Raw genomic sequence first — 288,358 nt, forward strand, 5'->3', positions numbered from 1 at the left:
CTATTGTAATTTTTCGGATCAACAGATTGATTTTCCCAGATCCAATTAAATTTAATCAAAATTTCAAGCCGCTAACTTTAAAAGCAATGCATTTTTCTTCACACCTAAATTCAGGTGAGCGTTATTCATTATTAGTATAGAAAAAATGTAATGAATGGTTTAGTCTTTGAAAAAAAAATGCGCGGGAATTGAACGCTCCTTTGAATAGAATATCCATTGATTCGATTTCCCGCCATTAATACTTATGCAGACGTAGAATGCGAATTTTAACGCGTTAAGACGTACAGTAGTAAAATATTGTGATGTATTATTCGCAAATTAAACGATTCAGGGCCAAATGGTCGCGCCAATGGCATACAAATTGGTACGGGTTTAGCGCGCACCAAGCACGCCGCGCGCCGACTGTTAATGAATTCAAAATTTACGAACTGCCGGCCGGTTACATAATGTGACCTAAACAGTACAGAGTAAGTCCCCAACAGAGGTAACAAAACAATAAAGCCTTTACAAAAATTACATACCTTACAGTAGACGTTTGCTAATTTTTTACGTTAATTAGTTTCGACTTATTTCAGTACAAAATAACACTACAAAATCGATTTGTAATCTATGATTATTTTTATTAATTGTTTACAATATTCTCTGTTTATTCATAATCTATGATTACAATAATATTTTACAGCGAAAAAAAAAATAGCTCGTCGCTGGTCGCGGCGTACGTGTGAGCGTGTAGGCATGTTTTATTTGCGATTCCATCTAGCCGCGACTATTTCATGACACAAACACAAATACACGAGACGAAACACATATAATTCGGCGTTCTTACACGCGCCGATCATATCTGTCTGACCATAGACTTATTAAAGCTTTTATGGCCGTTACACAAATTATTATTCCTACGTACATTCAAAGTATTAAATTATCTTCCAACTATGACAAGTTTGCGACCTCATTGAGAGTGTCAAATTACATTTCACTGCAATGGGTATGAAATTGACGTCTTTTAGTATATCTTACTTATAAATGCGAAAGTTTAAATGGATGGATGTTTTTTAGGAGGTATGTCCAGAACTGTTTAACGTATCTTGATGAAATTTGGCATAGATTTAGAAGATGTCTGGATTACCACAGGCTACTTATTAAGATTTTTTTTTAAATTCAGCGCGGACAGAATCGTGGCCGACATCTGATATATATTATATATGTATTGTTCATAGACAACAAACAAATGGTCATTTTTATCTTTCTAGTAAAAAAATTACAAAGTTATCCACATATAAACGCTTCCTCATAGTGTCATAATGATCTTCTAACCTCTCTTAGCTTGGAACTTCGGACGGAGTAGACATTTTTTTATTAACCACCGTTATTTTATACCTTGTTTAAATTATGCCAGTTCAGTGGGACAGTAACGCTGTCCTGGCATGGAGAGTCTCGGGACACTGTTGCCATTGCCATTGAGCTTTTACATTTTGCCAGTTGTATGCCAGAGCTGATTTTGAGCGCTACTATCCGATAAAATTGGCATAAAGTAAACCAGGCATTAAATAAATGTATATGAAAACAATAAAAAAAAAAGATAATTTGGTTTCGAATCCAAAATAATAAGTTAGTCAAAATTAAAACTTTTACATATGAGCATAAAAGAAAATAAAACAAGATTAGATTGATAAGAAGAGCTTGATTTGTTTTTTTCGAAATAGCCTAATCGAGTGAATTTATTACAAAGATATTTGCCACGCACTTTAAGATTAACGGTAGTTTACCGTAAAAGTTTTTCTGCGAATTGTAAAGTAAATATTTTTTCTATGATTCTTAAAAAGAAAAGATTTTCTTACATAAATTAAATATTTGCCGTTTCGGATGTAAACTCTATTAAAATGCGGTTTTTGCTATTATGGGCTTTGACCATTTGACCAAAGCCTGATATGACAAAACACTTCATTTTAAGTTTTCTTTCAATTATTTGTTAAAGCGACCTCTACTTTCAATAATGCACAAAAAATATACATTGACGTGACATCTGAAGGCTGTTTTATATTATGTGTCAACAGAGTGCGCTGCCTATACAAGATTTTATTTATTTTTTTATTTCTTGCAAATTTTATAATTAAAATATAAGAGTACCTATTTGGAGGTTTTTTTTCCAATTAATATTTTTGATGAAATTTAACACAAATTCAATTTTTGTTTCACTGGCTGTATCAAATGTTACCAGTGACTTACATCGCGATGTAATGTAACAACACTTTCACAAAAAACTCAACTCAACAAAAAAGTATTAGGCAGCCAAGTAAATGGCGTCTCAAGTTGTTTTTTATGCGAATTCTATGTGTTTCTCTTTTACTGTGTCGTTTTAAATGTACACGGCGACCGTAACAGTTATTTAGATATACGTGTTATAATTTAATTGAAAAACATTGTTTACTTCGTCGACGTTTCATTCTTTCTATGAAACAATGGCGTCGAATGAACATTTGGAATCCCACGTAAAACTCAGTGAAAATCGTAGTTTATCTGAAGATAATTGTAACTCAAGTAGTGCTGGAGACGCCGGTGAAGGTGTTAAGCGGCGTAGAGTCACTCATGATTATAAGAAACTGTGTAAACTGGGATACGATCCAAGTATGTCAACTGAATCCACACACGCATCTATTGATTCTAAAGGTAAGAATACTTAGACAGTATTATTACTAAGCACAATAATACCCTTCCATCATACTATATACTTGATTTCGAGTCATCTGGCCTTTGAAACATTTTGGTGGGAAAATAGTTAACCTATCAAATTCTATGTTACATCACAGCACTGGAGGTCATAATTGTTTATAAACACATGCAGAATTGAAATGGAATTATAATTATTTAATTTACATTCAAATTTGTTGTTAATAAATAATAAATAACTACACGAATACTATTGTCCTATTTTCGATTGCAACAGTACATGACCTTGTCTTATGCACTCACTTTCTATTTGTCATACTAGTTTAAATAAAAATCTTAAAATTGTATTATTTAAACAACTTAAAATGTTCTAGAATCTTTCATCACTAAGAAACTAGAAATTTATAAACCTCTTTGAAACTTATTTTGTTCTACACTTTTACTAAAGTTTCTTGGAGTTATAGATAGTAAGTAATCATTAATGTATTAACATTTCACACAATCCAGTGTTGTATTTAAGGTCCCTTCAGATTTATCATAGTAGAAAACATGGATATTCTATCCCAGAGTTTTGAAAATTATAATTTAATTTTCCTGATTTGTTAAGAAAAAAATTGTGTACCTATATGAGTGTTCATTTTTTAAACACTTATAAAAAGGCATATTTTTCTTCACCACATTGTCTATGTAAAAACAAAAAACTGTATGTGGCATCATGTTGCCATCTGAATAGACATCTGAAATTGCAGGAAACGCACAGAAAGAGAATAATTTCCCTTCCTCTATCAAATCCTTCCCCTTTCCATCCTAAACTCACAAGAAAAGGGTAAGAAGGGAAAGAGGTATAAAATTCCACTTCATGCATTTCTTTAGTGTGGTTGTGGTATTGCACCGGATGAGTCGACCCATTCACGTAACAGATATTGTTGCAGTCTACAACTGTGACAGAAAATTTTCTCTGTAAAAACTGTCTAATTTTAAAATAATTTAAAATAAGTGATAGAGCATATTCTCTCTCCTATTTTACGACATTAGAGTAAAAACTGTTAAATACACAACTCCGTCATCCTTAATCTTCACAATTCAGCAACAACTTTGTCCCTCAAATTAATCTCACGTAAATATGCAATATAAAATAGTACATAACAGTTTTTCTTGTTTATTCCAGGTAAAAAACGTAAGCGCAGCAAAGATTCCCAAGAAGTATGTGTCTGGGGAGAGAACTCTAAACCTCCGAAAATGAGCAAAATATGGCCAGTATTTGATTCTGGAGGATATGGAGATGCTGCTATGTTAACACTACATGTTGTGCAGAAATCACCAAATATTGTCAATCCGCTGTTATTTCATCAAGATAAAGACCACAGCTTACTAGATATAAATCAAACACCATTTAAAGAAGACTGGTTTGGTGGCATCAACGCATCATTGATGCAAACAAGATTGGAACATACTATTCCACGTGACGATGTCACCAAACGAATCTTTTCCTCAGTCTCCCGTCAGTTGAAGATAATCAATGCACACTTCCAGACGTCCATGCCAAGATACAAGTACCCCAGAGTGACCAGGTCAAACATACTCCTAGAACATACTAACCCAAGAAGACCAGCCACACACTTCAGTTTAGCACTTAGAGCAATCAAGTTCCAGCCGACGCCGAGAAGGGAACTACCATGTTACGGGAACTTGGAATTACCATTGAAGATCAAACCAGAGAAAGGCTCGTCCTCACAAGTGTTCCCTGCTATTTGTACTGGTATTAAAATGGATCCAGATAAAGTTAAAAGTGAAGTGATAGTGAAAGTTGAACATGATAAAGTGAAAAAAGATAGAGAAAGAGAGAAAGTGAAGGAAAAAGATAGAGATAAAGACAGGTGAGTTTGGAAATATTAAGTTATTAAGACTTTTCCACTGCTTGCCTCACTTTTAGTTCATTATCACTCAACTGACTCATGAGGTGGAGTAAGTTTTTTGTTATATCAAAAGGCGGCAAACGACCACCTGAATTTGCCGAAATAGCGAGAAATGCGTTGCTTCTACGTTGATTTAAGGTAAGCAACGCATTTGTAGATCTCTCCTCGATATTTCGACGAATCTAGGTTGCCGTTTGGTTGTTTACCACCTTTTGATATAAATAATATGCAATATTTCCACTTCATATTCGTCCCCTTCCCATCTTTTCCTCATAAAAAGAGAACTAAAATTGGGAAGAGAAAGAGGACTAAAATGAGGCCTCTGGCACATGTAGAAGGTATGTGAGTTTCTAAGTTTGTAGGAGCCTATAGCATAAACAATTCCTACGGCTTTTTGATTATCATATTTGGTCACTTTTTTTAACCACATTCAGATTTATTCAGTAGTATGAGTTAACTAAATTCAGGAACTTCCTTAGTGACCAATTAATAACAATGTATCGTATTTAGAAGAAGTGGGACACTATTGTTTTTGGACAAAAATGTGTTTGGATTTCATATTTTATCCGAATAAAGGTTTTTCCCTACCTAGTTGATTTTAAAAAGTACCTTGTAAATAATGTTTCCAAAGACTTGTGATCTTTAACTTTAAAACTGGTTATGACAAGTACAACATTATTGTAAATGTCAACAATGTAACTGTTTTAGTATAATAATAGCTTATAACTCTGTCTGCGAGGAAAAAAACATAATTATTTTGTTCAGACTATGTTCCATGTCTTTGCCGAATTTCAGCGAGATCTCTTTACCTGAGATATGCAATAACAAACATGTATCCAATCATGTAACTTAATTTTTGTATTTATAATATTAGTAAGATGTACCAAATTAATCATCAGGGTAGGCACAGTATGTCTGAATTTACCCCCTTCTTACGCATATCCTCTTTCACACAATCCATCCATACTTTCTTTGGTCTTACTCTACCTTTATAGCCATCCACATTCAATCTCATTAATTTTGCACCAAGTTAATATTACTAGTATAATTGAAATACGAATAAAAGAATCTATGCTTTGGCACAGCTTTAAAATTGACAATTAATACATAGGAAGTTGTTTATTCTTTATTTTATTTATGTATTTTTGATACATTTAAAAAAAACTTTGATCATACGTTCTTGATGGATTATTTTAATTAATTTATCTACTGAGATATTAATTTATGCATCCAATTTGATAGGTTAAATCTAGAATTTGAGACATAAAAAAAGTAACCATGAATTTCCACACACAAAATACTTAACAAATACAGTCATTCCTATATTTCTTGAAAAAACTGTCACAACAATATTCTAACAATACAAAATATAGTATTTTTTAAAACTATGTCTAAATAAAGTACAAATATAGATAATGGTACCATTATTTCTGATAACAATTTTAATTTTACCCGTTTTAAGTTTTATACAAACGACGCTAATACTAAACAAGTCTATTAAACACTTCACTGACCTATCACAAAACATTGTGTTTTCCTCCTTTATTTAGAAGTACATATGAGTCACTTCCTTTCTGAATTTCCCAATAGGATAATCCATTTAAATAAATACTAGCTGTCGCCCGCGACTCCGTCCGCGCGCAGTTAAAAGAAAATGGGGGGGGGGGGTTATGAAAAATAGATGTTGGCCGATTCTCAGACCTACTGAATATGCTCACAAAATTTCATGAGAATCGATCGGTCAAGCCGTTTCGGAGGAGTACGGTGACGAAAAATGTGACATGAGAATTTTATATATTAGATATACATACATCTTACATGCAACTATGAACATTTCAAGCAAGATACTATTTTTCTGTTTGAGATATAAAAATACTCCAGCATAGTACTTATCTGATCAAGGTAGTTATTATCTTTTCAATTAATAATTTTGTTAATTTTTAAGTACTAGGCTTAGCCTATCTTAATATTATGAATCATTGTTCATCGTTAATCTAAATCTTTTTCTTGGTAAACTTTGCCTGCTGAAAATTGGTACAAAGATAGTTTAGTCTGTGCCAGCTTAGTTGAGCTGGCTCAACAAATTGCCAACAAAAAATGTATTTTTCTTTCTTTCTTTCAATGACAATTATTGTTGACATAACAATTTTTATTTCATCATCAGCCTGAGTTAGTTCACTCCTGCATGTAGGCCTTCTTCATCGATTGCCGGTCCTGTGCCGCCCACATCCAGTGCACTTCCGAATTTTTATTTAAACAAGAACAATTTTTATTTAAATAACATCAAAACATTTCTAATGTATCTATAACCAGCTTTTACCCGCGACTCCGTCCGCGCGGAATAAAAAATAGAAAACGGGGTAAAAATTATCCTATGTCCATTTCCTGGTTCTAAGCTACCTGTCCACCAATTTTCAGTCAAATTGATTCAGCCGTTCTTGAGTTATAAATAGTGTAACTAACATGACTTTCTTTTATATATATATATAGATTTGCAAGTTTGGCTACTTTTTACCAGGGTAAATATTCAAATGTTTGTCAAATTATTTGATACAATGCAGCGTTGGCTTTCCAATAATTTGATCATACAAAAATATTTATCAATAATGTATTAAAGTGTACTTTACTTAAATAAAATTTGCTTATAAATGACTCAGTTAATAAAAAAACATAGTTAACCATGGTACATATAAAAGCAATTTGTCCGTATGATGTCATACAGCTTATGGGGCGCGGCGACTGATAAACTCTATTGAATGGATTTGTATTACATCTATATGTTTTACGAAACAATATGAATATGATACAAGGATCAACTAAGCTGGGAATGTTATAAAGCTAGCAATAGCTTATTGATTGATTTAAATCTTAAGAATGTAAGTTGGGAACTTTTTTCGTCTTAGTCTTTGTATTTGAACCCTTTTGATAATTGAGTTGTATACATATAGTACTAATCTACGCACAAAAGGTCCAAGCAGTCTCATAATATTTACCAAACAAAACTCTTTGATACTATCTTATATATATATAAAAAAAAAGTCGTGTTAGTTACACTATGATAACATCCCCTGTATGTAATATTTGTATTTTCAGATCCCATTCTTCGCGTCACTCGTCGTGCCAACAGTGTCGGAGACGCGCTCGAGTCAAGCGGTGCTCCATCGGTGTACAATGTCGCCGGGAGAGGTCAGCACCAGTCTGGGGACCTAGGGCTCCATGTGTGGATATCAAGGGACTTAAATATCAAAGGTGAACCATCATTACAGTTACCATTACAAATTATCTAAAAAATAAACCTAAAAATCTCAATTCTAGTCCTTTCCTTCCCACTCTTTTCGGACTGTTGGTAAGAATAGGCAGTATAGAAAGAGTAAAGGATAAATATGGAAATATATTTTTACAATCTATCTACTCTCTGTGCCAAAAAAAGTAACTATCCCAACTAATTCATTCACATGATGCAGATGATGGATAGAGGTTACCTAGAATTGCTCATTGTCAACCATTTTAATATAAAAATTAGAGTGTTAAATTAATTCCTTGTTATTTTTTTTGTGTGTTGCAGGTTAATGCGTGTGGAAACTCATCCGAATGGCGGCGCTAGTGTCGTCTACTTGTACCAACATGATATTGACATGTTGAGCGAACATCAGCAGGAATCATTAGCAAAGGAGTTTCTTAAGGTAAAATATAACTAAAAACTATGACTTCATAATATTTTTAGTTAATTTCATTTATTTGTAAGTAATTGTTCCATTTCTTATCATGAGTATGGTATTGGAGACCTAATTCTAGTATCCTTTCCCTTCTCACCCTTATTTAACAAAGAATGGGTAAGAAGAGAAAGTGAATGTGACAGGGGATCCACTATTCATACAGGAAAGGTTAAAGGGGTAGATAATCCCTGACTTCTTTTAGCGATACTAAGTAGCTAAATCTCTCCTACCCTTACAGTTAGTATTCTCGGAGGATAGCGGGGGTTGGGCTCAGTTTGTGTGCGGTGTGGTGCGGGGTGCAGCTGGCCGCTTGCCCTGTCTGCTGCAGTACCTCGCTGAGAGACATCCCTCACTCACTGTTAAAGCGGGCGTTCTAGCTCGAGCATCAGATATAGAGACCACCACAATTAGCAGATATTATCAGCAGGTTAGTCGTTAGTTTCTAATTTACCTAGGAATATTGTAGATTCGACAAATTCAATTCTGAATCAAAAAGGTGATAGTAGTGCCCGCCAGTCCTAGATTCTTTTTGGTTGCCCAGAAATTGTTTTCAAAATATGTATTTTGTGAATAAAAAAAAGGTCTCTTTTGTTATTCAAGATTATGTTCTAAATATATCTGTGCCAAATTTCATTAAAATGTGTTAAACCGCTGCGGAGTCGTCAAGTAAATATTTGAATCAAATGTATCCTACGGGAATCACACATTTCTTGAATCAAAGCCTAAGTGTTCTTCAATATCCATTGAGACGTTGTAGAGATATCTTCCAACAAGCATCCTTCCAACTATCCATCTAAACAATCGCATTTATAATATTAGTAAGATTGTAAGTGATGCAGTGAAAATAGCAGATAGTCAGGTATTGAGGAGATAGTTTGCAGCAGGGATCCCCTAACTATTTTCAAAAGTGTCCCCCTTTTCCAAAATGAACTGTTACCTCAGACCCTCATGGCAAATTACTTACTTTTAAGATCTATTATTATTATTTTTTATTCTGACTTAGGTCAATAGAAGACAGAGTGAGAATTAGCAATGCTTTAAGTTCGATATCGACCCCTTTGGGAATCCTTGGTCTATATGTTGTTTTTGTTGTAGGTGCAGCAGACGTACGCGGCGGGCACATTCCGGTGTGGGCCACTGCACCAGATATCTCTGGTGGGCACAGTGCATGAGGAGGTCGGAGGTTACTTCCCCGATATGCTGGCTATGCTCGCGGAGTGCCCTTATCTTAAACTGGTCAGTAACACAACAAACAGTATATAGATAGTAAAGATGAAAATAGATAGAAAATTTTGATTTAATTTATTTTTCTTCCTAATATCTAGACAATGCCTTGGGGTCCGATGGCTGCAGTGGAGATGGAGCCCCAGGAGTCCAATGATGGTCCTATTTTGTGGATCAGGCCCGGAGAGCAACTTGTGCCCACAGCGGAGCTCGGCAAGAGCCCTATCAAGAAGAGAAGGTACCAACAATCTAATCTCTTAGAAATTAAATTCCTAACCTTTATAGAGGTGTTAAATTGGCATCTAGACCTAGCAAATACGCCGTACTTTAAGACTTTAAATATTCTAGCAAAATTTTATCAAATTCTGTTGAAAAATTATGTGGCCGATAACATTCAAAGTAATAACGAAAAAAAAAACATGCATGAACATATATTTGCGTTGATTATAAAGATTTTTTTTAATCCTTGTCTGTCTGTGTGTTCGCAAGTCTGTATTTGTTCCTTGAAATCTTGAGACATTGTCTGAAAAAGCTGATGTATGCCAAATCAAGGGCCAACAGCTATCACATTAACTTACTTCTTACCATCTTTCTAAATCCTTATAAATTTGAATGTCTAAATGGATGGATGGATGTTTGGAGGTATCTCCAGAACGCCTCAACAGATTTGAATGAAATTTAGTATGGATATAGAACATAGTCTGGAAGAACACATAGCCTATTAATTAGAACTAAGTTTTTTTTTAATGCCACGCGGACGGAGTCGCGTGCAACAGCTAGCTATAATTATATATTTGTATTCAACAGGACTGGTATAAACGAGCTCCGCAATTTACAATATTTGCCGCGTTGGAGCGAAGCGCGCGAGTTTTTATTTGAAGACAGGACGCGTGCGCACGCAGATCATGTCGGACATGGATTGGATAGAATCACTACTGCTGCTGTCGGTATGTATACTTCTCTTAAAGTCTCTTTGTGGTTATTGTTCTTCAGTTCACTATCTATCCATCTGAGTTTTCTATCTAAATGAGCTTTTTTAGGGTTGCATGAGTTGGTTTTCTATCTAAATGAGCTTTTTAGGGTTGCATGAGTTGGTTTTCTATCTAAATGAGCTTTTTTAAGGGTTACATGAGTTGGTTTTCTATCTAAATGAGCTTTTTTTAGGGTTGCATGAGTTGGTTTTCTATCTAAATGAGCTTTTTTTAAGGGTGGTATGAGTTGGGTTTCTATCTAAATGAGCTTTTTTAGGGTTGAATGAGTTGGTTTTCTATCCAAATGAGCTTTTTAAAGGTTGCTTGATTTGGTTTTCTATCTAAATGAGCTTTTTTAGGGTTGAATGAGTTGGTTTTCTATCCAAATGAGCTTTTTAAAGGTTGCTTGATTTGGTTTTCTATCTAAATGAGCTTTTTAGGGTTGCATGAGTTGGTTTTCTATCTAAATGAGCTTTTTTAAGGGTTACATGAGTTGGTTTTCTATCTAAATGAGCTTTTTTTAGGGTTGCATGAGTTGGTTTTCTATCTAAATGAGCTTTTTTAAGGGTTACATGAGTTGGTTTTCTATCTAAATGAGCTTTTTTTAGGGTTGCATGAGTTGGTTTTCTATCTAAATGAGCTTTTTTTAAGGGTGGTATGAGTTGGGTTTCTATCTAAATGAGCTTTTTTAGGGTTGAATGAGTTGGTTTTCTATCCAAATGAGCTTTTTAAAGGTTGCTTGATTTGGTTTTCTATCTAAATGAGCTTTAGGGTTGCTTAAAGTATTTGGGCATCTTACTTTCTTTCATCTATTAAAAATGGCCATTTGAATCTCGTTATATGAAAAGATATATACGATTCTATCCGTCGTATCTTTTTTTTTGCAGGAGTTTTGAAAGCGATCCATTGCGGTGATGAAGGTGACCGAGGTCGCATCACCAAGGATGTGGTGGCTTTCCATGCTGCAGACTTCAACAAGCTGGTGCAGCTGCTTCAGCTGGATCTTTACGAGCCTCCGATATCACAATGTGTTACATGGTGAGAAGAAAACTAACATTCTAAAAGTAGATTTACATTGCGCTATAAAAGCATTATTATAACAATTATAACACTAAGGGGTAGGCAGAGACTCTGAACATCCATTTTGTGCGGTTCTGTCTTACTTTTTTCGTCTCTTCTATATATTTATACAGTATACAAATATTGTATACTGTATTTAGTGGACATGACACTGTTTAATTTGTCTAAATAAGCGAGAGTCCAAGGTATGACACCGTACACATTATAGAAACTAGCCTAGCCTAGACTAGCCTAAACTAGCAATTAAAGCCTATTTGATAAAAAATATTTACACTCCGTTGAAACCATAGAGTTATCATTTTTAATGTTTTAGACATGAATAATCGAATTGTAATAATTAATTAATAAACAAAATACATACATACATTTTTGAAATTTGACACATTTGTTCAGATGGTGATATCTTACATTGATGATGACACACTGTGGTGTTATATACTAACAAATACGAAAACTTGGTAGTTTTGGAATACATACGTATTTCTATCTAATAACCTTCTTTTATTGAAGTCGGTTAAAAATCATTTCATTTCAGCAAAAGACGATATTTTAACATACGAGAAATATACAGCCTTTTTGGACATTTTTATAAAATATATTTCTTTTTTGTTGACATTTATTTTATATCTTGTACATCTAATATATAAAATTCTCGTGTCACAGTTTTCGTCACTGTACTCCTCCGAAACGGCTTGACCGATTCTCATGAAATTTTGTGAGCATATTCAGTAGGTCTGAGAATCGGCCAACATCTATTTTTCATTTTTTTTTTAACTGCGCGCGGACGGAGTCGCGGGCGACAGCTAGTTTTTATATAACTTTATCTTGTTCCTGTTTTTTTATATTAAATTTCATAGTGAAAAATATATATCAGTTTCCGCCACATTCAATTAACACACGACACGCATTACTTAGGGTCCTGTTAGGTTCACTTAGGTGGCTCGTCTGTGAGTGTGTTTACTTGTACGTGTGTGTGACTCACTTGTAGAGATTTCTCACTTATCCAGGTTCGACTGTACTATGAAATAAACATCATATTTCCATCTATAATGTTACTAGCTGTCGCCCGCGACTCCGTCCGCGCGCAGTTAAAAAAAAATGGGGGGGGGTTATGAAAAATAGATGTTGTCCGATTCTCAGACCTACTGAATATGCTCACAAAATTTCATGAGAATCGGTCAAGCCGTTTCGGAGGAGTACAGGACGAAAACTGTGACACGAGAATTTTATATATTAGATATAACCTTTTTACAGCTGTTTGTATTTAAAAAAATCTATCAATAATTTGTCTGTCTGTATGATAAGGTTGGAGGAGGCGAAGTTGAACCAGTTGCGTCGCGAAGGTGTGCGATACTCTCGTCTCCCACTCTGCTCTGACGACGTCTACTTCCTGCCTCGTAATATCATACACCAGTTCCGTACAGTCTCCGCTGTCACATCAGTCGGTGAGATAAACATTATATAGATAGAAAATATCTAGTCCCCTTCCCGTATTATAATAATAAGGAAAGAGAAATATTCTTTTCCTGAAAATCTATTTTTCTTTTCTCATCACTCATTTAATTTATACTTTACTTAAATTTTGTTTTAATTTAAATTAACTTAACTTTACTTTTATTTTATATTTAAATTTTTTTTTTAATCCTACAGGTAAATTATTTTAAATAGTTTTATGGGACTTAGTTGTATTTCCAATAAATAAATAAATAAATTATAAATAAATATCGCTTGCAAAACGATAATTTATTATGTAGGTAACAGTCACTTAGCTGAAAATATCTAAAATAGCTAAAAAGACATAGACAAGACATAGTCCTTCTATGTAATGGTTGAACTAGTGTACTAAAAACATAATCATTGAGTGGTTGCATTACAATAAATAGACTGATGGAATATCTACACTAAGGGTTCCCTTAGTGATCAAAAACTAAAACTATAATTATTTTCAGCATGGCATTTACGATTGAAACAGTACTATCCGTCTTCTGAGGCGTCTTCTCCAGCTGAGGAACGTCCTGCAGCAGATCCTGTACCTCAAATCAATACTGGTAAATAACTAATTTAATTATAAACGTAATTATATGAGTATATTTTGTTTTCTTGTGTAGTTTACTTAACTCCTAACTATTCTAATATTGTTTAATGCCCATGTGTTGCCATCTAACGATGTTTCTAGTTAAATCACTGAGCTGGGTCCTCGCGATACAGGCTGAGCCTAGTGCGAGGGTCCTGGATAATTCACTGTATTTTTGGATGTCAATAAATAATTTTTCATTTTTTTTTTTCATTTTTCAAACTTACATTTTGTCGATAAAAAATATCATACGTAAAACGTAAATTTCATATCCCTTTTTTAAGAAAATAACGTGAAATTTGACATAGTTAAAGTTGATAAGTAAATAAAATAACTTGTTTTACACTATGGGTAGGAACTCATCATTAACTTGCCCTTATACCTATGTAGGGTCGGCACAGTATGTACTCCTCCATACATCTCTATCAGCCGTCATTGAATTTACCCCCTTCTTACGTATATCCTCTTTCACACAGTCCATCCATACTTTCTTTGGTCTTCATTCTATCTCATTACTTTTTTGTTTATATGATTATCATCCCTCCGCATAACATGTCCAAACCACGCTAACCTTCTGCTCTTCAATTTCTTGATAGCTATGGGCAGGAACTGGTGTCCAAATTATCTATATATATAAAAGAAAGTCGTGTTAGTTACTCTATTTATAACTCAAGATCTGTCGAACTGATTTAGCTGAAAATTGATGGGGAGGTAGCTTAGAACTAGGAGACGGACATAGGAACTTTTTTATCTTGTGTGCATTTTTTATTCCGCGCGGACGGAGTCGCGGGTAAAAGCTAGTTAAATATAATTGTTGATTATAAATTATGGTCGAATTTCAACTATTCGATCGCTATTTGTAATTTCATTGTGTGAAATTAACATTAAATTAGTTTATATTTATGTTTACAGAACCTAAAAAATCATCAGCAACGAAGCACAAAAGTGGAGTTATAGAAATGAGAGCATTAAGTGCTAAATATAAAGAGAAACCAACATTAAAACTGACAGACAGAAAGAGTACAGAAGTACAAACTAACAAACATGTAGAAGATAAGAAGGAAAAGAAGAGTGAGTCAAGACATGAGAGATCTGACAGATCAGAACAGAAGACATCGCATAGACATAGAGATAGTGATAAACATAGGTCAGATAAATCGGAGAAAACAGAAAAAGTTGAAGTTAAAACTGACAAAGATGTTAAGGCAGCTGAAAAATCTGAAACTAAAACAACCAAATCTGAAATTAAGACAGAGAAAGTTGAAGTTTCAGATAAAACTTCGAAACAGATCGATAAATTAGATGTAACATTACCTGATAAGGTAGTAGTTAAACTAGAAAATCGATTAAGTGATAAAGTGGACAGTAAATGTTCAGACAGTTTAGTTAATAAATCAGAGAAATCAATCGAAAAGATTGATACAGTAATTGATAAGTCTGAAAGTAAGGATAAATCAAATGTCAAATTAGATAAAACCGAGAATAGGTTATCAGATAAATGTGACAAAATAAAATCTCAACCAGATACAGAAAAGACAGAAAAAATAGATAAAAGTGATAAAACAACAGAAAAGTCAGAAAGTAGGCTGTCAGATAAAACAGACAGCAAATTGTCTGAAAAGACAGATAGAACATCAGACAAACCTGAGAAGTCGGATAGTAGAACATCTGAGAAATCTGACAAATCGGATAGAACATCTGAAAAATCAGATAAGGTAGAAAGTAGATTGTCAGATAAATCTGACAAGTCAGATAGTAGATTTTTGGATAAATCTGACAAATTAGAAAGTAAATCATCTGATAAATCAGAAAGCAGATCATTAGACAAAGAAGAAAGTAAAACAGACAAAATAGACAGAAGTGAAAAACTTGATACAAAGAATAAATCTGATAGAGAAAGCAGGTCGAGCAAATCGGAACACAAAAGACATTCATCATCAAGATCTCACCGATCACATCGAGACCACAAGGACCGTTCACACAAAGACCACAAGAGAGACCACAGGAGTGATGACAGAAAGTGTTCGGACAGACATCGAGAGAGAGACAGTAAAGTTGAAGCTAAGCTTCTAAGTGCAAAGCTGCAAGAGATTGTGCATCGACCTCCCGATTAGTGCTAAGTGTAGATTAAGTGCAGGATAACTTAGTGTTTCGTGCGAGTGAGCGGCAAAGAATTATGGACATTGGTAAGTCAATTTGTAATATCAAAGCCTTATCGGCTTCTGTAGATTGACTATTAAAGAGTATAAAGGTATAAAAAATTTTGTACAGTCAGCTGCATAAATATGTATACATTTACGAGGGCCCAGAAATTTGTATACATTCAAAAGGTCACATAATACCTGACTGCATGTGACTGTACCTTTACTCGTGAGAGGTGAAACATTTTATATGTTTTCTAATATGCATTGCAATGCAAAATGTAATTGAAATCAATTTTGTAAAAGATATGTATAAACTTGACATCAACTTGTATATGTATACAGTGGTCCAGAAATAATGTATACAATGCTAAATAATTTATAAATCTTTGCTGAAATATGATTATTTAACTAAATAGAAAAACTTCTTGTATAAAAATGTTCACAAGCTCCCAAAATAAGTAATCTTTGATTATAAGTTGGGTTAAATTGTCATATTTTCAGCGTAACTGATTATTTTCTTTGTACACAATATTTTGGACATCCTGTATTGTTCTTGGTTTGTATATTTGTTGGTAAAATTCGACCTTATACCGTCTAACATAAAGTCTATTCTTTATGTCCATACAACTCGTGCGTTGCCCTTGAAATTCGTACCATAGAGTAAATTCCTTGTAAATAGTTAGGGTAAGGTGTCTCGTAGAGGCTATGCGAGATTGATGGTTGTAAGCGCAGTTTTAGATTACGTCTAGAGTTAATTTTAATAAATTAATTTTATTTTGCCTCCTCTATCTATAATTCCAATACACATGTATTGGAATTAGGTAAGTTTGGTAGATTCCATTGGGATAAGGACAGCAAACACTTGTCACCACAATTAGATGTTTTTATACGTAAATGGTTGTCGATTACTTTAAAAAAAGTAGCCAGTGAAGAAAAAACAATGTTATTAGTTTATTTAATTTGGAATCAGGTTGATTAAGTTTAGACATACAAATTAGTGATGCAACGGAAGTGTCTTAGCGGAACCAGAAACGGAAACAGATTTCAAAAGTAAATTTTAGCAGAAACGGAAACGGATGCAGATACAGAAGTTTAAATAATATGGAAAAAACATATTTACAAATGTATATTAGAAATAGATATAATTATTAGGCGTCGGTGGCTCAGGGGTTAGACACTTGACTTGCAATCTGCAGGTCCTGGGTTCGAATCCCGCCATGTACCAATGTGTGTTTCGATTCTCTATTTTCATATGTACATTCATCCGATGTTCTTAAGTTGAAGGAAAACATCGTGATGCTGCGCGTTTCGCGCCGCTCATGTGGAAATCTCAGCCGTCGTAAGTTCCGTTTGTATCTCCGTTATAAAAATAGCGGAAACAGAAGCAGAAACGGATGTTTAAAAGCGCGCGCGCGGAACTTCCGCATTTGCGGAAACAGAAACAGAGATACGTTGCATCACTAATACAAATGAAGATTGGAACTGAATCATTCTTGCCAAGTATCAGAAATGAGAATTTTAAAATAGACACTTATTTAGTATAAATATATGTCCGTTGTAAAAACGACTAGTGATTTAATATTTGATCTCGTTACGTTTCTAAAACTGCGCTGTGAATGTGATGATATAAAAAGAGTTTTAACGAAACACGAAAGAATTATAATAAATAAATTTTAAGAGGGAAACGTTAAGTAAAAAAACATATTCACGCATATTTCTAAAGAATTGCACTAAGATTATTAAAAAAAATTCTGATAGGTTAGTCTGGAGTAGACAATGTTATTTTTATGATTTGTTTTTTTTTTCTCTTAATTTATTACATCCTTTAAGGTAACAGTGAAGTGGAATCAAATGAGAAATGTCTTACGAAGTATAATTATTAGTATTAATTTTTTTTTTACTACAATACCAAATTGTAAAATGTTTTTTTTTGTAGTAAAGAAAATGTTGTTAATATCTGAATTTTGCTTTTTATTTTTATTAAAATTGATGTTTCCTTTCAATGAATAAATCACATAAAATTATCATTTTCAATATAGAACTATATTATATATTTTTTTATATAAAATTTGGCATAAACTGAAATAAAATCCTGAGAACATTCAAAATTTTATTTACTGAATTAAATTTAATGTAAATTAATCTTAAAACAGACAAAATAAGACAGAAAAGATTTTTTTTCAAACTTTCAATGGAGAAAGATAAAAAAATGAGAGAAAATTGTGATATATTTATCACATTTATGTTCTGATTAATTTATTATTTAAAATTTCTTATAATTTTTCTTTTAAAAATAATAAAATAGATTTTAAATAGATTGACATTGTTTTATTAAAAACCTATTTAAAATACATAAAATAATAACAAATGGGTGTTCTATTGACATTCAAAAATAATTGCCTTGTGAAATACTTTGTGTTAAAATAAAATTCATTAAAAATTTCGTATCATTTATTTAATATAGCGCTAATTTAAACAAAGATATTACAAAAATTAAAAAAAAAAAAAACATTAAATCAGTTTCAATTAAGTACAAACATAAAATAAAAATCAAATGTTCAGTCAATCATTAAAATATGATTTTTTTTATTATGCAGATTTATTGTCAAATAATAAAAAATAAAATGGGCCAAATCTTGCAAATATCTTTGTCATATATTTAATGTGAGTAAATAATTTTATAAGTAAATAAGCCCTATTTTAATGGCACTTATATATGAAAAATAAATATGTTAACATTTCTAAAAACTAATAGATAAATATTAGGTCCTTACATATGAAATTGGCGTTTTTCGTACTGGCCACTTTAATCACGAATTTCTCCTCTTTGGTAAGGAATTCCAAATTCAAATTTGTACAGCTATAGACTCATGTATTTGTGGTTCGATGACCGTCATTCATTTGTTTTTTTTCTTCTGTTTTTTTCTGTTTGCGTCACTCATTTTACAAAATGGAAAACTTAAAATATCGCATTATTTACGAGTACGAGTTCCGCCGTGGCACTAGTGCTGCGGAAACGACTCGAAGGGTGAATGATGTGTATGGCGGTCGTGTTGCAAAAGAAAACACAGTTCGTTTTTGGTTCCAACGTTTTCGTTCTGGAAATTTCGATCTGCAGAACAAGCCCCGTGGACGGCCTGAGACTCAAGTTGATAATGAAGAGTTGAAGGCTATTGTGGAAGCGGATCCATCGCAAACCACGTCCGAGTTACCTGCAGGCTGCGATGTTAGTGATAAAACTGTTTTAATTCACTTGAAGCAAATTGGGAAGATTAAAAAGCTTGAAAGGTGGGTACCTCACGAATTGACTGAAGCAAACCGGCAAACGCGCGTCGACTGTTGCGTTACATTACTAAACCGGCACAATAATGAAGGTATTTTAAACCGAATCATTACCTGTGATGAAAAATGGGTTCTTTACGATAATCGGAAGCGCTCAGCGCAATGGTTGGATCCTGGCCAGCCAGCCAAATCCTGCCCCAAGCGAAAATTAACCCCAAAAAAGTTACTTGTAAGCGTTTGGTGGACTAGTGCCGGTATTGTTCATTACAGTTTTCTCAAATCTGGCCAGACTATTACGGCTGATGTCTATTGTCAGCAATTGCAAACCATGATGGAAAAGCTAGCGGCTAAACAACCTAGGCTGGTCAATCGCTCCACGCCACTGCTGCTTCACGACAACGCTAGACCACACACTGCGCAACAGACGGCTACTAAATTAGAAGAGCTTCAATTGGAAAGTCTAAGATATCCTCCGTACTCCCCGGACCTTGCTCCAACAGATTACCATTTTTTTCGAAATTTGGATAACTTCTTGCAAGGGAAAAAATTCAACTCCGATGGGGCAGTCCAAATCGCCTTCAAAGATTTTATTGATTCCCGTCCGACTGGTTTTTTTAGTAAAGGGATCAATGAACTACCCATGAGATGGCAAAAATGCATAGAAAATAATGGTTCATACTTTGATTAATTAAATATATTATATTAAAAAATATTCGACTTTTTGTTCCTCCCATACAAAACACCAATTTCATATGTAAGGACCTAATATTTAAAATATTTAGAATCATCAAAACAGAAATTATACAGAAAATGTATAATTAAGATTGAGATTTCTTTAAGAGATTCGACAGAAGAGAATGACATTTCTTTAGTCCAATAAAAAAAAACCTTATTTTTAGTTAAAAAAACCTATAAACTAGTTTTAGGTTATAAATTGGGCGCGAAATTCTGTCCGCCATGTTTGATTAAATATATCGAAAAGGTTGAATTGCACATTTTAAGGCACTTGTTTACAAAATGCAAGTCAACATCAGTCCTATTTAAATTATAATAAATATCTTTTAGAAAAAAATCAGATTGATATAAGTTACTTATAAATATAGAGGGTAGTCACAATTTTTTTTTATTTATTGTATTTTTTGTATAATTCAGCTTACTATAACACTCTTAAATGTATCATTAATTAAACTTAAGTTCGATAAATCAGTAAAATAGTTATTTTTTGACAATTTTGCGACTACCCACATATTGTGAGGGCAAGCGTCGTTGACAAGAATTATAAAACACTTTGGCAAATGAAGGCAGTCGGAGCAGCGCAGGGACATCTCACTGCAATACAAAATGTGAAAAAAAAATTAAAAAAAAACTTGAGAGTTGTGTTGGGACACCCGGATGGAACGAAGTTCCTTTCTATTAATTAGTGAAGGAACCAATGTTTATTCTATGAATAAAAAACTTAAGTCTTCACAAGAAGTACATTTTATTTCTATGAATTTTCCTTATATATTGTCACGTCGTTGCCATGGTTACTATAGCAAAAAGTGTCGTGACAACTTTTCGTAAGAATATTTTCCGTCTAGCCCCCTTTCACAACGCACGATAAGGAACTTCGTTCCAAAACTACAAATATTCAAACAAAGATATCTGCACCCGTGAGAGGCGCTACTGTCGCAGTTGTCAGAAAATATGAAAAACATACAGACAGAAGGAAAATAATCTTATTTTTAATGTTAATAGGATGGCGACTAGCTCACTAGGAGCTATTATAGTTTAGTTTGACAAACACATCGATTAAGATATCTCTGTCGGTCCTTCATTTTCTTTAACACTGACTAAAAAATGTATTCAAATGTCACGTCAGTGGAATACTAATCTAAATAACTTCTCACCACAAAGCGGTTGACTTTGGGGGTCGTTGTTTTGGTGACGACACTTTGCTGCACTTTCATCTTCTCAAACTTCTCACGCAAACTGAAATACAGAGAAATGCTTTAATATATCGTCTTTGAATAATTTCTTCTTTAAGTAGACTCAAGTTTATCTGCGCACTGCGCAGTACCCCCCCCCCTCTCCCCCTGCAACCCTTTGTGCTTCGCTGTACATAAAAATTTTGTTCTAAGCAGCGATTCCTGCTGAGCTAAGATATATGGAAATCTAAAAACCAAATTTTCGTATGATGCGAATGAATATATTGTATGAGAGATTTTGGAACCTAACAGACCCCCAATAAGTATTGGGGGTCCGTGTAACAAATGCTTTTTGGTGTTTCAGAGTAAAATTTATAAAAATTGGGGATACTTGTGTATGTTACAGATATTGGGGGTCCATGTTGAGTTTGTGGGGTCCGTGTTTATATAGAACTGACCTCCGTGCGGTCTCGAGCTGTGATTCACCGTCCTCGTCGTTATGTTCGCGCTCTATGAGTACCGCTGAGGGCGAACGCGCCGGCTCAGACTCCGACCATTTCTCGAAGCGTTCACGGAAACTCTTAGTACGCGCTAATTGTTGAGCCTGAGTATGATATAGTAATGATTTAATGTTACTTTAAAGTACTGAAATAATTGTAATTACTGTAAAAAACATTTTTTTCCTATAGTAATGCATTTACAACATAATTTTGCTTTCTTTTATTTTTGTTAATTTATCAATATATAACAAACTGAAATATCTTAATACTTCTAAAACATAAGTTTAAATTTCACACATTCTTGATACTTGGTACACAATGATACCTGTTTCAATGCCTCGTCCCTTTCCCTGGCCTGCAGGTACTCCCGCATGCGCTCCTCCTCGCTGTCCTCTTCCTCTTCCTCGCTGCTGCACTCTGAGGACTCCCCCTGGTGTCCCTCCTCCCCTGGGGGAGGGGGAGTGAAACGTTTCAATGGCTTTGGACCTGAAAGGTGTACATACGAAAATATCTTACTATATATCATTGTATAAAGAATTTGTATGAACATTGAGTGGAGTAATTTTTCGAATATCTGACTCGAAGGACCAAAACGTAAATTCAGGAATTTAAATTTATAGTCGACAAATGCGAATGTATGGATGGATTTATATTTATTTGAAGGTATCTCCGGTACAACTGAACGGATTTTGATAAAATTTGACACATTTGAAAATCTGGAAGTACACATAGACTACATAAGTTTTTTTTTTTTTAGTTTCACATGAACATAGTTGAAAGCGACATCTAGTTTATAAAATTATCAAGATATTTCACGAGTGAATTTCGAGCTGAAGTTTCCACATTAAGGTTACCTTGATGGTCCTCATGCCTGTGCTGCTGCTCCTCCATCTGTCGGAAGACGTTGATCATGCGGGAGGCTGTGTGGCGGTCTGCTGCCAGCGCCGCGTCACCTCCTCCTCCACCACCTCCCCCCCCTCGCACCACACTCGGCTCCTGGTACACCTCGGGGGAGGGAGACTTGCAGCGCTGGAACACAAAATGATCTTGGTATTAAAAAAACACAAACAAACATAGACCATAAAATTAAAACATGTTAATTTCTAGATCATTTTACTAATACTATAAATACGAATGTATGGATGGATGGATGTTTGAAGATATCTCCAAAACAGCTCAACAGATCTTGATTAAATTTACATAGACTAATAATAAAGTTTTTGGACGAAGTCGTGGGCGACAGCTAGTAATAAATTTAATAAGCAAATACATTTTTTAAAAAACAAATATTACCTAGATTTAGTATAAAAATCTATGTAAAGAACTGCCTAAGTTATTACCTGTGTATGTCTGGGCGGCGTCATTCTGAACTCCTTGCGCTCGGTCTCCGGTCTGTAAGTCTCGAAGAAACGGAACCGGTCCGAGATGTCTGCGGTCTCGATCTTTACATCTTCAACTCGGTCCGCTGCGCGTACCACATCTTTTGGTACGAATGGCTGGAATATTGGTATTTAATAACTAGCTATGATGAAATTTTAAAGATTGTATTCAGACAAAATTACATCTGTTTTTTTTTTCTATCAAAGAATGCCTTGACGGGTTTAAGTTAGGATGAAATTTCATTATGGTCCTTCGAGACGGATACGAATGAATCTTAATCGAATAGAATGTATGGATGAATATTATGATCCAAACACGAAATTAACCGAAATCAATCAATCTAATATTTAATAAAGTAACGTTATATCTAAAATATTGTGTTTTTTTTTAATCTTTTTTTTTGTAAAAACTGAGAGATAAAGTGATATAAAATAAAAAGTTAGCTTCTTCTTTTTAGGATTTATCAAGATTTTTAGAGTAGTGCAGTTTGTCTAGTTAAGGGTTAGGAACAGAACAAAGTATATCTTACTAATATTATAAATACGTATGCTTGAATGTATAGATAAATGGATGGATATTTGTTTGAAGTTATCTCCAGAATAGCTAAACGTATCTTGATGAAATTTAACATAGATATAGAAAGTCTGGAAGAACACATAGACTACTTATTAAGTTTTTTTTTATTATACAAACCAAGTCACGGGCGAAATCTAGTGTTTTTTTTAATAATACGTAATAAACTCACAATCTCCTTCCTCTTGGGTACATCCTGTGGTGGGGGGGAGACAGGCAGACTCTTGGCGTTGGCATCCAGCTCCAGGAAGATGGACCTAGATTTCTTTGCTATTCCTGAGATATAATGAAAATATAGCAGCCTTTTTCAACCTACTGATAAATAGCGTAATATTTTTTTTTTATGTAATGTTTTTGTGACTGCATAGAGACGAAATTACTGAATCTATTTTGACAAATGACGTGTCATTGGATACGTCTTCTTCCAAAGAGTGTCATAAAATATATTAGATTGACACAAAACACATATGAGCGTCGGTGGCTCAGGAGTTAAGCACTTGACTTGCAATCTGCAGATCCTGGGTTCGAATCCCGCTATGTACCAATGTGTTTTTCGATTTTCGATTTACATATGTACATTTATACGACGTTCTTACGGTGAAGGAAAACATTGTGATGCTGCACATATCTGAGAAGAAATTCAATGATATGTGTGAAGTCAACCCGCAAATGACTGTGGTTGACTATGACCTAGTCACACCTGACTTGGGGTAGGCTCCGAGCCCCTCGGTGGGGACGTATAGTGAGCTGATGATAATGATATGACATATAGTTAACGTGAGAGATGAAATTATAATTTTTTTTGAAAGAATGAGTTCAAATCTCACTCGCCATCTTTTTTTTATTAATACTTAATTTTTTTTCGATGTTTTCGAATATATAACATTATACTTTAGTTAAATTAAATAAAAAAATCTTTGTTTCAAAAAAAACAGACAGATGACATTTTTTTTTATACATTAAATCCTCAATCAATGTTTTTTTTAGTTTTATGAAAATTAAAGTTATGTTTGTTTACTTTAGGACCTCTTTTAGTACTTACCTTCATTAAATAGTGCTTTATCATCAATATCTCTGTTCTTTGGAGGTTGATTTTCATCATTAAAAGCGCCATTCTCAAATCGCTGTTTGATCTGACGCGCTTTCTCAGCATCCAGCTCCAGCTCGCGACAGATCTTCTCTGCTGATGTCTGACCTGGAAATACACACAATTTTATACAAAAAAAAACATAAAAAATAGAAAAAAAAAACAAATAATAGAAAAAAAAACATATAAGAACATATATAGAAATTATAAAAATACCCTCATAAAAAGAAAGATTTTTTTATAAATACCTGCACTATTTTAATGAACAAATATTAACAGAAAAAAACATAAAAAAAGAGAAAAAATTCCAAAGTAAACTCTATCTTTCACCTTTCATGCCAAAACTATTAGATTTAAATAAAAAATTGTAATAAAGGGTTGAAATAGGGGATGAAAAGTACAGAAATATTTAATGTTACAGCTAGAAGTTTAAAAACTTATTTATTTAAGATTTTTTTAATTATTTAAAAATGCTCGGCAAAGTCGCGGGCACAGCTATTATTTATATATAAACTAGTCTAGTCTATAGTCGTGTCCTTCCAGATTATTCTATTACTACTATTTTTTATTCACCTCTAAAACTAAAAAACTACAATTTCATTACTTTAATTAAATTCAACGTCCCTATTTTTTGGACCCCTTAACGCCCCTTTCTAGGTTTCAAACGCTCCCAAGGGGGCGTTATCGCCCACTTTGGGAAACACTGTTCTACATCAATGTCAATCATCAAATTCCAGTTAAGGCATTCCGGAGATACTTTCTAAGAAACATCCATCGATCCATACATTAGTAAGAAGATAAGACTCACTCTGTTCACTTTGCATCACTGATTGTTCGTACATCTCTTTGATCTTTGCCTGTTTACCCTGAAACAAGATTTAAAACATTAAATTCTTTTTAACTTACATAAGAAATAATACATTAAGGCTCGACTGACGTCAGATGTCGGCACCGACTAGTTCCCCGACTGTTCTTAAACTAGTCGGTACCGTCACCTGAATACGTCAGTTAAATCGTTCCTTATTAATTTAATTTATATACAAATAAGATTTTTATTACTTTTTCAATATATTATATATTTAGACAATGTCAATATCTCTGACATAATGTCAAAAATTTGACATTTAAATAAATCGGTCAGTATTTTAAAAGAAAATTTATAATAATATCTATATTTTATGGTGAGAAGAAAATTAACAAATTGACAACAATCAATTTGACTGTTTTCCCTCTTCTTTCAATTCATCCCTTCAGTTTTCTTTCTCTATGTTTCAATATCTACGTTTTATTTGTCTCCCTAGAGGGGTAGACCCCTATCTAACCCCTATTTAATGTGTACCAATCTCTACTTATCTCTCTCTTTATACACGCTTCTCATTCTCTAACCGTTTCATTCTCTCTCTCTCTCAGTCTACCTGTCTGTCTCTCTCTCTCTCTCTCATTCTACCTGCCCCTCTCTCTCTCTCCACTGACCATGAACAGCCTGCTGCGTATGTTCTGTATCTCCTGCTTGCGCTCGCGATGTCTGTCTGCAGCCGCATGCTGCCCGGCCTCGAACTTGCCAACTATCTCGCTCATGTTGCAGAAAGACACCGGCTGTTCGCGACAACTTGTCTGCTTGTACGACTTCTTTAGTACTGAGTCTTCATCTGGAAACGATGTTAATAACACCTGGGTAATTTTACAGCGACCGTTGAGCGTGGCTAAGAGGTTAAGCAATTGACTTGCAATCTGCATGTCCTGGGTTCGAATCCCGTCATGTACTAATGTTAATTTCGATTTACAAATGTACATTTATCTGACATTCTTACGATGAAGGAAAACAACGTGATGCTGCACATATCTGAGAAGAAATTCAATGATATGTGTGAAGTCAACCCGCACTGGACCAGCGTTGACTATGTCCTAGTCACCCCTAACTTGGGGAAGCTCCGAACCCCTCAGTGGGGACATATAGTAAGCTGATGATGATATTTGCAGCTTTAAATATGTACTTATGTCATACCTGAGATATGACATAGTTCAGAAGTAACACTAAACATCAGTGGACCTAGCACGAATATATGTGTCTTTATATCGTAATTGAGGAGTGTCGGAACAAAAACCGATAATTCACATTGTTTCTTCCTTTGAAAAGTGTAAAAATATGGCCAAGTTCATAGTTCAGAACCAATGAATTACGTTAAAATTATGACATTTTTGGTGCACTTAACACCCTATAAAGGGGGGGGGGGCAATTCTGATAATACGATAACGATTCTCGCAAATATTACTAGACTTACTGATAGGATCATAGTCAAACCCTAGTTATTTTAATCCAACCTTGAAATTAATTAGAGAAATGTCAAGTTCCATAAATGGCGGATGTAATAATATTTAAAGTTATTTCGTAAAAATTATAAAGTAAAATAAAACAGTATGTAATTTACGTGTTTTATAGCTTGAGTTCAGTGTAAGTTTTTTTTATATCAAAAGATGGCAAAAAAGAAGACATTTCCCCTTCCTTTGCGTTCTCTTTTCCGCCAAATCCACTTACACTTCTCATACTTTTCTAATAAAATGGAAGGGAAAAAGGACTAAAATTAGACCTCCTCCTTCTAAATTGAAGTTAGGATTGTATTATAAAGTACTAACTTTTACCCGCGACTCCGTCCGCGCGGAATAAAAAATATAAAACGGGGTAAAAATGATCCTATGTCCGTTTCCTGGTTCTAAGCTACCTGCCCACCAATTTTCAGTCAAATCGATTCAGCCGTTCTTGAGTTATAAATAGTGTAACTAACACGACTTTCTTTTATATATATAGATAAATAATACATACCATCGTCGTCTTCTTGTTCACTAGAACTGTGTTCAACTTCAACACCATTCAAATATTCATCAGAAACGCCGATATCCATTCCTTTAGCTTTGAATCTGAATTAAAAAGTTAAAACATTAATAGTAGATTTCTGTAACCAAAATCAACGTATCAACCAAAAGTAAATACAGTGAAACTTGGTTAAGTGGGACCTGGATAAGTGAGAAACCTCCATAACTGGAACTCATGCTGAGGTCCCAACACTTTGGCACTGAATTACCTCTGTTAGTGGGACGAGGTAAACCTCTATATCTGGGATTTGTTCTTTCGATTTATCATCATAGTTACCTCTATAACTGAGACAGCGAGTAAATTTTATATGCATAAACCTCTGTAACTGAGATAACATTGTTTGTTTACTCATTTTTATTCTACCCACAAATTCCACACGTAATTCCAAGTACTTACGTAAGTACAAATTTTGAGCTTCAATTACCTTCAGTTTTAGTTTCGCTTTACTATCTCTCATACAGATGTTTATTTGAAAAATGTCAAAACGAAAGCTACAATCGTTATCATTACGTTGATTACATTTGTATGATTACCTTTAAGTACATACTATATTTTTTTTATTAAAACTCATTTACATACATAACACGTTATTTTATTTAATGATCGCACCTGTATAACTGAAATAACCTGTATTCTCACCTCTATTAATGGAACCCTCTGTAAATGAGACAGATATTTATTTATACCTGTATATCTGAGACACTGGGTAAGTGGAATACCTCTATAAGTGAAACGACATTGCAGGTCCCTTGATGTCTCACTTAACCAGGTTTCACTGTATATTAGGGATGACTAGCTGTTGCTGCCAATCTGTTTGCGCGCAGTTAAAAAAAAACATAATAGTGGTATGAAAAATAGATAGTAACCGATTTTTAGACCTATTGAATTTACATATAAAATTTCATAAAAATAGATCAAGTCGTTTCAGAGGAATATGGTAACAAATATTATGACACGAGAATTTTTAATATAAGGTTTTTAGTCTCAGAAACCAACCGTAACATTAAGACATTAATAAAAAACTTACGTAGTGTTTCAATTACATTTTAGCTTAAACATATGTTCTTTTTTCGCACAATGAGATTAGAAATTACCAGAAAACATGATTATTGAAATAGTACGTAATAATAACGTAATCTTTCGAAATTCGATCGTAACGAATAGCGAATACATAAGAACTTATTCTGGAAGCAGTTTTGGTGACATAAATTATTTTATAGCCACGTTAACGTCAATATGAATCAGCGGCAGTGAAAAGGTTGAAACAAGTATTTCACAAGACAGTGTCTAACTGTATATGTATTTTGAATACAGTCAGTTTTCATTGTGGTGAGGTGAGGTGAGTGAATATCATTCCTAAAAATAAATTATCTCTGTTTTCAGGAAGAGAACGAGAGTGAGAACCAGTTAGTTTTGTCAAAATTGTTTATTTTATAAGACTTTCTGCTCAGTCGTAATTTGTGTTTTTAAATTAAATTTTCACAGCACAATATGACTTAAAAACAGACTAACCTTTTAAAAATATACCTCAAATATTGTTTGGAACACTTTAAATTATAACACAATTTTTATATTTTAATTTCATAAATAACAAAATTTAATATTCACTTAAATATAAACACAAACTAAAACAAAATATATTTCCAAAAAATAATTTAAAACCAAACACAATTACACTTTTAAAAATTGCAAATTTATATTTTCTTTTTTATTAATATAAAATAACGGATTATGTTCATTTAAAATCACTTAATAACGGTTTTTTTTTAGCTCTACAAAACTGTGTTCTGTTCCACGGTTTGTACATCGAATGTGTTTTTTGTGTTGAATGTGGTTTGTGGTACAGATGTTATTGAAATTACAAAAATAGAATCGAATCCAACCGACTCCGATGACGCAAAGCTAATCCATAATAGTGTAACACGATTTGTATATTTTGATACTTGAAATTTATCGAAGTTTTCGATTTGTTTATAATTAAAATAAATTGCATGATAGATATTGATAGATTCTACGTGGCGTTGCCAGGCGTCCGGATAAAGCCGGACATAGGTAGGCTTTTTGATTGCGTGTCCGGCCAAAATAAACGGTTTTCCGGCTTTTGTTAGGCTTTTTACATTTCCCAAATGAGAGTGTACCTATTAATACGGAGCCAAAATCCGAAATAATATAGGGTGTCCGACCTTTCTACCCAAATGTCCGGCCAAACTGGCTGGTCTGTCCGGCTAGTAGGTTTGGCGACCTGGCGACCCTACTCCTACGAATCCTTATTCGCTAATGTGCAAATTGACAAGTTTACAGGAGAGTCTTTCAAAGTTTCAACCATATATGAAAATGTATTAGGACCTCTTTACTTAAAAAAAAAAAACATTTACACCTGTAAATGTGTATTTTGTTTAGTGCATGTTGTGAACTGAACTAAGAGGAAGCTTTTAACATAAAAAAGTAAAAATAATCTATTTGGTACTTTGTTAAATAGGACCCATCGATATTTCAGTATGTATGTGTCATATAAAAAAAAGTTATAGTATGTCATACATAATTGCATAACGGGAGATATATTAATTAGTAATTTTTATTCCCACTTTTGTTTTGAAAACGGATAGAAAAAATCCAATAAAATATTATCAATGATCAAGATTGATAACTTCGACTATATCTTGGAAGATTGTGGAGTCAAAGTGCAGTGAAATTTGAACCATATACTACAAAGGTTTTGAGTTTAAATTCTATTAAAACTCTGTTGTTTAAATAAAATTAATGTCCTTAAAAAGAAACGGGAAGTATGCACTCAAAATATTTTTACTCTCTTTGAGTGACGTCCATCTTACAAATATTATAAACTAGCTTTCACCCGCGACTCTGTCTGCGCAGAATAAAAAAAAATGCACACAAGATAAAAAAGTTCCTATGTCTGTCTCCTAGTTCTAAGCTACCTCCCCATCAATTTTCAGCTAAATCAGTTCGACCGATCTTGAGTTATAAATAGTGTAACTAACACCACTTTCTTTTATATATATATAGATAGATATAGATGCGAATGTTTAGATGGATGGATTTTTGTTTGAAGTTATCATCAAAACGACTCAACAGATCTCTATGAAAGGCATAGATGTAGAACAGTATGTAAGAACATAAAGGTTCATAATTAAGTTTTATTTTTAATTCCACGCAGACAGAGTCGCGAGCGACAACTAGTTTGTTATATGTTTGTCTGAAGGTATCTCCAAAACGGTTCAACGGATCTTTATGAAATTTACCACAGATATAGAACATGTATATAAACATGTATATAAACAAATTAGAATTTGGTCTTTTAATATATATTTTTTAATTTTGCGCAGACGAAGTCGCTGAAAAAAGGTATATGACAAAAAATGTTTTAAGAAAATATTTTGGATTATTTTTATTTCTAATGTAAAATGTTGTTTGTCTTTGGTTTAGGGTTTGTATTGATACTTGGGTAAGACTTACTTGGCTATCTTAGACAGCAGCGCTGAGGACTTCTCTCTGGGTGCGCGGGGCTCCAACAAAGGAGGCTCGGGGGTCTTTTGTGCCGCTCGTTCGAACACCTCGAATCTAGACTTCACGTCCAACTGAGCCAATTCTTCTAGACCTAAGTCTGGTTTGTCTGAAGCTAGAATAAAGATATTATAATTTATTATTACGTAGTTTATTTAATATTAGTTTTAAAGTAAGACAAGATAGAATAAAGTTCAAGAATACGTTGTAGAAGATGATTATGAAGCACAAGTAAACGATAAAATTTTATGTATTTGTTAGATTATTTGACAGAGGAACGACAGATAAAGGATATTTCACCTTCCTATTCGTTAAATACACTTCTCCTTCCCATCCTTTCCTTATAAGATTCATCATTCATCAAGCAAGATCAGACAGACAGACAGCAACATGTTGCTGACGTTTACCACTGTTAAATTGCTTTGTCAATTTTGTCTTTCTTTTAAAATGTGACGATTAATTCTAGACTCCCTAAGATCTTTAACACAATTTTAATTTCACTTTTAAAGTATCGAATAACTTATAGCATATTGGAGGCCTAATTTGCCTAATGTTCCCTTCCCACTATTTTCTTATAAAGAAAGGATGGGAAGGGAAAGTGGATATGATAGTTGATCCTCTTTTTGTACGTCCCTCTTCTGTCGATTAAAGGTAGGCAAAGTATCTGCAATTTCGGATGTTTATGGGCAGTGATCGCTTCGCTTTTTAGGGCATTTTGCTCGTTTATTACCTTATGATGTAAAAAAAAACTTTTAAAGTGTTAATATAAGAATAAGTTATAGATGTAGTTAAGTTAATTATAACTTTACCTCTGACAACATCAGGTGGTAGTTCCACTGGGTTACTTTCGCAAATTATCATCTGATGTTTCTTGGGTGCGGCTGTAATAGAACATTACATATTATTGTTTTTTTTAAGTTAAATAAGCTAACTGTAGCTTAGTCTCAATAGTAACTTAAATAGTACCTTTAAGTTTTATGTCTCTGAGTGGATATTAATGCTACAAACTATCAAGAGAGCGCTGTTATATCAGTTCCTTCAAAAACATTTGAAACCTACTTAGGTATTAGGTCTGTACAAGGGTCTGTGACAGTTCCTATATTGACAGTGACGCTAGTAAACTATAGACTAACAATGATATCTGACCCGGTGGGCACAAGTTAAAATGATGACAGCTCACAAGCGCCATTCTGTTAATGTCAAAAAAGTGTCATAAGATTTTTTCTTTTATTCCTGAATTAAAAAAAATCTTAATAAGTAGCAAGTGTGTTCTTCAAGACTATGTTCTAAATCTATGCCAAATTTCATTAAGATTAGTTAAATCGTTCCGGAGATACCTTCAAACAAACATCCATCCATTTAAACTTTCGCATTTATAATATTAGTAAGATATATATAGTAGATTTTGCATATTTTCTGACTGAAGTAACCGCGACAGCAGTGCCTCTCAACGGACCATTTATCCTTGATTGAAAATAGAGTTTCAATTGTACACCGGGTCAGATAAGTTTATCGAACTATACATCATTACGACATTGTGTGTAAGAAGTATAGAAATGTTCACCTACCGTCAGTTTCATCTTCATCATCAACTGGTTTCGGCTCAAAGAGTTGTTTGAAGTGAGGCTTGCAGTACAGCGTTGTGTGGTCACTTTGATATGTCTCCACTCTACAATAATATTGTATATATACAATAACATGTATTGTGTTTTATATTGACATCCCTTTAATTATGAACCTCCTTTTTTGAAGTCGGTTAAAATTAGAGACAACAATTTAGATTAATAGAAATTTTTAGATGGCGGAGATGCGGACCGAATAGAGAACTCGCATCAAAGATTCAACGTTCTTTGTACAAAACGCGCAACAAAATATTCGCGACTCAAAGATATTAGTATCCAAGATTTGCATTGCCTTGTGTATTATGGATTTATTCTAAAGTGACTAGTCGCGCGAGACTTGTACTGCTAAAAAAAGGCTCCGTAACTATAGTCTCTACAACTTACGTGAGTTGCTTGTTGCATTGTACGCATCTAAAGCACTCCTTGTGCCAGGCGCGTCTCTCCGCCTTCACCCGCTCCATGGCGTACACGGGTCGCGCACACTTCTCGCATTGCGGGTTCGATTCCCCGTTGCACGCCTTCAGCTTTTTGTGCAGCTTCTCTGAGCTCTTCGACTGGAGAAGAAGGTTATTTAATTATCAATAGATCAGGTCTTAGATACTTAATCAATGGGTTTTCAATTATTTCAGACCAATTTGTGAAATTGTATTAGCTAGGCCTCCAGCACCACACTCATCAGATGAAACGCTGAATAGAATTCACTTTACGCATCTCTTCTGTGTGGTCGTGGTATTTCACTGGTCGATCCAGCCCATTCGTGCACCTAACCAATATTGTTGTTGAGGGATCTACCACTGTTAAAACAACTCACAAATACTGTACTTTGAGTTAGTTAATTGTTGCTGAGGGAGACCCTAAGCGTCGTAAGCGTTAGTGATTATGAACTTGCAGAAGTAACCTACTCACCACTGATATAGACGCCTCGTCTTTATGTCGCTTGGACTTTGTCTTCTTCTTGACCTGTCTTGTCTCAGTCACGTGCATTTCTTGGTAGGTGTGCCGTGACTCCTGCACCAGGCTCTGAGTCTCCAGGCTGGCCGTCACTGTCGCCATTGTAATGTCTAACTGCAACAATGGAAACTAACATTGAACCTGGGTACTTACGAATACATAATCAATTAAAATGGATAAATTCTGATTTATTTGTTTAAGTTATTACATGTTAGTCTATTGTAATTTGTTCCTAGTAATCATTTTCTTACCGTGGGTTTTCGAGAACAAAATCCTCGTTTAAATCATATCGTGTCGAAGACAATGACAGAGATGACGGTATGTTTTATACAGAGATTTTGCTCATAGAAACCAACGGTAAATATCAGACCATCGGTCTTCAGTTGTATGTTTTGAAACTTTTTTTGAAGCCACAAAACAACAAATTACTAATATTCGTGAAAGCATTAATAGCCGTGATGTCAAAACACAAACATAAACGCAATCTCATCATCATCGTCAAGCGAATGGTGATAAAACTATTTGCAGCGTTGTTTTCGCTCACCGTTGCCAAATTGTAAGTTGGCATGCACTTTGATTACCAGCGTTCTCTTAAATTGCAAGGATATAAAGAGTATTCACAGTTAAAAAAGAAAAGAAAATCGTAAAATAAGATATAAAAGGAAAGAAATGAAAGTCGTAGAAAGTAATAAAAGGTATGACATTTACGATTACGATGAGTTTAACGAGAGAGTGGCGATTAAACAAATACCGAACGTATTATCTGGTAACTAGGGTGACAATGACATAGGAAGAAAACAGAACAGTCTTTAAAATGAAATAAAAAGTATGGTGTGTCCTGACTAAAGTGATATGAATTTTACTAACAACTAGCTTTTGCTTTTCACTATTCCAAGCGGAATCAAAAGACATATAGTAATAAATATAGCCTATGTGTTCTTGCAGACTATGTTAGAACATATACGGATCTCCCCGTAGTTTGGCTTAAGCTGTTCAGTTGTTCTAGAGCAACCTTTTAACAAACATCTATCCATTCATCTAAACATTCGCATTTATAATAATAATATCTCCAGAACAACAGGCTACAACTAATACAGACAAAAATATTTTAAACGAAATAACAATATGTAACAATTACTTAAAGTACATTTCCTCATCTGAGCCCTTTATAATGCAATGACATTTATTTAACATGTGTGACGAATTTTTAGGAATATCCTAACACAACATAGAATCCATGGTACCCCTACCTGGGATATATTTACATAGACAGCGGGCGCCGCGCTAGAGTCGACTCCGAAAAGTCAATCTTCTAAATATATCCGTGGCCCAATTAACTAACTGCAACACGACACCATTCTTTCATCGGATTGTATAGGTACATAGAAATATCCGTACATTGTATATAGTATAACACTATTATAGGGGTAGGCAGAGATATCCATTTTGATGTACGCATGCATATGTTCTTAACCTATCTTTAATCATTAATCTGATTCATCTAACCGTTGATTTTCATTGCCGAAATACTTATACAGAAATAAGAGAAATTGTTTTTTTAAAGGTGTTTGGGCAGTGAAAACCTACCGTATTCCTACATTTTTTTATGTCTACCCAATTAACGAACGGATGTGAAACAAAGGCACTAATTATAAAGTATCTTAGCGTATACAATTTCTGCTTTAGTAAAACTAGTACACTTAAATAAACGTCTTAATTAATTTTAATCAGACCCATTGTGTTTTATATTTTTTAAATGACTTGAAGCAGCGAAAGTTGATTAACATGACTCAGGTAAAATGTTTCCCGTAACGATTTAAGTTAAAAGTAAAATTTTACGTTGACTATATTTTATGCACACTCATGTAATTATCTTTTATTCTTAAAAGTAGAGACAGCAAAAATTGTTTCGGCAGTGTCTGGTTATAACGTCCACACTGAGGTGCTCGGAACCTACTCTAAGTTAGGAGTAAGGGGTGTGACTTCACAACATATCTTTGAATTACTTCGAAGGTATGTGCAGGTTGAATCACGATGTTTTCTTTAACCGTAAAAACGTCGTATAAATGTACATATGTAAATCGAAAAACACATTGATATATGGGATATTTGAACCTAGGATCTGTAGATTGCAAGTCAAGTGCCTAACCCCTGAGCCACCGACGCTCAGTGTGTCTAACTGGCCTATTTAATAGTTAGGGTTAGAAAATTATAATGCAAACCAAATAGGATTCTTAATAGTTTTTAAATTAAACGATCCTGTGGTTAATTGATAAAATAAATCGCCAAATAATCCGAAATAACTATCCAATCTCTGTAGATTTTCTATCAAAATACTGGTAGATTTAGATTAGATTAATATATTCGAGTATGTAAACAAATGATGAATGTACACTGAAATATTGAGGCAAAAATAGGGTTGCTACATTTTATAAATGATTTACATTGTATGGGTTTGACATTTTCGTGTCAGAGTGTTTTGAAATTACAGTAGAACTCCACTGCAGTGACCCTTGTTGTATCAACCCTTTCATTATCTTTGACAGCGCACAGACTACAGATTGTATACACAAGTTAACGGGTTTCATTTTTGTGATCTAGGGTTGACAGTCAATGGTTGGAGTTAATTTTTTCTTTAGTATTCGGGTATAGGTTATTTTAAATTGGCAACCCTAAGCACATAATACAGTGGGACGTTGGTTATTCACACTCTGTGTGTATTTATAGCGAAGTTTCATATCAGAGCGATCTCCCACCTGAATTCCAAGCGCGTCATTAAATGTTTCTCCGCTCGTATCGCGAATGTTGATTTTTAACATTATATCTTATGGCTGTAATAAAGCAGTTGTATAACACAGTTTATGCTAAGGGTTAGAAGATCCTTAATTAAAGAAGTCTTTAGAATTATTCTGCCTGTGAACATAATTTCAGAACGACCCAAGTTGTGTTATTTTGGAAAATTTCCGAAACAGAACGTATACATTTTCCACTTGGATTGATTAGTAGTGAAAACAATTGAAGTTCTGAGCTTTTACAGAAGAAAAGCAACAACATTACTGACATCCGTAACACAGAGTTGTAAACTCTAGTTATCAAAAAGGCAGTTCATGATCCATAAATCTGAGGTTGTGGCGTTATTACTATAATACTCGTAGACATTGTTGTCTCTCTAAATAGATGAAATATACAGAGAATAGGAAAGAGTTCTTGAATTAGATACTCGTAATAAAGTGGCATTTGAGTTTTAAGGAAAGTTTATCCCGCAACAGCAATGAATCGTAGCTCATCAGAATAAAAACTAAATACAAACCGAACATTAACTAAAGAGATGACGTTGAGGAGTTATCTTTCCCCTGTCTTTTCTTAGCTAGTCATTAAAGTAATTGTGTTCTCAGCCAGTTGCTAAAGGGACATTTTTGTTTCATAGTAATTGTTCAAGTTAGTACGTCGTAACAGTAAGGAATCGGTGCGCGAAATACGAGGCGTACTATCTTTAAACTGTAGCGCTGGTTATTTTGGCACCGCGGCGTGCGATGTGCCAACATGTTGGATCAAATTTTCGACCAACAAATGCCCTTCACCTGAACTTTGGGCAAGATTGTGCAATTTGTGTGAATTTATTGATAATTTACGTATTTCAATATGTTCAGTGTTTTATTTTTTTATAAGTAAAATGGGCAAACGAGCTCCGGGTACAAAGAGGTGATCAAATCCGAAAAATTAACAAACAAAATATGTCTAACAACATTTTGATTCAATTAAAGCATAAAGTAGATATGTAACAAACATTATTATGCTATAAACCGTGAGGTTTCTGAGACCAATATCTCCGTATAAAAACATATTGTTGTCTCTTTTCTGTCACAGATAACAGACAGGGATAACAATATATGTTACACAGAGATTTTGTTCTTAGAAACCCACCATCAGACTTCCATATTGGTAGGTAATTAAAACAGTCGAATATTAATTATTAGCCAGAATTTTATTAGAATACTAGCTTTTACCCGCGACTCCGTCCGCGCGGAAAAAAAAATAGAAAACGGGGTAAAAATTATCCTATGTCCGTTTCCTGGTTCTAAGCTACCTGCCCACCAATTTTTAGTCAAATCGATTCAGCCGTTCTTGAGTTATAAATAGTGTAACTAACACGACATTAACACATTCTTTTATATATATAGATAAGATAGATATAGAGACAGGACAAAACAAGATGACCAGGCGTTGATTGTGTTATAAAATAAAACAAAGTTATAACATTTTCCACGAATGTACCTCGTCAACTTGTTTTAAAATGTTTACGTTTGTGAGCGAAGAAATTGGCGCGCGCAGTATAATGCGACCTATTTTCATACACCATAAAATCGTACACAAAAAAATATACAACACGATTTTATCGTTTGTTCTTTATAATGTTAAAAATTAACTTATTTTAATTTTTTTTACTAATAGCAAGCTATATTATTGAGGAGTAACTTGAGCTTAAGTATTTTTGTCTATCTAATTTTTTTAATAGTAATAAGATAAAGGATCATGCGGGTGAACAGATGTGCAAGTATCAAGAATAATTGACACATAGTATAATTTTTCCAACTAAAATTTCATGTCGTTAAACAAATATATTGAGATTTATATAAAATACTAGCTGTCGCCAGCGACTCCGTCCGCGCGGAATAAAAAATAGAAAACGGGGTAAAAATTATCCTATGTCCTTTTCCTGGTTCTAAGCTACCTGCCCACCAATTTTCAGCTAAATCAATTCGACCGTTCTTGAGTTATAAATAGTGTAACTAACACGAATTTCTTTTATATATATACTAGCTTTTTCCCGCGACTCCGTCCGCGCGGAATAAAAAAATAGAAAACGGGGTAAAAATTATCCTATGTCCGTTTCCTGGTTCTAAGCTACCTGCCCACCAATTTTCAGTCGAATCGATTCAGCCGTTCTTGAGTTATAAATGGTGTAACTAACACGACTTTCTTTTATATATATAGATATAAACAGAGCTGGGCATTAACTCGTTAATCCGTTAATCGTTAATTAACGAAGTTAACATTTTGCTTAACGGATTAACTTTTAAGTTAACTTCAAAAAGTGTTAACGCTTTTGTTAACTTCCGTTAAACTCAACTTCCGTTAATAAATGTCCGTTAATCGTTAAATTAGAAACTTGGAGACGTGCTGTCATTTTGCAGCGACTTTCGGCGACTCGAATGGTGAACGAACGAGTTGATAATTGATAAATGTGAAGTTCGCGTGCAAGTGTGATGCATCAGAGCGTCCGGGAAAGACGTGACCAACAGGACAAAATCAAAAGAAGGTTCGAAATAGTATATTTCATAACGAGTCTATGAAAGCACGAGTATGTAATAGCCCACATTCCGAACGCTCTTCGTCCCTGCAATACGCCACTTTTTGAGCAATTGTATTAAGAACACTTTTTTACTCGTGCTTTTCCTTTAGCTTTTCCAAACTCGTGCGTTCTCTTTCCCAACTGTCAAAATAATGTCTGTTATAAAGAAAAAAACAACCACGAAGTTTTTATGATTCATGCATATATTTCTAAAAAGAAGCTCCTAATTTATTACAATATCAGATTTAATGATTTGATTCAATGAATTAGGTTGGTTTCATTTTATTTCATCTCATTAAATTTCATTTTCATTTCATATCAATAAAAATAATCTACCGAAGACTTCGCTGTTTGGGCATAGTTCCCCTTGCCTACCCAGAATGGGTGAAGAAAACAAAAAAAACTCTGTTTGTATTCTTTTACGGTTGGCGCCATTTTACAAACATTTTAGTTAGGTGCGTTTATTGTGTTTTAATTATTATATTAAATGGCTTCATTTTTTCGCAACTGTATTAAAAATAGTTGTTTAGTACTGGGCGGAACTGTCATTACAACTTGTGCTAACTGTCAACCCTCACCTTCGGCTGCGACTCGGGTCGGGTAGACATTTGTCGGAACACTTTGCAATGACAGGCTTTTCGCACTCGTAATGAGATATACTATAATGAATTCATACTTGTCTCCAATACTAATGTCTTATAGAATTAAGATTAATTTTTATTAATTTTTATATTAATAAAAAATAATTTTCATAATTAAAATAATCAAATTAATATTTTAAACAAGTGTCGCCACCATAAGTGTTAAAGTAGTATGTATAATTTTGGTATGGTTAACTGTTAACGATTAACTTTAACTTGCGTTAAATTTTTGAGAATTTAACGCTTTAACGATTAACGAAGTTAAATTTTTAATTAACGAATTAACGATTAACGAAGTTAACTTTTCGATTAACTGTGCCCACCTGTGGATATAAAATATTTACGATTAGTACAAATAAAAGTTGTTACAAAAATATTTTTGTTGGCAGATTTTACGCTTTTGTTTTCTTGACAGTTGTTGCTTACAAATAAATTTACCTACGCACAGAATCGTAAGGTTATCGAACTCGTAACGTACTTCGATAGACTGAAACTTTTGATAACTGTCCCGATTGAAAGAGTTTTTGATATTAACCACCTTTCTGTGATATTAATAATATGCGAAAGTTTAGATGGATGGATGAATATTGTTTGGCAATTAGATAAATTACATTCTGGAATACGGTACTAAGATTTTTTTTTATTCCGCGTGGACAAACGCGCGGGAAAAGTTAGTGTCAAAACGACTTGACGTAAGCTGTGAACGACTAATCACGTTCCGTTTCACGGACACAATTTTAAAGTTAGCAATGTTGAAGAAAGCTCTAAATTTTTATCGTTATCATTTGCTGAATTCCTTTCTTTTACCATAAATAAATCGGTTGCAATTCCCACGAGTACTGGTTTAATAATTTATCTATGAATCTTTGGTAAAAATAACTTTACGTTCTACGTAATAAACAGTAAGGAACCGTCATCTGAATAATGTGGGTAGATTGCGTAGATTGGATTTATTTAGACATGTACAAAGACGATTTCCACTGTCGACTGACTGGTATATAAAATATAGCTTTTACCCGCGAATCCGTCAGCGCGGATTTAAAAAAAATACTAAATTAGTATCCTATGTGTTCTTCCAGACTATGCTCTACCTCTTAGTTTCAGTGAGATCCATGCAGCTGTTCTGGAGATACCTTCAAACAAACATCCATCTATCCATCCATCCATTCACATTTATAATATTAGTAAGATAATCGTATTATTCTTTGACAAAACAGGAACAGTATAACAACTGTGGAATTTCACAGGTAGACTGACTTGTCTTCTTAAATTAGTCTGTGATGAATATTTCAAGATAATTTTTCCATAAGATATAGGAGTAAATAAGCAGTTAGAAAAACGAAGACAACATCGAAGTCTATAGCCATCCACAATACTAGAACTGTCGAAGTGTTGCCAGCTTTTTATAAGAGGTATTAAAATGTAGTCTTTCTATTTTCTGCCCCAAAAGTATAAAAAGACTTTCTTGTTAAAAATGTAATTTTAACATGAGATTGTACTTTTTTCTTGTATTTAAATTAAAATGAAAACATAACTTTAACGCTCTTTGATTATTTTACCGTTCAATGGAATTGAATAGTCATTGTATGATTCATTATAAAAAAGTAAAATTGAATGCAAAAATTCACCAATTCTGCGAAACATATTCTTTAATTTAATTAGATTTCATCGAAGAGATTACATTCGAAATTAAATAGCGTATTTATTGATGGGAGGAGCGGATGATAACGTGGTTTTTTTTTATAATTACAACAATTTAAATTGGAACCAGAATAATGACTATAAAATTTAAAATAGGATTCATCATCACTATAAGTCCCTACTGAGGGGCTCGGAAAATACCCTAAGTTAAGGGCGACTAGGCCATAGTCAACCACGCTGGCCAAGTGCGGGTTGGTTGACTTCAAACATATCTTTGATTTTCTTCTCAGATATGAGCAGGTTGCATCACGTTGTTTTCCTTCATCGTAAGATCGTCGGATAAATGTACATATGTAAATCGAAAATCGAAAAACATTGGTACATGGCAGGATTTGAACCCAGGACCTGCAGATTGCAAATCAAGTGCTTAACCCCTGAGCCACCGACGCTCTCAAAATAGAATTAATACATGTCATCTTGTGTTTTCACTGCAGACTAAAGTACAAAAAGATATCGTTATCTTTGTTTCTTAAAAAAAAAGATTAAAAGGGACTACAATATGCTTTTGTATTTGGCAGTGGAAACCATTTATAATGTGAAAAAACACTTAGAAGCTTGCTTGCAGTTTATTAAAGACTTAAGTTAGCAAAAAATGCTCACTTAACATAATCTTAATAAACAACTAGCTCTAGCGACTCCGTCCGCGCGCAGTTAATAAGCTTATTTGACACGTTCGTAGATTTACCATAGCAGCGCCATCTATTGATTACTTACTCAACCCAGTCGAAAGATATCGACATCTGTTAGAATCATTTGGAGTTAACAGATAATTGTGACTGTCAAATAATAACAGACAAACAATTAGCAATAAATTAAAATTGCGACTATAATTTGAGATTTAAACTATCCTATCTCTCAAGTTGGATCGAACTGCACATGGTGTGCGAATTTTATTATAATCGGTTAAGTGGTTTAGGAGTCCATTGAGGACAAACATTGTGACACGAGATTTATATATATTAAGATTAGAAAGAATTGTTAGTAGAATTAAATTATTAACCAATTATAGTGCCTTAAATTAACTCGCTACGATGTACCACTATAACCGCTTCCTGTAACATTTTAATTTGATCGTGCGCACGCGCATTGTTTCGGACATAGCGTGCTGTCGCAGTGATTGCCACAAAAACTTACGATCACTCAATGAAGACTTTTGTCACGATATACTTTCATCAAATCTGCATATCAATGTACAGTATGATTCGATTTTATTATTGTTTTTTCAGTTCTTTGACTATGAAACTGAAGTTTTAAAATCTGTTGAGATGTTTATTCTCAACTGACATAGTACGTACTGTGTGGATGTTTTAATTAATTTGAAGACTTTGGTTATCTAATATATAAAATTCTCGTGTCACAGTTTTCGTCACCGTACTCCTCCGAAACGGCTTGACCGATTCTCATGAAATTTTGTGAGCATATTCAGTAGGTCTTAGAATCGGCTAACATCTATTTTTCATAACCCCCCCCCCTTTTTTTTTTAACTGCGTGCGGACGGAGACGCGGGCGACAGCTATACTTATATAAAACAGATCTATATAAAAAAAGTTTTTTTTTTCAACCTTGTATATCATCGCAAATTTTACGTTTTCAAGTGCCCAGATTACGAATATATTCATGAAAGTTCTCAATGTGCTCGTATTTTCATGATTTTTGCATATCTTATATTTTATTTAATTACTAGCTTTTAACCGCGACTTCGTTTGAGTCTGTTGAGAAATAAATTAGTTATAGTATCTGAAAATTAATTAATTAATAGTCACACTTTTAAATCAAAACAATTTGTAAATATGTAAGTGGAACTCAGTATTACGTTGTTTTCGGGTATATTTAAATCGCGTGGGAAGTAAATACATGGAAAATGTCCAAATCTCAGAAACCAAATGATTTCTATTTACTAATTATATTTTGGACTTTATATAAACATTATAAATAAAATCTCTGAAATAATTTCATACAAAAAAGACTGAAAATTACGCCATTAAAATTACTATGCTGTTAGTTCACTGCTAAAACATCCTGTATAAAAAATATTATTATGGCGAATCAGAAATCCTTCTCATTCTATTACAATAGAGGTAACAGAATGTTGTTGTACAAGTTTTTCGCCAGTGAAAACTCATCTTTATGACGTAAATACTTAAGTAAAATAACTATTTCAATATATATCGCGAGTATTGCAAGGTTAATACGCGGTCGTATTTGAATGACTTCACAGGTTTCCGATGAAACCCTAAAGGTTAATCTGTAATATCCAGGTGTTATAATGTTTTAACTGTTAATTATCAACTTACGAGATATAACATTTTTTAATATTTGATATAATAAATTTAAAACAAACTAAAGGAATAAAGAAAAACATTGATTGCCACACAAAGAACATAAAACAAAAAAATAAAAAAACACACATACAAGGGACAAACTTGGTACAATAGTGTGGCAAAAGGGAGCCAGCACAACGAAGCAGGGACAGACTAAACTGCCCCTGCGTTGATTTTCAGCTGGCACCTTTACAAAAAAATAATAATAAAAAGAAAATAAAAAAATAGAAAAAAACTAATCAACTTTACCGACTTGATGCTGTACTCAAGATTCGTATTGTTATTTTAGCAGTTAGAAATTATGTTTTACTTGTTTTGTTTGTTTGATTGACTCCGTCCGTGCGGCTTTACAAAAAAAAATTTATAAGTAGTCTTTGTGATCTTCCAGACTATGTTCTACAACTGTGCCAAATTTCATCAATATCCGTTGAGTCGTTCTGGAGATACCTTCAAACAAACATCCATCCAAACATTCGCATTTATAATATTAGTAAGATTGTTTGTACTAAATAAAAATATGTGAAAAGCCTGAACTCTTATATATGACAATATTCAGATCTACTCTGTTGTATTTAAGTTATAATAATCTATAGTTGAAAATTTAAAAGCTTAATCATCCATCATTGTACTAAAATAACAAGTAGAGTATAAAATAAAATAAGGTCGAAACATAAATCTCGCTAAAAATAAAATAAAACGTATTTCAGTTTGTTTAAGAATGTTAACCGAAACACTTTGAACTAAATTCTCAAAACTACACAAAAATAAACATAGTCACGGGAAAAACATAACGGATGGCAACATCGAATGACATAACTCTGATCTATAATTAGACGATCGGATTGCGGCAGCGCAGGCGCATCGCTGCAGGTGCGCAGTGTTGCCACTTGCGAAAATGTACCCCAAATTTCGGGTATTGAACCCGACTCCCTGGTTATACCTCCGGCGTTCTGCCAAATGTTGCCAGGTGTGAAATCAATTAACGGATTCCATTCCGGCAGTGTTTGAATCATCCTTTGAACTGTTTATTATGATATATTTTAATGTCACGACATTAAACTTTATAACTCGGTTATTGGCAATACATCAGAGGTTATGTAATTATAACTAGCTGTCGCCCGCAACTCCGTCCACGCGGAATTAAAAAAAACGTAATAAGTGGCCTATGTGTTCTTACAGACAGGTTCCGGATATACCTTCAAACAATCATCCATCCATCTAAACATTCGAATTTATAATATTACTAAGATATCGTAGTTAATGAAAACAATCTCGTATTACTGTATACGTGTAAAAATATTGTCGTCTCTATTTTTCTCAAATGGAATGAAAAGGATGGAGGCATATTTGTCACTGCATTCGGAATTAACACAGTAAACGAATTGTAAAAATAATGACAAGAGAATGTATTGCAAATGCGTTTAAAAGTAACTAATCATGGCTACTTTTTGAACATTTATACTTCACGAATATCGTGACACTATAACAAGAATAGGGATGAATCTTTGTACGTTTCCCGTTGGGCCGATCAGACTACCAGTCAATGGTATTTTTTCCTCATTAGACCGATTGAGTCCATACAATTAAATGTGGATTCAATCGGCCTACTAAAAAAAAGACCCAATCCCTCAAGCTGTCGATATCTTTATATCGAATAGTTTCAATTTGTCACACAAGTTTTAAACCAATAGAGAAAGTTATATTTAGATAATCATATTTTTTTTATATCATAAGGTGGCAAACTAGCAAGCGGTCACTTGAATACGCCTAAATAGCGAAGCGAACAGTGCCCATAGACTTTCGAGTTGTCTAACGTTAATCGACAGAAGAGGGGACGCACAGGAAGAGGATATACATATCAAAGTCAAATCTCCTTCCCCTTCCCATCCTTTCCTTATAAAAAAATGGTAAGAAAGGAACGTGGACTAAAATTAGGCCACAAACACTCATCAGACAAAACGCAGAATTGCTTCCACTTCCACCAATTGCACCTAACAAATATTGTTGCTGCGGGATCTACCCACTGTAAGATTAATCTTAAAAATTACACTTACGAGTTACTTTCGCATTTATAATATTAGTAAGGATTGATTGATTTAACTAGGTAGGTAAATATATAGTACAAACTTTCGTGGTTTTTACTAATATACTGTTCGTAAGACTGACATTGATTGTCAACCCGCGATCATGGCGCATGCAACTGTGCCGAAATATCGGGAGCTCATACAGCCTAATCGTGGTAAGAATCCCGTTTCTTACAAACAGTATATAGGTAGGTAGAGATGACATTTTGTTACACAAATACACATAAAGACTGAGTATTGAGTTATCAGGTCATATCGACGCTGGAAAGCGTAAACGCTGTAACCCCGAAAGTATGAACTTTACAGGAGAGCCAAAAAATGATAACTCGTGAGCTGATACGCCTACAAGCATGCGGTATTTAGCAATGTTGTGTAGTTTGTGCTAACCTATAATAAAATCATTATCGTTTGATAATGGTTGAAATTATTAACGTGTGAAAAACATATTTGCGATTTCAAGGGTTACAGCGTTTATGCTTTACAGCGTCGATATGTATACTTATTTAAATACGTGGATTCAATTCTATTAGGTGTTGTAACCTGATCCTTACGTCTTCATTGTCCTATGTTCATATCAATGTTAACTAAAATGACTAATGTTTACATTATATATATATTAAGCATTCAATATGTTTTGTCAGTTGGCACGCGTTAGCCCCGACTCAGTGACTCATATATTATATTCAAAGAATTAAATTCCCTTCCCACTTAGTATAGAATTCTAAAACTGTCATTATCTTTATATAACTTCAAACTTTCGTGGTTTTTACTAATATAATATCGGGAGCTCAAACAGCCTAATCGTGGTAAGAATCCCGTTTCTTACGAACATTATGTCATTATCTTACTTATAATATTATAAATGCGAATTTTTAGATGGATGGATGGATGTTTGTTTGAAGATATCTCCCCAACGGCTCAACAGATCTTGATGAAATTTGGCACAGATGTAGAACATAATCTGGAAGAACACATCGGTTATATATTATGGTTTTTATTGGACGGAGTCGCGGGCGACAGCTAGTAATATTAAAAATGCAAATGTTTAGATGGATGAATGGATAGATGTTTGTTAGAAGGTATCTGTAAAACGGCTTAACATATCTCACTCAAACTTGGTATATAGAGGATGGTCTGAAAGAACACATAGGTTACATGTTAAGTTTTTTTTAATCCCGAGCGGACGGAGTCGCTTGTGATAGATACCCCATTACATTAATACGGTGTGTATCTAATTGCACTGAACACAGAAACAGGCAGGAAAATATATAATATAATAAAATAGTGAAAAACACAACGCCAATTGATTGACATAAATGCCGGGTTTTCCACAGCATATTGCAACACAAAAATAACAATAATTGAGACGTCTATTTCGGGATTTAATGAAAACAGGAAATTACTAATTTAATTGTTAGTCTTGTTTTATTAAACAATAATTCATTCTTATTATTAACCATATATTGTAAACTAGCTTTTACCCGCGACTCCGTCCGCGCGGAATAAAAAAAAAAAAAAAAAAAAACGGGGTAAAAATTATCCTATGTCCTATTCCTGGTTCTAAGCTACCTCCCCACCAATTTTCAGTCAAATCGATTCAGCCGTTCTTGAGTTATAAATGGTGTAACTAACACAACTTTCTTTTATATATTTGTAAATAACAGGCGCAAGTAGAAATAATCATTTGAAATTGTACTTATGTATCAGCTACTAATTTCGTTTTATTTAAATTCGATGGCAAAGTCACGGGTGACAACTAGTTTCTTAAATAAAAAAAACAGATTATAGTCCAAAAAACATATATGATCCGATGAGAGAGGCGCTGCTATCAATACAAAATACATATAAAAAAAACATTACAATGATTTTTCCGAAATATTTTTGGCAAGTAGGCTCTAATGAACTTATGCTCACCGGGTCAGATATCTTTGTCGGTATATATCTTTATAAATCCAACGCGGACAGAGTCGCAAAGACGACTAGTTAATAAAAGAGTCGGATTATTAGTCTGTCTTTGTCGTAAAATATTAATTATCACTGTGTTGTACACAGAGCTCCGTAGACTAACTGTACTAAGTCATCGAGTCTTCAATTCGTTTCGCAAAAAAATATCCGTTATTAGTGTCCAGTAAACCATCGCTCCAGATTAAAATTTGGAACGTTTGAATGTATAAACGCTTTTATTCTAAGCGTAAGATTCCCCTGCAAACAGACATGTTGAGAAACATATTTAAATTCCTCTTATTTACTGAAAAAAAAAACAGATAATAAATTCTTTTAAAGGTATGTCGGCAGTAAAAACTTACCTTAACTAAGTACAATATCAAGGGTTTAAATCTAGGAAATAAGTCGGAATAAACTAGCATTTAACATTGACAATTGTACATATCAGATTCTAATGATTTTCAATTCGTTTTAATTTAATAATTTTTATATTTAAAACATTAACAAGGATTTAAAAATTACACTATATAAAGGAATCGTAAACTAGTCAAATATTATATTAAAAAGTGAAGAAAGCAAAATATTCCTTCATTTTTGTTTAGTTTTAAAAAGAACTCAAAATCTACTAATATAATGAGTTTAAAAATTAATAAAAAAGTAGAACCCAAAAAAGAAATCAAAATCGGAACACCATTAGGTAAAATACGTGAAGAAGAAGAAAGAAGGTTATCAATTCGTTTGTTTTTTTTGAACACACAAAAATTGATAACCTTCTTTTTGAAATAGGTTAAATAAAACAATTCCTAGCGCCGAGTTCCGTCATCGGACGACCCAACAGACCGCCAAGTTCCATCCAAACCATCTCAATGGCTGGCAATCCACAACCGTGCGGTTTTCGCGTAGCTTTCTACCGCGTACCGCCGCGTTGTGGAATGGTCTATCCTCGGTGGTATTTCCAAACCGTTACGACTTAGGGTCCTTCAAGAAGCGAACGTATCACCATCTCAAAGGCCGGCAACGCATCTGCCATTCCTCTGGCATTGCAAATGTCCATGGGCGTCGATGAACACCTTGGTGTTCCCGCTGCTCGTTTGCCCCCTTCTCTTTTAAACTAACCTAACTTAATAGTTAACTGAGTTAAGTTAAATAAGAATAATTAATTACAACGTAATTAAGTGTAACCAGACAAAACCGCAATCAAGAAGGTCATAATATATTATTCAATGCCTAGCACATAACACACATTGTGTCTAAAGCAGGGGTAGCTAACTTCATTACATCAGAGATTTACTGTTTTCTGAGGAAACCTTGAAACAGCATATATTCAGTACACTATTATTTACTAGCTGTAGCCCGTAACTCCGTCCGCGCGGATTAAAAAATAAGCATAAAAGACGGAGTCGCTGGCAACAGCTAGCCAGTTATGAAGGAATTTTTTGATTAGTTTATAAGTTATACCGTAACAATGAAAATTTATAAATAAATCTGACCACAATATTAACGATGAAGTTGTTTTTTTTTTGTGAAAAACGCCGCGTCATTGCAACGGTTGTCGACCGAAAGTTGCGTACTCAATTGGATGCATTGAACATTGAATTAGGTCTGTAAACATTCATTATGACCAGTACTGTTTGCTTTACGAACTTATAAACGTTATTGATTGTGCTACTAAGGGCTACTGTACACGGACTGTTAAACAATATGTTTTTTTCAAATGACTCTGCAAGTAGAATAGAAAAGTATATTTTTAATCAACTGCACGTATAAGCCGCCTCAATAATTTTTTATATCTCCTACCGCATTCTTTTACTCTCTGCTACACTTCAAATCTTGTTCTGCGCATCTCGTGCGATGTTCTGACCCATAAAGATGTTAATTATTATCAAAGTAACACTTCTATATCATAGACGATCAAATCGGTATAAAAAAATAAACATTGATGTAAGAATAATTTGTAAACAACAATTGTATTTACATTGTATAATACTGGATTAGTTAGCGCCATCAAACATAATTTAAAGTAAAGTGAAGTCCAAACTTTATAGAGGTTCGAACGACGACGACGCTGCACAAAACATAATTTAAATCGGCGAGATGTAAGTGCTTTTCTCCACCCGTAATGATGCCTATGAAAACCCGCTTCCGTGACAGCTCATAAATCTCTCCAGCGAGTTGTTATGCTCGGAGTCCAACCTGAGTTAGAGATGACTAGGCCATAGACAACCATGCTGGCTTAGTTAGTTTCGGCTTTCCTTCACCGTAAAACCTACTATGATACTTAATTAGTCTAATACTAGATCGAACTAATATACTGTTGTTGTAAAATAGAATGAAAGAGACAATATGTATTAGTACATGTGTCACAGCAGCGGTGTTCCGTAATAAAGACTTGCGCAGCTAAGCACGAGCCGTCATAAAGTTTGAATCTTGCAATACCATAAAACAATTACGTGAGTAAGAATAACGGTTGAGATGGCGACTGGGTCAGGAAGATGTGAGTCAGCATTTTAACTGTCGTATCGCCATGTTCCGTTTATGTAGTATTAAGGCTTATTAGACTTTGCAAAGCTACGTCCCAGAGGTCATAAGGTGCAGAATTAATAGTAAATAAAGAAATAGTTGACAAAGTGCAGGTAATCTTAGGCAAGTAAACTTAATAAACCAAATGACAACTCTCTCTTCTCAATAAGAATGACTAAGCACTTCTACTTGTACATTTAAAATATATTTTGAAATGTAATGTACAAATGTAAGTTGAAACAATAATCCCAATTAAATACAGTTGAACATGAATAATCGAGAATCCAAGGAACTCAAACATTTTTCTTACCTATAGAGGTTTGTCTCTAACCTGAGATTCTCGGTTATGGAGTCAAGCGACTCCAGACAATTGACTGACAGATTTGACTATATTTGATTATCTCAAGACATTTCGGATAACAAATATGGTATTTAATATCCCTATTATAAAGTACATAAGCTATTTTTTGCCATTGTAAAATATTTACAAGATGGTATGAAATTGATGAAAACAAGATGTACAAGTACATAATCATTAATACTGTAAAGTGAAAAATTTGTGCCCCTTTTTAAGGAAATTACACAACTGAATAATAGTGAAATTTGACACACTTAAAGAAATGCAGAAATTTATTTGTAACCAAAAAAATCTTTGAATATAATTTATGATCAAATTAATATAAAAATAACTAGCTGTCGCCTGCAACTCCATCCGCACGCAGTTAAAAAACTTGGTAGGGGTATGAAAAATAGATGTTGGCCGATTCTCAGACCTACTGAATATGCACACAAAATTTCATGAGAATCGGTCAAGCCATTTCGGAGGAGTTTAACCACAAACACCGCGACACAAGATTTTATATATAAGATGATCTATCTTACTAAAATTATAAATGTGTAAGTTTAGATGGATAGATGTATGGATCTTTGTTTGAAGATATCTCTGGAACGGCTCAACAAATCTTAATGAAATTTGCTATGGATGTAGAACACAGTCTTAAAAAACACATAAGCTATTTATAAAGTATTTTTTTAATTCCGCTCAGACGGAAATGAGAGCAAGAACTAGTCTTTTATAAATGAAATAAATGATTTATAAATTTTCATAACAAGTTACTTATTTAGTTAGCTACTTGCCTTATCATTAAACTTTAAAACTATCCTGAGAATTTTAACAATTAACTCTCCTAATGGGCTACTATATTATCTCACAGGGCTACTTAACCCAGACATGGTGATAAGCTATATTACCCACTTCAAATATATACAGGATGACCTAATAAGTGAACAACTATAGGTGTTCCATTTAGTTTAAATAAAAAAAATATGTAAAATGAAAGTTTAGAAAAACAAGACTAAAGGTGCCTTTTAATCTGAAATTATAATACTTTTTATAAAAAAAGTAAAAAAATATAACACATTCAGTTGAATATGGATACAGATAAACCTATATAAGCAAATGATCGGTCCCGACATACAATTTCAATAAGAGAAAAACTTTTATTAGAGACAAACATTTTCCAGGTTTGACTGTATGTTTTTGAATGGTTTAAATGATTTGTAAATATTTTTAATTTCATTATCTTTTAGTGTTAGACGTAAGATAAAGGTTATTGTTATATAAATTAACTACTTCACATTCTTACTCAAGTTAAAAAAATAACTAATTGAATAAGATATTTAGATAAATGAACAATAAAATCAAACACATTTGTTTCAAAGTTAAATTGTTAAAAAAAAAGTAATAAATTCTAGGTTTATTCTAATATTATCATGAATTAATTGAGTGTTTAAATTCAAAAAGTTTTCTCTTAGGTATTATTAAAACTTTTTCTAGTTACATAATTTACTGAAAGCATTCAGAAAAAGAATATAGGCTAAGGTAAAACAATTTCTATATTCAATTAGCCTAACCCTCACCTACTGACACATTTCTATTGAGTCATTTTTAGCTAGATCCATCTTTGCTATTTTAAGATGCCGAAAACGCGAAAGTTTTTTTTTTCTTTCAAATAAATTCGCGCGCGCAAAAAGAAAGAAAGTACAAAGACCATACTTACAATACGGTCGACGTAACAACTTCGGAATGCATCAGATGATACAAAACTTTTTTATTTTATTTTTTCAAACGTTCACAAGCATTTCCGGATAAGTAACGAGTTAATGTGCGCAAAACTTATAAAAGTAATCGTCTGTGTTAGTAATGTATAACTATGCGTTAAAAAATAAAGATTTCAGTCAAAAAACTTACAGTTTTGCCTTAAATTCACTACATAAAAATACTTTATTCAAATTAAACTACACTCACGTTCACTGTCTACACTACTTTACAGCGAATGTCAAACTTATTCACGCGCGAGTGTTGCCACCTGTGTTAACGAGATTACTACCAATAATTTTTTTTTAAGTTTAAAAATCGAAAAACTATTTTATTTAATTTGTGCTTGAAATATAATTACTATTTAATACATTAGTTATGATAGAAGTAGACATTTTAAAAGATTATTTCGAACCTCGTTTTGGAAAAGTGATGCCATTAATAAATCTAATACTTTACTATTGCCTGATTAATATTGGTAGACTTTGGTATATTTGACAAGGAAAAATGATAAAATGACCCATCTTAAAATCCAATTTAACAATTCACTTCAGTACAGTTCAGAAGAGGTACGATTTTTTTGGCGTGCAACAAACTTATGTTTTCTTGTGTGTGTAATTATGTCAAGAGTCAGGTTCATAACAAAATAAGGTAAATAAAATAACAAATGAACAGTAAACGTTTTATTGTAAATATTCCTTTATTATTTCTCCTTACATTCGCGATGCACTCATAACCAAAGCACTAGATATTTGCGGTGGTTTTTACATTATGGTTCTAATAAAACCAGTTTACAAATTCACCGCCACTTTACAACCATCGCTAATTTTCCGAAATCTCGGCAAAATCTTAAGCAGTATGCACAATGGCACTTCAGTCGGCTATTTGCACTTACATTCTAGTTGACTATCATTTTCCAGCAATTTACTCCTCACCAATGTAAATGAGATGTGCAATAAACTCAATATTATAACAATTTAACATAAAAAATGAACATCTAAGAGATAACATGTGAATAAACTATTAAAGAATGGAAATACACAATAAATAGTTCAAATAAGTTTTACTAATGTTATAACAGTGATAATATTTGAATTAAAATTACAAATAAAAATACAGAAATAACATTGCAAGTTTTTACAGTGGCCATTGAGTTGTGAGAAACTTTTTATCTAATCTAAGCTCATGGTGTGTGAAGAATTAAATTAAAATTGAAAAGTGCGAAAGTAATTTTTTTTAAATATGTCAACACCAACACTAAATTTTTATATTGAAAAAAAAATGTAATAAAGCACGAGAAATGATAGGATGAAATTGATATATGTGGAGAATTTTAACAAGATCGTAATAAGGCGAATTAGCGCTTAGTAGTTACTACTAATTTAAACGTTTATCTAATAACTTTAAACTTTAAATTTCTTCTAGTTGTTCAAAAATTTGTAAGGATTAGCGTAGAAGAATATTTTTTTAATAAATTCAATTATAAGAGTAAGTACTTTATAGTATTATATTTGTATTATTTTGACTAATTCAAGTTTAAGTGTCAATCTAAAGAGTTATAAACTATAAATAGTATTTTATTACAGCAAAACAGTGTCTAATTTTTAATTTTCTATGCATGTTTATAAAATATTTTAATTGCGGTGTAAATTTTGTATTTGCGTATGGTAATACTGTTCTATGTCCGACATTGGCGTGGCGCCAAAATTTAATTTAATTTAATATTTTATAAACATGTTTTTACAAAATTTTACTGGAAAGTTAAATAGCTAGTTGTATTGATATTAAAACTTGATACGATATTAGAAAAATATTGCTTTTTAAAATAGATAAATTTTGCATATTTAATACACTGTCAAAACTATGTGCTATTTTTATTTCATAGGCGGGGCAAGACGCTAAAATGTAAACTAAACAAATCCAGCAATAGTTTAAAGTTAAAATACTGTTGACAATTAGAAAAACATTTCTAAAATTATTAACTTTAAGCCAAGAAAGTGAGCTTCAAAGGTAATTAATAATAGAGACAAAAACATTTCAGTTAAGAATTCTAACCTCAAAATATGCGTTCCTTACATTCCAATTTTCAATTACTTTATCGACATATTTAAATATAACATTTTACACACGACCGACTAACATATAACGTTTTAATTTTGCCAAAGCGATATGTTCTCTTATTGTAGCATAATATTGTATGCAATTTGTATGTATATTTTATTTTATATAACCGTTCATGTTATCAAGTACTATATTATATTCACACCTAACAATCATTATTTGCTCCGATAAACCAATAGTGATCCTAACTGTACATAAAGCTTTATTATAAAATAAAATCTAGACTTCATTTAACACTAGTTTTAACCAAGCTATGCAAATGCCACTTACATTAAATCGAATTTAGTCGAGCGCCATTTTGTCGCGATTAAACAAAATGGCTACTTTGTTGTTAAAATTAATTTTTGTATATTTCCTTTCGCTATTATTATTAAAACGATTAGTTTTATATGAATCGTATTGTCTTGGAGTTTTTTATGATGAATTTGTTGATAATTTAGAATCATGGTAAGAGGCACATTTTTAAATAGTAAGATTATCAACAATACTGTATTAAGCATTCCTAAATGTTTAAATGACGTTGATTAAATTAAAATGATGACGTTAAAATTAAATTATGAGATCTTATCTCATTGAAATCGGGATAATGAGATGATATCATATGTGTTTATAATTTTTCAAGCGCTAAAACCAAGACGAAGCTCCGCCAAGTTTGGTAGAAAGTTCCCCAATGCCGCGACCGAACATGTTGCCAACCTAAAAATATAAACAATCAATTTGGGAAAAATTAAATTTCAAAGTAGTAAGTAGTAGTCAATTAAAACACTATACAGGATGTTTTATGTTCTAACTGATGTACTCAGAGTCATTAAGGAAGTCTGGTAAAGTGACTATTTTAACTCAGAGCTGTAGTTATAGAAAAATACCTTTCCAACGACAGCTCCGACGTTACCCAACTTAGCGTCTTCTGTTAGAGATTCCAGTTTAGACTTTCCGCTTCTGGAGCCCTCTTCGGAGCCACCATCCTCACCACTGCTGCAACAGATGATGACTTTAATATTATGAAAACGTAGTGGAGTGAGATGGAGTCTTTATCTCTCACTGTCAAGTGAGAGAGTGCAAGAGATTTAAGTCATTAAATCTATTGATGCTGAGCTATTATAATGAGTTTAGGATTTTAGGTACAATTAGAGTTATGCCTGGTTTACACTATAATATTTGTACGCTAGCACTGATTTTGAATGCTACTGTCCTGCTGTACTGGTAATGTATACCAGGTATGACCTGGTAATGATGAATGAGAAGGAAAGTGAGCACAGACCCAGCATCCTGCTGCGCCAGAAGCAGACTGCAGGTGGTCTCCTCGGCGTGCATTCTCGCGGCCACGCTCTGGTATACTTTGGAATTCAACTTGTCGTCTATTACGCCTTGCAGCTCGAAGTCGCTGTACATTTTCTGCAAGAAAACTTCTTATAGTAATCCCGTATTTGGTTAATTATACAATTGTTATCCAATTTTATTGTGTTTAAGACTTTAGTGTTGAAAACCTTAGCTTGAATAACCACTAAAATGACTCTAAATGTCTTTCATAGTCTTTTTTAGAGTCTAGAGACTTTCTTTTCGATTATAAAATACTTAACGATCCTTAAAAATGGATCCTTATATCCTATGGACCTTTAGAATCTCTTTACCTTAAGAATGATGGAGAGGCAGGCGACCTGCTGCGGATGGAGAGCTGGTCGCTCACCCAGCCAAGTGCTCACCATGTTCACCTGGATACCGTACCAGTGCTCGAACAGCTGCAGGATCCACAGCTCATCTGTCACCTGGTACACACGGAAGATTCCAATTCATTCATCATCATCAGCTCACTATTCGTCCCCACTGAGGGGTTCGGAGCCTATCCTAAGTTAGTGCGGGTTGACTTCACACATATCTTTCAATTTCCTCTCAGATATGTGCAGCATCACGATGTTATCCTTCACCGTAAGAATGTCGGATAAATGTACATATGTAAATAAAAAAAACACATTAGTACATGGCAGCATGGATTCAAACCCAGGACCTGCAAATTGCAAGTCAAGTGTTTAACCCCTGAGCCACCGACGCTCCAGATTCCAGTTTATTGGACTCGGTCTGGTGACTAATGGCATTTATGGTGTTTAAACGATTTTACGGAATGAGGTGTTCTACAATTCGTTGTCTTCCTTGGAGTAGTAAGTAATACAGTCAGTTAATTTTATTGTCAACAACCATAACTATTTTTGACTACTATTATAAACCATAGTCACAATTTCGAAGGTATGTTCAGCGACCCTTAATACAAAGTTACCTTACCTTCGACCTGATTTGATCCATAGAATTCCTCATGAAGTTGACGTACCCCTGACCGATATCTTTGCCAGATCCAGACACATTCGCTATCGTCAGGATAGATCCGATCAAACTGAAATCAATATTAATTTGTTAATATCTTAATAAATGTTGAGAAAAGAAATAAAATAATAACATGTTTTAACTGTACAAAGTCTTGAAAAGTAAAATTTGAAATCCTAAGAAATCATTTATGGGTTTATCACAAGACAGAGATGCATCTTTGACACTGGCTAGGATAGTATTGACTAACTCAGCTCATGCGCATACAAGACAGTGTGGCCAACATTACCACATTAATAATAAAAGTTGCCATAATATCATACAGTCCCTAAATATAGTGAGCTAAGTAAGAAGATTATAAATCTGATAATAAAATATTGGCAAGAATTTACAGCAGGTATTCCCAAAGGGAACTTAAAGCATTGCTAATTCTCACTCTCTTCTTCTATTGACTTAAGTAACAATGAATAATAATTGATCTTAAAAGTAGGTAATTTAGCCATGGGGGAGTCTGTGGGAACAGGGGGTCACTTGTCCTAAATATTTTGGGGATCCCTAATTTCCAGCTTACCTTCCCTCATCGAATCTAGCTATTTTAGCTAACGTTGCCTCGAGCACCGCTGACAGGCGAGTTGTCATCCCCGTTGACATGGCCAAAAGACAGGCTTCAATCTGGGCATCCATTTTTGCGTGATACTGGTACTAGAAGGAATCGTTATTATGTACTAAACATGAACGTTATGTTGGTAATTAGTGAATTATTAACCGCCGCTCTATAAAACCATTTGATAGGTTTAAAAAAAGTAAAAAAGAAAGAAGGTAGTTTAATGCTGGCTAACTTTAGTTAATTTTTTAAAACCCTAATATTTTAGATTAATTTTCATTTCACCTTTTAAAGTTAGACTTTTTTTAATTGAAGAGGAGTAAGTTTAAGACAGATTTTAGTATGTAAGGGCTAAATGTTCGTTGGTTTCTATAAAAATTGATAGTTAACTAAAATGAATTATAACCCTTATACTTACAGCGAGTGAAGGATCCATTGCCTTGTAAAATAAATATAAAAGAACGAAAGACATGCAGAAAATTAAAATAAACATAAAATTAAAAAAAATAATAACAAAACAATGGAAACGAATCAAACGAAATCTAAAATTCAAATCTAATTACCAAAAGAATAAAACTGAAACAAATTAACAAAATAATATATATAGAAGGCTGATCAATATTCTTCTCGTTAAAATACTGGATCAGAAAAGTTATTAATTATTTCTTCCACAACAAAATGTTCTGGTATTTTTTGAGATATGTATGAATCGATATTAATCCTAAGACTCTGTCCACGCGGAGTACAAAAAAAAGTAACCTACATATTCTTCTAGACTATGTTCTACATCTGTGCCAAATTTCATCAAAATCTGTTGAACAGTTTTGGAGATACCTTCTAACCATCCATCCATCCAAACTTTCACATTTATAATATTAGTAAGAAGTAATAGAGTCATTGTATTCCAATATATCATATATTTGATTACTCACAATATCGACCCCCTCAACGGCGCACAGTTTGAGCGCTTGGTTCTTTGCATCCAGCGCCACATTCACCATCGCACAAGTCTCCGCCGGCAGGATGTAGTCAGTCGACATGAACGTCACGCTCTTCTTCAGCCACGACTGGAAATGTACCAATTTGTATTGTTCCATCATCTTCTGTCTATGGTCAAGAATCACAAACACAGTCTGTTCCAAGCAGTTGCCAGCAGCAAGTAAATTATCCTAAATTAAACCTGGGTGAAAGCTTATAATCACCATATTCTGAATTTTAAATGCAGCTGTCGCAGCGTACTTTACTATGCAAAATCTTGTACTCATTAACAACTAGCTGTCTCCCGCGACTCTGTCCGCGCGTAATAGAAAAACATAATAAGGAGCGTTCTTGTGTTCGTGTGTTCTTCCAGACTATGATCTACAATCTATCATCATCATCAGCTCACTATACGTCCTCAAAGAGGAGCTCGGATTCTACCATAAGTTAGAGGTGACTAAGCCATAGTCAACTTCACACATATCTTTGAATTTCTTCTTATATATGTGTAGGTTACAATCTATATCTATACCAAATTTCATCAAGATCCGTTGAGCCGTTCTGGAGATACCTTCAAACAATCATCCATCCATCCATCCAAACATTTGCATTTATAATATTAGTAAGATAAAAGACTGCTTGTGTGACCAATTAACGATTTTAATAATTAATCTAACTTGTAATTCAGAAATAATCAGAGATATTTAAATACTTGGAAGGATGCTTCGGTCTTCTGTATGCAAGTCTCCATCATGTCTGATGCCATGAGCTTGAGCCGCTGCTCCAGGTGTGAGCGGAAGTCGGGCTCCGGCCAATGCAGATCGCGGATGAAGGATTGCAGCGCGTCCAACTTCCAGAACAACTCCTCGCTCGTTGAACAACCATTACTGGAACCAAAGGCCATAGAGAAAATCTTTCAGAAAGTAGGAAAAGCCACCCCCCCCCAGGGAAGATACGATGGTAGCGCTTCACCGTGATCTCACGTGATTTTAAGGTGAAAGCTGGTATACGCTAGTTTATTAAGTCGCTATTGACTCTATTTTAGAAGGCCTTTTGAATATGAAAAGACTGATAAAAATCTCTTGTCTACTGTTGAAAAGACTTGACAGATAATATGAATGTTCTTTCTTCATACCCTTTAATTTCCCATCGCTCCTTCTCGAATCCCTTGTGTAGAGATTGTGCAATTGACGATTCCATCAGATCTACGTATCGCACAACCAATGGGGCAAAAGTGTCGCGTAGGTGCTCGTGGAATCTACCTCCTTTAAGATTATCTGTAAGAGTATTTTATACAACATAACTAGAAGCTGGTTTTATGGTAAGATAAACTAAAAAACTGTTCATCTAATAGTAACATAAATTACTAATATCTGAAACATTCATACACTCTTAAACACTCTTTTTTTCTTTCCCACCTTATGTATGCTCTTTCTTTTATAAATTTGACAACGCAGCTCCTAGATGTTTGTAAGGTACAAGTATATAGACTATGGGTATGTTCCGATATGCACCGCGAGCACTGCACAGTGCTATCACTGTAGACATATTCGTTCCGTTATGGACTGCCAGTATACTGCCGCAGTACCCTAGGGAAATATATGACGTCATAAATCGCCGCCATATTCTACTGTGAGCACTGGCGTTTTCGAGGTAAGGTACTCGCAGTACTTTGATCACGCGATCAGTCAAAACCACCCGAGTGCCTGACATCTTATAAACAAAGCTACAGTTTAATCAGAAAATGTTAAAGTTCTGTAATTCGTTTGGATTAATAAATAAAACAATGGAAGAATTGCAAAAATTAACCTTATTAGACTGTGCTGATAATGAAAAACATATTCTTTTTTATGAAAAAGTACTTATTTTTATTACATTATAAAATCAATTTATAATTAATATTAATTAAAATATTTTTAATTTGACAGTAGTCCAAAACATTTTTTTTTAATGTACTAGAAAACTTGAATACACTCATTTGAATGTCGCGTCAAAAAATGCGGCTGACAGTATACGAGATTGTGTTCCGTTTTAAATCGTAACCAGTATAACTGGCTATAAAGGAACGGCTTCACAGTATACTGAATTGACGTCACACTGTACAGTGGTCGCAGTGCATATCGGAACACACCCTATATAAATACATAGCTGCATACTTTTTAATTTTGTACTCACCATCATTTCTCAAATAATCATTCAATATTTGGAAAAGAGGGAAGGAGTCCCAGGTATCAGGAGGTTGTTCCGACAGCACGCGGTCCATATCGACTCCGAAAAGCGCCCAGAAGATCTCCGCGTGTTCCACCAGCAGCTCAGAGAACCATGCGAATGCCTGGTAGAAGACAGCAGTAAAGAAGAATTAATTTGTGAAAGACAATGAACTAGTACTGTGAGACTAATTGAAAAGGTTCTTTGGTATTTTTACAAGGTTTTGGGAGAGATTACCAAAGTTTTTTAAGTAAACTCCTTTCATATTTTTTTTTGATTTCGATGAACCTCCCTACATTTTTCAGATTATACATCCATAACTTTCTACCTGAACCACTTTGGGAATAACTGGTTTAATTAAATTTTGGACTTTAATAGATGGCGCTGTCAATGTTTATTTTACTTACAATGTATATTTCATTATGTTACATTACCTGTTTCGAAGAACTAAATGTTTATGAGCTTGGCTTAAAATATCCATTAGGAAATTTTCTCATAAACATTTCCATGGAACGTATAAATGCATGCTTTCCACATAAAACATCAAAAACATAGACTATCTTTTCTAAATAGCTTGTATAATTCTCTATGCGAACTAAAAATGGAGACTAACTACAATTACTCGTGATATGAAATGAAAATTGTGGGAAATGGATGGAAGGAGAACTAATATTCATAAAGAAAACGAATGCGCAAAATGAGCTAAATAATAAATATAACTAGGGTTGCCAGGTCGCCAAACCTACTAGCTGGACAGACCAGCCAGTTTAGCCGGAAATTTGGGTAGAAAGGTCGGACACCTTATATTATTTAGGATTTTATCTCAGTATTAATAGGTACAATCTCGTTTGGGAAATGTAAAAAGCCTAACAAAATCCGGAAAACCGTTTATCTTGGCCGGACACGCAATCAAAAAGCCTATGTCTATATATGTCCGGTTTTATCCGGACGCCTGGCAACGCTAAATATAACTATAGTTTTCACAGTAAAATTACATCATTTTGACGGCTGACGGTGGTAACACAATCATAACAAATCGATTAAAAATCGACATATTACCGAATAATTTTTTATATATTGAATTGTTTTTGACAGCTGTCAAAATGACATTTTGTGATATATCTAGTGTACCGATTCAAAGCATATTTGTATGTTTTATAATAGCAGCTTAAATAAGCGTTTAAGTAAGTAAATATTTGTGTTTTGTGAAATGTATAGTTTAGTTTAAATGAAATATGTGTGAGTGTTGTAGCTATATGTTTTAAGGGTATTTAGAAATATTGCAACACTTTTCATTGCAGACGAAAAAGACCAATGTTCCCTGCCAATTCTGCCAACTTATTAAAATTAATCGATCAATAAATTTTGAGCCCTGAATGAAAAGTTTATTGTTTTACCCGACACTCGCCATTAATAATCACGATCAAAATTTTAACTATGCATTGGTTTAAAAAATTTCACCCAAAAATTGAACCACGACCAGTCATTTTTATAATTAATATTATTTTTAAGACATCACAAAACAATCACACTCGCTTATGCCAATTTAAGTCTTATTTCGCTCTTTTCATAATTTAATTGTTTACTACCTTCTTAAGCATAAAACTTAAAAAAAATATATTAGCATTTAATTGGGTTTTTAAATCCAAAAATATTCATAATAACGTAGATATAAATAAGATAAAAGTCCTAAAGTCTTAGTTTGAAAACTAATAGGACGAAAAAGTACCATATTTTTTATTATAAACTACCAACGATCTCATTATTTATATACAGGGGTCTAGAAATAGCATGTATAAAATTGCAAACTTTTAATAACTGTTTTAGCTTTACTAGGTAAGAGCAAGATCCTGGACAAGATTTCTACGGCACTCTATTTTTACAATGATTTATAGATTTATATGAGCCTGTGCAATTTGCAGATTTGTAACGTCCCTTTATGTACAGCGCCCTGGGCGGTCTCCCAACCGCGCCCTACTCTAACGCCGGCCCTGTTTGTTTTACGAGTATATACACGCTCTTTCCGTACACCCTGTATAATCGAGTGTCGAGTAAGTGTAAAGGGAGTGTGAATGTATACAGTAATGTTATAAAACATAAATCGACATCGTGATCTAATATCTAAATGATATCTGGTCATGCATAGCTTTCAATTTTGAATTCTAACCCGAGATTACTGCAGTGACAATTGTACATATTGGTATCCCGTTTATTTTGATTGGAACAAGTATCACTGCAATCTTAACCCATATTATCTAAGCGTTGTCAAAGCGAGTGTCGTATTGTCTACGCCCCAACATACAAAGGGTGATCCAAAAAACTGAGTGATAATGGAGACCGAGTGAATAAAAAATTTGACAAGTGATCTGTAAATCAGCCGAGCAATGAACGAAAACTTTGAGTAGTTACATTTTGTTGACCGCTAGAGTCCGGTTTTGTGTTATAAACCTGTGGAGAAATAAAATATAAGATAGGACGTAAAATCATAAATTAATTGGCGTATTTTCGAAATCGAAAAGTGAATATGTTTCAATTATTTTTTTTTAGGAAAATGAACTTTGTAAAATACGAGTTAATTATAGAGGAACCTGGATACGCGAGAGTTTAAGGGAACGCGATGTTTTTCTCGCTTATAAAGGTTTTTATTTTATCCAGTTCTCGCTTATTCAGGTTCGACTGTATTTCAAATAAAAATGTTGAGGATTTTTTTTAAATAGATTCACTTGACGATTAAGCGACACAAAGTTTTAACTAAAATTTTAATTAAAAAATCACTTTCTAAAAAATCTATTGATTAAGAGCCTTATTTTTAAAAACTAATTGGGATAATTTTTTAAAATAATTTGGGCTCTATTCAATGATTTTGATAGACGAGTAGGAAATTAGATTTTTTTGCATTTAATAACCAAAATATAGCCAATTTTTTAACAAGTTAATGAGCTATAAATATGGTTGTTATATATTTTTTGATGCAGTTATTTTTATTATAAATAAATTTCTAATAATTAATTAGAAATTGCATGGTAAATATTTTTGGATTTTTTTATTCTGTAATTATAAAATCTTTAAAAAAAATTGCAATAATTCAAATTTTATAAAATGTTATAATTGATTTTTGTAATAAGCCATTTTTTTGGCATATTTTTGTTAATCGGATGAAACTGGCATAATGTCTTGTTATATATTTTTTGCAAAAAAAAAAAAATTTTTTTCCAAAAAAATAATATTTACAGCTCATTTTTTTAACAAAAATAAAACTGCCTGATCATTCCTCACACTAATAGCGAGATAGGAGAGTAGGGTGCTATTCCAATGAACACAGACAAATTGCGTGGCAAAACATTTTACAATTTTCTACTATAACCAAAAACACGGCACATATTCCAAAAAAAAAAAAATCTATAAAATGATTTTTTTACACTTTATCACATTGTAAAAAGTTTTGCTTTTTTTTAAAAAATCACAACATACATGTACAAAGATAATTTGATATTTCGAATTGTAAGTAAACTTATTCTTCCTATCCAATTTTATAATTACATTTCTTTGTCTATGACTTACAGATCGAAAATCAATTATTATCTATGGTTCGTGTAACAATACCTCGGCATAATGTTCCTCGTTTTGCTGCAGAAGGTCAACACATAATTCTGCTAGATGGATCAAATCTTCTAATTTCTTTGCTGGTGTCACCATTGTTTCTCCTCTTAGGTCCTCTATACATAGACAAAAAAAAGATAACGGTTCAACTTGTTCTTTTTTGGTTGTATTTATTTTTAAACTTACAAAGGAAAACTTATGTCTAATGTTTGAAATTTCACTCTGATGGTTTTCGTTATTCTAAGTCATTCTAGACGTAATTTTTTCTTTACTTAACCTAAAAAAAATAAGGCCTGAAATGATATTATTTTAAGTATTTTCCAGTATAAAATACCTTCAATATTAGCTTTCTGGCTGAGTTGAGTGTAATTAAGTAGAGCTGCATTCTCTAGACTTGTCTGGATCATTGTCCGCACTTCCTCTGGAGCGACAGGAGTCACAACATCCTTCATCAGAACCCGCTCCAGTAATGATAGAGTCGCCTGGAATTATTTTATTCTAGTATGTAATCATATGTGTACTTTCAACCTTGTTACCATTTGGAGAAGTAATAATCATAGTAATACATCATCATCAATCTGCCCTTATACCTATAGTGGGTCGGCACAGTATCTACTACTCCTCCATACATCTCTATCAGCCGTCATATCTGAATTTACCCCCTTCTTACGCATATCCTCTTTCATACAATCCATCCATACTTTCTTTGATTCCATCTTAGCATACGCATCTCAGTTACATGCAATCTTCTTTCATCCGAAACCTTGGTGGCCCAACATGCAGATCCGTACAATATGACAGGTTTTACGATCGACTTGTAGATCTGTCCCTTAAGTCCCTACTTATTTAACTATATTAGTATACGTACCTTGAGCGCGCCTTCCGGTCTTCCGAATGGGAACGCGTATCTAAAGTTGGTGATCTGATGCTGGAGGAGTGTCTTCAATCTGTCCTTGATCTCAGCAAACTTCTCTTTCTCCTGCACGGTGATGCTGCCCACGCCATCGGGCCTGCCAGGCAACGTGGCCGTACTGTGAACCACTTGTTATGTGGGGCTTACTCTAGTAGGGCACAAGCGGGATAGGGTCGGACATGATGTTGGCGGTACAATATATTGCAGAAAATATCAATCCAATCACATTTGTATTGGATACTAACACCTTTGATTTTTTTGTTGTTTATAATTAAATATATCAATAATGTGTTCATAAACTTGGTCCTTTGAGCAGGGACATAAAAGTTGTCTAATTAATGAAAGAGTAGATAATTGTACAGCCAATCCCTAAGATCCGTAAACAGAAATAGTTAGTATGAAGAACAGGTCACAAGTAAGTTTGCTAAGCACACGTATACACATAAGGAGTTAGTTAAATCAATGATTGAAAATCTTGCATTAGAAAGTGGGAGAATATAGGTCATAATTTACTAATAGTTTCAAGTTACACAATTAGTGCTGCATTCAAGGGATGTGGTTATTTTATTTGATGCTGTGTTACATTATCATTGTTGTAATAATCATAATCCAAGTCAAAATAAAAAAAAATTCTATATTGATATTTATTTCAGAATAACTTATGTTTTGCAGTTCTTAAGTGGCGCATTTAGTAGACCAAACGGCATGTTACAATACATTCAACTAATTTATTTTGAAATTGACATTAATTTTAATCTAAAAATCATCAAATCAAATTAAAATATTCCTTTTTTATATATTTTATATTTTTTATATATTTTATAAGTTTTGTAACATAGCATCAAATGTAAAGAGTTCAAATTTTAATAGTGAAACACATATACTAATTTTTCACATAAAAAATAGGATTTTCGTTCGACATATGGATACACAAGTAATAATATATAAATATACATATAGATAAGTCCAAAATAGAAAGTGATAATACAAAAACCCACAAACAAGTGTTAGTTCAAATCGCTATAAATGTCACTTAGATATGTATAAACCCAATCTAATACGAGTATATAAAATTCTCGTGTCACAGTTTTCGTCACCGTACTCCTCCGAAACGGCTTGACCGATTCTCATGAAATTTTGTGAGCATATTCAGTAGGTCTGAGAATCGGACAACATCTATTTTTCATAACCCCCCCATTTAGTTTTTTTTTAACTGCGCGCGGACGGAGTCGCGGGCGACAGCTAGTTAAAAATACATTTTTTATTCACTACTTAACTTGATTTTTCCCAATTATTGTCGTTAATTTTTTTAATATAATTAAATTATGGTTAATATCAAAATAATTACGATAAAATTTGACAGAAAATGATTGCATTTAGTATTATAGAAACAATGAAAGAAAAACACTCACCTATTTCCATGGACATGACTGGCGCAGAACGCGAACGAGTAATGCATGAGGGTTGGATCAACAGTTTGTTGGCCACTCTCTGCTACATCGAGGAGATCAGATAGATAACAGAGATGACGATAGCAACCTCGGACACCGTATCTTGCGCAGTACTCGTCTAATACGAATACTTGACCCGGAGAAAACCAACCCTAGAAAAATACAGAGAATTCTAGTTAAAAGACAAAGGATCAATTGAAAGTTTTGGACCTTCGAGCTTTGAATTAAAACGCTAAGCTATAATAATTCAGTGTTCAGCATTTTTTTCTTTCTCATTCTTAAAAGAATGAAGGTTGAAATTCCGCTGGTGACCTAACTACCTTTTTTGGATTCTAATTTTTAAAGAACAATCTTACTAATTTTATAAAGTATAAAGTTTGGATGGATGGATGTTTGCTTGAAGGTATCTCCAAAACGGCTTAACGGATCTTGATGAAATTTGGCACAGATGTAGAACATAGTCTGGAAAAATACATAGACTTTTTAAGTCTGGTTGTAGTCGCGGGCGACAGCTAGTTTTACATATTTGTGCCAAAATAATCAAGTAATTCCTTGTCTGTGGTAAACAGTAAATCCTACCAAAGAGCAGTACGGATCTTGAAGACGATACTTGAGTGTCAGCGACTGCAGGACACAGAAAAGCTGATGATGATCAAATTGACATGGATCAGCTTGGATGTAGTCTTCCATGCCGTGTTTGCGAGCTTTGTCAGCGTCTGGAAAGGAAAGAATGAAATTTGAGGACATTTACAACCGTTTTTTTGCTGTAAAGCTTTTTCTTTTCTCCAAGCAATCTTGACTTCATAAGATATTTTGGGAAGAATTTGTTCTTTCTGAATCAATTAAAATTGCTAGAACTATTTTTACTTATAATATTTGATCTACTTGTCTTGGTATGCATACCTCCCATGATCTTGATATGCGTATCAGATGTAGTTGGCGGCGTAGGTTTGTGGCTCTGTCCAGTCGCACGGTACAATGCCATCACCCACAAGTGACATTCGTTCTCATCACTCACTCCCATAAGAACAGACTCTCCATCACGAACCGCGTTCATGAAGTATTTCGCTCCTTCCAATTCTAAATGATTATTTTTAAGATTATTAAAGAAGTAATAAGACATCATTTTAACAAAAAAAACTAGTAAAATGTAGTTTGTATACGGATTAAAAGTGCTCAATGTATGTATGGATAGAACAAAGTTTGTAACAAGTACATACGAGTAAGAGGAAAATATGAATGTAATGATAAATGTCTTACCTTGACCAACCATCAGCTGAGCTAAAATAATAATAGAAAGTAAGTTATCACATAAAATAAAATAAGGATCTTAAATATTGCCTGCCTGAAATTCATAATAAACAATATCTTACCACTGGCCAGCTCAATGTAATCTACAGTGAACCCATCAAGTTGCATCATTTCAGCTGGCTCAGACTTCTTATCTTTGTACGAGCACAACGCAAAGGTGTACTGGCTCACTTGTACCAACACCATGTAGCGACGCTTCCATTTACGCCACACGTTCTTACCAATCACGTGGAGATATCTAGAAGAAAAAAAACTTGAGAGGTGTGTTGGGACACCCGGATGGAATGAAGTTCCTTTCAATTAATTAGTGAAGGAACCAATGTTTATTCTATGAATAAAAAACTTATGTCTTCACAAGAAGTACATTTTATTTCTATGAATTTTCGATATATATTGACACGTCGTTGCCATGGTGAAGTAGCGCTCATTCGTCGTTAACATACTTAATATAGCAAAAAGGGTCGTGACAACTTTTCGGAAGAATTTTTTCTGTCTAGCCCCCTTTCACAACGCGCGATAAGGAACTTCGTTCCAAAAATCACAAAAGAGACCACAACTAGTGAAAAGAAGTACAAGGTAAGTAAGTAAGATTAGTAACAGATATACAAGAGGAAGGGAGAGACAATTACTGTCTAATCTAACTCATACTCTTATGTCACTGAGACAGAAAGCACAGACAAGAGTCCATCGATAACTTAATTAGGTAAGTACTACGACCTTATTACGTTACACCTACTGAAAAGAGGTACGTACCCGCAATGCTTCATATTCAGAGGCTTATCCATTCTACATGCAATTTTGATCCTCAAATCTTGATCGGGTAAGTTCTTTGGCACTGTCATACGATGCCATTCTGGGGCCTAAATAATTTTGTAACATGGTTTAGCTAAAGCTTAAATGTAATTGTAAATGTTAGAGATATTAGATATTTGCTAATGACGTAGTCAGAACTGAGACATAAAATTTTAGATTACCTTACTCGAAAGAGGTGTTGGTCTCAAAACAACCTTGCCTAGTTCCTTGTCTTCTAGAGCTAGAACTCCTGGGTTTTCGGTGTATAGTTTTACCTTCACAGCTGGCAGAGGCTGTGTTGTGCTGAAGTCGCCTTGAGTATCCCACCTATATATATCTTGGGGTTAACTCTGAGTTGTATATTGTCTTAAATGTAAAACTTAGTAAGATATTTACTTTTCATCTTATTTTTTGTATTTAAATATTATAAAAAGATATTCTTACATAGGTTTTGAGGCTTCAGCTTGATCAGTCTGTAACTTGTCACCTCCCTCTACTTCCATAGTGCAGTAGACGATCCTGTTCGGCGCCAGAGACTTCAGACCTTTTACTTCCATAACTACCACCTAGAATGGATCCATTTACAACTATTTGTCACACCGAAAGGCATCCGAATTTTCACACGAGCTAAATTTCGTATATATTGATAACCTCAATTCTTTAAAACCAGTAGAATTATTCCTAGGAAGATCTAAATTGATTTGGAAAACAATCCTAACATCGTATTTATAATGACTATCGTGAAATTTCACTGCTATGATCCTTGTATTGACACATATTGTTGTCTTTATTTCTCCAAAATGAAAGAAAGGGACGGCAATATGATTCAATATAAGTGCTTCGACAAAAACCCAAAGTTACTTTAAACACAGCAACACAACATCGATCCTGTTCGTTACCTCAATTTGGAAAGTTAGAACCACATCCATTTTAGTGAGTTGTGTGTCGACGTCCCCCCCATCGCCTTCGCCGGTCAGCTTGTTCGCTAGAGAGCCTTGCGATCTGAAACACAGCTGCTTACTCAACCTTGGACTCGGATCTGGTCCAGCATTCGATCTGCCTCAATTGAACAACCACCAGAATTCAACAAAAAAAAAAGTTACAGATAGTAAAAGAATTTACATCGAGCAATTTAACAAAATTAAATTATTTAATAATATTAATTGAATTTACATTTATTACATAACAGATAAAATCCATCACATGATCAAGCAAGTGTTGGAATAAAAATTCAAATGATTCGACAAAAAAGGGATTTTAGGACAAACATTAAAACAAGCCCATGGAACAAGATGCATGGTGGCATACGAAATGGATCCATCACCGATACCAAGAATGATTAAGCATCGCAAAGGGAAACGTTACGTAGTTTTTTAATCCATATATAAGCATACACTAATTGTAAATGTAGGAAGTATGATGGTCGCTATTTGTACTAATATATTATTAAGCAAAGCCCTAAACAAGCGCGAAGCAATCTTCATTTTATCTAGTATGTTATCGTTCCTCGTTTATGTACATAACGTAATGAGAACAGAGAGAATAAACTAAAATATGAAATAGAAGGAAAAAAGTGAGTTCAAGCTGTGTATTTAGTAAGCTTCTGGGATTCTTATGAGTATTCCTATTTTTCTTTCATTGATTTTATCTACAATCTAGGGGTAATGCTAAAGCTTACTTTAATTTGGATATCTTAGCAAAGATAGCCTTTTATGGTTTCTCTACTTTTTATTGTTATTTCTATTTAAAGCTAGTTTTCTGGCTGTGTTGTGAAAGCATTAATATCCTTAGTTGTCATACTTTATAATACCAATTTAGACCACAGTATCGTATTCAAAATGTACATTGCTTTATTTTATAATGTCTTTCTTCTATGTAAGAACATATATAGCTTAGTTTTTGGATGGTTACTATTCATCCTAATCCAATGAGATACAATTGTTTTACAGCTGTTTTTCATTTGAAAAAATCAGTTGTGATTTAACTAGTTAAATAATAAGTTTGTTTTATATTTCTATTAATTCACCTGATTCATTTATTCAAAATGAAATTAACAAAAGCAATGTCTTATATTTAATTTTATATTTCAAAATAAGGCTTTTATAGTTATTTTCTTGTGTCCAAGAATGATTTAGATATAGTACATGTTTATAACTTGATTAAATTTAAAATGGTCTTTTGGTACAGTGATGACAACTAAAGGATTTCAAGAATAAATAAAAGGTTTACGGGTTGGTGTAAAAGGTTCCCGCTACACAAGACACGTGCGCAAATTAATCATTTATGTATTTATTACTTGTACTTCCTTTTTATTATCGTCCAGATATGTGCCAGGGACAGAAAACCAAAACAGAAATGAACAAGTAGAAAAGGAAAGATTTAAAGAGATTCCTAAATTCGTTCCTGAATAGAGTCCTACAAAGTTGTATAGTAACTTTATCCTAACTGAGCGTTAGTTTAATTTCAAATAGTTAAAAGTAAAATTGATGTAGGTAGATCAATATTCTTATGATATAGTCATATTTGTGTGAAAGTTGAATGATCCTATTTGATTATTTTTTCTTTTACTTCCTTTGCGTCATTTATATGCAAGGAAGATGAACCTTTCAGATCTTTTTTATACCTCTAGTATTAAGTTTAATTTAATGAGACTTAGTTAGGTTATGTTTTGATGCTTATTTTTTATTCAAATTATGTTTCTGTTTTATATTTATCTAATTAGTATTTCTTAATATTAATTAAAATAAATTCAGTTTAAAATGTCTTTCATATCTTTATGTTAAAAATATTATTAGTCACGAACTTAATTTAGATGAATATTTAGACATTGACAAAGCACAATCTGCCATCAATTAAGATATCTGCAACATTGACCATAGATGATAGAGATGGCTTTGTTTAATATGATAAGGGAAAGAGACAATTAAATTTATAAGGTAACACACAATTAAGGAGATGAGTAAATCTAAACCACACCGATATTATTTATTGATATAATTCGAATATAATAATAGAAGAAATGTTAAAGTTAAAGCAGAAAGAAGTTGAATCTGAAATAACTTTAATACAAGAAAATGTAGAATTAACTTTCTGGAATAAATAACTGTCTTATCGAATTATATCAATGTAACAGAAAACACTGAGATATTTCTAAACATATTGTGAGATACAAACCTGTGATTATACCGCTTGATTCTATGTAGACCGTATTTAGAGTCAGCTCCTCCTTTTGAGACTGGCAGAGACTCCAAATTGGCCATCAAAAGATTGATGGAGGATTTCAATTCTTCTATATAGAGGGATTCCATTTCTTTCAGCACGAATTTTGGCATCAATTTGCGATTCTGTTTCAAAAAAAAGTATTTCTCAAGTTTTTGATGTGAAACATCTATAGGATCACTTGTAAACCGAATTGTTGCGTTGGCGACGCTTGCCGTGGCGAGGTCGCCACGCTATACTGAGGTATACATTATTATTATTATTATCATTATTTTATCATTTTTCATCATTATTTTATCGTTATCTTCATTATAATCATTATCATTATTATCATTATCGTTATTATTATTATTTATTTATTTAATTATAATATTTAATATTTTATGCATATAACTTGTACACACACGATGTTTCACATCTGCCAGGCGTCCCATGACGGCTCACGAGTTTTTTTTTTATTATTTGTTGTAACTTTGAGAACAATATCATCCTCCAGTCTTTATATTCCTCTATGTAATGACATCTGTCATTCGTCATTTCTGTTTCCACTCTCTTTTCAATTATGTCATCTTTCATACAATCCATTCATCTCTTCTTATTATTGCAAGACATTAGTTATTTCTAATCGACTCACCTTCTCCATTTCGTTAACTTTTTGCATTCTTCCATCAAGTTCTCTTCTAATAGCTGCAGCTTGCTCATCAGCTGAATCCAACTGTTGATTAGGTATTAAAATTTAACTTTATAAAACCAATTTAATATTTAAAATTAGTTATTTAAAGATTGTAGTTTCCACTTATCCATGAAGTACTTTAGTATATTATACTAGCGGTCGCCCTCGAATTCTCCACAGAATTTCAAAAAGTAAACTACAATATGACCGCGTCCATCAGCTACCTTATCGTCAAAATCCTAACAAATCGGTCCAGACATTCTGGAGATTACCCAGAACAAACGGGTCCTTGCGCACAGACATACCGACCGACAGTATACATTAAAAGTGATTGAAAACTTAACTGATTCAGAAAGTGTCTTGATTTCAATTGAGTATATCTTACCAGTAAAGCATTGAAGAGAAGTTGATGCTCAAATTTCTTAACTCCTAATATTTGCTGGAACATATCGTATAGCTGTTCTTTGCTGAGTATGCACTCCGCATTGAGGCTCTGTTGTTGAGCTCGCGATGGTCTTTTGGTCTCGTCATCGCCAGGGATACCTTTTTAAAATATATCCCATATTTAATAGGTTTGCTTTAATATATTATTATTGAAGGTTTGTTTTGAATTTTTAGTGTTATTGAGACAATATTAGTAAGTGCAAAAATTTATAATAGACAGTTTAATTTTTTTTAATAAAGAAGTATGGAAATGTGAATTTAAATGCAATGGAAAAAAATTGGAAATTAAAAATTTTATTGAAGAAAATTTAAAACTTCTTCATATTTGTTGAAGCTGAAAAGTTTAATATTTTATAAAAATTTAAAATGTTTTTTTAAGGCTATTAATAAATAACATATCGTATTCCAACATACTTACAAAATCTTTTCATGAAATAGTACTATTTAAGATAGATACTTAGTACAAATATTCGAAGCATGTAATCAAGAACTTTTTTTTAATTGTGGGTCAAATTACATATTTAGAATAAATTTAATTTAAATACAAATTAAGCAAATATTGTCAAAGCCTCAAAAAGCTTGAACATCTTTAAATTACTTACCAAGTACCTTTATAAATAAGAAATTACATATCGTTTAACAAAAACCGTATCTTTCGACATACTCGTACATATATTCAGCCACATCAACCTGGATAAGCGACAACCTTTATAAGCGAGAGTCATTATCTGGTATCGACGTACGACCTCTATAGGCGAGAAACTCGGGTTAGTGAGAAACCTTTAAGCGAGAAAAATATCGCAGTAATTTGACTCTCGCTTATCGAGGTATAGCAGTAATTAAAACAGAATCTAAAACAAAATATACCTTAATTTTCAGCATCAATAAGCAACCTAAATAATAAAATGAGTGAGTTTAAATTGTCGTAACACATGATAATAATACTTTTATCTCTGTCTTTTTCAAAGAGCATGAAAGAGAGGGGAATGGATCAGGAAAACTTAAGTGAAGTGTAGTGGTACATTACGGGAAAAATCGAGGGAAAGAGACCCAGAGGGCGCCGCCCTATGCGCTGGACTGACCAAGTACGCACCGCACTCGACTCCAGCATACATAATGCCATCCACAGCGCCGAAAACCGCACAGAATGGAGAACCACCCTTCGCGAGATGGTCAAGAGGAGAGGTCGCGACCCTCAGGAGTGAGGAAACGATGCGCAGAGAGAGAGAGAGTGGTACATTGGTAGGGGTAGGCCTTGAGTTTTTTGTGACTGAGTAGTCACTGTTTGCTTTGAAGAGGCATTTACAGTTTCACCGGGCTTGAGGTGGCCGGGCGCAGATGGAGCTTAGCCTAAACCTCGTTTAAGAGTAACTAGTCTCGAGGGCTCCCTCAGGAGGATGGGATGGATTGCGTGAAAGGTTACCAGATTAAGTAGAGTGACGACTGAAATGATCTATCTGGAGAGGATAAAGACAGGTAGATGATGAAAGAGATAGCAATGTTATATTGTTGTTGCGACAATATAGACTCACCAAGAGACAGATAAGCGAACATACAAGCGAACAATATAAGACAAAAGCTGGATACATTAGGAAAATGAACTGACATCAGATGATACCTGTTATTCCTGTTCGAGTTGTGTGAGAGAGACATGTCGTGAGAGAGAGGGACAGAAACACAGAGTGAGACAGATGCAGGCCACACACATTCGGTACAATGATGATGATGTTATAGTGTTTTGTATTGAGATTTTTTGCGACAAAATTTTTAGGACAGAAATAGTAGTTGTATGTTTTTTCTTTGAGCATATTTAGAAACGGCATAATAGAGTATGTAATTGCTTTTTTATTTCGTAAAGCATGAAAATGTAGAGATTAATTTCAAACCTTCTAACAAACTTTTTTACGCATTGTTGCAAAAAAATCTCTTTTTGTAAATACTAAATTATTTAATATATATTATACTAATTAGGTTAATTTAAATTAATTAACTTTGTAACAATTGTGTTCTTGTATCAGGTTATGTCTTTCCGAGATATTTCAACGGATTATTTGAGGAAGGTAAAATTTTGGTTAACAAATATACGACATATCAGTTATTAAATAATGATAATTGAGGTTTACTAAGAACTATATGGACACATTGATTATTTTAATCATAAACATTCAGATGCAGGTAAGCTATTTAAAACAGGTGATGCGTTAACACAAATAGCACATGCCCATTCATTGGCACATATAGAAGATAAAAGTCATAAAGACAAATAAAAGAAACCAGAATATATTAAAAGAAGTTAAATCGTAGTAAAAGACATGGTTATTTAATTTATATAAGAATTGAAAGCATTAGAAAATAAATAACATATTCTAGAAAATGTTTATCTTTGTGACTTTCATCTTTTGATTATAAATTTAAATGGATTTAAATATTCTTACCAGTTCCTTTCATGATGCAATCCAATTTAGCAAGCCAAGTTGTTAGTACTGTCTCTTTGCTTAATCCATCTATCTCAGGCAAAGACCTACAAAGAGAGTTAAAAATTGGGGTGGAATTATTAAGTGGAATCTTAAATTTTAAATTTAAACACAATTTAGTAAAGGAATATGAACATTTTTGATGTCTAGTCATTTAAAAACAACAACATGACGCCCGTAAACCAGAGGTGTATGCAGACACCACGAACTTTTTTTTTTATATCAAAAGGTGGAAAACGAGCAAACGGCTACCTGAATTCGCCGCAATAGCGAGGCGACCGTTGCCCAAAGACATCCGCATATGCAGACGCCTTTAATCAACGGAGAAGGGGACGCACAGAAAGAGAATATTTCCCCTTCCTTTGCGTCCCCTCTTCCGCCAAATCCACTTCCCCTTCCCATCATTTCCTAATAGAAAAAGGGTGGGATGGTAAAGAGGACTAAAATTAGGCCTCCGGGACCACACTCATCAGAGGAAACGCGGAATAGCTGCTACTTGACGCCTGTCTTCTGTGTGGTCGTGGTATTGCACCGGTCGACCCGACCAATTCGTGAACCCAACAAATATTGTTGTTGCGGGATCTACCACTGTAAAAACACTAACACACCTCTTCCGCTTTTTCTGTATTCATACATCTACGCATGCTTCTCTATTTCGGGTGCTCTTAATAGAAATAGTTATTAAAAAAAACATATTTATAAATAAAAATTAATCATACCAAGTATCATCTAAATTTGATGTGAACAAAAAAATAGTCAAAGATGCATTAAGAAAAATCTAACCTGACTCTTTTTTCTATGTTGTTTCTAAAAACTTCACGGAAATCATGATGAGAACAGGCGCCGGATTTCACCATCTGTTCAACTCGTTCCGATTTCAGGAACACGTCGTAGTATGACTGAACTGCATTTTGGAATGCTTCATCTGCCAAGATTTGGGTTTCACCTTTCAGGAATGCCTGCAAAATAAATACTTAGAAAATGAAAAGTATAATAATACAGGTTTAGATCAGGTTGCCCGAGATCGACCGCGCGGAATTAAAAAAAACTAGTAATAAAAAATAGTCTATATCACCCAGGCATTGTGTAGCTTTCTAAGAGTGAGAGAATTTTTCTCGGAGTCTACTCAATGCAAATAAACAATCAGATCTCTTATTAATATAGATAACTTAAGTCTAAAATCAAGATAATGTGAGAAATCATGAAAATTCAAGTACTGAAGTTAGCATAATAGAAGGTAGTACCGATTAAATTGCTTGTAATGGTCTAGATAAAAGATGGATTGTTGCAGAAAGTGATAGGATTTTTGAGGACAAACCTGGAATCGAGCCTGGATAGTTTCAAGTTGATGTGGTGTGAGTTTTGTATGTCTTCTTGTCATATCTGTAGGTTGTTTCGCGTTGAAGGGATGTGCTATACATCTTGATACAAACACATACAGTTGCAGGCGACGCTTTTTGTCCTCTTCTAACTTCTCTATTTTCTCCTTTAAGAACAGAACTTCATTAATTTTTGTACAAGACTTCTTGAATTGAGATCACTACACTTTGAAAGTTTTACCTGCTTTATACGTAATGATTTTTTCCTCCTTAATATTATATTTGTAGCGTTAACCTTTAAGAGTTACCATTAAATCCTTAAGCGCGCTAAAAATATCAATATAGGACCACAATTCAATTTTATGTTACTTAGTAAACAGTAGAGACAATTTAAGAATGAAGACTGCTACGACAAAAGCAACAAAATTGTTAATGATAGTTACGTTAAAGTAGTTACCTGTGGGTCTTGATCTTTATCGGAATGACTGGTACCAGATGGGCTTGGTGAAGGTGCTGGTGCTTCCCCGGAGCTCGCACTGCCCGTCGAAGTCCTGCGCAAGAACGATCTAAACGATCGATAGCGTTTTATTGATGTTATATGAAATTTCGTTCACACAAACAGATTGTACTTACGTTATGCTTTTAAATTGTTTCTTTGCTGTATACTTGATTTGCATCTGTGTGTGTAAACTTATGGATATGTTGTGATGCTAAAGACTAAGGTAGTTGCTTTAAGTTCTAATAGTTAACTTTCAATTTTTTCAACTTTCATACCGTCTCCTGTATCTATTTATAGTTTTCTTCTTTCTCTATCGCGTTATTTATTTCTTTTTCTAGTAATAAAATCTAAGTAATGTCAACTTCTACGATGTTTCGTGAGACGAAATGGTCGTGGATCATATTTTATCTGGACTTGTAACTGTTACTTACGCATGTGGTGGTGGGGCGAGCGCTGCTTGCTCTCTTTGTCTGGTTGCTGGATGAAGGGGAGCAGCTAATGGTGCTGTCGTTAGTGGACTTGCACCTGACGTAAGAAATACTGGATAATACTTATAAATTGGAAAGTTTGAATGAATTAGTTGCTTCTATTTAGTGTTTTCAAAATAAACTAAAAACATATGTAATCAAGTAACATTTAAACTGAATGAAACTTATCTTTTAAAGTTAATCTAACTTCAAATGAGTTATTCTCATCAGCAACTAGTTCAAAGCTCAACTTCATGAATGAAAATTGCAAATCTATTTCCATTAAGCTCCCAACGGCCTCAGTAGGTCAACGAGACGTTTCTTAAATTTCATGAGCGTAAATACTTTTTAATGCAATATTTTTGTTAATATAATATTTTTACATCATTGAAAAGTTAATTTTTATATACTTGATACGTGCATAATATATTATTTTACTTAGTTTTTGGTATTCTTGTATCCTTTAAAACAGGGATTCCCAAAGTTGCATTGCTAATTCTCACTCTGTCTTCTTCTATTGACCTAAGTCAGAATTAAATAATAATAATAATAATTGATCTTAAAAGTAGGTAATTTTAAGATCAATTATTAGTTACTCTTCAATTTTTTTCGGAAAGGATGATAATACATCTGTAGCATTTATCATCGTCATATCATTATATTCTTAATGCATATTCATCGTCATAGCTGGAACTTCCACAGTTTATGATTTGTAATCTTAACTATATTAAATTTACCTGGTAATCCAGCTGTGGAACCTCGTGGTAACTCGGGCTTGCCACGCACTGAGGGACGCCCGCCGACTAGAGAACCAGGCGGCACTAATAAAATATTATAAGACAACGTTACTTTTCATGTGTAACAGCAGGGTAATATTGTTTATTTAGTACGGTTTAAGACCGTCGGCGGCTCAGGGGTTAAAAATTTGACTTGCAATCTGCACGTCCTGAGTTCCAATCCCGCAATGTACCAATGTGTTTTTCGATTTTCGATTTACATATGTACATCTATCCGACTTTCTTACGGTCAAGGAAAACACCGTGATGCAACCTGAACATATCTGAGAAGAAATTCAAAGATGTGTGAATTCAAAGATGTTATAAACTATACCGTGAAGATCTTATTGTATTTATTTTTAAATAGAAATATCGTGTTCTAAAATTCTTCTTGAAAAGTGTAGATCTTTAATAATAAATTTTATACACCTACACATCGTCTGCTACCAACCTTTACATATTTAATACCCCAGCCCTCCTACACTTTAACCTTTACATTATAAATGTTACATTAAATATTATATTTATTTATCATATTTCATGAAATTTTAATATGATTGCTATTAACTATTAAGTATTAAGTACCTCTATCTACAGGGTGTATAACCGATATAGTTAACGGCTGTGAAACTTCTAATAAAAATATCGTTGTCTCATCTTTATCAAAGAGGTTGTGAGAGATAACAATATGTTGTTTGTGTGTCGTTATTGGAAAATAAAAAAAATACATTTGTATTTCAAAAACAAAAGAGTGATATTTATAGAATCGTAATATGAAGATCAAAGAAAGGTGTCATGTCACGACCTTGTCTTGTCATCGTCTATGAAAAATTGGTATCGGTGCATGGCTTTTTAGAAAATTGAATAGAATGAAAATACACTTTTAGATTGAATTTATTTTAACGACAGTCTTTGTTATACATCAGCACTATCTATAGCCGTCATATGTGAATTTACTCTCTTTTACGCATATCCTCTTTCACACAATCCATCCCTACTTTCTGTGGCTTTCTACGTTTGTAGCCATTTTATTACTTGCTTGTTTATAGATCCTATATCATTGAATTACCACCGTCACTTTTTCATCACCAATAATATTTATTATGGACAGACTGTCGCCCGTGAATATGTGTTCTTATGTTCAAATTTCAGCGTGATTTATATAGCTGTTCTATAGGTATCTTTTAATAAACATCCATCCATACACCCAAACAGTCGTATTTATAATATTAGTAAGATGAATCAAGAGAGCGGATGAAAGACTACAGAGTACAAAATATAATGTAACATACGCATTATTTGATCCATACGAACAGAAGTCCCTTTGTTATTGTTTGATCAAGGGTTTTCTAACGTTCCCGCTAACGGGTTTGTATTTGATGGGAACGCATTGTACCGGCGTAAACGGATAAACAACGACCTATTGTGCTTTTATTTAACCACAGAAATGTACAAATATGCTTGACGTGACGATTAATTGCTGTTAAAACGTTCACTTTTTGGTGGATATTAAAAATGATGTTAGAAACACCCAAATTGAAATATATAAAAAAAACTGTGCTCTTATGTAGACGTGTAAATAAGGTATAGACCGATTCAAAACTTTAGTTAACATCGACTTGTACTGTTGAGCTGTGGCTCAACAGCTATATTGGGAGTCTACGGCTGATGAGATGTACTATAACAGTGTGAGCCGATAAGCTGACTCGCAAATCGCAGTTCTTAACGCAAAGCACAACTCTATGTAGATACATAAAATATTTAGCTGACCTGCGAGCCAGTTCTGATTTGCTTCACATATATGAACTTTGAGCTGATCTGCAGGTTTTCATTTATTTTAGTTAGCCACGACTACATGAATTAAAAGCAGTAAAAGTGACAAATTTGATCTTATAGTATAATTTTAATATCGTAAAATAAGTTTTATACAGCGACATCTATCGCCACCCTAAATTTTGTACAGTTAAAGATAAATTAGCACGACCTTATATAAACTACTTGTAAGGTTTTCTCAGTATCACACTTTCCTATCCTCACAAGCTCTTGACACCTTTGTTAGATAAAGGATGTTTTCACAAGGATCTAAGACAAAGTCAAGTGTTATACGCAGTCTAAGAGACTGTGGGACACAAACTTTATAAGTTAGGAGTGGGTTGTTATAACTTTGTTTTTTTATAATTGTGGTCATAGTGTTGGTCTATCTAGGTTCTTTAGAAATGAGCTAGCAAATTTTTGTAGAGCATTGATAGAAAAAAATATAAATTAAATGTATTTTTATAATCCTTCTATTTAAGATTGCAATAAAGAAACTTCTGTAGTCTTCTTAGTTAAACATTACTAACATGCTTTATGTTTCTGATGGACTGATGGAAGTTAACAGCTCTAGACAACGATTAATATTTGTACTCTAGTCTCTAGAAATGATTCTACTATTTCAGTTTATTTAGAATTCATAAGTGAATATCGAAATGGAATTCTGAAGGTTATTCCAGACCTTAATTTTGCATATCTATAAACCTTGGTACGATATCTGGAATGTTGGAAGGAAGCCAAAAGTCGTTTAATACACGACAAGACATAAGACCGCTTAAGTTATTCGACCTTTGCGTTATTTGAACTGAACCAAATGGTATGGAAATTTTTGGCTGCCTGTGCGAAATTGTGACCTTATTTTTGTAGCGATCGTAAAAGCTGTGAATGATAGTACTAGAAGAAAAACTGAAATAAGTACTAACAACTTCTTAAATTATACTTTTAAGAGATAATATTTTTGCGTGAATCAAAATCGCCCCAACTGTTCCGGAGATAACCCAAAAATAACGCAGCTTTTCGTGACAGACAGAGACAGGCAAAAGTTTCAGAAATTAGTTTTTCATTATAAGCAACATAAGTACAACATGCGTACAAAATATGTTTTTTATTTCATTACAGACACTCCAATGTTATTAATATTTATGATGAACAACATTCTTAGTGGCCAGTCCAACCTTTGCGTATACGAACTCTTTGACTACTAAAGAGGTCGAATATGTTAAACTTCACTTTAAATTTAGAATCAAAAAAGCACCACTAACTGCTTATAAAATTTAACTTAAAATAAGAAAAGGAAAGAAGGCTTTTATTAATGACGTTAAAAGTAATTTCTAACCATTGCATCAACCTCTAGATCATCCTACGTTTGTTTCTTAAAAGATAAATAAATCTTCATTTATATTCCCTCATCTTTACTTAATATCAGGATGATGATCAATTTGAGACGCTTTATCGAAGTTTATGTTATTACTTTAGTTTAAAGTTTCTTAGATTTATGGTTAAATTAACAAAACAGGTTAGACTATTGTAATTAAAGAAGTTTGGCATCATCTGTTATAGCTTGGAACATCCTGTATAAATACTAGTTAAGGGTAACGGTTATTTTACGAAATAAATTAGATAAGTTACAATATTTTACGTTTTATTTTATTTGCACAATTAAGAAAGAACTATTGGGTGATAGTTATTTTTAATTAATGTAAGGTTATCATTTGAAGTCGTTAATTAATCTTGTTCAAAAACTTTGACGTTATGTAACACAATTTGTTATTATATACACAATCACAAAATTGGCAACAGCACTCATGACATAGGATACTAAGTTATAGTACTAAGTACGCAGTCCATTAACTTAAATAAGTTACGATGCCTCGTATATATTTATGAGTTGAAGTCTAGACAAAGTTGTATCGCACTAAGTAAATTTTCATAATATATTACGTCTAATATGTTTTATAACTATGTGTTACTATTATAAGTTAAGTAGTTTACTTAATTAAAACTTAAATTGTAAGCAACAGAAGATATCCAATTCTCAGTCTAGATAATATTTTTGACTACATTTAAACTTTTCTTCACGTCCTATATCTGGCTACATATTGCTTGTAACATCGAATAACTTGGCACATATCCAAGTAGAAATTCCATTCAAAACAATTTTTATAGACTTTGGCAAATTAATGTCTGGACCAAGTTGCTACGTTTTATTACTTAAGAAGTTTTTAGATTATTGTGACCAGAAAAACAAATTCAATCGTTAATATTTCTCTGAATTGACTCATTATTTTTGTGATAAATTATCAATTTATAGCAATGAAGTCATTGTTAGTCGTTAGAATAAGACAGTCCCAGTGAATTTCTTTGGAGATCCCGGGACTCTTACCAGTTGCACTTAAGGATGGCCACCGAAGGCGTTTTGGTGAGTAAATCTCACATAACCCTGCCTTTTCCCCAGAAGACAGGGTATCTTTTGAAGATTTCCACCCCGAAAAAGAAAGGTAACATAAGCCACGTCGTAATGTCGAAAAAATCCCTACAAAGTCGACTTATATTAAAAGCATTTGATGAAACTATGACATGGTTGTTATTATCAAACTTTATTGGATTAGAAGTAAGATTTTTTTTTAGCTTTCTTTGAAAGTTTAATAGTTATAAAGTCATGTCTTAGGTAAATAAGTAAATAACTTTTTAGAAGTCAAAAGTTAAGTTAAGCTAAATTTGTTTTAAGACATTTCAAAGTAAAAAAAGATAAATTATTAAAAAGGTTCTACTAGAAAAGTTAGCAAGATAATTTATTATTCGAAGCAAAAATATTCTATGTTTATGTTCACGTTTAATACGATTTCTCGCGTAATACGTCATTTTAGGTTGGTCACTGCAACTTGAGACATGTTTTTATACATTTCTTCTCTCTATAATGTTATAATGAACTAAATGACTGCATTGTTCATTATTAAAGTCAAGTATGTCTCATCTTTCTGAATTACCATCTTGACGCGTAAACTGTAATTGGTATGGTCTTATCCTATTTTATCTTGAGAAAGGACATTCAAGTAAATGAATTCTCTTTTCCATCAGAAATATTATTTACTTTAGTATCATTTATTATAAATAATTGATACATTAATGTAATTATGTAAAATTCCCTTAGATAAAAGGTAAAAGGTTTTTTTTTTTTATTTAAGTGCGGAACACATTTTTTAGATTAATTTCATTGTAATCATTGCATTGAATAATATTTTATTCTGTCACAAAACACTTTAATTTATTATCATCAGCTCACTATATGTCCCCACTGAGGGGCTCGGAGCCTACCTCAAGTAAGGGGTGACTAGGCCATAGTGAACCACAGCCAAGTGTGGGTTGGTTGACTTCACACATATCATTGAATTTCTTCTCAGATATGTGCACCATCACGATGTTCTCCTTCACCGTAAGAACGTCGGATAAATGTACATATGTGAATCGGAATAACACATTGGTACATGGCGGGATTCGAACCCAGGACCTGCAGATTGCAAGTCAAGTGCTTAACCCCTGAGCCACCGACGCAACAAACACATTAATTGCTACATAGTTATCTCTTTAGGAAATTACCAGTCCCTTTATTTTTGTAAAGACTATTAAAATTTCCTTTGTCTATAGAAAAATTAGTTATTTGCCATTATTCGAAGATCCTTCCTAGAAATCATATATTGTTATAAGCCGACTAGTCACCTGGTAGTTTCGTTGGTTGCTTCTTGTGTTCATCCTCACTGTCTTCTTCCGATGAGCTTGGATCGATCATTTTGTTGCCTCTATAACAAACAAAAAAGTGTTTTTTAATATCAAAAGATGGCAAACGAGCAAACGGCCACCTGAATACGCCGAAATAGCGAGGTGACCGTTGCCCCAAAGACATCCGCAAATGCAGACGCGTTGTCTACATAATTAACGGAGAAGGGACGCACAGAAAGAGGGTATTTTCTCTACATATACGTCCCCTCTTCCGCCAAATCCATCCTTTTCTTGTAAGAAAAGGGTGGGAAGGGAAAAAGGACTAAAATTAGACCGCCGGTACCACACTCATCAGATGAAACGCGGAATTGCTTCCACTTCACGCCTGTTTTCTGTGTGGTCGTGGTATTTCACTGGGCGACCCGGCCCATTCGTGCACCCAACAAATATTGTTGCGGTTGTTCTACTAGTTATAAACTAATTACGCACACAAAGTTAATCCGATGTCGGTACTAACTCCTTTTAGTTAACAAGCTCAATAGAATTAGGAGCTATGATATGAAACTTTAAAAAAATCTTCTATAACCACTATAGGAGCACCATCTCTCGGTACAAATGTGAAAAAATTTATCACAGTTTAACTTAGAGTTATTTCCAACAGAATTTTGTAATAGTTTCCTCAATTACAAATTAAGGAAAAAAGATTTTGGTATCTAAAAGAATTGGTATAAAACAAAAATTATTTCATCCCAATCGTGTATATTCGAGTAGTCATTTTCATAAATATTATATGAATTATGCTATATTTATGAAACAATGTATGTCTGAACAAAAATGGCCAACCGTATGTCGTGTTGAAAGGTCAAATGCCGTTCGCGTGCCTCGCTGAATGTATTCTAACAATGCTTTTTATAGTAAACTAGCTTTTACCCGCGACTCCGTCCGAGCGGAATAAAAAATAGAAAACGGGGTAAAAATTATCCTATGTCCGTTTCTTGGTTCTAAGCTACCTGCCCACCAATTTTCAGTCAAATTGATTCAGCCGTTCTTGAGTTATAAATAGTGTAACTAACACGACTTTCTTTTATATATATAGATTCCGACCTTGACGTGAAAATAGTGTAACACAAAACATTAAAAAAACAATTAAAACAAGATATATTTTTAAATTAAAATAGCATTAATTCTAATGATTTTATTTCTGTATCATTTGAAGGAAGGATACAAAACAAATAACGCCTTTTACTTTCAAAACACATAATTAAATGTGTTTTAATTAATTTTAAATTTGAAATAGAGTATGGCAGAAAATTTTTACTTAATTTTAGGTTTTGTAATTCCTACACCGCAAAAAACCACTCCACATAAAAAGACTGCGGTACAAATTAAGTTATCCGTTGAATTTTCGCTGTGTGGTATTATTTTGAATGTTTATACGTACATTTTTTTTTTCAATCATTAAGAAATATTAGGCAAAAGTTTTGATGTCGTTCAGCCACTTATATAATAAGGGGGAAAGAGTCATAAAATTATCGCAAAATTAGAGGAACTGCAAACGCGTTAGATGTTTGAAGGACTTTATGAAGTTTTTTTAATGCCTCACAACAGTTTAATCCACAACTCATCGTTGATTTCAGAGATAAAAGTTTTAAACGGGGATTTTGATCTTAGAAACCCACGATAAGTCATGTAAGGCAGAATGTATAGTAAACTACTAAATAGGAATCCGACGTACATTTGTATATACTATACTAGCTTTTACCCGCGACTCCGTCCGCGCGGAATAAAAAAATAGAAAACGGGGTAAAAACTATCCTATGTCCGTTTCCTGGTTCTAAGCTACCTGCCCACCAATTTTCAGTCAAATCGATTCAGCCGTTCTTGAGTTATAAATGGTGTAACTAACACAACTTTCTTTTAAATATATAGATTTGTACCTATCTACAGAAGGAATAGTTAGTTAAACAATGATTTATGCGTGTCAACCCTTATCGATTTATGTGGGGATTTCCCAAAATTTCGTAGTTCGTATTTATATAGCCCGGCTTCCCGCAGAGCGACCCGAATACCTGGCACATATTAAAATGTTCAAGCAACATGACGTACTACAGAAAGCAATTACCACTGCGTGTTTACTAAATTGCTTCCAACATTGACATGCATCAACATAACGTCAACGCAATTACATTTCCTGTATATAGTTCCTCAACATTGTAGATGTAATTGAAGACCTTTAAAATGAATTACGTATTAGATAAACCTATAGAAAAACTTTAATCAAGCAAATAAACAATAAAGGCTTCACCATAAACACTTAGACATTGTTTCAAATACATTTTAGCTTAAACATACGTCAACTCTTTTTTGTACAATGACTGTAGCCCGGCGTAGATTTTTGACAAATCACTGTTATTGGTATACTAGCTGTCGCCCGCGACTCCGTCCGCGCGGACGTAAAAAACTTTAATAAGTAGCCTTTGTGTTCTTCCAGACTATGTTCTACATCTGTGCCAAATTTCATCAAGATAAGTCGTTGAGCTGTTTCGGAGATACCTTCTAACAAACATCTATCCATCTAAACATTCTCATTTATAATATCGTATTATTTAGATTATAATGCGTAGGCGAAATGCGATTTTTACCAACAAATAATAAAGTATACCGAAAACTTTAAGGTGCTACATATTTATGGTGAAACATATAACTACGTTGACGTCAATAATATCAATCAGCGGAAGTCAAAGGGCTAAAATACGTGTTTAATTAAACAGTGTCTAAAGGTGAATATACACTAGAGCATTTTCTCTCAAGCATTTCTATGTAATGTAACTTTTTAACGAATTATTTGATACAGGTAAATGCATAGTTTCCAAAGGCACGTCTGGTTCGTGAAAGGGTGATCCACAGCATGTCATAGAGCGGCTCGTTGTTTTTTTACAAGTAAATGCTCTAGTCTATACCCACCTTAACAGTATTTGTCGGAGTAATACACTTAAGACTTAACTTAGATAGGGAAAATAAAATCAGTATTGAATAACCTAACATTTTTAAAAACCCGACTGACTGAGGCTCTAACAGATGACATAGCGCTGTCTTCTTTGTCTTTTTGGAACGAAGTTCCTTATCGCGCGTTGTGAAAGGGGGCTAGACGGAAAAAATTCTTACGAAAAGTTGTCACGACACTTTTTGATATAGTAAGTATGTTAACGACGAATGAGCGCTACTTCACCATGGCAACGACGTGACAATATATAACGAAAATTCATAGAAATAAAATGTACTTCTTGTGAAGACTTAAGTTTTTTTTACATAGAATAAACATTGGTTCCTTCACTAATTAATCGAAAGGAACTTCGTTCCATCCGGGTGTCCCTTGACACCTCTCAAGTTTTTTTTTTTATAGGAGAAGGTGGCAAACGAGCAACGGACCGAAAGTTATTTGATCCGACGCCCATTGACATCCGCAACGTCAGAGGAATCGCAGATGCGTTGTCGGCCTTGAAGGAAGGTATACGCTCCTTTTCTTGAAGGTCCCTAAGTCGTAACTGTCTGCTTAAAAGTTTTTTTTTTTATTTGTACTAAGTAAGCTGCCACAAAGTAGTTTACATATATAAAAATAAACTTACATACACGAGAAAAACATTACCATCTTTGTCAGTCGGGTAATATATGCAATAATACCTTTTAGGCATACGAAGTTAATCTAAAACAATTTAGTACGAGTTATTTAAATGAATATTTTAACGAATTTAAGCAAAGGGCAATAAGCGCTTAGGATTCATAATTAATATTTCTATAAATTTCAGGACGGGTTAAGGGTAAGGTTATAAGCTTTTCCATTAATAAACAAAACGAAATAACAGTTATTTCAATTAAGGAACGGCTAACGGCTTCATTAAATTAAAGAAATTGTTATTAGAATAATATATTTCTACATAGATTAAAATTATTAACTTAATTGAAATGTTAATGGTTAATTTCTAAAATCGAAAGGCAAAAAGTATTATTTTAAACCAGGGATTCCCAATGTGGTCGATATCTTAAAGCATTGCTAATTCTCACTCTGTCTTCTTCTATTGACCTAAGTCAGAATGAAAAATAATAATAATTGATCTTAAAAGTAGGTAATTTAGCCATGGGGGGTCTGAGGTAACAGTTCATTTCAGAAAAGGGGTCACTTATCCAAAATAGTTTGGGAATCCCTGCATTAAACTATGTTGTATGACTATAACTTAAGCATTGTATGAGATAATTTATTTGAAGGGAAGGAGAAATGGATTTGGCGGAAGAGGGGACGCATAGGAAGGAGAAATATCCTCTTTCTGTGCGTCCCCTTCTCCGTTGATTAAAGGTAGACAACGCATCTGCATTTGCGGATGTCTATGGGCAACGGTCGCCTCGCTATTGCGGCGAATCCAGTTGTTCGTTTGCTAGTTTGCCACCTTATAATATAAAAAAAAATATTAAGATATATCTAGAATATTATGTCGTAGTAATATTATAAATGTAAAAACTTGGATAGACAAATTTGAACGAAGGAACAGAATAGCATAGTAACTTTTCCAGATTGAAGAATACACGAAAAGCTTCGTAGTTACTTAGTTTTTTTATTTCATATAGTACGAAGTCATGGGCGACAGCTAGTATAAGAATAAAATAAGGGTAGAGCATTGGCAAGTGGCTCATACTTAACACCTAAGTAGATTTACTTATAAGAATTCTTAGAACTGTTACACACTTGTATGTCTTCATTTTAACGTTATAATTTACCGACGCATCTAATATATTTACTATACACGCTTTTATTTATCTGAGTATATATCGACGCTGGAAAGCATAAACGCTGTAACCCCGAAAGTATGAACTTTACAGGAGAGCCAAAAAATGATAACTCGTGAGCTGATACGCCTACAAGCATGCGGTATTTAGCAATGTTGTGTAGTTTGTGCTAACCTATAATAAAATCATTATCGTTTGATAATGGTTGAAATTATTAACGTGTGAAAAACATATTCGCGATTTCAAGGGTTACAGCGTTTATGCTTTCCAGCGTCGATATTATCTTTTTCTTATGTACGCATCTTGAGGATAATCAGAAAGTCTTGTCGACTTATTAGCCTCTCTAATAGCGTTTTCGTCTAATGAGTGTAGTGCCGGAGGCCTAATTTTAGTCCTCTTACCTTATTTTTTTTGATTTGGCGGAATAGGAAAGGATGGGAATGGTAAGTGGATTTGGCGGAAGAGGGGACACATAAGAAAGAGAAATATCCTCTTCCTATGCGTCCCCTTCTACGTTGATTAGGTAGGCAACGCATATGCATTTGCGGATGTCTATGGACAACGGTCGTTGTGCTATTTTGGCGAATCCAGGTGGCCGTTTGCTCGTTTGCCACCTTATGATATAAAAAATCTGATAAACTAGCAAGTTATACAGCCACGTGTAATAAATGATAAGAATCTTAATCTAATATTCTATTTTCAGAACAACGATAATAGCAATTTTCAGGTACCCGTAACTGAAGTCACTGAATCGGGAGAGAGTCTGTATTTAGAACTTAAAAGCCTATTCAGGTTAATTAGACTATAAAAAATTGTATTTGACGCTCTGTTGTTTTAGATTAGATTTTAATCTTATTTATATATCTATATATATAAAAGAAAGTCGTGTTAGTTACACCATTTATAACTCAAGAACGGCTGAATCGATTTGACTGAAAATTGGTGGGCAGGTAGCTTAGAACCAGGAAAAGGACATAGGATAATTTCTACCCCGTTTTCTTTTTCTATTTTTTTTTTATTCCGCGCGGACGGAGTCGCGGGTAAAAGCTAGTAACCTATAAATATGCTTCGTTTTTATGTAAATTTGAATTATCGGTTTTAATTTTAAATGTATTGTTTGACCGTTTTCGGTTGCGGTAATTTTTTTTTTCATCGGTTATATCGCAGTACTGGTTCTATGTCAATTGTCAACTTTGACTTCTTAACAAGTGCGTTTGACTATTTATCACGTGATTGCTATACTTGACATGTGCTTTTGACTATTAACAGACAGGAGTACAGTTCATCAGGCGAAAAACTGCCTTATGTCCTGTCTATATCTACAAATTTTATTTGAAATTCTTTGATGAAGCGGAGACTTGAAACTTCTTTTAAAAAAATCTCTTTTTAAAATAATAATTAGGTTCCTTTTTAATTTTAATTTCTGCTACTGCTCGTAGTTTATGGAACGACCTTAAAAATCTAAATTAAGAAAGGAATCTTAATATTATTACAAATTCGTTTAAACAAAGAAATAGTATAGGAAAAAAGATACAAACATTACAAGAAAATACAACAAAGGTTTATATAAAAGTCTTTAGCCTAAAGGTTTTCTTGTAGGACATATAAAGTCCAATTATGACAAACAAAAGATATATATTATTTGAAAAAATAAGACAATATTTTCATATAGACAACAGTGGGCCTAGCACAAATATTTGTATCAATCGCCAACGTATCGCATTCGACACAATTTGTATTGAAATTCGTGCAGCGCCTCTATCGGGAGTGAAGTACACTAAAAATCTCATACTTATTTTGACATAATTGGCCCACAGAAATGCTGAAGAACGAATGAATAAATTTTTTGCAAAATAACAAGTAATTGCGAAAGAAACTGGCGATCAACTAAAGCAAAATGGTATTTAAACTGAGGCCTCTGCTAATAGAAAAAAAAATTCTTAAAATGTTGAACTACATCCAATATAGATCCATTTTTGGTTACCAATACAGTAAAACCTGGATAAACTAGGACTTGATAAGCAAGAAACATCTAAAAGCGAGAGTTAATATCCCGAAGGACGACCTCCGTAAGCGAGGTACTGGAGTTAAACAGACATCTCTATATGCGAGAAAAATATCGCTTTTCCTTAGGCTCTCGCTCCAAGTTCGACTGCATTTCTCACTTAAAAAAGCCAATAAATGTATAAATATAACAGTATTGTTATATTAAAAATTGTCGTTGCATAGCTTTTCCGAGAGATTACCATTGTCTATTAAAATAGTCAAAAAATGAACAAAGCTTGTGTGTTTTGTTACAGTAAAAAACTTGTTTGACTCTTGTTTTTGGTATTTTTAAATACAAGAGTTGGGCTCAAACGAGTGACGGGAACAGCGAAGTGATTATCAACGCTCATGAACATCCGCAAAACCGAGTAACTGCAGATAAGTTACCTGCCTTTTAGATTGATGAGATACGCTCGCTTCTTAAAGGGCCTTAAAAAGCATCATTTTGGTAATACCGCCGATGACAGACCGTTCCAAAACGCGGCTAAGCGTGGCAGGAAATTTCGCGGATCGCGCTTTGATACAATAAGGAAGCTTGTTTTCAAAGCTCAAAAAATATGATCAACGTACCTAAAATGTTTGATGCAGAAGATTGATCAGTTCTTAATATTGTATAATTATTAATATATATAAAAATAGATTATTTTAATAATACAAAATACACCTTAGTTATATTTATTTAACCTCACAACGAAGTAGGCCTAAGCGCTTATTCACATGGCGCTTTTTTACGCCTCAAATCTCTCTTTTTTCATTCAGCCGTGGTCAAAATTTAACACCGTGCTTTAAAAGCGCTGCCGTATGAACAGAAATGCCTTTATTATTTGGACGCTTTTTGCACGCGCGTTAGAAAATCGACCATGCAAATAAGGGACAAACTTTCAAAAAAGCACATGTTTAAAGTTAATTTTTAAAACAAAAAGAAATTGTATTTATTACATTTCAATGTTTAGTAAATTGCAGAACCATTTCACTATACATTTCCAATTTAAGTTATAAACTGAGACCCTTTCATTTAAAAGGAAAACTTTAGTAAAGTAATATCGCTAGCGGCTTCACCGCAATTAGTTGAATTTATTATTGGGCGATTGGAATGGGGTGAGGCTTGTAAAATTTAATAGAAAATTCTCAATTCGTCTGTATGTTTTGTATGTTTGTTGTCACAGAACTTCGCTTCTGGTGGACCAATTTTGAGGGTATTTTTTTAAAATCTAGTTATAGCTAGTGCTTGTCACATTTTTGAGTACTAACTAAATGGTTTTTGACTAATAATAAAGTTGAATGAAAACTATTAATCACTAAATCATATTCGTAATGTCTTTGTAATTAAATATGAACCTTATTACATTGTAATAACGTAATGTTTTGATATTATGCGCTAAGAAATTTGCTTCTAGGCAATATTGTCGTGGTAATATAAGATAATTGATAATTTTACTCAATCTAACAATTCATTAGGTCAATTTTGTCGCTAATAAAGTGTCGTATGAAGTTATTTTAGTGTCGTTAGCCAAGCAACTACGAGTATTAGTAATGAAGAAATTCTACTGGGAAATGTGTGGTACAAGTTAGAAGCGAAAAATAAATCTAATATATAAAATTCTCGTGTCACAGTTTTCGTTCCCGTACTCCTCCGAAATGGCTTGACCGATTCTCATGAAATTTTGTGAGCATATTCAGTAGGTCTGAGAATCGGCCAACATCTATTTTTCATTTTTTTTTAACTGCGCGCGGACGGAGTCGCGGGCGACAGCTAGTATAAAATAAAATAAAATGACGTATAAAGTACACGCTAGTCGTGGTATTACGGAAACCATAGACAAGAGCATAAAGTTTCAAATAAAATAATATAAATAATAAATATGTTCTCAATACTTTGGATTCATTAAAGAATATAGTAGCGAGTGAATTTCTTTGAAATTTATGATACATTCATCATTCAAAGGTTTCAACGACGGTCCGTTTTCGAGTTGTATTTATCACACATAAGGCTATTGCTTTCAATAATTCAGATAATGTTTTAATCTTGTTACATAAATAAGGTTACATTGAAGAACTAGGTAATTATTTGGAAATTCTAACCGCTAGTAACCTTTTACTTGAACCTAAAAATTTCTACGTAATATGTTAAACACGCAAAGCCATGGAGTATTTTAATAAAGCACTTGTAAACGAGGGTTACGCTATCGATCCAAATAACAATGTGGAAATTCCATGCAAGTTAGAAGTTTTATAACCAACTCCAAGACCGCCTTCGATTTCACAATTTATTTTATTATAAAACGTTCCGTTTTACGTGTTTAAATTATTCTTGAGCAATTTATGTAATCGTTTTTGTTCAGTTTACAGTTTCACAGTCTTTCTCTACCTTTATAGCCATTAAATTTTTAGATAGAATGGATTAAAAATGTGAAACGTTTCCTTGAAATTTCACGTCCCGTCGTGTCTACAACATCTTTCATAGTATCAGTCGGTAAGCTTTCGACAAGGAATTGCACTTTCAGAACAACATCGGGTTTATTATTAAATCATCTAAGAATAACATTTTACACTTACAATAACTCTATAAGAGGTAATATTTGATTGTTTGTTTGTTTGCATTGAGTGTGTTTCGAAACTAATTAACCGATTTTAAAAATTCTTTCACTCTTGGGTAACTACGCTACCCCTGAGTAACATAGGCTATATTTATTACAATTTTTTTATTTTTTTTTATTTTAACTCTAATTTCTAACAAGCACGCTAATAAATCAAACAAGGGAGGGGAAAGAGGGTTAAAAATTCCAACAAAAATAACATTGGAACATTTCTTAATTTGAAAACACTTAAGTCAAAAATAACCAAACGGATTCAGATTATCATTTACTAGCTGTCGCCCGCAATTCCATCCGCGTGTTGTTAAAGAAAAACATAAAAAAGTAGCCTATGTGTTCTTCCAGACTATGTTCTACAACTGATGCTAAATTACATCAAGATCCGTTGATCCGTTCCGGAGATAACTTCTAACAAACGTCCATCTAAATATTTGTATTTATAATATTAGTATGATTTCATGAGACAATAATTTTTTACTGAATAAAATAAATAATCTTATTTCGCTTAAATTCGCTAGTAAAATTGCGATTCACGCCACTCTTGTCATACTTTTTATTATTTTCATCACTAACCTGTCCTTAAACTAATAAAAAATCGGAAACATCTACCAAAAATAAATCAAATAAATCAAATTTACTGTTTTAATATCGTCAGAAACAAGATAATGTACAAACAGGAATATTAAATATGATAATGCCTCTGCAGACAGCGCCTGTATTGAAAAGACATGCAATTTAGAACAAAATGTGACTCCGAGAAAGCTATAAAATGAAATTCAATGCGCAAGAAATTCTGTATTACGAATGAATATATTTCGAATAGAAGAATTTCTTCAACGTGATTGAGGATTATTTTTTTCTTATGAGAAAGTATAAATTTATGTTCCATTTAAAGCCTAAAGATTTTACTAATAACAGACGATGTACCAACTATTATACTTACCTCTACGATCACGTGCGTTCTTTTTCCGCGCGATTAAATAACGTAAGTACTTATATTTAGTAGAATCGGGTAGAGGGCGCTTTTTCTTACACAAGAAATATAATGATATGAAATGGTATTTCGCTGAAAGACTTGAATGAAGAATGAATACACAGAAAGAACATAAATAAACCATTGTAGTATTTCAAATATTACTTTGAGCTTCGGCTGTAGAGGCATTTTTTGTCTGTGTTTTTTTTTAAATTATATAAGGGATATCTATAAAAATAAGTGACTGCATTCAAAACCCACTTTTATGTGAAAAATACACATCAATGTCGTTTTCAATGTAGATAAGCTAATCGTTTAGTCCAAGGTTCGATTGGCAATAAATTTGAAGGTTTTTTTAATCGAATGATAATAAAACATTACTGTCAACCTAGAAATGTGATAACCTTCGTTAGAGGCTTCTTTAACTGGATTACATAAATAATGCTTGTAACTTTTTTATATTATAAGGCACCAAAGAGCAAGTAGCCATTTGAATTCACCAAAATAGACCGCCGTTTATATACATTCACCAACCTTTAATCGATGGAGGAGGTGACCCACAGATAGAAAATATTTCCACTGTCTATATGTCCTCTTCTCTGTCAAATCTACTTCCCATTCCATCCTTTTCTTATAACAACAGGGTGCACGCAAGCACGCAATCAACGTTAAAATAATCTTCAGTTGATATTAATGTAGAATTCCACTGCTGTGACATTGTTATAAATATTATTTTCTCTGTTATATAACATATTTTAATACACGTTAACTGCAGTGGAGTTCTACGTTTATGAAGTTAAAATTGTCTCACTTTCAATTGAACTTGATTCAACTTTATGCACCTAATTTCCCCTTTTCTCAAGCCCTCAATATCGTAAATATAGATCCACCTCCGTAAAAAAAGATATGCCGATATATTAGGTTTCATTTTAATTTAAGTAAAAGTATGTTTAATACTATTAATTATGTAAAAAGATACAACAAATTTGTATTTTCTTTAATCCACTGAGAACTTCTAAGGCTGCCTTAATTTCTATATTTAAACGATATCTAAATTTAAAAGATACATTTCAGTGAGTATCTTTAAAAAGTAATCATATGAGGAAATAGAAAAAAGAATGGTCCATACTAAACTATTTAAAAATATTATTTCATCAAATTAAAGGGATATTACAGTTTTTTGTCTTTCAAACAGTTTATGATCTGGCTGTCGCTTGCGACTCTGTCCGCGCGGAAAAAAAAACGAACAGCCTAGCCTGTGTATTCTCACGGACTATCAAATATCAACTTCATCCGTTCTGGAGTTATCTTCTAACATCGATATATCTAAACTTTAGCATTTATAATATTACTAAGATATATTTAGTCACTTTCTTTATTTTATCTTTTACACAATCCATCTATCACTTCCTTGGCCAATCCATAGCTTTTCCTAAAATGTGGTGAGAAGGTAAGGGAAACTAGGACCCTTTTGATCTTGTCATATCCTATGTCATTAAGAAATTATGTTATAAAAAATCCCAGTAAAATACTAGCAAAATAGCTTCGTATTATGTAACTTTATCGTAAGTACAATCACAACCAAAACTGCTTTAGTTAATAGCGTGTTCAACATGAAGACTGACGAACAAAAGATATGAACTCTTATATTGAGAACATAGTGCTCTTAAATGACCTTGAAACTACTTTATGCTGAATCAACGTATACCTATAGACAGACGAAGGTTGGCCTAGCACGAATATTTGTGACAATCGCCTTCGTATCGCCATCGTCAATTATGTGAAAAGATAATAGCCTATGTGTTATAAGATCTGTTGAGCTGTTACATCTAACAAACATCCATCTATCCGTCTAATTTCGTATTTGTAATATTAATAAGAAGTAAGATTAGTATGACATTTTTGGTGTACTTTAAGCCCGAAAGCTGCACAAATTTCAACAAATGTGCTAGGCCCACAGAAGAAAAGTACGAACGTATCGACAAATTTAAATTGAGTCCTTCTACGACTAATTTAGATTTTTACTTTTAAAAATAAATTTTATGTAACGCGTTGTTATCAAAATTAAAAACGAAGCCTTTTTTATATTAACCGTACCATTAAAGTTTCAAATTCTTTAATTAACCACCTTTTTCAATTTGTTTTATCATTATTTGAGAACTGAAAGCAGTTTACGTTGTTTTCATTTCATTTAAGTTCCACGAATTTGACTATTAAACTCTATTCATGCTTTATTTAATAATAAATGACTTTAAACTCATATAGTGTTGTAACAATTTTTAAATTAAACTGAAAAAAAAGTTTTTCCTTTCTCTTCTTTTGCATCAACGCAACGAAACTTACATAACAAATGTTTTTGATTACGTCAGGCGTCCTTGACTCGGAACTCTATTCTTGTTATAATACTGCAAAGAATGCAATGTCGTATTGCATTTCTAATTAAATAGGATTTTATTGTTAGGTGAATTTAGTCGTGTTATATATTTAAACGTCCAAGTATAATTTGGATTTGTAGAAAATTATTTTGGTATATCGAAAATTTTACTTTAATATAGTAGACTAATTTTTAATTAGTTTGAAGTTCATAAAAACATAGCAAATAGTCAAGTTATTTTAGTATGAAGAGATATGGAATTTAGAATTAATTCTTATAGTTTAAATATGCGCATTGTTGTAAATACAAGTCTCAGTTAAAAAAGAAACAGAAAGTGTATTTAAGTTAACAATAAAAATGTATTTTTTGAAAGTACAATTCTATTTATGTAAAAAGTTTATTTCTTAGTACATGAAAGATGAAAAATATTTTATATGAAACTAAATTTTAAATCAGATTTTTTTTTTGTTTAAAATTAATTAAAACTGTTCAATAAATTAAAGCGAAAAATAAATGTATCAAACCATCTTACAATATGTCTTGAATATTTTTATAAAAAGAGCACTTTATGATTTTTTTTTCTCGACGTAAATAACTAAAAATAACAAGAATTTTCTGTTTTATTCCAAACCATTTCGTTGGGTTTGCATACAAAACCATGAATATTTTATAAACGCTTCGCTTAAACGTAGAGTAAAAACCCGGCAATTGCATAATTTAATTTTAGATTTGTAAATAAATTAAAAGAACTTTTCTTCACGATTGTACCCAACAGACACTTTATTAAATAGTAAATCTTATCTTATCTTAATCTTTAGTAACCTAATACAAATTAGCCATAAAATTGAACACATAAACCACAAAAATAACTAGAAAGTAATTTTATTAGATCAGTTATTAAAAACAATAATAAATAGTAAATCAAAAATTACTTACCTCTATTCGCCCGCCTTCAACAAGCAAACATTTTCAGATGTTGTAGATAATAAAAAAAATCTTAATTCCGTTCGAGAGCAGAATATTTACAGTTATATACAGGGCCGGAATTCGTGGTACTGTGGCTTGCAAACGTCATTTGGTCCGCATATTTTTTCGCGCCTGCGCGTTAACAAAATGGCGACCGACGCGTTGGGTCGATAGTTCCGCGATAAGGTATCTAAAAGGCCCGCCCCCATGCCGGGTGACATTGTGGAAACGGGGTAACGTGAATTAATAAGGTCACCATTTTGTATTATCGCGCGCTTTTCTAAAGTTACTAGTAGTAGTGAAGAAGTGTTGCCACTTAAAAAATTAAAACCACATTTTCTGCCCAAAAATTTTCATATGGGTTTTCTATCCGCAGACAGGATTTTTGGCCTTGATGAAATTTTTAACATGAACATTTACTTGAGTTTTAAATGCAGTATTAGCGGTGCATTTATTGACTGATTTTAGAAATAGCTGAACTAAGTATCTTTTGCTTTTAATTAAAGAGTTTGTTGTGTCAATTCAAATTCTTCTTTGACCTTTTCTTCTCCTCCTCTAGGATGTCTATGATTATTAATTTTCATAGTATGAATCATTTTTTTTTTTTTTTTATAAGAGAAGGGGGCAAACGAGCGGCGCGAACACCGAAGTGATCATCGACGCCCATGGACATCCGCAACACTACGAGAATTGCAGATGCGTTGCCGGCCTTTAAGAAAGAGATATGCTCGCTTCTTGAAGGACCCTAAGTCGTAGTGGTTTGGAAATACCGCCGAGGACAGACTATTCCACAACGCGGCCGTGCGCGGCAAGAAATTTCGCGAGAACCGCACTGTTGTGGAATGCCAGCCATCCAGATGGTATGGATGGTACCTGGCGGTCATTTCTTCACTTTTATTTATTATTCCCTTATTAAAGTTAGTAGCATTTGATACGAATGTTCCGTTACACTGTATTCTTGAATTATCTTGTTTGTTGTTGGGGTTATAAAAACACTTATACCAGAATAAAAAGCATAGTAATTTTTATAAAATAATTTAATCATCGTCTACATCAGTTGATAAATATCGAACCTCTGGATCGCTGGTGATATGACCTCGAATACGCGCCAATGTACGTCGACCACGGGAACTTCTAACCTCCAAAACTAACCAAACTAAACCAATGCAACATAATATTGCTAATAATGATATAAGACTCGTCTTCAGACTACCAGATTCTGGAAACAAGAAAATTATCCGTCATTTATGAAATCAATTAGGCTCTTCGTACACAGAGCAACGTAAATCGTTGAGACCAATATTGAATGGTTGCGTAGCGAGAATTGCATTGCGTTGAATCGTCGACTTGAATCGGCTATTTGGTCAATAGAGGCATAGATACTACATGTCAATTGTATAGATTTGCTGCGCCATCTTGAAAATTGCAGCGATTTTGCTCACAAAGATCTTAACAAACAACTTGCAAGCGACTGTCTTTGGAGATGACATAAATGTAGAAGACGCGCGCTTTGTACGGATTGTATTGTCTATGACATCCTATTACGTGAGTCGCTTAGAGACTACAATCACCGATTTTCGAAGATTTGCATTGCTTTGTGTACGAAGAGGCTTTGTCTACAAAAATTATGTTTAAATCTTGAAATCGGATTTAGGAATGGTCTGTGTGAAATTAGAAATATTTACGCATGTCACTGACTGACAATGAATTGTCTATGGATTTATTTTGAACAGTTTTAGTCTTTGAATTAGTGATACAAATACGTCTGTTTGAATAGCTCTGTGAACACAGACATATAAAGATAAAATTATTTAGATAGGTCAAAAGTTTCTTTACTTACTTTTAGGTTCTTTCGCGTATACTATAGTATGTTGCTCTTTTTCTCCAATTTTTTCATCGTTTGTTTCTTTTTTAACCTCATCTTGAAATACGTCTTGTATTGTCGTGTAAGAGTAATCTATCTGAACTTTGGCGCTAGTTGTTTTAACAGTTGTTGTGGGTAATATTGTTGTTGTTGTAGATTGTTGTGTTGTTGAGGATTTGTTTATTGGATTTGTTTTATTAACAACACCTGTATCAACAACCTTAGTGACTTTAGGTTTAGTTGTTGTGGTTGTTGAAGTTGTTGAAGTAGTTGTTGGTTTAGTTGTTGTTGATTTAGCAGTTGTTGGTTTAGCGGTTGTTGGTTTAGCTGTTGTTGTAGTAGTAGAAGTAGTAGTTGTTGTTCTTTTTGTTGAGGTAGTTCTTGGGGTAGTGGTTGTAGTTGTTGTGATTGTAGTTGAGGTAGTTTCTGATGAACTGGCTATTAATTTTTGCGTTTGTGGCGCTATTTCTGTAGTATTGCTTGCATTGTCATCGTTGTTAGTATCGCCATCTGTGTGTAAAAGTTAATTGATGAGATACAAAGGAAATGTTCATCCTCAATCCTCAAATAAAGAAACATTGAATTTAGAAGAGGCATTGTTCTGCATTTGCATGGTGAAGTCACCAGATGATATGCTACCTCTTTTGTAAAACGTATATATGTAAAAAATATTATAAGAAATTAATTTTCTCTAGTTAGATATATATGAATGGAGATAATAGTGCTTACCATTAGAAAATATACAAGTGTCGAAGAAATCAACACAGCACGTTTCTTCTGCGAAACAAGAAGCTGTGCAGCTGCAGCCATTGCCGGTCTTTTGGGTACCCAGCAGGTCGCAACGACCAACACAGGAATCCGCTTTAAGTACATTATGAAAATTAATGAAATGGTGAGAACCAGTGCTACAAATGCTCACTGACTCGCCTGGCGAGTACAGGAATATGTTTAACCATATCGTTTCAATCATTCTTTTCTCGCTATTTCTTTTGTCATTCACTCGCTCACAGACTCGTTTATTCATTCATTCGTTGGTAGTAATTCGTTCATACATTCAAGAGCTGGAGCATCGGTGGCTCAGGGGTTAAGCACTTGACTTGCAATCTACATGTCCTGGGTTCGAATCCCGCCATGTACCAATGTTTATTTCGATTTACATATGTACATTTATCCGAAGTCCTTACGGTGAAAGAAAACATTGTGATGCTGCACATATCTGAGAAGTAATATGTGTAAAGTCAACCCGAACTTGGCCAGCGTTGACTATGTCCTAGTCACCCCTAACTTGGGGTAGGTTCCGAGCCCCTCAGTGGGGACATATAGTGAGCTGATGAGAGAAAATTCAAGAGCTGATCAAAGTAAGCATTAGCAAACATACATAGTAATACGGAGGGAGTTGTGGCATCAAGCTGGGCGGCGGTGCAGTTCTTGCCTTGCAGGATAGCCACGTCGTCTACTGCGATGTCGCTGGTGAAACTAGACCCTCGGATACCTTCGATCACAATCTGACAACAATATTTAGATATATTACAAATCTTAATATATGAATAAATACAAACAGAATTACGCGGAATTACTACTAGGATTAGTATTCAAGTTCATTAAAACCTTTTACCACTAGCGCGAATCTGGTTCTCCTATTAGTTCTAACCTCATCAAGTATGGGCTCGTTTGATTCGTCCGTCTTGTCTAGTTCATTTTTAGTTTTATTTTTAAATATAATAAAAGCTTGTTTTTTTATTCACTTTTTCTTTTAATTATTTTTCCATACCTGAAAATTATCTGAGAAGTCCACAAGCGGTAGGACTGCGTCGTACCAAGTGTTACCCTGGTTTCCCCATTTCTCGAACAGTATGTACTTCTGTTTCTCGCTACTGTTCAGACTGAGGAGGGAACTGAGAGCGTAGTTTTCCGGTTTCTGGTACACACGGAGACCACCAGTCGTTCTAGAAGGGGATAGTAATTTTAAACTTATTAAAACACCCAAACTCAACTAAAACTAGTGGGACAATGGACTAACTAAACTTTAGTTTAGTAGATTGAAAACAATGAAAGTATGAGGAAATACATATATAGTCCCAAAAGGTTTTTATAAGTTTACAGAAGATCGCCTTCAAATTTTAAGGGTTACCAATGAGCAAAAATCTCCAAAGTTCTTGGGTAAATCGTCCATGTTACCAAGTAAATGATATTCAATGAGTTTCCGTTCTTACTATTCAAATTGATGTATACAATCAAATTAGCAGATTAATCTGCACTTAATAAAATAGTGCGTGATATTTGTATGGAATTTCAAAATTATGAAAATGGCAACATTAAACCGTGCAGCTGCCGCGCCCTTATTGGTCGAAATATGACTCTGTCAAGATAACATTATTAGTTCACATATTTTCCGACTGCCACAAAATCCTTGCCGATCTATAAACGCAAATGCATAAAAAATGTTCTAATGTACTTTAAAAATAGAAAGGAGCCATAGTTCACGCTAACTTACTTTCCATACATATGGTAGAAGAATACAAAGCAGCCATCTTTAGCCAATCCGCCATCGTATATTGGCGATATGAGGCGAGCTGTATCATTTTGTAATCTTGAAGTACTCTCAATATACATGTAGTAACCTAGAACCAAATTTTAGTAATATACATAATTTTTCATATATTTAATGCTATAAGTGATCTAAAAAATAGTTTTTAACATTTGCTTTGACTATATCCAAATTTAATCTTGCCTTACACAAAGGAATATTTCCGTCTATCATGTAAAGCCTTTTAAAATAAAATCGAAGTCTAATGAGTGTGCGTGTCAGAGCCTAATTGCAGTTCTTCTTTTCCCATCCTTTCCTAATAAGGATCTTCCTTTCTGTATGTTCCCCCTATGTAATCCATCTTATAAAATCTATAAAAAAATACCTGAACCCCCTTTCCCGTAGGTATGATCATACGAAGGTCCAGTGAAGAGGAAGTAAGAAGGCGATTTATGGTTCAGCCTTGTCCAGTCGAAGTCGTGCAGATCATCCTGCATCCAACCGCAGATATTGGGATCTTCGAAGTCACATTTTGGTAGACCAGATGATGTTGCATCTGTTGAAATATTTACTTCTTAAGTTATAATCTTATTAGCATACAAATTTGTATGTCGATATGGTTAGCTAGGATCACCTGGCGTCAGTTCTCATATTAATGATGGTGGTCATCTAACATGGTTACCACCAAAACCACATATTTTATCTTACTTAAATGAGTGGGGTACTCCAGTTTCTTTTGGGTCTTTACTTGCCTTTCTCTTAGGACTGAAAAAGCAAAGATTTAAGAGATAAAAAAATAACTTACCAACACATGATGGTGCAGTTCCATTCCATTTCCTTCCATCACAGTATATAGTCGAAGAGCCTATCATCTTGTGTCCGGGCAGACAGAAGAAGACCACCCAAGCGTTTTGTCTTGAAGGAATTTCAACTCCATTCTCTATAGAAGGTACGGTGCATCCAGAACCTGAAAGAGGATTTGTTAAAAATGGTAAGACTTACCATGGTCCATTAAAGATTAACCTAATGTGTCGTTTCGGACGTGTTTCTTTTATCAAGGAGGCGGAAATCGGGTAACAGATCTCCTGGTGTAAAGTGACCGCTATCGATGGACATCTACAATATTCGACCGAGGAAACAATGGACAGAAGAAGATTATTGTACGCGTCAAAAACTATTTTATAGTGTTAGAAGTATTGTTAAAGTTACAATTTTATTTGTATGAAAGAGGCAATAATTAATAACATATCAACTTACGGACACAAACAGGCAATGGCACGTCCCACTGCGAACCTCTGCATGTGGCATATTTATTGCCAACCAACTCGTACCGCGGCGAACAAATGAACTTCACTAATCTAGATTTCTGTCTCACTCGCACTCTTCCATTCGCTAAACGTGGAAATCCACAAGATGCTGATGAAGGATACATATAATCTGAAATAAGAAATGAATTACGAAGGTTTCCTTTTACATGTGCTTAAAACGCTCAGGCTAGAAAATGTTACATTAACCCTCTATAGAGGGTTTTATACCCCGTTACTAAGCATTGTTTTTTATTCTTACAAGTTGTAAAATCTCATCGTAAATCGTTACTCCTTTTTCTGAATTGAAGATTTCAATTCTGTTGTTCGTATTTTTTATTATTTTAATACGATTCCTTTTATGTCAGTAAACAAGGAAGGAAAAAGATGAGAATATTAGCTCGGATTGCAATTAACATAGGATAGGTGGCCTCTATATTGCTATAATTTTTTTAACTTCAATTACATTATCTACGTATATATTCCAACATCGCGTGAAAATTAATTCATTTTTTTAAAGTAATTTACTAATATTTTGTATAACTGTTCCACTACGCTCTAGGCTTATGTTAGGATGGTCACGACAATAGTTGGAATTTGAACTCTCGCCCACATAATAGCCTGTACCTTTAACCATTAGGCTATTGGCGCTTCATTAATTACGTTTTTAAATTCTTTTGAGATATTATATAAGCAAGTGATCCTGTCGAGATCGTGAGAAACGCCTCCTACGCACCCTGCTGCCGGAAATGCGGAGAACAAACCGCCAAGAGCGGGCATCCGGTTGATAAATATTTATTTATTGCATTACAATGACACTATATTAATTGATACGATATTTTTAAATAATTTAAATCATACATACTAATGTATTGTAATCCTTCATGAATCAAGATATTTTCTTTTCCATTTTCAAGTTCCAAGTAAGCTAGGTTTGTGTTAGGACCTTGTCCACGATAAGTGGGGAATCAAATGGAAATCGAATCCTCTACCACGTGACTACAACTATACTTAAATTGGCAACATTCGAGAAAATAATGCACAAATAAATCGTTATTATAGGGTCACGACTTATAGGGTACATAAGTAAACCGGAACATAAGCACACGTAAGTACCGGAAATCTGAGAAGTTCCACTCACAGAAAAATTGCCTTGTTTGTTGCAACGGGACAAAGTTCGCCTTTTACAAAATAACTAATTAGATTAGGTAGCAGTAAATTTCGCAAACTTCTTCCATCTATGCCTTTTTCTTAATTATTTGAGATCGGTTTTCCACGTCCACAACATGACGAAGATGACGACAGAAGAATAATCATCGTCTAAATTCGTATAAAACGTTCAAACGACTTATATTTTGAAGTTAGAACTCCGCCAGATACCAGGATTGTACATGCTCGTGAAAAAACTATGCTTCTAAAAGTTAATACATTATACTTATATCCTGCTTATTATGCTCTCTGGTAGGGAAAATTTTACTAAAATTCAATAATCTAAATTCAACTAAAATAACTAATAATTAAATTTTAGGATTAGACTTTCAGAAAATAATTATTAGTACGTAATATTTGTAAGGTATTAAAACACAGACTTACCAGCTTTAATATATCCGATAATAAATAAAACTAAAAAACACTTTAAATACATTTTAGGAAATAAAAAAAACACTTTCCAACTAATTTTCAAAAATAACGAAAACCCGCGTCCGGTAAACCCTGTCCGGTTTTTGTTTAATAATAATGTAAAATAGTCACAGAGTATAAAAATCCAGTGTTTTCAACATTTGGGACCAGAAGTGGTTTCTGGTCACTTACATGAGCACATTAAAATGACATATTAACGCGCATTTATTTTTTGTTGTTCAACAAAGATTAAGTGACCAAGCAGAAGGCATGTTTAGGTATTAAATGATTCAAAAATATATTTTCATAGCTTAAGCAGAGATTACATTTCTTCTTCTACTTTTGAACCCTTAATTTTATTTAGAAATTTAACAATTAAGCATTAACTGAGCTAGTTTCTTAATCATTGGGTTATTTATTTGAAATTACATTAAAATCATAGTTTTTTCCCTTTTAGATAGCTCTATCAGTTTCAACTCGAATAAACCTACAAAAAAATTATTGAGGCGTACTTTGATTCACGAATCAGTTGCTTAAATTAATTTTACAAATGAAAAATATTTAAAATTATAAGCCAAATTAGGAGTAGTTAGGCATTAAAGTATAAAAATATCTTCTATTCCTCGTCTAATCTATATGCGAAACGGGATGTGCTTGTGTAGTTATCAAAGGAAGCGGACTTTCCACTGATATTCTAAATAATATTATCATTGCTTATTGTATTTTTGTTTAGATTATAAAACAATAAAGGATAGATTATCGAAAATCCCATGACTTTGGTTATGAATCACAGATTCTCAAAAAAAACAACAAACTTTCCTTATCTAATTTAAAAGTTAGTAGTTTTCTATACTTTTTTTACTATCTTTTTAAATAGGAAGTATGTTTGTTTGTACTTATTTTGTGTAATGTCATATTCGATTGTGATAAAACTTCCAATTTACTAAACATATATAATGAGAGTTATTGGCTTCATAGAAATGCATAAAAATAATAATAAAAATTCACTATTCCAAACAAAAAGGCAGAATTGACTCGTGCAATGCCGGGCATGATGTATATGCGGGGTACCGGGTCTAGTATCAGTATTGTATATTTCGAGGAATGTCATGACAATGCACCAGTGTTCTTCGAAATTATCGCAACTATCGAGCTAAGTTTTTCATAATTTATCATGTAAATAATATCAGACATAACGATTTTATTAAGTTTAATTAATATTATTAATATAATAACAACAAATTCAAACAACTTAAACACTTAGATTTTGTAAACTTAATAGTACTTTGTTTCAGTTTTAACAAAGTAATAGTTTAGTAGGTGAATATACCACGAAAAATAACTAACAGCCTTTTGAAATTTTCTTTTGTATTATAAAAATTGTACCAATTTGTTTTTCTATTCTCTATTTACATATGTACATTTATCCGACGTTCTTACGGTGAAGGAAAACATCGTGATGCAACCTGCACATATCTTAGAAGAAATTCAAAGATATGTGTGAAGTCAACCAACCCGCACTTAGCCAGCGTGGTTGACTATGGCCTAGTCACCCCTAACTTAGGGTAGACTCCGAGCCCCTCAGTGGGGACGTATAGTGAGCTGATGATGATGATTATAAAACTAGGAACTACTTTGATTTTAAAACTTCCTAAAATATTTGAACCGAAAATACGATAATATGTAGAAGTTTTCAAGTTTATATGACCTTTTAAGTCAAGCCTGTATTAGCATAATTACTATTATGAAGGTAGAAAATTATAAAATACATGAAGTTGAAATCTAAAATTATCAAAAATTCAGACGTTATCTGATGAATTAGGTTTTGCGGGTAGGATATAAATATTATATTCTATATTTAAAAAAAATGTTAAAACATGACTAACACGTAATCGTAATAAAATAAATTAAAATACAGTTGTTGAATGTTATAAGAATTTTACTAAGAAAAGATTTTTACGATTTTTGCTGTAATTATAAAGCTGTGACTGTGTCATATGGATGACAAAAGGTGACGTCATATCCTTTTAATGACAGTGACATTGACAATACGACTGTAACTGAACAACAAATTCATAAAGGGTATGTTCCGATATACACTGCGAGCACTGCACAGTGCTATCACTGTAGAAAAATTCGTTCCGTTATGGACTGCCAGTACACTGCCGCAGTACCCTAGGGAAATATATGACGTCATAAATCGCCGCCATATTCTACTGTGAGCACTGGCGTTTTCGAGGTAAGGTACTCGCAGTACTTTGATCACGTGATCAGTCAAAACCACCCGAGTGCCTCACATCTTATAAACAAAACTACAGTTTAATCAGAAATGTTAAAGTTCTGTAATTAGTTTGGATTAATAAATAAAACAATGGAAGAATTGCAAAAATTAACCTTATTAGACTGTGTTGATAATGAAAAACATATTCTGTTTATGAAAAAGTACTTATTTTTATTACATTATAAATTCAATTTATCATTAATATTAATTAAAATATTTTTAATTTGACAGTACTCTAAAACAGTTTTTTTAATGTACTAGAAAACTTGATTACACTCATTTGAATGTCGCGTCAAAAAATGCGGCTGACAGTATACGAGATTGCGTTCCGTTTTAGCTCGTAACCAGTACAACTGGCTATAAAGGAACGGCTTCACAGTATACTGAATTGACGTCACACTCTACAGTGGTCGCAGTGCATATCGGAACACACCCAAAATGATTGGTCGTCAAGTCAGCAATAAAATTTCTTATTTCACCAATTTCCCTACAATAAAAGATTTTATTACCGACCATAAGTGGAAACTCGAAAAAGAAAACTATTGGATCACAGTGTTTATGTTTGCAAGCACTAAATAAGCGTATCAAGGGTTACAATTTTAAATATAAACTTCTCGCGCGCCAACAAGTAAATATCAAATCGTACACAAATATTATCTGTATCTTCAAGTACACTTTTGGCCAGCGCAACATGTCACACTTTTAAAACTAGGAATACACTTTTAACAAAAAAACATGGCGCTACTATAACGTGATTAAAAATAAATTAAGTTTAATTTCTTTTTTTGCAATGGAATTAATTAAAGAAGAAGAAATGACAACGTCTTCCTATTGTGTGAACTGTTTGTGCAAGTCCAAAGATAGAAATATACTGTACTACAAATTACAGAGTGAACATTTGAAAATTATATTTAAGGTAATTTTATTTATCATTATTATTTATAGTAAAGTATACAAATACAGTCAAATGATTAAGTCATGGTTTTATGTAAAAATAATTTAACATCTTAAAGAAATTATTTAATTGCTTAGAAGACATTCAAACTACAAACCATGTATGACAAATTGAAGACATATTATATTACATTTATGCCTGTACAGTAAGACAGTAGTGCTAGTGTGGCATGGATTGTAGCACACTGGTGCCAGTTACTGTTTACATTATATTAGGTGTATGCCAGTGCTGATTTTGAGCACTTCTGTCCTACTGGCACGATTAAAATGAAGAATTACAGTGCAAAAAAATTTACAAAGACTTATTGTTAAGCTTTTCATTTTCTTTGGAAGAACAAAGATAACATTTTTATATTTTTCAGTTGAACCCATGGTATATTATTATATTTCAGGTTGATGCTCTCGCTCTATGTTTTGTGTGCAAGAAACATGTACAAAATGCAGAATGTCTAATAGAAAAAATTTTAAATAATCAAATTTTAGTTAATTTGCATAATGTAAGTATCTATAAGTATTTAATTTAATTGGTACTTATTTATATTTAACAGTGCTTTAGGTTATTGTAAGTATAGATGAATAAAGATAAGCGAGAGTCCAAGGGATCTTGATATTTTTCTCGCTTAAAGAGGTTTCTCCCTTACCCAAGTTTCTCGCTTATCCAGGTTTGACTGAATTTGTATTCTAAAATTAATTTAATATGCGACAAAATGGTGCTGAATAGATTTTTAATAATAGTAGCTAGTCAGATCAAATTAGTAATTTTTTACGATGGAATATGTCAAATCAGTATGCTAACTTTACTGCTAAATTAGCTAATTATCAGGCATTTTTACAATGTAAAGAAAGAATTCAAGCTGTAATAAATTTTTAAAATTGATACCTAAATGACCAAATACAACATTGTATTCATATTAAAAATATTAGCTGTCGCCTGCGACTCCGGGCGGAATTAAAAAAAAACTTATTAAGTAGCCTATGTGTTCTTCCAGATTATACATCTGTGCTGAAATTCATCAAAATCCATTGAGCCTTTACACCTTTAAACAAACATCCATCCATTTAAACATTCGCATTTATAATATTAGTAAGATTTCTTTTTAAAGTTTTCAGACCAAACAATTGATGTTATGGTGCAACCATACTTCAATATAGCAGTTTTAGATACAATTGAATTATCTGGTATTGATGTACAAACAGACGAAGCAACTATTGTATATAAATATGGAGTATATAATGAATGTATTGTTAAGAATGAAATGAAATGCGAATTTGAAGATTATTTGCGGAATGATAATGATTTCATAGGTAAATTATTTGGAAAAAATAATTTTGAATAAAAATATTAAATTTGAAGAAAAGAAAAGTAATAATTAATATTTTAGATACAATTCCATAGCCTTGAAGCTCCTGTAGCCTAATGGATAAGGATATGGATATCTAATTATGTGATATTGGGTTCAAATCAACAATCCTAGATCTTATCTGTCTTATTTATAAAAATAATTACATATTTTAAATCTTTTTAGATATAAAAGTAGATATAAAAAATGAACTCTCAGACATCGCTGAATGTGATACTGATATTAATGAAATAAAAATACAAAAGAAAACTGTTAAAAAGAAAAAAGGAATAAATAAAGGTAGAAAAAGGAAAGCTGCAGTAGGTATGTGTTTACACTGTTTAAATACCGGTATAGAAACATGTTGCATTTGCTTTTGCACAAGTAATGATACATTTGTTGGTATTATGTAACACTAGCTGTTCCCTGCGACTTCGTCCGCGCGTAGCGCTGCCAGGCGTCCGGATAAAGCCGGATATAGGTAGGCTTTTTGATTGCGTGTCCGGCCAAAATAAACGGTATCCGAGTTGTCCGGCTTTTGTTAGGCTTTTTACATTTCCCAAACAAGAGTGTACCTATTAATACTGAGACAAAATTCTAAATAATATAGGGTGTCCGACCTTTCTACCCAAATGTCCGGCCAAACTGGCTGGTCTGTCCGGTCTGGTAATTTAACGACCTGGCAACCCTATCCGCGCGGATGTTAAAAAACTTAATAAGTATTCTATGTGTTCTTCTAAGCTATGTTATACATTTATGCCCGACATCATCAAGATTCATTGTGCCGTTCTTGTGATACCTTCTAACTTTCTCATTTATAGTATAAATTAAGATTAAAAATGCACAGGAATAATTTTTTTTAAATCACTAAAATAACGTATAAAAAGTTTGACAGATGACAGCTCATTCTTGACGCTAACGCCACCTACTTAGAGCTTTCAGTTTTTCTCTCTGATTAAAGGAATCTTTATATAAGACGTAATAAAAAATAGAAAACGGGGTAAAAATTATCCTATGTCCGTTTCCTGGTTCTAAGCTACCTGTCCACCAATTTTCAGTCAAATCGATTCAGCCGTTCTTGAGTTATAAATAGTGTAACTATCACGACTTTTTTTTTTATATATATAGATAACAGTTAATACTATTTTGATGCGAAAAATGGTAAAAATATAGTTTTGCTTTTTAACTTTTTAGTTACTAATGGAATGGAAGAAACAAATTGTCAAATAAACAATGATGTGAATTCTATTAATGTTATGGATTTATTTAAAGAATTAGAAACAAAGGAAGCACTTGAAAAATCTAAACTGAAAAAATCAATCGGTACGATTTTGTATGATTTTTTTTTTACTTTAAACATCTACACTAAGGCCACCACTAGAAGACTCTGTGTTAGATTAAGTGTCTTAACCTCTCATAATGGTTACTTATACTAACGCTATGTGTGATTTTGCATACGGCAAACAGTAGCGGCAGACGGCATCAGAATATGCCGCAACGACAGACAGCATTGCTTTGCAGTACTCATTTGTAGCGACGCCAGTCGTCCCTCCAGAACTGAAGTCTTAGTGGCGGGAAGTTATTGGATGCGGAAGACCGCATACTGTTGAAGGCGTAGGAAAGGCCTATGTCCAGCAGTGGGCAGACAAAGGCGGATGATTTGTAAGATTGCAACTGTCGTGGCTGTCTGCCGTTGCGGTAAAAATCGTTGCCGTTTGCAGTTTCCTTTTTTTGTGTTGACGCAGGCAATGCATTTACGCATTTCGCCGTCCGTGCTGCGGGGGCAGCAGGGATGTTAGGCCCCTCCCATCACCCTATGATGCCCCCCCTCGGAACACACGAAAGAGGGCATTCGCCACATTCGGCGCAGCAGTTGCCGTTTGCAGTATGCCGTGTCCCGCAAAATCACACCTTAATAGACTGTAATTAATAAGCATAGCTTTAAAATCTTGAATATTTTTTTTTTTTTAGAAAGAACATCAATACAAAAGTTTTATATAAATAGTGAACAATTAATGCAAGAGAGAAATATTAAGGCTAATGAAAAAACGTACATTAATTGTGTGTACAAATGTACGGACTGCGTAAAAGGTTTTGCATATAAAGCTACCTATCAAAAACATATGGAATTACATAGTAAGGTAATTCATAAATTTTATTGCAATTCAATGGTAAAAAAAAGACAAAAAAAATCGTTATTATTTTGAAAAAAAAAATAATTTTTTTTTTGCGTTTTTTCATTGGGAATTTCGTGGTTTTTTTATCTTGTTCTTTATCACATATTACATAAGAATTTTTTAGTTTTTTTTATATGGTTACTTATATTAAATGTTTTTTTTTTGTTATTTTTTTTTTTTCCAGGATAAAGGTAATTACGTATGCAATGTATGTAAGCAAAGAATGGATACAGATGAAAAATTGTTTCAGCATAAAAAATTGCATCAAATGTAAGTTTTTTTTTAATAATATAAATTGGCGAATGAGCGAGCGGTCGCTTCAATTCGCCGAAATAGCGAAGCGAAAGCTGAGTATAGACAATAGGTCTCTTTCGAATTTATACAGAATTTATACCACGACCACAAAGAAGACAGACTTCAAGTTTAAGTAATTCCTTGTACAGTCCGATAAGTATAGCGTGGAAGATAGTTTTAGTCTTTCCTTTCCCACATTTGTAAGGAAAGGATGGAAAGGGGAAGTGAATTTATCGGAAGAGAGGAGGCAAAGGTAAAGAAAAATATCTTTTTTCTGTACGTCTCTTCCTTCGTCGATTAATGGTAGGCAACACATCTGCAATTACGAATGTCTATGGACAGCGAACACATAGCTATTTTGGTGAATTCAAGTAACCGCTATTTAGTATATTATATACTACTAGCTGTCGCCCGCGAATCCGACCGCGCGCAGGTAAAAAAAAATGGGGGGGGGGGGCTATGAAAAATAGATGTTGGCCGATTCTCTAACCTACTGAATATGCTCACAAAATTTCATGAGAATCGGTCAAGTCGTTTCGGAGGAGTACGAGAACGAAAACTGTGACACGAGAATTTTATATATTAGATATGTATACTAACTTTTGCGCGTGACTCCGTCCGCACGGAAATTAAAAAAAACTTGATTAGTAGCCTATGTGTTCTTCCAGACTATGTTCTACATCAGTGCCAAATTTCATCAAGATCCGTTGAGCCGTTCCGGAGATACCTTCAAACAAACATCCATCCATTTAAACTTTCGCATCTCCGTATCTCCGGAACGGCTCAATGGATTTTATGAAATTTGGCACAGACGTAGACAGTCTGGAAGAACATATAGGATACTAATCAATTTTTTTTTAACTAGTCGCGGACTAAAAATAGTAAATAAATATATAAATAACAGTACTATATTTATTTTGCAGTCGTTACAAATGTTTGATATGTGGCATTACACAAAAGACGTGTATGAGGGATCATTATAATTCCTATCATTCCAAAGTGGCTGTACTTTACAAATGTAAATCCTGTCCAAGGACATTCACGTGAGTATATTTAGTATAAAAACTAATACTAGTTAGTCTATTTCAAATCACGAGATAAACTTTTTATATAAGAAGCGATGTAAATTTTATTGTAATTCATGAAGGACAGTGGAACTTGAATCAGCGAGAGTCCAAGACACTGTGATATATTTCTCGCTTTTTGAAGTTTCTTTTTAACACGAGTTTCACGCTTATGGAGGTTTCTCGCTTATTGATGTTTCTCGCTTATTGATGTTTCTCGCTTATTGATGTTTCTCGCTTATTGATGTTTCTCGCTTATTGATGTTTCTCGCTTATTGATGTTTCTCGCTTATTGATGTTTCTCGCTTATTGATGTTTCTCGCTTATTGATGTTTCTCGCTTATTGATGTTTCTCGCTTATTGATGTTTCTCGCTTATTGATGTTTCTCGCTTATTGATGTTTCTCGCTTATTGATGTTTCTCGCTTATTGATGTTTCTCGCTTATTGATGTTTCTCGCTTATTGATGTTTCTCGCTTATTGATGTTTCTCGCTTATTGATGTTTCTCGCTTATTGATGTTTCTCGCTTATTGATGTTTCTCGCTTATTGATGTTTCTCGCTTATTGATGTTTCTCGCTTATTGATGTTTCTCGCTTATTGATGTTTCTCGCTTATTGATGTTTCTCGCTTATTGATGTTTCTCGCTTATTGATGTTTCTCGCTTATTGATGTTTCTCGCTTATTGATGTTTCTCGCTTATTGATGTTTCTCGCTTATTGATGTTTCTCGCTTATTGATGTTTCTCGCTTATTGATGTTTCTCGCTTATTGATGTTTCTCGCTTATTGATGTTTCTCGCTTATTGATGTTTCTCGCTTATTGATGTTTCTCGCTTATTGATGTTTCTCGCTTATTGATGTTTCTCGCTTATTGATGTTTCTCGCTTATTGATGTTTCTCGCTTATTGATGTTTCTCGCTTATTGATGTTTCTCGCTTATTGATGTTTCTCGCTTATTGATGTTTCTCGCTTATTGATGTTTCTCGCTTATTGATGTTTCTCGCTTATTGATGTTTCTCGCTTATTGATGTTTCTCGCTTATTGATGTTTCTCGCTTATTGATGTTTCTCGCTTATTGATGTTTCTCGCTTATTGATGTTTCTCGCTTATTGATGTTTCTCGCTTATTGATGTTTCTCGCTTATTGATGTTTCTCGCTTATTGATGTTTCTCGCTTATTGATGTTTCTCGCTTATTGATGTTTCTCGCTTATTGATGTTTCTCGCTTATTGATGTTTCTCGCTTATTGATGTTTCTCGCTTATTGATGTTTCTCGCTTATTGATGTTTCTGGCGTTGGTTCTAATCGGAGAAAGCAAAGAATAGAAAAAATTTAAAATAGATAAATAAAAAAATCTACTTCGAAATACTAAGATATCGATATATAAACTCAAAAACTATTTGGTAGTTTCCATTACCTAATTGATAAGCATTACCTATGGCATAAAAAAATCCTATCTGAACCACCACCCCCTCTAGATCTAGTCTAGATCATCGGCTAGCGATATCCCTTGTTTATACTCTCTAGTTTTCTCTGTTGTTTAAAAAAAAACAGGTATGGTACTTTTGTACGTATGTTACCGCATAAGCCGACTTTTTTTTTCTTACAGAGACCGGTATTATTTAAGGAAACATGTCACTTACAGACACAAAGATAGACGTGTGACATGCGCGCATTGTATGAAGACGTACGCTAACAAAGATGTACTCAAAAATCATATACAATTGTAAGGAAATATACTAAAATACCGATTACAATTTGTCCAGTAATCTAGACAGATTTTTTTTCTTGAACATTGTTTTTTTTAGACGTCATCCAACAGTATTTCCGCCAGCGGAATTAAAAAAGACAATTGTATGCAATGAATGTGGTAAAGCATTTAAATCTCCGTCACAACTTAAAGCCCACAGTCTTAAACATTCCTCTGAGAAGAAGTTCTATTGTGTCGAATGTGATAAGTAAGTATTATTAAAATAATAAAAAATCATCTATATCTATCTATATATATAAAAGAAAGTCGTGTTAGTTACACTATTTATAACTCAAGAACGGCTGAATCGATTTGACTGAAAATTAGTGGGCAGGTAGCTTAGAACCAGGAAACGGACATAGGATAATTTTACCCCGTTTTCTATTTTTTATTCCGCGCGGACAGAGTCGCGGGTAAAAGCTAGTTTTATATAAAAAATAATTATCAATTCCTATAGGCCTTCTAAAAAATATATATCCTTGTTCCAATCAACACTCTGAATAAGATCTTTGACTTTGTATGTACAGGACTTGTCAAGCGCGCGTTCTTTCTGTCAAACAAAAATTAAAAATGACTTCTAAATTTGCTTAAACCCTTGTTTATTTATAAAGGATATATATCGTTGTACAATTAAAATCTAATACAAATCGTCAAATAAGCAAACGTAATATCTGAGAAAATAAGAAAGGCGCTGCTGTCGCGGTTAAAAGAAAAAATTAAATGACAGTTACAGCACGAACAGGTTCTTTTCACACTTAATTTACACATAATTTACTTTGACATATCTACCGGTTCAAATTGAGATATCTCCAATAAGTTCCCCTGTCCTTGTCCTCTGATAGTTTTTAAAATTAAAAAAACAATCTTTTTTCAGAAGTTTTAAGTCTGAAAATACATTAAAGCAACATTTAAAGTTGACAGCGAGACATGTCAACCCTAGCGAATTACAGTGAGTACATTGAAATTCTTAAATAACTTTAATATTTCCCTTTGAGTACATATTTTAGTATTTTTCAGATATCTCTGTACGCAGTGCGACAGAAGATTTGGAATTAAACGAGACTTGGAACGCCACATGAACAGGATACATCTTAATATAAGACCTTATAAATGTGATTTGTGTGAAAAGGTATTTATAACCTCAAAATTCAAATAGAACCGTCTCTAATATTTTTTGTAATAAATATTATTTGTTATGTATTTTTCTCAGGCATTCAATAATAGTTGGTGCGTAAAGAAACATAAAAAGATTTCACACGAGGGATACAAAAGGCCGTACATCTTCCCTTGCACTATGTGCGATAAGATATTTGACGTAAGTTATGGTTTTTGCAGTGTACAGATTAATTTAACCCCTTTTGTCTATGGTATACTTTGTGTTACTGTCATTTTTGATCATCCTGACATCTATAATGAGCAAAAGACAGTTTTTTTTCTCATTAAGAACGTTAAAGACTAAAAGCAGACTTTAAACAAAATAATTAATACATAATTTTATATGTGGCTATGTTTTTTTAGCAAAAATCTATTCTCAAATCTCATATTAGAACACATACTGGCGAACGACCGTTCCAGTGTACAATATGTCCGGCGAAGTTCACGCAGTCCAGTAGTCTCGGCACCCATACAAAACTAGTCCACCTCAAGCAAACAAGAACTGGAAAACCGAAAACTCTCAAATAAATTAATTTAAAACACAAAAAAATATTTTGATTTTCATTAGTTATTCACGATGAGGCATTCAATTTTTTTATTTTATGGCAACATTATAAATATAGTTTACTCTATGATCAAATAAACATTGACAGTTACACTTACATGCTACTCGCTTCTATAAGTCAAGAAATATAGTTTGTTTACACAAACAAAACCTATAAATATATTTAAATGTCTTCTATTTTAAACGAAGAAAATAATATTTGCACCATTTGCCTAATAGATCGTTCACAAGTGAATAGTATATCGCGTAACGATGATGTTGTTACTAAAATTACAGAATGTTTTGGAAAAGACGTAAGTTAAAATCTCTATCCATGCTTTTTCAACTGCTATATAACTTTATTAACAAAGGTAAATATAATTTTCAGATTTTAATTACAATTCTGCCAAGAATTTGCAAATTATGTATACAGAAAATTGAAGAAGTGTCTTCATTTCGTAAACTTATAATTAGCAACCAAAATATACTTTTAAATAGACTGAAAAACAATACTTACTTACCTAAAGACATAATCTATTTTAAAGTAGAGACGGAAAAAGAAAACAAAGAGCATTACAAATACAACAATGTTAAAATTGAACAAATCGAAAATGAAGACGCAAGTCAACCAAAATTTAGTGAAGTAGATAATTCTGACTATGATGATAATCTTTCTTTATCTTTTATTAAAAAATGTAAAGAAGACATCCATAAGAATGAAAAGGTAAGTTGAATATTGAAAATATCTTTTTCAATCATCACTTTTTATCTACATTCCATGCTTTTCCTTTTTTATATGGTAAAGTATCTAGCTGAAAATACACCATTTCTTAGTTTTTAAGTGTAAATAGTAAAAGATAGTAAGTATGTTTTTATGTATGTGGGTTTGTATGTATGTAAGTTTTTTTGTAACAGCCTAGATCCTAAACAACAGAACTGGTTTTGATAAGTCATTAAATTTTTCTTCCCCAAAGAGTCATAAAGAATATTAAACCAACATTTATTTGGACACAGGAAGAAATTTTTTAAATCAGTAATAAAGTACTTAAGCCTATGCCTAGCAGTGGGCGTTACGAGGCTGAATGTATGGATGGATGAATAAAGTACTTTGAATCTCACTAGTCATAAGTTCTTTAACATTCCCGAAACTTTTTTAATTTTGTTCAAGTATGTTTCAAAACAATAAAGTATTTTTTGAATAAGTTTATTCAGCTCAAATTAAAATATTTGTTTAAAAAAGCATCTAATAGATGGCGCTGTCCATTTAAAGCCTTAGTCATTTTTTTTCTTTTACTAAGGTTAATGTCCCTCTACTTTCAGCATCCGAAAAAACAGGAAACGTCATCAAATGAAATGGAAATAACAGAAAATTATACAAAAAAATGTTTAACATGTTTCAAATTATTTCTCACACAAACAGATTTAGTAAAACATTATAGTAAAGACCATAAAAATAATAAAAATAAAGACGCAAAAGATAATATTTATGAAATAGTTACAGATGATAATAATTTCAAATATAAATGCAGAAAATGTGATAAGTTATTTCAGAGTAAAGTTAAAATAAATAAACATATTTTATGTCATACACAAGAGAGACCATTTGTTTGTAAACTATGTGGTATGTATGACTTTATATTATTTTAATCTTACTAATATTATAAACTAGCTTTTACCCGCGACTCCGTCCGCGCGGAATAAAAAAAAATGCACACAAGATAAAAAAAAGTTCCTATGTCCGTCTTCTAGTTCTAAGCTACCTCCCCATCAATTTTCAACTAAATCAGTTGACCTTGAGTTATAAATAGTGTAACTAACACGACTTTCTTTTATATATATAAATGCGAATGTTTAGATGGATGGATGGATATATTTAATAGGCTATGTTTTACATCTGTGCCAAATTTCATCCAAATCCGTTGATCCGTTCCGGAGATACCTTCAAGCAAATATCCGTCTATCTAAAAATCTATATATGTAAAAGAAAGTGGTGTTAGTTACACTATTTATAACTCAAGAACGGCTGAATCGATTTGACTGAAAATTGGTGGGCAGGTAGCTTAGAACCAGGAAACGGACATAGGATAATTTTTACCCCGTTTTCTATTTTTTTTTCTGCGCGGACGGAGTCGCGGATAAAAGCCAGTTTATAATATTAGTAATATAGTATCAAGGTTTTTTTTAATTTATTTTTCAGGTAGAACATATAAAGTAGCATCGGATATAGTAAGACATGGCAGGGTACATGACGGTTTGAAAGTCCCTTGTAAGTTCCGATGTGGATATAGTACTGTATATAAAGGTGCTTTGAAGCAACATGAAAAACGACATAAGAAAGAATACACTGTAAGTATACATTTTAATAGGATGAATTACTAAAATTTATAAAGCAATCTTATCCGAAGTAAAGAGATACATGTGTAAGGGAATCTAATTGAGATATAACTCTTTACAGTCTCAATATTAATCTATATATATAAAAGAAAGTCGTGTTAGTTACACTATTTATAACTCAAGATCGGTCGAACTGATTTAGCTGAAAATTGATGGGGAGGTAGCTTAGAACTAGGAGACAGACATAGGATTTTTTTTATCTTGTGTGCATTTTATTTATTCCGCGCGGACGAAGTCGCGCGTAAAAGATAGTTTAAAATTGTTCTTTTTGATAAATATAGCGTAGTTGAACAAATTTTCTTTCAACTTTCAACAACTTAATCTTTCTTAAAGGGCGAAAAAGTATCTGCATTTCCTCTAATGTTGCAATTGTCAATGGGCGTTGATGATCACATAGTTTGTTCCCTTCTCTAGTATTATCCAAATCCAGCCGTAAAACTTTACTGTTTATCTAAATTATTCAAAGTTAATAGGAAAGAGAATTGATAAATTAATTATCTAAAGGGTTTTATCTTTTTAAAGGTTTAATTATAGGCTTATTATTCCAACAGACATGTTTTTAAGTCTGTAATATAATAAGTGATTATACAATTTAAAGTGGAAATGCTGTATATATCTTACTTTCTTACTAATATTAGTAATGCGATGGATGTATGGATGTTTATTTGAAGGTATTTCAGGAACGGCACAACGGATCTTAATGAAATTTGGTATAAATGTAGAACATAGTCTGGTAGAATACATAGTTGAAAAAAGTCATAGAAGTTGCATTCTCAAGTGTGTAATAATTTCTCGGAATTAAAAAAGAAAACGCCTATATGTTCTTCCAGACTATATCCTACATCTATACCAAATTTCATTAAGATCCTTTGAGACGTTCCTGAAATACCTTCAAATAAACATCCATCTAAACCAGTGATTGTCAAACTTATTTCTTTCACCGCCCCCTTTGAAAATTAATTATATTTCAGAGCGCCCTAATTTTTATTCAGCCCAAAACTTAAAAACCACAATTTCATTACTTTAATTAGTTTCAATGCCCCCCATTTTTTGGGCCCCTTATCGCCCCCTCCTAGGTTTCAAACGCCCCCAAGGGGGCGTTATCGCCCACTTTGAGAAACACTGATCTAAACATTCGCATTTATAATATTAGTAAGATATGATTATATTTGTTTTTTTCCCCAGTACACTTGTGATAAATGTAATAAAGGTTTTGAAGTTTTAACATGGTATGAACAGCATCAGAACATACATACAGGGGATAAACCTTTTGTATGTAATGTTTGTGGAGTCGCCTTTCATATGGACAGGTGAGAAATACATATACAGTATGTTCGGAAAATGTGTACAATAAAAATTATAGATTTCTTGCCCAAAAATGTGATGATTTAATATAACTCAACTCACAAAAGTTTTGTAACAAAAAAAAAAAACTGTAGTCGTTTTTTTTAAATATCTTGAAATGTATTAGACTTTATTCATATTTAAAAAATAGTACAAATAGAGGAAGTTTTGATGTGTGGTGCCGGAGAGGTAATTTTAGTCCTCTTTTCCTTCCCACCCTTTTCTTAGGAATAGGATAGGAAGGTTAAGTGGATTTGGTGGAAGTAGAAGAGGGGACACATTAGAAGGGGAACTATCCTGTCTGTGCGTCCTTTTTTCCGTTGGTTAAAGGTAGGCAGAGCATCTTTAACTGCGGATGTCTAAGAACAGCGGTCGTTTCGCTATTTCGGCGAATTCAGATGGCCGTTTTCTTGCTTGCTACCGATTGATATATAGTATGCTCTAAAATACGAATATAAAAATAAAAATTCAAAAATTTTTGCCCAAATTTCTTTCTTCATAGCATAGATGTTAGAGTGTAATGTGCATTTTTTCAGGTACCTACAAGTTCATATCCGCTCAGTTCACCCACAATCTTATGTTGAGGAGAGATTTCTATGTGTTCATTGTTCGAAGCCTTGCAGTTCTAAAAAAGCTCTTACACTACATTTAAAGGTACTTGAACACAATCTGAATGACCCAAAACTATTTAACACCTTCACTGCTGCCTTTGTCTTTAGAATACTAACTTTCTTGTGGAATTAAAAAAATGAATAAACTGTTAGTCATCATCATCATCAGCTCACTATACGTCCCCAATGAGGGGCTCGGAGCCTACCCTAAGTTAGGGGTGACTAGGACATAGTCAACGCTAGTCAAGTTCGGGTTGACTTCACACATATCATTGGATTTCTTCTCAGATATGTGCAGCATCACGATGTTTTCCTTCATCGTAATGTCAGATAAATGTACATATGTAAATCGAAAATAGAAAAACATATTAGTACATGACGGGATTCGAACCCAGGACCTGAAGATTGCAAGTCAAGTACTAAACCCTAAAACCCCTTAAATATTAAATTGTAGACAGTAATCTTTGTTCTGAATTTCATCCAAATCTGTTCAAATATCAACCATACCCATACATCCTTAGTATCCATGCATACAAATTTTTGCATTTATAATGTATGTAGGCATTGGGACATTTTGACCACAATCGCATTGAAAGTGTTATTATACTTTGAGGTATTACTGATAGAAATGTTTTTCTTAGTTCCAATATCCATGTAACATTATAAAAAAATAAATTTTGACATTTATTTTAAATTAGCTTTTACCCGCGACTTCGTCCGCGCGGAATAAAAAATGCACACAATATAAAAAAGTTCCTATGTCCGTCTCCTAGTTCTAAGCTACCTCCCCATCAATTTTCAGCTAAATCAGTTCGACCGATCTTGAGTTATAAATAGTGTAACTAACACGACTTTCTTTTATATATATAAGATGACAAAGACACATACTGTCTCTACCTTTGCAAAAAGAATTTAAGAGACGACAATATTTGTTAATAACGCAGTCAAAAACCACAGTTAAATTGTTAATTTATTTTGATCTTTAAGGAACACGGTATAACGTCGAAATTCCTTTGCGACATGTGCGGGAAAGTGTTCTCAGAAGCCAGACTATTGAGAATTCATAAGCGAATGCATCTCGGTATTAGACCTTATAGCTGTAGGTAAGTTTAAATTCAAGACCTTAAACTAGTAGGGTAGGCAGATATTATGAAATATTTGATGTCTTGACTTATTTTACTCGTCTCATCCAAATATTAATATTAATACAGTTTTAAAAAAAATTAATATCGTTAATGTTTAATTTTATTAGATTTTTTTATTTATTTAGCAGATTCAATAGTTTATTACGGTTCTAATATTTATTTTCATTCATTTAAACTTCATTCCAAAAAAAAAAAAAAACTTTAAACCCTTATGTTTAAGACCATTCATTCTCAACCATAAAGTCACTCTCTAGCTTTTTTAATTTAATTTCCTAAATAATTTATTATTTCAAGTATATGCAAGAAGACGTTCGCAAAACGATCCAATTTGACTGTACATGTGCAAACACACAGCGGCGAGAGAAGTCATGCCTGCGAGAGCTGCGGCAAACGATACACGCAGAGAGGGACACTGCTCAGACATGTACAGAGGTATGTAACACTAGATGGCGCTGTAATTAAATATAACTACGTTAACCAACATACACTAGATGGCGCTGTCACAAAATATAACACGGCCTATTTTAGTTTTATTTTCCTTCCCACACTTTTTCATAGAACTATGCAGTTCTTTATTCTGTTCTGTTCTCTGTTCTGTTCTTTGTTCTGTTCTTTGTTCTGTTCTCTGTTCTGTTCTTTGTTCTGTTCTCTGTTCTGTTCTTTGTTCTGTTCTCTGTTCTGTTCTCTGTTCTGTTCTTTGTTCTGTTCTCTGTTCTGTTCTTTGTTCTGTTCTCTGTTCTGTTCTTTGTTCTGTTCTCTGTTCTGTTCTTTGTTCTGTTCTCTGTTCTGTTCTTTGTTCTGTTCTCTGTTCTGTTCTCTGTTCTGTTCTTTGTTCTGTTCTCTGTTCTGTTCTTTGTTCTGTTCTCTGTTCTGTTCTTTATTCTGTTCTCTGTTCTGTTCTTTATTCTGTTCTTTATTCTGTTCTTTATTCTGTTCTCTGTTCTGTTCTTTGTTCTGTTCTCTGTTCTGTTCTTTGTTCTGTTCTTTATTCTGTTCTCTGTTCTGTTCTTTGTTCTGTTCTCCGTTCTGTTCTCTGTTCTGTTCTTTGTTCTGTTCTCTGTTCTGTTCTCTGTTCTGTTCTTTGTTCTGTTCTCTGTTCTGTTCTTTATTCTGTTCTCTGTTCTGTTCTTTATTCTGTTCTCTGTTCTGTTCTTTGTTCTGTTCTCCGTTCTGTTCTCTGTTCTGTTCTTTGTTCTGTTCTCTGTTCTGTTCTCTGTTCTGTTCTCTGTTCTGTTCTTTATTCTGTTCTCTGTTCTGTTCTTTATTCTGTTCTCTGTTCTGTTCTTTGTTCTGTTCTCTGTTCTGTTCTTTGTTCTGTTCTCTGTTCTGTTCTTTGTTCTGTTCTCTGTTCTGTTCTCTGTTCTGTTCTCTGTTCTGTTCTCTGTTCTGTTCTCTGTTCTGTTCTTTGTTCTGTTCTCTGTTCTGTTCTTTGTTCTGTTCTTTGTTCTGTTCTCTGTTCTGTTCTTTGTTCTGTTCTCTGTTCTGTTCTTTGTTCTGTTCTTTGTTCTGTCCTCTGTTCTGTTCTTTGTTCTGTTCTCTGTTCTGTTCTTTATTCTGTTCTTTGTTCTGTTCTTTGTTCTGTTCTTTGTTCTGTTCTCTGTTCTGTTCTTTGTTCTGTTCTCTGTTCTGTTCTTTGTTCTGTTCTTTATTCTGTTCTTTGTTCTGTTCTCTGTTCTGTTCTTTGTTCTGTTCTCTGTTCTGTTCTTTGTTCTGTTCTCTGTTCTGTTCTTTGTTCTGTTCTCTGTTCTGTTCTCTGTTCTGTTCTCCGTTCTGTTCTCTGTTCTGTTCTCTGTTCTGTTCTGTTCTCTGTTCTGTTCTTTGTTCTGTTCTTTATTCTGTTCTCTGTTCTGTTCTTTATTCTGTTCTCTGTTCTGTTCTTTATTCTGTTCTTTATTCTGTTCTTTATTCTGTTCTCTGTTCTGTTCTTTGTTCTGTTCTCTGTTCTGTTCTCTGTTCTGTTCTTTGTTCTGTTCTCTATTCTGTTCTTTGTTCTGTTCTCTGTTCTGTTCTTTGTTCTGTTCTTTATTCTGTTCTCTGTTCTGTTCTTTATTCTGTTCTCTGTTCTGTTCTTTATTCTGTTCTTTATTCTGTTCTCTGTTCTGTTCTTTGTTCTGTTCTCTGTTCTGTTCTGTTCTCTGTTCTGTTCTTTGTTCTGTTCTCTATTCTGTTCTTTGTTCTGTTCTCTGTTCTGTTCTTTGTTGTTCTTTGTTTGTTGTTTGTTTGAAGATATCGCCGGAACGGCTCAACAGATGATGACATTTTGCACAGATGTAGAACATAGTATGAAAGAACGTATAAGCTACTAATATGTGTTTTTAATTCCGCGTGGAGGGAGTCGCGGGCGACAGCTAGTTTAAAATAAATTTGAAATAATATTTGTTTCAGATTTCATAAAGGGACTAGTTTGGAAGTTGTTAGAAACGAAACATAACATTTTTTTGCATATCTTCTTAATTAAGAAGATATGCAAAAAAAAAAATGGGACCCATCTGCAAGCACTTCCTTTCGATTAAAATATTTTTTATTAAAATCGGACCACCAGGGGCGGAGTTTCGCGGTAACACACATAAAAAAAATACAGTCGAATTGATAACCTCCTTCTTTTTGAAGTCGGCTATAAATGAAGCCGAAAATGGAAGAATTCGTAACGCATTTTTACAACAGAAGAATGAAGATAAAAATATATAAACAAATACATTTTTAATTACTGTTGAATTGTTTCATTTTTTATAAAAAAATTAACAACCTTTTTCTCATACATCCTCGTAATAAACTTAAAAACAGCAAACATTTGTGGCATCTAAAATTGTTTTTTGGGCAAATAAACTAAATTATAGCAAAAGGTTGAAATTTGTAACATCTAAAATATTGGCAATTTAGCCCACTTTTTATATGTGGTAAGGTTTAAAAATGATAATATATTTTATATTCTTACATAATATCTTATTTTATCCCCTTATTATTCCCGATTTGTTAATTCGTATTTATCCCAGTGTAAAAATATATATAAACTTTTACCGTAGGCTCCAAAGATCAAAATGCCCGTTTAAAACATAATCACAGGGGTGAAAATATCATAATATAACTAGCTGGCGACTACGTCTGCGCGGAATTAGAAAAAAAACAATATGTAACGTATATGTTCTTCCAGACTATGTTTTATATCTATACCAAATTTCATTAAGATCCAGTAAGCATTTCTGGAGATACCTTCAAACATCATTAACCATCCATTTATCCATTCATCCATCTAATTTTTTTTTAAATTTTCTGTCATAAGAACCTCCTGAAAATAACAAGCACAACAAACAAAAAAATTGAAATCGGTCCAGCCGTTCACGCGTGATGGCGTGATCAAGGGATATAGGGATTCATTTATCTATATACATAAAAGAAAGTCGTGTTAGTTACACTATTTATAACTCAAGAACGGTTGAATCGATTTGACTGAAAATTGGTGGGCAGGTAGCTTAGAACCAGGAAACGGACATAGGATAATTTTTACCCCGTTTTCTATTTTTTTTCCGCGCGGACGGAGTCTCGGGTAAAAGCTAGTACATATATAGATAATTTGTTCAAAAATAAAAATTTCTTCAGAGATTTTGGTCTCAAAAATCAACGGTTAGACAGTTATATGTTCGTCTAGCACATTTTCATCCACGGCTATTATATATACCAAAAAAATTGTAACATCCTCTGATCTATATCAAGGTCTGACGGTACATTGACCGTTGTTGATGATTATTTATGTCAACCCGGAGCCCTAAATTCCTACAGGAACTAGCGGAAGTGATCCTGGATCAGTAATCGCTTCCCCGCTAGGTGCGAGCTAATGCATGATGCTGTCATGTACAAGAGATGAAATATCTGAAAGTAAATCTAAAGATTTTTCTCATTAATTTTAATGTATTGAACTAACCTAACCGTGTGTTAAACATATTATTATCTCTGTTTCTTCAAATTATGTGCTTAATAATGAGATTTTGGTCTCAGAAACCAACAGTAAATAAGTTATTCGATAATTTGTATTATGTGAAAAGATAAGGGAAATGGGTGATAACTTAAATTTTACTTGATATGTTTTTTGCTATCAATTTTTAGACAATAGTAGATAAAATAATTTGGGAATGAAAGGAATGGCGCGCTTTTGTTACTTAAAATAAGTGTCAGATAGATGTAGTGAAGGGACGCAAGCGTTGATATTTTGGTTATTCTAGTGTTGCGCCGATACGGCACATTGTTGATTTTCTCTCTAACACAATGAACGAAAATTAATACTTTAGTAGGCATTTTATGTGCCCCGTAATCGTGGAGTTAACGATTGTAGAGTTAAATATATGTGGAGACCGTGTATAAAGGAATTTGCGATGGAAAAAGCAGTACAATACCTTATAATATGAATAGTCAACAATGCCGTTTTCTATCACTCTCATATTGCTATTAGTCTGTCTATTTTTATATGTATCTTATTTGATTTAATATAATTATTACTGAAATCTTTGCAACATGTAATAAATAATGCTAATGATGTAAATTACACCTTTTTTTACCCCTTTAATATAAATAAGTAATACGAAACTCGACTGAATTTAATATCTCATGATATATTCGAGTTGAGTTAACATCGTGTATAACAGTATACACCGGATCTCGGTACGTCCGCGCGCTCCCCGCGGATGTCGCGCCTCGCTCCCGTGGGACCTCCTGCCCATCCCCTCCCCCTTTCCCCTACATTACCATTGCTTTACAACATACAACATGTACGAGAGAATAAATTTTTATTTTATTCCTAACTTTTCGAAATTTTTTCCAAGCATCAGTCATTATAGCTTTTTAAAATGTCACGGCATAAACAATGATTTTAGGTAAAGATAAAAGCTGTTTTTTTTTTAAGAAGGTAGCAATCTAGCAAACGATCATCCGTCTTCGCTAAAATAGAGAAATGACCGTTACTCATAGAGATTTCCAAGAAAGTTAAAAGGTTGCAAATTCGTTGCCTGCTTTTAATTGACCGAAGAATGGACTACCACTGTACCCACCCTTTTAATATTTATTAGTGTCAAGCGTATATTACGCTATAATATATTTTAAAAATTGCGATATTTTACGATATTAATATTTATTTTTATGTCTTATAAACGTTCGATTACATCAATGTTTATGAGACTCCTGACAGCATCCCCCGGGAGCGAAATTTTCAAGTTCGACATATCGATCCTTTGACCTACTTCTTAATGCAACCGACCTTGTGATACGGGAGTATTTTATAACATAAGTAATATTGCATACAACCAAAAGTATAAAAAGTATAAATATGTATTAAAAAATATATAAGTTGTTCAAACGAATAGCTTTTCTTCGAGATATATTTTAAAAAACACGTTATCGTATTTTAAACTTTTTTATCAAGTATAATTTTTAAATAATAAAAAAAAAATTACATTTCAGTTGTCTATGGTATTTATTCGAATGGCGTTATTGTAATATTCTTTTAAATCTCTGTAATATACATACGATATACGTTGGAGTCATAGCATTCTTAATAAAGAATGTCTTTACTATTTTTAGAAGAGATTATTTGCAAAGCTTTAGCAGTTCAGTATAAACATTAAAATTTTAAAATAAAGGATTTCATTTCGAGTGAATAAATTTTACATCGACGATGATATTGTAAAATGACTCTTATCGTATCTGGTTACGGTTTAAATTGCGTTTTGCTTTATAGATTTAAAGCTACTGCTGTTCTGCAAATTATTTTGCGAGTCTGGGATGTAGATTTTTGGCGGGAAATGATAAGGGGCAGACATGACGCGTGAAATTGTTTATTTGTCTGGTTAAAAATAAATGCAACTTTAAAAAAAGGATTGACGCTTTTTAAGTGAACAAAATCTTTAGTAAATATTTTCTGAATATAATAAAGGTTGTTTAATTTTTCCTTTTAGAAACCATGGAAAGTTGTGTAAAATAATTTCAACAGCATTGTAATTATTACGGCTCTATCAAAAATATCAGCGTACCTTTCTCTCTCCTTGAAAAAAAAAACTGCGTTAGCAATATTACGGTGTTTTGTGGAAACATTTGAACAAAAAACTAAACAGTAATCTCATTTACAATCATCTCAGTACGTATATTAAATCTTGGAAGATTTCTCAGAGGAGGTAAAACGTTTGCGAAAAACTCATAGTAACACAAATTATTGTTTTTGCTCTGGTTGTTTTTCAGTATCGAAACAATTTTTTAAAAACATATTGTCGTCCCTTTCATTCTCTATGAATAAAAAAGGGACAATCATAGTATTTTATTCAGGTTTTTCCGCTGTCAAAACTTGCGACTCTACCGATTACTTAATTACAGGGTGGTATTGAGACCACGCGAAACCAATGAATAGGGAAAAGAGGTGTGCCAAGACCGCGCCAAATGAATTCTGTCTCTGCCTCACTATTGTTTTTTCTTTGGAGACGAAAATGACAACACCATATTAATTATTTTATTGTGGTTATTTAGACTATTTTAAAATAAAGCAATGTAGACACACCCTTTCAAAAAGGTAAATGCAAAAAACAAGTGCAATGTACCGTACGATATCTGCGTAGTTTCAGGGTGACTGCGATTTCGTGGGAAAAGCAAGGGAGGCAGGATGACAGCGCATGCGCGAAAGGATTCCTTTCATCTCTTAGAATTGTCCTTTGTCTCCCGTGGGATGGGCTGGAGAGAGCACGTCACAATACCTAACGGCGTAGTTTACTGGCGGGAAAAAACGTAAGTTATCACTTCATTGACGTTGTAAGCTACGCACTAAAAAGTTTTCAATTTAATAGTAAACAAAGCTTAGTAAAGTAAAGTAAAGCTTAAGTATTTAGAGCTTGAAGTTTCTCTAATCATTATTTATTAGTACGTAGTATTTCAACAGATTAATACTTTTTTTTCAACCTTCGGATTAAGCAAGTAATACTCGATGTCGTTATTAAATTAGTTTTTAACTTTTTCCTCACCATCTCATCATCGGCTTACTATACTTCCCTACTGAAGGGCTTGGAGCTTACCCTAAGTTGGGACTTACTATGCTTGGCAACCACCTTGGCCCAGTGTGGGTTGATGGACTTCAGACATATCCTTGGATATGTTTGCCTTTACCGTAAGAACGTCGGATAAATGTACACATGTAATTCTAAAAACATTGGTACATGGCGGGATTCGAACCCAAGTTTTGCAGATTACAAGTCAAGTATTTAACCTCTGAGCCACCGACGATCCCTCCTCCCTACTTTTGTCTACCCTCTGCAAATTAGAGTTAAGCAGTGGTAGAGAAGTGATTTTCCTTTGGCTTTAAAATGAAAAGGTACTAAAATAGCCCCCTACTACTAGTGTAGTAGAGGCTTGTGTTCCCTGAGTAAATTTCTGTTATGTATTCCGGTGGGATTTAAGAAAACTGACACTGGATTGATTTTTAACCGACATCCAAAAGGAGGCTATGTTTCTGTCATATTTGAAAGATCGGTTCACTAATGTTTGAAATGTATACAACCAAGCTTTGTATCCTAGTCAAATAGAATATTTGTATTAATACATAGTACGTATAGACATTAAACGTAACAATGTCAACCGGGCAAATCATGTGCGTTGTCCCGCGATCGATCCCCTGCTCGCCTTCCGGAGGGTCCAAATTGTCCATCAACTAACCATTCATAAGCTCATAAATTCTTTCTACGGCTGACAGTTGGTCGATTCACATGTATTTCATCCTGTGTAAGGTCTAGCTGCCATGATCCTTGCCACTATCACATTCACGTCCAAGCATGTGGCGCGAGCGCACGCTAACCAAGCTGTCAAACTCGCCGCCATATTGCCCTCGCGTTTGACGTTTGTAGGTTCGTTCGGGAATATTGAAAGTTTCGTTTTAAGCAGTAACTTTTTGTTGTGCGCGTGTCTGTGACAATGGATATTGTGTGTACTGTGCTTTAAATTTTCTAGTGTGTTTGATTGTGTTTTGTTGTATTAGTAAGTGTTTCTATATTTTTATTCTCGGTTAATGCTTTTTATTTCATATGATAAGATATAAAACTACTGATATATGTAAAATAACTGGGCGTACTCGTTGAACTACGGGTACAACGCTTGAATTAAAAACTAATGGGATTGGCAAGAAAATTATAATGAGGTTTACGCATTTCTCTAAATATTTGGCATATTGTGAAAACCTATAATTAATATCTAGATAAGTTACATAGAGTATGCCTACTTGTTTTATACTCGTAGCACAAAATCCAAGGAGAGTCTCTTAAAAAGAACGTCAAAATCATTCAGGCTTATGTTAAACTCTAAACTATTAATGAATTCTTAGAAATTTCCAGACCTCTAGTTTCCCTAGGTCCTGGATCAACGTGTATTATAGTAAAGATAATCTTAAGAAGAATTATAATTTTTCCTTATTGAATAATTTTCTGTAGGCAACTGTAATTTTAAAACTTTGCCATTGATGACCTAGGACTTTTGGTCATTGTCCTTTGTTTCTATCTTGTTTTTTCAATCATTCATTCATTCAATTACAGTTTGTCCATTCATCATCTGCATATTGTTCTGACATCGGTCGTCTATTAGTTATTCTGTTAACAGGATAACAAGCTCACTGGTTATTTGATGATCTAAAATAGTCTAGTCTGGAGCCATTTCTTGTTTAGTTATTATTTTATTTATAGACTTAGTTGAAGATATTGTTGACTTTTCAATTGATAATAAAAATATAGGTCTTAATAGGGAAATGATAGATGATGATATATAATTTTTATGAAAAACTAGCTATTTCCTTTAGTTGTGTTTTCGTCCGCGATTACCTTCCGCTCGCTCGCGATACTGTTATACGGTGTCTAGTGTTTTCCTTTCTATTCTACTCCAAAATGCGATAGCGTGATATTAAAAATCCTTTAACCATACGTAACAATTAATCTTTCAAATGCAGCAAGAATTTTTCGGATCAGTTTAGTTGTTTTTGAGACTAGCACGAACAAACATTACAGTTTTATAATTTAACATGCTGTCGACCAAAATACGTCGGCGCGGAATTAATTAAAAAAAAAATTAGTACCCTATGTGTTCTTCCAGACTATGTTCTACATCTATGCCAAATTTCATCGAGATCCGTTGAGTCGTTCTGGAGATACCTTGTAAAAAACATCCATCCATCCATCCAAACATTCGCATTTATAATATTAGTAAGATTTAAATATTTATTTATTTCATTTGTTGTATTTCAGTGAAATACATATCAAAGTCATTACATGTCTAGATCTAATATCTTAGGGGCTTTATTTGGACTTGAGACGTGATAGAGACAAAAAGATAGTGGTGTCGTAAAATACCTCTCTATAAATTACACCTGTCTCAAGAAGTATATTGAAAGTCTTGGCATTTTAATATGTTACCAATTTATTCTTTCATTTTGTGGGTTTCAAGTGAAGTTAGCATAATTTCGTGTAACGTGTTCACAAATTTAATATCAGATTTGAAAAAAAATACAGGTGTTTCCTTATTAAAAAGATAGTAGGATTTTCAATAATATTTATATAACGAGCTGTCGCCCGCGATTCCGTCCGCTCGGAATTTAAAAAAAAACTTATTAGGTATCCTATGTGTTCTTCCAGACTATGTTTGTCAAATTTCATCGAGATCCGTTGAGCCGTTCTGGAGATACTTTTAAACAAACATCCGTCCATCCATCTAGTTAAACATTCGCATTTATAATATTAGTAAGGTTAGATGCATATCACTGACCAATTTCGAATTAAATATCGTTTTCTCTATTTCAGATTGACCTAGAAACAAAATTTGTTTATTACTGTAAGCTAAAAATGTTAACTTACTTACCTAATAACAATAAGAATTGATAGAGTGCTAGAGATTAGAGTACACAGGGAAACCTAGAGAAAAAGATTGAGTTGTATCACAACGGAGAAATTTTGGAGAGTTAAGAAGAAGAGAATAGAAGTAGAGATGGACACAAAGAATGATGGACACGGTGACGAAATTGAATTAACTGTTCAGGGAGCTAGCAGTAAACCTAGGTAAGACTTAACTTATCCCATAGGTTTTCTGAGAAAAAAAGAACTTAATCAAGCAACCCATGTATCCAGTTTAGATGCTAATTTGGTTAGTCTTGTTTAAATATAATAGTGCAAAAATATTAGGCTACATTTACTCGTTTTATGAAATTATCTCGCCATGTACGGTTCTTAATAAATTTGCATGTAGTGTAAACTTTTCTTAAAATATGTTGCTTTTTTTCAACAGTGAAATGGCTACCAAATCAGATCTACCCGAAAGAGGATCGTGGGGTAGTAAATTGGACTTTATTCTTTCCGTCATCGGATTGGCGATCGGTCTCGGCAACGTCTGGCGCTTTCCATACCTCTGTTACAAGAATGGCGGTGGTGCTTTTCTCATTCCTTACTTCCTTACACTCTTCCTCGCTGGTATACCGATGTTCTTTATGGAACTGGCTATGGGACAGATGCTTACGATTGGTGGATTAGGTGTCTTTAAGATTGCACCAATTTTCAAAGGTAAGTGTTACTTAGATGAAATTCCTTATAATTTTTTTGTCCGATTATTTTATGGCCACATCCACTTTATTCTGGTTGATTTATTTTAAAAATACAGTTTTATGATGGAAACTAACTATCAAGTAATCTGGTGTCAGTTTTAGATCCTTAAATTTAATCTAAAGTTAAAAAATCATAAAGCGATTTAAAAGACTTTGAACTCTAGAAGTTCAGATTCTTAGCGCTGTGAAAAATCTCGTAGTCAATGAATATACATAATACGAAGCACATTACCTTATCTTAAATAGAACTTGAGGTGGAAGGCGTAATGGAAAATCGATATTTGATACATTTTCACTGCTAACGAAATATTTATCTAAAAGCAATAAGGAATAAATTCTATTGAAGTAAAGATACGATCAGTAATAATAACAAAATTGGTTTTTATTTAATTTCACTGCTTCAAATTCACTTAATGCATACTAATTGTTACCAAGAATTTACACAAAGGGAATAGAATTGTCAAAGGAATTTTCCGCATAGGAATTTGTATTATTTTACCAAAGGATTTGGGTAACAATGTTACTTTAAGATTTTATTATTATACTAGCTGTCTCCCGCAACTCTGTCCGAGTGGCATTAAAAAGCATTATAAAAAGCCTATTGCCTATATCTTCCAGACTATTTTCTACAACCGTGTCAAATTTCATCAAGATCCTTTGACCCGTTCTGGTGATAAATTCAAACAGACATCCATCCATCTAGCCATTCAACTATTATAAATTCGCATTTATAATATTACTAGCTTTTACCCGCGACTCCGTCCGCGCGGAATAAAAAATAGAAAACGGGGTAAAAATTATCCTATGTCCGTTTCCTGGATCTAAGCTACCTGCCCACCAATTTTCAGTCAAATCGATTCAGTCGTTCTTGAGTTATAAATAGTGTAACTAACACGACTTTCTTTTATATATATAAATTTAATTGTTGTTTATAATAAATTCGTTGTTCTCTAATATGTAGTATCCATATTATCCAGGTATTGGGTACGCGGCTGCTGTGATGTCATGCTGGATGAACGTGTACTACATAGTGATCCTGGCCTGGGCTATCTTCTACTTCTTCATGTCTATGAGAGCAGGTAATGTCTTTAAATCCTTTGTCAGGTAGATTTCTTACAATGGATGGAGGGGAAAAATCAAACGTGATGTTTAAGTCTACTGTTTCTAAGATGTGTTGTATAGTACATTTCAAATATAATAGACGATCCCGCACGATATTGTGACGTTATAGTTTTTAGCTATGTAAATATTTTCTGTTCTACATTTAATTAATTTTTATGTTCTTTATCTTAGATGTGCCATGGCGGACATGCGACAACTATTGGAACACTGTCACCTGCGTGAACCCCTACGACCGCAAGAACCTCACCTGCTGGTCTACATTCGACATGACTACACTCTGCACCCTCAACGGGAAGAATGTCAGCAAAGCTCTTCTCTCCGACCCTGTGAAAGAATTCTGGGAGTAAGTTAGCAATTTCTTAATTTTATGTATTTTAAAAGTTTTTAATTTCATCTTCATTTGAAACTAAATTTTGCCCGTGACTCCGCGTGGAATTAATAAAAAAACTTAGTAAGTAGTATGCGTTCTCTCAGACTACAATCTACATCCATACCAAATTTCATCGAGATCCGTTTCGCCGTTCATCCATCCATCTATCCAAACATTCGCAATTATAAAAATAAGTAAGAAGTAAGATTGGGATCTTCGTAGAATCACGACAAAGATTGTCTACATTTTGACCAACATTTAGAGGATTCAACTGTTTTCTTTTCTTATATTATTTTTGTAAAATGTGGAGTAATACTTTACATGTTTTTTAATTAAACTTGTTAATAATTTCTTCCCTAAAATAAACAAACAACGTAGCTAAATAAAGCAAGAAAATCAGACTTTAATTAACATCTGTTTAACTTAAAGTTACTTGAAGTTGCTCGTGACAGTTCATTAATAACTTGCTAAGACACAAAATCGATATGCTATTATGCAGCTTTCCACTCAGGTATTGTGCACGTTTATTATATAAAGACGTAATAAAACGGTACTGCTTTGTTTAATGCATTCATTTATTTTCCTTTTTCTATAGAATATTGTGTTTTGTTAGAGTAATGTGATTGAAAACCAAAAAACGTCAATCAATAAGGCTAGGATTTAATTAAGAATAGAGAGTAGAAAGTACCTAAATTCTAAATGGTATTGACGACTATTTGGGGTCCTTAGTGTGTAGGGCTCTTGGACCTCTTACAGCGCACTCCATGGTTGTCAAGCGACGAGCTTAATCGACAGATATCGAGCTGTTCACATGACCATGGCTTAGTGTGTTTAGGGGCGTAGAGCATGGGGGGATTTAGCACCTTATCTCCTAATAGGTCCGCTAATCACATGCTTATTCCTATATGGCAGACGTCGAGCTCTGCAAATCTCCAGCGGTATAGAAAACATCGGTAACATTCGCTGGGAGCTGGCGGGTACCCTGCTGCTGGTGTGGGTTCTCTGCTACTTCTGCATCTGGAAGGGCGTGCGCTGGACTGGCAAAGTTGTCTACTTTACCGCGCTGTTCCCGTATTTCTTACTTACCGTGCTGCTAATCAGAGGTAAACTTAGTACAATTTAAGTAAGATTATTAATATTTTTTCTGCACCATGGAAGTACCAAGGCTACATAACAAACCTTACTAGCTTAAATATAGAGTCGAATTCAGATCGTTTAGTCGAAATTGAAAAAAGAAATCAATCTACATTAACGATTTGTTTTAATGGTTCATTTAATCAATGTTTTATTTTCATCAGGAATCACTTTACCTGGTGCGATGGAAGGTATAAAGTTCTACATAATGCCGAACATGTCTAAACTTCTCGAATCCGAAGTTTGGATCGATGCGGTGACGCAGATCTTCTTCTCCTACGGTCTCGGTCTCGGTACTTTAGTCGCTTTAGGAAGCTACAATAAGTTCACTAATAATGTTTACAAGTAAGTAACTACATAAACTAATTGTATAAGAACTAAATGTTTTTTTGTCCAATGTACACCGACTAGTAACGGACATAATTGATTCAACTTGATATTGAGATTTCTAGCTTACAAAATAAAAAGTTTAGTCTGATTCTGAATATAAGACCTCACTTTATTGCCATAAAGTTTGGAACTTATTAATTTGTACATAAAAGTGATGAAGGCCTCGAGATTAGATTTTTTATTCTTGGTTAGACTCTATTATTAGGGTTGGTTTCTAATTAATGTGTTTGTTCACAGGGATGCTTTAATAGTCTGCTCTGTGAACTCCAGTACGTCAATGTTCGCTGGTTTCGTCATATTCTCAGTGGTAGGGTTCATGGCTCATGAACAACAGAGGCCGGTAGAAGAGGTAGCAGCATCAGGTAAAGTTGTGCAAAAGATTTGAAGATATATACAATACTATCTGTCGCCCGCGACTCCGTCCGCGCGGAATAAGTAGCCTATGTGTTCTTCCAGACTATGTTCTACATCTGTGACAAATTTCATCAAGATCCGTTGAGCCGTTCCGGAGATACCTTCCAACAAACATCTATCCATCCATCCAAAGTTTGTAGCCTAAGACAATCATTGCATTAGTGGGTCGATAGTATGTTTCTGTACAGAAAAACCATAGTTAACATAACATTTCAGGTCCTGGTCTGGCGTTCTTGGCTTACCCATCAGCAGTTCTCCAGCTGCCCGGAGCACCGTTGTGGTCTTGTTTGTTCTTCTTTATGCTCCTCCTCATTGGCTTGGACAGTCAGTTCTGCACCATGGAAGGTTTCATCACCGCTGTCATCGATGAGTGGCCCAAACTCCTCAGGAGGCGCAAGGAAATATTCATCGCGATTACCTGTGTCATCTCTTATTTGGTTGGACTGTCTTGCATTTCTGAGGTGAGTTTTTATCTGGAATTATCATCAGCTGATGTTCTCGTAAATTTCTTTCTTTCAACTTTCTCCATCAAATCTTGCACTTACATTTGATTTCTGTACGTTATTATTTTTATTCGTTTGTATAATGTGTTAAAATTTAACATGATATAGACATTAATGGCAACTTAGTTGTAACTTCTAAAATATCTTTTTAATAATAGTAATACATTTTTGTTATTTAATTTTGAAGTTTTAAATAAAAATTCTCCTTTTTTGTCTCTTTCAGGGTGGCATGTACGTGTTCCAAATCCTCGATTCGTATGCCGTGTCTGGTTTCTGTTTGTTGTTCCTAATCTTCTTCGAATGCGTGTCGATCTCTTGGGCTTTCGGTGTCAATCGTTTCTACGACGGTATCAAAGAGATGATCGGTTACTACCCTACTATTTGGTGGAAGTTCTGCTGGGTTGGATTCACTCCTGCTATCTGCATTGTGAGTATAAATCATTGTATTTTATGATGGTATGTTATAGGTGGTTTTAGTAAGGTTCTAAGAAATTGCGGTATTAAGAGCACCCGAAACTGACGAGCGAATAAGTCATCTACGTAAGAATATGAGAGAGAAATGTGTCAGGACTAAGCTAAATGTCAATACGTAAATTCTGCTAACCTCTCTGAATTACTGGAATGAGATGTTATAAATTTATTTTGATATTGTGCTTCTTAACTCTATAAAATTAAAGTAAATATAACATATCATTTGTAGAGTGTCTTCATCTTCAACTTGGTTCAATGGACTCCCATAAAATACATGAATTACGAGTACCCGTGGTGGTCTCACGCGTTTGGCTGGTTCACCGCACTCTCCTCCATGTTGTGTATCCCGGGGTACATGGTATATCTCTGGCGTGTCACACCCGGCACTAGGATGGAGGTAAGTAGTAGTAAGACATCTGATAGGTCCACAGTGAATTTGTTAGGCCAAAAGGCAAACTCACTTTATTTTTTATTTGCGAGCAGATAGACAGATAAAAAAAATTATGATTAGTTTATCCATATAGTTAAAGCAAATACATTATGTACATGAAATAGGTTTTATGGATACAGACTCTCCAATTTTAGTTGTTTATAGGATACTTGATGATTTATATAACTTGATTTATAATTATTTTCAGAAATTCCATACGATCGTACGTATACCTGAAGATGTACCGGCATTGCGTACTAAAATGCAAGCCGAAGAACAAGCCAAGCATGGGAAAGCTTAAAACCAATTCGTTCAGATCTCTGACAAAAGCGAAATTATACCTACGTAGAGATCTAGTTACATTGAAATACGCACAATTATTATTACGTGCCAAATATATTCAATTAATCTTATTTTATTGTTGATGTTTATTAGTTTTTTTTTTAACATTTAGCTTTAAGATATAGTTAATTTGAGATTTGTAGGCTTTTTTCGGGTGCGTTGCGATGCGTTCATGTTTTTTTTACTATATGTGCTATGTTTTAAGTTTTAAAATTAAGGATATATCGGTCTATGAAAGTTAACTATGTTATTATTGTCTTCCATATACAGTATGCTTTATACTAAAATATAACAAACTTATTTAGAATTAGAAATTTGGTCGTGTTTTTAAAAATATTATTCTAGCAGTTTTTATCACATCCTATAGTTTTTTTCAGATTTAATGGATTAAAAAGCTTTTAAGCTTTTTGCTACTAACACACTAAGAGTTAAATTAAATTAACTGGAAATATATCAACACGGCCATTTTTTTTCTCAAATATAATCTTGATTAAAAAAAACTTTTTTTGAGATATATTTCTCTTTGAAGGATTTAGATTACTATTTAAATTTAAATCAAGTAGGCTTTAAATGTTTATCCTTTCAAAAGTTTTTCAACAAATACTATATTGTCAATATATCGTGACATTTTGAGTATTTTTAAAAAACTTTTATATAACTAATTTTAGTGATAGTAATTAAAAAAAATATATCAATAAAAAACGCATCGGGACGCGTAATTTTTCCTATATTATAGTGTTATTAAATTCCAATATTCTATGAAACGTATAATAAATTTAAATACTTTATATCTTAATCTTTAGAAAATTAAAAAAAATAACAATAATTACAAGTAAATTTTTGATAATCATTATTTAAAATATCTTTGGTTACTTAGCTTTAATGTTTAATTAAAATATTTAAAAATTATTTAATAATTGTTATTAACACAGAGAAAATAGTCATATCCATTTTTAAAATATAAATAAAAAAACATTATTGTGTTCTAAAAGAGACCAATCTGACGAAATATTTTCCAAAAACTTTTAACCAATTTACTGTAGAATTTTACACAAAAATAAATAAATAAAAATTTAAAAAATACAAGCATTTATTAAAAAAATATTTATATCAATATATAAAAAGTGTAACTTCTATAAAAAAATTTATTTTAAATTATATTTTGAATTCTATTATCGATAATAAATTGGAAAATAATTATTATAAAAAAATGTAATCAGTCAATTTTAATAAAATTTTAAAAAATAGTGAACATTCGTAGTATGTTATTATTAATTAATAATTAATAGTTTTTAAGATTATTATATTTAAATGTACTTCAAAGGAGATGAGATAATTGATTTATTTTTAAGTTTAAATGAAATATTTTCTATATATTTAAGTTATTATATTATTTATTGAGATATGAATGTTATTAAAATTATATTCAATTAAATTATTTTAATGATGTATTCAGTTAAAAAAAATATTAAAATATTGTATTAAATTTTGTTTTAAATATATAATATTATGAATGAATCAAGTTTAATAAATATATATGTAGACAAAGGATTCGTTTTACTTCTTTTATTTTTCAGAATTCATCAGAATTTTTATTTTTTTAATATAATACAGGATGTTCTTTAATAATGGCCTAAAAAAATAATACCTCATCTTATTATATTACTAATATTATAAATGCGAATGTTTAGATTTATGGATGGATGGTTGGATGGATGGTTGGATGGATGTTTGTTATTAGGTATCCTCCAGAACCGCTTAACGGATCTCGCTGTAAGGCATACATGTCGAAAATGGTCTGGAAGAAGACACATAGCCTAAGAAATAAGTTTTTTTTAATCCGTTCAGATTGAGTCGCGGTCGACAGCTAGTTTGAAATATACGTTTATATTTGGTAAATGAGATAATTGTAAGATTCAAAAGAAATGTTTTAGAGAAATTATACAATATGGACAGTAAATGTTGTAGAAAGTAACAAAAAAGTGTCTTTTTGGAAATGTTTATGAATTTACGGGATTTACTATAAAATTTGGTTTATTTTAATTCTAAAGTAGATATGTGTGGAATTTCTTTTAACTTTGCTGAAAACGAGCCAAAGAAGGTCGATAAATTTGTACAATTTTGGATTTTCGTTTGTTCTAAGATAACAAAAAAAACTATTACTTTAAAAAATCTATATATATAGTCAGAAAGTCGTGTTAGTTACACTATTTATAACTCAAGATCGGTCGAACTGATTTAGCTGAAAATTGATGGGGAGGTAGCTTAGAACCAGGAATAGGACATAGGATAATTTTTACCCCGTTTTCTATTTTTTATTTCGCGCGGATGGAGTCGCGGGTAAAAGCTAGTAACGTATAATAAACCTACACAACCTTTCGCCCACTAGTTCGTTTCATTGCCTAGTAACCTAAACACTATATGTGTCAAATATTTTCGCAACACTCAAGGCAAACACGTTACATTAAAGGTAATAAGTTACGTAAGACATTGTCCGTTCAGAGATTTACATGTTGTCGCTAATAAGTCCCAAATGTCCGTGTATCTATTTGCTTCTGAGGCTAACTGAATATCTTACTAACAGTAGAATTCCACTGCCATTAATACAAGGTAATATGTATAAATAAGAATGTTTGGATGTAGCGTTCCCAGGCGTCCGGATAAAGCCGGACGCCTGGAAAAGCCTACCTAGGCTTTTTGATTGCGTGTCCGGCCAAAATAAACGGCTTTTGTTAGGCTTTTTACATTTCTCAAACTAGAGTATTAATACTGAGACAAAATCCTAAATAATATAGGGTGTCCGACCTTTCTACCCAAATGTCCGGCCAAACTAGCTGGTCTCTCCGGCCAAACTGGCTGGTCTTTCCGGCTAGTAGGTTTTGCGATCTGGCAACTTTATTGGGATGTATGAATATTACCATTTAAGTCCAAAACGACTGAATGAATCTGAATGAAATTTGGAACAGAAATAGATTACAGTTCATAATGCGCACGCGATACTCAGTTTTTTTTTAAGTCTACGAAAAAGTCACAGACGAGAGCTAATCAATTATCTTACTGGATATATGGATGAATGGATGATTTTAGAAGGTATATGCAGAACGGCTCAATGAATCTCGATGAAATTTGGCACAGATATAGAACATAGTATGGAAGAACACATAAGCTACTTACGAAGTTTTTTATAATTCTCACGGACGGAGTCGCGGGCGATAGCTAGTTACTTTACAAATGATTGAAAAATTCTTGCCCTTTAATTATAAAAGTAGTGTCAATTTATGTTTTGATTCCGAAATAATTAGAGGGCTGACGTTATGTTTGTATTTTACAGATGTTTGGACACTGGAATCTGACGATTATCCATTACTAACTGTCGCCTGGAACTCCGTCCGCGCGAATTTAAAAAAGTTGACAAGAAAAAGAAGTCTATTTGTTCTTCCAGACTATATTCTACATCTACCTATGCCAGATTTCATCGACATCTATTGAGCTGTTCTGTAGATACCTTTAAAGCAGTGTTTCCCAAAGTGGGCGATAACGCCCCCTTGGGAGCGTTTGAAACCTAGGAGGGTGCGATAAGGGGCCCAAAAAATGGGGGGCATCGAAATTAATTAAAGTAATGAAATTGTGGTTTAAGTTTTAGGGCTGAATAAAAATTAGGGGGCCCTGAAATATAATTGATTTTCAAAGGGGGCAGTGAAAGAAATAAGTTTGACTGCTTTAAAGAAACATCCATCCATCAAAACATTCGTATTTATAATATTAGTATATTTATTTATTAATCTTACCTAACATAAAGATGAAACAATCGTCATATGATCAAAGTATAAAAGTGTATTTGTTGAATTAACCGACTTGTGTGTCTTTTTGACCTTGATTTAAGCCGTAATTTGCTATTTGTGATTCCACTCTATGTCTCGTTAGCATGCAATCGATGAATATGAACTACTCGTACGTCCAAACGCATACTAATATACCATGATATTATTATTCCTTGTCACAAGTACTTGTCTGAAATAGGATATGCGTAAGAAGGGGGTAAATTCAGATATGACGGCTGATAGAGATATATGGAGGAGTACATACTGTGACGACCCTACATAGGGATAAGAGCATTAATAATGACAAGTACTTGTCTGAACTTAAACATAAATGTTACTTCTCATTATGACTTTAATAAATCAAATTTCAATCGACCGCGACTTCATCAGCGCAGTAATAAGTTGCCTTTATTATGCCTTCCCGTCAAAATCGGTCAAGACGTTCCGGAGATTACCCCGTACAAATTTGGACTTACGGACAAATCGACAAACATTTTATAAGCTGGATTTTCGTTAAAAGCAACACAAATATATTATGTCCGCGAAATATTTGTTTCCATGTTACGTAAAAAACCTCCAATTTTGATTAAACATTTATTTACTACCTGTCGCCTGCGACTCCCTCCGCTCGGAATTAAAAGAAAAAAACAAATTAGTAGCCTATTGCCCGAATACTGAAACGTCACTTAAATATGTAAGAGCGTCTTAAATTATAAGACCACGCTTAAACTCCAATATGGAATTTTCGTAAGTCAGTTAAAGACGCATCTCAACTTTGATGCCACTCAAGTCGTACCATGCTTAAAGGCCACTCAATATCACATTTCTTATACTGGATCGTCACTCAACGACATTTTGCTGTCAAAAGAACTGTCATGTCGACTTAAGTACGCCAACAATTTAAGAGTGGTCGCGGGCTATCTTAAAAGTGAAAATCTAAGGTGTTAACATGTCTGCTTCATCATAATCATCGCATTCGGACAAATAAAATTCTCATGTCACAATGTTCGTTCCCGTATTCCTCCGAAATGGCTTGACCGATTCTCATGAAATTTTGTGAGCATATTCAGTAGGTCTGAGAATCGGCCAAAATCTATTATTCATACCCCTATAAAGTTTTTTTTAACTGCGCACGAACGGAGTCGCGGGCGACAGCTAGTATTTATATAAAAATGCCGACTGAACGAGAATATATCGAAATCGCAAATTGGTTTGTAGCGACATCTGTCTGCACCCGCTTAAACTGCTTAAAAAGTGTCTTGATGATATTATGATTTATTAAAATTTTATTAATTTAAACTTGTCAAAACATAACGCCAGATGCTTTCCATTCTACAAAAGTTTGGTCAAATTTTTTAATTTTTTTTATTTAAAAATACTTTAAACAGAAAGGATATTTTTTAACATCCTTCTTTGATTTTTGATTATTTCGTATTTTTATTTTAAATTTCTTTACTATTTGGGAATGAACACGTCTTACAACTATGGGTTGTTCAAGCCATGCTGCGTGAAACGGATACGTAAAGTGAATTTTAAGAAAACGTAATCGAGAACAATTATTTTTTATACACTCTTTGACAGAAAACAAAGGATGTTGCCATGACGTAAAAATAATACGTCTACTTACGGAATCACGCGCTTACATGTCTTGATTTGCGTTTGTGTATACTAATTAAATTTTGACGTCTGTTAAATTGTAAGCAATGCTTACGAAAGGAGATATTTAAGTAACGTTTCAGTATTCGGGTATATGTGTTCTTCCAGACTATGTTCTATATATGCCAAATTTCAGCGATATCCATGCAGTCGTACTGGAGATACCTTCAAACAAACATCCATCCATCCATCCATGCAACATTTTCCCAACTGAGAGAATTTTTTCTGAGGTTTTTGTTAACATGCTTAGGTCTAATTTAGATTTGCAAATAACTTTTTGATACATAATACTTGTACGATTTGGCTATCTCTGCTTGTCCATTTTGTTTGTTTATAAATTATACTTAAACTTAAATACACAATGTCGAGATGATCAAGTCTACATCAATAAATATTTTGGCAGTTTTAACATCCAAAAACAAAACGCGAAACAAGTTTTTATTCCTGGAACATGGACATTATGGAGATCTTTTTATTATGTCTGCTGTACAGCGAACTTTAGACATTTGATATATATATATATATATATATATATATATATATATATATACTTTTTTATTGCAACGCATATAATATGGCATATTTTTCAATATCAATTGTAATAAACTATCTTAAATATAATATAAAAGCTAAAATATATCATTAAAAGGAGTCCCTTTAGGCAAGGTTCCGAAGATACTGGCAGCATTCCCCCTTTGAATAGCTAAACTAATTCTTTGAGGTAGCTTTTTTATTTAAATCAGAGATTCCTAAAGTTTTTGATCGTAGACCTCTTAATACACTTCTTTGACACCTGTAAAAATTTGAAAATCATTAATTCATTGCTTTCTAAGACCAAAAACCCTGTATAAAACATATCTCGTCATACCTCTCAAATATCTTTGACAAAATAAACATAACAATCTTACTAATATTATAAACGCGAATTCTTAGATGGATGGATGGATGGATGGATGTTTGTTGTAAGGTATCTCCGGAACAGTTCAACGTATCTTGACGTATGAAACGTATGAAATTTGACACAGATCTAGAAAATAGTCTGAAGGAACATGTAGACTACTTTTTTTGTGGCTGAGCAGTCACTGTTTGTCATGAGGAGGCATTTACAGTTTCACCAGGCTTGAGGTGGCCGGGCGCAGATCGCGCTTAGCCTAAACCTCTTTTAGAGTAACTAAGCTCGAGAGCTCCCTCAGGAGCCTCGGCTCGGGCTGTTACTTCGTTATTATTACCGGATTGGACGTGGACTACTTATTAAGTTATTTTTTTTTTCAATTTTGCGCGGACGGATTCGCCTGCGACATGAAGTATGTCTTATACAAGGATTTTGGTCTCAGAAATAAAAAAATAGACTTTTGACATTGGCACTGCAACGTCGAGATCAGCTTATATTAAAAGACCGTAGAACACTACTGGAGTGATAGTTAATTTTTATTCATACTGTCATTCCTTTCGTTCTTTGCGAAAAATTAGAGACAATATGTATAACACTATGCAGTCAGAATCTATCTATCTATATATATAAAAGAAAGTCGTGTTAGTTACACTATTTATAACTCAAGAACGGCTGAATCGATTTGACTGAAAATTGGTGGGCAGGTAGCTTAGAACCAGGAAACGGACATAGGATAATTTTTACACCGTTTTCTATTTTTTATTCCGCGCGGACGGAGTCGCGGGTAAAAGCTAGTACCTATATATATAAAAGAAAGTCGTGTTAGTTACACTATTTATAACTCAAGAACGGTCGAACTGATTTGACTGAAAATTGGTGGGCAGGTAGCTTAGAACCAGGAAACGGACATAGGATAATTTTTACCCCGTTTTCTATTTTTTATTCCGCGCGGACGGAGTCGCGGGTAAAAGCTAGTCTACAATAAAAAACGATTCATTTAACCATATTTTCGCGTGTAGTTTCCTTTAAAATACACAAAATACATCGAACAATTGGTTTATTGTGTCAAGGCCGTTCGAAGAAGTATTATTGACATATGCGTAAACAATTATATAGCAAATGAGGTCAATTTAATAATGAGAATTGACAGGAAACTTTCATATCTGGAGATGTTTCGGAGTATGTTATATAGGTCATTTGATTTTTGCCATCTGTTGACACTGGTGTAAAAAACATGTCGCTTAAATTCACTTTGAGGTAATATGTTTTTGTACAAATATTTGGTTAGTGGTTATACTTAAGTAAGGAAGAAATGACTTTGAAATATAAACTCGTGGGTTTTAAATCCTGTTGAAATCTTACTAATATTATAAATGCGAATGTTTAGATGGATGTTTACTTGAAGGTATTTCCACAACGGCTTAATATATCTAGATGAAATTTGGCATAGATATAGAACATAGTCTTTTTTCAAGAGTTTTTTTTAATTTCAGAGCTGCGGGCGACATAAAATACATACTTTGCCAGAAGCTTTACTTTTATTAATTTCTTTTTACTCGAAAAACCAGAAGAAAATGATATTAATGTTATATATGGGTTTATTACGTATTTATATTTTAATTTACTAATCATGTTTTTATAGTTTTGTTAAGAATAGCTAATAAATTGCGTAATGTCCTCAAACATCCTGCGTTCTTTGCAAAGGAACACTATATGTGGAAGGAAGAATTCTAGATTAGTAACATAGACAGGTCAAATGTTTTTTATACCTACAAACATTTCCCGATCAATTTATTTGAACAATTTAAATTTACTTTTGGACATTAACAAGATTTATCTCTCGAATTTTTAAGCAAAGGCTTGTAAAAATATTGATCGTAAAATAGCAACCAAATCATGCAAATAAGTAATGATTTTGTAACTCTATGCCATTCTCTAGTAGTTAGGTCGTAAAACATTTAAACGCTTTACAGTGGGTGATATATGTAGGAGTATTATAGCCATACTAACTCTAGGTCAGTCTGCAGTCATTATATTTTCGTAGGATACATCTAGTATTAGAGAATAACATTTCATAAACCTATGGCCTTATTAAATAAGGTGACGGAATGAACATATAACTTTATTTCATTAAAAGGTGTCCCTTTAGGCAAGGTTCCGAAGATACTGGCAGCGTTCCCCCTTTGAATGGCTAGACTAATTCTTTGTCCGAGGTAGCTGCCAGCTCTTCGGTCTCCTGTGATGTCGACTAACCTTTTTGCTGTTTCTTTAAAAAGCCTTCTAGCGCTAGGACCCCACGGACCAAGGGTCTCGACACCGAATGGGACAAATTCATATTCGGAGCCGAGACCCCTGTATTTGTTAGCCTTAGCAAATACAGGGGTATATATTTTAGTTTTTATGTATTATATTTAATCTAATATTTTAATTTTCTAATATCTTAACTAATTCCTTTGTCATAATTTCTAATGACTTTATTTCTTTATTTAAACGACATTTAATATAGAGATGAATTTAAAAATTAAACTAGTGTCTTTGTCTTTTGTTTTACTCTTTTAATTTACTATAGTTCTATTAAAACATAAGTTTTTGTGATGGCCAGGATCTTAAATCTGACCTTCGCAGGGTATATATCCGTTTAGTGTAGACACACCCCTCTCCTGTCAAATCCTCTTCCAAGTACATTTTACTTAACGTACTATTGTGTGTTGGTTATTCTTTGATAAGAAAGAGACAGCTGCATCGAGATCGAGACGAGGCTAAAATAGATTGAGTCGGGCACGCGCATGCGTCGCTCCTGTCAAATGCGCGCTCTTAAATTATAAGGATTAATGGATTTTTGTAATAAATCATTCAAGAAAGGTCTAATTTGGAAGACAATATGAAGCGATAGTTTTTTTTCTGTTGTTTGTGATAATTATTTTGTACTGTTTATTTGATATTGTGATAATGCAGTGGATCATTTTATGTATTTTCTTTGTGTCCCTTCACAAGGGAATTTCTGGTAAGTTTGATTGTATTTGCGGAATTAAAAGTTTAAACAAAACTTTAATATGTTTTTATTTATAAGGTTTATCAACTTTTATATGACTCTATTTAAACTTAACGTAAGATAAAATAACTTTTTATTTTATAAAATTATGAAATAAGTTACTTTAATTTCTCGTTAAAAACTTTTTTTAATTTTTAACAGTTTAACAGTTTTTTTTTTAATAAATTGAGTTAATAAATAAATGTTACATTTCCAAATCTTGTATAAATTCCCCTGATTTAATTCTCGTTTATTTTCAACGGAAATTACAACAGATGTTTTTGGGATTTTACGATACCCCAATATGCTGTTATCCTGGTATTCCAAACGTTAATCAGATGTTTAAGCTGACTTAATATACTTTAATTAATTTAATTAATTTAATTTACAATACTTAACGTTATAGTTTAAAAAAAATAACTTAGATTTCAATGCAAATTTAAACATTTTTCGCATCTTTACATTACAATAACTTAAATGATGAATTGTCTACGAAGGTGCGGCATTTTTGTTATTTTAGTAAAAACGTTGACAGTTTATAACTTCACTTAGCACACTGTAGTAAGATTGTAATTATTTATAGATATAGTGACTATACTCAGACTATGACTTTAAAATCGCGTCTTTCTTTTTTTTTAATATAAGAGAAGGGGGCAAACGAGCAGCGGGAACACCATGGTGTTCATCGACGCCCATGGACATCTGCAATACTAGAGGAATCGCAAATGCATTGCCGGCCTTTGAGATGGTGATACACACGCTTCTTGAAGGACCCTAAGTCGTACTGTCGTCTTAACAAAATCGTAAATTAAAATTCTAGTTGCGTACTCAGTACACAACTAAACCTAACGTGCTAGTAAGATTACAAAAGAACTATATTAACTACAATACTGCAACAAATACATATAAACGTGCAAAGATAATTTTAACAATAACTCGTTTGAAATGAATGTGTTAATTATGTAAACAAGGGAACGACTAATTCCATAAATAAACTAAATAAACAATTAAATAAACTAGTCTTTGTACGCGACATCGTACGTGCGGATTTAAAAAAAAACATAGTAAACAATTAGCGCTATTTCAGTGCCTTTATCTCAGATGTAGAGCGCAGTCTGGAAGAACACATGCGCTATTTGGCGATTAAGAAATAATAATTTCTTTAGTTTTTGTTGATTTACTCTATTTTAACTTTTTTACTATATTTCTTTACCTTTCAATTGTCATTTCACCAATGGTTAGACTCGGAATGAGCAGCTCCATGTACTCGTAATAGAATTAAAATGTGAAAACCGCCAATTTTTGACTTGAGGGGTGTTGTAAGCTAAGAGACGATATGCATGTTCTAGCGTGTGAATAAACCAAATTCATCGAATTTCACAGCATCCCTTGCTGATCAAATGGCAGAGATGACGCAGCAGTGCTGTGAGCAAGGCACAGCGCACGCGCGGACTCACGGGGGCACTGATTGTCCGTCAGCAGTGCCTCCAGGCGTGCACCCAATGTTCAGTACTCTGTGCACTTACGCTATGGACCAGTGCTGCAAAGAACATTACAAGTGAGTATTAACTGTACCATAGATTCCCAAACTATATCATCTGTAGCTACCAGAGATTCCCAAACTTTTTTTCCTGTTAGAGCGCTTTTAAAATGTTATTTTCGGTGAACGGTTTTTGATGAAATTTGGCATAGATGTAGACCATAGTCCGGAAGAACACATAGGCTACTTATTAAGTATTTTTTTTAATTCCGCGCTGATGGAGTCGAGGTTATATTTCTATGACTTAGTCGTTGATGTGGTCTTTTTGAAAACGTATATAAATTTTATGGCTGACTGGTTGAAATTAAAAAAAATAGAAAACAATTTCAAATTTTGTATTTTAAATTTCGAATCATTAATCAGTATCTCAATCTCTCGCGCGCTGTCAAACTGTCAATACAAGGGATAAGAGAAAAAAGTTTCCTGGCATTTCGACGTTACAGCCAGTTCTTTTTATTTATTATAATCAAATATTTTTTAAAGTAATCGCGTAATATAAATAGTGTAGATTTATCTTATTTAATCTACACTTAGAGGTAATCTAAATGGCCCTTTAATATTTATTTAACTCGTAATAGTTAATAACTCGTTATTAAACTCTAGGTATGGCAACACAGAACTCCAATCAAATATGAATCATACGACACAGTTCAAAACGTTTTAAGTCGTTTATACTATCTTACTTCTTACTAATATTATAAATGCGAATTTTTGGATGGATAAGATGGATGTTTGTTTGAAGGTATTTCCGGAATGGCTCAAGGGATCTTGATGAAATTTGGCACAGATGTAAAACATAGTCTGGAAGAACACATATACTTATTAAGTTTTTTTTAATACCGCGCGGCTGGAGTTGCCGATTACAGCTAGTAAGTTATAAAGGAACGCACATCCATACAAATATTGCTCTTCTCTTAGACGGGTATCTATTTATAATATTGTAAGGTTTTAATGTACACTCGGCGTCACAAAAATCGCACCTCTCTGAGTTTGCGCGAAAAATGGCTAAAATGGCTAGAAACTAATTATATTTATATAAATATTGGTATGTTTGAAATAGGTATTTGAATAGCTTTACATTATTAATAAAAAAGTCATGAAATCATTAAAACATTTATCATTATAGAGCGTCAAAAATAAACACTGTCAAATGCTCGTTAGTAAGGACGCTAGTTACACCACCTAAAAAGGGTATAAAAGAGTCGATCTGGATGAAACATGGGTCAGTCGTAATTTAAACTTTGCAGTGAACACACGTGAACAAGTAACCCAAGTAAGAACAAGTAAAGATGGACACCAGCTCTGAAGAAGCCGCTCAAGTGATTGCCCTATTGCAGTGGGGGATGCGGCAGTGTGACGTTGCTCGACAGTTGAACCTGTCCCGTTTTTCAGTTCGACGGGTGTTCCAACGTTTTCAGCAGACTGGTGGTTATGTTAGAAAACCGGGATCTGGAAGAAAACGGTGCACATCAGAAAGAGATGACCGTTTCATCGTTACGACATCTTTACGAAACCGTTTTACAAATGCTGTTGAGTTGCAACAACAGCTTCGATCAACTCGGTGAACATCTGTGAGTGTTTCTACGATAAGAAGAAGGTTACACGAAAAGAGTTTAACAGCCCATAGACCTGCTAAAGGTCCAAAACTTCCTGCACAGCATCGCAGAGATCGCCTAGAGTTTGCTCGCAATCATTGCGAGTGGACTCTAGAACAGTGGCGGACCGTACTTTTCTCTGATGAGACGAGGGTCTGTCTCTTCTGCAATGACAGACGTAGAAGGGTCTTCAGCAGACAGGGGGAGTGGTTCACACAACCCTGCTTCGAAGAATCCGTCGAATACGGGGGTGGCTCTTGTATGTTTTGGGGCGGCATTTCCGTCGACGGGAAAACAGAACTTGTGTGCGTTTCCCGGACTCGGGGTGGCCGTGGGCAAGGGTCATTAAATGCTGGTCGGTACATTACTGAAATCCTGGAGGAACATGTGGTCCCGTATGCTGGTTATGTCGGTGATGGATTCATGTTAATGCATGATAATGCTCGTTGCCACACCGCGGCTATTGTACGGGATTATTTACAGGAGGTCGATATCCCTGTTATGCATTGGCCAGCACGAAGTCCAGACCTTAACCCAATAGAACATCTCTGGGATGACCTAAAACGGCGCGTGCGAGCTCGAGATCCAGCTCCAACCACTCTTCAAGAGCTCCAAGATGCGGTACTTGAAGAGTGGGAACAAATACCCCAAGAGGCTGTTGCGACCCTTGTAAGGTCCATGAAAGATCGCATGGAAGCCGTTATCAAGGCAAAGGGGGGTAACACTAGGTTTTAAGAACTTTTTTGTGTTTATTAAGTTTTTTTTTAAATTATTAATTTGCAAATTTGTACATACCCTGTCTTTTTCTTTAATTTCTCTTTCGTCTCGTTATAAAAGTAAAATTCAATTAAAATTCCTGAAAGCTAATGAAATTACCTTTCGAATGATACCCTCAAATCACAACATTGCCATTGGCCTGTTGTGTTAAAATAGTATTTAAATTATTTTTTTCGGATGTGAGATTTTTTTGACGCCGAGTGTATAACAACATCGAATTTTTTTTATACGAATAAGATCTTAAAATGCGTGTGCTACCATTTTATAACAATTAACCTATTTACCTGCAACTCATCTTTCATCGCAGCTTTACACCTGGATTTTATACACGTATTTAATGATGTAGGATAAAAATACATTTCAACGTTAAACGCACGAATAGTTTGTTGAAAATTAAACTTTAATGTTTTGAAACATACGTCATATTATCTATTTTATATTGTTAGTTCCTGACAGTGTTAATTGTATCTCTATTATTATTTCAAATCCTAACCACAGTTACCAAACGTCAGCCAGCGCCAAAATGGCCAAAATCAAATAGGCACAAATAAGATAAATATAGATAAGTGTAAATGTTTTATTTTTTTGAATAAAATTTCTTTACATATTGATTAATGTCAAGTGAATTGGTTTCGTAATATTAAGAAAATATACGAAGTTATGAATTGTGAGTTTTTACTATTGTTTCCATTCTTTACATTTTAGTTTGGAATTATGCGGAGACAGTAAATTGCGTTTTTTTTGTACAAAGTTTACTGATTTGCTTATCGGGAGTAGTTATAGGATGGATCTCTAGTGTGTAATAGTTTATAATATTCCTAGATAGATTACAAAGTTACTATGTTCATAGCAGTGACATAAACGAGCTTCTGCGAATACAAATATCTTATATATAAAATTCTCGTGTCACAGTTTTCGTTCCCGTACTCCTCCGAAACGGCTTGACCGATTCTCATGAAATTTTGTGAGCATATTCAGTAGGTCTGAGAATCGGCCAACATCTACTTTTCATACCCCTATTAAGTTTTCTATAACTACGCGCGGACGGAGTCGCGGGCGACAGCTAGTTTTTTATATAATTCAACAATCAAATCTTATTGTAGCATCTGATAATAGTAAGTGTCTCGTTACAGTGAGTATTTAATGAACAAATAGTGGGTATATTAATATAACATGTTTAAAACATCTTTAACAATAAATCAGTCCACCCGTTGACCCCGCCTTTTATTGACGTTCCTTACACTTATAAATATTATAAATTTGGATGTTTGTTTCAAGATATCTCCGGAGCGACTGAACGGATTTTGATGAAATTTTAAACAGATGTAGAAAATAGTCTGAAAGAAGACATAGCCTATTTACTTTTTTTTTAATTCTGCGCGGACGGGATCGCGGGCAAAAGCTGTTAATAATAACAATAAAGCCACTTGTATTTGATATTATAGTTGCCTATATTAGGGAACACAAATAGGTTCACATTGTGAAGTGCATAAACATCGTTTTCATCGTGTGAAGCCACTCTAATCGTTACAAGTACACCTTCATATCTATTTCACACGAGAGTAAAATAATGAGATAGATTAATAGACGCAGTGCAACTATTATATGAACGTATACGCACAGAATTGTTCTGACAGTATTTGTTCTGTCACACAGTTCTGCCCTCGTGTGAAACTACCATAATATTTACAAGTGGGCAATCATGGATTGCTTACAGATGGTCCAAATTATAGATTGTTGATTAAGTTGGTGTGTTAAGTGTTTAATAAATATTTAGATAAATGAAGATACTTCATTTTGATATATGTATGGTATAGTGCGAGAGCGTGTGTGGCTCAGGGTTTAAGCACTTGACTTGCAATCTGCAGATCCTGGGTTCGAATCCTGCCATGTACCAATTTGTTTTTCAATTCTCGATTTACATATGTACATTTATCTGACGTTCTTACGGTGAAGGAACACATCGTGATGCTGCACATATCTGAGAAGAAATTCAAAGATATGTGTGAAGTCAACCAACCCGGACTTGGTTGACTATGGCCTAGTCACCCCTAACTTAGGGTAGGCTCGGAGCCCCTCAATGGGGACATATAGTGAGCTGATGATGGTATAGTGCGACGAATTTATCTGACCCTATGATATTTTAACGGTAATTTGGTTTCCATATGCGGCAATTACTAATTACAGGGGGTGCAGTCAGTTTAGTTTGCATTGATTCTTTTTGTCATTTTTGGATTAAAATTATCTATTGCTTAAAGTGAAATAATATATGCTAAATATGAAATATATCTTACTAATATAATATTATAAATACGTATGTTAAGATGGATGGATGGATGTTTGTTTCACGGTATCTCCGGAACGGCACAACGGATCTGGATAAAATTTGGCACAGGTGTAGAACATAGTCTGGAAGAACACATGGGCTATTTATTATTTTTTATAACTCCGCGCGGAGGGAGTTGCAGGCGGCATAAAAAAAGCAGTTTCTTACCTTTGTCTATTTATAATCGGATTAGGCATAATACAGGATTTAATAAGGCGTGGTCAAAGAACTTTTTTTATGATTAATTTCAGGTCATCAACGAGTAGTTAATTTAAAAAACTACGGCTGATTAATTATTACTATAACGTTCTGGTGACTAAAAGTAATCGAATCCACTACTCAAATTTTATAACCGTTTTAAATCAGAGGTGTCAAACTCAATTTTGCAGAGGGCCATATATTAAATTTTGAATTCGTAGGTACGTAGGGGCCACATTGAAAATAAAAAAAATGAACTGAATTATTATAACATTTTATTTATTAAATTAGAAGCGAATGAAGTCTTAAAAGCCCTAAAAACACGATTCTTCTTTTCGACATGACTGTTCTACATGTTACTAAGAAATCGGTTTAGTTTTTAACTATCTTATTAAGTCTAGGAACCGTTGACTAATGTAATAAATTAGTCGGTACTTAATTATCTTATAATAAACAAGATAAATGAATTTACAAGATAATTAATCACTTTATTCATAATCTTTATAACTTAGTGCTAAGATAAGACTTAGATCTAGTACATCTATATTTTCTAAAAGTCATAAAGTCTAGAAATCTGTTTTAAAAAATGACACAACTTTTGCGTGCGGTTTCAGAGCTGAAATATTGCTTGCAAAGACTATATAGATTTCTAATTTTCTTTTTTTTTCAATTCCAGAAAAAAGGAGGCATGTGAAAGCGGGATAGATATAGCAACGAGAAAGCAAGATTGTAGCTTAACTAAGGATTCCTCAAAGGTAATTATAGTAAAAATCAATATTATTTTAAATATTAGTTGTTTCATGTTTAAGTTGCGAGGTGCAGTGCAATTTTTAAGCAGTTTCAAAGTTTGATCAATGAAGTATATTTAAACTAAAGAGCGGATTTCGCGCTTCCGGACTTCAATCTAAACCTTGTGCTACAAGAATAGCGATTACTAAGCTATACTCATATTTTTATTAGGGAGAGAATATAATGGGACAAGATAAAATTGTAGATTTGTGACAGTTTGATTAAAAAGTGCCTTCTTTCTCTTTCTAACATCATTAAAAATAATGGTTTTGCATTGTATCTTTTTGTTCAAATATTACAAACAGAAAACGAGCAAGCGGCCGGGAATTCGCCGAAATGGCGAAGCGACCGCTGCCCATAGACATTCGCAATTGCAGATGTGTTGCCTACCCTCAATTGACGAAGGAGGAGACGCACAAAAAGATAATATTAAACCTGCCTATGCATCTCCTCCTCCATCAAATCCACCTCCCCTTCCCATCCTTTCCTTATAAGAAAAGGGGTGGGCAGGGAAAGAGGGCTAAAATTAGGCCTCCGTCACCACACTCATCAGACGAAACGCGGAATTACTTCCACTTCAGGTCTGTCTTCTGTGTGGTCGTGGTATTTCACTGAGCGCGGACAATTCGTGCAACTGATGTTGTTGTTGCTAGCGTCTACCACTGTTAAAACTACATATCGACGGCAGAAAGCGGAAATGTCGTATCTCGAAAATTGGTCCAAATAAGTTAACATCTGCAGCATGCTGTAACTAGTAAAAAATCAATGAAGTAGTAAGTTTAAGACATTCCAATTAACGGTATCAAATAACATTTAGATTGATAGAAATAATATGTTCCAAAGTTCAACTTCCTATCTTTTTTAATTTAGGAGTTATGATTTGAAATAGTTTTATGGCTCTGGTGTAAAACTAGATATTTTGAGATACGACAAAATCGCTTTCTTCCGTCGATATTATTGTCTCTGTTTTTTTTAAAGAGAATTTAAGAGATGGCAATATGTGTTAAAACAAATGATACTGCAGTCTAAATACAGTTCAATAACAGATGCAGTAATAGCAGTTTGCGTTTATAGCTTTTTGTGTAGTGTTGACCTAAAATATACAAAGTATCGCCTAACCAAACACTGTGTAAGTGGGTAATTAGGGATCCGTTATCACTTGCACTGATAACGTGTCAGATAGCGGCTTATTGAGATGTATACGAGTTATGTTTGCATTGTTTTATAACATTGGTGTGTTCGCTTCCTTACTTTCTCAAGAGAGCAATTTGAAGCAAGCTGCAAGGCGAATAATTGTCATAAAAATACGTACGTGTTGGACTATAGTGGCACTCCTTATTCGGTTTTCGACTCTCTTTTTAGTAGCAAGCTCTAGTAATCTACAGTGGTAGACGTCAGCAACAGCATCTGTTCAACGAATAGCCCTCTCACCTTGATATACCACGACCATACAGAAGATAAGCGTGAAGTGGAAGCAATTCCGCTTTTCGTCTGATGAGTACGATGACCTAATCTTAAAAGTAAAGGATAGGAAGGGAATGGGAGGAAGGGCTTGATATTGAACTGTCAAAAAGATTGACTGTGATTTAAAACATTACAGAAATGTTGCGATGAGTGTCTCAAGGGTTCAGCTGCGGGTATCTCCCGCGGCGGCAGCGCTTGTATTGTAGACACGCGGGGTCTGAGTGGCGATCAGCTGCTGGCAGGAAACGCTTTCAATACCTGCTGTCAGGTAAGCTCGCAGGAAGCAGGAGATACTGACTGCTGCCAGTTATTCTGATGTTTCAGTATACTGCTCAAACTAAAGACGGAGTGAATGAATAGATTGTATTGGAACTAAAATAATTATGTAATGGATTGATAACAGCAGTGATTTATTTAAAGATTTTGCTGATGAATTAATGATTAATACTTTTTAATTAGATTATTTATTATTTATTTATTTATTTATTTATTTACAACATAATAAAAACCTAAAATAGAACTATGTCCCACAAAATTATATAGATAAGAAATATAGTTCAGACTAACCTCGAATATGTTGGTAAATTCGAGGTAACAAGTGGCAAAATATTCTAAAGATATATTTATAAACTTGTATTTTCTAATATAATATTTTTGTTCTTTACATACCTCATGGTAATCGTGAATTACAGAAATCAGCAAGTAAATCGATGAGAACGGAAACTGTAACACGTCGACCTGGTGATGCTATTGTTACGAGGAAACCTTTAGAAGACGGTAAGATTATTTTAGGATAGTATTAAACACCGCTACTTTAAGGAATTGCAGATGTCTTGATAATCTAATCTGTCAGGTTTATTTGAAACTGTGAACTGTGTATGGCGCTTCAACTGCTGATCGGAAACCACTTCCGTGTAGACCTTTTATCGAGTTTTAATGGACAAAGAATAAAAATATTCAAAGATTAAACTTTGTTCCAGAGCTGACATCAGTTTGTGATGATTTCGCGCCGAACGAACTTTGCGCTCATCACTGCATACCCATACCAGGATCATACAGATGTGAATGTAATCCAGGTTTTAGATTAATGGCTGATAAAAAAAATTGTATGGAGGTAAGTTACATTAGCTGATTTGTTCACTATATTCAGAATTTTGTACAAATTTTAATCTGCGTTATTTATGTCAAGTCCAAAGAGATCTACAAGTTTCTTACTCGCCAAATCCATTACACTTCCTATCTATTTTAGGAATAAAGGACTAGAATTAGACCTTTGAAACACTCACTTCGTAACTTTGAAAACTTCGCACTTGATGATTGTCTTCTTTGTGGTAGTATTGCAGTTTCTATGGGTTCTACCACTTTTAAATTGGTGATAATCTCTTCTGTGTTTATTGTTCTAGGTGGAGAAGAATAGATGCAAGCCACATAATCCGTGCCAACACAAGTGTAATGATAATGGTATCGCTGTTCTTTGTTCCTGCAGACGAGGTTACCAACTCATGGCTGATGGCAAGTCGTGTGAAGGTAAGACTTACATATGCGAAAAAGAAAGAATATATTGTCGTGGAAGTTATTTCTAGTTGTGACGTAAATCATTTTGGAATATTCTAAATTTATAGAACACATAAAATTGTGGTTACAAATGGCCGCCTGGCAGATGTGAAACATCGTGTGTGTACAAGTAATATGCATAAAATATAATATTATTAAAATAATATATATACATATATATGTATACCTCAGTATAGCGTGGCGACCCGTCGCCACACCGTACACTCTACTACACATAAAATATATATATGTATACCTTAGTATAGCGTGGTGACCCGTCGCCACGGCAAGCGTCGCCACGCCAACAATTCGGTTTACAAAGTGATCCTATAGATGTTTCACATCAACAAGAAATATAAATATGAGTTTCCTGATTATAAAACATATTGTTATCTCCCTGACAGCTATATGTTTATATATAAAGGTAGATCCCGCAACAACAATATTTGTGGGGTGCACAAATAGGCCTGGTGAAATACCACGACCACACAGAAGACAGGCCTCAAGTGGAAGTAATTGCGCGTACAGTCTTATGAGTGTGGTACCGGAGAACTAATTTTAGTCCTCTTTCTCTTCCCACCCCTTTTCTTATTAGGAAAGGATGGGAATGGGAAGTGGATTTGGCGGAATAGGGGCCGCATAGGAAGTGGAAATAACCTCTTTCTGTGCGTCCCCTTCTCTGTTAATTAAAGGTAGGCAACACATCTGCATTTGCGGATGTCTATGGGCAACGGTCGCCTCGCTATTGCGGCGAATTCAGGTGGCAGTTTGCTCGTTTGCCACTTTGTGCTATAAAAAAATACATCGATTGAAAACACACAAGAACTAGCAAAGTACTAGAGAGGACAGACATAAATATATAGGATAAATAAGATATAATTAACATTTATAAACATTGTAACTCTTTATCTTTTCGTACAGATATAGATGAATGTCTTCTCAACCCACCCGTGTGTTTGCCAAATACACAATGCGTTAATATACAGGGTTCATACAAATGTATCCTTAAGAAGATAAACAGCGTAGAAAAAGGCCAATGTCCGCCTGGTTTTTCTAGAAATATACTTAACAATGCCTGTGATGGTAAGTGTATGACTAAAAAGCTGTTTTCTAAATTGATTCCTGTATAAAAATAAAACAAAAGCGCCTATTAAATAAAATTTGCAATCTATACCAATTGGCTTTTTTAACTATTCTAATATGGCGTTGATTTTTAAGCGTTTGATAGAGTACTATAGGAGCTAATATAAATCTTGACTTAACTCTATTCTTAAACTTTTTTACTTCATAGACCCCTTCCAAAAATATTCTGAGTTCGTAAACCTCAGGGGTTTTCGTAAACCTGTTCTTTAGGAATCAATGGTTTAGATCAGTGTTTCCCAAGGTGGGGGATATTTGGATTTAGAGGGGGGCAATTCGGAGATTAAAAACTTAGGGCTCCTTACAATGATAGCCAGTGCTAAAAAGTACATTAAAACGTTTTAGAGACAAAAATCCGTTGCATTTAAACTATTTATATGTGTTTTCGTCGTAAAAAATCGTAAAAATTTTATATAAAATTGATCTAGTCAGCCAAAAGTAGTATTTAATTATTTCTCTAACATTGTAAATCGAGAGAAATTTATTTCTAAACAAAATTTATAAGGGGGCAATAGTCATGTTTATCCTGAAAAATGGGACATGGATCCCGAAAAGGTTGGGAAACACTGGTTTAGATCTTCATTTGAAATAGCTTGCATTTATTTATAATGAAGATTTTAGAATCAGTACATTTTAAAGGTGAACTTAATTTTTTGACCATCCTTGACATTTTTACATGTTTTTTTCTATAGATATTAACGAATGTAAGTTATCACAACCACCATGCCCTTCGTACTTATGTGAGAACACAGTAGGTGCTTACAAATGTGGAGGTATTAAAGGGGATCCATCGAATTTACCAAAAAAACATTCAACAACTGAAGATCAATGTCCCCCCGGTTTTAAAAGTAGTGGTAATAATGAATGTGAAGGTAAGTTAAATATATAAATAAATAAAAATTGCATGCGAAAATTATATGAAACAAAAAAATCAAAATATCGGGGATTTAATTTTGTAAAATGAATCTGACAAATTATAAAAATTATTGGTTAATTCTATCCAAGTCAGTTACTGCTCATTGCATATATGTGTCACTTTCTTACACTAACGTTTTATATCTTCCTTCTCTCTCATGTAACGAAAAAGTGCCCGAACATTACGCGTCCTTGGCTGTTCAGTTTCATAATTATTTAGCAAGTTTAGGAAAAAAATATTAACTTTCTTTTAAATTTTAATTCACATTTATTTTCAGATGTGGACGAATGTGTAATTCATAAAGATGATTGTAATCCAATGTCTCAATTCTGTATTAATACAAAAGGTTCATTTTACTGTCAAGATAAAGTTTCAAAGCACTGCCCACCCGGTTTCAAGATCGATCCTGTTACTAATAAGTGTGAAGGTAAAATATTTATGTTGTTATAAAACAATGTATATGCCTCTTTTTCTTACCTTAAAATTATAGTATCTTTCTTCTCTCTCGTGTAACGAAATTTTTGCCTTTTTTTAGATATAAATGAGTGTGAAGAAGAAGAAGATATCTGCAAACCGAATCAAGTGTGTGTTAATTTGCCCGGAGAATATAATTGCAAATCTGTGAAAGAATCGAGGTGAGATTTCATGTTAATGTTTTTGTATTATTCCAAAGTAAAGAAAGTTTTAACTTCGTTAATATGAACATTACATATACTATACTTAAATGTTCTACGTTAATCTATATATATAAAAGAAAGTCGTGTTAGTTACACTATTTATAACTCAAGATAGGTCGAACTGATTTAGCTGAAAATTGATGGGGAGGTAGCTTAAAACTAGGAGACGGACATAGGAACTTTTTTATCTTGTATGCATTTTTTTTATTCCGCGCGGACGGAGTCGCGAGTAAAAGCTAGTATAATATAAAAACTAAAATATACTCATTAAAAGAAGTCCCTTTAGGCAATTTTCTGACGATATTGGCAGCCCACTTTGAATGACTAGACTGATTCTTTGTCCGAGCTGCCAGCTCTTTGGTGATGTCAACTAACCTTTTTTTATAAAAACATATTGATATTTATGTGATGAAACATGGCCATTAAAAGTGACTTAAATTCATTATCCTCTATAAATGGACTGGCTATAAAACGTTGTATCTTGGGCCACTTTGATTAGCGCCATTTTGTCGCTGTTGGTAGCGGTGGTGTGAATTCGAACTAATAATATAGAACTGTCACATTACAACATGTGCGTTTAAATCGAAGCAAAAGCAGTAACTTCCAATTAAGATCAGTGTTTACAATGTCCTTTTTTTGCGAAAGTTTAATATTTTTTTAAAATGTAATTTAATTTTCAGCACCGCCGTAAAACATAAATGTGCCGATGGTTTACGTTACAGCTCCGAGTACCATGGTTGTGTAGGTAAATTAGTATAAATATTTATTACTTTACGTATTTATTTTTAACAAAAAATCCGCAGCTTTCAAAATTCAATGGACTATGTAGCTTTAAATAAAAAATGTTTTTAAACAATATATATCACAGACTAAAAAAACTTGAGAGGTGTGTTGGGACACCCGGATGGAACGAAGTTCCTTTCAATTAATTAGTGAAGGAATCAATGTTTATTCTATGAATAAAAAACTTAAGTCTTCACAAGAAGTACATTTTATTTCTATGAATTTTCGTTATATATTGTCACGTCGTTGCCATGGTGAAGTAGCGCTCATTCGTCGTTAACATACTTACTATAGCAAAAAGTGTCGTGACAACTTTTCGTAAGAATTTTTTCCGACTAGCCCCCTTTCACAACGCGCGATAAGGAACTTCGTTCCAATCGTTCCAATAATTTAAAAAGTATTAACACGTACAGATATAAAAAAATAAACCCTTCGTACAAAGTAAGTAGCAAGTATAAAAACTTATAAAACAAAAAACGTCGTCTTTAATTTAAGATTGACAAAATCCTAAATTTTGTAATGTTAAATCTTAAAAAAAACATATAGATTTACCTAAATAATTATATTTGTTAGATATTGATGAATGCGCGGAAGGTATACACATCTGCGACCAGTACCAGACCTGTCACAATACTTTCGGTAGTCATGAATGTCACTGTAATGTCGGTTTTGAACTGGACACAACGACTGGCGCTTGTGTAGGTAAGTAACAAAGGTTTATTGTCACTTATTTCAAAGTTAAACTAATTATAAACATTATCAGTTTTTAATCTAGCTTTTATTTTAACAAATTTTGTCAAATACCTTTGTCAAAAATTTGTTTAATGACCCTGAAATCATTTCTGTTAAAAGATTAATAACTACTAATTTTTTAAATATTACCATATAGAGACTAGGCATCGATATAAGTCACAAATAACTGGAATTTAGGTACTTTTGGTTTATTCCAGATATAAATGAATGTGCTACTGAACAAAATGACTGCATCGCTCAGTCCCAGCGCTGTGATAACACGGTGGGCTCTTATCTCTGCGTGAGGTTCATATCTTGTGGCACCGGGTATATATTACATCACTCGTCAAGCAAATGTGAAGGTAGGTAACAATAAACATACATAATTACAATTAAAGGTAGAGGAAGACTGAAGAAAATATGAATGGATTGTGTGAAAGAAGATATCCTAAGGAATGGAGAGAATTAAGATATGACGGTTGGTAGAGATGTATGGAAGAGTAGCAGAAACTGTGCTGACACTCCCTAGGTAAAAGGTGCAGGATTATTATGAATTTCAGAAAGTTAGGACAAGGCTAGCAGTCAAACAAACCAAACTTAATAGTTGAGTTAATACTGCTAATGGTCTCTTAGGATAAACCTAAATATAGTAGACTATTCCTGTTAGAACATGATGACGATAACGCAAATAGAAACATAACTTCATAAACCTCCTTATAAATAGGTTACCTTTCCATGGTAAAAAAGCAATAAATAGGTTTTTGTTATCAAAAGACTATGAAGGATAATTTATTCACTTTAGATATTGACGAGTGTGCTCTGGGTACTCACAACTGTGGCCGCGCCGGCCCTGAGTACCGTTGTCACAACATCCCTGGCTCCTTCCGTTGTGTGCGACGAGCTACCACTACTACATCAACAGCTGCACCTGAATATGAATACGAGTATTATGACTCTGAGTACGTAACATTATTTTACAATGTTATTATCTTTACTTGAGAGACTGATTTTGACATATGCTTCTTTGTTTTCTGCTTGTGTGTTAGAACGGATTTTGTTGTAATTAGATTGAAGAGCAAAGCAAGAGGTTACCTAACTACTAGACAAGTCATGTATAAATATATGTATAAAAACAGTCAGATATTATCTTTGTCAGTAAGTCAGTTATGTATTTTAGTCGTTTTTAAAGCCTAGTTAATTAATAGTTTGTAATATTTGCGTAGGATTTCTATTTTGATTTATTTGAAATGTTTCAGAGAGGAAATTGTAGACGAAAACAAAAATAGTTCCAACTCCAGTCCTGACAATAAATCAACACTAGATAAAACATTAACAACTGCAGCGAATTCAACCGCTGGTGAACCTCCTAAAGAAACCACAACTCCTAAATCTCCTGAAATAAAGACTACGTTACATCCAGATATTGATATAGATAAACCTGCAGAAATACCAATTGACCATACTCAAGAGGAAGATCTGAAAAATAATGTTTATACTATAGACAATGACAAAAATGTCGTATCTAATTCAGAGCCATCACAACCTGATATCACAAAAGAGTCTATACCAACATCAAGTGAATCAATATACAGAATTGAATACACACCAACGGAACCCCCGAAAAAAGCTGAAACGTTTACCCCAATTCCTTCCGAACCATCTAAATCTACGGATGCTGAAGATGAAATTTCTTACATTCCGATTGACGAAAGACCAGAAGGACCAAAACGAACAGAGAATACGGAACAACCTGGACCTAAATATGATTTAGATCCAATAAATAAATTACCAGCTGAGTTACCACACAGTAAACCATTAGATCCAAAAGAAAACGAAATAGATACTTATGAAACAGTAACAAAATCTGTAACACAACCTACATCTCCTCAAGTTGTGTTTGTTGAAGTGGGCAAAGATACAGCAACAGTTAGAGGTGAACAAACTCCGGATGGATCAGTAGTTGTTGACACTAATGAAGTACCAACAAACGAATGGACCAAGATAAACGCCAAGCCAATCGACTGCCAGTTTGGCTTCGAAAGAGACGCATATGGTGCTTGTTATGGTAAGACAACAGAATAATATTTAGTTACTAAGATAACTTAGAAAATTTCACTAATAATTTCACGCTTTTGTCATACAATTGAAGTGCATTATCGCGACCTAAAATCCGAGTGTTTTTTTCCTGTAGATATTGATGAATGTGCCACAAATCGTCACATCTGCTCCGGTCTAACGGAAATTTGTCGGAATACCATGGGAGGGTACCTATGCGATTGCGCTGCCGGATTCCGGAGAGATTTAGCTTCGGGAACCTGCGTATTTATTACTTGGTCTACCTCAATATCGACACCTACTACGACATCAACTACAACTACGATGACACCACCTCCTCCTCCACCACCACCACCTACATTACCCCCAATGCCACCTCCAACTTTACCACCAACACCACCCCCAACTTCACCATCAACACCTCCACCTACAATGCCGACAACTCCTTCATCAACAACTCCTTCATCAACAACTCCTTCATCAACAACTCCTCCACCAACGCCTCCTCCAACAGTGCCAACAACACTTCCGCCAACGCCTCCCCCAACATCGCCAACAACTCCCCCTCCAACACCTCCTCCCACATCACCACCTTCTCCGCCAACAACTGAACGAAGTAAGTCACAACCATTATTTGTATTATGAGGTTAACGTGCGAACTCAATTTATGACAGTTCGTATTTGTGTGTATGTGGATACCAGTAGAATTATTTCTGATGAAATTTAATATTTGTTATCTAGATATTTTATCGATTTTATACTAGTTACATTTATTTTTATCCACAGAAATTTTCTGGGGCTATCCGGAATACCGACCATTTACAACGAGGCCGTTTAAATCGAGAAACATCTGTGAAATGGGATATCATTTCAACACAAACACTGGGACATGTGAAGGCAAGTAATTTGTTTATCTAATAATTTTAATTGAAATACTAAGTTATTGTAATAAAGTAATTAGATAAAGAGTTTAAAAGTTAACAAAAATCATAGAAAAGGTAAGTAAAAGAAACACAACAGAAAAGAAAAAATGCAAAACTCAAAAAGGTTTAAAAAGGTTAGGCCTAGAAAGAGATGGATTGCATTAAAGGGGGCGATGAAGAATCGAGATGATAAGGAGATAATGAAATTTATTATCATTTCTGATACAGATATAAACGAATGTACAAACGGACAAGCAAACTGTGCAGCAGTAGAGATATGTGTAAACACTGAAGGAGGTTATCGATGTGAATGTCCACCCAACTGGGAATTAGATAGTAGAAGACAACGTTGCGTTCCCATTAGAAACAACCAACATTTCCCACAAGGATATGGTAATGAACCAAGTAAGTAACAGACACAGTAATGAAGTTACATTCAAAACGAGACAAAAACTAGAAATAGTAATTAAGATCCTGTAGAAGGTAGCCATTGTTACCGTAAATTTTGTAGTTTTGTTGACATTGGTAATGTAAAATTCTTGATAAATAGACACTTAGTTAATGTTATCAAAGTGTAAGGTTAAAATAAATGTACCAATAATTGATAGTTTGGGATTTGATTCCTAATAATATATATAATAATTTCATAAATGCGATTTACACATAAAATATTAGAAGAACTATCTATTTTTTATCTAATATTTAAATATATACTTAGTTTTTATTATTGTAATGTCTGGGATGTGTGAGTGAAACGACGGTTGGTTTTGGACTAATTTATTCACACATAATGTGACGGTACATTATATTAGACTACCCACATTATAGCCATACACTACACCATCTCCCCCTTAAAAAAAAAATTGCAAAAATCCATATTAAACTACATCTACAAAATCTCAAAAAGAATAGTATAGAATAAACATTGTCAGCCACTCACATGGATAATTACAAATTAAATATTAAAAGTCGAGTCAAACATCAAAACGTCCAAGGAATGTATATGATGCAGCTAAATTATTAATGAATTTTAATACCAAAAGTATGATTACAATATTCATCCCACTTAGAACTTTGAAACACTAACAAAAATAATTTAGTTACAATTTAAAAAAAAAAACAAGGAATAATACAATCTATTTTCTTCACTTAAAACCAAATATGTCATACAGTTGAATCGAGAAATGACAAACATTTTCCAAAGATTAAAACAATAACACCTTTAAACAACCTTTATACAAACTTTATACAAAAAAAAACGAAGACGACCTGGCCTTTGCCAGTTCGTCCATAAACGCCTAAAGTAATGGCGCGCCCGGTGTCCCGGTCCACTCTCACCAAAACCAAGAGGCCACAGGTAACCCAACGCCTCGGTTGTCACCCTTGTGACAGCGTCACGTTGCCTACAGCTACGAGATGTACTCCACCATCTCTTCCTCGGCAGAGCCGCGTCGCCTATAGCGACCTGACGTACCCTACCAATTTGTCCTCAACAGTGCCACTTCGCCCACAGCTACCCATGTGCACTACCTACTCTGCCTTCCCCGCAGAGTTATGTCGCCTACCGCGACCTGGAGACCTCTGCCACCTCTTGCACAGCAGATCCACGTCGTCTACCGCGACCAGAGTGATCTCTCACTTCTGCCTGTCCAGAAGAGCCATGTCGCCTACCGCGACCAGGAGGCTATCTGCCACCCTTTCCTTGTCAGAGCCACGTTACCTACAGCAACGAGCGAGCCCTGTCAGCTCTGCCTTCACCGCAGAGTCATGTCACCTACCGCGACCAGGTGACCATCTGTCACCTCTTCCACAACAGAGCCACGTCGCCTATCGCGACCAGTGTGCTCTCTCACTTCTGCCTTCTCCGCAGAGTCATGTCGCCTACCGCGACCGAGCTACCTATATCACCTCTTCCTTAGCAGAGCCACATCGCCTACAGCGACCAGTGAGCACTGCTTTCTCTGCCTTTTCTCAGAGTTACGTCGCATACCGCGATCAGGTCACCATTGCTACCTCTTCTTCGACAGAGCCATGTTGCCTACAGCAACAGGGTGTGCTCTGTCGCCTGTGCCTCAAGAGGGCCACATCGCCTATCGCAACTGTGTATGACCTGCCTCCGCAGAACCATGTTGCCCAGTGACCTCGTATGTATCACCGCAACCCCCTGTAAAACATATCACCAAGAACGACCTGATCTACACGGCTGACATATACATAGTTAAATACACAACCATATTCAAAATTTATAATTACCACTTTACTAAAATAACATAAAACTATCCGTTTCTCAAACCTACGGTGTTTCAACACGAACGGTAACAGACGACATTTGCCGAAACTCGGTGATGTTTTATAACAAAACCTATAGCATCATTTTTAAAAGTTACAACAATTAACAATAACTTTAATTATCTCATAACAACAGTAATTTCTAAAAGTATATTAACACAAAACATTTTATTTTTGTAAGATTCGTTAGTAAACACGTCTATTGACGCGGCTGTCTCGCTCCCACGCAAGTCAAATGCAACGCGACCGTCTCGCTCGCACTCACACTTTGCGCAATTGCATTATACATCGTCACGAAACGTCATCTTTGAATTCCACCGTTATATTTTTTTACATTGTATGATCCAAAATATCTACTGAAAACTGAAAATACAAATTACATGAAATAATTAACGCAAATATTTACATAACCTTTACATTACCGAGATTATCCACCTTTTAACAATTTTGACAATACGTAATTACTCTCACTTAATATTTAAGAATCTAAAAATTCACTAAAATCTTACTAAAAAAAACTAAACTATTCACAATTTTTACTGTACTCAGTACACTAACCCGTTGGGCCACATGCCCCACTTATTGCACCCGTGTGCTAAACGCGAACATTATTGTCAGCGGGTTTCTCCTTCCCGCATCGCCTGCAAGCGCTCCACCGCCGCCACAGCACAAGCCTTCTGCCCACTGCTTCTGGCCGCCTGCGCCCTGCCTGAGTCTCTGAGCCGACGCCGCCTGCTAGCCGGCTCTCCCGGCTGCCTCCGCCGTGCGCCCGGCCGTCATCGACACAACCACCGTCTCCACCGCCCTCTTTGCGATGAAACAAGGGTTCCACGAATCTCCACATCCTTTCTCGTAGTCTGGTGTTCCCGACGTCGTGATGCACAAAGATCTCATCACAGCACCCAAATCGTTGTCCGGATATGCGTGGCAATGTTTACGTAACGTTACGTTGCGCAAAATGCATTTCTAGCTAAATAAACATTGTCGTCCACTTCTTACGCTGATTCACGCCCTCCTCGCGAAACTTTATACGGGTTCACTGATATTAAAAAAAAAAATCCTCGTCGCCAGTGTAATGTCTGGGATGTGTGAGTGAAACGACGGTTGGTTTTGGACTAATTTATTCACACATAATGTGACGGTACATTATATTAGACTACCCACATTATAGCCATACACTACAATTATCACATTAGTTTAAGAGTTAGTATTGCTTAGGAATTCACGTATTATAAGACATTTCACGTGTTAGAGCGTCGGTGGCTCAGGGGTTAAGTACTTGACTTGCAATCTGCAGGTCCTGGGTTCGAATCCCGCCGTGTACCAATATTTTTTCGATTCTCGATTTACATATATACATTTATCCGATGTTCTTACGGTCAAGGAAAACATCGTGATGCTGCACATATCTGAGAAGAAATTCAATGATATATGTGAAGTCAACCTGCAATTGGCTGTGGTTGACTATGTCCTAGTCACCCCTAACTTGGGGTAGGCTCCGAGCCCCTCAGTGGTGATAGATAGTGAGCTGATGATGAGGGCTTTGAATAAAGTGAACACTTTTTCATATCATGTTAAGACATTTATTTAGTATTACTTTAAATGTTACTACATTTTGTTTGTTTGTAGCGTATAATGCAGTTGGTCCTATACATTATGGTACAACAGGTAGACCATCGAAACCAGAAGTGAATGTTGTAGAGGACAGGGTAAATAAGTGTCCTGCAGGGTACGAACTTGGAGATGATAATTTATGTCATGGTAAGATGTTTAATGAAATAATATAGTATATTGTATTTCAGATATAAAATTATGTGAAGTTGTACCGTAAAGTTACCGTTTTACTTGATATCAAAATATTAGGATAGCACATAAAATGTTACAAAATGAAAAATTTCTTAGGATTCTAGAAGAGAGCTTACTTTTTCTTTATGTTTCGCGCTTTTACCCTTCTCTCCATCTTCAAGGAATTAAAAACAACTTAGTATTGTTATAGCTTATATGTTCTTCCAGATTATGTTCTACATCTATGCCAAATTTCAGCGAGATCGGTTGAGTAGTTCTGGTAATATCGTCTCAAAAACATCCATACAAACATCGAAATATTCGCATTATAATATGAGTAGGATAAAGTAATTAATTCCTTTGGCCTAATTATACCAGTAAAAACCCCTTGTCAATCTTATGACTGGGTTTAGACTGATGAGATATAATATTGACACTTATTGTTTCTGTTTTTTTAAAAAAAAAATAAACGGGACGATGTGATTATAACTGCAGTCGAAACCCAGATTAATGTAATTATTAATACTTCTAGATGTAGACGAATGTCTAACTGGTGAAGCTAAGTGCGGGTTTATGCAGTTATGTACAAACCTACCTGGTGGGTATACCTGCAGCTGTCCAACAGGGTATACTCTGGTGGGTGACCATGAGTGCGAGGATGTTGATGAATGTGCAGTGGCTGGTAGTATTGTGAGTATCTCGTCAACTCTTACACGTCCCCGTAAAACTGGAGCGTTGTTAGAGATCACCCCGCTTAACTGTGGGTTTCTGAGTGTTTTAAAACATATTATTGTCTCTGTTTTGTTAAAGATAATGTTTTATACTGAGATTTTGGTCTTAGAAACCAACGGTTAGTCAACAACAATAGCCCAGAGTTAGTTGACTTCACAAATATCTATGGATTCCTTCGCAGATTTTTTCATTTGAAATTTGGGATTCGAAATCCAATGATTTTTACCATGTACTAATACATGGAGGAGATCGAACCCAGACATCTAGGTTACAAATCTGACATTTAACTGAAATGTGAACATATTTAAGTGACCTTCTAGAATTTATATATATTGAATCAGATTACTTGTAGTCTAGAAAGGCAATAACAGGATTTTCTACGTTCCACATTGGCTGTCCTGCTTTTGTATATTTTTTGGAATTCATACAGTCACTTATGATCATGTATAATTATTACCTTATACGTTTGTTTTTCATCCATACACCTTCGTTTCCAGCCTGTCTGTTCACAGGACGCCGACTGTATTAACACGTTAGGATCATATCAGTGTCGGTGCCATTCTGGGTTCAGGGCAGCACCTCGTAATGATAAGGTACGTAATAAGTATTGGTTACCAAGGAATTTTCACCATCAACCATTAGATACACAAATCACAGTTTGCTGTAGACTGACTTTAATACTACTACCGTCTATTCTACAGCATCTTTAAATCTCCTACTAGGTGTGCATAGACGTGGATGAGTGTGTGGAGAACAGAGCGGGGTCGTTGTGCCAGCAGCGCTGCAACAATGTGTGGGGAGGTTATCGCTGCTCGTGTCATCGCGGGTACCGACTTAGCCACGACAACAGGTACAAGAGTTGCAGCTAAAACTTTCATAATCATCAGATTAGGCTACTACCGAAGTTATTTTCTTAAATTCATGTACTTAGCTGATTCAGTGTATTTAAATTCCAAGGTTACCTTCTGGCGACTGAATAATTGGTGTTCTTTCTCAGAGTGTTTTTGGTGATAAATTAGCCATGTTTTTGGTTTTTAATTAACAATGTTATTTCAGTTCATGTACCGATGTGGATGAATGTGTGGAATTCAAGACTAGACATCTCTGTGATGGAAAATGTCTGAATGAGCCGGGTTCCTATCGCTGTTCCTGTCCTAAAGGTTACAGACTGTCTGAAGATAAAAGGAGCTGTATTGGTAGGATTTTCCACATCATTATAACTTATAACCATGTTTCTAATTATAAGCACAACTAGCTCGACTAGTATTTCTCACAGAAGACATTTCTGAAGATATTCAAGTGTTCAGCATTTCTTTTTATAAGTAACACCTAATTCTTGATTTGTAAAATTCTTATTCACAGCAAACGAACTCATTTTGGGAAGTAGTAATTTTTAGGCAAAGGCGTTTGACTCCGTTAACAGATTTTGGTAAAATACAACCTACAAGTAATATCTAACCACGGCAATATTTCTGACTAAAAATCTTTCCAAGAATACATGATTTTCAAGAATACAGAGCGGTATAGATGATATAAATAATATTTTTAGACATTGATGAGTGTGAGACTGGTGAGGCGCCATGTGCACAAAGCAGCCCGTATGCTGTCACCAGCGACATCTGCGTCAACATGCGCGGTGGATATCACTGCCATCGCATCATCTGCCCTCCTGGGTACAAGATTGAGAGCAGGCAGTATGTATATAGTCCTATCTTCTTTAGCATCAAAGCAGAAGACCTATGTCTACAGAGTGAGTAGTAAGAGGCGTCAGTGGCTCAGGAGTTAAATATTTGCAGGTCTTGGATTCGAATCCTGCCACGTGCCAATGTGTTTTTCTATTTACATATGTATATTTTTCCAACATTCTTACGACGAAAGACCTGCACATACCTGCAAAGATATGTGAGAATTCAATCCGGATTGGGCCAGGGTAGGCTTCGAGACCATCAGTAGGGACTATAGTAAACTGATGATGATGACTGAATAAGTAGACTTGTCAGTGTTTACGTCATATTGTATGATATATAAAATATTTTTCAGTCGCTGCACTAAGATAGATGCCACATGCGCACCTTCTGACCGCAATTGTACACATCAACCTTCAACTTACTCCTATAACTTTATTACTTTCGTATCAAAGCTGTACATTCCTGATCCAAGTGTAAGTATTATTTATAGCAAAACTAGCTGACGCCCGCGACTCCGTCCGCGCGCAGTTAAAAAAATAAATAAATGGGGGGGGGGGGGGTTATGAAAAAAAGATGTTGTCCGATTCTCAGATCTACTGAATATGCTCACAAAATTTCATGAGAATCGGTCAAGCCGTTTCGGAGAAGTTCAAGTTCGAACCCCGTGACACGAGAATTTTATATATTAGATATTCACATTGTATCTTACTTATATTATAAATGCGATGGATGGATGGATGGATGGATGTTTGTTTGAAGGTATCTCCGGAACGGTTCAACGGATCTTGATGAAATTTGTCACATATGTAGAACATAGTCTGGAAGGACACATAGGCTACTTATTACGTATTTTTTTTTATTTCCGCCTGCACGTATTTGCGAATGACAACTAGTTGAATTATATTGGAGTTACCATTTTAATGTGACCTTTGTTACCAGGTGGATTTATTCACAATGAAAGGTCCAGTCTGGCCAACAGCTAGGATGAGGTTCGAACTCAAATTAGTTGAGGTGAATGCTCCTCCGACTGTCAAAGAACGAGCTGATATAAATTCTTTCATGTGAGTGTAATAATTTTTAATTTTAGACTAGAATTTAGACTTTCAGAGGCATCGTGTCTTAATGTTATAAGACAGAGACGAGAGATACATATTTTTAAGGAAGGAAAGATACAATGTCGTAATTTGGTGAAAATTATAGACTAAGAGCCAGCACTTTTAACGTACTTCCTTATTACTATTATAAAACATATCTTACAGGCTGCTGCAAAGAGGTAACAATCAAGGTGTTATAACTCTGGTTAAATCTCTAGAAGGACCACAGAGTATCGAACTAGAATTGTCTATGGAACTCTATAATAGAGGTCAATTCGCTGGAATAGCTGTCGCTAAACTGTACATATATGTTTCTGAATATGAATTCTAAATGTATTACCTTAAGGTTCATTATTAAATAAAAGTATTAAAGTAATAAGTGACTTATAAGATATACATCGTTAAGGATGCCATACACGGGCATCTTTAAATAGTCTGCTTATTTTAACGATAGAAAACTGTAGTACGTGTATTAAATACTGCAACTTTCAACTACTTGAAGGTGTCCGTGTACATTAGATATTATGTTTTCTATTGAAAACTTGTAGTAATTTTCTGAATGAGATTTTTTTTAAAATATATTTTTCGTATAAACATTTTTTATGCTTGAATATATTTTTTACGATTGGTATCTCGATATCGTTTCTTTTTTATTATTAAAAAAATACAAAACTGATTTTTACATTTTTTTTTTACCTTTATTGACCTTGATACACCTTAATTAATATTTTCCTTTCTAGTAATAATTTCGTCGATAAGAGTGTCGGTGGCTCAGAGGTTAAGCACTTGACTTTCATTCAATATGCGGGTCATGGGTTCGAATCCCGCCCTGTACCAATGTGTTTTTAGATTCTCAATTTAAATATGTAAATTTATCCGACGTTCTTAAGATGAAAGAAAACATCGTGATGCTGCACATATCTGAGAAGAAATTCAATGATATATGTGAAGTCAACCCGCACTTGACCAGCGTTGACTATGTCCTAGTCACCCCTAACTTAGTGTAGGCTCCGAGCCCCTTGACAGGGACGTATAGTGAGCTGATGATGATGATAGTGGAATAATTTACAACAAAAAAAGTTGTGTATAATTGATGTACGAAAAAAAAACGAGTGTTAGTTTTTTTTTTATTTAATTTAGAAGACAATAATATAATTATTTGTAATCTAATAATACATTTGTACTTTGAATGCTATAAACAATAATTTTTTTACTTGCGTGGCTATTTCTATAATAAAATAAACACGTCTCAAAAATCCATTCATAAATCACTTTCTTGTATCACAGACTAGTATTTAAATTATTCAAACTTTCGTGAGACATTATCACTAAATTATATAGAAACGGCTAAAACACTCACGTATATATATCCGGTGTCGGCACCGACTAGTTTCGAGCCCTTCGGGGGACCTTCATCAGGGTTAGTGGGACTGGTATTATTTCGCGGTCGCGGCCCGTCGCTCACTGCACCACTCACCCTGATGAAGGGCCCCCGAAGGGCTCGAAACTAGTCGGTGACGACACCGGATATATATACGTGAGTGTTTTAGCCGTTTCTATATAAGTTAGACTAGTATTAGTAAGTTTTTAATCATCGATTGCTAACGTCGGTTTCCACTGCTGTAACATATAAAAACATATAGATCTCAGTTATTTGAGAGAGAATTGGATAGGATTTGTACTAGCAGCAGTGGAATTACATTATTTATTTTTAGTTAGGAATACTTCTAACTTATCTGGCTACTTTAATAATTACTCATTTAACCAAAGACTAAGGCCCTTCGTACACAAGGTAACGTAAATATTCAAAACTAATATTGTATGCATCGCGAGAGTCGCGTTGCGCTCTGTCTGTACACTCAATGTTGATTTGCCGACGCATGTTATATCAACTGTATGGATTTACTTCGCCATATTGAAAACCACAGTAACTTTTCTCATGATATCTAGACAAACAGATTGTGATCGATTGGCTTTAGCGATGACAGAAATGTCGGCGACTCGCGCTGTGTAAGTCGCTTAGTGAACTGGCCGGGTGTCGAAGATTTACGTTGCATCGTATACGGCTTAAAGTTCAGAAGTGCAGACTACTTTAAATTGCTTAATTCATCTACTTTACTAACCATAGAAAACTGCCATCACACTTACACGTGTATTACTTATCTTTATTTTATAAAAGATAATGAAAATAGCAATGAAGTTCTACGGTTACTTTTACTTTATAATGTGAATACTTATTTATGAGGATCTACAATATTAAGTATAGTGAGACATCCGTCTTGTGAACCAAGTGCGACAGCTTTGCCACCGTGAGCACTTGCCACGCCTGTCACCTCAGCAGGGGCTCGGTACTCTGCGACAGCTTTGCCGTCCACGGTTCTGGGAATTATAAAAGTCAGTTATTGTGAATTATTTTAAAGTACTTGTGTTGGAAGTTCCAAGGGTTACCAGATCGCCAAACCTACTAGCCAGACAGACCAGCCAGTTTGGCCGAACATTTGGGTAGAAAGGTCGGACAAACTATATTATTTAGAATTTTGTCTCAGTATTTATGCGGGTGTAATATTTTTCCTAAAATTAATGTAATATTTTTATTTTTTTTTCCCAATATGTGTTACCCAATGTTACACGAAATAAATAAATAAATAAATTTATAGGTACACTCTTGTTTGGGAAATGTAAAAAACCTAACAAAAGCCGAACAACCGTTTATTTTGGCCGGACACGCAATCAAAAAGCCTACCTACGAGTATGTCCGGCTTTATCCGGACGCCTGGCAACGCTAGTTGGAACTATGATTACTCCTATCTCCTTCCCATTCACTTTGTAAAAACAAAGACAACGATATGTGTTACGAAGGTTTAATATTAGAATGTCAAAATAACTTTTTCTTATTATATGGCCTCTTAATTCGAAGCATATCTGAATTCACTAACTTCTTACGTATATATTTCACAATCCATATGTTCTTTGGTCTTTCAATGTGTACCCATTCACATTCAATCAGATTACTTTCTTGCTTATGTACCCAATATCCTCCGCATATTCCCGTATCGAGATAAAATTTTGATCCACAATTTTTCTTTCATCAATAACCTATGAACCTAAGATGTCTAAAAATATATGTACAGATATCGATCCATCCGAGAGGAAAGAGTTACATTTTTTTTTCATTAACAAACGTCGTATGAGATGTAACCATTTGCCTACTTACCTAAAAACTCTCAAAGTTTTCCTGCCACTGTGATAGTAAAAAACATACTGGTCATTAGAGCTGAACATTGTTATAATCGAGAAGACTCCCTCTGCCGCCCTCGAGATTAACTGCTGTAGTGATGTTCCTCGCTTCAGTTCGATCAGGTCGAGACCACCGCGTGACGGCGCGCACAACCCTATCTTACCATCTTTCGTACAAGCGCCGTTCCAACGTGGTACGAATCTAGAAAAAAGAATATTTATTAGAATAACAACCAAGAAATTTCACTTCTATCGTAATATAAAGTGGAAAATGACATAGGGGCCATCAGATTTCGCTAAATTAGCGATGTAATTGCTACCCATAGACATTAGCAACAAATTGAAAGTCTGCTAATAAGTTGCCTATGTTTAATGAACTGAGAATGGGACGTCCATTAAGAGGATATTAATTCTTCCTAATCTCCTCCCCTGCCAAGTCCACTTCGATTATAAGGAAAGAGTGGGAAGGGGAAAAGGAATAGATTTTGCTTCCAGCATACAAACACATCGGACGAACTCGGAATAACTTCTAATTGACACATTACTGTGGGGTCATGTAATGTGGGGTGTGGGAGTGGTCTATTAGTGCATCAGCATAATGCAAAAATTACAAATAAAGGTAGAAAAAGCATAACCAATATTATAAATACTTTAATGTTTAACAAACCTGACATGTCTTTTGGTTTTAATATCTAGTATTCCCGCTTTATCGTTTCCAATCACACCCACCCAGTGAGGCTTGTGTGGCAGCGCCACTATAGACTGCATGTCTTTTATTCCACTGTTTTTTACTGAAATCCTGGTAACATTGGTAAAGTAGTTGATTTATTATATAAAACCAAGACTATGGCAGACTAAGGCACTCCGCCTTTGCCCTCAATTAGTGATTCTGAACGCTTTAGTAAAAGATATTGATAAAATACCTATGAAGTTTAGTGCCTGTCCTAGCATGGAACACGTGTAGACATTCTCTGGATGTCTTGTCTATGCCTGGGGCTACAATATGATGTTCATCTGCTGACACCACCGCTGCCTTGTATCCTGTGCCTCTCACCTCGTAATCTGTTGTGTAAATCCTCTCTCCATCTAAAGATATTGACTTATGTTTTAATTTTTAACTATAGTAAATAACATCTAGGCAAAATTATAGAAGGGAAGCCTGCACATGTCTGCCACGAAATTCAATGTGTGTTAAGTCAATCGGGACTGGTGTGGTCCACAAAGGTGTAATCACTCCTAATGCAGGGAAGGCTTGAGCCTCTTGATGGGGATAAGCTAACGAAGAACATACTACGAGTATATCTGAGATAAAATTCATTAATAGTTTATATTTTTTCTTTGGAAATAAAAGATCAAGACTAAATGGAACCAAGCATACCTGGTATTGTCCTGGCTATGATAATCGCCACTGCTATATTATCAGTATTATCTGTGGATACTTGCATTGAAATTGTTATGAACTTAGTTCCCTCATCTAAAAGAAGTACTTGCTTAACACCTTTCTGTGCTTCTTTGAAGATAACCTAAAATTTACATCAGTGACAATTAATACCTTTGATGATTTTGAGAGAAAATTCGGCTAAATCTATGCAGTTCATTTAAAATTATGTTTTTAACTGAAGTATGTTTATATTCTAATCCTAATAAACTAGATTACTAGATTAGCAAATACTACTAGAAGCTTTTGTCCTAGATATGACGCATTGAAAGCTGCTCATATCCTGTCCCCATCAACAATTCTACGTCATACTTCTTTAGTTTTCAAACTTCAATAATACCTGTTTTTCAGCAATATCCCATATCACCACATTCCCTGACTCAGCTGTCACCACGTTGTCACCCGTTGGTGTGATGACAGCGTGTGTCACTATCGCACCTAGCGGGGCGTCAGCCAGTTGTGCTAACAGTCTGCCACTGCTCGTATCCCACAGGCCCCAACAGCTGCGGGTCACTGTCACTGCAAGCTGCTTGTCTCTTGCTAGACTAGAACAATAAAGAGCTAAAAGTGATAAATCTTAAATGAAGATCTTTCGTCTTTTCCAGATGCAAATAAATAGATATTTAACAAAAATAAAGATAGACACAAGGATATGATGATAATGAATTTATTATTTAATATTCCTGGCAACTTTGGTATAGGTTTTAATTAAGTTGATAATGTCAGGTATATTCCGTCTTTTTCAAGCTTCGCATGACATGAATTTTCAGAAAGTCTGTGAAAGCAAATCTGTATTATTGTTATAATCACATACTAGTAATGTAAGCACACATTCTGTCTTGAGCCTTGTAATGTTTAGTCAACGAATTGTCACTTTTTTTCACGTATAATCTTTCCACCTTTATAAATATTTATTAAGGAGTTTAGAAGACCAACCTAATAGCATCAATGGGTAGCTCCTGTCGATCAATCTTGTGGACCTGCTCGAAGATATTATCAATATTCCAGATCTTAACAGTGCGGTCAATGGAGGAGGTGATGACATTGTTCCAAGCTCCCACGGTCAATGGCTCCAGTTGGACAATCCTTCCAAAGTGGGCGTCCAGGATCTTGATCAGCTTTGTAGTCTCCAAACTCCAAACGTACAGGTTCTTTCTGAAACATTTCAATGACTTACAGAAAGGTTTGTGGTTCAATTGATTTTAGGCATGGTGGTTAAAGGTAAGGTTGGTAAAAGATGATGGGTTGTAAATGGAGACAGGTGGTAAAAGTTATGAGAAGTAGTGAAAGTTGAACAGTGGTAAAAGGTTAGGGATTTTAAAAGGTAATGTGAAGAGTATTTAAAAAAATAAGTCGTTATAATGATATTACCTTACACCAGCCACAGCGTAAGTATTGTTATTGCTGATCATGAAGGAATTAGACTGCGTCATTTTGGTTGAGATATTACGAATGGTGTGAGGAAGCTTTAGCACTATTCCTTCCTGACGTAAATTCTTTTCTGAAAGCACATCTGTTTTTTCCTCCTAAAGTGACAAATTAAATTTAAATGGTTTCATATCAGTATCTATATTGAGGGTTTGTAATAGAAGGATTATTCGAATTGTTCAAGTCTTACCTCCTCTTTCTTGTCATCCCCTTCACTTCTTTGTCTCTGTCTTTCATCAACATGATTACCTCTAGGAATTATATTGTAAAAATCCCAAACTACGAAACTGTAAGTCGTCGTAGCTGTAATTTGGAGAATATTTTTCTTTTATCATACTTTACTATACAAATAGTTATGGACTCATTAGCCTTTGTTTGAGAGAATAGTTATGTTCAAAAAATAGCATATTACATTATCGAACAAGCGGATATTTTCAACAGCTTTCTACTAACCTCTAGTAGAATTTATTAGAGCAAAAATCCTTACCAAGTAGCATTCTATCCTTCTTTCCTCGTTTAAGTTGCAGCATGGCCTCTGCAGTATCGGTTTCTTTGTGTTTAAGTTCTTCCACCTTATCCCAACACTGCTGCTCTTCGTTGAGTTCGAAGACCGATATCTACAGCGATATATAAAGACTTACTATTTTTGTATCAATTATAAAGTAAACCCGAATTCTGATCGATTTTATGTGAAAAAGATTTCTCAATGATTCTTCAGTAGTAGGTCCCATATTACTTTTGTTCTTTGCTATCTGTGGAATGGTCTGTCCTCGGCGGTATTTCCAAACCAGTATGACTTAGGGTCCTTCAAGAAGCGAGCGTATCACCATCTCAAAGGCCGGCAACGTATTTGCGATTCCTCTGGTATTGCAGATGTCCATGGGCGTCGATGAACACCTTGGTGTTCCCGCTGCTCGTTTGCCCCCTTCTCTTATAAAAAAAAAATATCTCCGAAAAGACATAATAGGTTACTCGTAGTTTGTTTAACGTTTTACCTGATATCCTCTTTCCGGGTCACTGCTGTAAATTTTTGTCCAGTACTTGTTAAACGTCACCGCGCCTCTGCACCTCAGTGGCTGCATCCAGGTCCCATTTTTTTGGAACTGCACCAGCAATCTGTCGTCGTCCAGATCTCCGCTCCACATTATAAGCACGAAGTTCTCCAGATCTCGGAACTCCATTGCTGGAACAATTATAGTTTTGTATGCGCAACAAATTAAAGAGCCTGTTCTCTTTCAATATTCAATCTAAACCTATACCATATTGTATACACAACACTCAAGTTCAAAGCAACATCTCATTTCTGTAGTTTTTACAATTATTTAGCAATGAAATAATATATGAAATCAGTAAACAAAAAATTTAAAAAGTTACAGAGAATCTCCCAAGTGAAGTCATCATATGGCGCGGTGTCAGGAACCGAGACAGTCTGCTCGTGCTCGCCTCGCATGTTGTACTGCACCCAGGACCGCGGGCCGTAGATGAACATGTGGTGATTTAATACGTACACACCGCGTACTGTCTCGCCTACAACAAGGAGATAATGAATGAGGAATAGTAATTTAATTTTAAAATATTGATGAAATATTTAAATCATTACCTTCATCCAAGGGATTGTCGATGGTAACGTATTCGCTTGTCAGCATGTTCAAAAGCATTGACTACAAGTAAAATATTACATTATAAACATTATAAGACTATGATCCCGTACTTTATGTTTGAACTGCTTAACTTACCACAGAATTATTTGTCGATGCAGCTGCCCATTTATTATCCGGAGAGAGCTCCAAGTTCTGCAAAATGCCTTCCAGTTGCGGACAAAGGTCGCGAGCCAGATCTGACGTTGATAGATCCCAGGAGATCACACGGCTAGATATTGATACAACGTACCGCTTGTCGGAGCTCAGACGAAACGCGAATACTGCGAACTGGTGACCTTCTAAGGAATACTGGAAAACAAATCCAGAATAGTACATATTATTTATCTTAGACTTGTATTCGCCGGCTTCTAAAAAGATAATAATACCGTAAATTAAATTCCAAAAATGAGATTATGAAGTGTTACTTCAAACGAAAAGAAAGAAGTATAAATACATAATATGCATCATGTCCTTATTCTCCGAGACCTTGGTACTTCCCTTAATCGTGCAATAACTATCTCTAAAAGTAGGAATTACCTTCAAAGGTCCCCCAGGTGTATGCAGACAGTGATGTGACGGTAGCAAAGCGCAGTGATTCTTCCCCACATCGTGACACTGCTGCAGGAGTGAAGCTACGGCAGGATTATTACCAGCTTCCGGCAGTAGTCGGCCCACTAGCTGAGGTGCCAGCATGTCAGGATAGGCTCCTAGGATCGCTCCACCCAAGCGAAGAGCGTCTGCTACTAGCATAAGCTCCCTGGAATTAGGTATGCATTATTAACTTTCCTAGTACCCGTTTGATTTTAGGGATTCCCAGAATACAAGTTGCTTCAATGATCGCCGCTCTTTAAATAAAGATGACTCTGTAAGAACTAAAAGACACTTTTATTGATTTATGTAATACTAGCTTTTACCCGCGACTCCGTCCGCGCGGAATAAAAAATAGAAAACGGTGTAAAAATTATCCTATGTCCGTTTCCTGGTTCTTAGCTACCTGCCCACCAATTTTCAGTCAAATCGATTCAGCCGTTCTTGAGTTATAAATGGTGTAACTAACACAACTTTCTTTTATATATATAGATATAGATTTTTGTGACAGGCTTAAGATATATCAAAACAAAGAAAGTATGGATGATTCACTTTGCATAATTTCTAGCGTATTACATGATAGTAGAAGATCTACCCTTTTCAATATTTCAAGACTAGATGAGAAAACTAACTGAGTAACAAATTATTTAGGGCATATTATCTCATTAAATAAAATACGATCTGAAATTAAAATACAGAGTAGCAGTAATTTATTGTCTTACCTTACAGCGTCTTTGCTAACATGAAGTTTTGCATCTTCAAAGTCCGCGAGCACAGCTTGCAGCGGACAGCAGTTTAGCTTGGCATGTAACCACTCGTAGTTAAATAGAACTTCAGCGTACAGATCTGTGAAACGCTTTGATCTGACCAGGTGGAAAGGGAGTTCACCGAACTGGAAAGGTTAAGATTTATTTCTTATCTGCCGCAATCAGAGCTTCATGGTACTCGTAAATACAAGATTCCATTAGCGATGATTTACTATGAGAAATATTCACTTAGGGATCGTTTATGTTACCACTACTCTGTGTTGCTATTAATTTTGCTGTTGTATTAATTTCGTTTAATAATTTGAGGCATATTGATGATAATTATTTTAAATTAATTCATTTAGGAAGTGTAAAATTCTTGTTCTATTAATAATAAAGTTGTATACAGTATGTTCAAGTTTTAAATATTGCCCATATACAGCAAGTTGTAACAGAAATGTGGAATTTCTTACTTCATTGCTAATGTTTATGGATCACGAATAAATTATGGAAAAATTATTTTTCCGTTATTGTGTTAGATGAGAATTATTAAGTTATTTAAGTTAATTTTATACTATGTTATTAACGATATTTAATCTGTCAATTGGTTGGGAATTTTTGGTATTTCTTATAAGTTTGTCTTTTGTTTATCTGTTTGCATTTTTATGGTGTTTATTAGGCAAAGGTTTAAATTTCAGAATCAATTTACTGGAATTACCCCGAGATTCCTTTGTTTTTATAAATCATCCGAATTTCTCAGATTTATTGTTACTTTCAAAATTTCAACATAAATGCCCGAATCTCTGTTTACCTTTCTCAAATTGTATCTCTTGGAGGAACCATCGGCTGAAGTAAAAACTAATGGTTGTAGAGGGACCTTTCTGTCAGCGACGCCCTCCTTATCCGCCAAGTTGAACCTGTGCCGTTGGATCTCTGTGTACTTGAATGGTTTCGGTATACCACCGCCCCAAATACCTGCAAGAATTTTTATTAACAAAAAAATAACAAAGTATTAGCTAAAGAATAATGCTTAATTACACCCAGAGTTGTTAGGACATCACTTAGCGTAGATTTCACATGAGAAGATAAGTGACTAAATTGCAGCTCAGACAATTGAATATAGACTAGATTCCCTGGCTTTGTTGCACTTATTAAATTTAGTAAAATATACTTACCTAAAAAAATATAATTGAACAAGGACAGTTAATTTAAACTATTTTTCTAACAAATTTGTACTAACTATAGATATATGGAATATATTATAGATATATTGGATTGTATAGATATATGGAAGATTGTTCATAAAAGAAATCAGACATTTTATAAGGTAGGAATGATAAAACTCACCTAGATAATAATCAGCAATCATAGAATGGAAGTACATAGCCATATTCATGTTTTTAAAGTATCTCTCTCTTGCCGTGTCCCGGAACTGCCTGTGGTACCAGTTCATGACAGAGACCCCATCTGCTTCCCTCTCTGATAAGTAATTAGGAAGATCGTTGCGAATTCTATAATAAAACAACTAGGATTCAATAGAAATATAACATAAAGCGAGTTTCTTTATCGGAGTAGTCCAAAAATATCAATAACTTTGTAATAAGATGAACATAAGAAAGTGTTATTTTAAATATCCTGCTTACGAAGGATCAACACCCAAATACATATTTAGTCAATAGAATAAAAAGGAAGAAGGAACAATGTATAGATGGATATGAGTAAAATATCGTTGAATTCAGATAGAAGTATATAGATGTGACCTGCCGTTGAAAAATTGTCAGAGTGATGTTTACTTTTATAATTAATAACTATACCTTGTCCACAACAATGGTGGAATTCTTCTAACTGGCGGTAAATGGTATTGATATACGTCATCAAGCACCTTGTCATCCAGTGAAATGAGGTCTTCTAACTCAGTCTCTGAGAGCCCGCTTCTAGCTGCTGTGATGTAAGCCAGCGCATGGAACACTAACAGACGACCGTGCTGAAAGATAACAGTCTCAACGACGTAGCCTCAAAAAAAACTGACATGACAGTATGTTTTTGGATGGATATTTCAGCAGGATTATAAGAACAGTCAATAATTAAGTTACTTTTTATGTATGGAAAATCTATAAAATAATGCTAGCAATAAATTATTGGAACGAAGTTCCTTATCGCGCGTTGTGAAAGGGGGCTAGACGGAACACTTTTTGCTGTCTGTCTCTCTCTCACTTATAGAACACGACACTCTGTCTGTCTCTTTCTATCTCTTATAGAAAGCAAGCCAGATATTTTCATTTCTATTTCGCATTGAACAGTGTGGTGTCGCGACTTAAAAAAAAAAATATTACAATTCCTTCACTAATTAATCGAAAGGAACTTCGTTCCATCCGGGTGTCCCTTGACACCTCTCAAGTTTTTTAATCTCATTTGTATTTTGCAGGAAATTTAAAAGTAAACAATGTAATTTACAACTTTACTACTATTTTTAAATAATACCTGCTTCTCAATTCGTTCAAACAACATCATAATGGAATCCATGACGGTAGACGCAAGATGAGTGTCCTGAGGTTTGGTATAGCTCCTCCATCTGCATACCTACAAAAGTTCATCCGTAACTAAAAGTAAACTTTAGAACTTTTGGTAAATAAAACTTATTAGGTTTAAGAATTATTTTCCTTACCTCAGCAAAAACCAATTTAACGAAAATTGGCAACGAACATTGGCCAATCGCGTTTGACACAAGTCGCCATTGATAGTTAGTTAAATCTCTAGCTGCTGATGCCATCCATAATCTAAGAAAATATCATATTAGCAACTAGAAGTACATAAACAGAAGTTAGAAAGTCAGAAAATTATTAGATCTATCCTATACTTATTTAAAAACAATTCCTGAACATAAAGAATTCTAAAAGGACCTCTTATTCAGTGTTGAACAAAATTTGTATTTTAATTTAACGATTGCTAAATTACTTACTTCAGAACTTGCATCGCAAGATCTTCTCCTAGAGCTTTCACTTCTAAGAAGTTATCCTCAGAATCGATCATACGTCGCAGCACATCGTACTCCTTCGATACTTCAGGATTAGCTTCCTCACAAGCACAAGTCACAATTATCTAAAACGACATCATAATACTTGATTTGGCCAGAAGTATAGGCAGATTATGGACTTAAATTTGTCATTCCTGGCGTACCTCTCTCGATTCTTCCACATTCCTACATCTACGCATAATGCAACTCAGTTGCGGGTTCTCTCAAAAGCGTCCTTCTTTAGTATTTTCCTAAGTATTTATTTTAATCTTTCTTTCACTTTAGCAACAAAAATGTTAATTATATTACTAATTTCAAATAATCACACCAAGAAATTGTTTGTGTGTTATTTGTCTAAAAATTTAATTCGAAGGTTTACCTTACAATGCGGCGGTAATCTTGTCGGCAGCCAAGAGACTTTGTTATTCTCTGTTCCTATTCCAGTCAGCTGGTCCACTGAGTCCAAGAACAAGAGTAATGGCTGCTGCTGTGAAGCCATTGTCAGCATTTGCTTAAAGTGTGCCGTCAGTGGCACCAGATCATCCGGGATACTCTCAAAGGGTAATGCGAAGTTGTATGAAATCTGTGGTAAAATGTTTCCTTGTTATTTTTCTATAAGTTTGCGATATCTTCTTATGGAATTAATCCAAATAATTGTGTTGTTTCAATTCTCAGGATTTTCAGCACTAAAATGATAATTACCTGTTGACAGATCGATATTAATGTCGGAGTGAGAGCGCTCGAATCAGGAGTGGTGCCAAGGAACCTGATCACATTGGTTGGTCGCACTTCAGCAAACCAAGTAGCTAAGGACATCGCTGAACTCTTTGCTAGGAGGCTGGTTTTTCCACAACCACCTTTTAAGTTGATATTATGGTATGAAAAACGATAGACAAAACCGCTATAATAATAACAAATTCAGTAATGAAGATATCTAAACATTTATTTCAGACTAAGGACTTGAAAATCGTTGGGTAAATTTGTTAGCATTTTAAGCATTTGGTTCCAAATGCCCATGGAATTATAGTCTAGAAGCAACAGACAAGTGAAGTTACAGATTATTTTTTGTCATTGTTACGTCACCTTCGCCATAAAGCACCAGAGGTTTATCGGAACTGTTCTTCATGTAGTTTTCGATGAAGAGCAGGTCATCTTCTCTGCCATGGAAGACCTTGACGGAATTGTTACAAGCATGCAGATGTTGTAAGATTTCTGTCACTATCTGGCCCTGAGCGCTGCTATCTTCTTTGCGCATGGCCCTGGGAATGATATATGATGAAAGAAGGTATTTATTTTCAGGTGTAAAGGTTGGTCGTTATCTACGTATAAAGTGTGATTGATGTAATGCATGGAGCTGATACCCAGTAGCGGCATTAGGATAAGGCCAATTGGGACGACCGCCCAGGGCACCCAGCTCAAGGGTGCGTGGCAGTCGCTAGAGTCGGATATAAAGTGACGCTTGCGGTGCCCCCTTAGATAACGTATCTTTGGAAGATTTCCCTCGACACCGTAAAAAAGGGAATTTTCGACTACCGCAATTAGACATGGAAAATACGATACAACACTGAATTGCTATTACCTTTATAGATTACAATTTACCTGTCAACTAGTTTGATAATGTTTTTGTAGAAGTGTGAGATAAAATGATTCAAGTATTCGCCGTGTGTTTCTGTCTCCAGACCTTCACGGCCTATCCATTCCACAGTATACCTGAAAAATATGAATACTATTGATGATCCTATTAACTGTTATTTTAACCATGATCCTCAGATAGCGAGAGCAAAAGAGGCAGGGAAAAGATTCCACAAAAAATTAATGGTTAATTTAGCTTCGTAAAACTAAGCACACACTCCAACAAGAATAATCATTATCATATTTAGTTTCTCGTCTTCTTCTCTACCTTTAGAGTCCATGTCACACTGGTCGTTGGCATAGTGTTGGTATGACCACACCGACTACAACACACCACTCCTAAATTAAATATATGTCACTCAGTCAACACATTTGATTTAGAAAGTTTTTCATTATTTTGTATTACTTATTATTTGTATTCACTTACTTTTGTATATTTGTCGTTTCGATTTTTTCAGGTAATCTAACATCTCTGAGATCAGCTAGTAGTTTGGAAGCTTCTGCGTCTAAACTTCTATTGAGGATGTCGACGTAGTTGCTTGCCTTTTTTAGATTTTGAAGATTAATATTGTTGATGTACCGTACATAAGCAAGGCAATGGTTCTTCGTGTTTTTAACATTCAATATACCGTTGATTACTTCGCGTTCAGTTACTGGAAATGAAATTAGTATATCGCTTTTCTATGTTAATGCAAAATTACGAGTAAATATGTTCTGTTCGACTTTGAATTTTCTCTCGTGACCTACGTCCATTTTTACGAATTATTTCTTAAGATGATTGAGCTCAATGAATATTCGTTTACTTTTATTATCTTTTTAACTCTTTAAAATTTAAATGTAGAAAATTTTCTTTTTTCTTATAACTTAAATTGATTATTTCTTTTTTTTATCGATCGCCGGGAATGCGGCAGTGATCATCGAAGTCTCATTCGCCAGAAGAAGCCAACAGTCGAGCATTTAGTTCTTAAGTCTAATTCTTAATTCGTTCCTAATCCATCTTACTTACCAGACATGAAATAGTTATGCATAGTATCCTTGTCAATTCTACCAGCATTGTAAAGCTGCTGTGACGCCTTGCGGAACAACTTCTGCATCTTGCAGAGCGTGTCCCACCACACCGCCTGGTCTTCTGCTTGGAGCTTTGGAACTCTCTGAAACATTATTTATGACAGTTAATTACTAAAAAATCTGCTGCAGCTCATTGTTAAAGGAAAGATTCAGGATGAAGTTTCTCTAATAAAATTGAGGAGTAAGTTTGTCTTTTTGTTCAACAAATTACTACTCACTGGTAAAGAATGTTTTTGAGTAAAAGTAGGTAACTCGTCGGTCATTTGACTTACCATTAAAAATTCACAAATATTGACCATAAACATTAAATTTACATTAGAATTATAACTTACCTTGTTATTAAAATTGACAAGTATAGAAGATATCGGTTGCAACACCGACACTGGAGGTACAGCATTAGAATCCTTCTTATACCAAGTATCAAGTAAGATTACATCGACACCACCTGCCGCCAGCTCGTCTCTCAACATTTGGAGTTCAGAAGACAACACGTAAGTCGGTATTGGTCTAGAAATGAAAAATGTACAGCAAACAAATATAACATACTAGCTTTTACCCGCGACTCCGTCCGCGCGGAATAAAAAATAGAAAACGGGATAAAAATTATCCTATGTCCGTTTCCTGGTTCTAAGCTACCTGTCCACCAATTTTCAGTCAAATCGATTTAGCCGTTCTTGAGTTATAAATAGTGTAACTAACAAGACTTTTTTTTTATATATAGATTGTTGTCAACATTTCGACGAGACTGGCCAAGTCCGTAAAGGATCTTGGTGCAGTTTTTTGAAAATGGAGGAACTTATCAGCTATCGTTACTTTTCCACTATGCTAATAATCTTTTAAGGCCACTGTTAATTTACGATTATCACGCTAAAACATATCATAATAACTTAAAACTACTTCACATTTTCAAAACAAGCCAGTGACAGAAACTAACCTAACTGTTGTCGCCCTCATTGCCGGTGTATCCAAAATTCTTGGATATTGCAGAATAATCAATGGATATGGTTGCTGTATTGACTTTGTTTATATGTATATACAGATGTTAGTATGGATGTCACACACTTGGATTCCTGACAATTATAGTGACCATACCTCTCTTGCAGATGGTCATGTTGCGTTATTACTATAATTATAGTACACTACTACACTACAAAGTAGTTTAAAGTCAAAGTATTGCACTAGCGTTACATTATATAACTTATACTGACCTGTAACCATATTTCTGTCCAAGGAACACAACAAAGTTGGGGCCCATAGACAGGCGCTGGCAGTTCTTTATCTCGCGCATGCACAGCTCTGTGGTCATGTGGTCATCGGTGGCCTCGTCACGCACGCCCCAACGCATGTCTACCACCTACAGATGTAATGTCTCGTTTCTTAAAATCCTAGTGATGGTTTCTACTGCAGATAAACCTGAGTACTGTGTGCCTTTATAGCATTCAGATAAGTGTAAAAATGAATTTTGTTGCGGAGAAAATTCATGATGAGACTGAAGAACTCTTTTTTACATTTGGGCCTTAGTGTACTTTTTTTTTTCTTTTTTTTTTCCCTCTCTTTTATATCTTGTAATTATTGTAACATATCTTTTAATTTAAAATAACAATTTAAATTTGTAAGCGGGAGCAGACATTTGGACCTTAGTGTACTTTTTTTTTTTCCTCACTTTTATATCTTGTAATTATTGTAACATATCTTTTAATTTAAAATAACAATTTAAATTTGTAAGCGGGAGCGCACTCGCATAATATTAGGTCCTTACATATGAAATTGGCGTTTTGTATGGGAGGAACAAAAAGTCGAATATTTTTTAATATAATATATTTAATTAATCAAAGTATGAACCATTATTTTCTATGCACTTTTGCCATCTCATAGGTAGTTCATTGATCCCTTTACTAAAAAAACCAGTCGGACGGGAATCAATAAAATCTTTGAAGGCAATTTGGACTGCCCCATCGGAGTTGAATTTTTTCCCTTGCAAGAAGTTATCCAAATTTCGAAAAAAATGGTAATCTGTTGGAGCAAGGTCCGGGGAGTACGGAGGATGTCTTAGACTTTCCAATTGAAGCTCTTCTAATTTAGTAGCCGTCTGTTGCGCAGTGTGTGGTCTAGCGTTGTCGTGAAGCAGCAGTGGCGTGGAGCGATTGACCAGCCTAGGTTGTTTAGCCGCTAGCTTTTCCATCATGGTTTGCAATTGCTGACAATAGACATCAGCCGTAATAGTCTGGCCAGATTTGAGAAAACTGTAATGAACAATACCGGCACTAGTCCACCAAACGCTTACAAGTAACTTTTTTGGGGTTAATTTTCGCTTGGGGCAGGATTTGGCTGGCTGGCCAGGATCCAACCATTGCGCTGAGCGCTTCCGATTATCGTAAAGAACCCATTTTTCATCACAGGTAATGATTCGGTTTAAAATACCTTCATTATTGTGCCGGTTTAGTAATGTAACGCAACAGTCGACGCGCGTTTGCCGGTTTGCTTCAGTCAATTCGTGAGGTACCTACCTTTCAAGCTTTTTAATCTTCCCAATTTGCTTCTAGTGAATTAAAACAGTTTTATCACTAACATCGCAGCCTGCAGCTAACTCGGACGTGGTTTGCGATGGATCCGCTTCCACAATAGCCTTCATCTCTTCATTATCAACTTGAGTCTCAGGCCGTCCACGGGGCTTGTTCTGCAGATCGAAATTTCCAGAACGAAAACGTTGGAACCAAAAACGAACTGTGTTTTCTTTTGCAACACGACCGCCATACACATCATTCACCCTTCGAGTCGTTTCCGCAGCACTTGTGCCACGGCGGAACTCGTACTCGTAAATAATGCGATATTTTAAGTTTTCCATTTTGTAAACTGAGTGACGCAAACAGAAAAAAACAGAAGAAAAAAAACAAATGAATGACGGTCATCGAACCACAAATACATGAGTCTATAGCTGTACAAATTTGAATTTGGAATTCCTTACCAAAGAGGAGAAATTCGTGATTAAAGTGGCCAGTACGAAAAACGCCAATTTCATATGTAAGGACCTAATATAAAACCAAGCGACAATAGCCCAATGGTCAAGAATTCGGATCGCCGATCTTTTGGTGGTTAGTTCGAATCCGGTCATTGGACTATTGTAGTAAACCATGTCCTAGCACAAGCTTCGAGCTTATTTGGAATGGTTACAACAAATGTGTGCAAAAATATTATTGTAACATTTTACTATACTTGTAAAGTGTAACTTTGTGTAAAATTGTGTGTTAATCCAATAAATTATTCTTATTCTTATTCTTATTTCTTCGGATGCCATCTACTAGATATTTTCTTGATGATATGCGTAACCAACGCTGAACGAATTTAAACAAGGCTAGGAGACATCAAGAGAGATTGTTTTTCGTTTTACTTGAAGCTCTTTATTAATTATAGAATTGTTCTCAACCTTTTTTCAAAGCGTCGTTTTTTGCTTAAGCTTTCGCAATACCTATTCAAATCGTCCGTAATGTTTATACTTACAATTTTAGCTACTTACTTCTAAACATCAGTCAGAGTGTAAGAGTACGCCTCGTGTTGGCCGGAGTGTAAACATTTACTAAAACACCCGGCGTTACACGCTATTTCAGTCGACGGAAACCTAGCCACGTGCAAGCGCACGCGCCTATTTTAAAACGGATTTTCGTTGTTAATATGCTATACGGAGAAATATTTGAACCGTGTTAAATTGTTGCTTGTTTATGAAGGTTTAAATAGAACTGAATAATTTGCTTTAACATTTAGAACTTTGAGGACATTTTTTTATATCGTAAGCTGGCAAACGAGCAAACGGCCACCTGAAAACTCCGAAAAAGCGAAGCGTTCGCTGCCCATAGACGTCCGCAATTTCAGATGCGTTGCCTATCAACGTAGAAGGAGACGAACAGAAAGAGGATATTTCTCCTTCCTATGCATCCCCTCCTCGGCCAAATCCACTTCCTATCCTTTCCTATTCAGAAAGAATGGGAAGGGAAAGAGGACTAAAATTAGGCCACTACACTTATCACACGAAACGCGGAATTGCTTCCACTGCCTGTCTTCTTGTGTGGTCGTGGTATTTCAGACTTAAATTTTAAATTAAGCTTTTAATATTTATTTTAATTCAGAATATTCATCATAAAATATAATTAATATTTGTAATGTTATCCGTTTTCTTCTAAACTTTATCCGTCGGCTTATTTTCCTAATCCGCTTTTAAATTTTTATGTTTTCCGCTGACCAAATTTATATTCTTTAGTTTATCAAAGACTTGGATTATATTTAATTAATTTCAAAAGTTTATTAACACTTGCCAGGGACTTCGTTCGAGAAAAAATAGAAATTAACTGAGTATTCTCTGGTTTATATAACCGTTAAGTATTTGTATATTTTCTGCGTAACTTTCTTATCTTTTTAACGTATTAGCAAACTTAATAAGCTAAATAAATTCGATACAGTCGTTTCACAAGTTATGTCATAACAAAAGAAAATAGATATTTATTTTTTTAAATACAAAAAAGTCTCGCAGACTTGCTTTGATTGAAATCTTTATAAACACAACTTGCGTAACATTGTTTAAATCTAATATATAAAATTCTCGTGTCACAGTTTTCGTTCCCGTACTCCTCCGAAACGGCTTGACCGATTCTCATGAAATTTTGTGAGCATATTCAGTAGGTCTGAGAATCGGCCAACATCTATTTTTCATTTTTTTTTAACTGCGCGCGGACGGAGTCGCGGACGACAGCTAGTATATAATAAAATATTATCTACGAAAGAATAATTTCCTTTTATTTTCATTTCACAATGATATAAAAAATAATATCTGTATGTCTCAAAGAAATTTTTTGTCATCAAATACTGAGAATGGTTTCAAACGTATTTCATAACAGCTACATTGATTTCGGGAAAGCGTTTGTATTTTTAATCCATAGGATAAAATACTGGGAATATATTAAAAAAAACATACAGTTTCCTTTTAAATTTAAATCATTGAAGTTTGTTGCGATATAAATCTATTCTGAATTTCAGAAATAACAAATGGTGAGAATGTGAGAGAAAGTCTTTGATCACACTAAAAAACCATTGGCTATTATTATAGTATGTGTACTGTCAAACCTCCTGTACAATAGATAATCTATATTACTCCAAAAGTACAGTACCGTTAAGTTAAACACGTGTTTTAATCCTGTGACCGCCGCTTATTGATATTATGGACGTCAACTTGGTGATATATTTCTCTATAAAGATGTATCACAATTCTTTTTGCATAATAACTTCATTATTAATTGATAAAGCATTTCGAAAGCCAGTGCATAATAATCATAATAAAAATGCGAATGTTTAGATGTTTGTTTGAATTTCTAGAACGGCTACATAGATGTAGAACATAGTCTGAAAGAACACATTAGCTACTATTTTTTTTAATTGTGCGCGTACGTAGTCGCGGGCGACAGCTAGTTTTGATTTTTTTTAAATTTGCGTCGCACTCTACTGTCACGGTATGAAACGGTACACGTTTTTGGAACGAAGTTTCTTATCGCGCGTTGTGAAAGGGGGCTAGACGGAAAAAATTCTTACGAAAAGTTGTCACGACACTTTATGCTATAGTAACCATGTCAACGACGTGACAATATGTAACGAAAATTCATAGAAATTAAATGTACTTCTTGTGAAGACTTAAGTTTTTTATTCATAGAATAAACATTGGTTCCTTCACTAATTAATCGAAAGGAACTTCGTTCCATCCGGGTGTCCCAACACACCTCTCAAGTTTTTTTTAAGCTAAAATGTATTTGAAACACTGTCTAAATTTTTTGCTATTGCTTTTTGTTTGTTCCTAAAGGAAATGACAGATGACAATATGCCTGTTGTACCGGTGCTTAGACAGTGAAAGCCCATGTTTACAAACGTGATATAGGCAGTTGTTTTATGCGAAATAACTTAATCGTTTCGAATTGTTTTATAGCCCTTAGTGGTATAATAACTTTTTAATTTTGCAGTGTTATATTGCATTAATTTTCACCTGTCTGTAGGCAATATAAAAATAGCGCGTTTGTTAACTGATTGTTATACAGGATGTTGTTTTCTGTAATAAAATAATACAATCGACAAGCCTCATTTAAAAAAACGGTTATTTAATTATTTTATTATATAATTGTTCCATTGGCATGAGAAGAGGGAAGTATTCGATGGAATAAAGATTTTTATCTCTACGTTTTATATAGAAAATTGTAATGTCAAGAAATTCTTCTTGTCTACGGTCTATCTATTTAAAAAAAAAGTGAAGGATTTTTTTATGGTTATATTTTGAAATAATTCTCACCTGAAACTCCAAGCCATGCTTCTCTCTGCAGTAGTCTTTGATTCGCGGATAACATTTCGCCATTAACGTATTTCTTTCCATGGCCGTGTCTAAAAAGAGAGATAAAATTTTTAGTCAGTGTTTTCGTGTAATTATTTGGGGCACTTAGTAAAGTAGCGCTAATTAACTAGGATATTGATCAAGCGTTAAATTATGTTACTAATATAAATGTCAAAGTTTGGATTTTTAGATGGATGTTAGTTTGAAGGCATCTCCACAACGGCTGTACGGATTTCGCTTGGCATAGATGTAAAACATGGTCTGAAATGGTCGACAACATGGACGCAGTCGCAGTCGATAGCTAGTTTAATTATAAAAGAAAGTCGTGAACTTCACGAGGACAATATATAGCTCCTTTGTTTTACTAAATAAACTTTACCTGCTTACCTTTTTTATGAATTAATTGTCTAAGATTTCACCTTAGAAGCGACTATGTCTGCGCGGCATTAAAAAAAACGCAATCAATACAAGAATAGCTTATAAATCTCTACGCATACGAAAATAATCTAAGTATATAACTAAGTACTTAAACGTTGATATTAGATACTAGGAAATACATAAGTATATAGAAAACTTCTATATTTATAAATTTTTTTATAACAAAAGGTGACAAAAGATGGCAACCTGCGCATATCTAAAAAGAAATTCATTTGTGTGAATTGTTGTCTTGATTCTTTAAAAATATTTTCACTCTAATTTACCTGCAGTTTTCAACAAAGTTTAATTAATGTAATTATATAAAACGCTATAATCCGACTGCATAAACAACGGTTACTGCAGTTGCGTGCAAACGCCTAAAGCGGCATTCAAATGGTTAACTTAACGTAGCTAAGGAAATAAATTTCCTGTTATGTAAAACTTGTTAATATTAGTTCTTACAAGTTTTACGAAACTTAAAATTTGTTGCAATCGTATTTATTATAAAAGTTTAGAATTTTTTACAGTCCTAAAATTATCAAATTCGTTGAGCTGACAGCCTACCTTCAGTAGAGAGAAAAGAAAGAGACATATCAAAGTAAAATTATACTCAAGTTATATAATACATGCTCGCAAATTTCTGTTCATCATCTCCTTGTCATTACATAAGTGGTCGGTGCACCAGGTTTCCGTCCTCCAAAATCCAATCTGCCATCATCTCCATTGTCACCTCCTTGATCGTGTCACCTTTCACGAAATCCATCGCTCTCTTCCTAGGCCTACCTCTACCTGTGTACCTCCACACTCATACTTAACGTTCTCTTTGCCACATACGATTTTTCCCTCCTCATAACATGCACGTACCACACTAACCTTTTACTTCTCAATTTTTCTACTACCTACATTCATGTTATTGAAATGAATGGCAGAGATTACGAGTACTAATCTATATATATATAAAAGAAAGTCGTGTTAGTTACACTATTTATAACTGAAGAACGGCTGAATCGATTTGACTGAAAATTGGTGAACAGGTAGCTTAGAACCAGGAAAAGGACATAGGATAATTTTTACCCCGTTTTTTATTTTTTATTCCGCGCGGACGGAGTCGCGGGTAAAAGCTACTTTCTAATAAGCGTGAGCGTGGCACACCTATCCCTGCATCTATACTTTTTCTAAGCGTACATTAAAAAAGTACACTCACTATAATGTTTTTATTATTATTATTATTATTCATTTATTCTCTTATTATTTATATAATACATTTTATAAAAAAAAATTAACGAAATATATTATATAAAAAATAGTATACCACCGGCTGCGGAATCCCATTACTCAAACAACCAGTGGTGAGGGCTACAGAGACAGGAACCTCCTAACTATGCGTGCGGTTTCTAAAATAACTGCCTTTTGTATCAGGCCCTTAATCCAACTGTTTAGCGAGAGCTTCTTAAGATGTTGGTCGAAGCTCTTCGCTATCAGTCCATTCACCGATACGACTATCGGAATAATGGTAGTCGATTTCATACGCCACATGGCGGTAATCTCGTGAGCTAAGTCTAAGTATTTTAGTAATTTTTCTTTTTCAGCTTTCACGAGATTCTCGTCATGTGGAATAGTGACATCGACTAACATTACACAACCCTTAGACCGGTCTATTATTATTATTATTATTATTGATATTACACTTAAAAGCTTAATTTAATAAAGCACTCAGTGTAACATAGGTTTTACTTAGACACGAAATTAATTTGAAAGCTTACCAAAACAGTAATGTACCAAATGACATTGTTTTGCAGACAGTTTGTTAGCTATGGTTCAGTTTGTTCTAGATATTACGCAACTATAAGTTAAAATGTTCTTGAATACGAATTGTCTATCGCATAGATATTTTCCCCTTCTATACATCTGCTCCTGTCAAATCCACTTCCCCTTTCCATTCCTATCTTATAAGAAAAGGATGAGAAGAGAAAGGGGACTAAAATTAGACTTCCGGCACCACACTCATCAGACTGTACATGGAATTGCTTCCACTTGACGCCTGTCTTCTGTGTGGTCGTGGTATTATTCGTGTGACAGATGTTGCTGCCATCTACCACTGTTATTGAATACATATAAGACGTTTCATTAAATTAATCAAGGCAATATTTACTGACTAGCTGTAGCCTGCGACTCCGTCCGTGTGGTGTTAAAAATTAATAATTAGTAGCCTAAGTGTTCTTCCAGACTACTTCTACATTTATGTCAAATTTCATTAAGATCCGTTTTGTCGTTACGGAGATACTTTCATTCAAACAAACATCCATCCATCTATCTAAACTTTCGCATTTATAATATTAGTAATAATTGGATTTAAGAATCTTAAACGATACGTAAATTTTACTAATGTTACAAATGCGAAAGCTTAGATGTATGGATGTTTGTTAGAAAGTATCTCTGGAACGGCTCAACGAATTTTAGGTGTAGAAAATGTAAAGGTGTAGGTGTAGAACAAAGTAGAACTGGAAGAAGAGATAGGATCTGATTAAGTATTTTTTAATTCCGCGCGGACGGAGTCGCGGACGACAGTTAGTATTCCATAAAACATAAAAAATTCCTTGTCTGAAATTCATTTATCAATTAATATCGCAAAGTGCTACTATTTTAGTTCAGACATAAATTGAATTTTGACGATAGGATCGTTCGCACTATCAGATAATAGGTGTTAATTAAAAGTTGCCTTGAATTCCCCCCTTCATCCCCACGTTTACCTTCGAACTAGGGAGTGAAGGAGGCATGTGTTACCTTAATTAAATATCTTTGCAAGTTTTGAAAGTTTGTTAGTTTACGTATGGATATTTGTTACATGTTAAATAATAGTAATACTAGATGTCGCCCGCGACTTCATTCGCGCGGAATTAAAAATAAAACTCGTGTTCTTCCAGACTATGTTCTACATCTAGCGTTGCCAGGTGTCCTGATAAAGCCGGAAATAGGTAGGCTTTTTGATTGCGTATCCAGCCAAAATAAACGGTTGTTCGGCTTTTGTTAGGCTTTTTACATTTCCCAAACGAGAGTGTACCTATTAATACTGAGACAAAATTCTGAATAATATAGGGTGTCCGACCTTTCTACCCAAATGTCCGGCCAAACTGGCTGCTCTGTCCGGCTAGTAGGTTTGGCGACCTGGCAACCCTATCTACATCTATGCCAAATTTCATCAAGATCCGTTCAGCCGTTCTGGAGATATCTTCAAAAAACGTCCATTCATCCATCCATCTAAACATTCGCTTTTAGTAAGAAGTACAATTTGTTTAATTCTGCCAAAATTTAGTAAATTATAAACTATGTATTAGATTTGAATTACATTTAGGTACTGTCATACTCAGAGTTGTTCAAGGTTTCTAAGAATAACACTAAGAACTGTTTACGTAATTGTATTGTTGCCGTAAGTAAAAAAAAATTGCGTAATAAATGTACAAGAAACTCGAAAAATACGAAACTTTTTAGTTAAGTTCTACGTAGTTAAATAGTTTCTATTGTTGTAAATGAAAACTGTTTTAGTTCCAAACTTTAGTGCAACAAAATTTCCTTATAAATTTCCAGATTTTTTTGTCAGGTAATTTCGATACCTTTAGCTGCACTCAGAGTTTAGTTTAAACCAAACTCAATGTTAATAAATCCTGCGAAGTGCAACGGATGTTTAAAGTTTGATGTTATAACTTCGAGTAATATTAAATTTGAAATAACTGTGGTGAAATCGTAATAGTTTATTGCCTTATATAATTTTAATTCACTTATAGGTTATAAGTTTCTTATTCATCTATATATATAAAAGAAAGTCGTGTTAGTTACACTATTTATAACTTAAGATTGGTCGAACAGATTTAGCTGAAAACTGAAGGGGAGGTAGCTTAGAACTAGGAGACGGACATAGGAGCTTTTTTTATCTTGTGTGCATTTTTTTTATTCCGCGCGGACGGAGTCGCGGGTAAAAGCTAGTTTCTATATAAAATCAATTAAAATAATTGTTCCCTTTAAGATGCTATTATTCAGCTATTCTTTCAATTATTCAAACTTACGTGAGACATTATCATTAACTTACATAGGAACGGCTTAAACACACACGTACATATGACCGGTGTCGGCACCGACTAGTTACGAGCCCATCAGGGGCCCTTCATCAGGGTGAGTGGGATTGGTATTATTTCGCGGACGCGGCCCGTCGCTCACTGCGCGCCTGCGCTCTTAGGGCGCGTCTTTAGGGGGCAGGGGGAGCAGGGTGCGCCGGCGTCGTCGACGAGGTTGATACAAATGATCATTGTTGTTGCTGTTCAAGTTTCAAGATGAAGGGCCCCCGATGGACTGGAAACTAGTCGGTGCCGACACCGGACATATGTACGTGAGTGTTATAGCCGTTCCTATATTAGACAACTCTTTCATTTAGGAATTTCTTCTGAAGAATTACTTTCAAAAAAAGAATTTATGTGATAACTGGCCATAAATATTTTACTGCGTATTCAAAAATACGAATAAATTATAATCTCAAGACATCATATCAACCTTTGTCAGTCCAGTGCTGAACATGGGCCTTTAGTAATACCTTCCACAGTTTTCAATGCACACATTCTGAAGACACCAAGTGTATCCTGACGTACAAAGCGTTAAGTGCAGAACCGACTCTTTACATCCATTACCTGTGAACGTGGAGCTGGTAAATATTCTCACGATTTTGGAACTAACAGGTGGCAGCAGCTTCAGAGACCCTGTGAAGATCAGGTCCACTGTACGATCGTCCATGATGAATGGAAAACTGAAAGAATGAAATATGGTTATAACAGTACAAGAAAATTTTGATACGAGTCTGTTTAATTATTAAAAACTAAATAAATTAACAGCTAACATTAGTCACCACTATGGGATTCGAACCGAACACAAAGGTGAAAAGGAATTTGTTGCGGACCTTTTTGCTATTTTGATAGCTTATGTAGTTTTCTATTATTGACAATCACATTAGACACTTCACATTTAGCTTCTTGACGTTTGGCTGTCGATTACCCTTTTTCTTTCTATTTCTTAATTATTTGTTATTTATTTTAATATAGTCATTTGCACAGTTATTGGTTTGTTCATTTCATTTTGTTCGTTTCAGAATTATTCAACCACGCTTCAATGCGGATATGTTCAGTTTGCACAAATGTACCTACATGTGAAATGTTTGAACTAGAAATAGGCATTGGTACAGGTAGGGTAGAACCCAGAACTAGCAACAATTTTTTCAATAGGATCTTTTTTGTATCGAGAGGAAACTTTTAAAAGATATCCTGCCGTCTGGGAGAAAGACATGGATATTTGAGACTGAGAGTAGCGGGATCTCCAAAAGAATGCACCTTAGTCAGTCTTGGGATTACAATCGTCACCCTTCCGATCACTCGAGGGCACTCGTGGGCAGAAAAAAGAGCTTCAGCAGAAAAGGAAGCCTTGTGCAGGATCTATTTCATCAGTGTTGTCACAATAAAAATGACATTTCAAAAATTGAGTCTCGATTATGTGTCACACTTTAAACACTACATCTATAGGTTTCATATCTATGTCCTAGGAAATGTTATTCTCATAGCTCCAAGCTGTAACACAAATCTTGCATAGTAATTTGTCAATTTCCCTTGACTGGTGGAAGTTTGTTTGAGTAGGAAATTCACCCGGTTTTGCAATACTAGTTTGTGATTATAAAATATTTCATATAATTCGTTTTCAAGTTAAAATATCTGATTTAAAGAGCAAAGATATTAAGATCATAGAGGCAAATTGCATTTAATAAAAAGTTGATGAAAATGTACTTTTGCCAAAATTAGTTCCACCTTTATTCAACCTTTACGAGTACCATTTAATTAACCATTATCAGAATGATAAGAGTTTGATAAAACTCTTAAATTACGGAGCTACATGTAACTAATGTAGGTTTTGACTATAATTAAAGAAGGGAGCAAAATAGCGGCGGGAACATTGAGGTGACCAACGGACACCCATTGAATTCCCCAACACCAGAAGAGCTGCAAATGCGTTTTTAAAAGAAATAGTATGCTCGCTTCTTGAAGGACCCTAAGTCTGTGTTTGTGTGTGGTTTGAAAATACCGCCAAGCACAGACCGTCCCACAAATAGGCTGTGCGAGGAAGGAATATACGAAAACCGTCGTGGACTGCCAACCATCCAGGTGGTTTAAAGGTACCTGACAGTCTGTCTTGTCTTCAAATGACGGAACTCGATGGAAATTTATATTCTAAGGAATCAATCGCGTAATTTACGGTCGTTTGAAACCGATCAGTGGCAATAAATCTCATTCGGTTTTACAAAACTCCAGTCTTAGTCTCGTAGTGTCGGTTTGCAAGTTTCCTGTAATATAAAATGTTTTTACGGCCACATGAAATCGAACTGAGAAAAATCCACATCAATAACTATTTAATGGCTTTTAATCTTTCAAATTTAAACATAAACCAGACTTATATAAAGGTGGTAACACACTATGTATGAACATTCGTTCGCATTAACTTTTAGATTAATTTTTTTGTACTGAATAGTTAAATAATTTTTATAGAACGATAATGAAAGATAGGCCTTCATCAAGGCAGCAGTTCGTTTCATTTTAATTCTGTCATACTTTTCTTAGTATCAGGAGAAGGGGAATCTCCAAAAGATCTCTTTTGACAGAATACTGTAATCTACTTCTTTATTGTATCTTTGTAGGATTAGTATTTAATACTATTAATAGTAGAAAATCTTATTTATTTTTTATTTATAAACCACTAGAATTAAACTATAAGTAATGGACAAACACCTTTATGGTAGCTATCCCTGGCACGGACTCAAACCGGGTTTTGTAAACCGCCGCCAGGGGCGCTGGCGGTTCAACGAACACTACAATTTAACGAGCAACAAATTATTACAGTACTGCGTAGACCAGTTCTTAGGAAAACGTCTATTGTGGCCACAAAAGTATCCCTTTTAGTATTTACTAGTTAAAGTAAAACTGGGGACAGCAAGCATATTCATTTTATTGCAATAGAATTTAAGCCCAATTCTTGTCCCCTTCCCACTCTTTTCTATTAAGGTAACAATAGGAAGGGAGAGATAGATTGGGCAGAACAGCGGATGGATACGAAATCTATCAAATAGCGACATCGAAATATTACGACTGAAATTTAATTTATTTAAAGTTTTCTTATTTAATATACAACTGAAATATAGGTTTCAAATAGCATCTAAGTAATACAAAGCAAACTAACAAGCATTTTCTTAACCTAGTTTCAAATGCGTCAATCTTCAATAAAGTAAGAGAGCTTAATATAGACCTTACAAGTGCAAGCAAGACAAAAGCATTCAAGTGTTAAGCATACATCGAACTAGACAAAGACGATTTACCTGGCCCAGTTTACGCCTGACTTTAAATCAATACACACCAGATGTTAAGGTCGGGTTAAATCGATTAAATTTTCACTTTTATTTCGTATTAAAATATCGATTTTTAATCTTTAAAATTCAAACGTGTTCTATGACTGGCGGTAAAGCACTGGCAGTTTGGAAAATATTGATAGAAAAGCGAAACTGTTATTCGGTTGCTAGGCAACGGATTTGGTGGTAAACCTCACTTAATTTGTTCTATTTTATTTTTAGAATTCTATTTAGTGATGTGACTTATAAAGAGACAGACATGGTCCGTCTTCGTTCAAAGTTTTACTCGAATTACTTTTTCATGAACATTCCTTTTGCGTTTTTCTTTTAAACTTTTTAAATTAAATCAAGCATTTTTCATTTTTATATAGCAAACAATTTTTTTTTGAAGACAATCGTTTTTGTAATAGTCTAGCTAGTATGTCCATAAAGTGTTAAAAAAAATATTTTTAAACTGATGTTTTTTTATATCAAAAGGTGGCAAACGATGGCCACCTGGATTCGCCGAAATAGCGAGGCGACTTTTGCCCATAGACATCCGCAAATGCAGATGCGTTGCCTACTTTTAATCAACGGAAGAGGGGACTCACAGAAAGAGGATATTTCTCCTTCCTATGCGTCCCCTCCTCCGCCAAATCCACTTTCCCTTCCCATCTTTTCCTAATAAGAAAAGGGTGGGAAAGGAAAGAGAACTAAAATTAGGCCTCCGGTACCACACTCATCAGACGAAACGCGGAATTGCTTCCACTTCACGCCTTCTGTGTGGTCGTGGTATTTCACCGGTCGAGCCGGCCAATTCGTGCACCCAACAAATATTATTGTTGCGGGATCTACCACTGTTAAACTTATAAAATAATTAGACACTATATAAAACGAGTAAAAGGCAACGTCTTAATATTTTGAATGCTATTTTATGCGAATAAGGAAATACAAATTTGCAAATTAAGTATACATTGATGACCTATTTTACATCTGCTAATAATTGTTGAGTAACGGAAAAGTACATTAGTGAGGTCATATAATCTGTAAATGGTAATAAATAGCCTGAAAAAGTAATCCATTAGCTGTAGTGTGCAGGCCGCGCCTTACACGGCGTCTACTGGGCGTAGTCTTTGACCACTGGCCCAATTCACAAGCGCAAGCGATTTCTAATGAAAAATTTTGGCGACTGAAATGGTTAAAATTTAGGATACTTAAATTTTTACACATTTAAGGAGAATTCTGTATTTTGTCTTGTCTTAAATACTGGTATATATAATTTCTGTTTCGGAGGCCATTTTTTTTCCTAATGTATGAGAAGGAGATGTATAGTAAAGGGAAATATCTCCTTTCTGTACGTTCATATAGGGTAAAAAAACATTTAAGATATGACAGAAATGGCTTTGAATAGTTTCCTTAATTTTATTATCTCACAATTTTAATAGAATTGCAACATTGACTTAGGAAATATAGCCTTATAATCATGTTAACGTCGGCTTAACAAAGCTTAGGTTCTTGGATTATAATAAATAATCAGCCAAAAAAAGTTTCGTTCCAACGCTTATCACTTGTATCACACAACAATGTCGGAAACGCTTCTATTTTCGTATCAAGTCCTACCTGTGTTGCTTTTCCACGATTAGACTGGGCCTGGGGGCTATAAAGTGAGTTCCGGTGGACGCTGCTTCACTTCACTAACAGCCCACTAAAGTATTACTACTTACTATGATATGTCGCCTGAGTATTACTATGTTGCAAGCGTTTCTAATTTGTGTATTAGGTAAACTAAATTCCATGATTGTTGAGATTAGGATTTAAGAGAGAAAAATATTAGAAAATATAAGCAATTTTAGCAATTTAAAATTACTTTTTAAATGTTTGCAAGATTAGTATAAAACAATACCTTTAAATTAACAACATTAACAATGGCTATCGGTACTTTGCCGACTTCAGAAATAAGGAGGTTCTCAATTTCTCTGTGTTTTTTGTTACTTCATTACTCCGCTTCTGGTTGTCAGATTGTCATTATTATTTTTTAATTTGAAAGGTATTGCGCGTCTTTTGGCTTTTGTGTTTAAAAATTAAAAACTATGCAGTAGTTTTTGAGTTATTTTAGTACAAGTTTAGTTGGTGGAAACGTACATTAACAAATGAAGCTTCATTTGAAACAAAAACTCTTCATCTATTCAAATCAAATATTTATTGAACTTTATCTGTGTTATTTGTTTGTGCACCACATGTTAGAATATAAATTAAAGCGATTTTTTATTCAACAATAGACAAAACTCGATCAGAAGTTGTAAAAAATTCATATTACATTGGAAAAGTAATACTGCCAACGAAGTTATGAAAGTAATAATTTAGTTTTGTTGATATTCGAATACTTTTATTTATATCATAAACTAGCTATTACCCGCGACTCCGTCCGCGCGGAATAAAAAATAGAAAACGGGTTAAAAATTATCCTATGTCCGTTTCCTGGTTCTAAGCTACCTGCCCACCAATTTTCAGTCAAATCGATTCATCGAATCGATAAATAGTGTAACTAACACGACTTTCTTTTATATATATAAATATTTTATTAAAGTTAAAACCTATCACATATATAAGGATATATTACGAATGAATTAAATTCATCATTATCACCTCACTCTACGTCTCCAATGAGGGAATCTGAACCTACCCTAAGTTAGGGGTGAATAGACCATAGTCAACCACGCTGACCAAGTGCGTGTTGGTGACGACACACTTATCTTTGAATCATCACGATGTTGTCCTTCACCGTAAGAACGTCTAATAAATGTACTCTAATAGTACATGGCAGGATTCGAACCCAGGACCTGCAGATTACAAGATGCTTAACCACTGACCCACTGACTCTCCTTATTAAATTATATATTTAAAAATAGAAGACCAGAGATCTGCAATAACCCACACTAGTGTTAAAACAGTATAGCAAGGGGTAGGGCTACATAGCCGTGGCAATTTGCACGACCCCTATTGATATTTAGAGGTCAAGGTTGAATGGTTGTCGTGCTTTCAAATGAATTGTTAATATAAACGCTTCAGTTTTATAAATTAAGCTATTACGGTCATGCATATTTATGCAGATTTTTTTTTAAAGAAAGAAAAATGTTATTAACTGTTAAAAAAATCTACAAATAACCCAACCCTCCTTAGGTTTGAACTCGGGTGTTATAATCTGTCTAATAATAATGCTTAAGGTGTCTACAAAGTAAAAACATCTTTAGATTTTCGAAGATTCCGGAAACGAACTTTGTTGTCCTTCTTTTTTGAAAACAATTTCACTTTACAGTTGATCTAACTGATAAATGGATGGATGGTTAGAGAAATGGATAGATCTCCAGAACGGGTCAACGGATCGAGATGAAATTTGGCACGGTTGTAAAACATAGAGTCTGTAAGAACACAAAGGCTACTTATAAAGTTTTTTTTAATACCGCACGAACAGAGTCGCGGGCGACAGTTAGTAGTAGTATTTTGACCGACAAGAATATCCGACCTAATATACTAAATCAAACTAAATTACGACAGATCACTAGCCACCCTGCCAATGTTCATAAAGTATCATAAGATCCTTGTTGTACCGTAGTTGTCTTGTATTTTTAATTAGGTTTTATATATTTTGTAACACCACAAACAGCGATAGCAGCGCCTCTTTAGCTGGAAGATATCTTTGTTTGACTATATGTCCAACTAGTAGAATACTTCAAACAATGCAAGTGTGCTTTATATTATGCACTTTCAGCTTTATTATTATTTTATTAGAAAGCGCTATAAGACCCCCTTCTCTTATCCCTCACTGTACCTCCAGCGGTGAACTTCCTATATGAGGTAATTAATCTTTTAAAGGGCCCTTTCATTAAGAACCCAACGCTAAAACAAATTACGTTAGATGTTTACGTTATTAAGAGTTACTCGTACTGTGCTTGAACACAATTACGTTAAACAAATTTCTCATTACAACGTAACTTGCATAAACAACAACATTATAGGACGAAACTAGTTACATCTTAGATTTGTTTTTAATTAATAATAAAATAAACATACACAAACCTAGATAATATCGATTATTTGACGTACAACTTACATTGTCCTTTTGCTTAGAGACCCATACATCTACGCATAGACAAGGCCTTCTCGGGAGTGGAAGGGGTACGGTTCGCCAGGCCCTCGAAGGCGTGGGCCAATAAACGTACTACTTTTAGGGGCCCCGCGCTGGTTTTCGCCACCGGGCGCCCAATATAGATATGACAGCCTTGTTCTCACATGAAATTTGACACAGATGTAGAACATAGTCGGAAAGACCACATAGGCTACTTGTTACGTACTTTTTAACGCCGAGCAGACAGTGTCACGGGCGACAGTTAGTCTTTCGTATACCTCTCTTAAATTTTACACGTCACAACTTTAGATATTAATAACCCATGTTAACAGTCAGTCAGAGCGTCGGTGGCTCAGGGGTTAAGCAGAGCGTCGGTGGCTCAGGGGTTAAGCACTTGACTTGCAATCTGCAGGTCCTGGGTTCGAATCCCGCCATGTACCAATGTGTTTTTCGATTTTCGATTTACATATGTACATTTATCCGACGTTCTTACGGTGAAGGAAAACATCGTGATGCAACCTGCACATATCTGAGAAGAAATTCAATGATATGTGTGAAGTCAACCAACCCGCACTTGGCCAGCGTGGTTGACTATGGCCTAGTCACCCCTAAATTGGGGTAGGCTCCGAGCCCCTCGGTGAGAAGGACGTATAGTGAGCTGATGATGATGATGATGATGATGTTAACAGTTATCTATTAACAATCAGAAAAGTGGAACACTTTGTACAAAGTCAGCAAAGAATTCTGAGAGTCAATATAGTACGTGGATACAGTTTAATTGGCCTAACTGCACTCTAAAACTTTCAACGGATAAATGAATAGGGATTTTATTTGCTTTTAATCTAGCTATTTTTCAGTAGAGAAATTGGGATACTGGATAGGTAAAAATAATCCACAATTCAGAATATAGTTATTTAAAACTACAGATGAACAGATTCGGATCAAATTTGGAACAAAGACATTTTTCAATATGAAATAACGTAGTGTAACTTTTCAAACCGAAAATACGAGTTAATATCTTATTAATATTGTGAAAGCTAATGTTTAGATGAATGGATGGATGGATGAATATTTTTTACAAGATGTACACTGGTCTGTATCAACACATAGGGTACTAAGTTTTATTTTAATTCCGCGCGGACGGAGTTGCGGGCGACTGCTAGTTGGTATGTAAACTGGTATGTTGAAGGTTAAAGAAAGAAGGTTCTCTGTCCTTATCTTGTAAGCGATGGGAAGGGGAAGTAGATTTGACGGAGGAAGAGAGGCTTAGGAAGGGGAAATATTCTCTTTCTGTGTGCCAACGGATTTGCAATTGCGGATGTCTATGGGCATCAGTCGCTTGTCCATTTATAATCTTACTAATATTATAAATGCGAATGTTTGGATGGATAGATGGATGGATGAATGGATGTTTGTTTGTAGGTATCTCCAGAACAGCTCAACGGATTTCGATGAAATTTGTCACAGACGTAGATCATAGTCTGGAAGAACACATCGGCTACTAATAAAGTTTTTTTTTTAATTCAGCGCAGACGGATTCGCGGGCGGTACTAATTTATACTATAATTAAAAAACAATAATAAAAAAACTAAATGACAAACTCATCGAAAGCGTAGCATTTTTCAGTGCAAACTATTTAATCGGGTTTCAACATCAACAGCTGTGAAGAGCGATTGCTACTACAACCACTTTGTACTTGTTTCACTAGATTCAACTTTAATTTGAAATTGGAAATGTAATTAATTTTATTGCTTCACTCGAATACTTTTTAATTCCATTTTAGATCTGTGATTTTTTTTATTTAACAATCAACTGTGATTATGGAGTAATCTTTGTTTATATTTTTTTATACAAAAATATGTTTTTACTCAATTTGGAATAACATTATTCAAAAATATATGTGTCTCTTCTTTTGTGTTTTAAAATGTTTAATAGCTGTCACTCGCAACTTCTCTGCGTGGTGGAAGAGTATCTAAATAACCTGCAATAAGTACTCAATTATTTGAAACTAGCTTTTACCTGCGACTCTGTCCGCGCGGAATAAAAAAATGCACACAAAATAAAAAGGTTCCTATGTCCGTCTCCTAGTTCTAAGCTACCTCCCCATCAATTTTCAGCTAAATCAGTTCGACCGATCTTGAGTTATAAATAGTGTAACTAACACCACTTTCTTTTATATACATATATAGATATAGATGAAAAGTGTTTTTGTGAGTTCTCAGTAAGTCTGATAATGACAAAATATCTTATGTATACATCTCTCTCTAGATTCGGTCCATCATGGCTGAGGATCGTGGTCAGCCTCAGGGTTAGTTCTGGAGTAGACGAGTCGTTTCCACCGACTGCAGTCCAACGCGTACCTCACGACGTAGAAATCAGATGACGACTGGCCCTTCACTTGGTCGCTCCATCTGATCGGTGAGCGGCCGCGTACATACATTTCTTACAAAAGAAACGTTAATTACTATTTAAATATCGTAAAGATATTTGATATTAATCCAACGTTGGACTATTGTCCAACGACAACAAAATCTGTTGCACGAATTGGCCAACTCACCGGGTAAAATACCACGACTGTAAAGGAGACAGACGTGAAATGGAAACAATACCGCAGGCCTAATTTTAATCCTCTTTTCCTTCCCGCCCTTTTCATATAAGGAAATGATGGTAAGAGGAAGTTGATGTGACAGAGGAGGAGTCCTAAAATGCGAAATATACTTTTTTGCGCGTCCTCTCCTCCTACGATTAAAATTAAGCCACGAATCTGTAATTGCGGATATCTATAGACAGCAATCGTTTCGTTATTTCGGCGAATTCAAATGGCCACTTAATTGCCCGCCGCCTTAAAAAAGCCTAAAAAAGTGAAATATTCTCGATAGTATGATGCAATAGTTGCATTTGTGAACACGACTGTACAAATACAATAACGCCAATAAAGATTTAAACTCATTCAACATTTATTTCAAATCGATCATATCCTGAATTCAAGCTTTGTATACGGATGTGTAAAGTACAGTCACCAAAATAAGCGATGGATGAAAATTTTTGATACAATTTTTTTACTTACATTTTTAAAGTGCAACAGAATGTAACAAATATATATTAGCCATGGTACATTAATTAAAAAAAATCTTGAGTTAGTTTTTTAGCTTAGGTAATTGTATCTCACGGTACGTCAAAATAAACAAGATTATTATGCTTAACGCAGTTACTCTAGAGTTGCGGATGTCCATGGGAGTCGAAGCGAAGGTGATTCTTGGTGTTCCGGCCGCTCGTTTGCCCCTTCTCTTATAAAAAAAATAAGTCACACAAAATATGGTCTACCTTGCTTATAGATTTATGAAATTAAATACTACATCTTTATTCTGAACCGAATTAATTTTTACTGATTTGTTGTGCTAGCTGTACCTGTACAGTCAAGGTAACTTCACATTCCCCGGCCGTGCGGCGCGCGTGTTCAGTTTGACAATTTGATAACACGCAGATTTTTGCCGGCGACTGTACACACGGAATCGTGTTTATTTTATAGCGTAGATCCGTTTCCTTTCATTTAGTAATGGAATTATACGATTAGCTGTTGCAGACAGGAATATTGTATAATTATATTTCTTTAAAATCAATTATTGAAAGAGTCAAAGTGCTCTGTAAACGTTAATACTCGTAATAATTGTTTAAATCTTCTAATGTTTGTCAAATGACTGACAGTATATGTCTTTGTTTGAGATTTCTATGAGATGTCTGATGAATAGTTTGATCAAATTTTGTCATAAAATCTATATATATAAAAGAAAGTCGTGTTAGTTACACTATTTATAACTCAAGAACGGCTGAATCGATTTGACTGAAAATTGGTGGGCAGGTAGCTTAGAACCAGGAAACGGACATAGGATAATTTTTACCCTGTTTTCTATTTTTTATTCCGCGCGGACGGAGTCGCGGGTAAAAGCTAGTATTTGATAGTTTAGAGGATAGATTAATTTATCTAAACGTTAGTCTCTGAGATCAAAATCTCTGTAGAAAACATATCATCATTCCTCTCATTATTTTTGACAAAATACAGATAACTTCTTCTTGAGGTGCCTCTCCGACTAGCGAAGGTTGGCAGTCAGTTCTTCATGTTTTTGTTTTTAGCCCTTACGAGATGAAACAGTTGGTCGGCACTCGCAATTCCAGTCTACTCTCTAATGTTACGCAACCACGATAACAATACGTTTAAAATGAAGAGTTTAGCAAACCCACGATTAGATGCATTACGAATGATTTTTAAAATAGGTTCCCAAAGTTCAAACTATAGGCTATTAAATTTATTAATAAAATCAAAGAACACGTTAACAGATAAACCACATAAAATCTGTTACTCGAATATGTCTAAATAGTAAATTATAAGTCCCGTTATCTCAAAATCCGGCTCGAAGGACCATAAAATTGTAGGGGAAAGCACTAGACACTCACTCACTGATATAGATTTATTACTCACAACTCACTTAACAATTCACAAGTAAAAGAACAACTCAACTCAAAAAATCTTAAATTAATACAATGTATATTCAAAACAGTTGCACCAAACCATATCGCGTTTCATTATCGAACAGCGCCATCTAGTTTTGTTATCGTTACTAACAAGTTCATTTTAAAAAGTAATTGTTATAGAACAGAATCGTCAGTGCTAATGATTTGAATTTCCGGCAGTAGACTAGCGCCGGCCTCACGGATATAATTACCAAGGTAACAGCATCGTGCGGTACGTGATGGTGCTCGTGTCCATTGACTCACGATAATTTGAAACATTGACAATTCCTAGCATAGTTCAATAAAGTTGTTAATAATTTATAATCAGTTATGTGGGCGGATATTTATTACATCAATACAAAAACGTAACAAATTACAAGATTGTAGATAAAGTGAAGTGATTATAAAGTTAATTTGAGTTCCGTAATCCGCTTTTAGAAAAGGAAACTTTATCGATATATATTTCTACTAGCTTTTACCCGCGAATTCGTCCGCGCGGATTAAAAAAAATGCACACAAGATAAAAAAGTTCCTATGTCCGTCTCCTAGTTCTAAACTACCTCCCCATCAATTTTCAGCTAAATCAGTTTGACCGATCTTGAGTTATAAATAGTGTAACTAACACGACTTTCTTTTATATATATAGATAGATAGATTTATCGATATTATTCCATTCTTATTATTGTGAACATAGATTTACAACAGAAGATTATTTTTAATAAAATTTTAATGGCAAAAGTAAGCTTCATTTTGGAATCTTCCGTCATAACAATGGAAACGCGCAAATTTAGCAATCGATCAGGTGACTCAAAAACCTATTTCGTTCACAAAGACAAGTTTTTTTTTTGTAGACGGCCTTGAGTTTACGCGCAATGGACACAGACTTAGATGACGGTTCTACCAGTTCAATGGACCCGGGATTCGTAACTCTATGTTCCAGTCATCATGATTTTGCATGTTCACATCCTAGACTTTACGGAATAACGAATACGATTAACGGACGTTTAACGGATAATAGGTTCGAGGTTAACCTAACCTATGCATAAAGTTATCGGATCAAGTAATGTCCTTTCAGAGGCTTAGTAATTAGATAATTCCGCATTTCGTCTCATGATTGTTAGAGAGGTCTGATTTTAGTCCTCTTTCCCTTCACTTTCCTTCTAAGGAAGGAATGGGAAGGGGAAGTGGATTTGACAGGGGAAGGGGAAATATTCTCTTTCTGTGCGTCCTGTCCTCCGTCGATTAAAGGCAACGCATTTGAAATTCCGGAAGTCTAGGGTTCGTTTCGCCATTTTTGTGAATTAGGAAGCCTTTTGCTCGTCTGCCACCTATGAAATGTTATGAAATAAAAAAAAAATGGCCAAGAGATCAATCTTTGTTATTAGAAATGTTTTAGCTGTAGTTAACAATCACACAGACTTAGTCCTTATATTCGACAGAGGTTATTATCAAAGCTAAGACTCTGTAAGTAGAAAGCCCTAATAAAGTTAAAAATAATGGCTAAGATGGCGTAGCATTGGGTTCCAATGTGTTGAAAAATGCCCACCTATTTATTATTTAATTTCAGTTAATCTTGAATTGATACTTCTTAAATCTTTTCTTAAATCTTACTAATATTATAAATGCGAATGTTTGGATGGATGGATGGATGTTTGAAGGTATCTCCAGAACGGATAAACGGATCTTGATGAAAGTTGATATAGATGTAGATCAGTGTTTCCCAAAGTGGGCGATATCGCCCCCTTGGAGGCGTTTGAAACCTAGGAGGGGGCGATAAGAGGCCCAAAAAATGGGGGGCATTGAAATTAATTAAAGGAATGAAATTGTGGTTTTTCAGTTTTAGGGCTATATAAAAATTAGGGGCGCTCTGAAATATAATTGATTTTCAAAGGAGGCGGTGAAAGAAATAAGTTTGACAATCACTGATATCGATCATAGTCTGGAATATTTATTATGTTTTTTTTTAATTCTGCACAGACGGAACTGCAGGCGACAGCTAGTCTAACATTAGTATAACGTGTGAAACTAAACACACAGTGCGCGGATAACGAGCTGATTGTATTGCCTGATACGACTATGTCTGTTTGTGAATTTGGTTGGAAATGTTCTCGTATTTTTATGACAGTTATTTTGCAAATAATATGAAGAGATATTGATTTTATTCTTTCTGTGTTTTCAAACAAAATTAATGGGACGAGATTTTGCTTAGATTATTTGAAATTTAGTTACTTATTATTTTTTGTAACCAAATACACGCTCTAGGTTTGTTCAAGACAATATTCGTGTGGGAATCGAATTCATAATTACGTGATCGGTACAACGTACCCTTAACTAATAGGCTAGTGGCGCATGGTTATTAACAATGATAGGAGAGGACAATTTATGACTCTGGTATAATATATATTAAAGTATGAAACAAGCGTATAAATTCTTGATAACGTTAGCCTTGTGAAATTTCATCACAGGAGCAATAAAAAGATAAAGAGCTTGTTATATGGATTAATGGAAGAGTAATACGCCTTTGTCATGTACAAGGGAAAGCTTTTCATATTTAATCGTCAATTTATAGAACACTTAAGACCACCTTTGTATTTTGTAGATATGTGAATTCCGCCCGTTTGCAATTTGCCTAGGCATATTTTTTATATATAAATAGGGTAGCGACCGCTGCCTATGAACATCTGCAATTGCGTGTCCTCTAATCGTCGGAGGGGATGCACAAAAAGACAATATTTGCCCTTCCTATGCATACAACATGCAAATCAACTGCACATACTTTCCTGATAAGAAAAGAGTAGGAAGGGAAAGAGGATTAAAATTAATGTGGCATCACACTCGTCAGACGAAACGCAGACTTCCACTACACGCCTGTCTTCTGTATTTTGTAGCGATGTGAATATCACCGAAAATCGTAAATGCCGCTTGTTAACAATTTTCCTAGGCAAATTTTAATATTACATAGTCACCTTACATTCTACCCACCAGCACGCAACTGCAATGACAGGTAATATCACTTTATGAATGAGTGTTCTATTTGCAATTTAAAATCTTTATAATTTACTAGCTGTCACCCGTAACTCCGTCCGCGCGGAATAAAAAACATAATAAATAGCCTATGTGTTCTTCCAGACTATGTTCTACATCTGTGCCAAATTTCATCTAGATCCTTTGAGCCGTTCCGGAGATACCTTGAAACAAACTTCCATCCATCTAAACTTTCGCATTTATAATATTAGTAAGATCACATCAAAATTTCAAAAGTGTTTTTTACTAGTGAATAGACACCTTTATAATTGTCACTGGCACATTGGTACCGGACAATGTAATCCACCATTAACCTTGTTCCACTCAGTACAAACATTATCTATTGTTTCACGTAAGCACCTATTTCATTTTGTCTCTATGTCCGTCATCATGCGTTATATGACATCATCGGTAGTCGCTAATCGTGATCTGAATCTACGAGTACATACAGACGGACAAGCACAGATATATTTATTTATCTAATATAGATAATTGGTTAAAGTCTGACTGCACTTTGATTGCACAGTTTCCTTTATAAGTACTTTGTATTATTGGAACGAAGTTCCTTATCGCGCATTGTGAAGGGGGGGGGGGAAGACGGAAAAAATTCTTACGAAAAGTTGTCACGACACTTTTTGCCATAGTAAGTATGTTAACGACGAATGAGCGCTACTTCACCATGACAACGACGTGACAATATATAACGAAAATTCAAAGAAATAAAATGTACTTCTTGTGAAGGCTTAAGTTTTTTATTCATAGAATAAACATTGGTTCCTTCACTAATTAATAGAAAGGAACTTCGTTCCATCCGGGTGTCCCAACACACCTCTCAAGTTTTTTTTTAGAGTTTTACGTTTTTACGTTTTTAATATATGTTAAAAATAAACTATAGAACAAATACTAATGCAAGGAGAGCGTCGATAGCTCAGTGGTTATGCACTTGACTTATGTGTAGTTTCTTATTCGAATCCCGTCATACTGTACTATTCGATTATATACATTTATCCGATGTAAACTAGAAATCGTATAAAACATGTTCCCAAATAGTTACATCACTGCAGTTGATATTAATGATATGTCAAAGTGCCACTCGACCGCCTAGTGCAAGGAATTTGAATTTAAAAGCAAACTACCATATTCCATTCATAATGTTAAATTTTAGTAGCTACTAAAAGCTTTGCGTATTTCTCTACGTAACGTTGCAAAATCGAGTTTTAGATCCGATATTTTGGTCGAAAATATTTTAAAGGACGTTAGTTCATTTTAGGAAAATATTTTTAACTAATTATTTGTTTGTAAAAGGCGTTATAGTTTTTGAATACTCATATAATAAAATACCAAAATAAATTTACGTGAAATTCACAGTATTCTGAATAATAGTTGTATTTTACTAAGATAATTTTAAATTATCTTGCAATTTAAATGGAAACTATTCTAGGAATGCCTTTAGGTTATCCAGAAACATACTCGTAATAATAAAAGACCCTTACGTCATAGACTAAATGCCGCAGAAGCGACACTTCAAGAAACGACCGACGCTTATTGTCTATTACTTCGCTTCAGCGAGACGAGAGGAAATTGTCTGAATCCTTTGTTCGTCTGTATGAGAATTTTCTTAGTTATTTAGTACTATTATGATAGTGACTTTTAGGTTAATAAACTATTACATTAAAACTTTATTTAAACTTTTATAATTAATACAAACTAAAGTTTTGGAACGAAGTTCCTTATCGCGCGTTGTGAAAGGGGGCTAGACGGAAAAAATTCTTACGAAAAGTTGTCACGACACTTTTTGCTATCGTAAGTATGTTAACGACGAATGAGCGCTACTTCACCATGGCAACGACGTGACAATATATAACGAAAATTCATAGAAATAAAATGTACTTCTTGTGAAGACTTAAGTTTTTTATTCATAGAATAAACATTGGTTCCTTCACTAATTAGTTGAAAGAAACTTCGTTCCATCCGGGTGTCCCTTGACACCTCTCAAGTTTTTTTGTAATACATCTCGAAGTTTGATTTAAATGAAAATGATTTTTAATTTTCGTGTCTGCGAAATAATCTTTGACATTCGTCACATAATGTCACATACAAGCGCGTCATAATGTTTACTACAAAGCCATAAGTCGACCATAAGGAACCGTTTGAACGTATTATGAATGGAAATATAAAATCATACCACATTCTGCAAATTTTACGACCACGACGACCCCGATTAGAGATTTAAATAATTCTGCAGACAATATAAAATACCGGGTGACCCTTATTTTGTTTAATGGGCGTATAAAAGAAATCATTTAAGTAATTGTGCCAGTTGTAATCTTTTTTAATGAATAGAAAAGGTTTTTTTTTATTTCTTATCAGATTTCGACTACAGATTTATTTGCTAAGAGATGCTTGTATCTTCAAGTATATACATACTAGCTGTCGCCCGCGACTCCGTCCGCGAGCAGTTAATAAGCTTATATGACACGTTCGTAGATTTACCATAGCAGCGCCATCTATTGATTACTTACTCAACCCAGTCGAAAGGTATCGACAACTGTTAGAATCATTTGGAGTTAACAGATAATTGTGACTGTCAAATAATAACAGACAAATAATTAGCAATAAATTAAAATTGCGACTATAATTTGAGATTTAAACTATCCTATCTCTCAAGTTGGATCGAACTGCACATGGTGTGCGAATTTTATTATAATCGGTTAAGTGGTTTAGGAGTCCATTGAGGACAAACATTGTGACACGAGATTTATATATATTAAGATAAGTAAAGCAAAGAAAAATTTTCATTAAATTTGAAACAATTTTCCATTAGTTTTATTGAAATGAAAAACTTTACATAACTCAAAATATACTACTAAAGTTTCATGAAAGTTCCAATGGTTTAAAACACCAGAACAAATAATTTTATTTATCTGTATTGACATGGATTCCATCTCAAAACTTGCACTGCATTTTGATGACTAAAGCATCTCTGTGTGTGGCAGTACAATGTATTAGTTGAATTAAAATTGCCTTAACACGTTAACTGCGGATTGAGGCAGAACAGGCCCAAAGCGTGACTTCTCGTTGGTGCGGCAGTCAAAATCGGGTTGTTTCGCTCTGTGCGGGAGGCTACTAGATCAGTATTTCTATGAGTACGACAAAGTCAAATATATAGAAATGTTTCTCTTGCGATATCTAGCCCAATGGCGTAATTAGATAAAAATGAGGTCCTACAGGCCCCAAACGCACTGAAAAGAAATTAATTACGCCTAATGCGGATTGAGGTCCAATCTATCTCAAAATTTGTAGGCCTCATGGCCGCACTGCACGAAGCGCGGGCGGCGCGGGCGCCGCGCATCCTAGCTTAGTGTTGTGGAAAGTTTCGATAACGTTTCGAGTTTCGAGGACGTTTTGGCAGGATTTATTAAAGATTGAGCGTAGAACTTTATTTTAAAATCCTTAACGTTTTAAACCAATAATACCAAATAAGTCAGATGAAGTACTCATCTGACTTATTTGAAAATGTTTATTGGAGTTATGAGAAACTATGTTGACCTCGGTAAAAATTTTACTTATACCATACAAATCTAAATTACTGCAACTTTGAATTTTAAGGGGGTGGCCTGTGTCTATGAGGAACCAAAAGTGCATAAATCGGACACAGAATGTATTTACGAGCCAGAAACACAACACTAATAGCCAAGCTACTATTAACTAATTCTACTTAAATAGCACGATTAATACGTCTTATACTTAATATAATATTCGCACGCACGCACGCACGCACATTCACCACTAACAATACTCAATTATCATCATTATTTTGTTTTGCACAGGGGTGTTGCCTTAAAATATGTGCTCAGTTGTGGATTATTCTTCACTGTTATTTTAAGCAAGTCACAGTTCCATTCGAAGTTTAGTCCATAGTGGCAATTTTTACCATTGTGTGCTGATCATCGTTTTTGTACAGAGAACGTTAAATGTTTTTGCTGATTATTCGCTGAGACCAAGAAACAAGACATATATTAGTATGTTATGCTACTAGGTAGCAAAGTTGATTATTGCGTGCGAGGTGGCATTGTTCAAAGGCGACCTCTACAAGAAAACCGAGCAACCAACAATCATCATGCTCCCTCATACGATGTTTTTCAACACTTGTGAGTAAAAAAAAAAGAAGTAAACGCAAAAACACTTACGAAATCCAAAATAAACAACAAAACTCAAATTTAAAAAAAAGGAAATTTCCTTTCCTTTCAGGTATAGTAAAATAACTACGCGCTAGGGCATAATTTGTACCATATATGCCTAAAATCGATGAACGGATAAGTACACGCACAGACAAAGCCACGCACACACACACACAAACACACACGCAGACACACGCGCACACACAAACACACACACACACACACACACACAAGAGATCTAAAATATATATTTTATTTCAAGATTTCCTATCGGCAGATGTGCTGATAATTTGTTCCAAAGAGGTGTTCAAAGAAAGCGCTGCGTAGGTTGCTACGAAAAATTAAGATTGACATTGAATGGCACGCAAGCTGCTAAGAAAACTAAAAAAATTGTGACTTTTTGTGTCCAGTGTGACAAATCTTTTTGTTTACCATGTTTTAATGAAAAACATTTTCAGTGATTAATACTCAATAAACATTTATCGTAACTACAACTCTCTTTTAATCCCATCACTAGTCGAGGCATTAATTGACCTTCCTTTCAGTGCGATTTGAGGCAGAACCGATGACAAATTTTTAATTTTACTTTACTCATTAACGAAACGTCCTAACTCCAGGCGAAGCTAGATTCATATTATGCACATATTTAAGTTCATAAGAGTGAAGTTTCAAGCAAATATCGTCTAATTTGGACTTTTTAAAAATGTTTTTCGAAAACATAATTTTGTGAGGCAGGAGAGGCCTCAATAGCACTGGAAAAAAGTTCAACTTTGCCACGAACAGACCTCAAACGCACTGGCTGAAAGTTCCGCCAAAATGGCCTCGCAGCTAACGTGTCAACAAATATTACAATTGTCTCATGTTACTGTATTCTGCTGACGGTATAGGTAGAGTAACAGATAACCTACCAAGAGATGAACTATGTCACGTATGCTAATGGGAGGTCGTATTGTACAGCTGGATATTATTTTAACTAACGTATTCCTATTTATAAAATATACTAGCTGTCGCCCGCGACTCCGTCTCCGTAAAAAAAACTTAATAGGGGTATGAAAAATAGATAGTAGCCGATTCTCAGAACTGTGTGAATATGAATATAAAATTTCATAAACATCGGTAAAGCCGTTTCGGGGGAGTACGGTAATTAACATTGTGACATGGAAATTTTATATATAAGATTTAACGACTTTCTTAATAAATTTATGTCGTATTATAGTCGTAGTAGAGTTGATAAATTATATTTTATTTTAGTATACTAAACTATAAAAAAGTATTGGGTCTTTTAGAAAAAAAAAAGTTAACGGATATTAGTGTACACAAAAAAAAACATATTTAATTCGTTTATTACAACACAAAATAAAAATAAGAGAAAAAAACACAAAATGAATAAATGATAGATTTCTATTCAAGCAACGATACATTTTATCATATCTTGTGAAAGGGTAACTGTCGATTGTTGCAGTTGACTGCACTTTGTACGAAGGTATTGCGTAACGTTGTCGCAGCGGCATAGGAAATGTAAAGAGGGCACGGATTCTAAAGTTCCTCTCGTCTTCCGCTCTGAAGATGGGAAAATATACATATACTCAACGTCAACAATAAGTAGTACACTTTTGAAATTTTAATCTTTATAATATTATAAATGCGAAAGTTTAGATGGATGGATGTTTGTTTGAAGGTATCTCCGTAATGGCTCATAGAATCTTGATGAAATTTAGTACAGATGTAGAACGTATTCTGGAAAAACACATAAGCTACTTATTAAGATTTTTTATTAATTTTTCCCGGAAGTAGTCGCGGGTAACATCTTATAAAGTAAGCTTTTACCCGCGACTCCGTCCGCGCGGAAAAAAAATGCACACAAGATAAAAAAGTTCCTATGCCCGTCTCCTAGTTCTAAGCTACCTCAGTGTTCTACTACAACTAAATCAGTTCAGTAATCACTTCAGCTAAATCAGTTCGACTGATCTTGAGTTTTAAATAGTGTAACTAACACGACTTTCTTTTATATACGAGTATATAGATTAAAAATAGAGTTACAAAACAACGTTTTTAAAGCTTCTTTGTTTAAAGTAACATTTTAACATAGAAAAGTGTACTCTTTAATTTTGACGTAGAGTATATCTACTTACTATGGTTATATTTATAGTTAAAATACATTTTTCTTTAACTTTTATGTCACTTAATAAATGTTTACGAATATCAAATTTAATTACATTAAAATAGGAACTTTATATCAAATGCGAGGATATAATTTCAATTTTAAATAAGTATATGCAATGAGTAAATACAGCATCATTTGTTTTTATTCCAATGCTAGTTTTGATGTATTCTTCTTTATTCTTTCTTCTTTCTTCTTTCTTCTTCGTAGTATAGTCGGCACTAACACACCTGAAAGTTTGCTCACCTAGTGAAAATACAGGTAAGAGCAACAATTCAGGCCCATCAGTGTACCGTACTTCTCTTCTTTATTTATTTCTTCTAAATTCTTCTGGATTGTTTCTTAAATAACGTTTCTTGACGGTACTTGATTCTATTCACCTTAAATCTTGCAGCTTTTTCTATGAAATTAATTCTATATATAAAATATTTGGTTTTATAAAATAAAACTACCAAAACAACTTACGTACAAAAAGGTGTAAAAAATTTAGAAACCATTTAAAGAAATTCTGTTTTTATAAAAAAAAAAAATCTAATTAATCTATGGTTTTAAATAAGTGATATAAAATGCCAAACACGCCATCTGTTATTTCATTAAAGTATATCTTACTAAAATTATAAATGCGAATGTTTGGATGGATGGATGTTTGTTTGAAGGTATCTTCAGAACTGTTTAATGGATCTCAATGAAATTTGGCATAGATGTAGATCATAGTCTGGATGAACACATAGGCTACTTATTTTGTTTTATTTTCGTTTCGTGGACAGAGTCGCGGGCGACAGCTAGTTCATTATAAATAAAAAGTATATTTTCTAATATTAAAAACAAGTCATTAAAATAGTAATAAACAAGTGACACTAACGAAGTATCAAAAATATCGCGTTACAAAAGTAAATCAACCAGATTGACTTATCGCATTAAAGCATGTAGTCCAATAAATTAAATAAAAAAACGATGTCGCCATATCTAAAAATCTTCATCATTAGAAGCATATGTCGCGCCGCAAAATGGCGCGAAAAAGCTCGTAATTTGACATCTGTCAATTAAAATGGCGGGGAAACGTTGCGATGACAAATGACGTTCGGAAACAAGGCACCGCTTTCGATAGGGATAACTTTTGTTGACATAACAAGCTGTTTGTTTAATGGCGGATGAATGATGATACCGAAATCTCTATGGTTTATCCACTTAGAAAATATTGTTTAAAAAGCGCTTCGTCATTGTGGATAACATTTTTTATTTTAAATTGAAATCTAACACAGACAAGATTTTTTTATAAATCTACCTCACAGATATAAAACAAAATATGACTAAGTTTAGAATGTTGTTGACTTCGTTGAGATATTAATTTGAATTCATCCAAAAAGAAGTCAGTTTTTTCTGACTTACTGATTTGTTTTTATCTTTTCCTCGATATCATATTGTATTAATGACTGTAAAGATTTGAAAGTTGAATAAAATAAATAACTGTGATCCATGTTAAGCTACAATCGTTAATGACTCATAACAATAAAAATTGTAATTAGTACCTTATTCTTTTGCACACATGGTTGAAATTCGTTTGATTAAGTTATTAACGCAATATTTATTTGATACCAAATTATATTCTGTCATTTACATTACGGATAATAATTGTGACAAAACATGACAGTTACGAGTTTCCAAAGCCTTTCAACAGTAAAGTTTTTCTTCTAGGTTTCCACTAGAACTATCAAGACTTGTTTAACACTAAGTGCCACTGATTAGCTAAAAAAGTTCAATTTAATACATAAAAAAGCTTTAAAACTATAAGTGAATTAGATCATTATAAGGAAATTATTTGCTACAAAGGTAGATGAAATGAACAAAACAAAATATTCTCTGCAAATAATAAAATGAGCATACAAGTTCAAGAATGATCATATTTAATAAAGAACCAAAAAAATCAAACAAATCGAAAGAAAATGGATAACAGAACAGTCAACGTCAAAAAATGTAATGTCAATAACAAAAAACTACATCGGTTATCAAAATAGCAAAGAGGTCCGCAACAGGAGATGAAAGACGATGTGCGTAAGAAGGGAATGAATTCAGATATGACGGCTGATAGAGACGGAAAAGTATACACTGAAGTCGTTAACGTAATCTATCTATATATATAAAAGAAAGTCGTGTTAGTTACACCATTTATAACTCAAGAACGGCTGAATCGATTTGACTGAAAATTGGTGGGCAGGTAGCTTAGAACCAGGAATAGGATATAGGATAATTTTTACCCCGTTTTCTTTCTTTTTTTTTTTTTATTCTGCGCGGACGGAGTCGCGGGTAAAAGCTAGTGAGAACTATTAAAAAAAATAAAGACTGGCCATGGGAAGTAGAAGAAGGTGGCAGCGCTATTCTGCCGAAAAAATAAAGAGTTTATACTGTCCTGACTGTCCGTAGAAAAATGGCATTCCAATGACGTTTATAAGAAGACTAGCTGTCGCCCGCGACTCCGTCCGCGCGGAATTTAAAAAAAATAAGTAGCCTATGTGTTCTTCCAGACTATGTTCTACATATGTGTCAAATTTCATCAAGATTCGTTGAGCAGTTCCAGAGATAACTTCAAATAAATACCTTCCATCCATCTAAACTTTCGCATTTATAATATTAGTAAGAAGTAAGATTGTACTTATATGTAACAAGGCTATTAGAACCCATTTAAAAAACCTTTATTGTATAATAACATCAAAGTGAAATAATCTTAATGTCAAAGGTTTTATCACTGACATTGTGACAGATCTATCCTTCGACCTTATCACAAAGTTACTTCAGGTACAGAATTCTTAACAAAGATATCCATATTGATGTACTTTAAAATGACAAAATGAACTTAAATAAAATTTTATATCATTAAAATAGAATTGAAATTAAACATTTCGAGTTAAATGTTCGTAAATAAAATTTTAAAATTATACCAAAGACTAATGAAACTTCAGAACTGTGACTCTGTATTCAGTCTTAACTTACATTCTGTCTTTTTTTTACTAGTAGTAGTCTACTATATTTAGAACATTAGCTAGTATTATTTATCATTTTTTTCATCATTTAAATTTCTTTTATAATCTGCGTACTCTCACATCACACCTTAGCATGTTATTACAAAGATAAACATTATTACAGCCTTAATGATGATTGTGATTGCGTGGGAATCAGACCATAGAGCTTGCGAGATTTTATACATTTCCCCACTCTAAACATTAATAGCTCTGTGGTAGGCAAATGTAGTAGATGTAATAATAGTTTAGAAGGCACCATTATTTCAAATGTTAAGAATGTAATGAAAGCATAAGTTGTAATACTCTTCCGTTAATCTCTATCAGACGTCTTACTTCAATTCAATTACTTCTAACGCATTTCCTCTTCAATCAATCTATATTTTATTCTATCTTCCTCTACCTTTGCAGCCATCCACATTCAAACTTATTACTTTCTTGTTATTTGATCATCATCTCTCTGTATGACATGTCCATACCAAGCTTACCATCGTCCCCTCCTCCGTCGATTTAAGGTAGACATCGCATCTGCAATTGCGGATGTCGGGCAGATGTTGCTTTGCTTTTTCGGCGTATTTATGTGGCCGCTTGCACATTTGCCATATTATTATGTTATGCTGTAAAAAAGCAATGAAAAATTACCATCACAATTGTACATTAAATTAAGACCTCCAGAGTTGCAAGTACTTTTTATAAAAGAGGTCAATTTTAGGTACTTGCAACTCTGGAGGTACTTTTACTCCTTTTAGATCGATTTATAAATACGCTGTTTCTTCATTTAAAACAAGTGCAATGCGTGCATGACTTGACGATTCAATGATGACTTGTTAACGATTTCACGTGCACATTTCGGCGTCGCGTTAATGATTCATTAAAAAAATAATGATTAATGATTTATGTCATCATTCATAATTTTCTCTCTGATTATTTAAAGTGGATCTTTGGACGATGACTCAATGAAACTTTGTACTGCTTTTTTTAAAAGTTTCAACTTTTTATCGCTGATTTAATATTCTTTGCGAATAATATATACTGCAGAAGATTACGTTACAGCTTTCTGTTTTTTTTAGTATAGGAGAAGAGGGGCAAACGAGCAACGAACCGCCTAAAGTTATTTGATCCGACGCCCATGGACATCCGCAACGCCAGAGGAATCGCCAGATATTTCGTTTCAAAGAATAATTGCATACGAATTGCAAACCTTAAGTGGCGATGGGCTGGCCACATTGCCCGCAGAACGGAGACCGATGGGGTAGAAAATTCCTAGAGTGGCAGTCACGGACAAGTCAACGCAGCGTAGATAAGCCTCCTGCAAGATGGACCGATGACGTGGTCAAGGTTGTGGGAGTGCACTGGATGCGGGCGGCACAGGACTGGGCATTGTAACAATCGATAGGGGAAGCCTACATGCAGCAGTGGACAAACTCTAGCTTTTGATGAAGATGATTTCGTTTCAGCAACTATACTCATACCAATCAAATAATATGAAATTTTCTAAAATCCAAAAATATCTTAAGCAACTCATGCAACAAAAATGTAATACAATTTTGTACATTTATAATTTTATTAATAGCCAATTTTCTTTTAACAGAATTGCGGCTAAGATCGCGTGACCATTGACCACCTATCCATCAGTACCACTCTAATTGAATTAACCAATATCCATTGCCATGTTATCCACTTAAAGCTATCCATCGTTGGGGTGTCGTTTAGTCTTTTTTATCTTCACTTAAGTTCAATTAATTTCACTTTATCGTTTAGTTACAATTAATTGATATTGAATTAGTAACTATGAGGGTTTACAGGACAGGTTTACATTATGCCAGTAGAATAAGAGTGTAGCGATAAGAATCGGTGCTGACATACAAATGAAAGAATGTTTTTTTTTATATCATAAGGTGGCAAACGAGCAAACAGCCACCTGGATTCGTCGAAATAGCGAGGCGACCGTTGCCCATAGACATCCGCAAATGCAGATGCGTTGCCTACCTTTAATCAACGGAGAAGAGGACACACAGAAAGAGGATATTTCTCTTTCCTATGCGTCCCCTCCTCCGCCAAATCCACTTTCTGTACCCATCCTTTCCTAATAAGAAAAGGGTGGGAAGGGAAAGAGGACTAAAATTAGGCTTCCGGTACCACACTCATAAGACGAAACGCGGAATTGCTTCCACTTCACGCCTGTCTGGACACTAACTTACGCCAGTGCCTTACAGTCCATGTTAGGCCAGTTCTACTGTACTGATTTAATGAAAACCAGGCATTATTTAAAACTATACTAAGGAGAGCAAGACTATATGATGGATATAGATGGATGAATTCTGTGAAAAAGATTATGCGTAAGAACGTAGAGAAATCAGATATAACGGGTCATAGAGTATGAAAGAGTGGTACATGCCGAACCACCCTAAGGAATAGGGTGGGTTGATGAATAGGCTACATTTTTCTTAAGATCTTTTTTTATATTAATTACGAAAAAGATATTCATTTTGTATGTAGTTTAAACTCTATTTCCACTGTTTAAAAATTTTTTACAAAATGTTAGAATCCTTGCCGATATTAAGTGAATGAAAATAGCCACTTTATTTAATGCTAGCTATTAATAAATTAGGTAATATGGTAAGTAATATTTAAGACAAATGGTGCTTAGACACTGATTTAAATGGCTTTTATTTTAATATTACGTAATCTTCTAGTTAGATTTAATTGTGTAATATTGTGTAATATTTATATTAGAATTTCATCAAATGAAATGATATTGAATAAATTATAACATAATAAAGTTATAAAGCTCTTTTTTAAATTACGACCGCTCTGATATTAGGTACTCTGTTATTATGATGAACAAAATTACAGTCGACGCTCTACATAAAAAGGGGAAAAAAGAATTTATTTGTCGAAGAAAGATATTCGAGAGAAAGATTATGAAAGACTTCAAAGAAATTTGCCTCAGTGAATAGCACAGAATTTGTGGCTGTATGGAGGATAATTTTAAGACCAAAGTAGAATATATTCAACGTTTTTAAAATTCACAAAGAACTCGGAAAGAACTATAAAAACCAATGAAAACTCCTACGTTTATTGAAGCTCATCTTAGGTCTGTCTAAGCTTTTTTATATTGAATTTTAGTATTTCTAATTATTTTTTTAAAGGAAAAATACGTCATATTTTGATACGCTTTAACTCAAAAACTACTAAATCGATTTGAAAAACTCATTCACTGTTGGGAAGATACACTATCCTGGGTAGTATATATAGGTATAAATTTGTTTCATTTCTTGCGAGGAAGTCGCGGGCTACTGCTAGTTTATCAATTAAAAGTTCATCTATTTGCGAATCATTTTTTTTTTGGTTTGGATTTTTATATACTCTATCCCGTTTTATGCTCGTTACACTTTACTACTAGTGCAATTATTCCATCACTGAGGATGACCCTTAGTGTAGTATATCAACTCATATTCACATTAAATCTACACTTAACGACTCTGGCAGCGTTTAAACTTTAAAACAAGTCTAATCACTACTTATATTAAGGCAGCCAACATAATAACTTCATGGAAATTACGTGCAAACTCCGTTAAATAACAAATCAACATTTAAATTACACATTCCTTTGCAAATGAAACTGAAAAGTAATTAGCAACTACACTGTCTTGCAATAAAAACGACCCGCTTCTTAGTAATTGGTTCGGCCTAGAAACGTTTTATTGAATTTGTACACTTATTAACATATGACCTGGATACGATGTCTTCTTCCATGACTCATCTTTGATACCTGAAAAAAAAAAGTAGATTAGTAATATGAAAAATCTGTAAAACAAAAACGTTCTCACTTTTTAAGGAAAATTATATTATTATTAAAAAATATAACCTGTAATGATGACTGTTCATTTGTAACGATATCTTTGTAAGGTGAGACTAGTAACATTAAACTTTGAACTTATTTTTACAAATCTTATATATATTGGTTTTATATATTTTTACATACATCAGAAAAATGTACTACTTGAAATGCCGCAAATATCCAGACTTATAGTAAAATTTAATTATTGAAACAATATAATGTAAAATATTTCACCTTCCGTATAGCAACACAGTATTACGGTTTAAGCCCCCATATTGCTCCACACCCTATGAAAGTTAACTTTTGGCTTAATACATCGTACATAGATAAATGTTTGGAATAAATTAGGTTAATAGGCAATTACTATCGGCTCGCTTTGCCCTCTATTTATCGTGCAAATATTTGACGTGCTCACGTGTCTTGGTTGGCCCTGGTTCATCGTTTGAACATTTTGATCAATTGATTAACTTTTTGTTTATTGTTTGAACAAATATTTTGTTCAAATATTCAACTATTTACTTTTTCGTTTAAATTCAAATAATACGTATATTATAGCACGTATTCATTTGTTTAATCGTGCAATTATGAAATCTTTATATGTTATTCTTTCGTGAGTACACTGAAATAAAAATTTGTACAAAATATCGTGCCGTCCCTTTTACTGTCTTTTAAAGGATAGAGACAACAATATATCTTTGTATAGACTGACCAGAAATTTAAAAACCCTTACCATATTGCGTAATAATATGCAACTAATTTCTTTGCGCACATCAGAAAGTAGTGTAGTAAAGTCCTCATAGGCCAGGATTTTTATATTCTTGGCTAGGCTTTATTGTTACGAACGCTTACAGACTTATGCAATACAATATCTTGGAGATTCGTACACAGAAAGGGTCGCCGACATTTCTATCAGAATAGTCGTCGCGATTTTCAAGATGGCGCAGTAAATTCATACAGTTTACAAATAGTCGCGATGCCTTTACTTAGCGAATAGACGACGCGCGTCAACGATTAAGGTTGTAAATACGAAGAGCACACAACGCAATTCTTACATACAACTTAAATCATACGATATTAGTTGCGACGAATTACGGTGCTTTGTGTACAAAGGGCCTAAGTCTTGAGTTACATTGTAATGAATCTTCCAGCAAAGTAATCGTCGCGATGGTGTGAGGAGGGTGGTACAAGTGGGGAGAATCGGGCAAGTCGGGCGCCGGACGGCGCGGCGATTCAATTAATTTTTGTCGTTAACATAAATAACAAATGGGCTTCATGAGCTTGGAAATAGGTTGTTAGCGACAAAATTCTGTTCAGAACATTAAGTGACGACAAAAACATGTCTTCTTATATATGTAGTAAGAAACCGAATAAAATTAACCTAACTAAATTCAACGAAGTTCAGTAACAAGTACAATTCTTAAAACGTAAAAACCTTCACTTGCTTTAACTCGGATCATAGTCTTGTCTTTATCTATTACAAAAATAATAATGAACAATTATATCGTAATTAAATTGTTTAAACTTTCGTGAGACATAATAATAAATTAATTAAGAAACGACTTAACTCACGTGTGATTGTCCGGTGACGGCACCGACTAGTTGGGACCGTCGGGAGTCCATCTTCAGGGCGAGTGTTTATTTTGTGGACTTCGCGGTCGCGTCGCGTCTCGCACTGAGTCCGAAACTAGTCGGTGCCGTCACCGGACGGTCATTCGATTCATCGATTCTTAATTAATTAATTATATCGCAATGGAAATTCGTCTGCCACTTCAAAGTTTTTTTAAATATTTATTCTGCAAAGATGAAAAATATTGTAATACGTTGCCTTACTTTATTAAGCAGAAGAGAGCGGACAGAAAAAAATACCTTTTCATATATACCTTCTTACGCCAAATCCATTTAAGAAAGAAAATGCTAAGAAGGAAAAGGATTGGAATTTTTGGCGATGAAACGCTGAATTGCATCCATTGACTCTGGTCTTCTGTGTAATCATTATCGACGAGATCGAACTTGCCATTAGTAGCTATAGCCAATACTGCTATGTATACACTATTGATATTAAAAGAAGAAAGCCGAACAGAACAGAAAAGAACTCAAAAGATTGTTGACAGTTCATATACACCTCCACCGAGGAGGTCAGTTCCTCCCCTACGTTAGTGTTAGTCACGCAGCCAGTGTTGTTTGGTTGGCACCAAGATGTTACAGGATGTTATTTTAATGTTTTCAAATTGATTTATGTCGTAAAAATATGACTAGAACGCTGTGTGTGGTACACTACTTTGTAATGTATGTGCGCAGACGCGGCGGTGACGGACGCGCGCCGCACGCCTCGGTACTACACTGACGTTTATTACAGCTGGTATAGATTACAAGCGATAGCGGATTTGTTTTTAATATTAATTTTATTTACTTTGATTGAGAGTATCGAATATTTTTTTTTAATTTCGTAATTTATAAATGTCTTCGTAGTATTATAGATAAAACTTTCTTTTGTATTAAGATGTGTTTTTTAATATTCGTTGCGTAGAGAATAGTAGTTGGAATGCACAAAATTATTTACATCTCAATAAAACGCAATGCATGAATTTGTTAAAATTCCCTCTATATAAACATATAAATAAAACTACAACAGATAACAAGTAAATTGTTAAAGTTTTTTTTATTGAACGCTACTAATAAATTCAACTTTATAAAGCATCAGATCCATTCCTTTTCATCGCAAACAACTCTCAGTCAGGGGACAAATAAAAATGGAAAGCTTCATTGCTTTCAAAGTATAACTACTTTTGCATTTTATGGTAATTTTATACTTTGAGTGCAAGATTCTTTCCATTCAATAGAAATATAAATTTATTTGTATCATTAATCGCTTCACTATTATATTATTTTAAGACGGAATTCTAAATAAGTATACAGTTAATCTAGATTTAGAGTAAATGTTTTCGTCTCTTCTCGTTTTCCATCTTGTACTATTTAAAAAAACGATTTATTTTTGGTCGTATTAAACAACTATGTCCCCGTCGACTCCATTCGCACGGAATAAAAAAACGTATAAGTAGACCATGTGTTCTTCCAGACTATGCTCAACATCTATTCCAAATTTCATCGAGATACCTTCAAACAAACATACATCTATCTAAACAAGCATTTTTAATATGTATTTATGCACTTAATCTCCTATAACTTGTACCAAATTCTTGCCGATGTAAACGTAATGGATCGATCACGTATTAAATTTATTTCGGGACTACAAGATTAATATTTTTTGGCAGAAATTCAAAGAATCTTTGCGAATCAGCTCGGACTCGCAGATTTTGATGCGGCTTGTATAGATTTACGTTTTATGCAGAATATCTGCTTATACCATTACAATTGATTTGTTATATAATAAAATAGATTATATAAAACAAAATTAATGTGCTTGAAAAAGGAAAAAAATTACAACATTGTAAACTGACGGATTTTTTTTTTCGATAATAGGCAATCTATAGAAATCAATGCCTCAAATTAAAATGGATTAAAGACGATTTTTGTCCTCAAAATTCTACGGTCAAGTACTACGGTCAAGTAATACACCCATCAATCGAGTCAATCTATAATTTCTAAATATAACATTTTATACAAAAAGTTTACTTATGAACATTTTTCCAGTACTTTTACAAACCAAAAAAGTTGTTTAAATTTTGAACATCTATATATATATATATATATATATATATATAATAAATTAAAATATTAGATTAAATATAATACATAAAAACTAAAATATATCATTAAAAGGTGTCCCTTTAGGCAAGGTTCCGAAGATACTGGCAGCGTTCCCCCTTTGAATGGCAAGACTTATTCTTTGTCCGAGGTAGCTGCCAGCTCTTCGGTCTCCTGTGATGTCGACTAACCTTTTTGATGTTTCCTTAAAAAGACTTTTAGCGCTAGGACCCCACGGACCAAGGGTCTCGACACCGAATGGGACAAATTCATATTCGGAGCCGAGACCCCTGTATTTGTTAGCCTTAGCCTTTTCAGCCGCTTCACAAGCCGCACCAGCTCTGTTGTTGGTTCCATGAAGATGGGATGGGGCCAGCGTGTCTGAACAGGTAGCATCCCATACCAGCACCCGACCCATCTTCCATGGAATCAAACTCATACCGTCCGGCCTCTTGCCATCGTCTCTTGCAATACCAGTTGGTTCTAGTAGACTTGGTACGTTGACGGTGGCAAGAGACCGGCGTATGATATCGTTGAGTGCTGCATGTCTTGAGAAGCGGCCTGCACTTTTTTGGCATGACAGTCCGTGATGTCCTAGAATGTCGACATCACTGCCACAGGGACATTTATGAGAAATGCAGACCGGAACCCCGAGCCGTAGACAGGTTGCGATTCGGAGCGTGTCAGGGTCAAGAAATGTTCCTGTATTTGTTGACGGGTACGCGTGAAGCCAGTAGCCGGCCTCATGCGTACCCACAGCCAAAAGCCTAGCACGCGCCGAATCTGTACTACAGCTCAAAAGATTGTCGTAAGTCAGTTTGCAGTTTAAGTCGTCCCAGCTCCTCTGTGACTTTGGAGAAACTGGAAAATTTTGACCTGGGCATGCAATTAAAAAAGCGTTTCTAGCTTCTTCCAAGCCAGCAATCTCAAAGTTTGAAGGGGGTGCCCTTAAAATTTTACTTATGAGATTTGCTGAACTATGGACAGAAGATAGAAAGGCTGGTAAAGCGACACTGGAAATTTTGCGAATCCCTAAACCACCAAAACGGATGGGTAGGGATGCTTGGGTCCAAGATTGCTCGTTCAGCTGCATATTAAGGATTGATTCTATACTAATTTTGATTAAGTCGTCTAAATGTGTCAAAAGATCTGGGTGATTCCAAAAAGAGCAGCAACGGAGCACATAAGTAAGTTTCGGCACGAAAAGGCAGAATTTTAAGATGCAAAGTGCATAATGTGGACTAATTTCAAGGAGACGGTCAGCGGCTGTTTTAAATTTAGCAATTGAATTATTAATATATTCAGAAAAAGAATCATCAAAAATTGGAGAACCTAAAAGGTAAAGGGAATCACTGTTAACTATTTTAATATTTGGAGCCAAAATATTAAATTTTTGTTTTACGTCATTTAAATTTAAGTTGGAGTTATTTATAAAAAGTTCGCATTTGCTAAAATTTAGCTCCAAACCAATGGCTTCAAAATTATTTTTGATTAAAAAAAGGTCCGAAAACACAGTATCCACATCACCTCCTAGGGTTCCGTCGTCCAAATACCAAACGTTTAATTTAGAATTTAATTTTTTGATTATCGGATTTATAGCCAAACTAAAAATTGCAGGCCCAAGGGGATCACCCTGTTGACAACCTACTTCCGAAGACAGTTCATTAGAACGATATAGCAATTTCGTTGGGTTCGCGTAACTGAGAAGAAGATAATTGTATATTTCCGGTAAATGATGTTTTATTTCCGTCAACAAGGTATCCCTATTTACCGAATTGAAAGCATTTTTGACATCAATTTTGAGCAACACGTCAGGCTGTCCATAAGTTAAGAAAGAGCGTAACGCATGGACGGCTGCCTCACACCCTCCTTTTACACCAAAGCCTAACTGTACAGGCTCAAATTCCGAATTTAATTTTGGTAAAATATGTCGAACAGCAATTTTGGAGGCCAGACGTCGTAGTGTTGATCCAACAGCAATTGGTCTCACCCCTCCGTCCTTTTTGGTGAGGGCAATGAGGTTCGCGCCGAAAAGAATGGGAACAATTTCTGGATTGACATGACCGGAATACATAAAATTGGTTAATTTAGTGATCGAATTTACAAGTCGCTCGCCTGCATCACCCACAGAACGCGATGTTAAGTCTTTCAAATGTTGGGGTGAGATTCCATCCAAACCTGCAGCCGAACCTGGTTTAAAAGATAAAATGGCATCCGTAACATCTTTGTTTTGAATTTGAAGGCATGCTTGCCCTGCTGTTGGTGGGTCGAGAAAATATGGGATTATTGGAGCTGGAGGATGTTTCGTCTGTAAGGCCTGAAGGGTGTCTGGGGTATCTGGTGATAGCACGTCATTGGAGAACAAAAGGCGAGCGGCACCTTTGAGATCTCCGTCACTGATTTTGTTTTCTATGAGTTTATTGCGATTGCGAAGGGCATCATGTTTGATTATAGTTGCGGGAGAAGGCGTGGAGCTTACAGTACAGTTATTCTTGATTTTTTGTGTCAAAGATATATTCGGTTCATCAGTATTTATTATGTGTAGCGTGCTGTATGAAAATAAAAAAAGGTTCTGCCAGTCTTGAGTACAATTTTTTAAGTAACATTTCTGGATTAGTTGTGATAAATGTGTAGCAACGGTTATTCGTGCTCCTCGAGGGATTCTTTTGACTATGGGTATGGTATTTTTCAAGTGGCTAAGATATATGTGGAAAGGAGTTAGATCGTTGGCTACATAAGCAGGCGCACTCGGAATAATGGGATGGATGTCTAAAGGTGAACTGTTTTGGCTAATACATATTCTGTGTGTTTTTGTTTTGTGTATTTTGAGGCCTTTCAAAGATTTGAAAGATTTGTTGCATTGTGTACATGAATGGGTTGTGTTCGACGTGCCATCACAAGATTGGGTCACGGACTGCATTCACAATTAAATAAAATAACAAAAAAGAATACCTTAAAACAAATTTAAAAAATAAAGTAACTAAAAATGTATATCGAAATTAACGTATTTGAAGTTTATTTGTTAATATCTTCCTTTTTGTTGCTTCTTATAAATAGTTAAATGTTTCTCGTTTTTTTTGCCTTCCTTGTATGTTTATTATTTTGCAGTATGCAAGTCCAATGAGCAATAAGAACTATTATATTTGATAATGTCGTTGATATTATTAACGTAGTTATGTTTCTTTGTCATAAATCCACATGCAATAATTAGTTTCTTGGATAATATTCACAGTTTTCTTCTTCTTATTATGCTTGTCAATGATTATATAAAAGTCTATAGTCTTCACGTACACTTTTATTTCAACTTTGAATTCTTTTGTGCGTCACACTTGCGGCACTTTGTTCCTTTATCATTTTCTGCACTGTTTCCAATATTTTACACATTCGAATACAGTTTAAAATGGTTTTTGTGATTTTTAAAGATTTTACAATTTTTGATAAATTACATGTTGACATTTTTTTTTTTTTTTTTTTTTTTTATGTATTATATTTAATCTAATATTTTAATTTATTGTATATAAATTTTTAATTTTAGTTAATTATATTGGTTTATTTATCAATGTTATAATAAGTTTCCTCTGATGTTAGAAGTTTCTTTTAAGTGGCGATTTAAATGTACTTCATATTTATTTTAATAAAACCTAACCATAATATATATATATATATATATATATATATATATATATATATATATATATATATATATATATATATAAAAGAAAGTCGTGTTAGTTACACTATTTATAACTCAAGATCGGTCGAACTGATTTAGCTGAAAAATTGATGGGGAGGTAGCTTAGAACTAGGAAACGGACATAGGAACTTTTTTATCTTGTGTGCATTTTTTTTATTCCACGCGGACGGAGTCGCGGTTAGCTAGTTATAATATAAAACATTCCAAGAATTATTCCATTCTGGATATCTTTGCCAAGTTAAAAACACTTTTATGTTGACAGCATCCACTCGTTTGCCTGCTTTGATATTCTTTGATTAAAAGCAGATGCCGACCAGAATAGATATGTTTACGATAGAACCAGATGTGCAGACTAACAGAAGACTAAATATTATTAGTACACTAATAGATATTTGAAAGAAGAACTAAGTTTGACTAAAACAGTGTTTATTAACAATTTAAAAAAACGCCAAACGCTTTTACTATGTACTACTATATTATCAAATGTCTTGGATTATTAAATTCGTCAGTTTATAATCTCACTAATCATACTTTAAATTGGTGGTAATGTAAAGTGAACGAATCATTGACTTTATTATACAAATAAACTTTTAATAGATTAAAATGCGAAAAAAAAAATTATTTTCATTTATATAAAATCTAGGGCACACCGTGCCAAATTTTATCAAGATCCGTTGAGCTGTTCACGAGATATCTTCAAACATCCATCCATCTAAACTTTCGCATTTATAATATTAGTAAGATCGCAAAGTTTCATAACTAAACCAGTAGTATTCATTTTCAACGAAGAGAAATGTTAAGGATAACAACGTTTTAATGTCTGGAACTTGGAACCTTTTATTACTTAAATCGTAAGGGTTGGGTTCAACCCTTTAGACCGTCTCAGTGGGTTCACTTTACATTAAATTGATTCGGGCCACTTAATTCCACCAATAGCACAAACCGAATCAATGAAACGAGAACATTTCGTACTTTAATGTCAAAACTTTTCTAATAGCCCCAAGAAAATGTTCATTGCTTGGAAAGAAAATTATATTTGGGATTAAATTGAAAAAAAGTTTTTACACGAAATCACAGCAAAATTGCAACGAAACATTTCACGATATGTTTTGAGGTTATTTATTTTAATAAAACACTCTGTATTATGTAACAAATATTAACGCAGTATTTAAGAGCGTCGGTGGCTCAGGGGTTAAGCACTTGACTTGCAATCTGCAGGTCCTGGGTTCGAATCCCGCCATGTACCAATGTGTTTTTGGATTTTCGATTTACATATGTACATTTATCCGACGTTCTTACGGTGAAGGAAAACATCGTGATGCAACCTGCACATATCTGAGAAGAAATTCAATGATATGTGTGAAGTCAACCAACCCGCACTTGGCCAGAGTGGTTGACTATGGCCTAGTCACCCCTAACTTGGGGTAGGCTCCGAGCCCCTCGGTGGGGACGTATAGTGAGCTGATGATGATGATTTTACGATGGCTCCTACAAATAATGACCAATAGGAAATTGATAACTTTTCAGGAGAGGCTCTCAAAGTCCTCAAAGCAAATAGCCTTTTTACTTCAGTAAAAGAATAATATTTACACCTGTAAATGTGTACTTTGTTTATTGCATATTTTTAACTAAACTAAAAGGTAGCTTTTAACACAAAAAGTAAAACAGATATTCATTAGCGTATGTATAAATAAATACCTTAAATTTATCATGTCAAACTTATTTTGTAATTTATTAAGCATTTTCTTAATTGAAATAATGAATCGCGCTGGCAACACTGTAAGAGAAACGTGTTCAAGTATTGCACTAACGAGTTTACAAGGATCTTTTAAATCATTTTAATGGAAGTTAATAATTTCTCACTTGAAATTAATTATTTGATCAAATGGACCCGACATCTCTATGTTACGAGTGTAATTTAAAAGAGTTTTTAATAAGAGTTATAAATCTAAAATCTAGAAATAAAAAATTCAACATACACACACAATCCAAAAGTTAAAATTCCGACTCTCGCTTTACGATAGTATCTATAAGGAGTCTATGCGTGCTTCCAAACTATGTTCTACAACCGTGCCAAATTTCATCAAGATCCGTTAAGCCGTTCTGTTGATACCTTCAAAAATCCATCCATCCATCTATCCATCTAAACATTCGCATTATAAAATTAAAAGAAAAATTATTCATCAAGACGTTACACATAAGTCCAAAATCGACAATGTTGTGTCGTTCACCTTCTACTTCTACCGTCTTACGTCTACCTTCCAACTCCATCACCAGATCATCATTATGTCATAATAATATTAAATTGTTACGCAATTTCTACATGTATGCAAAATTTCTGCGCAATTAACAACCGGGAAGTTGATCAAATTTAATTTGCAAAATCATCAATCATCTGTACGGGTGAAATTAAATAAAAGCTCTAAATATGTTATCCTTTAAATAAATATAAAAATTCAAATATATAAAATAGAAAATGTTAATGTAAAATTGTACGTACCGTCTACGAATCCGAAGCTTGAATCCAAGATTTACTTTAGCTTCAACTAATTTACTGCACAGATCGAGTCCAGATGAAATCAGCAAATCTTGTTATAACATCACATCCGAGCTTCTCGTTTATATTATTTATATCAACTAGAAATTCAATTTATTTTTAAACAAATCTTTCAATCACGCTTCCTTATTATTAAAGTTAATAATATAATATAAACCAACAATACATTTATGCTTACGGAAGGATCTGTATTTATCTAATAAACTGACGTACATGAATAGTCAAAGAAATAAATTCGCTAACCACTTCAGTAAACTGTCAGTACAAGATTAATAATTTCCAATGCACTAACAAAGTTATTTGACCTTGTCATAAGTCAAACTAAATAATGAAAGCACTGTACACAGGACAATGTCAAAATGTGTCACTCGATCCTTGTCGTACTGGTATTGCCTTATGTTTTTTTTTTGCTCTTATAGTACCACAACCTTATTTGGGTCGGTAAGAGTGGCGCTACTATCGCGGAGAGTTCTGAAACATATGTAAAACCTTACATACAAGGCATACAAAACATAAGAAAAAAAAACTTGAGAGGTGTGTTGGGACACCCGGATGGAACGAAGTTCCTTTCTATTAATTAGTGAAGGAACCAATGTTTATTCTATGAATAAAAAACTTAAGTCTTCACAAGAAGTACATTTTATTTCTATGAATTTTCGTTATATATTGTCACGTCGTTGCCATGGTGAAGTAGCGCTCATTCGTCGTTAACATACTTGCTATAGCAAAAAGTGTCGTGACAACTTTTCGTAAGAATTTTTTCCGTCTAGCCCCCTTTCAAAACGCGCGATAAGGAACTCCGTCCCAAAACATGACAAGATTGCTACAGTACGACAAATATCTTAAGAAACTTTTTGACATTGACAGAGTGGCGCTAGTGTGCTATCATAATTTAGTATGATTTATGTCCACCGGGTCAGATAACTTTGTCAGACTATATATGATTTCTTACGCCAATGTTGGGTTTTTATGCTGTCTTATTTGACTAACCGCGATGGTAATCTCTTACCGTCTTATGGGACCTATCACAAATATTAGGTCTTTACATATGAAATTGGCGTTTTTCGTACTGGCCACTTTAATCACGAATTTCTCCTCTTTGGTAAGGAATTCCAAATTCAAATTTGTACAGCTATAGACTCATGTATTTGTGGTTCGATGACCGTCATTCATTTGTTTTTTTCTTCTGTTTTTTTCTGTTTGCGTCACTCATTTTACAAAACGGAAAACTTAAAATATCGCATTATTTACGAGTACGAGTTCCGCCGTGGCACTAGTACTGCGGAAACGACTCGAAGGGTGAATGATGTGTATGGCGGTCGTGTTGCAAAAGAAAACACAGTTCGTTTTTGGTTCCAACGTTTTGGTTCTGGAAATTTCGATCTGCAGAACAAGCCCCGTGGACGGCCTGAGACTCAAGTTTATAATGAAGAGTTGAAGGCTATTGTGGAAGCGGATCCATCGCAAACCACGTCAGAGTTAGCTGCAGGCTGCGATGTTAGTGATAAAACTGTTTTAATTCACTTGAAGCAAATTGGGAAGATTAAAAAGCTTGAAAGGTGGGTACCTCACGAATTGACTGAAGCAAACCGGCAAACGCGCGTCGACTGTTGCGTTACATTACTAAACCGGCACAATAATGAAGGTATTTTAAACCGAATCATTACCCGTGATGAAAAATGGGTTCTTTACGATAATCGGAAGCGCTCAGCGCAATGGTTGGATCCTGGCCAGCCAGCCAAATCCTGCCCCAAGCGAAAATTAACCCCAAAAAAGTTACTTGTAAGCGTTTGGTGGACTAGTGCCGGTATTGTTCATTACAGATTTCTCAAATCTGGCCAGACTATTACGGTTGATGTCTATTGTCAGCAATTGCAAACCATGATGGAAAAGCTAGCGGCTAAACAACCTAGGCTGGTCAATCGCTCCACGCCACTTCTGCTTCACGACAACGCTAGACCACACACTGCGCAACAGACGGCTACTAAATTAGAAGAGCTTCAATTGGAAAGTCTAAGACATCCTCCGTACTCCCCGGACCTTGCTTCAATATATTACCATTTTTTTCGAAATTTGGATAACTTCTTGCAAGGGAAAAAATTCAACTCCGATGGGGCAGTCCAAATCGCCTTCAAAGATTTTATTGATTCCTGTCCGACTGTTTTTTTTAGTAAAGGGATCAATGAACTACCTATAAGATGGCAAAAGTGCATAGAAAATAATGGTTCATACTTTGATTAGTTAAATATATTATATTAAAAAATATTCGACTTTTTGTTCCTCCCATACAAAACGCCAATTTCATATGTAAGGACCTAATATTTGCGAAATACGTTTTCGTCAACGACAAAATATTTCAAAATATGTATGAGATTTGTCCTTGAACTTTGATAAAACTGGACACCATAGTAACTTTTATTCAGCTCCAAAATATTACACGTAGCTATTTGGTGTAGGATCAGATTACCTAGTAACTTAGACATCAACTTTTTATCGATAACTCGTAGGTCTCTCAGATAAGCTTGTTGCAGTATATGCTGTTAAAATCTATATATATAAAAGAAAGTCGTGTTAGTTACACTATTTATAACTCAAGAACGGCTGAATCGATTTGACTGAAAATTGGTGGGCAGGTAGTTTACAACCAGGAAACGGACATAGGATAATTTTTACACCGTTTTCTATTTTTTATTCCGCGCGGAAGGAGTCGCGGGTAAAAGCTAGTTTCTACACAATTGTATTCTGTCAAATAGAATTTACTAACGTGGATAGGAAATAACAGTCCCTGAATGTTTGTAAAGTCTTTTATAACTACACCTTACGTAATGGGGTTTATCATTTTTTTTTTAATTTGTTACCCAGAATAGTTTATTACGTAAGTAAAGGAAATTATTGTTTCTTAAAATTCTTTACTAGTTTCTGAGATCGAATCATACTGTGTTCAATTTAAACAACTACTACTATTTCGTCTTCAAGTTCTTAAAAATAATTAAATTTAAAGTTTGAAGGATCACAGCAATTTTTTTTAGTACGAAAATCCAATTTCAGCGGAAAGATTATAACTACCAAGTAACGATTTCTATCTCTTACTTAATTGTAAAATTCCGTTAGATTAAGAATTTGGTTACATCATTCTATTTTTTTCTGTCACTAAAGGAATACTTATTTTGGTGAATACAAGTTATAAAGGAAGTAACAGTGGCAGTAAAAAATATATCAAGTCAAGATGACTTGCAATTTATCATTTGGTATTTAAATTTCAATAAAAATAACTATGAATTTGTTTGGACATCTCTTAAAAGAGCAATAGAAAATACGATGATGATAATATTTCTTTTTTAGCTATACTTCCAAATAGATAATGATAAATTTTAAAATAATACTGTAAGCAATATAAAGAAATGATTAATAGAAAAACGAAAAAAAAAAAAACGAGGAAGTAGACCTTAAAAATAGACATTACGACAGAACAAAAAAAGTAGAATGTACTTAAATATGTAGTCTCCAATAGAAGTAATACTTACATGAAACTAGTTAACTTCAGATATTATAAAATTGCATAACAAATCAGATTTACACAACTCTAAGATGTTCAAGAAATAACAACTTAACTCTCTCAATTAAGCGTAATTGCTGAAACGTGCAAGTTTAAGTACACACAAGTTAGCGAATAAGTGCGTCTGAACTTACTTGATGAGGATGTTTCCCTTCAGAAAGATAACAAACATTGAGATAAATGGAGACGTGACGACGAAATTAACAAGAGAAAGAAATTTGATCGTATATACTCGTAACCCTAAGGTATGGGGTAGATGAGATATTAATGGTATAACAATGTACAGACCTACAATATCGAAAAAAGAGAGCATTTTGTCTCTACCTGAAAGGTCGAAAGAAAAAGAAACTTCATCTAATACTGAGCAGAATCAAATCGCCCAATTTCCAAAAGTATAGATGAATCTTAATTGGTATTAGTAATGGATGAACAGCCAAAACTTTTCTTAACTTCGATAGAAAAGTTAAATAATTGAAGAACCTATTGAAAGCGAAGTAAACGTTCGAAATAGTTCGTATCAAGTTTCTTTTGAAGCTGAACAAGAAAACAAACTTCAAGCAACATGAAAGTTATTCAGAGCAAAAGAGGAAGTAAAACATGGAAGCGCCTAATTTGTACTCAATTTACTTTAACAAACGTTATTAGTTGTCCGAAAAAAAGCATGTAGCCCACGCGTTAATTCACATACTAGGCTAGAGTCTAATTAACAGGCGTAGGCGAGCGGCCTGAGTCACTTATTTCAACGTAACGAAGTAAATTAGCGCGAGTTAGCGCAACCGAACGTAACATGGTACATGAACCCGAGCTCCGTTACTCCGCTCAGCTCGGGTTTACGTACCCGACTGAACACCACCACCGACTGTCATCGCTTATAAGCCCACAACGGGGGTGCGCGCGCATAGACAATAAAAGCTAAATGCTAGCACGCCCCATAAACTGTCCTCATTAGCGAAAGGGCGCGTCGAGGTTTTGTATACACTACTTTATTGCAGGTGTATGCCGTCCCTCATTTGTCCGATCATCTGTTTATTTTACTTTAAGGTCGTTCGTTATCTTTATCGGTTGTTTTTGTGAGCTATAGAGGCCGGGGCGAGCTAATAATGCGATGGGTTGTTATGGGGTCGTGGTAATAGAGTCGTATGGGACCGCACCCCGTTCTAAGCAAATGTCGAAGAAAAGTGGGTGGCTTTGTTTATCAGGTCGAGGCGCGGCCGGGTGGGGCTCGCCCGCGATACAGCGATATGGTCCTGATTTATCAGAGCTTGAAAAAAAAAAGTATATCAACTGACAAAGGTGGTCTTTTCGCCCTTTAGCAGTTCACCCTCCTTTAATATTGCGGACTTTTATGGCGCATCGTTTTAGACAAAAGGTTTTCTATTTTAGTGTTGGCATTCCAATTTATGGTGTCTTTTCGTTGGAAGGTACAATACAGATACAAATTAATAGACCTATATAGTATATCCCATGGGTAGAATTCAATTTCATAATCAAATAATACTGAGCCTTTCTTGAGAAAGAGCAGAACAATTTCTTGGTAGCAGTGTTAAATACATCAAAACTTTAACCTCTTAAAATAGTTTTGCCAATGCATAGTGATGTTTAAACTAGAAACGTAAGACAGTAAATTAGCAAGAATGTAATCATAAGAAGCATATTGATTCCTTTATGACAAACTATTATATATTGCCCGCGACTCCGTCCGCGCGCAATTAAAAAAAACTAAATGGGGGGGGGGGGGTTATGAAAAATATATGTTGGCCGATTCTCAGACCTACTGAATATGCTCACAAAGTTTCATGAGAATCGGTCAAGCTGTTTCGGAGGAGTTCAAGTTCCAACTCCGTGACACGAGAATTTTATATATAAGATTCGCAATTCAACCTATTGCGCTATTAGTTTTCTTTATCTATAACCTTATTATTATAGAAAAAATGTATTAATAATAGGAAGTAACATCGCGCAAAATCCCCCTTCTGTTACACCCCCGTACCCTTTTGATGACATTTGTGAAGTGCCTCCAGCATTAAATTACGCGTGTAACGAAAGGCGTCGCAATAAAAGGGTTGGGCTACGTACTTTACGGCCATGTAGGTGATTTAATTAGGCTCGAAGGTTTATTGCTATAGAATACATCATTGGTCCTATTATTCCAAGATTTTCATCATATTTCTGCTCTTGTTCTACTCTTCCATACATCTCTACCATCCGTCATATTCTGTATTCACTTCTTACGGTATTCTTTCACACAATCCATCCATGCTTTCTTCGGTCTTGCTCTATTCAACCACATTTGATCTTATTATAATAAAATTTTGGTACACTAATTGTGGGAGAAAATATTCAGTACTCTGTAATCTATGATTGAATCTCTACAAAGTAGTACTAGTTGTAAATTTTTGAAGTAACTAAATTCACTACCTTTTTATAATTTTATATCAGTTAATTGCGTCTTCTTCAACAATAATAATCACTTTTCATTCTTTCATCGCTCCCGAACAATCAAAGCATATTTCTGTCTAATTATTTTCGAGTTTAACACTTTTTGTTACAGCGCAATTTGTTTTCGATTTTTCGAACTCCAAAGAGAATAATGCTCATAGAAATTCATTCAGAAGATCCTATATATTTTATTATTCATAATAAAACAACTTTTATGAACGTATACGATATCGTGCAATATGTGTATAGCAGGGACTCTCCCTTCTCTAAAACAATCAGCTTTATTAGAACAACTAACTAACATGGCGTGGTCCAAGCAACAAGCTTACGGATAACTACATTTTTATGCTTACCCCCTAATTTAATATGATTCAAAAGCTACAATTTCAATCATATCAAAGTAAACAAACTTTTCACCAAATTAATAAATTTTAATGTTTTTAAATTTTTGATTTGGATTATTATTTTGTGATACCAAGTACTGTCAAACTGTACTTACCAAGACATGATAAACTGTAGGTATTCTCTGATACAATCTGTAAATAAAATAAAAATAAAGTTAAAATGTGACAAGTGATTAATTAATTAACTGTTGTGCATGATTGACAATGTTATGATATGGAACGTCACATATAAAATAAAAATAACTAGAGATTTATACCAAGTTTCTGATCAATCTATCACCAATAAATGTGCCTAACTTCAATTAATAGATTAAACCCAAATATACGGAGTTGAGGAAATGAAACAGTTCAAAAATCGCTCCTTACAACTACCCGCTACCGCCTATGAATCGCGCCAACCTTAAGTATTACGAGTTCAATAATATTGTCGATGAGTCACGTTAGCGTATATTGCTTAAGAAGCGGTTCGTTTCCATTGTTATTGGCACGATACGTCAAAATAACTAGACGGTCACGTCATTGCTAGTAATCGACGTTGCTGTTTAAATAAAACGAGATTGACGACATGTTTGTCGATAACCTCCATCCTAAGTCACGAAGTTAGTCATGACGTAATACTCATGACAGCTTAAAGTATAGTTTATCAAAAAAACTTAATTTTTGTACTGTGAAATTCCTATGACTCGAACCTTGCTTAGTCAAAATCTTCAGTAAGTCAAAATACCAATCTTCCGCTGAACCCTTGAAAACACGGTATTTCGAATTATTTAGAATTTGTAACTCTAACAAAGTTTTATTTCTCTGCATAGTCATTTTAGTTCAAATTTATCCTCGGTTACTAGTATTTAACAAAACAGACTCTGTAAGTCAGTCAGAAAAATATGATGACGTATTACTAGGAATTCTCCGTCGAATAATTCATTACTTGCACTACTTGTTAAGTCGAAGACTAAATAAGTCGATTTTATTTTTGTATTTCACTTGACATTCCAGATATCGAGATTCTGTAGTAGAATTCTCATCGCATTACGAACTTAACGAAGTTTTATTTAGTTTTATTTTTAAGTTATTATTATTACTTTTAAGTTTTATTAAAACAATTAACTTAATTAACCACTTAGTGAACACTTAAAAATTATAAAATGAATCGTCATTGTTCGAAATATTATGTTGCAATTTTGCAATCTAGTTAATATATAAAGTGAAGAGATTCATAATCGATCAGTGACATCATATCTATATGACATCTTAATAATATTATAAATGCGAATGTTTAGATGTCTGTTACAAGATATCTCCAGAACAGCTCAACGCATCTTGATGAAATTTGGCACAGATGTAGAACATAGTCTGGAAGAAGACATAGACAGCGTATTAAGTTTTTTTTAAATTCAAACAGAGTCGCTGGCGACAGCTAGTATTATTATAAATGCGATTGTTTAGATGGATGGATATTTATTAGAAGGTATCTGCAGAACGGCTCAACGGATCTCGTTGAAATTTGACAAAGATGTAGACACATAGACTACTAATGAAGTTTTTTTTCGCGTGGACGTAGTCGTGTGCGACAGATAGTAAGTTGCATAGAACGGAATAGTTAATGTATATATACAATCTATATATATAAAAGAAAGTCGTGTTAGTTACACTATTTATAACTCGAGAACAGCTGAATCGATTTGACTAAAAATTGGTGGGCAGGTAGCTTACAACCAGGAAACGGACATAGGATAATTTTTACCCCGTTTTCTATTTTTTATTCCGCGCGGACGGAGTCGCGGGTAAAAGCTAGTTATGTATAACTTAAAGACCGAACTTCTTGATAATTCCCATGAGATCGTACGTAATAACAAACATAAACCTAAGTAATAATCTAATTTATATAAATATCGGATCATAACTTACTCGTAGACAATAGAACAAAAGAAATCTCATAATGATTACGCAGATTCATCTTGATTCATGATATATTTTGATATCAATCATTATATTTATTGTTCAGATTTTATAGTTTATTTATATAAAAAAAACACTAATAGTTACCTGTGACTTTTTAATTGGAATTTAAAAAAATCTACTTGTAAATACACGGCGTGTTTTAAATCAAAATCGATATAAAAATATGATAACAGAATGTTAAATTTTTTTGGTATCGGGGGAAATCTTCGGAAGATACCCTGCCTTCTGGGGGGAAGACAGGGTTATGTGGGATTTGACGCATTAAACCCCCTAGGTGGCCAGCCTCGAGTGCAATCCGAGAAGGTTCCGGGATCTCCGAGGAACTCACCGGAACCCTCAGCACTTTATTACCCGGGAACCTGCCCGTTGCTCTAAGTGCTACGGCAACATTGGACCACGCTATGTCACCGTCTTCCCGGGACAATCTTTGTCGACGATCAGGACCCCCACCCAACAGAAAGTTACCCTAACCATAAGAAACTTTTATTTCAATTTTACTAATATTATAAATGCGACGTTTGTTTGTAAATATCTCAAGAACGGCTCAAAGGATCTTGATGAAAGGCACAGATATAGAACATAGTCTGGAAGAACGGATAGGTTACTTATTACGTTTTTTTTTTTAATTTTTCGCGGACGGAGTCTCGGGCGACGGCTAGTCTTTATAGAATTTTCAAATGATTTCGATCTTCTTTGTTACAGAGTTTAATATAAATGCAATATAAAGGGGTCACACCCACCACTTTTCGTTTACAGGAAGTTTATCAACACAATCACTACAGCAAAAAGCATTTCCTGTCTTAGATTCTGCTTACTGAAGCGTTTGGCTTTTATAACGCCCTCTTTGTTACATTAAAACTGCAATTATGCACTTTATTATTAAGACCATAAAGTTGTTAATAGTAGATTGAGAACTACAATGTCTGATAAGAGTAGTTAATACATCAAAGGGTGAGGTTTTTGATTCGTTTTTGTTAAAATTGTGAATTGATGTCAGCAGATTTATAACTGAAAATATTACTAAAAAAAGAATAATAGCTTGAGACCGGTTGTAATTTGTGCCATGTGACCAAACCCTTTCAAATTGAAGCCAGTACAGAAGAGCTGGCCAAGCTCTTTAACGGCTGGAGCCAGTTGGTGTTTACATTATGCCAATTGTACTAGTATGCAAGCGCTAAAAATGAGCTGTACTAGCATTATGTACACCAGGCATAAATTAGGTATTTGTCAGTCACCACAGATCGTACTTTCGGAGATGGCTTTGACGGATTACATCACAGAGGACAATTTTATCATCATCAGTAGTCCAAAATCAGTGGCTCGGTTACTCTAAGTTAAGGATGACTAGGCCACAGTCAAACGCTGGTCCAGTGCGAGATGTCTTCACACATATCTTTGAATTTCTTCTCAGATATATGCAGATTGCATCACGATGTTTTCACCGTAAGAACGGCCGAAAATTTAAAACGTAATGCGAAATATATTGTAACTCTTTTTAAGGCAATTTGAACTGATGAACTTAAAAGCAGACAATCTTTATAAGGAGAAGTGCATTAAAGTAATATTAATCATAAAAAATCTTTGATTATGAACTACTAGCGACCCGCGACTCCGTCCGCGCGGAATAAAAAATAGAAAACGGGGTAAAAATTATCCTACGTCCGTTTCCTGGTTCTAAGCTACCTGCCCGCCAATTTTCAGTCAAATCGATTCAGCCGTTCTTGAGTTATAAATAGTGTAACTAACACGACTTTCTTTTATATATATAGATAGATAGATGTCCGAATTTCAACCAATGGACGACCGGCAGTGAAACATTAAAAATAATGATAAAGTAATTCAATATTCGTGAGTGTTTCTTGTTTCATTTGTCTTCTTTGAAAAAATTAAGTTAGTTTGAAATATGTTTACAAGTAACGACGGTTAAAACTCACGTTAAACGTTCCAACTTTATACGAACACATAACCGTGGCAAATAGTTTGTTCCAATACGTTCCGAGAGAAATAACAGTTTTCTTTCTTTTTTAATGGACCGCAAAATCGGAATTCAACTCGCGGCGTTGCTTTTTTTACTCTCGTTCGAATTTCTAGCCAATAGTCGTTGTGCCATCGAATAATTGTGAATTCAGTCAGATTTAAATCGGGACATAATATTATTAATTGTTGAAGAAATTATTTCTTACCTACTTATCACGACGAAATCAATGAACTTAAACTTTAATATAAGTAAAATATAAATTAAAAATGTCATAATTTTACTTTAACTGTATGTAATTACCGAGCAAAGATACGTTTAATTACTTGATTGACTTAGTTCTCAATTTCCTGACATTCTTCTAGGCTAGACCGATTTTAAATTCGCCAATTTTACAATCGATCCGCTACAGTAATATAACACGAGAACGCTTTCCAACTATTGCAGTCTCCGGTCACGTAAACTTGAAATGCAATAAGTTCAATGAATTTTTATTCCTTCGTAAGCATACTTTATTTTAACCTGAACCAAGCTTTTATCTTATCTGATTTTCTGAAAAAAAACAAATTATTCGTTATTAATTAAACAGGTTAGTAGACTGTACCTTCAAATCAAATAGACAATAGTACATACTACCTATAGCTTGAGTTAATTTTCCTGTTTCTTTTTGTTTAGATAAAGAGATTTTACGATATTCAATATTGAAAATTATTTTACTTGATTTTAAACGGTTTGTTTTTTAGAGATGAAAAACGTGACTCTTCAATTCCGCTTACTTGTATTAAACTATATAAATAACTAAAAAAAAAGTACTTTCATTGAATCAAAGAATATAGACACTCAAATGACTTTGTATGTTTGACCCATAATATATTCAACTCAGATAACACCTCATTTGTACTTAAAAAGACTTCATTCACGTCAAACAACCTATTCTTTGAGACGCTCCCTCTTCACAAACTTATCCAACTAACAAAATAATGCGTAGATCTTATTTCAAATACGTAAGGCGTTAAATCGAATGATATTTCTGTTACTAAAGGCAAATATAACTTTGTTTGACAATAGGAAGTTTACCTCTGAGTGAGATTTAATAAACCGTATTCCAAAGAAATAAAGTTTATTTTAGTTTGGTTTACAGGTCTGGAAGATTGGTCAGTATATTTGAAAAAAGGAACACGTGCTTCGTACGGCCCAGTTGCGTTCGGAAACGTATGCAAATCCTTTTGTTGTCTGCATCGTGTTGCGTCAGTTAACGGGCCTCGGTTTTCGAACGCACCTTTTGTATTGAGGCCTTTAAATACATTAGAAAAATATGAATTAAAAATTATTTGGCAATATTGTTATTAAGATTTTCATATATTAGCTACTCAACCGCCTTATCTAGTCATTAAACCATTTTTTTTTTATCACAGAGTGATTATCTTCCATCGTTTTTAAAGCGAACTAGAAATATTATACAATAGATTGTATTCCTAATAGTTCAATTCTATTACTGCGTAGCAGATTAATGGGAAGCCGTGCAAGTCATTTGTCAGACTTAGTCAACCGAGAGACTTTCAAACACGGGTCAATTAACTTGCTCTAAGTACAAAGTTAGATAAAGTTTTATGAATTTATATATTATCGGAGAAGCCAAAAATCACAGACTCCTATAGCTGGGCCACCTTACGAGGGTAAGGGCAGATAGGAAAGCCTAAACAGCGTATCTCGGGACCCAGATTGGCCACTGATCCATCGGCCGGCTCAGATACCGCTAACGACACGCTGTAGAGCTGGGCCTGCTGGAGCTACAAGCGATGATCTGTCAGGAGAAGGCACAGGACAGGCGACTTTGGCCACCTCTTGTGTCGAAGACCAAGACTTACTTAGGGTCGATGCGCCAGCGGATTTTTTAAAATATTTCCAGTGATTGTTGAACCTAGCAGACGATGACCGTAGCATGGTGTTAGAGGCCTTATAAAAGTCATTAATAGTCGTCTTGTACTTTCAGTACTTACTAAAAGTTTTGGATTAATTTTGTAATAATTAGAGGAGGTCTCTTCCCCACTTCCATAAAGTCGTGACTCGTAGCGTAAAGTAATACGCGTTGTATCAAATTTCACGTCACGTATTACATCCATAGCTCATTATACACACGAAAAAGCAACATAACTCGGACACATTTGAAAAAAAAAAACACCATGTCAACATTTGTCTCGCCTTTCCAAACAAAGAAAGAATAAATCACTAAAACCACTAGAATACATAGACCCACCTCGGTTCCCGCATTATAACACGATTGGTACAAATAAAAGCCTCACAAAGAGAACGCAGAGTTCATTTTAAGCTGGACACAATGCAGTGTTCTACATCTGTTGCTTAAAGAAAAATGTTTTACCGTTTTTAAAATTTCACGCTATCGTATACTATGCTTTATGTTGCAAACAATAGAGTCTTTTTTAATCCACTTCTATCGTCATATAACTGCTTATAAAAGTTTGTAAATCTAGTTCTAATGTATCAGTCTATTTAGGCTACTGTACGACCAAATCGGGCTTTTAGTAATTACTTTTAATTGCACTCAAGAGCAAATGTCCCGGTTGTGATTTACGAGTCTTTGTTTTTCGGGTCTGAATGCTTTCCTTTGTCCAAGAAACGTGCTCTTGCTTTGACTGAGAGGTTTTGGGTCTTTTGGGCTTCACAAATCTCATTATTCATACTACGTTATGGACACGTAGATTTTAAATAATGTATGTAAGGAATGTTTTATTATTTAGACGGTTCTTATAGTTTAGTATTGAGGGTCTCTATAACGAAATCTATATCTACATATATAAAAGAAAGTCGTGTTAGTTACACTATTTATAAATGAAGAACGGCTGAATCGATTTGACTGAAAATTGTTGGGCAGGTAGCTTAGAACCAGGAAACGGACATAGAATAATTTTTACCCCGTTTTCTATTTTTTATTCCGCGCGGACGGAGTCGCGGGTAAAAGCTAGTCTATATATATAAAAGAAAGTTGTGTTAGTTACACCATTTATAACTCAAGAACGGCTGAATCGATTTGACTGAAAATTGGTGGGCAGGTAGCTTAGAACCAGGAAACGGACATAGGAATTTTTACCCCGTTTTCTATTTTTTATTCCGCGCGGACGGAGTCGCGGGAAAAAGCTAGTTTTAAATAAAAAGCTATATGGTTACCAAAAAAATGTCCCATAATACTTAATAGTGATAAATATTTTTATAACCATACAAGAATTTAAGCTTCGTTTTCAAATTATAAGTTCATTAAATAATCATCTAACTACGCAAATATTTATACTAAAATGAAATAAAATGTTCGAAGCCTAACGTTATGAAAGAAAAATTTAATACATTTTCCTGTTAATCTTATTTTCCTCTGTTATAATTCTTTTACGCAAGTATACTAACACCCTAAGCATGATAATCCAGGCAGTAAATCCCCAGGTGACAGCGTAGACTCCTACTGATACGACGAACAAACAGATTGTCCGGCTTTTTATATGTACATACTCGAAGTTGTTACGTAACTTTGTTTTATAGTGTACAATACAGCTATTATGAAACATTTTATACAACGGATCGCATAAAAAAGGTATTTTATAATATATATACATGGATTTTAAATGAAGATGAAATATGGAAAGGATAGATTAATTTTACTAGAATTCCTTTGGAGACGAAAGAAGAGAAGAGAAAGATACAGAAGTTCATGTACAAGAATGAATTAGTTAGAATAATTTACTTACCACTACTTAATCATGTTTTGAGATCTTAAACGTACCTGTAATTAAAAAAAAACATTTTGAGAATTGGTACTATTAAATTAGTAACTCTTACGCATTAATAGAAAGTATAAATCAAAAATACAACTTCAAAAGTCTCTGAAAACGTCAAAACGTTATGCTCTACCAACCACAGATATAATAATTTTTAATTTAAATTAGACAAGAATTGATTATCTTCTTTTTTGTAGTCGCTCTATATCGGATTTTTCTTAGATATATATTCTAAAATCTTGCCAGCATTTTTCTGATTATTTGCAAACCGTAAAGCGTAGGGTTGCCAACACTTCGGATTCGAATATAATCTTACAATGGGTTTGACGTCATGTTGGAATGAAGTTCCTTATCGCGCGTTGTAAAAGGGAGCTAGACGAAAAAAATTCTTACGAAAAGTTGTCACGACACTTTTTGCTATAGTAAGTATGTTAACGACGAATGAGCGCTACTTCACCATGGCAACGACGTGATAATATATAACGAAAATTCATAGAAATAAAATGTACTTCTTGTGAAGACTTAAGTTTTTTATTCATAGAACAAACATTGGTTCCTTCACTAATTAATTGAAAGGAACTTCGTTACATCCGGGTGTCCCTTGACACCTCTCAAGTTTTTTTTCGATACTTTTCGGTTGACAGTCCTAAGTGTACCAATTTAAATACGGTCAGGATATCCAATGGTATTAAATAGAACCGGTTTCAACAGGATTTTATACTTGGTTCCACAATTGTTTTCATTGTTGAATCTCTAACGTCATATTTGAATTGTGTAATTGTTGGTGTAATTTAACCATTTGGGGCGTTACCATAAAAACCTAAGACAGACTATCAAATACATCTAAGTTTAAACATACGTCGACCCTTTTATACCGTGACTCTGTGAATTTTTTATTTTATTTTTTTATAAAAGAGAAGGGGGCAATCAAACAGCGGGAACACCAAGGTGTTCATCGACGCCCATGGACATCTGCAATACCAGAGGGATCGCAGAATTTTTGACAAATCATGATTATTGAAACATTATGCGTAGGCTTGCCAAATGCAATCTTTACTAATATATTATAATGAAGTAGAATAGAAGCATTGTGATATATATTTATGGTGAAATATATATCCACATATATCATTAATATCAATCAGCGGTAGTCAAAGGGTTAAAACACGTGTTTAACTAAACAATGTCTAATAGTATTTTCTTGAGTAATACAGTTAAGTTCGATTCGATTTAAAAAAAAAGTATTTTTTGCTATGGCATCATGTTTGAATTGTTATTTTTTACGGACCATTGGTAATCGATGTTGTTTTCGAGTCCATTCGGATTACTAAATGACATTAAACTTGTAATAACCTAAATGTCAAAAATATAAAGTATTAACAGAGATTAGTAACAAATTAGCTGAGATTAGAACACAAAATACCGAAAATACAAAAACCAGTAAACTGAACTATTTGGCCATTTTTTGCTTTTAGCCGTTTTTATCTCTTTAACATATAAGTGGTGCAATATAAAGACATATTAAAACGTTGGATGAAAGAATTTTTTTACAAGCAAAAAGCTTCGGTTTCGTTTTTAAACAGAATTATAAAATACAACCAGATTTATTGAAAAGAATTGAACGTTTAAAAGAGCTAAACACCTTCAGTTTCAACTGAACATTCCGACTGTATAATTAAAACATTTAAAATATTAAAATTCTTGGTTATAACTGTTTTTTTTAACTACTGACTGGAGAGAAGTTTTTTCGCTAGTCATCCAATCACACAGACTCGGAGCACTTAGTTTTTGTGCCTCCAGAACGGACTAGTAACTTTATATGTATATGTATAAGTGATTTTTATGACCTCCTGAAATCTAGTTAGCCTAACTGATAAATGCGAAGAGTCATCCGAGTCGTATTCTACTCTGGAATGGCATACGAACTTTGAACAAATTTAGTGGATATTCTCGTCCAGTTATTTACTATGCTTTTAACCATAACTTCGTACGCATTGAATTAAAAAAAAAAAAAGTAGTCTATGAATTCTTCCAGATTATGTTCTACATCTATGACAATTTTCATCCAGATCCGTTGAGCCTTTCATACCTTCTCACAAACATCTATCTAAACATCTAAACTGTCGCATTTATTTAAGAAATACGGTCTGTCTTTTCCTAACCTCTGTTACCTAGGATATCAACTGCAAAATTACTTGTGCAAAAAAAATTTCATCCCTTTCATTGTCTATGAAGAACCAAAGACAACATTTTGTTTTTTTAGGGTTTATCGTCAGTGGTAACCCTTGTTAAAAAAGAAATATAAATCACTACCAAACCCAAAAGCCTATAACGTATCATTATCTCTTTAGAAGATTTAACATTTTATAAGCCACAAAGGTAATTGAAGGCACAACGACGACTCCGATGTAAATAGTGATAAGTCGAAATTTTGATTTTTAAGGGGAACCATTTTAATGTAACTTACTGATATAGGGATGTCGATTCATAATAAACAAGATGGACGGAGATGGTCACTACCCTTTGGTACGAAAACAACTACTTGAAGCGGAGATATCTAATATATAAAATTCTCGTGTCACAGTTTTCGTTCCCGTACTCCTCCGAAACAGCTTGACCGATTCTCATGAAATTTTGTGAGCATATTCAGTAGGTCTGAGAATCGGCCAACATCTTTTTTTTTTTTTTAACTGCGCTATATTTTAACTATATTCCAAAAACCTTATGATTTATTAAAGGTAATAAAATTTTGTTTAGATTGATGGATGGATGGATGGATAGATATAGAAATTAGTTTGGAAGTACATATAGACTACTTATTCCTTTTTTTTATTCCGCGTAGACGGAGCTGGCGACAACTAATATCTTATTAAGCAGAGTTAGAATAGCACTAAAATTAATTATCTCAATAATGAAGTTACGTCCTTATACGTAGGAGCCGTAGAAATAATCAAGGACTTTTTGGGTCAAGGACTTACAGTCAGAAGATATTTTTAGGTTGAACCGGAATTCTTTTAGCATTATGCGGGCTTCGTTTTCACCCAGCATGTTAGAGAAAATTGAATTTATTACCAATACCCATAGATGTTATATTTGCTTGACAAAGATCGTCCTTGAGTTTGTTAAAGTATTTTTTTCTTTTATTTTGATGTTCCTTTATAAAAAGCCATAAGGCTAGATTCAGTCAGTCTTTTAAAAAATACTTAGAGTATTCATTCTTTACTTTTATTTGCTATTTTTAATTTCCAAATGTATGTGTAAACGAATACAAATTCCATTTTCATTTTGTCAAAGGCCGGCAACGCATCTACGTGACTGGTATTTCAGATGTCTATGGGCGTTGTTGAACACCTTGGTGATACTGCAGCTCGTTTGCCTTTCTTTAAAAAAAAACAACATGTTGGTATCTACCGTTAGATCTATTAAAAACTTGTGAAATCCGAGATCCATTTGTACTATAAACTATGTGTGGAAACTGGTAAATACGAAAATGCGAACTCTAATGTTTAGAACTTAATAAAACTATCTAGGTCTGAGATGGCGAGCCAATAATCAAATTGTCAAAATTATTTCATAGCACATTGATAGTTTTACTCTTGACTTGTCTGCAGGATTTTTTGATTTACTATTATCTATAATTCTTAGATGTATACATCTGAGAAGAAATTCAAAAATATATGTGAAGTCAACCCACACGGCCTAGTCACACTTAAATTAGGGTAAAGGTTGGTCTTCCCTGTTATAGGTCAGTGTTTTTATTTTCAAAACACTCGACAGTCAAAGCTTGGAGGATTTAAAAAATAAAGCGCGAAATGAAAGCGCTCTCGTTGGCAATTCACTTCTATTTCGACGAAAGCCGGCTTTTTGGCGGGAACATCGAACAAGGTCGACAAACATTTGAAGTTTGATGAAGCCTTTGCGACATAAATGAAAAAGACTAAGGTATATATATGTTAATATTTTATATCATTTCATATATATCTTTATGTTTTTTTTACTAAACAAATGTTTAAAAATATATAGATTACTAGCTGTCCTAAAAATAGATGTTGACCGATTCTCAGACCTACTGAATATGCTCACAAAATTTTAATGTCTTGTTCTATTATGTTACCAACGACGAAATGCTCCATTCGGACTTTTAATTTTTTTTTTTTATATTTAGTTTTTTTTAAATAAATCATAATTGTTTTATTTCCTTAAACAAATGTAAAATGATTTCAAATTACTTGATTTTTTATGGCTGAGACATAGTTTTGAAATATTTATTATTAAATCTCATAAGAATGGATGGGAAAAAAAATACGCATAAAAAATCAAAACATTTATAGGCATAATTTACAATAATTATTTCTAGCGTAATCAAAACATTCTGTCAGTGTCAACTTGACAGCTGACAGATTTAAAACAACAGATTATAAATTATTTTTTGTTTTTTTTTTCTCAAGCAAAAGACACTGGCATAAAAATGACAGAGGCAATAATTAATTGCGCAATAGTCGACTATGAATGTTACTCATCTTTTTGTTGTGACTGTGACTAAGTTTTACGGCCTTGAAACTGAATGGTAGAGCATTTTTAATCTATGTTTCTGTTGCTTAGAATATCTACTTAAGAACTAAATGATTGTTGAAACACAATTTTACGTCATAGATATCGAAAAAAAATACATTAAATTGTAGACAAATTTACGAAAATCACGATAGTTTGATTTTTATATAATGCAATTTTTCTTGTTTATATATATTAAGATATATTAATCAAATGTGTGGTGTTGTCTGTACGTAAATACAGACTGATTCTATATCCATAGGTTTATAGGATCTGTCCGTTTTGATACATTTAAATTGGATATCCCAAACAGTGCGGACGTGGGGAAAATCAATTTACGTTTCCCTACATAGCGAAAGCTGAAAGTACGACAATTTTCTTTCGACGTATTTTATATGAAAAAAAAAGAAATGTTAGCATATTCACGTACCCTCAATATGTCAGATAAAAATACAGGTAGCTTTTTTGCAGAAGATAGAAAATATATATCTATATGAAAACTAGAGAGCAGTTTCTTGCGAATTTATAGGTCAACATATTTTTTGCAGAAATGTTATATCTTATATCTAGTTCTAGAATTATTAAAATTAAGCACATTGATAATTAAACTTTAATGCATTTTTTAACAGTGATAGACACCAGCAACAACATCTGTATGCATGAATGTGGCAGCTCTCCGGTGCAATACCACGACCACACAGAAGACAGGCTTAAAGTGGAAGTAACTACGTCTAATCAGTGTGTATTCCGGAAGCCTAACTTTAGTCATCTTTCCCTTCTCATTCTTTTCTCATAAAAGGGTGGATTTGATGGATGAGGAGACGCATAGGAAGGGAAAAGATTCTCTTTCTGTACGTCCTCTCGTCCGTCGTTTAAAGGTAGACAACGCATCTGGAATTGCGGATTTTTATAGACAGCATTCCCTACACCATTTCGACGAATGCAGGTGACCGCTTGCTTGTTTGCCACCTTATTATATACAAAAAACTAAATTTTCCTCATAAATCACTTCGTCGAATGTAAGCTGTACAAAAATTCATTCAATATTTTCTATACGAGTATTTATAAAAACAAACAGCACGAAGATATGAACAAAAAGAAATTATATTCGCAAATACAAATGGCGCCAAACGTAAAACAAATGAGTAACGTAATGTTGCATAATAATTCAATGAATTTAACAAATGAATAAAACAAAACGCGCGCCGGAAACAAGATGGCCGCCGGAGGAAATTTTGCAACGAACGTGTCGGCATCCAAGATGCAGGCGAGTAATTAGATTCAATTGTTTCGCTAGATTATATACAACGTTGTTCATTGCTATTTTACCTAACGTAACCTTACTATTTAGATAAAACACTAACACAATTAAGTATTTAATGGTTCCTTAGGAAAAAAGAAAACACTCTATAAGCATTTGTCAAAATAAATCTGAACTAAGGGGATCCTTAGTCTAGATATACAATAAGTAAGGCTGTTATTTTATAGTTAGTGAAAACCCTTAATTTGGTTTATTCAACCGTTTAAAGATAGCGTAATATAGAACAGTATATATTTCAAAGCTCAAATAAGCTTTAAACAAAATATTCCACATTTAACTGTTAAGTTTGTAGTAGCCCTTTTCTCACAATGCTTTTAAGAATGAGCTAACGACGTCCGCGTGGAATTAAAAAAACTTAATTTGTAGCCTATGTGTTTTTACGTGCTCTACATCTATGCCTTTCATAGAGATCAGTTGTACCGTCCTGTGACCTTCTAACAAACATCCATAGTAGATGACATATAATTTAAATAAATTTTAACTACCAATTTCGGAAAAAAACTATGTTCTAAGTTTGTAAAAATATTATATTGAATGTTGGCAACTATTATAAGTTATTCCTTTTATTAACGATATCACAACTATGTGGTACAAATGCTTTTTCAAGAAGCCGGCAGCGGTTTTATCTTGCACGAGCAAATGTACCCCGCGGCAAACATCACAAAACATCAAAGGAGCCGCTTTGTTTATCCCTATTTACAACATGCATTTAATTAGGTTTTGTCTACATCCTTATTAATACAAGTTATGAATTTTATCATATACTAGCTTTTACCCGCGACTTGGTCCGCGCGGAATAAAAAAAAATGCACACAGGATAAAAAAGTTCCTATGTCCGTCTCCTAGTTCTAAGCTACCTCTCCATCAATTTACAGCTAAATCAATTCGACCGATCTTGAGTTATAAATTGTGTAACTAACACGACTTTCTTTTATATGTATTAGGTAGATTCAAGAAGAATCCTTTTAAGTATATGTTCACTTAACATAATTACCAAAATTAAATATTTTCAATCGAAAAACTTTTTTTTAATAATAAATTAATTCATACTAAATGTTTGACCTGTGATTTCCAAACATCAAATATGTGCAATCAAAGAAAAAAAATACGTTTTATATTCAAGATCTAATATCTTACTTAAAAGCAAATTTTTTTACTTAATTATAAGTGTTTAAAATGTAGGCAATAACCGTACACGACTATACAATGTTTGAACACACCTTTTATCTTTTCACGACCCATTGGGAAACACATCTAAGGTCATAAAGTACAGTTACAATTTCCGTATATCTTCAACTGTTGCTAGGGACTTATTTCGCAGTACACGAAATGTATTTTTATGCGTGTTAACGAACACGTCATCACAGTTATTATCTAAATTAAAACACACCGACGCAAAGCTGTTAGTACTGTACACAACCTTATCGTAGATAACTCTCTCCCCACTCCCCCACTAGTGGACGTAGCTCATAAACATGTTATAAAAATTATGTTAATTATGTATTAAACTTCTTATTCACTATTCATCACTCGTCATTCTTGGATAAATCCTTCTCTGTAACAGCTGTTAGACTGTAGAACGATCTTTCACCTAACATTAAAAGAGCCTCCTCCAAGAATATTTTATGAGACTCCATTCATAAGTAGCCTTCTCGCTATTATTGTACTTATTAATCTAGAGTTTTTATTTATCTTATTCCTTTTTTCTTTTACACATACAATATTTAAACTTACTTTCTTCTTATATATTACTGTATTACATAATATTTGTATTAGTAAAATAGTATTTTCAATTCATATCTGCCCTGAACATAATTATACTTTCCTTTCATATACCGGATGACTGGTAGAGAATTCCTTTAGGCATTAAGTCCTCCTTGTACTTTTAAAGTGCTAAATAATAAATAAATTAATAAATTAATAAATAAACCGTTTTGAAAATCATAGTTTATCGAATTAATTTAGATTTCCTTTCTTTGGAATTATTACATCTATGGAGAAAAACATAATATGTGTGAAGATAACCAACCCGCTATGGGCCAGCATTGACTATGGTCTAGTCACCGCTAATTGGGTAATCGGTATAGGAGCTGACGAAGGAAGTGCCTTGGTATAAATTTAGTATGAAAAAAATACCCTTAAGGGTTTTACGTATACATTAAAAGCACTCATGTTGATTTCACGCTCATGAATTACAATAATTTTATCTTTTTTTTTTTTGAAAGATCTTAATCTATCTTAATTTTCAATCAGTTGTCGCCCGCGACTCGGTCCGCGTGGATTAAAAACAAAACTGAATTAGTAGCCTATGTGTTCTTCCAGACTATGGTCTACCTCTATGACAAATTTCATCTAGATCCATGCAGTCGTTCTGGAGATACTTTCAAACAAACATCCATCCATCCATCTAAACATTCTCATTTATAATATTAGTTAATTACAAAAAAAGTTGTGTAATTCAATAACTTTATAGCCATTACTGTTATGTAATTATTTATTAATTACTGAGAAATACATACAAAGATCAAATAAAAAAAATACAAAGCGATAACCTCCATTTCCGTTATACCGTTAAAAATAATTAATTCTCAATTCCCTTAATCAAAATTTTATATTTACACGATGAAAAAATTCAAACATACCTAGATGATTTCTTATTCCCAACTGATTAAGAAGGGTAATGTTATTCGAGCGTTTGTTTTATGTACATACTAGCTGTCAACGCGACTAAGTCCGCGCGGTGTTAGAAAAAATTTAGCAAGCAGTCTATTTATTTTCCCAGACTATGTTCTACATATGTATCAAATTGCATTAAGATCCGTTGAACCGTTCTGAAACCTTCAAACATACATCCATCCATCTATATAAACTTATATGTGAATTGTAGTCTACACCAATTTTGATGAATGATACGTTTCGTTTCGCATTCATTATTTAAATATCAAAGGGTCAAGTAAAGTTTTTTGGTTTTTTATTCAATGGATTGTTTTATTTATATCTCACAATCCTTACAAACTCTAGAAATTAACTGGTCAAAAATAAATAAATAAAAAACAATATATTGAAATGTATTTTAGTGTACTACGAGCTGAATAACTTAAAATAGCCGGTATGTAACTTTACACGTGTCACTATCTCTTTCTGCAAACATATTATGTGGCATAAAGAACGCGCCACAATCGCCGCTCTGAGCTCACTCAGATAGAGTTACGGTGTGACCACGCTACAAAATATACAAGGATAATCATGTTCTTTTTCACCAATAAAACATCTGTTTCAAAACAACTTTCGTTGCTCCGTTATCTTTAAAAAAAAAAAACTTTTTGTAGATGTGACAGTCATCAGTGCCAGCCAGTCACGTCAATTTGACAATGAATTCATTCGAAATGCAATCTGCCAACTAAAATTACAAAAAAAACTTGAGAGGTGTCAAGGGACACCCGGATGGAACGAAGTTCCTTTCGATTAATTAGTGAAGGAACCAATGTTTATTCTATGAATAAAAAACTTAAGTCTTCACAAGAAGTACATTTTATTTCTATGAATTTTCGTTATATATTATCACGTCGTTGCCATGGTGAATTAGCGCTCATTCGTCGTTAACATACTTACTATAGCAAAAAGTGTCGTGACAACTTTTCGTAAGAATTTTTTCCGTCTAGCCCCCTTTCACAACGCGCGATAAGAAACTTCGTTCCAAAAACGGGGTACTATATTTTGCTTGAGGCATATTTGGTGATCTTATTTTTATCCTTATAAATTAAAGAAGGGACTTATCCCGTAAGTTCGAAAGCATTGTCACAGTACCACTTACGTCAATGCGTTTATGAAATATCAGGTTTGTGGGGGGATGCGTTGATTATCAGTCGTCGGATAAGAGCTCCTCGTTCACCATTGGACAATCATCGATCCAGCCCGCATACAGTGCAGCCAATTGTTTTGTACTGCCGCTCACGGTAATTAATTAATTAGTCGTACAAACTTATTTATACCGCTTTATAATTGAAAATTAAATAATTATAGATGTTATAAAAATGCAAAATATGTTGTAATTGATTCTTTATTCTCGTATATACTACTCGTCTAATAATTGTTATTTTCCTAGTAATAGACTCTTAGCTAGTTATTCAATCCAATAAGGCATAAGTCGAATTCAGTCAGACTTATTAAATTTAACGAATTTATAAGTTCATCTAAGTACTATATTAATCTAAATCAAGTTATAAATTACGCTCTACTTTTTATATTGATTACAATAAACTTTAAAAATACGTTTGAATAATTTATTTCAATTCTACCCGCATCTTTGTAACACTTATTGACCTGAAGACCTTTTAGAATTGTGCACGCGACTGTACTCGTTACCGCAGCGTGGGCGTCTTTGAACGTTTCTCTACAATTATATCTCAGAACGAAACTTTATAACAATGCACACAATTTATTATTGTAACGTGAAAAATATGTTACGAGTCTCTTTGAAATTTAATAAATGTCTCCGTTGTAGAATTTATACAAAGAATTATTTAGACACGACTGACGGGTAGGAAGATATTTTGCACTATTGCACTAACAAAACAGTCAACGAAAATTGTTCCACGAAATAAATAACTATGGTAGAGTCAGTATTCTACGTTAGTCTATGGTCTATGTTCTAGTATAGTCTATGATCCAGTATAGTCTGTGGTCTGTGAACGGCTAGCGGGCGACCTCTAACCCTCGCCCCACGCGGCAGCAGATGTGCATTGCTGAGTCATGCGCGGGCGCAGCGGACAGTCGAGCGCGAAAGTACTATCACATAATATAAATTATACTTATTTAAGCTTTAAATATTTTGTGGAGATTTGTTAGAGGTAAAGATAGCTGATAGATATTTGAACTATATGTTGTTATTGATTTTTTTGTCATCAACACTTGAGATTTTATATTTAATTTTTTTATTTTTTCACATCGTAACTTAAAAATAAACAAACTTATTAATTCATTACTTATCATTTTGCTCACAAAACAGAGTCAAATTAAACCCCTTTTTGCTTTTCATCTCCATCCCCTAACATCGTTTAAGCAGTCTATTGAGCTTGCACCCTTTTAAATTCAAAATCCCCTTATCAATGGCTTTTGACGACAGAAATCAATAATGCGAAAACTTAATGATTTATAACTGTACTCAAAATGCATTCAAAAACAAATTAAATAGTGTAATTTTTAAGCTAAATTCTTGCAACTATTTTTTTTTTGTTCAGGTTATTATTTAGTAACTAAGATATTTGTTGTTAAGTGTACACGTATCACCTATGCATCTGGAACATGCAAAACGAAAAAAAAAACAGCAATAAACGTACCCTATTTGACAATGCTTTCGTCCGACAATACTTGTACCCTATTTGATTTCTTTCGTCTATTCTGACATTTTTTTTTTAATTCTAAACATCTGTTTTTTTATCTACATTCTGTTTTATCTAGTTTGAAGTAAGTCAACTCAAGGTCCTCAAACAAAGACTTCTAATACGAGATAAATTTTATATCTCTGTTGACTTTGTCCACACAAAACATAATGTTCTCGCTCATTCTCATTGAAAAAAATAGAGACAACTATATTTTAAAACATGTTATACAGCGGTTAAATTTCACGGTAACTTATATCATGTTGGTATCGGATTTAACGATAGTTTGCAGTGAATGGTTAACCATTGCCGGTTTTCTTAGAACTATAATATCATTGAAGGTCGTTAGAAAGTAATGGAATGTGATATTTTAAATGTATCAGAAAACACGGAATTTTTTTAACGTTAATCAATCCATTGAGGAAAATCTTTAATTGTGTTACAGTTTCCTGGTAGATGTTTCATTGCTTGTTTATTAAGATAAAATATAAAATTTAATACACGATTTTGAAAAAAATAATTAAAATATGTAGTTATTTGCCTAGGCTTATACATCATCAACATCCTAGCCTTTTCCCACTCAAGTAGGGTCGGTACACAAGGTTTTATAAACCTTAAAGATTTGGCTTAATTTTACGGCCGGTCGCCTGCCTGTCGCCAACCCTATTTGAGAGGAATATCTTAAAATAAAATACAATTAGCTTTTACCCGCGACTCCGTCCGCGCGGAATAAAAAATAGAAAACGGGGTAAAAATTATCCTATGTCCGTTTCCAGGTTCTAAGCTACCTGCCCACCAATTTTCAGTCAAATAGATTCAGCCGTTCTTGAGTTATAAATAGTGTAACTAACACGACTTTCTTTTATATATATAGATACTTATTTAGACCTTTTCAATATGAAAAGTATTATATCAGTAAAGTAGTAAAAAATTCGATGGAAATAAATCAGTAAACATTTTGAATACTATTAATTTAATTAACTTTAATAAGGCATAATTTTAGTATATTATTGTTTATGATCGAATATAAATATATCATGGAAAAAAAACAATTTTTTGTTTAATTTTAGGCAAATATTGTTATCGTCTTGAGTGTACTTTCGCCTACTCAGAGACCTCGACGGCGCCTGGTAGTCGCATCCCAGTAATAATTAAACTATGTGGGTCGCTAGCGCCCACAACGATCGACATTGTACAACGTCCAACGTAACTTGACCCCTACTTACTTATCTCAATATTACATAACTAGCTGACGCCCGTGACTCCGTCCGGAATTAAAAAAAAAACTTAATTAGTAGCCTATGTGTTTTTCCAGACTATGTTCTACATATATGAAAAATTTCATCAAGATCTGTTGAGCCGTTCTAAGATACCTTCAAACAAACATCCATCCATCCATCCATCTAAGCATTCGCATTTGTAATATTTTATAACTAAGACTATGCGTATGTTTAAAAAACGAATTCTACCTAAGAAATCAAATTATGTAATCCTTGCGTCCCGTAGTTCGCACGTGTGGGCAACTTTTAAACAATTTAAAATTAACCCCCACTTTACTTTGACTTTTAAAAGACAGGACCTGTCTTCAATCCCCGCTATTTTTTTCTTATGCCTCTACTCTATAATCAAAATTTAATCCAAAAACTCATTTAAAAGAGTTGCATATCCTTGTTGCATTCAGTAGAGTAGTCTTACACTGGTCTAGTCGTGACCGCCGCAAATGCTCCGTTGTTTTAAAGCCAGCGCTTCGCAACATTTTTTCGCGTCGCGGACCGTTTTTAATTAAACTATCTGTGAATTCCGTTGATAATTGCTAAACGTTAAAGAAAGTTTGCAATTTCATTCATTTGTTGTTTACGGTTATAAATAACTCGACTTTTCTATAAACTGGTAACTTTTAATTATTTTTTCCTTGAAAAAAAATGTATCTTCTGTAAGCCTCATTTATGAAGCTTGAAAATCTCTTGCCCTTTAACTCTACTATTTACTATTACGCGCAATCTAGACCCAGTCCTGGACTTAATAATCTAAGGTCTTTCTCCATCTCGTTTATCCAGCGATACCTGAGACGTCAGCAGAGTCTTTATTCTTTTGTCAAATAATTAATACTTCCTTACTATTGGTTAAAACTCTTAGGCCGTCAGTGGGTAAATCCAAATTATGAATGTTTTAATTTTTCCTTCCTTTAACTTTACTGTATAAAATTATAATTTGCATTTTTTGATTAGTACATTTTTTTTGTCTGTCCTTGTATTTGTTGGCACATCCACGTTTGTTCGGAGTAATCTACGAAACGACTGGACTGGACCAACTGGACTTAATGGAAGAAATGCTAATGCAGCTTAGAGTGACTTAGGCTATATTATTTTTTTTAATTCCACACTGACGTAGTCACCAAAAGAGCGTCGGTGGCTCAGGGGTTAAGCACTTGACTTGCAATCTGCAGGTCCTGGGTTCGAATCCCGCCCTGTACCAATGTGTTTTTCTATTTTCGATTTACATATGTACATTTATCCGACGTTCTTACGGTGAAGGAAAACATCGTGATGCAACCTGCACATATCGGAGAAGAAATTCAATGATATGTGTGAAGTCAACCAACCCGCACTTGGCCAGCGTGGTTGACTATGGCCTAGTCACCCCTAAATTGGGGTAGGCTCCGAGACCCTCGGTGGGGATGTATAGTGAGCTGATGATGATGATGATGATGTAGTCACCAACAACAGTCAGTAATCTTACTAATATTATAAATGCAAATGTTTAGATGGATGGATGTTTGTTTGAAAGTATCTCCAAAACGCCTCAACGGATCTGAATGAAATTTGGCATGGTTATAGAACATAGTCTGGAATAATACATAGTTTACTAATTAAGTTTTTTTTTTAATTCCGCACAGACGTAGCCGCGGGCGACATGTAGTGAATAATAATCATAAAACGTGAAACAAAAGCACATCGCATGAATACAATATAAAATTGTAAAACCTCTTTTCATAAATACGCGAGCATTTATTATCTGTGGTATAAATTACTTTTTTCTCATCAACTAAGCCGGGCAACAATAGTATGAAAGAGCACGCCATCTGTCAAATAAAATCTGAACGCAGTGCATGATCTCTTATACCACGTGACAAATAATTTACTTGACACAACGTCATTCATCATGTAGCATTATTATAAAATTAGCTGTCGCCTGCGATTCCGTCCGCTCGGAATTAAAAACAAAACTTAATAAGTTGCCTATGTGTTCTTCCAGACTATGTTCTCCATCTGAGCCAAATTTCATCAAGATCCGTTGAGCCGTTCTGGAGATATCTTCAAACAAACATCCATCCAAACATTCGCATTTATAATATTATGAGTAAGTATGATATAAGAAGTCAACGACTTTGAATTTTCTTGTGAATGAATTAGTAACCAGAATATCTTGAGCTTTATGTTATATTCAACTTACGAATTGTAAAACTTAAATTATAAACATTACTTAAAGTAACAAAAATTTAAAATAAAGTTTAATCCATTTTTCATGGGAAAATGGATCTATATCCATACAAAATACAACTACTCCAATATGTTCGTATATTTTAAATTTTTCATCAAAAAAAAATGACCACTTTAAACAGAATTATTTAAAAAGAGCACGAGATCCAATATTTTATTATTTTTTGTTTTTAATTTTAAACTTTATCGCTATGTATCTTAATTAGTAATTCTCATTGCTTGTCATGTTCATTTAAAATTGTATGTCTGTCTGTCTTACTTTCAGATGATAGATGTTCTCAACAAATATAATTTGTCACGACGACGCCATTTCAAAAAATGAACCCGTTATTTCGTTATAACACTGTGGTCTAGTTTATGAAAACCTATTAATTATCTTACTAATATTATAAATGCGAATGTATGGATGGATGTTTGTTAGAAGGTATCTTCAGAACGGCTCAACGAATATTGATGAAATTTGACATAGATGTAGAACATAGTCTGGAAGAACACATAGGCTACTGTTTTTTTTTAATTCCACACAGACGGTGTCGCGGACGAAAGCCAGTTGTAATGTAGAAATCTTCTTTCATTTTATAAAAACAAATGAAATATGAACATACTGGGATTTATTCAATGGCAATCATAGTAGAATAATAAAACAAAAATCCAGTCAGTAAACTATAGTGCGGGAGTGTACTTAGGGTTGCCATATCTTTTGGTTTGAGACTAATTCTTAAAGTTTGTATGATACGTGAGTCACGGATTTAACATCGACTTCTTCAGATCAGAGTGACGTAAAATTGACATGGTTTTTTACCATATTCGAAACAAAATGTTTTGTAAATTGACAGCCCTAAGTGCGACGGATAAGGGTGAGAGAGAACCAATCTAAGTAGCGATCAATGGGGGAAGCCTAAGTCCATCAGTGGACGACTATGGGATGTAGCGAGCGGACGAATATTTTTTAAAAATTGTCAATGTGTAATTCTTTTTTCCTCTAATATAATAATTTTATACATACAACGAAAGTTATTAATTCAAATAAAAAATGGAATAAGAGCTTACAAAAAATATTATCTTACAATTCGTACGGACCATTTTCAAGTTACGAAGTAATGTAACAATTTAATCCGATACCTAAGAACACGACTCCATTCCAACTTTGTCAAAAACCTCTCACGATCTGCCCTGTGGGATCGTATATCATTTTGCAAACTAGCGTAACTTAAACTTGTGACCTTTTACAAATTATATCTACTAATATTGATGCAGTGGAACCATTTACTACATCGGTTTAAGAACATTTAAACAACAAATGGTTTTTTGAAACAAAGCTTTTATACGAACGTTCCAGGATCTCATTGCGCGGGCACAAAATCCGTGAAAATCGTCCTACGTTATTCGTTACCCATTTATCATAGAATTTATTTGATTTTACTTAAATAAAAACATAATAGACTGTTAAAAAAACATATAAGTAATAGAGAAAATCGTAGATAAACGCTGCCATACTCTAAATACAATATCGGTTTAAATAAAACAACTAAATATAAACGTTATCTTTGACGTTATAATAACCAGGTTTAACTGTTCCGCAATATATTGGATTTTGAACGAATTTCAATCGAAATAACTCCTCAAAATATCGACTACTAGTTGCTTGAATTCTTCTAAGAATTGAGCAAAAATAACTAGCCTTGCGAACGTATTAAATGCGCTTGGTTACAAAAAAAAATTGTAACGTTGCCCCTCTCAAAAGGTAAATTTTTATCTTTTGTTACGAAAAAATTAAACTTGGGGTCTACTTTTAAATAGTTCATAGTTTTTTAATCCATTTACCAGCAGAATTCTTATTAAAATAATTTAGCAGTTTGACAGACAGATTTATTTTTTGATATTTTTTTATTTATTACTCGTAGATTTAATTATTAGCCAGAAGTGGACGATTAGACTTCTCAGTAATATTACACAGCGCATTATATTCCAAAATACAATTAAATATAAGGCAGAAATGAAATAAATTAAAATACATCTTTGAAGACAATTTTTCAGTTAAAAAAAATTAGTCGAATTTACATTATACTAAATTGCTATTCATATTTGCTATTTTTATTATTATTTGACATTGGCGCCGTGTTGTCACTAGCCATTTAAAAATTATATAATTCGAACAAAGGCATTCTTGGAACAATTGATAATGTGTATTTTTTGACTTTTTTTTTTAAATGGCAACTAAAATAGTTTTATTTAAAAAAAAAAACTCTTTCAGTGGTGTAATTTTGGTTTAAATATAATTAAAACCACAATTTGTTTTTTTAGAATATTTTTCCTTTGAAAATAAACGGAAAAATTAATTTTCCTAACAAATCTAATTGTTTTTTTTATTTCCAATACAATTTCAGGTCACAACGCAAGGAAAGCCTTGATAGCTTTTAAACTAAATGATTTTATTGTTGTGGCCACACACAATGAGCCATAAAACATATTTATTATATTTTTCTTAAAATGTAATCTAAAAGTTAGCTTCGCGGTTTTATTGTAATAAAAAAACCTCATAGAATGACTTACGGAGCCTATTAAAAAAGGGAAAAAAGCTATTTCAAAGCTCAGGAAATATTAGAGTAAAGATTAAAAAAACTTACGTCAATGATAAATGCGTCCGGCCGGTGAGAAAACTTAAAAAATAAAATGAAAAAAAAAACGACGCACAAAAACTGAAAAAAGCACTAATACGGACTACGCGTCCGTTCAGAAACTGATTGTCATTTGACAGCAAACGTCCATACGCCGCCCTGCGCGCAAGCTACTGATCTAATTCCGAACGTACCGCTGTGAAAGTGACGTAACGGCCGCCATCTTGCCCCGCTTCCCTCCGGACGCCCTCCTTCCTTCCCTCTGCACTATTTAATCAATTTCAGAAGTTGCACGATGGATTTACTGTTCCTTTAACACGTTTAACGTTTTTACTCGCTCTCCGCGACTTAAAATAATAGTAATGATGCAAAATAAGTCGAAACTTACAAATCTGTAACGCCATCTTATTGGCTTGAACTTTTCAAGAATCGATGAAACGTCTCGCTTTACGACGAAACGTTAAACTAATATTTTTTCGAATTCAATGACTCGTCGAACGTTTCAAAATTGTTTCTTTGACAGTTTCTTAAGTTGTTATTTACTTACAAATTCTTCTAAAACTTTGCTTTTTATTACTTTGGAAAAAAAATTTATTGTTCATTGGTCATGCTTATAGGAATTACAAATTTAGAAATTATTAAGCAATACTAATATTCTAAGCTACCAAACACAAACGAAATTACTCCGTAACATACATTTTATAATTCGAGAATCAAATCGCCAACCCTACATAAATAACAAAGCTAAATCATAAGAGCATTATTAATTCATAAATCTAGCTTCATCACGTATCGTATTGGATCTAGCAACACTCAGCTATGTTATTCAGTTTTGTGTCAACAATAAATTTGTATACATTTTCAAGTAGCAACCCCCACAATCTTGAGACATCTAATTTAAAAGAATACATCCGAAAGTGAATCCAGGACGACTGCAATTTGCCTAGGAAATTTTTTAAAACCAAAATTGCTTAAAAATAAAGTCCTGTGACATTTCTTTGACTGTTATTAGTAGTCTGTTCGACATACATTTTAGCGAGTCTTTAAATTTTCCCTAGGCAAATTACATATAGGCGGCATTCACGTTTCTTCGGTAACATTATTCTACAAAGTTTGTTTCACGTTAGCAAAAATATGAGATGTTCCTCTACAAAGCTAATCAAATATGCATTCACTGCATGTCTCTATAAAAATTTTAGTAGCTTTTAGTTTTTTCTACTTTGAAAATATGTATGCTTTGATCTTACTAATATTATAAATGCGAAAGTAGATAGAGTTGATATCTCGGGAAAGGTTGATGATATTTGACACAAATAAAGAATAGTCTGGAAGAACACATTGGTTACTTATTGAGTTTTTTTTTAATTCCGCACGGACGGTGTCGCCGGAGATAGCTATATTTCATATGCGTTTTTAATGTATGATACGAAGTTATTGATCGTGTTTCAGATATTTTCTAGAATTTTTTAACTTTTTACAAACAACAATGAATTATTTAAAATATTATCAGTCCATTTAAAGATTTAATTTAAAATACTGGTATCAGAAATAAAGACATCTTACGGAAGGATCTGAAGTTTACAATAATGCGAAAAAGCATTGTACAAAAACACAGAGAAAAACTTTATCAATACAGTTTGCGATAATAACAAGATAAATAAATTCGCGATGCCCATCATCGACTCCGTGGCGCAACGGTAGCGCGTCTGACTCCAGATCAGAAGGTTGCGTGTTCAAATCACGTCGGGGTCAAAAATTCACTTTTTTGTATTTTTCCAAAAAAAAAATTTTTTTTTCTACTGATGAATAAAAAATTCATTACGTTTTACTAAAAAAAAAAATTAACTCGTTAAATAAAAATATGTATTGTCTATTTTTTACCAACAGCCGTATGTAAATAGTTGAACAGGCGAAGGAAGGAAGGAGTTAACTGTCGGAAGGCGGTTTAATGAGGATGTGGCGAAATGTCGCACCGCGGACAAAACGACAAACACATTGGAACAAGTATTACATAGAGACAAGATTGTTACAATTTAACTCAAAAACTACTCGATTCATCCTAAAAATTATTTTACCATTAAAATTGTAACTTAGTAATTTAGGGACTATATATGAACTAATATTATAGAGGCCTAATTTTAGTCCTCTTTCCCTTCCCACTCTTTTGTTATTAAGAAAGGATGGGAGGGGGGAGTGGATTTGGCGGAAGAGGGGACGCATAGGAAGGAGAAATATCCTCTTTCTGTGCGTAGCCTTCTCTGTTGATTAATGGTAGGCAACGCATCTGCATTTGCGGGTGTCTATGGGCAACGGCCACCTGGATATAAAAAAAATATTATTTTGTGATATAAAAAAAATATTATTTTATAGAACAAAATAAGATATCTTAATCCTATTTTACTTATCCGATATTTTTAAATACCTTACCGAGTCGTATATTCTTTATCCCAGTCTACCCTTCTATATTAAGAGCGTGGTAGTTTACGACTATTATAATAAAAGTATGCCGTAAATCATGAATAAATTATTATTGACATGGATTTCCACATGTGGTTGAAGCGTTAAAAATTCATCGCTTCTTCACATGTCATCGTAAACGAGGAATAAAGCAATAAAAACCTACCCCTTCAGATATGATTAGATTATTTGATATAAAGTTACGATAACTCTGCTATTATTAATATTATAAATGTGATTGTTTTAGTGGATGGATGTTTGTTTGAAGGTATCTCTAGAATGGTTTAACAGATCTTGATGAAATTTTTCACGGTTGTAGAACATAGTCTGGAAGAACACATAGGCTACTAATAAAGTTTTTTTAATGCGGACAGAGTTGCGAACTTAAAATAAATAACTCAAGCCGAGGTTAGATTCCTAAACTAAGAATTCCACTGCAGTGACAGTAATGCAATACAAGTGTCACAGCAGTGTAACTCTACGGTTATAAACCGTTATCCTCTAAAAATATTAACGCACGAAGGCAAACCTCCAATTCTTAGGCATTTGGATTTTTTCTTTTTCGAGAAGTGTTGCCAAAACGTCGAGACAGCGAGAAAACAATAATTCCTATCTAAAAGGAAATTTGTTCGCCTTTCGAAAGTTGAAGGAAAAGTTTCCGAAGTGATAACATTAAGAGGTGAGGGTAGTTACAAATTTCTAGATAAAACGGCCTATTTATTGCGAACACTTCAGATGATTTGTGTTCCTTCTATGCGTAAAGAATTTGTTATTCATTCTAGATTTCTATAATTTTGTAGGTTTAGTAACAAGGGCTGGTTTATTGCTGGGTTGATGTCGAATTAAGCCAAAAAAAAATCCAGAAAAAACGACATATTACCTCAGTTAGTTACTGTCAAAACAACTCAAAAACAAACATGTTTTTTCCTGTTTTTTTTTTTTCATTAAGCAAATGAAATATATTTTAATATTTAATTTAAATTTACTGCAAACAAATGAATATCTCATAAATTAATAAAAATAAATCAAGAAACAAAGGGACCTGTCGAATAACCACCGCGTGAACAAACCCATTTTAATCAGGAAGGGTGAGAGTCCCAGTTGTAGACTATCAAATAACAACAGATAAAGATCTTATTTATATAAGTTACTAGCTTTTACCCGCGACTCCGTCCGCGCGCAGTTAAAAAAAAATGAAAAATAGATGTTGTCCGATTCTCAGACCTACTGAATATGCTCACAAAATTTCATGAGAATCGGTCAAGCCGTTTCGGAGGAGTACGGGAACGAAAACTGTGACACGATAATTTTATATATTAGATATTCACAAACTGATTATTATTATAACTAGAGATAATGATATCGTATCGTATGATTATGACTAATAATTCAAATAGGAAATTCAACAATGAGTAATGTTATAAAGGTCGCGATGGAATTCCCCGATTCGACATAATCTGGTCCAAGAATGGAGTAAGAAGTGTTTTAACGTCTATCTAATTTTTCTTATCTTTAATTTTGACCTTATCCATGCAATATTAGTTCACAATTCGTCAGTTTTGATCCAACATATATTGGAAGGTAAATCAAATAGGTATCCCCAATCGTAAAGAACTAGATGTATTGTACAAAAGGTGTAAATACCATTATTGGTTCTTTGGCGTCTTTTTGTGCGCTATTGGACTCGAAGACTTGAAATAGGGCTGTAAAATTTCAAGAAACTTAGACCAGTACATTGGCGACAAAAAATAAGACGACCAATGACTTGACAACCCTCGACACATTGGATGATGCTTAAAAAACAACGTCTTATTTTGATTATTATCAGATAACGAAAAATGCAATGACTTGTTTGACAATTTGTTTTCTTAAACCCGAAGATATTAATCCCAAGCCCGTATTTTACCTTAATAATTTATATCGAACCCTAAACCAAAAAAGATGGTAACCCTATGGCTAAGGTGGCATGGAATTGATTTCCAATTTCATTTTTAAATAAAACCTCCTCGGTTCGTCTGAGCTCTTTCATAAGACCTCCTTTATTGAGAACTGTTCAATTCGATGCTTTTATCATAATACTTTGTGTATTCAAGAATTGAAGATGAGAACATTTTTAAAAGGAATATTTAGATAATCTGTAAGATGAAAATATCAAGTATTACAATGTAACTTTATTATATTACTTTTAACATGATGAAATGCCCATAGTGAGAGGATTTTTTTTCAAAACCTACACACGGTTCTCGAGAAATTTTCTGCCACGCACGGCCGCGTTATGTCGGTCTGTCCTCGGCGGTATTTCCAAACCAATACGACTTAGGGTCCTTTAAGAAGCGAGTTGCGAACTATTTAAAAAAAACCGACAATGCATCTGCAGTTCCTCTAGTGTTGCGAATGTTCACAGGCGTCGCTGATCACCTCAGTGTTCCAGCCGCTCGTTCGCAATCTTGTCTTGGAAAATAATATATATGAAAATGTAAAAAAAAAAACTAAGAGAATCACAGTTCGGATATTAGAGCGTTCAAATCTTATCTTTTATCTTTCTGGCAAGCTTCCTTTTAACGTAGCGATGGGAATAAATTCTTTTTATTTGGAACTAAATTATTATTTACTCGGAGCCGGGTTGTCTCTAGTAAGAAAGCTGGTCGTATATTTAAGACTATAGTAGCTTTTCCGTTCTCTTCTAGATATAGTTTGTCTGATTTCTAGTTTTTTTTTCGTGTTTGCTACAATTTATATCTGACGTCCGTAACAGTGAAAACGATTTTTTATACAAATAGTTTATAAGGTATGCCTTGTTTTTTTGGAACGAAGTTCCTTATCGCGCGTTGTGAAAGGGGGCTAGACGGAAAAAATTCTTACGAAAAGTTGTCACGACACTTTTTGCTATAGTAAGTATGTTAACGACGAATGAGCGCTACTTCACCATGGCAACGACGTGACAATAAATAACGAAAATTCATAGAAATAAAATGTACTTTTTGTGAAGACTTAAGTTTTTTATTCATAGAATAAACATTGGTTCCTTCACTAATTAATCGAAAGGAACTTCGTTCCATCCGGGTGTCCCTTGACACCTCTCAAGTTTTTTTCTATCCTCCATTCTATTCTGCAACTTTATTTTTCGTTGTTCAAAAGGTTCAAGTTGGTTAATGCCTTAAACTTGTTTTGTCAATCTATTTCGCTAACGTATCTGTTTTATTCATATGATTATTTTCCTCTAGTATTACTTATGTTCTTATTTAACATCAGCTAGCCCGTTATTCCTTTCCCCAATTCTATTAATTAGCAATTCTTCCAACAGCTTTCCCAAAATTCCCTCACTTCTATCACGTATCCCCTTTCATACCAGACTGTCTTCGGTGATAAATTGTTAGTTATATACAAGTCTCTTATATCGATGTGAAGTTGACCAGAGACATTATAATTGCCGTCAGTCTGTCCGCGCCCTGATTACATTGAGTGAGGGCTTCGGCACCCTGATTGTAATAAATGAAGTAAGGGGAACTTGTAAGTCTTGCTTGTGTTTGGAAATTATACTACTTCAAGTTATTTTTAAGTTTATTTCGTGGTTTAAATGATGATGGATTTGGAAAGAAGAATTTAAAAATCTTATTAATATTATAAATGCGAATGTTTAGAGCATCGGTGGCTCAGGGGTTAAGCACTTGACTTGCAATCTGCAGGTCCAGGGTTCGATTCCCGCCATGTACCAATGTGTTTTTCGACTCTCGATTTACATATGTACATTTATCCGACGTTCTTACGGTGAAGGAAAACATCCTGATGCAACCTGCACATATCTGAGAAGAAATTCAATGATATGTGTGAAGTCAACCAACCCGCACTTGGCCAGCGTGGTTGACTATGGCCTAGTCACCCCTAACTTGGGGTAGGCTCCGAGCCCCTGGGGACGTATAGTGAGCTGATGATGATGATGATGATGAATGTTTAGATGGATGGATGTTTGAAGGTATCTCCGGAACAGCTCAACGGATTTTGATGAAATTTGGCACAGATCTAGAACATAATCTAGAAGAACACATAGGCTATTTGTTATTTTTTTTTATCCGCGCGGACGTTGTCGCGGGAGACAATTAGTATTACATAATTATTTTAACCAAAATAAAGCTACATAATTTATGTATAATATTGTTGAATTAATGTGACGTTATGAGTCCAGCTTATCTATAATCTTTTAATATCTTTAAAATGACTTCACACTTACGTACCCGGATTTGAGTCATTATAACAGTTTATGTGATATAGCTTAAGAGTATAAAGCCAACGGAAGTTTGTCTGATAACGCCGGACATTGTTCTATCTTGAATAGCTTTAAGACAAAGTATTACTAGTATACTACGTATAAATTATGATCATATCTTGTATTATTAAATGCAACAAAACAAATATTTCCTTTTCATAAGCGTTGTGTAACAAGAAGATAAGGATCAATATAATAATAATATTAGTTTGGACTAAAAATTTCTTCCTAGAAAGTTTTTTTTTATATCATAAAGTTGGTAAAGGAGCGAACGGCCACTAGCGAAGCGACCGCCGCCCATAGACATCCACAATTACAGAAGCGTTGTATACCTCTAATCGACAGAGGAAGGGACGCACAAAATGAATATATTTCCCATTCCTATACATCGCCTACTCTGACAAATCTACTTCCCATCCTTTCCTATGAGAAAACGGTGGGACGGAATAGAGGACTAAAATTAGGCCTCCGGAGAAGTTCCGGTAAAAAAGAAAATTAAATACAAGGCGTTACATTAAATCTTTTTATCTTTTAAGATTATTATAAGTATATATTTTTATTTAGTACTTTAAATTTAAAAAATACTTTATTAGTATAGTTTAGTGAAGTTAAATAGGTACATAAAATAGTCTAGTCGCATTAGTGTCATCCACTACCTGTCACCCTAGACTACGTCAGCGCGGAATTAAAAAACTTAATAAGTGGCCTATGTGATCTTCCAGACTTTGATCTACGTCTATGCCAAATTTCATCAAAATCCGTTAAGCCGTTTTGGAAATACCTTCAAACAAACATCCATCCATCTAAACATTCGGATTTATAATATTAGTAAGATTATGGCGGCTATCGACTATCAGTAACAAGGCGTCTGTCACACGCCGGACAGACACATTTATTGTCATACTATTTCGTTAAATAACTGACTGAATAACATGACACGGGGTACATGTCAGTGACAGATTCAATTAAGTATTGTTTAAACGAAATAATGGATTTTATCGGCTCAATTAAATTCATGACAACAGAAAAAGCTTCTCTGACATTTTAACTGAAAATGTTATTATTAAAATTTATTAAGGTTTATCAAGTTAATTAAAATCATCATCAGCTTACTATACGTCCCCACTGAGGGGCTCGGAGCCTACCCTAAGTTAGGTTTGATTAGGCCATAGTCAACCACGCTGACCAAGTGCGGGTTGGTTGACTTCACAAATATCTTTGAATTTCTTCTTAGATATATGCAGGTTTTCCTTCAACGTAAGAACGTCGGATAAATGTACATATGTAAATCAAGAATAGAAAAACACATTGGTACATAGCGGGATTCCAACCCAGGACCTGCAGATTGCAAGTCAAGTCCTTAACCCCTGATCCACCGACGCTCTTTAATCTTAATTAAAATACTACTTTTTTATTATACAATAAAAAATCCATTGTATGTCGTTATGTAGAAAAATACGAATTCAATGACAACTGTGCACGACAGCGTAAAATGGACCCTGCGGCCCACGGGGGTCTAATCGCATAAGAGGGTTTAAGCATCATTATGAAAGCAAGTTGTAAAAATGTAAATAGTAGAATGTTTATTAATGCTTATTTTCTCGTGTATATTGTTATTAAGAGTCGTATAATTGCATAATCGAATAGTAAAAGATGAATGTGTACATATTTAGATACTTAGAAAAATATATTTAAGTTAAAATTATAATTTAATTGTTAAGTTACGTAATATCATTTTGAAATTGACTAGGTTAAGGATATACTTTTTTAAATATGTTTTTATGTTATTCCGTAGATTATGTAGTAAAAAATAACAATAGTAAAGTGTATTTCATGTAAATGTTTATGGATCGAGCCCCAGGATGAAAATAAAGGCGAATGCGGGGGGGCGCTCGATATTTATACTTCCCCCCTCGGTGGAGGCGGGGAAGGTGATTAACGATGGCATTTCGCGTATAAATCGAATATGTCTTGTACGAACAATGTAAAAGTATGGTAAATGGAAAAAGGATATGTAAATTGATAAGTGTATAATAGAAAATGTTGTATATAAGGTAAATAAGTAAAATAAATGGGGAGAATCATGCGCAGGGGGGGGCATCCTTCTCTGTCCAACCTTGAACCTTTCACTCGGCGCCGGAGAGTATATAAGACGGACAAATCCGGCGTCGAGTGGGATCCAACCGGGGATCCAACCGGGCCTCCGAAGACAGAAGAAGATCCCCCTTGCGCCGCTGACCTCCGAAGACAAAAACTGCGTGTTTCATTGTAACCTCAATGTAACCTTAATGTAACCGAACAATACAGTCCACTGCAAACGCCAACATTCTATGGACCTTCGACGCCGGATCCCTGTCCAAGAAGATTAGAAAAATGGTTTTAACACGCAGCATGGATGGAGACGCCAAGCGACGAGGGAATGTGTCGGAAGTGCCCGTTGGAACTTCAGGGGCAAATCGAGAGGGGCTTATGGTCAGTACCGATACTGCCAAGGAAAAAGCTGTTAGAACCCCCCAAGAAAGTTCCTCACGTACAACAAGTGTTTCGTCTGGTACAAATGGAAGCGAGAATACAACGAACACTGAAGCTACTGTGGAGAGTGAGAAGACGTCGTATCGCACCGTAAGAGCGACAAGGACAACATCCCGACGTTCGGTAGCTTCGAAAAGGAAATTAATTGAAGAAATGAAAGCCCGACAACGTTTAACCGAGTTGAAGATCAAGCAAATACAAGCCGAGAAAGAATTAGAAGAGCTTCGCCTACAGAGATTGCAAATAGAAACGGACGATAGTGAGGAAGATGAAGCCGAAGAGGAACTGTCTTCACACCGGATCAAGACGTGGTTACAGGAAGACACCTCGGCAGTTCCACCCGCCGTGTTAGTGCATACGTCCGGGTCGGTTCAAGCGCAGGTCTCCCATACGACAGTTGCGCCTCGCGTTGCGCAGGTCTCCGACGTGACCGCTGCGCCTTCGGTGCCCGCGCAGGTCCCCGATTGGACCGCTGCGCCTCGCGTTGCGCAGGTCCCCGACATGACCGCTGCGCCTTCGGTGTCCGCGCAGGTCCCCGACATGACCGCTGCGCCTCGCGTCGCGACCGCGCCAGTGTACAGCGCTGCGCCCGTTTCTCAAGCACACGCGTCGCGTTCCGCACCAGTCGCGTCGAATCCGTATGTGGGTGAAGAAGACCTGGAAGCCGAGGCGAAGAGGAATTGTGCGCAAACGGGTCAATCGCTTATCGACGTAAACACACTCGCCGTAGCGTTGTCGCAGGCTGTAAGAGGAACGAGAGAGCCCCCGAAGTATATTCAAGAATTACCACTGTTTAATGGGAGCAGTAGAGACTGGCTGAGCTTCAAGACTGCGTATGAAGAATCATTTAGATATTTTACGGCAACTGAAAATGTAGCGAGAATACGCCGCAGCCTCCGAGGATTGGCGAGGGAAGCGGCGGGTTGCCTGCTGATAAGTCAGTCAGACCCTGGAACAATAGTAGAAGCTCTGGAAAGAAGATTTGGAAGGCCAGAAGCTCTCATACATGTGGAAATGGAAAAATTGAAGGCATTGAATAGAGCCACGGATAACCCGAGAGAATTATGTATTTTCGCAAATCGTATAGCAAACATAGTGGGGACAATTGAAGCCCTTAAGAAGAAACAATATTTATATAGCCCGGAAATGGCAAGAATAATAACGGAAAAGTTTACACCAATATTGAAGAACAAGTGGTATGATTATTCGTCAAGGAAAGTAGAAGATATTCCAGAGTTGAAGAAATTGTCTATATTTCTGAATGAAGAGGCGGATAAGTGCAGCGCCTACGCCCTGCCGGAAAATGTTCCGGAGGATTATGAGGGCAGAGAGAGAAGATTCAGAAAACCGGAACGTACTTTCATTGTCAATAAGAAACAATTTGAACAGAAATGCCCACAATGTCAGCAGGATCACAAGCTACCGACGTGCAAGTCTTTTTTGAGTCTGGATGTAAACGCAAGATGGGAAACCGTAAAGAAGAGCAGGATATGCTTCCAATGTCTTTGCTCAACAAGACATTTGAGACAGCATTGTAAGGCAACTCTATGTGGTAGAGACGGATGCCGAATGAAACATCACAAGCTGCTGCATCACGACAGGAAAACGCAAAAGGATAAGGAGGGGCCAACGGCAGAAGTCATCACAGCCGCCAACCCGTGCGAACGTCGTCGAGCATACTTGAAGATAGCGCCAATTGTGTTAAGGGGACCTCTCACCACAATAGAGACGTACGCCTTATTGGATGAGGGAAGTACGGTGACTCTTATTGACGCGTCGGTAGCGGACATTATAGGGACAGACGGACCATCGAAGCCTATGTGGATACAAGGAATTGGTTCAGAAATGAAACAGGAAAACAGTAAAATTATTAATCTTCACATCCGTGGGAAATACGTGGAAAATGAATACGAACTGGAGGCCGTGAGAACGGTAGAGAGAATGAAATTTGCTCCAGAAACGGTCTTCGATCATCACCTGAGTAGTTGCAGTCATTTGATGGATATCAAGGAAGAAATAATGTACAGCCATGCATCACCGAAGGTACTGATCGGTCAGGATAATTGGCATCTCATAGTAACAAGGGAGCTGCGATCAGGACGTCGAGACCAACCAGTAGCATCACTAACTAACCTAGGATGGGTTCTCCATGGATGTCATAGTTCATTGTCAACCGTAGTAGCCTTTTGCGGAAGGATTCAAGAGACGAATATTGAAGAAGAAATAAGAAATTATTTCAAGCTTGAATCCTTGGGCATTGAACCGAAGAGACCGAAAGAGGATCCCGAGCAGAGGGCGATACAAATTTTAGAAGAAACTAGTAACCGGCTGCCGGACGGGCGTTTTGAAACAGGGCTGTTATGGAAAAATAAAGACGTAGAGCTTCCGAACAATTTTAAAGACGCAGAGAGGCGACTGCTCTCGCTACAGAGGAGATTAGACAAAAATGTAGAGTTGAAAACGAAGTATGAAGAAAGAATAGAAAATCTCCTCAAGGCAGGATATGCAGAGCGCGCTCCAATGCCACCCCCGGAGGGGCGTACATGGTATTTGCCGCACTTTCCAGTGATTAACCCGATGAAGCCGCACAAACCTCCACGACTGGTGCATGATGCAGCCGCCAAGTCGGCGGGAGTATGCCTGAACGACATGTTATACTCAGGACCGGACTTGTTACTCTCGCTTCCCGGCGTCATCATGCGCTTCCGGCAACATGCGTATGCGATCACCGCCGACATAAAGGAGATGTTTATGCAGATAAAAGTAAGGAACGAAGACAGGGACGCACTGCGTTTCCTGTGGAGAGGTCAGCGGCGCAAGAACGAAACGGAGGAATTAAGGATGACTTCCTTAATCTTCGGAGCGACGTCGTCACTTTGCACGGCACTCTACATCAAAAATAAGAACGCACAAGAATATTCAAAAGAATACCCAGAGGCAGCGGCAGCTATAAAGAACAACCACTATATGGACGATTATTTGCAAAGTTTCGGGACCCTCGAAGAAGCAGAAAGGATTGCAAAACAAGTAGATTTTATACATAAGAAGGCAGGCTTCGTATTGGATGGATGGACGTCAAATGAACTCAAAATTGTAGAAAATTTAACTCAAAACTTAACAGAAAACTTAACGGAAAATTTAACAGAAAATTTAAGTAGAATACCGGCAACCACAGTAAGCCTAGGAGGAAAGAATACAGAGAAGACTCTATTATTGTGGCATGTCCAGGAGGATTATTTTGGACCGATAGAAGTAACTGTGGCGAGACATAGAGAAAAGCGATACGGGGCGTTATTTACATGTCTAACCTCAAGAGCCATTCACATCGAAGTCGTGAGCTCATTAAGCGCGGATGCGGCTATTTCAGCGCTACGAAGATTCCTTGCCCGGAGAGGGTTCCCCAAAGAGATCTGGAGCGACAACGCGACCTGTTTTAAAGCGGCGAATAAGGAACTAGCAGAGGCCGCTCAAGAAGCTCTAGAAAATGAAGTAAATTGTCGTCGCATCACATGGAAATATATACCGCCGTCAGCACCCTTCATGGGAGGTGCATGGGAGCGCCTGGTGCGCTCCGTGAAGGAGGCGTTATATAACGTATTAAAAGAAAAGTATCCTCGGGAAGAAACATTGTGTACGTTATTAGTGGAAGTTGAAAATACAGTAAATTCACGTCCGCTAACCCATGTCCCTGTACATTCGACAGATGAGGCTGCCATCACACCCAACCACATCCTCATCGGCCCGAACTGCCACGCGCCTGTGCCGGGCCACTTCACCAGCAGCGATGTGTCTGCCCGGCAGCTGTGGAGGCGCGCCCAGGCCCTCGCAGATGACTTCTGGCGCCGATGGGTGAGGGAGTGCCTGCCCTTGCTCCGTCACCGGCGGGAGCCCTATGGCTCCGGCGGCGTCGCCCCTCAACTGGGCGATGTCGTAATCATCTGCGACTCCAACCTGCCTCGCAACACCTGGCCGCGAGGCCGGGTGACCCGCCTGTACCCGGGCGCCGACGGAGAGGTGCGCGTCGTCGACGTCACCACGAGCAACGGGCACGTACTGCGCCGGCCTACGAAGAAACTCGTCGTGCTGCCAACGGGATCGCGGTTCGGCGACGGCGGGAGGATGTGCACGACAGCGTAAAATGGACCCTGCGGCCCACGGGGGTCTAATCGCATAAGAGGGTTTAAGCATCATTATGAAAGCAAGTTGTAAAAATGTAAATGTAATAGTTATTAAGAGTCGTATAATTGCATAATCGAATAGTAAAAGATGAATGTGTACATATTTAGATACTTAGAAAAATATATTTAAGTTAAAATTATAATTTAATTGTTAAGTTACGTAATATCATTTTGAAATTGACTAGGTTAAGGATATACTTTTTTAAATATGTTTTTATGTTATTCCGTAGATTATGTAGTAAAAAATAACAATAGTAAAGTGTATTTCATGTAAATGTTTATGGATCGAGCCCCAGGATGAAAATAAAGGCGAATGCGGGGGGGCGCTCGATATTTATACTTCCCCCCTCGGTGGAGGCGGGGAAGGTGATTAACGATGGCATTTCGCGTATAAATCGAATATGTCTTGTACGAACAATGTAAAAGTATGGTAAATGGAAAAAGGATATGTAAATTGATAAGTGTATAATAGAAAATGTTGTATATAAGGTAAATAAGTAAAATAAATGGGGAGAATCATGCGCAGGGGGGGGCATCCTTCTCTGTCCAACCTTGAACCTTTCACTCGGCGCCGGAGAGTATATAAGACGGACAAATCCGGCGTCGAGTGGGATCCAACCGGGGATCCAACCGGGCCTCCGAAGACAGAAGAAGATCCCCCTTGCGCCGCTGACCTCCGAAGACAAAAACTGCGTGTTTCATTGTAACCTCAATGTAACCTTAATGTAACCGAACAATACAGTCCACTGCAAACGCCAACAACAACTTGAAATCAATCAGACTTCAATTAAACTTAGACGAATGCACTTACCCAAAAAAAAGCAAGAGCAAAACCTCCTTAGTCAGTCGGGTTAAAAAAACAAAATCCATTACGTCACAATCGTTTGCGTTTGACATATGTTAAAGTGAAATAGAAGTATAGATTTATCTGACCCGGTGAGCAATAATTAAACTATATTATGAAAGCTCACTAGCGCCCTTGTTAAAAATGTGTCACAAGATCTTTCTTGTACTAGTCATTGGTAACAACTAATTGATCAGAACATCAGCTCTTTCGAATGTGTGATGTAGATCAGTGAACCGGTTCATGGCTCAGCTCAATTTGTACCCGCACAGAGTAATGATATGCGTTCCAAGCAGCGATTTGCGAGTCACCGGGCAGTATAAAAGGAGCACGGTCTCTTTTCACGATACACTAGCGGCGAGCGCATGACTGGTTGCTCTTTGACTCATCTGATGGCTCGCTTAGTTATAGTGTATCTCGTGACCTGCCAATCTAGTTGCTGCGCCGCAGCTCAGTTTTAAGTCTAAATGACTTTTGAGCTAGTTCTGGTACTTTAGCTGTCTTTTTTTAATGTCACTTTGTCTATGTAGCTTTTACTGACATATTTTACCGCGATAGCAGCGCCTCTCTCACCGGGCCAGATAAGCCTATCGTATTATAAGAACACAATTGAACTGTCAAACTATAGACATTAAAGTTAGAACCGAACCTGTCCTACACCGTAATAAATGGATTCAAACTTATATTGAAGTTTCGTGAAGTTCGAATGTACTCCGATAGTTGACGCCATACATTCAAGTATTACAAACTATTTTCTTCTTAAAACGAATGTTAAAAGTTTTAGCTTTGACGTTTTAGTAATGTTAAGTGTGAATTTTATAATGTAAAGGTATTTAGGGCGTATCTTACTAATATTATAGATGGATGGATGGATGTTTATTTGACTCAACGGATCTTGATGAAATTTGGCAGAGATTTAAACATAGTCTAGAACTAGAAGAACACATATGCTACTTTATTAAGTTTTTCTTTAATCCGCGCGGACGGAGTCACGGGTGACAGTTAGTATTTTAATAAAAAATGTAATTAAATATATTACGATTAATAGATTTTTAAACATACTATTTTTTTTATGTTCCTTACGGACGATAAAAAAATATTCCTACAAATTTTCATACATTTAACAGACAGTTAATGTAGAACAATTAATTCAGTGATAATAAAAAAAACATTATTAAATGCTACACGATCGTGGGTGCGTCTGGGTGCGGCCTAATGTTAGGGTGCGCTCACACAAAACCGGATGGACGGAAGCACTTCGCTTTGTATAGATATAGACGCATTTAACATAATGACGAATTCTGAAACGATAAAATGTTTTATAAAAAATTGAAATACAATTTTCGCAATTTTTCCCAAACCTTGAGCACTTGAAAGGCTTTGGCCATTTTAGCCGTTCGTATTTTAAAATTCTGTGTAAAACTTTGTTAATCGTTTTTTTTTTTTTTAAATTATATGTCTTTTTTATATTTTTATATTATAAGGTGGCAAAAGAGTAAACGGCCACCTGAATTCGCCAAAATAGAGAAGCGACCGCTGCCCATAGATATCAGCAATTGCAGATGCATTGCCTACCTTTAATCGACGGAGAAGAAGACCCATGTGTTCTCTCCTCCGCCGAATCTACTTTCCCTTCCAAATATTTCCTTATTACAAAAAGGCGGAAAGGGAACGTGGACTAAAATTAGGTCTCCGACACGCGTTAATAATTGCAAATGGTTATTTTAAAACTTTTCCCTTCTTCTTTTCATTTAGTTATGATTAAAAGAGGACGGAGATAAGATTAAAATTAAAGATAATGACTATCCTAAGGTACGTTGAAATTAAAATAATAAACTTCAATATACCACGTTTATAAGCTTACTACTGATGTCCGCGCGGAATTAAAAAAAAACTTAATAAGCTATGTGTTCTTCCAAAATATGTTCAACATTTATACCAAATTTCATCAAGATCCGTTGAGCCATTCCGGAGATATCTTCAAACGAACATCCATCGATCTAAACTTAGCATTTATAATATTAGTAAGTTTTGACAATAAGTTTCATTTATAGAGGAATAGATTATAGAATTTCTTATGATCTAAGGTAATGTTTATATTGATAAGTAAAGGTCAGTACACTGTATTTACACTAACATTAAGAATCACATATAATAATAACATAGTAAGTGAGAACTTCAGACAGTGACACACTTTGACAGAAGTGGCTCTCAGTATATATTGCACCCTCTTAAGATATGTGATGACGTTACATACAAACATTTTTTTATTATAATTACATTTATAATACTAGCTGCAGCTCGCGACTCCGTCTATGCGCAGTTAAAAAAAAACTTAATAGGGGTATGAAATATAGATTGTAGCCTATTCTCTGACCTACTGAATATGCATATAAAATTTCATAAAAATCGCTAAAGCCGTTTCGGAGGAATATGGTAACAAACATTGTGACACGAGAATTTTATATATAAGGTTAAGGAAATTTTGGGAAAATAATTATTTTAGAACAATAACGTTTTATTTAAATCCATATATAGGTAGATATACCAACTGATACATAGCAAAATTATAAAAAAAAAAAAACAAAAATAAATATTAATCATTTATTTTTTGCCAGTTCTAAACATTGTAATACTCTTCAAACATCTAGAGTATTGCATAGACATTGAATCCATAGAAAATCGAATCGACTAGAGAGGTACCCGTGGGAAATGTTTGGCTTAGTAATTTGGGTGTGGTTAGGCAGGGTCTGACAATGTCCTAGATTATACTCACTCATATAAAGGCTACGTAACAATGACATGGTATATGGATATTTCTGCATGTCATGGATGTGTCATTTTAACGTATAAAATAAAGTTATTTTCTCTCCTCTAGCGAGATCTCTATCGATTAACTGGAACATAAATAGACGGTTTTTTGTATTTATCTTTTATTAGTTGTCGCTCGCTACTCTGTCCACGCGGAATTAAAAAAAAAAAAAATTAGCCTATGTGTTCTTCCAGAATATGTTCTACGTCTGGGCAAAATTTCATCTAGATCCGTTGAGCCGTTCCAAAGATACCTTCAAACAAACATCCATCTAAACATTCGCATTTATACGAGTAGATCTGTAAATTGACTAATATATAGCGACTAATTTAGTTATCTTTATTTATTGACCATTTTTTTTTTTCAAAGACTTGCTATATACAAAGAATTGGTCAAATTAGCACCTAATTCTGAAAGCTTGCTTCATTCAAAAATCAAAAACTTTTATTTCACAGTTCACAAACAGTGTTCAAAAAGTTTCATTAAATCTAAAAAAAACAGTGTAACTACTAAAAGCCAGGTGGTAAACGGAAACATATCCGTTGGCCACTAAAAATAGTAACAACCGAACCACAAAGAATTCCAGAGACAAATTTGTTAACATCCATCACTCTCGCACGTGTCAGAAGTGACAGGGACAAAAAAAACTCCCAACATGATAGTCATTAGCTGTTATTAAACCACTGGCGAACAAAAATGTTCTAAACAAACAGTTTTTTACGAATTTGAACCTTATAGCAAAGGTGTAGGATTGATAGTCAAAAAGATTTTTTTTAACACGGGCATGTAAATGACTACAAAATGCATAAATGTTTTGACCATAAATAATTTGCATATTTTTCACTAAAAATCGTAAATCAAATAATTTTCTTACATTAAAAGGTTTATATTAATTTCTATCTCTATCTCTCTCTGTCTTTGTGTCTATCTCTCTCTCTTTTTTAACAAAATAACTAAAGAAATTGAACAATCTTAATGGCCGCCATGCGTGGTATTTGACGTGCGATTTTTTACATATTTTAAGCTTATAATTGTAATTAGATTTTAACACGTAGCGAAATCTATCCAATATATGAAAATTTATTAGAAATTACAGCTTGTATAATTAGAATTTGGCAAATAATCGACGCAATGAATATTCAAACTGTATACATACACGATTTACCGCGAAATCTCATTGCGATGACATTTGTGTTGACATATATTGTTGTCTCTGTCTTTCAAAAGAGAACGAAAGGGATGTCAATACGAGAATAGAACGAGAGACAAAAGCACGCTTCAATGTTGCAGTTTCGAATACAACGTTGATTTTGAGGAACAAATATACAAACTGATGGACATACGGAATGAAATTAATTTCTACATCTGTTATTCTATGAACTATTATTTGTTTATTTCTGTTTATTAATCAACATAAACAAGATTGATTTCTATATAGTTTTATTTATTATAGATATCTATTGTTGAAATTACACAAACATATTGAAAAGGATAAAAATATTGCATTTGAAACGCAGGATAACACAAACAAGATTTGCAATGAGTAAGGTAGAAAGAATTTATTTTAAAAACGATTACTACGATTGTTACGTTCAAATATAATTCAAATAGCTAGTCGATTATTATTTAAAAAAAAACATTCCATATGATGGTACAATTTGGAATTATTAAAAACATACAACATTCAAAAAAATACAACAAAAAAAAGTAAAAAAAATCTATATCATAAATAAAAAACAAAATAAATGAAAGCTTTTTTCATAGCTTTAAATAGACGTAGAGCAAATTTTTTTTTTATAATTCTGCGTCACACGATGACATATGTTTCGTCGCCTCTGATTGGCCGCGGTTGAGTTCCCGCCAAAGAAGCTCTTTTGAAAGACGCGTGACAGCTGTCAAATGAGACTCGGCGGGATTTGTCATCTGACAAGTCTTAAAAACTAATGAACGATTTTGTTGACAGATTTGTAACTGTTCATATTAATTTTCAGAATTACTTAATTTATTGTGTGAATAGATAATGCGTTGTTGTTTTAAGGTATGCAATTAAAATGTTTGATTATTGTTTAAAACTAATTTTACGGATTTTAAGGCGTTAAATTTATACACTTAGTGATATTTAGATTTTAGATTAGATCATAATTATTAAACTGTTAGATCGTGTAATTATTTCTAGGTGTTTGTAACAATTCAATCTGTGGATTTGATTACTAATTTCAATAATTACTGTGATTAATTGTGGATTTCAACTGCTCTAAATTGTAGTAACCTCTGTTTTGTCAAAGGGAACGTATGAGATGACAGTATGTGTCAAAACAAGAGGCACTAAAGTCCAAGGCCACTATGTAGTCTAACAAGGGTAGGAGCACATGAAAGAGGCGCTGCTGTCGCGGTGAGTACTGTTAAAAAACTAAACCTAAAAACATCCTTGTCGATTTATAATAAACTAGCTGTCGCTCGCGCGGAATTTAAAAAAAAACCGTTAAAAGTAGCCTATATGTTCTTCCAGACTATGTTCTACATATGTGCCAAATTTCATCAAGATCCGTTGAGCTGTTCATGACATACCTTCAAATAAACATTCATCCATCCATCTATGATGTTCTATAAACATTCGCATTTATAATATTAGTAAGATAGTGAAACTAAATTTCTTGTTTAAGATATTATTTCTAAGATTCTAACCTTTCATGGCATCATCAATAGCATATTGACGAAATATATTAAACTAACCAAAAATGTTTATAAATAATTCCGTCCTAATTATTAATAACTACCCACATCTGCACTTACTCAACTCACGCTTACGAAACGCGAAACTACGCAATATATATTCCTAGTGGATATAGACAGTTAATCAAGGCGATGTGGGCAACTGGCCATTATTCCATTGTAACGATTGCCGTTCCTTGTCACGCCTGGCCACAATTACTCGCAGCTAAGCGATAGGAACACGAAAGAACTAGGGACTACATTGTTTCTGGAAGTATTGGGATAGTCCGTTATAAGATAAACAACGACCAAGACTTGAATTTCCTTTCTAAACTCATGGCTAACGGTTCCTGAAATTAGCCATATAAGTCGACTCAGTGTAGGTAGGATTACCACAGTTCTCTGATTCAAAAATTACAAAATAACAGATAAGGGTTATATACACGAACAGCTTGAATCAGTAAGAAACCGGTAGCATTTTTATCGTCAAAACTGAGGCTCGTGTACAGCTACAATTGCAGCGAAAAGAATGCATCGCTGGTTCTGGTTATTCAATGGCAAGGAGAGTGACGATATATAGGATGTTATACTTGACTGATTCAGGAGGGTAATTTTTGCACACCTTTGTAGACCAACTAGAGCCTTAACGACTGAACCTATTTTGACCTTTGAGATGTCATTCGATTGGTATGCTTCCCCTGAGTGTCATCCTTACATCTACTACACAGCTCTACAAAAAAAAAGTTTTTTTTTTGCTCTGGATATTATCGCCAATTTTTACGTTTTCAATTGCACAGATTACAAATATATTCATGAAAGTTCTCAATGCGTTCGTATTTTCGTGATTGTCACATGATGGCAGATTACTGCTGGTCTTTGAAAAGAAATTGTCCCTTGAAAAAGTATAAACGAAAAGCTCATAAAAGGCGTTTTGTGGAAATATAAAATGTATTTTCGACATTTTCCTCTTTTTTTATTTTGATATTTGCTAATTGCTCAAAATATTACTGACATTATAAATAATTTCTGTTATTTTATTTCTCGTTTTTTTTATTTTTGTAATGTAAAATGAATATAAAGATTTAAAAAAAAATCAGAGCTAAAATTAACAAA

The 288,358-nt window shown here is 34.3% G+C and overlaps 9 protein-coding genes and 1 non-coding gene across 11 annotated transcripts; 6 read left to right on the top strand and 4 right to left on the bottom strand.

Moving 5' to 3' along the window:
- Nucleotides 1-2,277: 2,277 nt before the first annotated feature.
- On the top strand, nt 2,278-15,791 carry LOC106716681. The gene is made up of 12 exons (XM_045683630.1): nt 2,278-2,667; nt 3,836-4,544; nt 7,677-7,832; nt 8,149-8,266; nt 8,538-8,726; nt 9,395-9,535; nt 9,625-9,761; nt 10,331-10,470; nt 11,382-11,532; nt 12,880-13,019; nt 13,524-13,622; nt 14,561-15,791. The coding sequence occupies exons 1-12, from the start codon at nt 2,460-2,462 to the stop codon at nt 15,760-15,762; spliced, it is 3,390 nt and encodes a 1,129-aa protein (XP_045539586.1). The 5' UTR covers nt 2,278-2,459; the 3' UTR covers nt 15,763-15,791.
- Nucleotides 15,792-20,242: 4,451 nt separating this feature from the next.
- On the bottom strand, nt 20,243-52,401 carry LOC106716692. Its single transcript, XM_045683765.1, has 17 exons — nt 52,304-52,401; nt 33,444-33,602; nt 32,922-33,091; nt 32,484-32,584; nt 31,725-31,796; nt 30,868-31,030; nt 27,343-27,437; nt 25,995-26,170; nt 25,330-25,387; nt 24,477-24,629; nt 23,607-23,710; nt 22,822-22,977; nt 22,336-22,510; nt 21,807-21,967; nt 21,440-21,585; nt 20,964-21,045; nt 20,243-20,403 (listed from the first exon to the last, which is right to left on the bottom strand). The coding sequence occupies exons 2-17, from the start codon at nt 33,588-33,590 to the stop codon at nt 20,401-20,403; spliced, it is 1,962 nt and encodes a 653-aa protein (XP_045539721.1). The 5' UTR covers nt 33,591-33,602; nt 52,304-52,401; the 3' UTR covers nt 20,243-20,400.
- Nucleotides 52,402-54,890: 2,489 nt separating this feature from the next.
- On the bottom strand, nt 54,891-97,748 carry LOC106716704 (calcium-dependent secretion activator). Its single transcript, XM_045683766.1, has 33 exons — nt 97,547-97,748; nt 83,845-83,924; nt 78,277-78,360; nt 77,504-77,597; nt 77,031-77,139; nt 76,573-76,740; nt 76,038-76,213; nt 75,216-75,301; nt 72,722-72,879; nt 72,298-72,378; nt 71,619-71,788; nt 69,344-69,500; nt 68,889-69,010; nt 68,627-68,771; nt 68,406-68,512; nt 67,715-67,890; nt 67,602-67,622; nt 67,245-67,421; nt 66,921-67,057; nt 66,303-66,493; nt 64,846-64,987; nt 64,312-64,459; nt 63,981-64,093; nt 60,345-60,501; nt 59,305-59,446; nt 58,882-59,056; nt 58,124-58,258; nt 57,159-57,289; nt 56,549-56,657; nt 55,903-56,037; nt 55,533-55,666; nt 55,138-55,246; nt 54,891-54,967 (listed from the first exon to the last, which is right to left on the bottom strand). Exons 2-33 carry the CDS (start codon nt 83,912-83,914, stop codon nt 54,896-54,898), a joined length of 4,131 nt encoding a protein of 1,376 aa, XP_045539722.1. The 5' UTR covers nt 83,915-83,924; nt 97,547-97,748; the 3' UTR covers nt 54,891-54,895.
- Nucleotides 97,749-98,595: 847 nt separating this feature from the next.
- Nucleotides 98,596-105,081, bottom strand: LOC106716714 (MAM and LDL-receptor class A domain-containing protein 1). Its single transcript, XM_045683686.1, has 10 exons — nt 104,865-105,081; nt 103,225-103,404; nt 102,773-102,934; nt 102,353-102,523; nt 101,935-102,061; nt 101,212-101,386; nt 100,819-100,945; nt 100,170-100,301; nt 99,417-99,950; nt 98,596-98,795 (listed from the first exon to the last, which is right to left on the bottom strand). Exons 1-10 carry the CDS (start codon nt 104,914-104,916, stop codon nt 98,614-98,616), a joined length of 1,842 nt encoding a protein of 613 aa, XP_045539642.1. The 5' UTR covers nt 104,917-105,081; the 3' UTR covers nt 98,596-98,613.
- Nucleotides 105,082-107,613: 2,532 nt separating this feature from the next.
- On the top strand, nt 107,614-116,442 carry LOC106716724 (gastrula zinc finger protein XlCGF26.1). The gene is made up of 14 exons (XM_045683804.1): nt 107,614-108,088; nt 108,519-108,623; nt 109,230-109,431; nt 109,653-109,790; nt 110,661-110,789; nt 111,438-111,607; nt 111,828-111,913; nt 112,861-112,980; nt 114,609-114,725; nt 114,808-114,957; nt 115,624-115,698; nt 115,767-115,878; nt 115,960-116,064; nt 116,268-116,442. The coding sequence occupies exons 1-14, from the start codon at nt 107,963-107,965 to the stop codon at nt 116,430-116,432; spliced, it is 1,800 nt and encodes a 599-aa protein (XP_045539760.1). The 5' UTR covers nt 107,614-107,962; the 3' UTR covers nt 116,433-116,442.
- A 229-nt stretch (nt 116,443-116,671) lies between these two features.
- On the top strand, nt 116,672-124,373 carry LOC123722327 (zinc finger protein 567-like). Its single transcript, XM_045683805.1, has 10 exons — nt 116,672-116,762; nt 116,837-117,172; nt 117,769-118,069; nt 118,646-118,794; nt 120,028-120,152; nt 120,415-120,505; nt 120,694-120,840; nt 121,785-121,900; nt 122,237-122,374; nt 124,328-124,373. The coding sequence occupies exons 3-10, from the start codon at nt 117,802-117,804 to the stop codon at nt 124,371-124,373; spliced, it is 1,080 nt and encodes a 359-aa protein (XP_045539761.1). The 5' UTR covers nt 116,672-116,762; nt 116,837-117,172; nt 117,769-117,801.
- A 4,219-nt stretch (nt 124,374-128,592) lies between these two features.
- On the top strand, nt 128,593-137,777 carry LOC106716730 (sodium- and chloride-dependent GABA transporter 1). Of its 2 annotated transcripts, none has more exons than XM_045683682.1 (12): nt 128,593-128,701; nt 131,746-132,000; nt 132,227-132,498; nt 133,517-133,618; nt 133,833-134,004; nt 134,944-135,134; nt 135,330-135,510; nt 135,793-135,917; nt 136,186-136,430; nt 136,696-136,899; nt 137,173-137,340; nt 137,582-137,777. In XM_045683682.1, the coding sequence occupies exons 2-12, from the start codon at nt 131,930-131,932 to the stop codon at nt 137,672-137,674; spliced, it is 1,824 nt and encodes a 607-aa protein (XP_045539638.1). In that variant the 5' UTR covers nt 128,593-128,701; nt 131,746-131,929; the 3' UTR covers nt 137,675-137,777. The 2 variants fall into 2 exon arrangements, with proteins under 2 accessions (XP_045539638.1, XP_045539637.1); XM_045683681.1 differs by lacking the exon at nt 128,593-128,701 and adding an exon at nt 129,635-129,940.
- A 9,090-nt stretch (nt 137,778-146,867) lies between these two features.
- Nucleotides 146,868-172,781, top strand: LOC106713510 (fibrillin-2). The gene is made up of 28 exons (XM_045683645.1): nt 146,868-147,088; nt 148,499-148,673; nt 154,228-154,306; nt 155,941-156,072; nt 156,497-156,581; nt 156,785-156,918; nt 157,208-157,331; nt 158,280-158,441; nt 159,191-159,370; nt 159,692-159,841; nt 159,950-160,049; nt 160,772-160,836; nt 161,448-161,576; nt 161,825-161,968; nt 162,409-162,565; nt 162,863-163,671; nt 163,798-164,277; nt 164,448-164,558; nt 164,813-164,989; nt 168,503-168,634; nt 169,191-169,348; nt 169,888-169,983; nt 170,113-170,240; nt 170,447-170,586; nt 170,940-171,084; nt 171,431-171,551; nt 172,018-172,139; nt 172,338-172,781. The coding sequence occupies exons 1-28, from the start codon at nt 147,034-147,036 to the stop codon at nt 172,501-172,503; spliced, it is 4,656 nt and encodes a 1,551-aa protein (XP_045539601.1). The 5' UTR covers nt 146,868-147,033; the 3' UTR covers nt 172,504-172,781.
- Nucleotides 172,782-174,406: 1,625 nt separating this feature from the next.
- Nucleotides 174,407-198,516, bottom strand: LOC106713509 (NACHT and WD repeat domain-containing protein 2). The gene is made up of 32 exons (XM_045683714.1): nt 198,414-198,516; nt 193,282-193,370; nt 188,171-188,316; nt 187,295-187,469; nt 186,901-187,045; nt 186,322-186,547; nt 185,862-185,972; nt 185,346-185,521; nt 184,965-185,119; nt 184,642-184,845; nt 184,209-184,348; nt 183,915-184,026; nt 183,731-183,829; nt 183,064-183,233; nt 182,597-182,760; nt 182,061-182,224; nt 181,226-181,395; nt 180,453-180,672; nt 180,012-180,224; nt 179,876-179,936; nt 179,650-179,802; nt 179,271-179,458; nt 178,763-178,892; nt 178,466-178,578; nt 178,219-178,373; nt 177,784-178,002; nt 177,188-177,392; nt 176,788-176,932; nt 176,333-176,495; nt 176,077-176,208; nt 175,387-175,611; nt 174,407-174,551 (listed from the first exon to the last, which is right to left on the bottom strand). The coding sequence occupies exons 1-32, from the start codon at nt 198,514-198,516 to the stop codon at nt 174,407-174,409; spliced, it is 5,016 nt and encodes a 1,671-aa protein (XP_045539670.1).
- A 70,610-nt stretch (nt 198,517-269,126) lies between these two features.
- On the top strand, nt 269,127-269,198 carry Trnaw-cca. The gene has a single exon. It is a non-coding gene; the product is annotated as a tRNA-Trp (tRNA).
- Nucleotides 269,199-288,358: the final 19,160 nt, after the last annotated feature.

This window comes from Papilio machaon, chromosome 23, assembly GCF_912999745.1.
Source record: "Papilio machaon chromosome 23, ilPapMach1.1, whole genome shotgun sequence".
Classification (NCBI taxonomy): Eukaryota; Metazoa; Arthropoda; class Insecta; order Lepidoptera; family Papilionidae; genus Papilio; species Papilio machaon.

Excerpts from the sequence above, each read along its gene's own strand:
- LOC106716681 (XM_045683630.1), top strand. The coding sequence starts at position 2,460 with ATGGCGTCGAATGAACATTTGGAATCCCACGTAAAACTCAGTGAAAAT. Across the intron at positions 9,762-10,330 it reads AGCCCTATCAAGAAGAGAAG|GACTGGTATAAACGAGCTCC; the intron begins GTACCAACAATC and ends TGTATTCAACAG. Across the intron at positions 10,471-11,381 it reads AATCACTACTGCTGCTGTCG|GAGTTTTGAAAGCGATCCAT; the intron begins GTATGTATACTT and ends TTTTTTTTGCAG.
- LOC106716692 (XM_045683765.1), bottom strand. The coding sequence starts at position 33,590 with ATGGCGACAGTGACGGCCAGCCTGGAGACTCAGAGCCTGGTGCAGGAG. Across the intron at positions 31,797-32,483 it reads TGATGAAGATGAAACTGACG|CCGCACCCAAGAAACATCAG; the intron begins GTAGGTGAACAT and ends GTTCTATTACAG. Across the intron at positions 26,171-27,342 it reads TGAACAAGAAGACGACGATG|ATGAAGACTCAGTACTAAAG; the intron begins GTATGTATTATT and ends CATCGTTTCCAG.
- LOC106716704 (XM_045683766.1), bottom strand. The coding sequence starts at position 83,914 with ATGATCGATCCAAGCTCATCGGAAGAAGACAGTGAGGATGAACACAAG. Across the intron at positions 60,502-63,980 it reads ACGAGGAACATTATGCCGAG|GCATTCGCATGGTTCTCTGA; the intron begins GTATTGTTACAC and ends GTCTTCTACCAG. Across the intron at positions 55,247-55,532 it reads CTGGCGCAGCAGGATGCTGG|CAGTGGTGAGGATGGTGGCT; the intron begins GTCTGTGCTCAC and ends CATCTGTTGCAG.
- LOC106716714 (XM_045683686.1), bottom strand. The coding sequence starts at position 104,916 with ATGTATTTAAAGTGTTTTTTAGTTTTATTTATTATCGGATATATTAAA. Across the intron at positions 103,405-104,864 it reads TATCGGATATATTAAAGCTG|ATTATATGTATCCTTCATCA; the intron begins GTAAGTCTGTGT and ends TTCTTATTTCAG. Across the intron at positions 102,524-102,772 it reads AACTGCACCATCATGTGTTG|ATGCAACATCATCTGGTCTA; the intron begins GTAAGTTATTTT and ends ATATTTCAACAG.
- LOC106716724 (XM_045683804.1), top strand. The coding sequence starts at position 107,963 with ATGGAATTAATTAAAGAAGAAGAAATGACAACGTCTTCCTATTGTGTG. Across the intron at positions 109,791-110,660 it reads AAAAAGGAAAGCTGCAGTAG|TTACTAATGGAATGGAAGAA; the intron begins GTATGTGTTTAC and ends TTAACTTTTTAG. Across the intron at positions 116,065-116,267 it reads TGTGCGATAAGATATTTGAC|CAAAAATCTATTCTCAAATC; the intron begins GTAAGTTATGGT and ends ATGTTTTTTTAG.
- LOC123722327 (XM_045683805.1), top strand. The coding sequence starts at position 117,802 with ATGGAAATAACAGAAAATTATACAAAAAAATGTTTAACATGTTTCAAA. Across the intron at positions 120,506-120,693 it reads GTCTGTGCGTCCTTTTTTCC|ATGTTAGAGTGTAATGTGCA; the intron begins GTTGGTTAAAGG and ends TTCATAGCATAG. Across the intron at positions 122,375-124,327 it reads CTGCTCAGACATGTACAGAG|ATTTCATAAAGGGACTAGTT; the intron begins GTATGTAACACT and ends TATTTGTTTCAG.
- LOC106716730 (XM_045683682.1), top strand. The coding sequence starts at position 131,930 with ATGGACACAAAGAATGATGGACACGGTGACGAAATTGAATTAACTGTT. Across the intron at positions 135,135-135,329 it reads TACCGTGCTGCTAATCAGAG|GAATCACTTTACCTGGTGCG; the intron begins GTAAACTTAGTA and ends TATTTTCATCAG. Across the intron at positions 135,511-135,792 it reads TTCACTAATAATGTTTACAA|GGATGCTTTAATAGTCTGCT; the intron begins GTAAGTAACTAC and ends GTTTGTTCACAG.
- LOC106713510 (XM_045683645.1), top strand. The coding sequence starts at position 147,034 with ATGCAGTGGATCATTTTATGTATTTTCTTTGTGTCCCTTCACAAGGGA. Across the intron at positions 164,990-168,502 it reads AGGATATGGTAATGAACCAA|CGTATAATGCAGTTGGTCCT; the intron begins GTAAGTAACAGA and ends GTTTGTTTGTAG. Across the intron at positions 169,984-170,112 it reads CAGCACCTCGTAATGATAAG|GTGTGCATAGACGTGGATGA; the intron begins GTACGTAATAAG and ends ATCTCCTACTAG.
- LOC106713509 (XM_045683714.1), bottom strand. The coding sequence starts at position 198,516 with ATGGACGATCGTACAGTGGACCTGATCTTCACAGGGTCTCTGAAGCTG. Across the intron at positions 193,371-198,413 it reads TACCAGCTCCACGTTCACAG|ACACGGCCATGGAAAGAAAT; the intron begins GTAATGGATGTA and ends CTCTCTTTTTAG. Across the intron at positions 183,234-183,730 it reads TTGAACGAATTGAGAAGCAG|CACGGTCGTCTGTTAGTGTT; the intron begins GTATTATTTAAA and ends GTTATCTTTCAG.